The 212,918-nt window shown below is 43.8% G+C and overlaps 5 protein-coding genes across 12 annotated transcripts; 4 read left to right on the top strand and 1 right to left on the bottom strand.

Moving 5' to 3' along the window:
* Positions 1-12,337: 12,337 nt before the first annotated feature.
* Positions 12,338-106,454, bottom strand: LOC132832838 (histone-lysine N-methyltransferase EHMT2-like). Of its 3 annotated transcripts, XM_060851015.1 has the most exons (34): positions 106,429-106,454; positions 100,363-100,447; positions 97,227-97,556; positions 89,284-89,543; positions 87,429-87,581; positions 85,156-85,311; positions 84,399-84,533; positions 84,087-84,242; positions 82,811-82,934; positions 80,622-80,779; positions 78,575-78,802; positions 76,944-77,030; positions 74,910-75,027; positions 70,570-70,614; positions 65,446-65,562; positions 63,934-64,079; positions 62,271-62,414; positions 60,721-60,947; positions 59,687-59,869; positions 58,540-58,622; positions 50,263-50,369; positions 45,468-45,590; positions 44,621-44,695; positions 42,714-42,815; positions 41,000-41,104; positions 39,144-39,298; positions 33,610-33,777; positions 28,799-28,943; positions 28,118-28,195; positions 23,805-23,920; positions 22,940-23,026; positions 18,209-18,287; positions 17,497-17,672; positions 12,338-14,972 (listed from the first exon to the last, which is right to left on the bottom strand). In XM_060851015.1, the coding sequence occupies exons 1-34, from the start codon at positions 106,447-106,449 to the stop codon at positions 14,792-14,794; spliced, it is 4,653 nt and encodes a 1,550-aa protein (XP_060706998.1). In that variant the 5' UTR covers positions 106,450-106,454; the 3' UTR covers positions 12,338-14,791. The 3 variants fall into 3 exon arrangements, with proteins under 3 accessions (XP_060706998.1, XP_060707000.1, XP_060706999.1); XM_060851017.1 differs by lacking the exon at positions 44,621-44,695; XM_060851016.1 differs by lacking the exon at positions 70,570-70,614.
* LOC132832839 (zinc finger and BTB domain-containing protein 12-like) lies at positions 106,221-115,783 on the top strand. Its single transcript, XM_060851018.1, has 2 exons — positions 106,221-106,300; positions 113,601-115,783. The coding sequence occupies exons 1-2, from the start codon at positions 106,222-106,224 to the stop codon at positions 114,719-114,721; spliced, it is 1,200 nt and encodes a 399-aa protein (XP_060707001.1). The 5' UTR covers position 106,221; the 3' UTR covers positions 114,722-115,783.
* A 6,004-nt stretch (positions 115,784-121,787) lies between these two features.
* LOC132832534 (zinc finger and BTB domain-containing protein 12-like) lies at positions 121,788-123,573 on the top strand. Its single transcript, XM_060850618.1, has one exon. The coding sequence runs from the start codon at positions 122,048-122,050 to the stop codon at positions 123,518-123,520; it is 1,473 nt and encodes a 490-aa protein (XP_060706601.1). The 5' UTR covers positions 121,788-122,047; the 3' UTR covers positions 123,521-123,573.
* Positions 123,574-127,710: 4,137 nt separating this feature from the next.
* On the top strand, positions 127,711-137,838 carry LOC132832479 (zinc finger and BTB domain-containing protein 12-like). 6 transcript variants are annotated; one of them, XM_060850524.1, is made up of 2 exons: positions 127,711-127,804; positions 136,108-137,838. In XM_060850524.1, exon 2 carries the CDS (start codon positions 136,124-136,126, stop codon positions 137,471-137,473), a length of 1,350 nt encoding a protein of 449 aa, XP_060706507.1. In that variant the 5' UTR covers positions 127,711-127,804; positions 136,108-136,123; the 3' UTR covers positions 137,474-137,838. The 6 variants fall into 6 exon arrangements, 5 of the variants coding, with proteins under 5 accessions (XP_060706507.1, XP_060706506.1, XP_060706509.1 ...); XR_009646946.1 differs by lacking the exons at positions 127,711-127,804; positions 136,108-137,838 and adding exons at positions 128,001-128,181; positions 131,190-131,471; XM_060850523.1 differs by lacking the exon at positions 127,711-127,804 and adding an exon at positions 128,001-128,181.
* A 7,859-nt stretch (positions 137,839-145,697) lies between these two features.
* LOC132832720 (complement factor B-like) lies at positions 145,698-202,881 on the top strand. The gene is made up of 18 exons (XM_060850830.1): positions 145,698-145,752; positions 154,329-154,541; positions 155,033-155,215; positions 156,457-156,630; positions 159,067-159,168; positions 162,265-162,398; positions 167,257-167,404; positions 171,634-171,765; positions 172,490-172,579; positions 175,441-175,578; positions 177,649-177,746; positions 183,080-183,194; positions 185,750-185,903; positions 188,191-188,273; positions 188,946-189,052; positions 190,678-190,813; positions 191,788-191,837; positions 202,735-202,881. The coding sequence occupies exons 1-18, from the start codon at positions 145,698-145,700 to the stop codon at positions 202,879-202,881; spliced, it is 2,259 nt and encodes a 752-aa protein (XP_060706813.1).
* The last annotated feature ends 10,037 nt before the right edge of the window (positions 202,882-212,918 follow it).

Below are 212,918 nucleotides of genomic sequence, written 5' to 3'. Positions count from 1 at the left end.
TCGAGGAGAACACTGACATATAGCTACTAGATGAGACAGGATTGAGGGTCACAGGAGTAGGTGTTTAGCAATTCTGGAAATGGTGAAAATAGGTAAGTCTCCTGGGCCAGATGGGATTTATCCTAGGAATCTCTGGGAAGCCAGGGAGGAGATTACAGGGCCTTTACCTTTGATTTTTATGTCATCGACTACAGAAATAGTGCCAGAAGACAGGAGAATAGCAAATGTTGTCACCTTCTTCAAGAAGGGAAGGAGAGACAACCCTGGTAATTATAAACCACTGAGTAGTGTTGGAAAAGGTTATCAGAGATAAGATTTTAAATCATCTAGAGAGGAAGAACTTTATTAGGAATAGTCAACATGGTTTTCTGGAGTATAGGTCGTGCCTCACAAACATTGTTGAGTTCTTTGATATGGTGACCAAACAAGTGGATGAGGGTAAAGCAGTTGATGTGGTACATATGGATTTCAGCAAGACATTTGATAAGATTCCTCATGGTAGGCTATTGCAGAAAATATGGAGGCTTGGGATGAGGGTCATTTAGTGGATTGGATCAGAAATTGGCTCACTGAAAGAAGTCAGAAGGGAAATGTTCATTCTGGAGTTCAGTTACTAGTGGTGTACTACAAGGATCTATTTCAGAGCCACTGCTGTTTGTCGTTTTTATAAATGACCTGGATGAGGGCATAGAAGAATGGGTTAGCGAATTTGCAGATGACAGGAAGGTCAGTGGAGTTGTGGATAGTGGTGAAGGATGTTGCAGGTTATGGAGGACATTGATGAGTGGCAGAGCTGGCCTGAGAGGTGGCAAATGGGGTTTAATGTGGAAAGCTGTGAGGTGATTCACTTTGGAAGGAGCAACAGGAAGAGAGTACTGGGCTAATAATAAGATTCTTGGTAATGTAGATGAGCAGAGAGATCTTGGTGTCCATGTACATAGATCCCTGAAAGTTGTCACCCAGGTTCATAGGGTTGTTAAGAAGGCATATGGTCTGTTAGCTTTTATTGGTAGAGGGATTGAGTTTCAGAGCCAAAAGGTCATGCTGCAGCTGTAAAAAACTCTGGTGCGGCTGCACTTGGAATACTGTGTATAGTTCAGGTCATCGCATTATAGGAAGTATGTGGAAGCTTTGGAATGAGTTCAGAGGAGATTTACTAGGATGTTGCCTGGTATAGAGGGAAGGTCTTATGATCCAACCTACTCATCTCTCTTTCTACCCATCTAGCTGTTATGAACATTTCCTACCATTCCCACATCATAAAACCAGTTGTCCTCCTCTAATTCTTTGGAATCCAATTTCTATCTTGATTGCAATACTCCACATTAACTACTCTGCTAGACATTTCTTCAGCTTCACTTTGGAATTCTAGATGCTCAGTAAACCACTGGACATGTCTCATCAAAGACTACCTAATCTCAATGTTCAAAAGTGCTTTGAAGCCATTTATTTACTTTTTGAAATGCAGTCACTATAGGACACACAGGAGAAAGCTGTACATAGCAAAACCTCAAAACAGTAACAAAATAAATCACTGCATATTATAATAATACTGAATCAAGGATAAACCTAACAGGGACAAAGATGCTGCTCTTCATAATAGTGCCTCTGCTTTGGTTGTGCTGGCATCGCAGGCTAATACCCACATTCCACCAACATTTACTTTTATGATGCATGTGATTAGCAGTAATGACTAAATAAACTGCTCTTTTGAGAGCGTCATTATTGGCCAGGGATAAATTCTAACAAGGAATCTTATACATCCACATGAAGAGGTAGGCAGGCATCAGTTTAATAAATGCGATTATCAGCCTTTGGTTCTTAAGCAGTCAAGCCCTGCAATGGGACTTGAACTTGGCAGCTTGCAGTTCAGAGGTGAAATTAGTATCAACTGAGTCACAGCTGTCACATAAATACCCACTAACTACAATGAGCTGGAATTAAACGCAAGGCAACCTACAGACATAGACTTTGCATTCCTGTACAGTCCTCAGAGGTTTAATGTGACTGTACTGTGTCTCAGAAGGCAGTACAGACAGGATCATTGAATATGTTTAAGACAGAGGAGAATTCTTGATAAGCAGAGAGAATAAAGTGATGTTGGGGTAGTGGAGGAAATGTAGAATCCAAAACACAAACAGGTCAGCCATGATCTTATTAGATAGAGGTGGAGCAGGTTTGAGGGACCATATGGTTTACTTCTGCTCCTATTTTCTGTTTGTGTGTACTCTGTTGTACCAGCTGAGTTATCAAAGAAAAGCTTTCAATGGGATCGTCTACAATGGGCAATGGGGGTGGAGGGGGGGGGGGGGGGTTGGTGTCCTAACAAAGTTCTTCTGATAGTGCAGTACCCTTCATCCCTGCTACTGTACTGACTCATTATTGAGGGGGGTTAAATAAATTAGATTCAAGGAAAAAATGATGTAAAAGTTATACTGCTGTACAGACATAGGTACCCATGCTACTTGGAATATCTGTGAGACCATAATCAAATGGAAGACTTATCATGGCATTGTAAATTACAATTATAATTGCCATATTGCTGGAAAATGCTTACTCAAAACAATATAGCTAGCATGTTGAGATTTCAAAAGATTAATGAATCAGTTTCCTTGTGCAACAAATAGAAAATTATTTCTTGCTTTAGAGGTCATATGCAAATAGTTTACTCCCAAATTTCCAAGCAGCACGTTGCTAACCTGCTTCCTGAAGAAACGTTAATGGATTACTATTTTGGCTCTGTGTCAGAGGAGCCTGAGACACAAGGATTTCCTGTTGCTGACTTTTAGCAGCAATAGCCACTGTGGTGACAGCATAATTGTAGTGAATAAAGACTTAAAATTTCAGTGAAACAGAACACCCATGCACAAAAGTTGTACATAGACAGAAGACACTTGGTGATAAGAAGTCAATGGAGAGGGGCTCTTGTGACGTAGTAGTGGGTTCCTACATCTGAGCTAAGAGGCCCAGGTTTAAGTCTCACCTGCTCCAGAGGTATGTAATAACATCTCTGAACAGACTGATTAGAAAAAAATATTTGAAACCACAATTATGGTTCTGAGGAACAATTATAGTGAGCCTAAGCAATAGCCTCAAGGTATAACATCACATGCCCTAGTAGGCTGAATAAAATATAAAATGGTGTTTTGAGGATTTTTTTGCATGCTTAAGTTCCATATTAAATAACTTAAGAATATGAGATAAATTTGGGAGCAGGCTATTCAACCAATTGAATGAACTCCTTTATACAATAAGGTCCAGTAATGGAGAGAGATAGTAGCCAACTGGTTATGTTGCTGAACTAGTGTTCCTGATTAGATTACTTAGTGTGGAAACAGGCCCTTCAGCCTAACAAGTCCACACCGACCCACCAAAGTGCAACCCACCCATTCCCCTACATTTACCCCTTTATCTAACACTATGGGCAATTTAGCATGGCCAATTCACCTGACCTGCAACATCTTTAGGACTGTGGGAGGAAACCGGAGCACCTGGAGGAAACCCACGCAGATACGTGTGCAAACTCCACACAGTCAGTCGCCTGAGTCGGGAATTGAACCCGGGTCTCTGGTGCTGTGAGGCAGCAGTGCTAACCACTGCCACCGTGCTCAAAGCTATTTGCTAATATCTTGGGACTGGGGTTCAAATCCCACCTTGGCAGATGGTGGAATTTAAATCTAATTAGTCAATAAAATCTGGAATTTAAAACCTGTCAGTATAGTGACCATGAAATTATCAGTTTTTTAAAAAAAAATCAAGTTTACTAATATCCTGTGGAGATAAAAATCTGCCAATCTTACCTGATCTGGCTTACATGTGACTCTAGATCCACAGCATTGTGGTTCATTCTTAACTTCTCCCTGTAACCACCCAGCAAACTACACCATTTAGTAATAATTGGGAATGGACAACAAATGCTCGCAATGCCCATGTACAATCAAAGAATACAAAACAAAACTTATCTGAATTCCACTGTTCCTCTATAATCCTCAGCCCACCTATCAATCAAAAAACTAACTCAACCATGAATATATTCAATAACCCTGCCTTCATTGCTTGTTGGACAATTCCAAAGATTAGTGACCCTCAGAGAGGGAGAGGGAGAGAGAGAAAAAAACATCTCTACCTGAATGGGATACCTCTTATTTTGGAATTATGCTCCCAAGTTCTAGTCTCGCCCTTAAGGAGAAACATTTTCTCAGGTTAGATCCTGTCAACATCCTCACGATCTGATATTTCAATAAGATCACCTTTAATTCTTCTAAACTCCAATGAAACCAGATCAATATCCTTCATTTCCTTATAAGGCAACCTCTTCTTCCCCTTAAAATCAGCCGAATTAACTATCTCTGAAGTTATTTATTTCCACCTCTTTATAAATTTGCATCATTGCATTTGCTCAGTTTACTTTCTTAATTATTTTGAGCCTTTCTTTGAAACTGGTGCCATATGGAGCTACAGCATTCACACCCATTCTGCAGATTCATACCCTTTAAGGTTGAAATGGACCAATTCTGCTTTCTTCGCTGTTCTCCTTTGCAGTTTCAGCATGAATAGTCCCAGTGTCTCCTTATAACCATCCCATCATGCAGCATTCCACTGACAAGCAACCTTCTTGATCCATTGCAATCTGTGCTGTTCGGAAAAATTCCAAGAGTTTTACTTAGCGAAGGAACAGGGCTTTTTTTCAAGTCAGGGCAGTATGAAGCTTGGAGGGACACTTGCAAGTGGTGGTGTTCCCTTGTTGCTGCCTTGGCTCTTCCAGGTAATAGAGATTATGCTTGGAAAATAGTAGTGGTGTGCCAGAGGGGTTGACGCTAGGAATTCAACTGTTTACAATTATAAAAAAAACAGATAAATGTATTGAAAGTATGGCTGCCAAATTTGCTGATGAAACAAACAGATATGAAAGTACACTGTGTAGAAGACACAAGAAATCTACAAAGCAATAGGATAGATTAAGAGAGTGTGCAGGAATAAAAAAAAGCATGTTATCTAAAATACTGATAGACTGGAGAGCTCTAGTGTGACCTGGCAGATTGAGTTCATGAATCAAAAAAAAGGTAAGTATGCAGGTACAGCAAGTAAGTAGAAAAGCTAATAGAATGTCACCAGGAAAACAGAATACACTTAAGTTGTGCAGGACATTGGTGAGAATGCATCTAGAGTACAAAGAACATTACAGCATAGTACAGGTCCTTCAGCCGTCGCAGTCGCGCTGCCCTCTGAAACCAATCCGAAGCCCACCTAATCTACACTATTCCATTCTCGTCCATATGCCTATCCAATGACCATTTAAATGCCTGTAAAGTTGTCAAGTCTACAACTGTTGCAGACAGTGTGTTCCATGTCCCCACTACTCTCTGAGTAAAGAAACTACCTCTGACATCTGCCCTATATCCATCACCGCTCAATTTGAAGCTATGTCCCATTGTGCTAGCCATCACCATCCTAGGAAAAAGGCTCTCACTGTCCACCTAATCTAATCCTCTGGTTATGTTATGTCTCAATTAAGTCACCTCTCAACCTTCTTTTCTCTATCGAAATAGCCTCAAGTCCCTCAATCTTCCCTCCTAAGAATTTCCTTCCATACCAGGCAACATCCAAGTAAATCTCCTTTGAACCCTTTCCAAAGCTTCCAAATCCTTCCTATAATGCAGTGACCAGAACTGCACACAATACTCCAAGTGTGGCCACACAAGAGTTTTGTATAGCTGCAGCATGACCTCATGGTTCTGAAACTCAATCCCTCTACTAATAAAAGCTAACACACTGTATGCCTTCTGAACAGCCCTATCAACCTGGGTGGCAACTTTGAGGGGTCTATCTACACAGACACAGAGATCTCTCTGCTCAACTACACTACTAAGAATCTTACCATTCACACAGTGCTCTGCAATTCTGTTACTACTTCAGTTTTCTGCATTAAACTCCATTTGCAACCTCTCAGCCCAGCTCTGCAGCTTATCTCTGTCCCTTCGTAATCTACATCCTTCATCTGCAAGTTTACCAACCATTCCATTGTTTATAAAAATGACAAAAAGCAGTGGACCCAAAACAGATCCTTGCAGTACACCACTAGTAAATGAATTCCAGGATGAACACTTCCCATCAACCAGCACCTTCTGTCTTCTTTCAGCTAGCCAATCAAACCACTAAATCACCCTCAATCCCATGCCTCCATATTTTCTGCAATAGCCCATCATGAGGAACCTTATCACACACCTTACTGAAACCTATATGCACCACACCAACTGCTTTACCCTCATCCAACTGTTTGGTTACCATCTCAAAGAACTCAATCAGGTTTGTGAGGCACGACTTCCCTTCACAAAACCGTATTGATTATCTCTAATCAACTTATTCTTCTCCAGATGATTGTAAATCCTAGCTCTGATAACCTTTTCCAATACTTAACCCACAACTGAAGTAAGGCTCACTGGTCTATAATTAGCAGGGTTGTTTCTACTCCCCTTCTTGAAGTTGCTATTCTCTGGTCTTCTGGCACTATTCCTGTAGACAATGGCAACATAAAGGTCAAAGCCAAAGGCACTGCAAAGCCTCTTTGGCTTCCCAGAGAATCATAGGATAAATCCCATTTGTCTATTTTCACACTTTTCACAATTTCTAACTCCTCCTTGTGAACCTCAATTCCATCTAGTCTCGTAGTCCGTATATCATACTCTCCTTGACAACACTGCCTTGTTCCAGTGTGGATACTGATGAAAAATATTCATTTAGTGCTTCCCCATATTTAGACTCATAGAGATGTACAGCACGGAAAAAAGAAACTTCAGTCCAACTCATCCATGCCCACATATCCCAACCCAATCTAGTCCCACCTACCAGCACCCGGCCCCTATCCCTCCAAACCCTTCCTATTCATATACCCATCCTGATGCCTTTTAAAATGTTGCAATTGTACTAGCCTCCACTACTTCCTCTGGCAGTACATTCCATACATGCACCGTCTGCATGAAAAACTTGCCCCCTTAGAGGTTTCTTTTATATCTTTTCCCCCTCACCCTAAACCTAGCTCTCCAATTCTGGACACCCCCACCCCAGGGAAAAGACCTTGTACATTTACCCCATCCATACCCCTCATGATTTTATAAACCTCTATAAGATTACCCTTCAGCCTCTAACACTCCAGGGAAAGCAGACCTCGCCTGTCCAACCTGTCCCTTTAGCCCAAATCCTTCAACCCTGGCAACATCCTTGTAAGTCTTTTCTGAACCCTTTCATCTTCACAACATCCTTCTTCCAATGAATCCATGCACAACTTCCTGCTACTGTCCTTGATTGGCCCTAATCTTATTCTAGTCATTCTTTTATCTCTTAGATACCTATAGAAATCTTTAGGGTTTTTCCTGATCCTATCCACCAACAACTTCGCATGGCCCCATCTCACTCATCTTAGCTCTCTCTTTAGGTCTTTCCTGGCCAACTGATAATTCTCAATCACCCTTACTGAGCCTTTACATCTCATCCTAACATAGGTACTGTAATTAGTATTGGTCATCTTACTTAAGAAAGGATGTAAATACATTCAAAGCAAATCAGAAATAAGCTTTTCTCCCAGGGTGAGGGATTCAATAGTGAGAGATCACATGTTCAAGGTGAGAGAATGGAAGTTTAAGGGGATACATGCAGAAAGTACTTTACACAGAGGGTGGTAGGTGCCTGGAATACGTTGCCAGCAGAGGTAGTAGAGGCAGGCATGGTAGATTCATTTAGGGTGGACAGATGTATGAGTAGGTGGGGAGCAAAGGCATACAGATTCTTAGGAATTGGGCGATAGTTTTAGACAGTGGATTTGGATCAGCAAGGGTTTGGAGGGCCTTGTTCCTGGGTTGTAAATGTTCTTTGTTCTTACCATTTATCTAAATTACACCTCACCTGCCACTCTTCAACCCATCTGATCAAAATCCTGTTGTAATCTGAGGTAACCTTCTTCGCCGACCAATACACCTCCAATTTTGGTGTAATCTGCAAACTTACTAACTATACCTCCTATGTTCACATTCAAATCATTTATTTAAATGATGAAAAATAGTGGACCGAGCACTGATCCTTGTGGCACTCCACTGGTTAGAGGCCTCCTGTCTGAAAAACATACTTCAACCACCACCCTCTGTCTTCTACATTTGAGCCAGTTCTGTATCCAAATAGCTAGTTCTCCCTGTATTCCATGAGATCTAACCTTGCTAGCCAATCTCCCAAGCGGAACCTTGTCAAACGGTTTGCTGATGTCCATTTGGATCACATCCACCATTCTGCCCTCATTAATTCTCTTTGTTACTTCTTGAAAAAACTCAATCAAGTTTGTGAGACATGATTTTTCACGCATAAAGCCATGCTGACTATCCTTAATCAGTCCTTGCCTTTCCAAATACATGGACATTCTGCCCCTCAGGATTCCCTCCAACAACTTGCCCTCCACTGACATCAGGTTCACCGGTCTCTAGTTCCTGGCTTGTCCTTACCATCTTTCTTAAAAGTGGCACCACATTAGCCAACCTCCAGACTTCCTGCACCTCACCAGTGACTATTGATGAAACAAATATCTCAGTAAGAGGCCCAGCAATCAATTCTCTAGCTTCTCACAGAGTTCTAGGGTACACCTGATCAGGTTCTGGGAATTATCCACTTTTTTTTCGCATTTCAAGACATGCAGCACTTCCAACTGTGTAATATGGACATTTTTCAAGATACCACCATCTTTTCCCTACAATCTACATCTTTCATGTCCTTTTCCACAGTAAATAATGATGCAAAATACTCGTTTAGTATCTCCCCCATCTCCTGCAGCTCCACACAAAGGTTGCCTTGCTGATCTTTGAGGGGCTCTATTCTTTTCCTAGTTACCCTTTATCCTTAAAGTATTTGTAAGAACTCTTTGGATCTTCCTTAACTCTATTTGCCAAAGCTATCTCATGTCCACTTTTTGCCCTCCTGATTTCCCTCTTAAGTATACACCTACTGCCTCCATACTCTAAAGATTCACTTGATCTATCCTGTCTTTAACTGACATATGCTTCCTTCTTTTTCTTAACTAAACCCTCAATTTCTCTCATCATCCAGCATTCCCTACACCTACCAGCCTTTCTTTGCAACCTCACTGGATTCTCTGGGTTCGGTCTCTGGATTTTCGTTATCTCATTTCTGAAGGCTTCCCATTTTCTGGCCATCCCTTTGCCTGCAAACATCTGCCCCCATTCAGCTTTTGAGAGTTCTTGCTCAATACTGTTAAAATTAGCCTTCCTCCAATTTAGAACGTCAACTTTTAAATCTGGTCTATCCTTCTCCATCATTATTTTAAAACTAATAGAATTATGGTTGCTGGCCCCCTAGTGCTCCCCCATTGATATCTGTCAACTGCCCTGCCTTATTTCCCAAGAGTGGTTCAAGTTTTGCATCTTCTCTAGTAGGTACAGTAGATACTGACTTAAAATTTTCTTGTACACACTTAACAATATGGCAGTCCCAGTCTATGTTTGGAAAATCCCCTACCATAACCACTCTATTATTCCTACAGGTTACTGAAGTCTCCTTACAAATGTTTCTCAATTTGCTGCTGACTACTAAGAGGTCTATAATACAATCCCAATAAGGTGACCATCCCTTTCTTATTTCTCAGTTTCACCCAAATAACATCCCTGGATGTACTTCCAGGAATATCTTCCCCCAGTACAGCTGTCCCTTATCAAAACACCACTCCCCCTCCTCTCTTGCCTCCCTTTCTGTCCTTCCTTTGCATTTGTAACCTGGAACATTAAGCTGTCAGTCCTGTCGATCCCTGAGCCATGTTTCAGTAAATGCTGATATCCCAGTCCCATGTCCCTAACCATTACCTGAGTTCATCTGCTTTCCCTGTACTGCCTCTTGCATTGAAACAAATGCAGTTCAATTTATCAGTCCTACCTTGTTCTCTGCTTTGTTCCTGCCTGCTTTGTTTGACTCGCTTCTGTTCTCCACTGTACCAGTCTCAGATTGATCTCTTTCCTCACTATCTCCCTGGGTCCCACTCTACTAGTTTAAATCCTCCCAAGCAGCTCTTAACTGAGGTTCAGGAGTGACTTCCACTTCTTCATGGAGATTGGGTTTAATCTCAGTAGCGGCCATTGCTGACTTCTGGGGGTCCAAGACTAGCTGTCAGCTAATCATATCACCTGGCAGCTGTCTATGGACTAAAATCCCATATTGGATGAACACCTCCTTTGCAATATATTTGTAAGGCATCCAGGTTTCTCAGCTAAGTGAGTTTCAGATTGTAGCCATTTAGGAATCTACTTAAACTGTTAGTAGTACTGGACGATGTCCCAGAGAATGTAATTTTTTTTATTCACTTGTGGGATGTGGATGCTGCTGGTAAAACATTTACTGCCTTTTCTTAGTTGTCCTTGAGAAGATGATGTTGAGCTGCCTCCTGGAACTGCTGAAGTGTATGGACTGTCGGTAGACCCAAAATACAGTTAGGGAGGGAATTTCAGAACTTTGACCTAGCGACAGTGAAGGATCAGTGAAGGATCACCAACTCAGGATGGTGAGTGGCCTGGAAGGTAACTTGCAGGTGGTGGAGTTCCCACATATCTGCTGCCCTTGTCCTTCTAGATGGTGGACTTTGAAGGTGCTGAGGAGTTTTGGTAAAATTTCTGCTGTGCATCTTGTAAATAGTGCACAATGCTACTTCTGAACATCAGTGGTAGAAGGAGTGCATGCTTGTGGGTGTGGTGCCAATCAAGTGGGCATGGTGCCAATCAAGTGGGCTGCTTTGTGCTGGATGGTGTTAAGCTCCTTGAGTTTTGTTGAAGCTGTACTCATCTGGGAAAATGGAGAATATTCTGCTACACTCTGTACGTGTGCCTTGTAAGTGGTGGACAGGTTTTGGTGAATGAGGAGAGTTGTTCGCCCTGAACTTATGTAACAAATGCAGTTGATTTCTGGTCATCCTCCATGATGTTGACAGTGGGGTTTTATTGATAGCAAAACCATTGAATGTCAAGGACTGATGGCTGATTGCAGAAGATCATTGCACCATACAAATGCCATTCAATCATTACTTGCCACTTATCAACCCAAGTCTAAATATCCTCTAGGTCGTGTCGAATTTAGACATGGACTGCTTCAGTACCTGAGGAGATATGAATGGTGCTGATCATTCAGCAATCACTGGCATTCATTCCTATTTCTGACCTTGTGATGGAGGGAAGATCATTGAGGAGGTTGATGGTTGGGCATAGGACACTACCCCGAGGAACTCTTGCGAAGATGTCTTCGAGTTGAGTTGACTGACCTCCAACAACCACAACCATCTTCCTGCGTGCTATGTTTCCAACGTCCCCTAATTCCCACTGATTTCAGTTTTTCTAGGGCTCCTTGGTGCCATACTTAGTCATATACAGTCTTGATTTCAAGGGCTGTCACTCTCATCACACCTCAATTCAAGCCCTATTACGGAATCTGTAGAACTGAATTAAAGAAATAATCACCATTTCTGATCTTTTTCTACAAATAAGAATTGCTGCAGTTTTGTAAACTTCAGTTGGTTCATGAATACACTTCAGGGAGAGAAACTTGCCTGACCTCTCTGACCCCAGTTCCTGTGCAGTTGACTCTTGATGCTCACATACAGGGCTTTTAGCATGTTTCTGCATTAATTTACATTGAACATTGTTCTACTTCTTAATATATTTTATCTAACTTACTCTGCGATTTCTTCTTATTCTACCTCCCCTTCTAGTTTGACTCGCTTTCAGCAAATTTCTGAAGTTCAACGATGTAAACTGCAAGGAGGGGTGACCTGAGGTAACCCTCACTAACATGATCTTTTGTGTCTCTATTTTTTGGTCAGTTTCCTTCTCCAGTGCCAAAAAAGTTAGCTCGAATATCTAAGGACTTGGGTTTGTAGAGAAGCCTTTCATGTGGAACTTGTACTAAAAGCCTTCCAGAAGTTGAGTTTCCATTTGAATTTGGTTCATCATTTCCAAAATTCCATTTGAATCATTATTCCCATAATTCATTTAGGTCATTATTCCTAAGATTGGAGGGATTTCTTGCTTCTTAATCCATGTCAATCCCTGTTTAGGCAGATTATCTTTGATTTAGCCTGAGTATCCATCAGATTGTTTTACAAAGTGTAACAATGTCTGCCTTTCCATTCTGGGGCATTCCTTGATCCAAGTTACTGGTGAAATTCCATTCTATTCCTAAGCCACACACAATCTAATTGCTCATTCCAGTTGGAAATCTAATGATGGTATTCCTGAAAAGCAATGTGTAAGATTAATTCACTGAGTACTACATGTGAAGTAAAAACAAATGTCAGGGAACGATATATAAAAAAAGAGTATAATGATCTTTTAATGAACAGTATCAAATGGAAACAAAATCTGGTACTTCCTGAAAAAAAAACATTTTTTTAAAAGGATGTATGTGGGGTTTTCCAGAGCCTTAGAACATGAAGAACTGAATAGACTTGATTAAATGTTGTCAAACGTCAACTCAGTCGCCACTGAGGTATGTGCCTGCTCACATATCCGAGTGGGTGCATGAAACCAGATCTGAGCCAGGTTGACAAACTCTGGAGCGGGCAAGTATTTTTCAGTTGCTGGACACAGATGGTGAACTGGAAAAATGGCTAGTTAAGTGTCACAAAGCTTCACAGCCAGGTTCAGGATGCACTCTATCCCATTACATAATTTTTCTTTTTAAAATAACACGTTTCTTAAGGTGTACACATACAAAATCACAACAGATATTTTTCCATTGGAGTCACATTGAACCAATTTAATCCAAGCCAATTCAGACGATTTGCAGCAGTGGTAGGCTGAGGGGGACCTCCTGGGAAGAACAGAACTATTAGCATTTTATACCAATCTCCTATAGTGCTCTGTTTTGTTACAGTTATGAAGGACAGTCTTTGTGTTGCAAATGCAGGAATAGAAGCAGCATCCAATTTGCTCACAGCAAGATCTCTCAAAACAGCGCAAAAAAAGACTAAAAAGCCTATCCACATTTTTTTAGACAATGTTAGTTGTTGGATAAACACTGGCCTAGGATAGTAGGGAAATCTTCTTAGTTCTGCCTCAAAACTGTGAGTACGAGACATCTTACACAACTAACAGAAGTGGCTGGTTCTTGGCTTAACATCTCCTCTGACACTGCAGCACAACCTTGCTATTGCTCCTTTGGTAATGCAGCACTCCCTCAGTACTGACCCTCCAAATATGCAATGCCTTCTCATATTGCAGTCAGAGTGTCAGTCTGGATTATGATCTTGGGATGTTTTCTGTAAACTATTCCTCCTGAAACAGTTGCCAGTGCGTTACCCACTAAAAGCTTTAGCAAAATGCTGCTTGTCCTGACCTCCTGAATATTTTCTATCTTTGCTGTTTTAATTTTAGACTTTCAGGGCCTGCACTATCATGCTGTTAAATGAGGATTAATGCTTCCCCCGCCCCTGTCCAGTATTAACACTAACCTACTGTCTCTTTCTGGTCAGTGTTAATGCCCGCTTTATAAGCACCGTTCCGGTTCCTCTGCTTTTGCTCTCACTCAACCAATGGATCTAGGTTCGACTGACATAATGTACAGTTACATCTTTCAAAACTTATACAAGGACATGGGCAGCAGACACATGGGAGCACCTTCCCTCACAAGTTCCTACTTACACCACATGGCCTGCAGTGGTTCAAGGCGGCAGTTCACCACCACCTTTTCAAAGGCAGTTGTGGATGGACAACAAATGCTGGCCTAGCCTGAGATATCCACATTCACTTAAAGAATGCAAATAAATGGAGACAGAGAGACTTAAGCCGGCATGGGTGTGTACTTCAAGATCAGAGTCAGCAAAAACATAAATGAGATAGGACAACATAATTGCTCACAGAATCCCCTTCATAAGGTGGAAAGTGTGACCCAATATTTCTCTAAGTAGGCAAATCAGATGGTGTCAAGGTATTCACCATACTGTTGGAAGAAGACTGGCATCACACCCTAGTCCCAAGGGATCGGTGTCCTGCTGCTCACCTTACTGAGGTGGCTGTCTGGATACTTCCGCCGATCTCTTAACCAGATTAACTAGACACAGGAAGAAGCTCCACCAGGAATTCATTTGGTGACGCGCAAGGGTTGTGCCTTGCACTTGATCGAGGCAACTGCAACCCGATTCTAAACGTTCACCTGGATTAATTATGAATTAATAACAATAATACAAACAAAAAAAAAATTAAATTCACAGTTTAAGATGCAGGGCGAAAAGAACCAGGTGAAACCAGAATCCTGCGATAATGCCTGCGCTCCATACATAGGGGAGAGTGTTGAGATACACAGGCAGCTCCACTCACGCCTCTAAGTGTGGTGCTCGACCAGAACATCCTGCGGGTAGCAGCAGGACATTTCTGCATTTGGAAGAGAGGCAGACTAACACAATGACTCTCGCACAGGATGCCGGTCCCCAGGCAGACCTGTCTGCTGGCTTCAGGAGAAGCTTAAGGCCTTTGGCTGGACTTATGAGACGAAAGGAAACCATTTGAGCCATAAAGATGGGGAAAGGAAACGCCAACCCGACTTCCCCGCTAAGCTCGGCTCCTCACGCAGCTGGAATGAATGATCTTGGGGCTAGCCACTATCTTAATGCTGTAGAGTTCTGAATGAAAAGTAGTTGAAACAGAGATTTGTAGTGGTGCTGTTGTTGTTTGGGGGGTGGGGGGGATGGGGGAGGGAGGTTTCAGTGTGGTGCAGAGGTGGGGAGAAGGTACAGAGAGAAATCCATGATTGCTGGGTGGTCTCATGGTGGTCCAACTATAGTCAGGCTGCTCTCGGGAATGGCATCCTGGTACGACTCGAGCCTGGCCAAACGACTCTGCTCCAGGGCGATGGCCTCTGCGGAGTGCTTGCATTTCTCCGAGCCGCATTGGCAGGTGAAGTATTTACACTTGATGTCCCAGAACCGGTCTCCGTAATCAAAGCTGGCAAAAAGTGAAGAGAAGTGTGGAAATCAATTTAAAAAAAAAGAGTATGAGCAGTCAAAATCACGCCTGTCACAGAAGAGAATGGGAGGTGCTGGGCGGAGGAGTTTTATCTCCTTTTGAGCCTCTACCAAGTTTCCCAGTGGGGCTTCACAAGATAGATGGTGAGATGCGCCCTGGCTTGAGGGGGTCTTCAACAAGGGACCACAGTGGGACAGAATCACATGTACCCTGATCTTTGTGGGAAGATAGGGAAGTGATTGCTGGACCCCTTGATGAGAGATTTGTATCACTGATAGCCATAGGTGAGGTGCCAGAAGACTGAGGGTTGCTAACGTGGTGCCATTATTTAAAAAAGATGGTAAGGAAACGCCAGGGAACTGTAGACCAGTGAGCCTGACATCAGAGATGGGCAAATTACTGGAGGGGATTCTGAGGGATAGGATTTACATATATTTGGAAAGGCAAGGATTGATTAGGGATGGTCAACATGGCCATAGTGTCTCACTAACTTGATTGAGGTATTTGAAACAAAGTGACACACAGGATTGATGAGGGCAGAGGGTGGACACGATCTATATTGACTTCAGTTCGGAGGAACATCGATTATCTGAAAGAGATGGGGGGGGGGCATTATTTCGTTTGGATAATTGGTTTCCTCTGGGGATTGGAATTTTCTGTGAAGTTTGCTCCTGTTCAGGAGACGAGGCAGCAGTACACTGCGTGCAAGCCCCGGTGACCTGTAGTGTACCGCAAGGATCAGTGCTCTGTCAACTGTTTTTTGTCATCTGTATACACAATTTCAATGTGAATATAGGAGGTATGTCAGTAAACATGCAGATAACACCAAAATGGGCTGTATAGTGGACAGTGAAAATGGGACCTTGATCAGATGGACCGATGGGCCAGAGTAGCAGATCAAGTTTAATGTAGATAAATGTGAGGTGCTACATTTTGGAAAGGCAAATCAGGGCAGGTCTGATACAGTTAATGGTAAGTCTCGGGGAGTGTTTCTGAACAAAGAGACCTTGGAGTGCAGGTTCATTGTTCCTTGAAGGTAGAGTTGCAGGTAGGTAGGATAGTGAAGGAGGCATTTGGTATGCTTTCCTTTACTGGTCAGAGCATTGACTCAAGGAGTTGGGAGGTCATGTTGCAGCTGTACAGGACATTGGTTAGTCACTTTTGAAATACTGCCTTCAAATTAGATTAGATTACTTACAGTGTGGAAACAGGCCCTTCGGCCCAACAAGTCCACACCGACCCGCCGAAGCGCAACCCACCCATACCCCTACATATATCCCTCACCTAACACTATGGGCAATTTAGCATGGCCAATTCACCTGACCCACACATCTTTGGACTGTGGGAGGAAACCAGAGCACCCGGAGGAAACCCACGCAGACACGGGGAGAACCCTGGAGCTGTGAGGCATCTGTGCTAACCACTGTGCCATCTACTCTCATTCCTATAGGAACGTATAGGAAAGTTAAACATGTCAAGGTTCACAGAAGATTTGCAAGAGTTGGAGGGTTTCAACTAAAGGGAGAGGCCGAATAGGCTGAGGCTGTTTTCGCTGGAGTGTCAGATGCTGAGGGGTGGCTTTGTAGTGATTTATAAAATCATGGATAGGATAAATAGGCAAGGTCTTTTCCCCAAGGTAGTGGAATCCAGAACTCACTTTCTCCTCTGCTGGGCATTTCCAGCAACACATTTTTCAGCTCTATCTCCAGCATCTGCAGTCCTCACTTTCTCCTTACAGTGAGAGGGGTAAGATCTAAAAGGGACCTAAGGAACAACTTTTTCATGCAGTGAAAGGTGCGTGTATGGAATGAATTGCTAAAAGGTGGTGGAGGAGGCTGGTACAATTACAATATTCATAAGGAACATGGATTGGTATATGAATAGGAAGGATTTAGAGGGATATGAGCCAAGTGCTGGCAAAGGGGACTAGATTACTTTTGGGTATCTGGTCCTTATAGACAAGTTGGACCGAAGGGCCTGTTTCTATTCTGTGCATCTCTGTGACTCTATATCTTGAAGAATCACAGAATTACTTTGCCACAGGAGGAGGCCTTCTGGGGCTTTGTGTCTGCACTAGATCAATGAGCATATGTCAATCAGTGTCATACTCCTGCTTTCTCCTTGTAACTTCCCACATTCTTCCTCTTTAGATGACAGCTCAATTCCCTTTTGACTGTCTTGGTTGACCCTGCCACCACCACAATCTCAGGCCACATGAAGATTATTTTCTTTATGTCAATTTTGCCTCTTTTGCCAATTACTTTAAATGTATGCCCTCTTGTTTCAGATACCTTCACAGAGAGGAGGAGAAATTTCTTCTCTCACAAGATCATTAATTTCTCCTCATCTCATTCTTAAATGTTAGACTCCCCATTTTCTTTTTAAACCATGTTCCCCAGCTTTGTTCTCCTATAGATAGCAAAGGTCAAAAACGCTACACAAGGACAAGTAGTTGCAGTTGGTATGGAGGCATCCTGACACAGAGACCTCAGGAACAGCTCACCCAAGCTCCTCGCCTGTTTTGATATCCCGACTGCTGAAGAACGCGATCCGGGGGAATCGGAGGTCCTGATGAAGCATGAAGACACGTACGGGAATGATGTTGGGGTCGCACAGGTGGTTTATGAAGCGGCTCACATTGCCATAGTAACGGGCATCAATGCAGTACACTTCCCCATCCTGGAGCACAACACAGACAGACATAATCAAGTCTCACACGTTGCAGATATGATTTGATGCATGACCCTCACTGGAGTCAGGCTTCAATGAAGAATCTTCTGCATCCCACTGCACCTTTAATTATAAAACTCAGAAGGAAAGTCGTAATCTCGAATTGGTCACATTTCTGCAGATTTCATCCCATGCCCTCCAATCATTAATTGCCCCATTGACTAATCAGGCTTTATCCCCAACTCTCAAATATTTAGATATTATTAAACAAACTATTCAAAGCAAAATTGTTAAAACACAGATAACACTGCCTATGAATCCTGTCTCTCAGAATTCCCAGTGAGAGTAATCTTCAAACCTGCGGCCACTTGATCATCAAGCACCGATGGTAATATTGAGCTAATTATGAGAATATTGCATTCAGTTCTGACCCAACACTGAACCAGTACGAGGGGAAGTTATGGTATTTATGCATTGCTGACTATTTGGCATCTCAACTGAGCCTCAGTCAGCAGCCAGGTGAGCACTCAATAAAGTAGCATTACCTTATTGTCCAGGTCAAAAAGGTAGGAGTCATCTTCACGCACATCCGCTTCAGCATCTGAAATGATCTCACCAACGTACCTGAATCACAGATAAAACAATTAGAACCACTGAGGAGAGGGCAATGGGTGTCGAGGGTTGGATGGGGTAAAGAGAGACAGACGGACAGAATGCAAAAGAGACACAGCCAGGTTGAGGTAGTGTAGGATTAGGAGGGAAATGAGCATCTGCAGTGATTTAGTTGAGTTATAATCCCATAATCCAAGTATATTCATTAAGGTATTAAGGTAGTGTTCTGCTTAACAGTAGCCAATGTTGATCTTGACACTTGACATCCTGCGACTCTGCTTAGCTTCACCCGACAAATGGGATTGCGAACAGGATGGAGACAATACAATAAAGTTTAGTCTTGAAGCTGCAAAGGTGAGGGCTTTGTTTCTTTTCAGCTTCAGGCTTCTAAGGTTGAATAAGACAGACATGCCGTACTCGGAGGCTCATTAGCCAATCAAGGAATTAAAACCACGTAGCAGTATCACAATTGACTAAGTGCAATCTTTATATGAAGGGTTAGCTTTGTAACAATGTGTACAATCATTTAAAGTAATTTGTAGAGTAGAGTACTTTGTGTATAAAAGGATAATGTAAATTGTTTCAAGCATTCAAAGCCAAAAAGGCAAATTGGCAGTGCTAAGTAAGTGTCTGATTTAATGGGAACAATGCCAAATCAGACAACATTGAGAGATGAGTACAAGGATATCCATTCTGTGCTGACTGCAAATACTTTCATTTACCATTCACAAAGAGGTAAAGAGCTTTTCCAACTATTCTTCCTGAAGTGACAATAACAAAACCAAATGAAGAGGATGGGCCCATCACAAGTGAAGGAACGAGCCAGACTAATTGGGAAAGTGATACCAGTCAATTATAGAGTTTTTATGTGTCCCTCAATACAATTAGCAATAAATTTTACTTAGCTGAGGCCAACTTAAACGTCAAGTTTTAAATTAAGGGGTAGGCAATGGCCAAGACTATTAATCCAGAAATTCAGGTAATGATCTCAGTACATGGGGTGCAATCATACCATGGTAGATGGTGGATTTTGAATTCAATAATAATCTAATGACAAGAGTCTAATAATGACCATGAAACCATTGCCAATTGTCCGAAAAACACATCTGGTTGACTCATGTCCTTTAGGGAAGGAAATGTGCCACCCTCACCTGGTCTGGCCTACATGCAACTTTAGACCCAATGTAGTTGACCCTTCACTACCCTCTGAGTAATTCAGGGTGAGCAGTAAATGCTTGTCCAGCCAGTGACATTCACATTCCATGAATGATTTTTTAAGAAGTGGTTAGAGGCATGGAAAGAATTAATAAGCAGTAGCTTCAGGTTACCAGCAGGCACTGGAGAAGTTTGAAGTTACCCAGCTTCCAACTGGAAGTGAAAGGCGTTGGAGAGAGACCAAGAAACCAAGTGTCAACCTGCACCCTAAGCAGAACCGGGAAGCAAGAGCAAACATAAAGTAGCTGCCCTGTTTTAATAGGTATTATTCATAGCCTGAGTAAAGTTTCCTGAGTTACTGCACTCAGCTTGTCTCCAACTGCTTGATTAGTTAGAGTCTCAAATGAACAACTTCACATTGGAATTCGAGTTGAAACTATGCACAACCCCTACAGGTACAGGAGCAAAGGCAAGAAGAGGGGGTGAGAAGAGGAGAAAGCAAAAGGAATAGGGGAGCAAGTACAAGACAGAAAGGAAGAGAGTGCAAGTGAGAGCATGAAAGACAGAGCACAAGGGAAAGAGAAAGCCTGAGCAAGCAGAAGAAAAGAGAGGGAAACAGTGCATGTAAGAACGCGTGAGAGGGAAAAAGAGAGCATGAGGATTGGGAGAGTTAGACAATCAGCAAGTAAAATAAACTATATTTATATAATACCTTTGATGACCACATGGATGTCCCTCAGCTTTTTACAATCAATGAATTATTTCTGAAGAACTGTCACTGCTGCAGTGCAGGAAATGCAGCAGTTCGCAATATGCTAAACAAACTCCCACCACCAGGTGCATGATGACAATCAGATAATCTGTGAGTTTTTTTTTCATTCATAGAATGTGGGCACTGCTGGCTGGGCCAGCATTTATTGTCCATCTCTAATTACCCTAGGGGAGGTGGTGGTGAGCCACATTCTTGAATGGCTGCAATCCATTTGGCGGAGGTAGATCCACAATGCTATGAAGGCGTTCCTGGATTTTAACTCTGTCTTATGTTGGTGGAGGGACAAAGATTAGTCAGGCTCATCAGAGACAAATCCTCTGCACTTTTTCAGAAATAGTGTCAACTAACTTTACAGTTTGGTGAGGCCTTGTTTTAACATCTCATGCCAAACAGTACAGCATTCAGACAGCGTGAGAGACAACAATCTACCTATCTTAATTCCCAGTGCAATGAGGAACTCCATTCTCAAACCACTGATGCCAAAAACAGAAACGGCTGCAGCAGGGAATGTCTGCTTAACACAACCTCTCCACAGGTTGGCACAAGACAAAGTGTCTCTCTCCCTCCCTCCTGTCAGGGACAAGGCTAAAAAAAAACCCAACAAAGCAGAAAAAGACCATTGTGATAAAAACCATTAGGCAAAAAATCGCACCGATACTGCAGACTGAAATATACTTTTGAGATTGCTGAACATGTTTAGGAGGTCAGAGAGCCGCTGGGTGCTTTGAAAAATGAATGCGGGATGTGAGACATAGAGACAGAGAGGGGGGAGGGAGGGAGAGAGAGGGGGGGAGGGAGGGAGAGAGAGGGGGGAGGGAGGGAGAGAGGGGGAACGAGGGGGGAGAGAGAGGGGGGGAGAGAGAGGGGGGGAGAGAGAGGGGGGGAGGGAGGGAGGGAGAGAGTGGGGGAGGGAGAGAGAGGGAGAGAGAGGGGGGAGGGAGGGGGGAGGGAGAGAGTGGGGGAGGAAGAGAGAGAGAGGGAGGGGGAAGGGGAGGTGGGAGAGAGTGAGAGAGATAGATAGAAAGAAAAGTGTGAGAGAGAGAGATAGAAAGAAAAGTGAGAGGGAGAGAGAGAAAGAAAAAGTGAGAGTGAGAGAGATAGAAAGAAAAGTGAGTGAGAAATAGAAAGAAAAGTGAGAGATAGAAAGAAAAGTGAGAGAGAGATAGAAAGAAAAGTGAGAGAGATAAATAGAAGGAAAGATGAGAGAGAGAGATAGAAAGAAAAGTGAGAGAGATAGAAAGAAAAGTGAGAGAGAGAGAGAGACACGGAGGGAGGGAGAGATAGAAAGAAAAAAGTGAGAGAGAGAGATAGAAAGAAAGAGAGAGAGAGATAGATAGAAAGAAAAGTGAGAGAGAGAGAGATAGAAAGAAAAGTGAGAGAGAGAGAGAGACAGATAGACACACGAAGGAAGGGAGAGATAGAAAGAAAAAAGTGAGAGAGAGAGAGAGATAGAAAGTGAGAGAGAGAGAGAGAAAAAGAGAGAGAGAGAGAGAGAGAGAGAGACACGGAGGGAGGGAGAGATAGAAAGAAAAAAGTGGGCGGCACGGTGGCACAGTGGTTAGCACTGCTGCCTCACAGCACCTGAGACCTGGGTTCAATTCCCGACTCAGGCGACTGACTGTGTGGAGTTTGCACGTTCTCCCCGTGTCTGCGTGGGTTTCCTCCGGGTGCTCCGGTTTCCTCCCACAGTCCAAAGATGTGTGGGTCAGGTGAATTGGCCATGCTAAATTGCCTGTAGTGTTAGGTAAGGGGTAAATGTAAGGGTATGGGTGGGTTTCGCTTCGGCGGGTCGGTGTGGACTTGTTGGGCCGAAGGGCCTGTTTCCACACTGTAAGTCTAATCTAATCTAAAAGAGAGAGAGATAGAAAGAGAGAGATAGAAAGTGCGAGAGAGAGAGAGAGAGATAGAAAGTGAGTGTGAGAGAGATAGATAGATAGAAAGAAAAGTGACAGAGAGAGAGAGAGAGATAGAAAAGTGAGAGAGAGAGATAGAGAGAGAGAGAGAGAGAGAGACACGGAGGAAGGGAGAGATAGAAAGAAAAAAGTGAGAGAGAGAGATAGAAAGTGAGTGAGAGAGAGAGAGATAGATAGAAAGTGTGAAAGAGAGAGAGAGAAAGAAAAGTGAGAGAGAGAGATAGAAAAGAAAAGTGAGAGATAGAAAGAAAAGTGAGAGAGAGAGAGATAGAAAGAAAAGTGAGAGAGAGAGATAGAAAGAAAAGTGAGAGAGAGATAGATAGAAAGAAAAGTGAGAGAGAGATAGAAAGAGAGAGAGATAGCAAGTGAGAGAGAGATAGAAAGTGTGTGAGAGAGAGATAGATAGAAAGAAAAGTGAGAGAGAGAGATAGAAAGTGAGAGAGAGATAGAAAGTGAGAGAGAGAAAGTGTGTGAGAGAGAGAGAGAGAGAGAGAGAGAGAGAGAGAGAGAGAGAGAGAGAGAAAAGTGAGAGAGAGAGAGATAGATAGAAAGAAAAGTCAGAGAGGGGATAGATAGACCGAGAGACAGACAGACAAACACTGTTTATGAAACCTGGCGTGCATTGAAAACTGCATTAGGGAACCAACAGTGACAAACAGGCTTGTCTTCTGGTCAGATGTTTATTAGAAGTCCTATCCGATCTACATGTCCACTGATGCAGGTTGCTGCTGATTGGAATGAACACCCAAAAGCCAGCAGGGTTGGAAGGAGCCACACAATGGCCAGAATCACACGTTATGGAGTATTTTGTGCACTGTACTTACTCACAGATGAAGGTCCCCTGTGGAATGTCCTGCAGAGCTCGCACGCCCCAGCCCATCTTCTCTGTCCGATAGAGCTGTAAGCGAACTCTTCACGGCAAAATAAAAAAGAGAATAATCAGTGTCAGGCAATCTTTTATAATCAGTATGAAACCCATTGCCATTCCCTAATCTCATGGTAGCAGCAGTTCAGTGTTCTTCAGTCACTTCCAAGATTCGACCCAGTAATTAGGTCAATGTGTTCCCACACACCTCTCTCCCTAAATTTCCTCATTACCTTCCTGAATTCTCACTGGGATTCAGCTAATAGAGGTACAAATTGTACTTCTCATGCAGGACCTGGAACAGTGAGCTTTGAGACAGCAGCTTGTCTGCAGAGGCATCATCCACCGGTGTTGATACCCTCCTTGCCACAATCCTCCCTCAAATGCGTGATTTCACAGAAGAAGCAATGAGGATGGTTGGGAAGGGGTTAATGAGACAGTGACCAGCAAGGGATTTCCTCCACCACCCTCTTCATTCCCTCAGTCCAGGGAGGGGTATAACCAATGGGATTATTAGAAGTGGTCTATTTGGCACAGACAGACATGAACTGGGCACCTCAGTTTAACGCAAAAAGGAGGAATGGGATGGGAAGAATTCTCAAGAGATAGCTCACGAAAAATACATTTCAGGAAAATACCTGGGGAAATAAAAGGAGGTGACCGCTTCAAGTCAAGACGTCTGTTCGGAGAAACGTTGAGGGGGGGGTCTCTGCCACCAACCACTTCCTTCAACAGGACACTATCAGGGAGTGATGACTGAGTTTATAGGGGTGAGAGGAGCAGTGGGAGATGGGTTTAACCTCTATACATCAACCATCTCTTACCTGATTCCACTTTGCACCACACGGTTCTTGCATGTCCGCCAGCAGGAACACGCCTGATTGCACTCGAAGATCAGGGGCGGCTCAATCTTGTTGAATTCTTGTAAAAGACGCCCATCCTGCTCAGTTAAAAAAGGAGGGAAAGTGGTTTAACAGTGGGGATTGACCGGGTCTGACATATGCCATTATTTTGCTCTGTGTTGTGACCATAACAGAGAGAGACAGGTGTCTCAATGTTCCTCCAGAGAATCAGAGAGTGGTTGAAGCACATAAGGAAACCATTCAGCCCATCATCACCATGCTGGCTATCTGCTGCAGCTACTTAGCTCAACTCATCGCTTACCTTTTCCCTCTAGCCCTGCTTTTCATTCTCTTCAGGTGCATATCTAACTCTGTAAGGTACATTCCCACTAGTATTCACCTTTCATTCTACATGCAAACCCTTCACTGCGTTTTTCTCTGCAATGCCATTGCCTTTCGTTGCCAATAATTCTCACAGGATGCCTTCTGGTTCTCAATCTTGAATAAGAGCATCATAAACAGGAAAAGGACATTTTGACCCATTTAGCTCCAGTCCATCATTCAATACGATCATGGCTGATCAGATACTGGCCTGCACTCCACTTTCCTGTCAGTTCTTTATTGCCCCTGAGCACAAAATCTAACACAGTCTTGACCCAGCCTCCACAGCACCCTGAGGTAGAGCCCATTGACCCTCACAGAAAATACATCCTTCTCAACTTCGTCCTAAATGGGAGATCCCTTATGTTTAAGCTTCACCCCTGGTTCTTAATTTTAACGCAGAGTTGAGGTGGTTAATAACACTAGGCAAAGAAAAGTTGCTGCTGTTGTCACCAGAATGCTGTGGCATGCAGGTCCCAATCTGCTGCTGTAGACACATTAACCAGACTATACATTTCCTGCTTTCCATTCTGTTAATACACTTTCAATCTAATGGAAACTTTCCAGAACCTAGGGAATTTTGGAAAACTAAATCTATTCCATCTGCTATCTCTGTAGCTACGTCTTTTAAATGGAAAAGGACAATGAAGATATAGACTGTAGGGAAATAGATGGTGACATCTTGAAAAATGTCCATATTACAGAGGAGGAAGTGCTGGATGTCCTGAAACATACAAAGGTGGATAAATCCCCAGGACCTGATCAGGTGTACCTGACAACTCTGTGGGAAGCTAGGGAAGTGATTGCTGGGCCTCTTGCTGAGATATTTGTATCATTGATAGTCACAGGTGAGATGCCAGAAGACTGGAGGTTGGCTAACATGGTGCCACTGTTTAAGAAGGGCGATAAGGACAAGCCAGGGAACTATAGACCAGTGAGCCTGATGTTGGTGGTGGGCACTTTGCTGGAGGGAATCCTGAGGGACAGGGTGTACATGTATTTGTAAAGGCAAGGACTGATTAGGGATAGTCAACATGTCTTGTGCGTGGGAAATCACGTCTCAAACTTGATTGAGGTTTTTTGAAGAAGTAACAAAGAGGATTGATGAGGGCAGAGTGGTAGATGTGATCTATATGGACTTCAGTAAGGCGTTTGACAAGGTTCCCCATGGGAGAGTCGTTTGCAAGGTTAGATCTCATGGAATACAGGGAGTACTAGCCATTTGGATACAGAACTGGCTCGAAAGGGAGAAGACAGAGGGTGGTGGTGGAGAGTTGCTTTTCAGAATGGAGGCCTGTGACCAGTGGAGTGCCACAAGGATCAGTGCTAGGTCCTCTACTTTTCGTTATTTATATAAATGGTTTGGATGCGAGCATAAGAGATATAGTTAGTACGTTTGCAGATGACACCAAAATTGGAGGTGTAGTGGGCAGCGAAGAAAGTTACTTTGGATTACAACGGGATCTTGATCAGATTGGCCAATGGGCTGAGAAGTGGCAGATGGAGTTTAATTCAGATAAATACTGAATTAAATACTGCATTGTGGGAAAGCAAATGTTAGCAGGACCTTACCATTAAGTATAAAAGTCCTAGGGAGTGTTGCTGAACAAAGAGACCTTGGAGTGCAGGTTCATAGCTCCTTGAAAGTGGAGTCACAGGTAGATAGGATAATGAAGAAGGTGTTTGGTATGCTTTCCTTTATTGGTTAGAGTATTGAGTGCAGGAGTTGGGAGGTCATGTTGCGGCTGTACAGGACATTAGTTAGGCCACTGTTGGAATACTGTGTGCAATTCTGGTCTCCTTCCTATCAGAAAGATGTTGTGAAACTTGAAAGGTTTCAGAAAAGATTTACAAAGATGTTGCCAGGGTTGGAGGTTTTGAGCTATAGCGAGAGGCTGAACAGGCTGGGGTTGTTTTCCCTGGAGCGTCGGAGGCTGAGGGTTTACCTTCTAGAGGTTTACAAAATTATGAGGGGCATGGATAGGATAAATAGACAAAGTCTTTTCCCTGGGGTCGGGGAGTCCAAAACTAGAGGGCATAGGTTTAGTGTAAGAGGGGAAAGATATAAAAGAGACCTAAGGGGCAACTTTTTCTACGCAGAGGGTGGCAAGTGTATGGAATAAGCTGCCAGAGGAAGTGGTGAAGGCTGGTACAATTGCAACATTTAAAAGGCATTTGGATGGGTATATGAATAGGAAGGGTTTAGAGGGATAAGGGGCTGGGTGATGGTAGGTGAGATTTGATTGGGTTGTGATATCTGGTCGGCATAGACAAGTTGGACGGAAGGATCTGTACATCTCTATGACTCTAAGAGCCAAGGATGCATGTATTCATCCCATTAGTTTCCCTGATACTTTTTTCTCAAGTGATCCTGAATATTTTAAGTTACTCCCTCACTTTGTCTCAATTTTTTGCCAATTTAAATACGGCTAAAAAGAGACACTGAGTTAAAGGTTTTCATGCTGCACTCTACAGGGACACGAGAAAGCAACTTTTTCTTTCATCATTCTTTTTAAGTTTCTTACATTTTCTCAAACTTCTGGCCAACCATTAATATTTGCATGTTTGTACATGATCGCCAATTTCACGCCATCTTTGAACTCCCTGGTTACTCACGGTGGCCCTTCTCACAGACTCTCACCGGAATATATCTTTGTTAAGAGTCATGAAATATGTTTTATTTATTCTTCCATGGGTTGCGGGCATCGCTGGTTCGGCCAGCGATTATTGTCTGTTCCTGGCTGTCAGCCACATTGCTGTGGGTCTGGAATCACGCATCAGCTATACCAGGTCAGTTTCCTTCTGTAAAGGAATTATTTCCTTATTTCACTTTGGCTGAAAGTTTTTCTAATCTTGAAGGGTGTCACTGGCTAGGCCAGTATTTGTTGCCATTGTTGCATTTTGACACAACTGAGTGGCTTGCCAGACCATTTCAGAGCTACCCACATGATGTCAAATGCCTTTGATTCACAGGAATGTAGATATCACTGGCTAGGCCAATATTCATTGCACAGCCCTAGCTGTCCAAAGGGCAATTGAGAATCAACCACATTGCTGAGAGTCTGGAATCACATGGTGGCAGATTCTTTTCTTCATTTCACCGTCTTCTAATTCCAAATTTTTATTAATTTCATTCAAATTTCACCAGTTGCCATTGGTGGGATTTGAACTCTTAAAGTATTAGTCTAAGGTAGTGGATTACCAGTCCAATACCATGACTATGTCACCGCCTGCCCTCTATCATGTTATATTCACTTTAACCGACAAGATCTTTTTCTATTAAGTTGTTAATTAATTTGGTCTCGTTACACTTAACCAGGTCCAAAATAACTTGACCCTGGGTAGGTTTCGGAATGTGTTATTGTCCCCCACATTTTACACTGTATCTCCCTTTACTCCCTATTAAAATGTACCAGGCTGCATATTGGCTCAATGGTTAGCCGTGTTGCCTCACAGCGCCTGGGAATGGGTTTGATTCTAGCTTCAGGCAATTAAATGGAGTTTGCATATTCTCCCAGTGTCTGCAGCGGGTTTCCTCCAGTTACTCTGGGTTCCCCCCACAGTCCAAAGATGTGCAGGTTAGGTGGGTTGGCCATATTAAATTGCCCTGCAGTGTCCAGGAACGCACAGGCAACATGGATTAGCCATGATAAATGCAGGGTTACAGGGATAGCTTACAGGAGTGGGTCTGGGTCAGTATAGATTCAATGGGTCGAATAATCTGCATCCACACTGTACCGATTCTATGATTCTATACCATTCTCTGCATTAAATTTCATCCATCTGCCCACATATCTATGTTCTCTTGAAGTCTGCATCCTCATTTGCATAGTGCTTTGTAAAATTTGCACCAGCTTACTAAGGAGATGCATGCATTCACTTGGAGGAACACAACAAGTGGAGAGTGTGCTTACCTTGTCGTACCAACAGCGAATACTGAGCTGTCCACATAGGCAGTTACTAGAGGAGCAGTCGTCCAAGCAGGTACAGTGCTGTAGAGGAAGTCATGACACGAGTGAGAGAAACAGCAAAGGCCTGCAAGCTCTGATGTCTTACAGCGAGAAAAGCAGAGATTAAAAACGGGATAAAATATTTGATTCAAAATATGAACTCTGTTTTTCTCTCTCTGTGGATGGTGCTATTTTCTCTAGCACTTTCTGGTTTTATCTCAGATTGCCAGCAACTGCAGTGCTTTGCTTTTATTTGTGAGTGTGAGAAACAGACACCGAGAGAGAGAGAGAGAGAGAGAGAGAGAGAGAGAGAGAGAGAGAGAGCATTTACAGGAATACAGCAAATATACTGAAGGTGAGATCAGGTGGGAACTGGGATATCAGCTCGTATTTCATCAAACTGAGAAACTAGTTCTAATAAAGGGGTCACACATCTGAAACATCATTCCACATTTAACCTGGACAAAATGGAGAAACTAGAATTCTTCTCTCCTTTCAGACGAGAAGTGATTTTGACAGAACTACACAAAGCAGCTTGCCAGGCAGCTTTTGCAAGGCAAAACGACAATCTTCAAAATGTGAAAAGCAGAGATTAAAAACAGGACTAAAATTCTTGATTCGAAACATGAACTCTGGAGCAAGTACCTGGAGATGTGTGATGTTTCTGTCAATGTTCATCGTGGACGTCTCACAGTTCTCAGAGATGTATTTGTAATCCTCCGGGGAGGTTTCAGCATCCACTGCATTCACACAAGGTATTGGGACATTTTCATAACCTCTGGCAATGTCCCTGGGAAAGACAGTGATTCAGATATAGTCAGCTCTAGCTCCATTTTTGCTTGAATTGAGACTCTTGAATGGTGTGCACATATGTTGAGAGGTGTACAGCAGGAAACAGACCCTTTGGTCCAACTCGTCCACACTGACTAGATATCCTAAATTGATCTAGTCCCATTTGCCAGCATTCCGCCCATATCCCTCTAAACCCCTCCTATTCATATACTCATCCAGCTGTCTTCTAAATGTTGCAATTGTAACAACCTCTACCACTTCCTTTGGCAGTTCATTCCATACAGGCACCATACTCTGCGTGAAGAAGTTGCCTCTTCGGTCCCCTTTAAAGCTTTTCCCTCTCAGCTGAGACCTATGCCCTCTATTTTTGGACTTCCCTACCCTGGGGAAAAGACCTTGACTATTCACTCTGTCCATACCCCTCATGGTCTTATTATCCTCTATAAGATCACCCCTCAGCCTCCAATGCTACAAGAAAATAGCCCCAGTCTATTCAGCCTCTCCCTGCAGCTCAAACTCTCCAACAGATGCGACACCCTTGTAAATCTTTTCTGAACCCTTTCAAGTTTTACAGCACCTTTCCTATGGCAGGGAGACCAGAACGGAATTCAGTATTCCAAAAGTGACGTAAACAATATTCTAAATCTTCTAACAGCTTAAATTGGAGCTCCTTTATTCTGAGACTATGTCCTCTCACCCCAGACTGCCCCGAGGGATAACATCATCTCGGTATTTATTGTAGCAAACCCTTATGAATTCTATATATTTCAATAAACTCACCTCTCATTCTTCTCAACTCCATTGAGTACAGTCCCAACCTGTTTAACCTTTGACTATAAGACAATCCCTCCCTACCAGGGATCACGGTAGCGAACCTTCTCTGAACTTCCTCCAACTTTCCCTACGCAAGGGTAGGGGAGAAAGAGAAAAGGAGGGTGAGAAGGGGAAACAGCCAGGAGAGTGTGAGCGCGCGAGAGAGTGTGAGCGCGCGAGAGAGTGTGAGCGCGCGAGAGAGTGTGAGCGCGCGAGAGAGTGTGAGCGCGCGCGCGAGAGAGTGTGAGCGCGCAAGAGAGTGTGAGCGCGCAAGAGAGTGTGAGCGCGCAAGAGAGTGTGAGCGCGCAAGAGAGATCGAGAGAGAGAGCGCGCGAGAGAGTGAAAAAATATAGGTGGGGAAGAGTGGGAAGGGGGAAGCTGGGCACTTCTTAACCATTTACGATTCCAGGGTCAATTTCTGCAATCTCACCTTGTCATCTAACCCTTGGAGCTCAAGCAAATCTCTGTGCACTTGTTCCAAGGTCAGTATGTCCTTCCTGCAGGTGTGCTGCCAAGAAATGTGTACTGTACTCTGAATGTAATCCGAACAGTACTTTGTTTAACTGTTGTAACAACAATACCTTTTCACAATTTGTTTCTTTAGCTAGTAAGGCTGATGTGCAATTAGCCTAATTATTTTATACCTGATTACTACACCTTTGCCATCTCTCTACACAAACCTCAGAATCTCTTTATGTCTTTGTCTCTCTTTGATTGTGTCTCCATTTAAGTAAAAGGTTTGACCTACTGTTTTTGGTCCAAAAATGAATGAGCTCACACTGCCTGTGCTGAAATCCATCTGTCATTCACTTGTTCCATTCACATCTTGTTGTGAATTTAAGGTACTGAATGTTTTAGTGACCTTTCTTTCCAAGCGAAAGGATAATCAACCCACAGGCTGATGGTTGGGGGAGCGGGTGGTGGTGCTGCAGTTGTAAAACAGCGAAGGCAATTCCCATCCAGCTCCCACAGACACGTCACACTTGGCAGAACTACACAAAGCAGCTTACCAGGCAGCTTTTGCAGGAACAACAACAGAGTTTCGGTTGCAGCTCACCTCTAGCACTCTTCACTTGCTCAACAAAAAACTGTGGCAACAAACATTGTTTGAGATTGCAACACCAAATGTATGCTGATGCCCCTCAGTGCAGAGCTGAGGAAATGCAGCATTGACAGAGGGTGGGACATTAAAACCAGGATGCGTGTCTCCACTCAGTTTGGCAGTGATCCAAGAAGGCAGGGGAGTAAGACACCTCAGCCGGAACTCATCTGCTCCATCAGTTTTTTTCTTTTTTTCCCTCGCCTGTTTTCTTCCTGCTCTTCTTTCTTCTCGGTGATGTCCTGGACTCCCAGCGTCAGTGCAGACTCTTGGCCCCAGTGTGGACCCACTGAGGTGTCCTGTTGGCCTGGTGCGGTTATTGTTTAGCCAACATGGGCTTCAGCGTGAAATTTCAGCCTCGAGGTGAAGCCCGCGACAGTCTGGAGTCAAAGCCCAGCACAGATTGGAGGCTCGATGCTAACATAGTCTGCTTTGGAAGGACTGTTGTTCTGAACATTTTATTTCTCTATTTTCTAATTTATTCTGATGATCTGTCTTGCTGGACTTTCTATTTCTTTATTTTCTATCCCCCACCTCTCCCAATCAAGAACTTGTGCTAAAGAATCTGTACCTAGTCACCCTCTATCTTAGATGGTGCCCTAAGTGGCGACTTGCAAACTTTTAACTGTACTCATTTGTAGACGATTCAATTTAATTCAATTCAGTAGGAAAGCTCCCACATTGGCCCCATTTGGAGAAAGAACAGCTGATATTTGTCACTACAACTACACGGAACAGGGATCCTTTAGTCATTGTAATTATGTTGCTGCTTCAGGAGCGGAATATGCAAATAAGCTGAGGATGATGCCCATGACCACCAGATCGGTGGAAACCAGGCAGCTGCATTTCAGAGAAAGAGTATGTTAAATAACTTGCTCTGTAACTGCCAGTCATTAAGGAAAGCTCTTTGAGATTCTGAAGTAAACTGAACCCTCATCACTCGCCAAACTAGTAAGGATGATCTCACTGTGCATTCAGCAAAACAACACAAGAGTAGGCCCTCTTGTGGAGAAGTAGTAGTGTCCTTACCCCTGGACTGGGAGGCCTGGGTTCAAGACCCACCTGCTTACGAGAATCTGCATTCATCCCTTGTGGTTGGAGGATTCCTAGGCGGAAGATGAGGCGCTCTTCCTCCAGGCTTCTTGTTGCCATGGTCTGGCGATAGAGGAGGCCAAGGACCTGCATGTCCTTGGCGGAGTAGGAGGGGGAGTTAAAGTGTTCAGCTACGGGGCGGTTGGGTTGGTTGGTGCGGGTGTCTCAGAGAACACCTCTGAAACTTTCCGCAAGTAGGTGGCCTGTCTCCCCAATGTATAGGAGGCCACATTGGGTGCAGCGGATGTAGTATATGATGTGTGTGTGGAGGTGCAGGTGAATTTGTGAGGGATAGGGAAGGATCCCTTGGGGCCTTGGAGGGAAGTGAGGGGGGAGGTGTGGGTGCAAGTTTTGCATTTCTTGCGGTTGCAGGGGAAGGTGCCAGGAGTGGAAGTTGGGTTGGTGGGGGCTGTGGACCTGACGAGGGAGTCGCAGAGGGAGTGGTCTTTTCGGAACGCTGATAGGGGAGGGGAGGGAAATATATCCTTGGTGGTGGGATCTGTTTGGAGGTGGCGGAAATGATGAAGAATGATACGATGTATCTGGAGATTGGTGGGGTGGTAGGTGAGGACCAATGTGGTTGTCCTGGTGGCGATTGGAGGGGCAGGGCTCAAGGGCGGAGGAGATGCGGTGGATAGCATCGTCAACCACGTCTGAGGGAAAATTGCAGTCTTTGAAGAAGGAGGCCCTCTGGGTTGTTCGGTATTGGAATTGGTCCTCCTGGGAGCAGATGCTGCGGAGGCGAAGGAATTGGGAATATGGGATGGTGTTTTTACAGGGGGCAGGGTGGGAGGAGGTGTAATCTAGGTAGCTGTGGGAGTCAGTCGGTTTATAATAAACGTCCTTGTTGAGTCAGTCGTCCCAGATAGAAATGGAGAGGTCTAGGAAGGGGAGGGAGGAGTCTGAGACGGTCCAGGTAAATTTGAGGTCAGGGTGGAAGGTGTTAGTAAACCAGGAGTAGAGTTAAGGTAGTTAATCAGACTCAAAGAGCATGATGCCCTGCTCAAGTTCCTATGGCCAATGGCATACATGATTGTACCATCCATCACTTTTCTGGCAATAGGGAACAGACTGATAGGATGGCAAATGGCCAGGTTGGATTTATCCTGCCTTTTTGTTAGAGGGGGCATGACCGACAACATTTCACATTGTTAAGTAGATGCCACTGTTACAGCTGTACTGGATTAGCTTGGCTAGGGTGCAGCAATCCCAGCTCACATGCAGGAAATGCTGTCACAGAGTCTAACAGCCAGTGCCTTCGGACATTTGATAGAACATGGTATGAATTGAGCTTGCTGGAGACTGGTATCTGTGATACTGACGACCTGAGGGGGGTGAGATGGATCATCCCGCCATTGACTATTCTGGCTGAAGAAAGATGCATTCTTTCACCAAAGTCATTGATGTGAAAGATAATTAACAGAGGTCCTAGTCTTTTTACCACGGAGGATAGCCTTCTATTTCTCTTCAACCCTACTCTTCACTTGCTATATTTTCTAACCTTACTTTACTATTTGTTTCCAGAACTCCCAATTTTTCACATGAGATTATTGTGTGGCAGGTCATCAGAGAAAGGTCATTATAAATTTGCCCCACAGGAATCGGTTACGCTCCTTACCTCTATCCAAACACAAAAGGTTTAGCACAGAAACCAGCTCACCTACTGATGATCTTTTCCGTGCGAACTGCTCGATTCAAGATGCCTTGTTTCAGCCTCTTGTTGAGCTGCAGGGCGAACCAGACCTGAGAATTCATGATGCAGCAATCCAGAGGGCTATCTCCCTCACGATTCTTCACCTCGATGTCCGCTCCACGAGACAGAAACAGTCTGCAATACAAGAACTCAGTGAGGGAGCTTCTCTCATTCTTTTCTTGCTCAATATTTATCCCACGTTTCACCTGCCTAGCAAGAGTATGTCTACCTCTGCCTTAAAAGTATCCAATGACCTTCTCAGGTAGCAAGTTGCAAAGTTGCACAATCCTCAGAGGGAAAAAAATAATATTCTCCTCATCTGTGTCTTTAAAGGGTAATGCCTAACTTTTAAACAGTGCCTCCCTGTCGTGGATTCACCCAGAAGATAGATCCTTTCCACATCCAGCTTATTCACATCATTCAGGATCTTACATCATCCAATCAAGGCACCCTGAATCTTCAAAACTCCACTAGAAACAAGCCTAGCCTGTGCAACCTACTCCCACAAGACAACCTACTACACCGTCCAGTTATCAACATAGCCAACCTTTGCTGAGACACCTCGAATGCATTTACATCCGTCCTTAAATAAGGAGACTAAAGCTTTACACAGTATTCAAAAGAGACAGCATTGTTCAGACCCTCTAACTCAAGCATAACATAACTTGATGCATGATGACTCCTGTAATAAAGAATAGCGCCCTGTTAGCTTTTTTGAGTGAGACATTGCCCATTTAAGACAGATGAGGAGGTTTTTCTTTCTCTCAGTGGGTTGTGAAGCTGTGGAATTCTTTACTGTGGAGGCTGGGTCAGTTAGTGCATTTCGAGGCTAACGCATTTCTAACCAAAGGAATCAAGGGTTGGGGGAAAAGGCAGGAAAGTGGAAGCTAGGATTATTAGATCAGCCACAATCTCACTGATTGTGGAGTGGACTCATTGGGCCAAATATTTGGATCAGAGTGGTGCTGGAAAAGCACAGCAGGTCAGGCAGCATCTGAGGAGCAGGAAAATCTCATTGGGCCAAATGGCCTACTGCGGCTTCGACGTTTATGGTCTTGATTGCCCTGTAGTGTACTTGCATACTAAACTTTTGAGACACATGCACCAGAACACCTAAACACCTTTGCTCTTCAGAACCTTTAAGTAATTTAATAAAGACACAAAGACTGTCTAGCCCCTTAAGCCTGTTCTAGCATTCATGTCTTTCTCCAGGGCACTGGCATAAATGAGTTCAAATCCCACCACGGTAGGTGAAGGAGTTTAAATCAAGTTCATAAATTTACAATACAAAGCCAGTTTCAATGATGGTGACCACGAAAGTGTCAATGATTGTAGGAAATCCTTTAAGAGAAATAAATCTGTATTAGGTCTGGCCTACATGACAGTCTTACTCCAGCTCTTACTTCATAGACCCATATTGGAAAGATGTTGTGAAATTTGAAAGGGTTCAGAAAAGATTTACAAAGATGTTGCCAAGGTTGGAGGATTTGAGCTATAGGGAGAGGCTGAACAGGCTGGGGCTGTTTTCCCTGAAGTGTCAGAGGCTGAGGGGTGATCTCCTAGAGGTTTACAAAATTATGAGGGGCATGGATAGGATAAATAGGCAAAGTCTTTTCACTGGGGTCAGGGAGTCCAGAACTAGAGGGCATAGGTTTAGGGTGAGAGGGAAAAGATATAAAAGACACTGAAGGGACAACTGTTTCACACAGAGGGTCGTACGGGTATGGAATGAGCTGCCAGAGGAAGTGGTGGAGGCTGGTATAACTGCAACATTTAAGAGGCATTTGGATGGGTATATTAATAGGAAGGTTTTGGAGGCATATGGGTCGGGTGCTGGCAGGCGGGACTACATTGGGTTGGGATATCTGGTCGGCATGGACAGGTTGGACCGAAGGGTCTGTTTCCATGCTGTACATTTCTATGACTCTCAAATGCCATCTGATATGAAACAGCAAGCCAATATGTTTACGGGAAATTACGGACTGGCAACAAATCTTACTATGGATGCTTACATCTTGTGAACAAATGAAGAAACTGCTTACTAGATTTAGCTCTTAACCAGAGGAAGCATACTTGACTTCATCTACTTTATGTACCTTTGTCTAATACCATAGAAAAATCATATTTATGGTCAATGTAAATTTGAGGAGCAGCATCTCAATTTTGGATTTAACACGGAGTTCAGCAACTTCAATCATGAACTTTGTACTCCGTTTTGCTAATTTTGTTTTGATGTTTTGTTTTCAGACAGAACTGTCCATTATTCTACCATTAACACGTAATCTGGACCAATGCATTGTTCCTTTCCTACAGTCACTGCCTTTTGATCCATAAAATCTTTGGTATTTAATTAAAGCCCCACTCTCTAACCTGTGCTGGACCTTCCCTTTAGTTACGTCTGACCATCTCCCAACATCCACTTTTCAACTGAGGAGGTGGAGGGGGTGACCTTCTGGAGGTTTATAAAATAATGAGAATAGATAAGGTTAATGGTAGGTCTCTTTTCCCTTGGGTAGGGGATTTCAAGACTCGGGGCATATTTTTAAGGTGAGAGGAGAAAGATTGTAAAAAGAGACATAAGGGGCAATTTTTTTTTAAAACAACGATTGGTTCTTGTGTGGAAGAAACTTCCGGAGGAGGTGGTTGATGCGGGCACTATAACAATGTTTTACAAGATATCTGGAGAACTACATAAATAAGAAATATTTGGAGGAATATGGGCCAAGCACAGGCAGGTAGGGGTGGTTTTGTTTGGGATTAAGGTGGGCATGGATTCGTTGGACCAAAGAGTCTGTTCCCATGCTGTTTGACTCTATAACAATATAAATGTCCATGACATTACCGTCTCTATAATAAAAACTCTTTAAACTGCTGGAGAAACTGTGGAGAGATGCTGCCACAGATACTGCCAGACCTGCTGAGATTCTCCATCACTTTCTGTTTTTATTTCAGGTTTCTGATGTCCACAGTATTTTGCTTCTTAATTTGTATTAATAAGATTGTAAAATTTTTACTTGACCTCCAGCATTAAAGTTTTTTTTATGAGATCGTACAGACTCAATCTAACCTTTGTGTGAAAAATTACTTTCTGACATCACCCCTAAAGCTTCCCCGATTCAGAATGGATAATTTCTTCCCATCTATCCTGCAATCCCTTTCATCACCTTAAACATTGCAATTAGATTTTTTTATATGAGAATGTTTGTACATCTTGAAATGTACCTGGGTATCTGTGTGCTTTTATGTCTTAATTCATGGGGACTGGGTGTTTTGTTAGCAAGCTGTGGGGGTACTTAGTGTTCATCACTAATTGCCCTTGAGAATGTGCTTGTAAGCCATCTTCTTGAAGTGCTGTAATTCACCTGGTGTAGGTTCACTCACAGTGCTGTTAGGAAGGGAGTTCGAGGATCTTAACATTTCTTCCGGCTGGTAGAGGTCACAGATTGGAAAGAGCTACTGAGGAAGTCATAAATCTTCAACAACATGAAACATCAACAATCGTGTCCCCACTGATCATCAAGCATCTATCCATTCTAATCTTATTTTCCAGTACATGTTACGCCTGTAGCCTGATATGCTACGGCATTTAAAGTACTCGTCTATATACCAGTTAGATGTCATGAGGGTTCCCACCTCCATCATCCTTTTATGCAGTCAAGCCTGCCTTCAGTAAATGCTGCAGTACATCTTAATATTGAAGGGACACAGTGATGCAGCAATGGAGTGAGTGACAACCGAAGGTGGTCAGTAGGATGTTAGTTAAATGGGCTGCTTCTTCCTGAATGGTGTCAAGCTTCTTCAGTGTTGTTGGAGCAGTACCTGTCTAAGAGAAAGTGAGATGCCAGAGAGTCAGAGTTGAAAAATGTGCCGCTGGTAAAGTACAGGTCAGGCAGTATCCGAGGAGCAGGAGAGTCGATGTCTCCGGCATAAGTCCTTCATCAGGAATTCTGAAATGTCAACTCTCCTCCTCAGATGCTGCCTGATCTGCGGTGCTTTTCCACCTGCCATACCTTTTGACTCTGTACCTATCTAGCCAAATGTTGAGTAGTCCAGCCCATTGTTGACTTGTAGATGGTGATCAGGGGGTGATTTACTTGCTACAAAACGCTTAATTCTGACCTGCCCTTGCAGTCCCAAAGTATTTTTATGGCTGTTCAGTTCAGGTTCCATTAAGTGGGCGTGCGCGCACGGGTGCGTGTGCAGGTATGTGCATGAATGGCTGTGTTTGTTCATGTTCATAAATACTAGGATGAAGTCTCTAATCTGGACTGACAAACTGTCCAATTTTACTGTAGATGTGTTGTACTGATCCCTAGTGGTGCACTTCAGAATTGCAGCAGTGCAGTTCCTGACCCAAATTAACCTTATTCCACTTCTGACCTGTCTTCAAACTCTTTGGGGTGCTGAAAAAAAATCACAAAGAAAAAATCCTTCTGAGAAAACAAGTTATAAATTATGTCTTAAGCTGCATGATTCACCCCATCTGCCACCGACAATATTCACTCCTTTCACCCCAAACATACAGGCGTTGCATTATCTTCAAGATGCCCTGTCACAATCACTAAAGTTCCTTAAGACAGCACCTTCCAAACACAGGAACTCTAGCACTTAAAACGACAAGGGCAGAAAATCCCTGACTTCAACACCACCTGCAAATTGTTCTCCAGCCTACATACCATCTATGGAAATTCACCAATGTCACTGGGTCAGAATCCTGCAACTTCCCAAGTGCTATCCATCCCCAAGGCTTGCTGCAGTTCAAGAAGAAACCTTGTCCATCACCTTCCCACAGGCAAAAAGAGATGGGCATCACCTGTGCAGCGATGTCCGCATATCGTTACTGGTGAACTACTTGAAAAAGTAAACAGAGTATCCAGGGAGAGGGGTATGACCAGCTCCTAGTGCAGGTGGTGATGCTGTCGGAACAGAAAGACTGCATATGTGCAAAATAAGCACAAAATTAAAAGGACAAACAGTGCCTCGAAAGAAGCAATACTGGACAAAGGCCTCAAATGTTGGAAGGTCCTGCAGCTTTATCAAGAGGCAAAGTAGAGAGGTGGGAGATGTTTAGCAAGGAATTACAGATCTTAGGCTGACGGTTTTGTTGCCAATGGTGGCACCACTGACACTGACACTGACAATGCACAACAGCAAGAATTAGCAAAATAAGATACCTTGGAGGGTCATAGATATTGTGGAGACAGTGAAGGGCAAGGTTATGAAGAGGACTGAAAGCAATGATGATCATTTTAAAATAATGTAGTGCTGAAAAAGAAAGACAATATAAGTCAGCGAGTACAGGCAGTTACATGGAAAATGGGCTGGTTGAGAGTTAGGAGTTGGGCGACAGGCTTTTGGATCAAGGTTCGGATGAGGATGAACAGTCAAGTCTAAAATAGCTGTGCAACAGCCAGTTTATGGAACAGCAATGTATCTGATACAGCCACTAACACTTCACATCTCAAATTCAGACATGCTATTCAAAGCAGGTAGATACTTACATGACACAATCATAGAAGTTCTCCCGCGCTGCGATGTGTAGCGGGGTATCTCCATGCATGTTCACTGCGTGTAGATCACATCTGGCATTCAGAAGCACCTCGGCAATGTCAGAGGAGCCAGCAAAGGCTGCCCAGTGTAAACAGATGTTCTCCTCCTAACCATGAAGAGGGCAACACAGCAGTTATGCACGGGTCAGGTGCGAGCACAGTTCAGACATGAGGAAAAGATCAGTCCCGAAAAAGAGAGTGAAGACAGTCCTTTGTGGGGTTTAATTATAGGTTAGATAGAAACTTTAATCATATTGACACAGGCCATTCGGCCCAGCAACTTACAATACCAACTGCAAAAGTTGGCAAGCAGAGACTCAATTATATTTGAAAAATTAGAATACAGATGAACATTGTACAAAGCTATATACTTTCATTATTGCTGGAAAGAGAGATAAGTTGTCAAAGCTTTTTGTTTTTCACTCATTTGGTCAAAAGCAGGAATCCCAAATTTTAAGCAACTGCAATTTACACACTCCAGGAAAAGGCTGTGATTGTTTTGCAATTGACTCTGATTGTGAGTTATAGGTATTGTCATGGAGAAAACAATAGGGAACTACAGGTTCCCCAAACTCCTGGGTAATTCTAAAGACCCAAAGCTTAAACAAATTTCTTTTATCTTGCAGACATGGGGCTTTGAATTGATGATAGGGGACTTCCATCAAATGTAAATGCACTTGACTGATTAGCTTTGCGTAAAGTAGATTGACTGATCATCTTAAATTGGTTGTTAGGATACTAAAAGCGAGTGCTGACCAATTTCCAAGACACATCTGACAATAGATGTTCTGTTTTGGGTTTTGCAAGTGCAGGCTGCTTCAAGGCCTGCATCCTGCCAGTTATAAACAACTGAAGGGATATCCCGTTTTCACCCAAGTTCCCATTTTGAACCATATAGGCCTCACGTGCTTGCTCTCCTAACATATCTTTGGGTGGTCATGGAGTTTCATGGAGACTTGTTGAGCTGTCTATACGGCTGAGATCACACACCGGAGAGATTAAAGAGATCCAGGACAGGGTGAAAAACTGTACATTTGCTTCAAGATGGTTTCTCATTTTCTCTTCAGAAGGTGAAACGTCAGCCCAAAATAGCAATGTTGGGTTCAGAGCTTTGTGTCTGTGTATACATGCATCTTTGTGGGATTAGTGGAGTGGAGGTGGGAGGGATTCGGGGTGGGGGGAGCTGTACCTCCTCTGGTATACACCGATCAACCACAACACACCTGACAAATGGCTGATTTCACTATCCTATGTGAATATTATTCACCACGGACCTCAACATGGACTAAGATCAGAGTTGGCTTCTCAGAAAGCCAGGCTCAAACATGATTCCCTCAGTTCTCCTGAGGGGAAGATAGACTCAAGTGAAATTCAGCTCTGTGACTGCATTGACAGTCATTGTAATCTGTCTCACCTGTGATATTTGCTGGTATCGGTTTAAAAAGAAACAAAATTACTCCTCAATGGAAGGGAGTGTGAAGATTGACATGCATAATCCTTAGCTTTGCTCTTACATGGAGAGAATTTCAACCTGTTCCAACATGGCTTTTGGTACCGTTTGCTCAAAGCCAATACTATAGAAAACAGGCCTTAAGACATATCTTGTGACTTGGAATCAGATTCACTTTGTCTCGGGGTAACAGAAGGATGCCAGGGAAAGAAAGGTGTTGGCCCCGTTAATTTTTATGAGAATGAGCTGCTGAGATATATCACGTTTGATTTTTACACTGCACCCTACTATCTCTTCCCCCACCCGTCACCAACACCTCCCTCTGCTACGGCAACAAGGACTCCAGAGGTTTACTCACATTGTCCTTCAAGGCGACATTGGCCCCTCGTCCTAGGAGCAGTTTGATGATTTCAATGTGCTTGTGTTCTGCTGCCCATATAACCGGAGTCCAACCACCACTGTCCTATAGAGAGAGAGAGAGAGAGAGAGAGACAAAAGAGAAAATCACATGGACTAATAGCACTTTAAAACCCAGCTTAGGCATATTGCATGGAAAGGATCAGGTTGAATACAGAATCTGGACAGGTGTAACTTTAAACACAGGAAAAGTATCTGGCTGCACAACAAACGAAACAAATTTATCCCTTACACTTTCCTATGAGTTAAAAAGTAGGGAAAATGTTCCTCCAACTCTCTTCCATAATAAGTACTGGGCCAATCTATTTCTATTAAGCCCAAATTTCTCATAGTAATGATAAAAGGTAGTAGGTTAAACATAAATATACTTTTCAGGGCAAATCACATTGTGCATATTCTATGTCTTTCAAAGCAAGAGTATCTCATTACTTCCTGAAAGTCAGAAGGCAATTTATCTTCCTCCTTCCTGAATCCACTCTGCAGTGGTCAATATCCCCTCAACATCCAGTATCATTCCCATGTGAGTTGGGGTAAATTAAGACAGGATTAGCTGATGAACTTAGCACATTCTGGCACAATCAGTTCTGAAGGAGGGCCACTATGACCCAAAATGTTAACTCTGCTTTCTTTCTACAGACGCTGCCAGATCTGCTAAGTTTTTCCAGAAATGTCTGTTTGTGTTTCTGGCACAATCATGTTTGTATTACCGCACAGAGCTCACGGGAAACTTGATCAAATCACCCATTTAGGAAAAAACTCTTCATTATTACATTTCAACTCAAAACATGATCTGCTTTAGTACATTCAGAAGTCTTGAATCAAGAGTGTTAAATTTTCAAAATTATATCATATATTCTTCCATGGGATGAGGGTATCGCTGGCTGGGCCAATGTTTGTTGCCCATTCTTGAGAAGATGGTGGTGAGCTGTCTTCATCAACTGCTACAGTCCATGTGAGATAAACCCACAATGCCATTAAGAGAAACATAGAACAATACAGTGAAGAACAGGCCCTTCAGCCCTTGATGTAACATTGGAAACACTTCCAGAATTTTGACAGTGACAGTGAAGGGACTGTAAGATAATTCCAAGTCAGAATGATGCATAAATTGGAGGGAATCTTACAGGTGGTGTTTCCATTTATCTTCTGCTATTCCTAATATGTGCTTATTTGGAAGGCACTGTCTATGAAGACTTGGTGAGTTACAGCAGTGTACCCTGTAGATGGTACACATTGCTGCCATTATGCTTTGATGGAGGCAGTGAATGTTGAAGGGTGTTGGATGAGGTACCAATCAAGGTGATCATCCTTGAGGGTTGTTATGCTTACACCTATCCAGGCAAATGGAGACTGTTCCATCAGATGGAATTGGTGGGGGGAATCTTGTTGCTGTGCTTCATGCTCCTATTCAAAAAGGCTAGCATTCCGCATGTTTTATTCAGAACTCCCTCAATTACACCTCTCACCTTTAATGACTTAAGTACAACTATACCCAACTCACCCTACTCCCTTTATTTTACGTTGCATGTGTTCTTCCTACCCGCGCACTCTACAAATGGATTCTGCGTTTTAAAACAGTGTGCACAGGATTAAGATTGAAATGCATACACCCTCATCCATGTTCACTGTCCCTACTTACATAGGTAACAACTCACCTGTGTGTTTAAGTCCACTTGTCCAGTAGCTAGCAGGAAATGCACCATTTGGACACTCCCATTCTTAGCAGCATGGTGTAGGCAAGTGGAGGCATCTAATTCCTAAGAGGCAAATGACAGCATACCTCACCACAGGGACCTTCCAGCCTGTTTTACATCCAACAGAACATTCACAAAACATGGTTGCAGTTGCTGACGGGCAGGAGAAACACGCCAACCAGGGCAGAACAAGATTTCATGCACAACACCACGGAATAAAAAAGGAGCAGGAGCAGGTCATTCAGCCATTTCCAGCCTGCTCTGCCATTCAATATGATCATTAATCCAGAGATCCAGGCAGTTTTCTGGGAATCTGGATTCAAATCCTGCCATAGCAGATGGTGGAAGTTGAATTCAATAATAATCTGGAAATAAGAGTCTAACGATGACCATGAAACTTTGCTGATCATCAGGGGAAAATCCATCTGGTTCATTAATGTCCTTTAGAAAAGGAAACCTCCCATCCCTACTTGGTCTGACCTACATGTGACCAAACACTACCAGCAATGTGACTGATTCTTAACTGCCCTCTGGGCAATGAATGCCCAACCAGTGACACCTACATCTATGAATAAACTTTTTAAAAAATCCTGTTTCTGCTTTCACCCATACCCTTTAGCTCGAAGAACTAGATCTTCTCGAAAACAATAAATGCTTAGGTCTCAAATGCTTTCTGTGGCAGTTAATTCCACAGGCATACTACTCATTGGGTGAAGAAATTTATCCTCATCCCCTCAGCCAAAAGACAAAAGAATACGTTAATCTAGATGTTCCCCACAAGGGCAGGGAAGGGAGGCTCTCTCAGTGGCTGTTAAGTGAAAGACTTTCAGCTGTCCTTTCAAATTCTTCCTGTCACTGAGCAGAAACTCCCAAGTTGTCATGAACTCAACTTACGATTTCCAGAAATTTGTCATAGATTCAGACAGCATGAAAACGGACCCTTTGATCCAACCAGTCCATGCCATTGTTAATCTCAAACTAGACCAGTGTTGCCTGCCTGCTCTTGGTCCATGTGCCTCCAAACATTGTCTTCAGCCAACTTTTGTAAGTTGTAATTGTACCCACACCCACTACTTCCTCAAGAAGTTCATACAACACCCGAACCACCCTGTGTAAAATATTTGCCCTTCATGTCTTTTTAAAAAAATCTCTTCTCTCATCTTAAAAATATGCCCCGTAGACTTGAAATCCCCCATCCTAGGGAAAATACACCTATCATTAACTCTATTTGTACCCATGATTTTATAAACCTTTATATGCTCCAGTAAAAGAAGTCCCAGCCTATCCAGCCTCTCCTTATTACTCAAACCTTCCATACCTGGTAAATCTCTTCTGAACCCTCTCTAGCTTAATAATATCCTTCCTATAACTGGGTGACCAGAACTAGACACAGTACTCCAGAAAAGGCCTCACCAACATCCATACGACTTCCCAACTCCTCTCCTCAAAAGGACTGAGCAACAGTGCTTTGAGAACTAACTGTGGTATGATACCTAGGTCTGGTTCACTGCATCTCAGCCAGGAAATGGCAGCTCTAGCAAGAGTGAACAAAGATTTATGATATCATGACCAAGGGCTTCAGAGGTGTGAATAGACCAGAGAGGCTGTGGTCTTCAGGTTGGGAGGAGGTTCGATAGGTGCATTCAAAATCAAAAAGGATCTGGACAAAATAGACTGGAAGAATCCATTGCCAATTGCGTAAATATTGAGAACCAGAGATCACTGACGTAGGGTAATTGGTAAAACAAATGAAGTTGCAGGAGGAAAAAATTTCATGCAGTGAGCGATTAGGATCTGGAACGCACTAACCCGAGAGCACAATGAAGGTAAGTTCAATTGAGACATTTGTAAGTGAATTGTATAATCACCTGAGGAAAAGCATTTACCGGGCTACAACGAAAGGGAAAAATGGCGGCACTTGGTGAAACTGTTCTTGCAGAGACCTATCACAAACAAGACAGGCTGAATGACCTCCTCCTGAATCATCACAATTCTATGATTTTGCTTGATTCCCCAACAGTAGGGTGTTATAATCTCTGATGCACAGGACCCCTTGTGCACACCCCCACCCCAAAATACTAATGACAATAATTACCAGGGCAACTCCAGTCAGTAATAACACTTGTTCATCCAACAAAACGTGGTTAAACTTTTGAGGCTTAAACTACTGAGATGGGATATTATAGAACTTGAAATTTTCTTGAAACTTGCAGCACAGTTTTGATGGGCTGAATGGATAAATTCTGAACTGTGCCATTCTGTACCCTTTCAATCCATTTCGGCAGGATACAGTCATCTCAATTAGGTCATGGAATGAGAGTGCGCAACCCCAATTGCCTTTCAGCGTTCTTGAATTGCTGCAATCCATGTGGTGCAGGTTAACAAAACGTGTGTTTTACGGAAAGGTATGTGTGTGTATGATCAGAATAATACAATGGAATTTGCACTAAAACAAATTAGTCCAGAAACTTTAAAAAGAAACAAAAAAACAAACAAAGAACCACTGATGTTGAAAATCAGAAATGAAAATCAGAAATTGCTGGAAAACCTCAGCAGGTCTGGCAGTATCTATGAAGAGAAAGCAGCGTTAGCGTTTTCTGGTCCAGTGCTCTGAAGGGAGGGCCAGAGCTGCTGAGTTTTCCCAGCAATTTCTGTTTTTGAGTCCTGAAACTATTTGGGAACATTCTTCTCACCACATCTTTGGCAAATAGTTACCTTGTGGAAGACGCATGCCCCATGCTTGGCCAGTAATTTGACAACGTCATAATGGTTGTTCATGATGGCTTCCATTAATGGAGTCCTCTGGAGCTTGTCACATACGTCAACAGTTGCACCAGCCTAACAGGAAGGACAGAAAGAAGCCAATCTTACATACCCCTGTCTTAAACAGATTTATTAGACAGGAAATACCAATTTAGGAAGTTTGGGGTCACGATGTTCTGGAATGGTCACCTCTCCAGTTGCAATCAGCCACTTCCACAAGTAGAGCTGAGAGAGCACTTCTCCAATTTCAATTGCACCATCACTGGCAGCAGTGCTTTTAGCCAAAGCTTTGAAATTCCCTGTCCAACCCTCTCTATCGACTTCCTCAGCCTGCTCCTTTAGGAGGCTCCTCAAGTCCTCTCAATGATCACCTGTCTTCATATATTTGCTGACAGTTTTGCTTTTAAAGGATAATACATTAAGGTAGGCATTTGATCCTTCAGGAACTTTCCACACAGACCAGCCCTGCCTCCCTCACCATACATACGAACATAATCCCCACCACTGCCAAATCACAATGCTCAACTCTCTTTGAAATGGCTAAGTACTCACTAATCTGCATGGAAAACAAACTGTTGATAAACCAAATGCATACCAGATTGTGGACATATATGAAGTTGCCTTGCATGTCCTACAGTCAGGAAAACTGATGAGGAAATGTTAGGAAATGGCTTGCAAAAAGAAAAACTAGAGCAGAGATATTCTTGTCACGCCATTAGAGATGGGGTTAGATAAAGACAACTGTTGGATGGAATATCGATGAAATATTAAAAAAAAAGGAAGCAATGGGAAATGAATGTTGGATACAGTGGATTGTTGTTGAATGTGCGAGGAAAAAGTGAGGTCTGCAGATGCTGGAGATCAGAGCTGAGAATGTGTTGCTGGAAAAGCGCAGCGGGTCAGGCAGCATCCAAGGAACAGGAACTTCGACGTTTCACGCATAAGCCCTTCATCAGGATTCCTGATGAAGGGCTTATGGCCGAAACGTCGAATTTCCTGTTCCTTGGATGCTGCCTGACCTGCTGTGCTTTTCCAGCAACACATTCTCAGCATTGTTGTTGAATGTGTAAAGGCAGCACAGAACAGATAAGGATGGAGATCCACAGCAGTCAGACTTCTGGCAACAGATGACATTTGCGATTAAACAAATTGTTAAGATGTCTATTTGAAGTGAGGCTTTTGTGATCATCAGAGGAACCGGGCATGTAGGAGAGACAGAAACCTCATCCACTCCTGGGGTTGCCTAGGACAAGGCAACATTATATTCTGCATTCTGATTTATTACACTGATGTCCTTAAGTAAGGTATGATTTGCCTAGATAGCATGTAAAACAATATTTTTCACTGTATATCATGACATGGGACAATAATAAAATCAAATTGAATCAAAAAGGTGACACAACCTGAAAAATCAGAGCAACACTTCTTCACACATAGGGCAGTAGAAATATGGAACACTCTTCTACAAAACTCAGTCAGGTTAGGTTATCTTAGCTAAATCGTTTTAAATCTGAGATTGTTAAATATTTTTGCTAAGCAAGGATATTCGGGAATATAGACCCAAGAGATGGATTAGAGTTAGGACGTGGGTCAGACATAAACTCACGAGAGAAGAAATGATTGGCCTCCTCCTGTTTCTAAGAAGATTACGTTGCAGTAAGAAAATTGTCCATACACCGATCAAAAGTCTCCTTTGGGCAGTCTAAACCCAGTCTAGACCAAGGCCTGAACCTCGCCCATTCTACTCAATTTTCTGTCTATACAGTCAATTCTATAGAAACATTGTCCTCAATTCATCAATCGCATTATAGCGAACTTGCATGAACAAAACACGCATTATAGCGGAACGACCTATACTAACAGACGGTGACACTGGGGGTAGCTCTAAAACAGAACTCTTAGAGACAGGGTGAACAATTTCACTCTTTGCAGCACGTGAGAGGATACTTCCACAAACAGCTGAGAGTTTTTTCCTCCTCACCCCCATTCCATATCCAATCATCGACAACAGCCTCGACTGCAGGCTATGGCATCATAGCCAAGAGGGTGCCTGTGGAAGTGGAAATTGCAGTGAACAAGTCCCCTAGCTGCAAATAAATGCAGGGAAAATAGAGCCGGGAACTCAGCAATGGGAATACACCCAACAGTTCCTCCTTGTTCTCAATGATTTTGCTTAGATTTGATTTGTTATTGTCTAATGTACTGAGATACAGTGAAAAGTATTCTTTTGTGTGCTAACCAGACAAATCATACTTTACATAAGTATATCAGGATAATAAAACAGAATGCAGAATATAGTGTTACAGCTACAGAGAAGGTGCAGAGAAAGATCAGCACTAAGAGTTGAGGTGTCCATTCATAAGTCTGATAACATCAAGAAGCTGTTCTTAAATCTATTGGTACATGTGTTTTCAAACTTTTGTATCTTCTGTCCGATAGAAGAGGGTGGGAGAGAGTATAACCAGGATGGGAAGGGTCTTTGATAGCTTTCTTGAGGCAATGGGAAGTGTAGATAGAGTCAAAGGAAGGAAGGTGGTTTTCATGATGCACTGGGCTGGGTTGACAACCCTTAATTTCTTGCAGTCTTGTGCAGATCAGTTGCTGTACCAAGCTGTGATCTGAATAAGCTGTGATCTGAATAAGCTGTCATGGTGAATCTATAAAAATTGGAAAGATCCTTCGTGGACATGCCAAATTTCCTTAGCTTTATGAGGATGTAGAGGAATTGGTGTGTTTTCTTGATGGGAGCAGCGATATGAATGCATCTGGACAGACTGATGGTGGTATTTACTCCTAGAAGCTTGAAGCACTCGATCACCTCTAGCTCAGCACCACTGATACAGAGAGGGGTGTGTCCTCCACTCCTGCTTCCTGAAGTCAATGACCAGTTTTCCTGACATTGAAGCAGAGATTATCGTCTTTATACCATGCCACTAAGCTCTCTCTTTCCTATACGTTGTCTCATTGTTGTTTGAGATCAGACCCACTACAGTGGTGGCATCAGCAAATTTGTAAATGGAGTTAGAGTTGAATTTGGCCACACAGTCACGAATGTGTTATGAGTATAGTATCAGCCTGGCAGGGCACCAGTGCTGAGGACTATTGTGAAGGAGTTGTTGTTGCCTATCCTTATGATTGTGATCTGCAAGTCAGGAAGTCAAGTTGCAGAGGGGTGATCAGAGTCCGAGGTCTTAAGAGTTTGGAGATGAGTTTGGTTGTAATTATGGTGTTGAAGGTGGAGCTGAAGTCAATAAATAGGAAACCAATATAGGTGCCCTTGTTATCCAGACGTTCCAGGGATGAACGAAGGGCCAGGGAGATGGCATCTGGCGAGGACTTATCGCGACGGTAGGCTAGTTGTACTGGATTAAGGCAATCTGGGATGCTGAAGTTGATGTCTGGCATTACTAACGTCTGAAGCTCTATAATGATAGATGTCAGAGCCACCGGGTGGTAATCATTAAGGCATGTTGCCTGTTTTTTCTTTGGCACCAGGGCGATAGTGGTCTTCTTGAAGCAGGTAGTAAGAAGGGGTTAAAGATGTATGCAAACACTCCCGCGAGCTGGTTCACACAGGATCTGAGCAGACAACTAGGGACCCCAATCCCGGCCAGTCGCTTTCTGTGGGTTCACTCTCAAGAAGGCCAATCTGTGGCAGTGACTGTGAGTACAGGTGCACCTGAGGCTGTCAGGGCAGATGACACCATTTCATTGACCTTCTGTTCAAAATGAGCATAGAGTGCATTGAGCTTGTTGGGGGTGGATGCCTTTCTGTCAGTGATTCTACTCAACTTCACTTTGTAGCCTGTCGTATTGTGTAAGCTTTGCTACAGTTGACATGTGTTCGTGTGGTTAGTACGAGATTCTAATTTAGTCTGGTATTGATGATAGTGCGGCCTTGATGGCTTTGTAAAGATCATACCTAGATTTCTTGCCTGGACTTCAGTAGGGAGTGGATCTTCCAGATTATCCAAGGCTTCCGGTGGGGGAACACTTGGATTAGCGTCTTAAGCATGCAGTCCTGTGCATACTTACTGAAATAGTGACAGCAGTGGCATACTCATTTAGATTGGCCACTGAATTCTTGATTATGGTCCAGTCCACTGACCCCAAGCAGTCATACCAGAGCTCGTCCATTGCCTCAGACCAGCAGTGTAGACCTTTCTGTACTGGATTCTTGCACTTCCCAATAGTTCACCGATGGTTCTGCACTAGATCCTTATTGGTTCAACGAAACACCCATTCACGGTTGGCCAGTCGTCTAAGACTGCAATAAGGAGAATTCACTTAAAGAGTTGTGAATTCTCAAACTCAATAGTTGCAGATGCATTTTCATGAAGTATGTTTACAGTTAGGATAGATGTATTTTTGGTCTCACTGGGAATCAACAGATATAGAGTGCGAAAGCAGGCAGGTGAGTAGGGCTGAAACCAGAGATCAGTCATGTTCAACTGCACGGCGTGAATGGAGTAAGCCTCTGGAGGTAAATGGTATATTGCTGCTCGTCAGAGCCACCTGAACACAGTTGCACACTTTTATTCATTTGTTTCAAAATACATTAAATAAAACTTCCTAAATCACGTTCTCTGTGAGCAGTAGCAGTCCACATATCAACAGACAAGACAGACCAGTATCTGACATAACCAGCACACCCTCAACACACTCCAAAGCACAACTACAACCCTGTCAGAACTCCTGTCTTTGTGCGCGCTCACATTTGACATGCAAACCGTTAGTGTTCTCTCACCTGCAGCAGGATGTGGCAGATCTCCAGGTAACCCTTCTGGGCGGCTGCATGGAGTGGCATGCGTCTGCTCTGCTGGTCTGTCTGGAAGTTTGGATCATGGTCGTCCACTGGGAAGAGGCATTAAAAAAACAAAGATTAAAAATTAATAGTGAGACAACAAGATGTAACAACATCATCTGCACCCCCAACTGCAATGACATTTTATCTTCCCAACATTCGCCTACCACCTCAGCCCTTTTCCAGTTGCCACACTGCTACACCAAAATACCCAAGGCATTTTAAAAAAAATGAGCACCAGTGGGAATCTTTCGATGGGACCTTTAGCAGCCAGTATTTCCTCCACCCTACCTTGTGGATCTGAGCCTTTACTGGGGAAATGTCTCTCACCACAGGCCTCAGTTACGCAACTAAGCCCCCACTTGCCACGTGAATTCAAAACCGATGACCATGACAGTCGGACATTTCACCTGTTCAGCCCAGGTTAGAGCTTTTATGTGTCTAGCTGTGAGTATGTCTGTCTGCGTGCTTGTGCACTTCTGTGTACATGTGCGTCTTTCTGCCCGTTGCGTTTTGGAGATGTCTTCTTCTTTAGCCAGAGCAGGTTCTAGGCTAATTTAATCGGGGTTTTCAAAACTACAAACTGTTTTGGGAAGAGAAATAGTTTCTGGAGCAGCAGGAGGTAACCAAAGGACACAGGTTTAAGACCATCAACAACTGAACTGGAGACAAGATGAGGAAACGTGATAAGTTGTGGCAATCTGGTATGTTCTTCCTAAAAGGGCAGTGGAAGAGATTCAAAGATTCTACCAGAGTCTGCGCCAATATAACTACTACTAAAAGTGTGTTAATCCCAATTTCCTGCACTTGCTCCATAGCTCTGAACGCTATGATATTTGAAGTGCTCATCCAAACATTTTTAAAAGCTTACAAGGTTTCTGGCCTCCATTACGTTCCCAGGCAGTGCATTCCAGATTCCCATCACCCGGAGTCTAGGTTTTTCCTGAATCCCCTCTGAACTTCCTGCCCCTTACCCTAAAGCCATGCCCTATCCTGACTGACCCTCAACCAAGGGGAACAGCTGCTCTCTATTTCCCCTGTCCATGCCCCTCAATCTTACACATCTCAATCATGCCCCAGCTTAGTCTTCTCTGTTCTCTAGAAAACAATCCAAGCTGATCTAGTCTCTCCTTATGACTTAATTTCTGATTCCCAGGCAACATCCTGCTGAACATTCTCTATATTCCTCCAGTGCTACCCCATTCTTACTGCAGTGAGATGACCAGATCCACATACAGAACTCCAGTAGTGGCCTGACCAACGCTCTGTACAACTCCAACTCCTTGCTCTTAAACTCTATGTCAAGACTGATGGAAGCAAGTGTCCCATATGCTTCCTATTCACATATTCTGCCGACTTCAGGGATTTGTGAATAATTACCCCAAGATCTCGGTTCCTCTAAGCTACGCAGGGTCCTGCGATTCATTAAATGCATCCTTCTCTTGTTTCTTCTCCCAAAGTACATTACCTCACACTTACCAGGGCTAAATACCATCTGCCACTGGTCTGTCCATCTGACAATCCACCTGTATCTTCTTATTAGCTACAATCATGTTATTTGTTATTGATCAGTCTTCTAATCATGGTGTCATCTGCCAATCTGCTGAACATCCCCTACATTTTCACTGCTATCATTTACACGTATAACTGTAAGAGTCCCAGTACTGATCCTTGTGGTACACAGCTTGACACCGGCCTCCAGTCACTCAAATAGCCTTCTACCACTACCCTTTGTGTCCCATTACTAAGCCAGTTTCTGATCCATCTTGCCAAATTTCCCTCAATTCCGTGTGCTTTAACCTTCTCAGTGCCCCATGTGGGACCTTGACAAAAGCTTTGCTAAAATCCATATAACCTGCATCAACCGAACTTCCCTCATCCACATGATCACATTTTCAAAAACATTCTAACAGATTTGTTAGGTGTGACATCCTCTGACAAAGCCATGTTAACCATCCCTAATCAACCCATGCTTTTCCAAGTAGGTGTTAAATTGTTCCTTCAGAATTTTCTCTAATAGTTTCCTTACTGCTGACGCGAGTCTCACTGGTCTGAAATTTCCTGGTTCATTGTTACCATCCCTCTTAAAAGTTGAACCATATTGGCAATCCTCCAGTGCTCTGGTACTACCTCATGGCCAGAAACGAATTAAAATTGAGCAATTTCCTGCCTCGCCTCCTGCAATAACCTGGGCCATGGGATTTGTCTGTTTGTAAGCCCAACAGAGAGTGTCCAATACCGCCCCGTTTTCTATGTCAAACAGTACAAATTCTTCACAGTCCCTTTTCCTGAATTCTGTACCTAAGTTGTCCTTTTCCAGAGTGAAAACTGAAGAGCAGTATTCTTTCAACACCCTTCCAATATCCTGCGGCTTCACATATAGGTTGCTCCCTTGGTCCCTAATGGGCCCTACTCATTTCCTGGTTAACCTCTTATGTTTAACGTATTTATAAAATATCTTAGAATTCTCCCTAATCCTGTTCGGAAGTCCTTTCTAATGCCCCTGTTTGGCCTTCTAAATGCTTTCTTAAGTTTCCTCGTGAACTTCCTTCATTCCTCTATCATAATTCAGAAAAGGAAACTGGATAAATGTTTGAGACAAGAAATTTATGGGTTGCATGAAAAATTCAGAGCAGCTAAATGCATTTGTGATGTAGCAGTGGACTGGTAATCCAGTGGCCCAGGTTTCAAATTCCACCATGGCAACTGGTGGAATCTAAATTAGATTGACCTTTCTCCAAATAAAAAACATATCTTGTTAACTGTTTTCATCTTCCACTCGCCATGGCCTTCAGAGTGCCAACGATAGGAAAGCAATGCTTTACAGTTTATGAGAAGAGAGTTAACTGGTTGGCAAGTGGTCTCTATTTGCTACAAACTTTGCAATGGAGATTGTGAAATGATGGTTGATAGCACTCCTTTTACGGGGAGAAAGTGAGGTCTGCAGATGCTGGAGATCAGAGCTGAAAATGTGTTGCTGGAAAAGCGCAGCAGGTCAGGCAGCATCCAAAGAACAGGAAATTCGACGTTTCAGGCATAAGCCCTTCATCAGGAATGAGAAAAGTCAACCAACCCAACCACCCCGTGGCTCAACACTTTAACTCCCCCTCCCACTCCACCAAGGACATGCAGGTCCTTGGATTCCTCCATCGCCAGAACATAACAACACGACAGTTGGAGGAAGAGTGCCTCATCTTTCGCCTGGGAACCCTCCAACCACAAGGGATGAACTCAGATTTCTCCAGTTTCCTCATTTCCCCTCCCCCGACCTTGTCTCAGTCGATTCCCTTGAACTCAGCACCGCCCTCCTAACCTGCAATCTTCTTCCTGACCTCTCCGCCCCCACCCCACTCCGGCCTATCACCCTCACATAGAACATAGAACATAGAACATAGAAGGATACAGCGCAGTACAGGCCCTTCGGCCCTCGATGTTGCGCCGACCGAATCCTACCTAACCTATACTAGCCCAATAACTTCCAAATGCCTATCCAATGCCCGCTTAAATGACCATAAAGAAGGAGAGTTCACCACTGATACGGGCAGGGCATTCCATGAACTCACAACCCGCTGTGTGAAGAATCTACCCCTAACATCTGTCCTATACCTACCACCCCTTAATTTAAAGCTATGTCCCCTAGTAACACCTGACTCCATTAGCGGTAAAAGGTTCTTAGTATCTACCCTATCTAAACCCCTAATCATCTTATACACTTCTATCAGATCTCCCCTAAACCTTCTCTTCTCCAATGAGAACAGCCCCAAGTGCCTCAGCCTTTCCTCATAAGATTTTCCTACCATTCCAGGCAACATCCTGGTAAACCTCCTCTGCACTCGTTCTAAAGCTTCCACATCCTTCCTATAGTATGGCGACCAAAACTGCACACAATACTCCAGATGAGGCCGCACCAGAGTCTTATACAACTGCAACATGACCTCAGGACTCCGGAACTCAATTCCTCTGCCAATAAAGCCCAGTACACCATATGCCTTCCTCACAGCACTATTTACCTGGGTGGCAACTTTCAGAGATCTGTGTACATGGACACCAAGATCCCTCTGCTCATCCACACTACCAAGTAGCCTACCATTAGCCCAGTAATCCATCATCTTGTTATTCCTACCAAAGTGAACGACTTCGCACTTAGCTACATTGAATTCCATTTGCCACATTTCCGCCCAGCTCTGCAACTTATCTATATCCCGCTGTAACCTACCACTTCCTTCCTCACTATCCACAACTCCACCGACTTTTGTGTCATCCGCAAACTTGCTTACCCAGCTTTCAAGTCCTTCCTCTAGATCATTTATAAAGATAACAAAAAGCAATGGTCCCAAAACAGATCCTTGTGGTACACCGCTAGTAACTGCGCTCCAAGATGAACATAATCCATCAACTACTACCCTCTGTCTCCTTCCAGCCAGCCAATTCCTAATCCAAACCTCTAATGTATCCTCAATGCCATACCTCCGAAGTTTTAGCATTAGCCTACCATGGGGAACCTTATCGAACGCCTTACTAAAATCCATATACACAACATCTACTGCTTTACCCTCATCCACTTCCTTGGTCACCTACTCAAAGAACTCAATAAGGTTTGTGAGGCACGACCTGCCCTTCACAAAACCATGCTGGCTATCCCTGATCACGTTATTCCTACCCAGATGTTCATAAATCTTATCCCTTACCATTCTCTCTAAGACTTTGCCCACCACTGAAGTCAGACTCACTGGCCTATAGTTGCTAGGGCTATCCCTACTCCCTTTCTTGAACAATGGGACCACATTCGCTATCCTCCAGTCCTCTGGTACTATTCCTGTTGACAACGACGACATAAAAATCCAGGCCAATGGCTCTGCTATCTCCTCCCTAGCTTCCCATAGGATCCTGGGGTAAATGCCATCAGGCCCAGGAGACTTATCTATATTCATCCTTTCCAATATTCCCAAAACCTCTTCCCTGCATATTTCCAGGGCATCCATTCTAATTATTTGTGATTCCATATTCACATCAGCAACAGTGTCCTGTTCCTGAGTGAATACTGATGAAAAGTACTGATTTAATGTCTCTCCAATCTCCTCCGCCTCCACACACAACTTCCCACTACTATCCTTGACTGGACCGATACCTACCCTAGTCATCCTTTTATTCTTGACATACCTATAGAAAGCCTTTGGGTTTTCCCTAATCCTACCAGCTAAAGACTTTTCATGTCCCCTTCTCGCTTCTCTTAGCTCCCTCTTTAGCTCCTTCCTGGCTACCTTATAACTCTCAATCGCCCCTACTGAACCTTCACGCCTCATCTTTACATATGCCGCCTTCTTCCCTTTCACAAGGGACTCCAATTCCTTACTAAACCACGGCTGCCTCACAAGGCCCTTTACACCATGCCTGACTGGTACATACCTATCGAGGACACGCAGTAGCTGCTCCTTGAACACTCCCCACATCTCATTAGTGTTCTTCTCTTGAAGCCTGTTTTTCCAATCCACACATCCTAAGTCATGCCTCACTGCATCATAATTTCCCTGCCCCCAGCTATAGCTCTTGCCCTGCGGCACACGATTATCCCTCTCCATCACTAAAGTAAAAGTCACCGAGTTGTGGTCACTGTCCCCGAAGTGCTCACCTACCTCCAAGTCTAACACCTGGCCTGGTTCATTACCTAGAACCAAATCCAATATAGCCTCCCCTCTTGTTGGCCTGTCGACATATTGTGTCAGGAAACCCTCCTGCACACATTGTACAAACACCGACCCATCTAATGAACTCGAGCTATAGCTCTCCCAGTCAATATCTGGGAAGTTAAAGTCCCCCATAACAACCACCCTGCTACCTTCACTCTTTTCCTGAATCATCCTCGCAATATTATCCTCTACTTCTCTAGGACTATTAGGAGGCCTGTAGAAAACACCTAACAGGGTGACCTCACCTTTCCTATTTCTAACCTCAGCCCAAACTACCTCAGATGGCAAGTCCTCTTCCATCGTCCATTCCACTGCTGTGATACTGTCTTTGACAAGTAATGCCACGCCTCCCCCTTTTTTACCCCCATGTCTGATCCTACTAAAACATTTGAACCCTGGAACGTGCAACAGCCATTCTTGTCCCTGTTCTACCCACGTCTCTGTAATGGCCACAACATCGAAGTCCCAGGTACCAACCCACGCTGCAAGTTCACCTACCTTATTCCTTATACTTCTGGCATTGAAGTATACACACTTCAATCCACCTTTCTGGTTACAGGCACCCTCCTTAGAGATCGCTGCATTATTCCTAACCTCCCTACACTCAAGGTCCTGTACCCTAAAGCTACAGTCCTGGTTCCCATGCCCCCGCGGAGTTAGTTTAAACCCTCCCAAAGAGCACTAGCAAACCTCCCCCCAAGGATACTGGTGCCCCTCAGGTTCAAGTGTAGACCATCCTTTTTATAGAGGTCCCACCTTCCCCAGAAAGGACCCCAGTTGTCCAGAAACCGGAATCCCTCCCTCCTGCACCATCCCTGTAGCCACGCATTTAACTGCTCTCTCTCCCTGTTCCTCGACTCTCTATCACGTGGCACGGGTAACAAACCAGAGACTACAACTCTGTTTGTTCTAACTCTGAGCTTCCAACCTAGCTCCCTGAAAGCCTGCCTTACATCCTCACCCTTCTTCCTACCTATATCGTTGGTGCCAACGTGGACCACGATCTGGGGCTGCTCCTCCTCCCCCTTAAGGACCCGGAAAACACGATCAGCGACATCACGTACCCTTGCACCTGGGAGGCAACATACCAAACGTGAGTCCCTGTCGCCCCCACAAAACCGTCTGTCTGTACCCCTCACTATCGAGTCCCCAAGAACAATTGCTCTACCTTTCTCCACCCTACCCTTCTGAGCAACGGGGCCAGGCTCCGTGCCAGAGGCCTGAACCTCGTTGCTTGCCCCTGGTAAGTCATCCCCCCCACAAGTATCCAAAACGGTATACTTGTTCTTGAGGGGAATGACCGCAGGGGGTCCCTGCACTGGCTTCCTCCTCCCACTCCCCCTCACTGTCACCCATCTATCTTGAACTTTCGGAGTAACTACTTGCCTATAGCTCCGATCTATGACCTCCTCTGCCTCCCGAATGATCCGCAGTTCATCCAACTCCAGCTCCAGTTCCCTAACACGGGTTTGGAGGAGCTGGAGATGGGTGCACTTCTTGCAAGTGTACTCAGCAGGGACGCTGATGGCTTCCCTCAGCTCATACATGTTGCAAGAGGAACATTGCCCTCTCTGCACTGCCATCCCTCTAAAAGTAAGCTTTCCTTAAAAAAAAACAAAAACCAACTAAATCTAAAGAAACAAACAAGGAAAATGCAGCACTTACCCGCTAGTCACAATTGGTCTTATTATTAGGTTAGAGGAGGTGGAAGGGTGGGAGGCACTACTCGTGTACACCTTGACCTCCTTCCACCTATCACATCTCCATCGCCCCTCCCCCAAGTCCCTCCTCCCTACCTTTTATCTTAGCCTGCTGGACACACTTTCCTCATTCCTGATGAAGGGCTTTGTCCGAAATGTCGAATTTCCTGTTCCTTGGATGCTGCCTGACCCGCTGCACTTTTCCAGCAACACATTTTCAGCACTCCTTTTACACACAGTATACAAAGTTGTTCTTCTTGCATTGTCATTCTTGCAAATATCCTTTTGGTCAAAACTGTGCCTTTTAGCAATATTCAAGTTCTGTACCACCAAATGACTACTTAAAATAAATTAATAAATTCAATTGTTTATCAAATAAAATGGAAAGTTAAAGATGAGTCTCAGTAATGGCGACTGTGAAATACCATGTATTATTATCAGGTTAATGCATACCCTTCTGTGAAAGGAGTCTGCCATCTTTCACTGATCTGATCTGCGTGTGACTCCACACCCACAGCAACTTGGTCAACTCTAAATTGCTTCCATGGATGATTAAACACAGTCAACGAATGCCTTGCCAGCAACACCAACGGAAAAAGGAAAGAACACTTTCCCCAAGAAGACAGCAGCCAGCAAGATGGGCCAGCTGGTCTCCTGTGCATTACATATTCTGCGACTCTATCAAGAGTGCATATGCTCCTGCTATACTTAACTGCAAGCCCTCACCCACTCCTACAAGAGAATTTCAATCTTTCAAAATTCTGTCACAACAGACACTGCTTACCTACAAGGAAAACAAGACAAAAGGGATGAAAAATGCCAAATGCACTTACGCAGCATGAGCAGCACTTTCTGCAGTTCACCCTGCTTGGCCCAAAGGTATAGCTGTCGTGGGTGAAATCGCAGTTTCTTCCGCCTGTGAGGGAAGACAGTCAGATTGGTCGCTCCACATAAAATCCAGTCACACAAACATCGATATTTCACAACAGAGAATGATGACACCATCCCCCCAAAGAATTGTGGTGAGATCTTCAACCTGCATTAGACTCCATTTGCCCCGTCAATGTGGATTGACCAATGATGAGCAAGTGAAGGCAATGTCAGGTTGGAGACGGAGATGGAGCTGCAGGAAAATCTGGGCTGTGACAGTCCGCCTCAGTCAAGGCTGGATTGGGATATTGTTTCACAGTTATAGGGGAGAAACCAAATGGTGACCCATTCAAGCTCTTTAATGTGATAAAAAGATTCCTAAGGACAGATGAAGGTGCTTCCACTTGAAGCAAAAACTAGAGTCAGAAATCTCAATGAAGTTCAATAGAGAATTCAGAAGAAACTTCTTTATCCAGTGGTTGGGATGCGGAAATCACTATCACATGGAGTCGTTCATATGAGTAGCACAGATGTAACTGAGGGAAAGATAGATAAGACCACATGAATGAAAGGAAAAGAAGGGTTTGCCGAAGGTTGGGTTGCCATGTAGAATGCAAACACTAGCTACACAGTGCATTGGTAACACATAATATTGCACCAGGTAGTTATGGCATCAGTAGCTCAGATGCAATTTAAGCATAGCACCAGCAAGTGTGACACCACCAGCTTAGGTACAGTACCAACAGCTCAGAAACACCTCAGTTCAGCACTGGCAAATGTGGCACCTTCAGCCCACGTGCAGCACTAAAGGCCATAAAGCATTGGCACTGGAGCACTAGCAGCTCAGGTATGGCACTGGCAGTTGTGATACAGCAGCTTCAGTTGTGGTATAGCACCAGCAAGTGAAGCACTAGCAGGTGTTACACAGTCACTACAACAGTCCACACATACTCATGGTCAGAAATAGGAGCTTCTTAAGAGAAATACAAAAGCTTCTTTCTTTTTTTAAACTTTGTTACCTTTGGATCAGAAAAATATATCAGCGTGCGCATAGTCAGACACCTCAGCTTTCGAAGAGTACAAGTACTCTGCTGAAGAGTTCCCACTCACCTCTCAGCTTGTTGGAGAACCAACCCTTTCTCCAGAGCCTCTCTGCCAGGTCCAGGTGGAAGTCCAACAGCTGACAGCGTTTTTCCGGACGACAGGACAATTGATGGGCCCGAGCTGTCAATACTGTCTGCTGGGGGCTCCAGACTCGATTTCTTTGCTTCTCCGTTCCCACTCATTCGAGCACTTCAGAGGAAAAATAGGGCATTACAGAGGCTTTCAACAGGGAAGTTGTAACTTCAGCCACTCCCAGTCCAGAGCAAGGGCTCAGCAGAGTCTGACTACAACATTACACAGTGTTTCAGTCCAGCTACAGAAACAGCTCACTGAAAGACCTAAAGCAATTCCAATCATACCTCATCTTAATATATATCAACAGCAATCTTCATTTAACTGAGTAAAGTGCCCTGACGTGATTTGGAGAGCCACACAAGGAGACGATTAACAAGAAACCAAAAATGTGATTAAAGTAATAAGGAGCAGGCTTGAGAGAAAACAGATGGGATGGGGAAGTGAGAGAGAGAGAAAGTGACAGAGGGGGAGAGAAAAAAAGAGAGAATAGACGGGTTAAAGGGAAGAGAGACAGAGACAGAGAGATAGAGAGAGAGAGAGACAGACAGACAGAGAGAGAGAGAGACAGACAGAGAGAGAGAGAGAGAGAGAGAGAGACAGACAGACAGAGAGAGAGAGACAGAGAGAAAGAGAGAGAGACTGAACACTGGGATTGATGGAGCACAGATGTTTCGGACGGTTGTTGAGCTTAAGGATGTTACAGAGACAGGAACGAGGGAAGTCAAAGAGGGGCTTGGAAACAAACCTGAAAGAAAATTGAAACAAATACATTGCTGAACTAGGGAGCCATTGTAGAATGGGACTTGCTGCACCTCTGGAGTTTTGGCTGACCTCAGGGTTATGAGATGGTAAAATGTCAGGGGATCTGGAGGTGATTGACGAACAGCATTTGGTGTGCGTTAGTGTGATTGTGACTTCCCCCTATACATTCAGAGCTCGGCAGCCAATAATCTGCTCCTGCTCACCTAGCGTGTGTGGTGTCGGCTCTGCCGTTCATCAGGTGCTCCTGGCTGGGAGGTGCTGGCACCGGTACCATGCTGGATGTATCTGCTTTAGCCACTGTGATCTCCTGTGCTTCAGAGGCATCCTCCCCACAATGTGGGCAGAAGATCATCCCATTCAGTTGGGAAACGCAGCTCTTGTGAAAACGGTGAGTGATCCTGAAGTCCGGGTGACACTCCAGAAACGATCCCTGTAAATGGCCCAAAATAAGCCTCACATACACGCGCCACGCAAATAGCACTGGCAACCGTTCACAGAGAGTATAACGGGAGGTCGTAGATAAATTGAGATGCAGGAAAAATAAATCTTAATGGCACATCTCAAAAAAAAACACTCCTCACCATAGTCGAACAAAACAATCAGTGTATAGTAACTGGATTTCAGACATGCAAAGATGTTGCAAGTTTGAGGTTCATAAGGATGTTATGTTTGGGACTGTCTCTTCAATTTAAGGTAAAAGGGAAGAATGAAGTATCACATTGCACCAATTCTGAATTCTACCCGGTCTATCTGTGATGCAACTTTCAAAGAACTATGTACCAGAACCCCCAGGTCTCTCTGTTTGACAACACTATCTGCGGCCCTACTATTAACTGTACTAGTCCTGCCCTTGTTTGCTTTACCAAAATGCGATGCCTTACATTTATCCAAATTAAACTGCATTTGCCACTTCTCAGCCCATTGGCCTAACTGATCAAGATGCCTCTGTAATCAGGTTGTAAATTTGCTCACTGAACTGGTGTTTGGAGCTCGGGTTGTAGAGCAAACTTTACAACTTGATCCACAACCTGTGTTACAAATCTTCTCCAAAATCTCAAATTGCTGTGTAATCTTAGATAACCTTCTTCACTGTCGACTGTACCGCCAGACTTACGAACAATGCCTCTTGAATTCCCAAACAAATTGTTCATCAAAATTACAAAAGTGGACCCAGCACTGATCCCTGCGGAACACTGCTGGTGACAGGCATCCAGTCCAAAAAACCCTCGACCACCACCCTCAAGCTAATTTTGTATGCTGAAATGCATGAGACCTAATGTTACTAATTGGTGCAAGTCGACAAAGTCTACCACTCTGCCCTCAATCTTCCTGGTTACGTCCTCAAAAACTCGATCAAGTTTGAGAGACTTGGTTTCTCACTCAAGGCCAGGTTGACTATCCTTAATGCATCTCCAAATGCATGTAAATCCTGTCCCTCAGAATACCCTTCAACAACTTAGCCGTAACTGATGTCAAACTCACAGGATTATAGTTCCCAGACAGATTTTCTTAAATAAAAGCACAAAATATATAAAGGTCATCCTGCACCTCATCTGTGGCTATCAATGAGAAATGATCCCTGCTGAGGGGCCCCCGCAATTTCTTTCCTGACTTCCCACAATATTCTGGGATACACTTGATCAGGTCTTGGAGATTTATCCACCTTTAATGTTTTTTTACTAATTCTTCAGTGATGTGGACCGTTTTCGAGACATCAATGTTTATTTCCCCTAGCTCACTTTTCTGGACTTACCGCTGTACAGAAGTAGCCACAGCCTGGACAGCAATGGTGTTTCACCATTCGAGCCCTGTGCACTTCACACAGGACCATCAGCGGCACTCGACTGGACGGTCTCATTGTCTCACATTTGGTGATGCTGTTACTGCAGCCACTCAGCTGGGAAGACAGAAAAGAAACAGTAAACTGTAAACCTTGCCATTCCCTATTATAGGTAATCGATCATCAAATACAGCCATATTAAGAGGCATTTGATAAAATCCCTCCCAAGATTGCGTCAACTAAAGTCGAAGCTCGTGGAATCGAAGACCGGTTTGGAAACTGGTTGAGTAGAAGGCCACAAAGTAGGAATGACAAATAGATACTTGCAAAGGCAGGATGTGACTAATGGTGCCCTTAAGGATCTTTTTGGACCTTTACCATGTTCATTAACAATGGAATTTTTCTATTGCCAGACTGACAAGCTGGGTACCATTCACAAATTTTGAAATTTTACTCTGCATTTCGGAATCCAAGACCATTATACAGCACAGTGTTAGGAAATAGCAGTGATCCTAGCACCGACCCTCAGGGAACATGTTGACCATCTCCAGTCTGTTCAAATAACTATTTCTCACGACTCACTGTTTTCCGTAATTTTTTTTTAAGAACACTCAATCCACCAATCCCATGAGCCTTAATTTGTTTAACCTTAATTCGATTACAGAAGAACACACAAAAGGAGGAGAAGGCAGCCGCTGGGCCCCTTCAACCTGTTCTGCCTTTCACCAATATTATGTCTGACCTGACTGTGGCCTTAATTCCACATGGCCTCTGCCGATAATCCTTACCTCTCTTGCACATCATACATCTCTGTCAACAGTGTAAAAATGCTCAATGTCCCTGCCTGCACTGTACGCTCAGGAAGACAGTTCGAAAGACACTCAAACTTCTGAGTAAAACATTCCCTTTGTAGAAAGTGATAACATTGCATTTGCTGATGTGGTACTTTGCTGTATGGTTTCTTATAGCCCATAGAGACAACATCCATTGCTTTCCCATCATCAATCTTCTTGTGACTTCATCCAAAGATTCAATTATATTAAATCATACCTTTAACAAAACCCTCCTTCACTAACTCAAATCTTTTCAAATGCCTGTTGATTTGTTTGTTTCCTGATCATGGTGTTTACAATCCAAATCAATTGCTAAGGAAGTTCTCACACCCTTTCGTGAATAATGGTATCATATTTGGCAATTTCCAATCCTCTTGCCTCTCTCTTAGAATCGAGGGAAGATTTGAAGATTACGGTCAGCCCTTCAGGCATAACCAGCCCCTCCAGTTCGACGCAAATAACCAAACCAGAATTTATCCATTCGAAACACATTGTGGTACATTCTTTTCAATCTTCATTCCACCCATCATCCCACACTTGTATTTCATCAGCATCCTACAAACATGATACAAAGAACTGTTTAGCTTTCTAGCCCTGCCCTGTGCTTTTAAAAGTACATCTCCCTTTTTTCCCCTAATATGACCCACTCTACCTTTTCACAACTGCTTGCTAATTGAATGCCGGTGGGAAACCTGTTGGGGAGGAGTTTAATTTGGTTATAAAGGATGGTTGATAACGTTAGGTTTTCCTGTCACCAGTGTGCAGAGTGGTCAGCCTGTGGCAGGCACACCCATCTCTCTCACCTGTCCATCGGTGCTCTCAGTCGCCATGCACTTGTTGTTGGAGAGCTCAGTGATGCGGTCAATCTTTGGGGCCTCCATTCGGCAGCTGCACAGCGGCAGCTCCTCAAACCGATCCGTTTCCATGGAGCTGGCATCATTGGACACCCCTGGAGAAATGATTTGGAGAGTTTAACCAGGCCCCATTGAAAAGGGGTTTAATTATAACAGACAAAGGAAAAGCACCTGGAGAGACAGAGGATGCGGAGATGGGTGGAGGTTGTGCCTGAGGAGATGGGGCTGGTGGCATTGGTGGTTGTGATAATGAGACAGAGGGCGGAGCTGAGGGTTTGGGGAGGAACAGACTGTCTGACTTCTAATAGGGCAGGGAAATTGGGAGCATATGGTATAGGAAGAAGAGAAAAGAAAGGAAATGATTCTCCTTTATGACAGTCAGTCATTCTTCACTTTATCTTCTGATTCAGCTATATTTGTCCTGAGAATAAAGCTCATTTACGGAATGTAACAACAGCAAAACAACAGAAACAGGGCAAGGGAACAGGTTAACTAAGCAGCTGTGTGGAGACTTGGATTCCGGAATCCTCAATTTATGAACAAATTCATTTATGGGATGTGTATCGCTGTCTGGGCCAGTGTTTATGGCGCAACACTAGATGCTCTCGAGAAGGTGGTGGTGAGCTGCCTTCTTGAAATGCTGCAGTCCATGTGCTTAGCTAGATCTTAGGGGGAAGAGGTCAAAGTTTGACCCATTGATGCTGAAGCAACAGTGCGATATTTTCAAGTCAGTTAGCTGCTTGGTGGTGAACTTCCACGTGGTGGTGTTCTCCTGTATCTGCTGCCCTTATTCTTCTAGACGGTAGTGGCGATGAAATAGCGCACTGCTGCTGCAGAGGCCTAGTAGGGAAGGGATTGAACTGATGTGGATGAGGTGCCAATCAAGCAGGCTGCTTTTCCTAAATGGTGTCAAACGTCATGAGTGTCACTGGAGCTGGACCTATCCAGGCAAATGGGAAGTATTTTTTCACGTTCCTCCTGAGTTGTGCCTTGTTACAGGTGGTAGACAGGCTCTGGGGATTTTGAAGATGACTTATTTACAACAGGATTCCTAACCTCTCATTTGCTCATGTGGTTAAAGCACTTATACAGTTAGTTCAGTTTAGTTCCTAGTCAATGGTAAGTGTTGGGATGCTGATAGTGGGAGAATCAGTGATGACAACGTCACTGAATGTCAAGGGACATTCACTAAATTCTCTCTTGTTGAAGGTGACGAGCACCAGACACTTGTGTGATGTTAATGTCACTGTTACGGAGTATTCTGCTTTAGCCTGTAAACATAATTTTCACCCATATTCCAAGGCCAATTCCCAATTGCCAGATGGGGGTTTTGGCCATGAAGGTCAAAGGTCAATGCAAATCAGCTCTTCTCTTCACCCCCCCCCCCCCAACTTATAAACACATTCTCAAGCGGACCAAGCTGCCCATTGAAGCAAAGCAGAGCATGAACTGGACACCTACCTGTTGGCTGTGGGGAAAGACTGCCCTCATTGGGAAGCTCCAGAGACCCCAGTGGGACTTCTGTGTACTCGCTCTGTGCCTGGTTCCCCACTCCACCTCCTCCTGAAGAATTCATCACTGCGCCAAATACAAAAGAAATAGAGCAGACTGTCTTCAAACCAAGATAAATATGGTGTACCTTAGCCTCCTCCAAGGCCTACAGCTTCGTGGACACAGCTACTGTTTAGGGCATGAACCAGATTCGATGGAGTTCAGCAGCCTTGGAGGCTGGTTTGCCACATGGGCTTCAGGCATGAAGGAAAATATCAATGGTAACATTGAAGATCTGGTTGTATACATAAAAATGGTTATGTCATGAGGCATTGTAGAAAAGGTTGTCAAGATCCAACAATGCCAACAGGCCCTGACATTTACCACTGCACTATGGGTTCTGAAGTCACCACTGTAGTTTTTCATGTTTTGTCCAGGTTTTCTGTTGTAATCCAGTCACGAAAACCTAAATACAGGACGTTGGTCAGGCCACCTTTGGAGTACTGTGTACAGTTTTGGTTACTCTGCTATAGAAAGGATGCTACTAAATTGGAAAGGGTGCAGGAAAGACTGACAAGGATGTTACCCGGACTGAAGGGTTTGAGTTTTAAGAGATGGCTGGATAGGCTGGGGAGTTTTTCCCTGGAGGGTAGGAGGTTGATGGATGATCTCATACAGGCTTATAACATCGTGAGGGGCACAGATAAGATGAGTAGCAAAGTCTCCTCTAGGAGAGTGGAGTTCAAAAGTACAGGGCAAAAGTTTAATGTGAGAGGGGAAAGATTTAAAATGGACCCGAGGGGCACTTTTTTTTCAAAAGAGGGCGCTGTGTTTATGGAATGAACTGCCAAAGGAAGTGGTAGACGCAGATAAAAGTTATAACATTTAGAAGAGAATTGGACAGGTACATGAATAGGCAAGGTTTAGATGGATATGGGATTAGTTTAGTTGGGAAACCTGGTCAGAATGAATGAGTTGGGCTGAAGGGCCTGTTTCTGTGTTGCATGACTCTACGACTGCCTCACTCACTCTGTCTCAAACTACTGTCCTGATCAATCTAGAAATTAAATTGCAATTTAAAAAAAAAAGTCATTCACAGGGTATGGGCATGACATGCAAGACCAGAATTCACTGCCTATCCCTCATGGCCCTCAAGATGATGACGGTGAGATGTCTCTTTGAACATAATGGAATAACTTTCTTCAGAGGGTAGTGTCACAAAAGGTGTACCAAGGAAGGATGACAGATTTCCCTCCCATCCCCGAAGCTGAATGTGATCCAGTAGGGTTTGTAGACTTATTAATTAGCATTCATCCATCACCATTTTCATTCCAAATTTGATTAATAAGCTGAATTTCAAACTCATGATCCTAGATCAGTAAACCAGTGTCCTTGGATTATTAGAAGAGTAATGTAATCACTATGGCACCATACTGTATCAATCATAACTGTACTCCACAATACTGCCCAAGGCTCCAAGGTTTACAAAGACAGATCAGACAAAATAAGAGCTTATATTCCCCAGAAATACAGATTGTTAAATGGGTAATGTGATTGAGGCTTTTAGGGTATTGATTAGGCAGACGGAAAGAAATTATAACTATGGTTGAGGGAGTGTAAAGAGCAAAGGAAAATAACATTAAATCAGAGTCAGGTCATTCAGCAGCGAAGTTAGGAAACACTTTTTCATTTAAAAGCAAATAAGAGTCTCTCTTTCTTTCAGAATTGGCAGTAGAACTGAAATAATCATTTTAAATTTACAAGTGTGATATCTTTAAACAACTAGGACATGAAGGGATATGGAGCTGATGCGATCAAAGTGAGAGAGAGGCGCCTGACTTCACTGAGTGGCAGAACTGGTTCAAAGGGCTGAATGGCCACATCCACCCCCAAAGCCAGCATCAATTTGGTCAAAACTTTCCAACCAAACACTTTCCAAACTAGCCAGATTCAAAACCCTTCTGTGACACTCACAGCTGCGTTACGACACCTTGGTCTGGCTTCCCTCACTCTCGTCTTGATCCCACAATCTGGAAACCCCTCAGTCATGTTTCCTGAGTTCTTTGCCACTCGTTGAATCCTTCGCCCACTCAGTTTGCTCTTCCTTCTTTAACCAGCAACCCATAACAGTTAATCCAACTTTTACTAACTCCAGATTTTTATTTTCAGAGATTCAAAATCTCCAAATTGCACTCTGTGGATTATCAGCACAGGCAACAAAACTACTGCAGCCAATGTATTGATTCTTTTGTAACAAACTTCTAAGTCTGTCAATTACAAGCTTGTGCAGGAACCAAAGGTAGATGGTTACTCCCATCCTAATATTGTAAGTAGAGATTCTTGAATGGGTAGTAATGAAAACATTTTCATGTTAACAGATCATGAGACTGAGGTAACTGCTGCAATGCTTTCATTTTTTTTCATGATCAGTGATCGATTCTTGTGAGAGCATTGACTCCTGGACTCCAGCGATTCAAGAAGACAGACCACCTTCAGGGTAGATGGTTATGAACAGCCTAGGGTCTGGAGACAAGGCTTCAAAACTCAGTACAGCACCGGGCAGTATTAGAACTAAATGAACAAAAAAAAACAAATGGCATTGAAACCTGTGAAGAGCCATGTTGGACTCAGAATGTTACCTCTTGATTCCCTCTGCTGATCGTAGTTCCTCAAACACCTTCGCTTTTTATGCCCGATCTCTCAGTATTTTACTTTTATTTGAGTGCTCTACGCTCAGAGGTTAGGTGTGGACAAAACTGGGCTATCAGATGGCTGGGCAGGAAAGGACACTGTTATTCTCACCAGATGTCCACGTCCATCCATCCATACATACATACATACATCCATCCATACACACACACACACACACAAATAGAAGTTCATTTCGAAAACAATATTTCAGTCTTCCTTATGGAAAATTGCTTTACGGGAAACAATACCAGATTGGCCAATACAAATGATAAAAGAAACACCTGGTTTGAATTAAATTCAAATTCAATTGATAGATCTGGAACATAAAATATAGTCCCAGAAACAGAAAGTATGACAAATATCATACATTTACCACCCGGTTCACTAATGTACGTCAAAAGGAGGAAGTCTTCTGTCCTTACTGGGTCTGGCCTGGCATGCGATCCCTAAACCACAGCAATGCGCTCCCCTCTTCACTGTCCTCCATTGTGGCCCAACAAGCCACTCAGTTCAAGGGCATTTATAGATGGACATCAAATAATGGTTTTGTCCACAACGTCCACATTCCATTGAAGCATAAACATACAGCCTTACAACCTTCAGCATTACAGACCACCTCTCTTGGGAAAGTGCGGCAGTGTTTTTGATGACCATCTGTTCTAGTTGTACATCGGAGGGGGCTAAGAGGAGGCGCAAATGGAGATTCTCTAAATATCAACATTAATGACAACTTGCCAGTCCTGGGGACATCCTCATCGAACCCAGATCGGACTCTTCGGTCCCAAGAGGACCCACATAAAACAGTTTGGACATATGCCAACAACGTTTACCATAGTGCAGGGCTGATTAGAAGAGTGACATTATGCCAAGCATGAATAGTTTGGTAGGAACAGATGACTTAGCAACTACATTTCCCAAAGCACTCCATCACGGAGGCTTTCCTCATTTCTCGCCTTGGCCAGTTGGAGACTCGTTGATGAAGAGACTGATTACTACAATTAATCAGCAATTCTATTATTCCATCTCTACCAGGATAAGACCATAAACCCATAAGATGTGGGAGCAGAAGTAAGCCATCTAGCCTAAAAAAAAGTCCATCTCAGTCTTGAAAACACTTAACGACCCAGTCTCCACAGCTGTCTCCGGTAAAGAATTGCAGAAATTCACAACCCTCAGGAGAAATTCCTTCTCACGTCTGTCTGAAATGTACCACCCTTTATTCTGAGATTATGCCCTCTGGTCTACACTCTTCTATCGCCTCCACCCCATCAAGAATCTTGTATGAGTCACTTTCTTTGGAGCACCCTCTCCTCATAAGAAGAACTCTCCAAACTCAATATCAGCCTAGTGTGAATCTTCTCCAGTCTGCTCCAATGTGAGTACATCTTTCCTTAGATAAGAAGTCCAAAACTGATCACAGTATTCCAAAAGCGGCCTAATAATTACCATCGTTTCAGCAAGAACTCCCGACTGTAGAAGGTGAACCAGATAAACCCAACTCTTTATCTGCGTATATTCCGATATTGTTGTTGACCAGAGGCAGCATTGACTAGGTATACAAGTATTTTCAGTGATACAAGGAGACTCCACTTTTTGATAAATCTAAGTCCCTACTCCAGTGTCACAAGAATAATGAAAAGTAGATTTAAAAACTGCCATTCAGGTTAAGTACAGAGTTGGATTCTCTCTCTGAGGAGTGACATTAAAACTTAGGTGAGGCATGCGCAGAATGTCATAACTTCCGATGACTGTGTGTGTCTGGGCAAGGGTGGAAGGAGTTTCATTCCCTATCAGGCAGCAATCCATCATTCTTTCAATTATGTGGTTGTGGGTGACGATGTTGTTCATTTCTAGTTGTACCTTGAGATGGTGATGGTCCCACATGGCTAAAGTGCACCCATGGTGGCATCAGACAGAAAATGCCAAGACACCAACAAGATCGATGGGATTATAACCTTTCCAAATCATCTACTCTTCCCTTCTAGAGGGTAGGTCAACCGGTAAGTTTCAGATTGATCTAATCACAGCCGTGTTTGGCAAGTGGTTGCCCACATGGAATAGAAGGCTTCTCCAGCCTGACTGGACATCTGCTTTCGATGCAGCATCGGGACCATAGGAGAACCTCCCTGTCTTTATTGTTCTTCCCACAGCCTCAGTTTTGAGACTCATCACCTCCCAACAAATTACAGACAACTCCCTTAAACAGATTTGTTCCTGGTTTTAAAAGAAAGTTGGCAACACCCTCATTCTTCACAGTCATAATCTTTTTGATCACATCACCCCCTTCATGATTAAACTGTTTACTCTCTTCCTCCCTGGGATACCTGGATTGCAAAACAACCACAACTATCTGACAAAAAAGTGGAGGTCAAACAAATAGCACAAAACAACAGTCTTCCATACCTTCTTTCAGTTTTGTGAAATCAGCTGTTGTCTGCCTCACTGGAACTAACAGAGAGAGGAAATCAATGAATGAAATGAGCAGAGAGATGATGAACTGATAGCTGCACAATGGTATGTATGACACAGGTAGTGTGCAATAATGATAAAATTTGCATTATTAGGACTGGGTGGAACTCCACTGAATGGCAACCAGCCAAGCAAAGAAGGTTTAAACTGCTGCCCTCTGCTGATATTCACGTGTCATTGGCAGGTGAGATTCTCATGTTGCTCACTGGATACCTTCCTCTAAACCAGAAACTCCACAGTCCTGAGCCTTTGGCTAAGGAAGGTGCAGCCAAAAAAAGGGTCAAGTATCAACCTGCAAATCCTTCCAGCACACGACAATAACAGGTAGTGACAGCAGGAGAGACTCCTGGTCAGCCATGTGATTTAAAGATTGTCAGAGCTACAGTCACCACTCCATGTAGAGGTGTAAAAGTGCACACTCCCCATCAGTTTTCAAAGTTCTCAGGTGTAACAATGAGTTCACCATCAATAACCAGGCGTGGAAAAGTGCACGCTGCCACACAGCAATTCTGACTTGCTGAGTGAACATTGACAGCATCCCAGGAGCAAGATGCCTTGGCAAAACCCCCACCCAAGAGGAAAGAAAGAAAGAAAGAGAGAGAGAGAGAGAGAGAGAGAGAGAGAGAGAGAGAGAGAGAGACGGGAGAAGACTAAAAAAAGAGTGAGAAAGAATGATAGAGAGAGTGAGACAAAGAGATAGATATCGAAAGTGGGTAACCCAGCATTCAAAGGGGGCCGGTTCTGGAATGGTACTCGTACAAAGATGTGCCAAGTCAGCTCATCCTGTACATTCTCTCATGACACAGAGAGATTCACAAAACCTGGAAAGGCGAATGGTGAGTGGCCACAGTAATTATGAAACAGCCGTGCAAAAAGAACATAATATTATCAAGTATGCACTACAAATCTTAAGCATGCAACTCTTATTATTTGGCATACATTGTTCAGGAGACTTTGCTTCACACCAATAGTAACTCTAATGCAATGAAATGTATAACAAGGCATGGAAGCACTGTTCACCATTGTTCCTTGCTTCAACTACATAACAGTTTGCCCAGAACAGTGAACTAATTTGAACAGACAATGAAGAGCCAAACTGTTCACCGTGCATTGAAAAATAGAAATGTGTGGTACAGAAGGAAGGCTATTCAGCCAATTGCGTTAATGCTGGTTCTTCAATTTCCTAGGGCCCTTGTAATTCTTCCTTTCCAGTTGTTAACCTATTTTTGGAAGTTGCTATTACAGCCACTTCCACCAGCCTTTCAAAGCAGTGCATTCAATATCACAGCAAACTTGCTGTGTAAGACAAAACCTCACTTCTGGCTTATCTTCCAATTAGACTAACCAGGAGCCTCTGTGCTGCATATTCTATGCAATACTGTGCAACGAGCTTGAGGCTGAATATTCTGCCCCTTTTAAGATTATGAAGGATTATTGTTTAATCTCAAACATGCCTGCAAGCAGTTTGAGGTGGGAAATACAAAAGCCTTTGTCAAACAATGTTTCTCCTAAATTATTTTCTTATACCTTTTACTCACAGGCTTTTTCTGCAAGACTAGCACTTATTGCTCATCCCCAATTGCACTGAACTGAGTGGATTGCTGAGGTAAAAACAATGACTGCAGGTGCTGGAAACCAGATTCTGGATCAGTGGTGCTGGAAGAGCACAGCAATTCAGGCAGCATCGAATGAGCAGCGAAATCGATGTTTCAGGCAAAAGCCCTTCATCGATTGCTGGGCAATTTCAGAGGGCAGTTATGACTCAATGACACTAGTGAGGGCTTGGAGTCACATGGATGACACTTCAGGTAAGGTTGCCAGAGTATCTGCCCTAAAAGACCAGATGAGTTTTACGGCAATTGATGATAGATTTATGATCAATGTCACGGAGATTTGCTACCAATTCCAGAATTCAGCTGAATTTAAATCCCACCAGCTGCCTAGATGGGGATTTGAATCAGTGCTCCTGGAACATTAGGTTTGATTGCTGGATTACTAGTCCAGTCTCATTACCCCTATGCCATCCACCTCCCCCAAGATATGAAGAATATTTAAGATGGCGAGTTGAGGAGATTAAAGTCTTCCACTGAAGTGGCGAAGAACATGATCATTTTATTATTGGCTGGGAAGGGTTAGGTGACCAATGGTGTGTGTGGAGGTCATATGATGAAACCTCCAGGGACACAACCAACCAGAACTGATTTGGAGATGCCGGTGTTGGACTGCGGTGTACAAAGTTAAAAATTACACAACACAAGGTTATAGTCCAACAGGTTTAATTGGAAGCACAAGCTTTCGGAGCGCCGCTCCTTCATCAGGTGGTTGTGGAGTACACAATTGTAAGACACAGAATTTATAGCAAAAGTTTGCAGTGTGATGTAACTGAAATTATACATTGAAAAATACCTTGATTGTTTGTTGAGTCTTTCATCTGTTCGAACGCCATGATAGTTTCACTTCTTTCATATGTAAATCACAAAACTTTTTTTAAGAAGTTATATTCTCAGGTTAACTGTAACAATTGGTGCTAGCCAGATAACATGTTGAAGGTGTTAGCCTCCTGTGTTCTCTGTCTGTGCCATAAGGTTTACTGATTCTAATCTAAAAAGTGAGTTAACAGAGTTTTACATTAATTCATGCAGTTTTTAAGCAAAGTACAATGCAACTCTGCAAGTACAAATTCACCCCATAGATATGTATGTATATGTGTGCATGTGGGTTTGTGTCTGTCTGGAGTAGGGGATTGTGAGTGCGCGGGAGTGTTTAAGTCTGTGAGGGGGTGCATGTGTGAATGGGTGTGTATACCTGTGTCCGAGTGTCCCTGTGTCAGAGTATCCCTGTGTGTGTGTGTATAGTGCAATGGTGGTCACCTGATGTGTGACATGATCCCGGTTGAGGCCTTCCCTCTGGGTATGGAACTTAGCTATCAGCCTCTGCTCGGCTACTTTTCATGTACACCTCCCACCATGTGCATGGCAGCTACTCATGTGACTCAGCCAACATTGTCTATCTTACACGTGGTAGGCAAGGATGCCCTGAGGCGTGGTACATTGGGGAAACCGAACAAAGGCTACGACAACGGATGAATGGGCATCGCACAACAATCAACAGACAGGAGGGTTCCCTCCCAGTTGGGGAACACTTCAGAGGTCCAGGGCATTCAACCGTGGACCTTCAGGTGACCATCCTCCAAGCGGACTTTGGGACAGGCAGCAGCGAAAGGTAGCCAAGCAGAGGCTGATAGCTAAGTTCTGTACCCAGAGAGAGGACCTCAACCGGGACCTTGGGTTCATATCACACTACAGGTGACCATAATTGCACTACACACACACACATACACAGACTTTGACCACTCTACACTCACATACACAACCTTCCACTCCAGACAGACAGACACACACATACGTTTGTAGGGTGAATTTGTACTTGCAGAGTTAGATTAGATTAGATTCCCTACCGTGTGGAAACAGGCCCTTTGGCCCAACAAGTCCACACCAACCCGCCAAAGAGTAACTCATCCAGACCCAATTCTCTCTGACTAATGCACCTAACACTATGGGCAATTTAACATGGCCAATTCACCTAATGTCTTTGGACTGTGGGAGGAAACCGGAGCACCCAGAGGAAACCTACGCAGTCACAGGGAGAATGTGCAAACTCCACACAGAAGTCGCCACAGACCAGAAATGAACCTGGGAGCCTGGTGCTGTGAGGCAGCAGTGCTAACCATTGAGCCAACGTGCCACCCTACATTGTTAACTCACTTTTTACATTAGAATCAGTCTAAACATTATGGCACAGAGAGAGAACACGGGGGACTAACATCTTCAACATATTACCTGGCTAACACCAATTATTACAGTTAACCTGAGAATGTAACTTTTTAAAAAAATAGTTTAGTGATTTACAGATGAAAGAAGTGAAACCATCATGGCATTTGATCAGATGAAAGACTCAACAAACAATCAAGGTATTTTTCAATGTATAATTTCAGTTACATCACACTGTAAATTTTTGAGATAAATTCTGTGTCTTACAATTGTGTACTCCACAACCACCTGAAGAAGGAGCGGCACTTCGAAAGCTAGTGTGCTTCCAATTAAACCTGTTGGATTATAACCTGGTATTGTGGGATTTTTGAGCAGAATTGACCACTGCTAAAGGAGACAGGCAGGATAACACATGGATTGGGGAGAAAAAAGGGTGTGGAAGGCAAGGCTGGGATCTCGCCAAAGCCGATCGTCTCCCTTCCCAGCAGCCTAACAACCGCCTACCTGCCCCTTTACCCTGCTTCATGCGCTCTTTCCTCCTGCGTTTTCGGGTAGGTTTCACCCACGGGCTCTCGCTCTTCCACTTCTTCTTTCCTTTCCTTTTCAAACTCGAATTGGAGCTCTGTAGAAATTAGAAAGCGGGATCAGAAGCTACACACACATAGGGATGTCTGTTGGAGGGGATGGGTGGAGGGAGAACGGAGAATGAGTAGAGAACGGATTTGGCGTGTGAAGAGTAGTTAAGTGCCAGCGAGATACAAAGACTTTCTGCTCACTGGGTGGTGGGGAGGGAGGGCAAAGTTTGAGTTACTCACAGTGATAGGAGTTTTGGATGAGCTGAAGAGGGTGGAAGGTGAATGAGTATTGGAATAGGCAACAGTGTCCTATAGGCTCATCCAAAACACCTACTTTAACACACACCGAGTTCCCCTATTACTGTCCACATTGGCACCCAGTTGCACCATTTCTCAATTTTAAAAAACTTTCATCCTTATTAAACAATTATAAAACACAATTCAATACAGCATAGGAACAGGCCCTTTAGCCCACCAAGTCTGTGCTGATTCTGATCCTTGTTTAGACTCACTACTTATTGCCCATGTGCAGTTTTGATCCCTGTTTGCCTCCCATTCATGTGCAGGTGAAATCCTCTTCCTGACCTCTCCGCCCCCACCCCACTCCGGCCTATCACCCTCACCTTGACCTCCTTCCACCTATCCCACCTCTATCGCCCCTCCCCCTAGTCCCTCCTCCCTACCTTTTATCTTAGCCTGCTTGGCTCTCTCTCTTATTCCTGATGAAGGGCTTATGCTCGAAACGTCGAATTCTCTATTCCTGAGATGCTGCCTGGCCTGCTGTGCTTTGACCAGCAACACATTTGCAGCTGCGATCTCCAGCATCTGCAGACCTCATTTTTTACTCCCAGGAGGGAGATAAATATAGAGAAGGCAGAGGGACATCAATGCAACTGTCCTGTATCTCCCATCAGGGAGACAGAGAGCAGAGCACTGGAACAGATTCTCTTTCAAACCAAGAAAAAGCCAGATGCATTTTGCACAACACTTTCACCACCTCAGGATTTCACAACCCACTTCACAGCGTTTTGGAGACGTGTGCTGCAACACTGTTTGGAATTGCGGCAGCAAGTCTGCTGCAGGATCCCACAGGCAGCAAAGGGTAAATGACTGGAAACACTGCCGAGTGCAGTAGGATGTCAAAAATGGAACAGGAGAAAGGAAACATATTCTCCTCTTCATGCAAGAGAACCAGGTGGTGAGTGACTCTCTGGAATTCTCTGTGGTCTGCTTCACTACCTCATCAAACCAGGATGATGAACCAAAAACTTTAAAACAAAATAGCTCTTTTCTCGTTTACACCCAGCACAACACTCACCGATACTTGGAACTGATATACTCACCTGCATACCACTGGAGCTGCAGTACGGGGTGAGTTGAATGGGTCAGTGGCAAGTTCAAATCCTGAAAATCAGGGCAAGTGTTTTACAAGAAACAAGAGGCTGTGAAATCCAAAGGTTTAAATCTGCTGAGAGCTTCATGGCTTGCTGCCCACCATTGTCCACTTTGTCACTGTGACCTGGGAACTGCCAAATGTTTCATCGCGGACGGGGGTTGCGATTAAAACTCGGAAAACGCAAAAGCTGCACAGGAGTTCACGTTGTTACCCCCAAACTACCTCAAGTTTATGATTTACTTATTTAAAAGCAATCTGAAACGAGTTTAATGCAGAGAAGTCACCTGATTAGTAAGAAGTACACAACGGGTGCTCGTTCCCGAAAAGCTAGCAGAAGTATTTAGTGACTTTGTGGAGTCATTCTGGAAACACATCCTCACTCCACCCCATTGATATGGGTTATCAAAGCCAGCCCAGACGAGCATGTGGTCAAGACGTCTTGATAAAACCACCCTCTTTTTTAAAATACAAAATGATGCTGTCACTGTGCCAAGAAGAGAACACAGTGCCAGAGTCCCAATGAAGAAGAAAAGGAATTGGATAGGCAGGAATGCAAAAGCAACGTACCCTGTCAGAGATGTTTCCAGACCCTTCTAGCTCCTCCTCGTCATCCTCCACATCACTCAATCGATCCTCAGCTGCATCACCCTCAGTCTGGAAGAGGAAATATTACTGGGTCTTTTCATTCACTTGTATTGTCTATAATAGAAAGCTGAAACAGTGATCACAAAGCTCCAAGCCAGGGCAGTGATCTCGGAAGGTACAATAGCACTGATGCACACAATGGGCTCTGTTTGTACGGAGACCCTCAGTCCTCATAAGACCATAAGACATAGGATTGGAAGTAAGGCCATTCAGCCCATCAGGTCCACTCCGCCATTCAATCATGGCTGATGGGCATTTCAATTCCACTTATCAGCGTTCTCCCCGTAGCCCTTAATTCCTCGAGACAAGAATCTATCAATCTCTGCCTTGAAGACATTTAGCGTCCCGGCCTCCACTGCACCCTGTGGCAATGAATTCCACAGGCCCACCACTCTCTGGCTGAAGAAATGTCTCCGCATTTCTGTTCTGAATTTATCCCCTCTAATTCTAAGGCTGTGTCCACGGGTCCTAGTCTCCTCGCCTAATGGAAACAATTTCCTAGCGTCCACCCTTTCCAAGCCATGTATTATCTTGTACGTCTCTATTAAGTCTCCCCTTAATCTTCTAAACTCCAATGAATACAATCCCAGGATCCTCAGCCGTTCCTCATATGTTAGACCTACCATTCCAGGGATCATCTGTGTGAATCTCCACTGGACACGTTCCAGTGCCAGTATGTCCTTCCCAAGGTGTGGGGACCAAAACTGGACACAGTACTCCAAATGGGGCCTAACCAGAGCTTTATAAAGTCTCAGTAGCACATCGCTGCTTTTATATTCCAACCCTCTTGAGATAAATGACAACACTGCATTCGTTTCTTAATCACGGACTCAACCTGCATGTTTACCTTTAGAGAATCCTCGACTAGCACTCCCGGATCCCTTTGTACTTTGACTTTATGAATTTTCTCACCATTTAGAAAGTAGTCTATGCTTTTATTCTTTTTGCCAAAGTGCAAGACCTCACATTTGCTCACGTTGAATTCCATCAGCCATTTCCTGGACCACTCTCCCAAACTGTCTAGATCCTTCTGTAGCCTCCCCACTTCCTCAGTACAACTGCCTGTCCACCTAACTTTGCATCATGCATTGACAGTGCAATGTTCTGCTTGTACAGAGCTTCCAACATCACACCGCTCTTTCACACTGAGCCTCCAGCAGCCCTCCCTTTGCACCTAACATCCCACAGTGCAGAGCTTCCTCATTACTGTCCCTCTAGCTGTGGTGCTGTCTGTGCAAATTACCCTATCAGCACTTAGCACCTCTGTGCTAACTCTTCAGCAGTGCAGCACTCCTTTCACACTGACCCTCCAACAATCGTCCCTCAGACAGTGCAGAGCTCCCTTATTATTGCACCTCAAACAGTGCAGTGCTCCTGTACGGACGATCCTCCGATACTGCAGCGCTCCCTCAGTTCTGACCCACAACAGTGCTGCACTCCCTTGATAATGCCGCTCTAACATGGCAGTGAACCCTCAGTACTGACACTCTGACTGTGGAGTCCACCTAGAGAGAAATATGCAGACTGTGGGAGACAGATATTCCTGGACTCACCTTGCTGGACTTATCAGAATCTGCTCTCCCATCCACCGAGTAACTATCATAGAAGAGGTTGAAGTCATCGCCCACCTCGGTATCCCATTCATCTAACACTTCCATTGGCTCCACCACCTTCTCAGATTCTGCCTCCTTGGAGAGATCCAGAACTGGAACCGAACCAGCTACCCTGGTGACCTCTTTCACCTCTTGCGGATGGACCCTGTTCATAGCACCACTCAAATTCTGAAAAGAGGCAGAAGCAATTTGATTTTTTCCGTTTGGTACCCACATTACTATCTCTGCTGCAAAGGCAATATCGTAAAAAGTCAGTGCATATTTCAGAGAAACATCGCTTACAGCCCATTTTAATTTGGGTGTCATGTTTTCTTTTGCATTTCCGAGCAAGTCAATCTTGGAAATCCAAACTTCCTTATTTATTGACAACAGGTGTTGGCGACAAGAAGCCTTACACATGATTCTGCATGAGGTACATAAGTTTGCTTGCTAATTTAGAGTTAAATTGGAGGTTGGGGGAGAAATGGGGGATTTTTTTGAATTTGTGCAATACTTTCAGTTTCAGGACACTCAAGTACTTCACAGCTGATAAAGAGTTTTGAACATTTATGTTAGGAACAATATACAACTTAAAAATTTAATTTACACTTTGCATTTATTGTATTATGAAGGGTGAGACATGATTCCATTCCATTTTTAACAGTTTTTAAAAAGATTTTACAAACCTCATTCAGGGAGATGGGGCTGGCAGTATAGGACATTGGGGGAAAGAAAAGTAGGAAAAAAGATTGCACTAATGCCCAGTGGTAATGGTCCACAAAAATCCAAAATGAAGCAGTGGGGGTAGGCGTGGATGTGTCCATGTGCATATCAAAGAGTGGGTACAGGCACTTTAAACTCTCTACTAAGTACTTGAACAATGCTACTTGAAACAGAGTTTTGGGAATTCATATACAGCAAGCTTTGTTTTAGTTGGCACCTAATGAACCAGCACTCTTCACTAAACAAGTAAAGGTTATACGCCTCAAATACCCAAAGTTTACTGTACTATCGCGATTTTCAAGTTGTCAGTTGAGTGAGAGTAACAAGGCTCTCTGCTGGTAAGTTTTATTTCAGGCAAAGTTGCATTATTGTTTAAGTGATTTATGCTGTAAATTAAGTATATTAGTGAGGTGAATACCCTCTGCATTATGTATCTATTACTTAGTTTGTGTTGTTACATTGATTACATGGACCTCTTGATCAACCAGCATACTTGATCAAGTGACACAGTCCTGGTTCCTTTGGTGCTGGTTAATAACATGTTTGCTGCGTCTGTTCTGAAGTTAAGGTAATAGAGAATTTAGTTCGCAGTTTATTTTCAGTGTCTGCAGAAAGATCATCCAGTGAAAACAGAGATTTGCCAGATTTGCATCTGTGACAGCCTGAGTGAGAAGCCATAGCATGAAAATAGTGTTGGATGTTTGCTGGGGGTTTGATCTTTTTGAGAACATTTCTGAGATAAAAGGAATAGTGTGAGCTTGAATTCCTCGGTTGGTGGCTATACTGAAAAGGTTCGACATTTTGTCCAGTTCAATATACAGTACTTCACATTTTTTTTTGCATAACAAACCTTTTGTTCTGCAAATGTGATCAGTGACTGACCGTCACAGTTTAAAAATAAACAACATGAGGCCAGTCAAGCCAGGTATGATGCATGAATCGGACATGTTCAATCTTAACAATCAGCTGGGATCAAAACAGTGGCCATTGTGTAGAGCAATCTTTCAGAAATAGCAACATGAAAGCAACCAGAAAGTTAATTTTTCAGATGCTGATTGAGGAATTAGCACTGACCAGGACACCAGGGGTATCTCTGTAAGCTCATCTTCAAAAATGGTGGCACAGAACCTTTGCATTCCGGACCATAAAGGAGATCAACTTCTCTCTGTCTCTCTCTCTCTCTCCTGTACCACAATAGTGATCGTATTCTCATATTGTTAAAAATCTGCACAAGGATACTCTGGTAGGGATTGGCATCAGAACAGTGTATAGTTGGTGTACTCACCAAAGCCCCACTGCTGGTTACTGCATCAGCCCCTCCCCTGGACCGCACTCGCATAGATCCCAGTGGTGTCGGCTCCTTGGCCATTTCTTCTTTCAGAAGACTGATTTTCTTGGGGGACTCCATACCTAAGTTTTCTGGTTTTCTCTTCTTGATGAGTGCTGTGAATCAAATCAGAGAAAAATCTAACTTAACAAAGTTAGTATCATTCATCTCACCAGGAAAAGGGCACTACTTCTAGGTTAACAATATCCTTCCTATAGCAGAGTCAACAGAAATGTACACAGGATTCTAAAAGTGGCCTCACCAATGTCTACTACAGCTGCAACATGATGTCCCAACACCTGTAATCAATGCTCCGATCAATGACGGTAAGCGTGCCAAATACTTTCTTCACCACCCGGTCTAACAATGATGCCACTTTAAGGGGCTATGAACCTGCACCCGTAGGTCCCTCTGGTCAACAACACGCAAGCTCAACTCCACTCTGACACCATGTTAAGAGCAGCAAGGCTTGTTTAAGCAGTGATTGTTTAAACTGGCTGCAAGATGAAGAATGTTGCTGGGACTAGAGTGTTTGAGTTGCAGGGAGAGGCGGGATAGGCCAGGACATTTTTCTCTGGAGCGTCAGAAGCTGACGGGTGACCTCCTGGTTTATAAAATAATGAGGGGCATCGTTAAGATGGATAGCAAAGGTCTTTTCCCAGGGTAGGGGGAGTCCAAAACTAAAGAGCATTGGTTTAAGAGGGGTAAGGATTTAAAAGGGACCTGACGTGCAACTTTTTCACATAGAGGTTGGTGCGTGTATGGAATGAGATGCCAGAGGAAGTGGTAGCGGCAACATTTAAGAGATTTAGAGGGATATGGGTCAACTGGGACTAGTTCAGTTTAGGATATCTGGTTAATGCGTCTGTTTTCTCTGCTGTATGTCTCTTTGACTTCGGCATTAAGTGAGAAAAGAAGTCCTTACTCTAACATAGGACTTCAGTGAGTCTATGTAATTCTTTACAATCGGTCAATGAATAAACAGCAAGCTCCTGCAAATTGAAACCTGATCATGACCAGATTGACCATTTTGGTTCTGATGCAGTAGCATATTGAACTCAAAATGTTAACTGCTCCTCGGTGCTGCCAGACTCCCTGAGCTTCTCCAAACACATTCACAGAATCTTAGAATCCCTACAGTGTGGAAGGCCATTCGACCTATTGAGTCCACACTGACCTTCCGAAGGGGATTCTACCCAGACCCACTCCTCTACCTTATCCCTCTAACCCTGCATTTTCCATGGTTAGTCCACCTGGTCTGCACATTAGATAAGACTAGATTAGATTACTTACAGTGTGGAAACAGGTCCTTTGGCCCAACAAGTCTACACCGACCCGCCAAAGCGCAACCCACCCAGACCCCCTCCCCCACATATACTCCTTCACCTAAAACTACAGGCAATTTAGGATGGCCAATTCACCTAACCTACATATTTTTGGGCTGTGGGAGGAAACAGGAGCACATGGAGGAAACCCACGTAGACATGGGGAGAATGTGCAAACACCACATAGTCTGTCGCCTGAGGCGGGAATCGAACTGGGGTGTCTGACACTGTGAGGCAGCCGTGCTAACCACTGTGCCACCGCGCTGCCCAAATCTTTGGACTGTGGGAGAAACTCACACAGACATGGGGATAATGTTCAAATGACGCACAGACAGTCACCCAAAGCTGGAACTGAAGCTAACCACTGAGCCATTGGGTTAAATTATCTATTTTCATGACATTAGTGGAGGGATAAATATGGACAGCACTTCTTTTGGTAAGAATCCGTTTGAGTGTGGAGGGAATTTGGGACTGAATTTAACATCTCACCTGGGAGGTGGCAACTTTGATAGTTCGATAATGCGGCACTCCCTCAGTACTGACACCCTGTGCACCAGCAATGGGGTCCTCCTTTCGTAATGTACCAGGATGAATGTCTGGATTTATGGATCAATCTTCCAGAGATCGACGCAAACCCATGACCTTCTGATCTGGAGGACTAGATACTACTCACTCAACAGCCACCAGCTTCACGTGAGAGTACAGCAGTGAGGTCTTTCTCTCTCTCTCTCTCTCTCTCTATCTCTCTCTGTCTTTCTGTCTCACACACACACACACACACACACACACACACACAAATTTTTAAAGCGTCTCATCCTTTACCTGCTGGCACCCCTGCTTCCGCCTCAGCTGTACCTCTGCCCGGCAGCAATTCAAACTGCTGCTGCATAGTTGGGGTCACAGGATCCGGGTGGCAAGAATCACCTTTCATCTCCACCAGCTTCATCTGTGAGGCAAAATAAAACAGTCATGTTTACACACAGTGTAAATCTAGCAAAGTAGCGCAGGAAAGGGGAACATATTGATAAACATTAAGCATATACGTAAAAAAAGACAGCACTGTAAGTTAGGTTGGGGCGATGGAAACCTAGATCTCAGAATTGTCAATGGGAGAATCGAGTCACCCAGTTGGACTCGCCGGCAACCAACGTCTGGAAAAGGCCAACATATTCAGACTTCATCCAGCACAGTTTGGGGCTAAGTGAGGCAGGAAAAAGAATGCAATGCTTCTCAGATAAACTCAGGCCCCTTTTAGCATTTCCGATACACCCAACCCCCTCCATCGACTTTGTTGTCTGCAATTCGCAACTGATTCTAATGCCGGTCCAGATTTTGAGCCCATATCCCTGGAATGGGATCCAATCCCATGACCTTTGGAGTCAAAGGTCAAAGGTCAGAGTGCCACTGGCTGAGCTATGGATGGATACAAGAGGACATCTGCCTCTATAAGAGAAAGTAACCTACTCGACAAACCGAGATGATGGTCGGCTTTTGAAAAGTGGGAGTTCTGTCTTCTCTGGTCTTCTTGTTGGGGGAATGAATTTCAGAACCAATAGCCAAAAGCGGTTCACAGACAGGATGTCCATGTGTCAATCCCGAATCCACACAGACCAGTGGATTAAAATTCACCCCTCAGGAAGTCCATGCCCTTCAATTCTCAGCCAACCATCGGAAGGGAAGGCGTCGGTTGGAGAAGGAAGGATTGGAGATTCACTCGATAATGGTGTCCGAAAATTTCTAAACCCTGATAATTTGCCTAAGTGATGCATGGAGATAAAAGAAACTGCCTAAATGTTGCCCTGATTCCAGGTTCAATGTGTGCATTTTCAAGTCCCATTGCACGGGGAGGCCGATACCATTCGTGTCACATACCAATCCCAAAAGCGTGCAAGACTGGAATTTTACAAGCCTATGGAATTTTGTCCCATCCATTCTCACCCCCAGTACAATTACACATGCTTTCTCATGATCAGCACCAACTTAGCACCACGTGCCAGTGTGCTTTAATGATTCCGCAGCGTTTAACCTGTCAATTCTGGTGTTCCCACAATGCTCCTATCATGAGTTGAGTTATGCCAATGCCCAAAGTAAGACTTACCTGAGCAGGGCTGGGTTTAAACATCGACTTCCTGGCCCTGTGAACCTTTGCTTTCTCCACCTGGCCTTGGTGAGTATCCGGTCTCTCTGCTGTTGCTGTTGACACTTCATTCCTGCCTTGGCCTATAGATTCACTTGCAAGACTCCTGGCCAAATTCTGAATTCATTACAAGTCATGGAGCATAAAAAGGTAGATGGACAAGACAAATAAATTAATACTCGCCAATTGATGTCACATCAGCTTTAGACACGTGTTTAACAGGTATCAAAGGCATATTCAAAGGATCTGTACTTCCACCATGACACATTGTACCTGACCGGTGTTTGTTGAGAGAAAGGATTTTCTCGCTCTGTGGATCTCTGGATATTCCTCCGGATCTGGGACTGTGACCTCTGTTTCTGCGCCAACTTCATTGATTGTTCGGCCAGTCGGCAGACCCGCCATCCGCTGTGTATGCCAATCAGAAACAGAAGTCAAGAGAGAAATGGTTGTGAGGATGGTGAAGACAGCAGGGGATGCATGGAAAAAGCAGAAAACAATGAAGAGAGATGGGCAAGATGATACGGAGGTCAGGGTGGCCACATTACATAGGCTGCGAGTGGGATTGAGCAGCAGGTATTAATTCAGTCTGAGGGGTGACCTTAGAGAGGTTTATAAAATCATAAAGGTGCATACATAGGGTGAATAGCCAAGTTCTTTTCACCAGATTAGAGGAATCCAAAACTAGAGTGCACAGATTTAAGGGGCAACCTCTTCATACAGAGGGAGGTGCATGTATGGAACAAGCTGGCAGTGCAAGCAGTGGAGGCTGGATTAATTACAACATTTAAAAGGCATCTGGATGAGTATATGAATAGAAAGGTGCCGAGGGATATGGGCCAAATATTGGAAAATGGGACTAGATTAATTTAGGATATCTGGTCGGCATGCTCGGGTTGGACCAAAGGGCCTGTTTCCGTGCTGGACAACTCTCTGACTTTAATTACAACAGCAGAAAAACACCTCCCTACCTTTTAACATTTCTACATCTCGTTTGCCATTCCTCAGAAGTGAAGTGAGCTCTCTTTACCTGACTGAAGTTGCCTTTGAGAATCGACTTTCGGGCTCGGTGGACGTCCTGGTTCTCGTCCGGAGAATGCACTGCATGTTCCGACTCTGCTATTCCTCCAGGACCTTCACCAACTGGCCGGCCGACAGGCAAGCTCGCCAACTTCTCCACCAAGCTCTGTGTGCAGTCAGGCATGATTAGTCACAAGGTGAGGATAAAGAAATCAGGGAAATCAAAGGCAGGAAGATGGGATATCTAGTTATGTACAAAGGCAGCCTCAACATTGTGGCATTGTTTATGCACTTCCAGCCCTCCCCAGCAAACAACGCAAATGTACAACTTTAAAAAGCACGGAAAGAAGATTGGCAAGCTAACAGAGAGCAGAAAGTAGGTGTAAATGCTCAAGGTGTAAACTGTGGTGTGCCACAGGGATCAGACAACACAAAAAAGTCAAGTGACTTGACACAAGCAAGTTATAAAAAGATAATTGCTAGATTAAGTAATTGGGTAAAGTTGTGAAAAATGGAGTATAATCAACAAAATGTGAAGTTGTCCACTTTGGCAGGCAGAATATCAAAGAAGCATCTTATCTAAATGGCAAGAAATTGCAGAGCTCTGAATTATACAAGCATCTGGGAAAAGATTAGTACGCAGGTACAGCAGGTAATTTGGAAAGCTAATGGAACATTAACATTATTGCATGGGGAGTTCAATACAAAAGTAAGGACGTTCCATCATACAAAGAACTACTGAGACCAAATCTGGAGTACCGTATTATTTAGTTGTACAGTACAGCCTTATTTAATGAAGGTTGTAAATGCATTTGGGGCAGTTTAGAGAAGGTTTACTAGACCAATAACTGGAACGAGCATGCTGCTTTAGGAAGAAAGGTTGGAAAACGTAGGCTTATGTTTACTGGAGGTTAAAAGAGTAAGTGGCAACTTGTTTGAAACACACAGAATCCTGAAAGATCTTGACAGGGCAGAGAGGATACTTCTGGGTCTAGGACTAATTGATTAAAAGTCAGAGTTTGCTTATTTGAAATAGACATTTGGCAAATGGATTTTTTTCTCTCAGAACGTTGAGTGTCTTTGGATCTCTCTTCCTGAAAAGCAGGGGAAGCCGAGACCTTGAACATTGTAAGGCAGAGATAAATAAGAGTCTTGTGAAGCAAGGGTTGGAGGTTAACCAGGCTAGGTAGGAATATGGATTCGAGATTACAATCAGATCAGCTATGACCTTACTGAATGGTGGAGCAGACATGATGAACTGAATGGCCTGGATCATATGTCAGTAAAGAGGAAATAAACTGATGCCTCAGGAAAGCAGTCAACATAATCAAAAATCCCTCCCACTCCCACTATACTCTCTTCCATCGGACAGAAAATACAAAAGTTTGAAAACGTACCAACACACTTAAGAACAGATTCTTGCTGTTATCAGACTTATGGACGGACTTCTCATATATTAGAGTTGATCTTTCTCTGCGCCTTCTTTGCAGCTGTACCACTATATTCTGCAAGTACCCCGATGTACTTGCGTAAGGTATGATTTGAGTGGATAGCACAGAAAACAACAGTTTTCACTGTATCTCAGTGCATGACAATAATAAATCAAATCAAAACAATTGCATGCTGTTTACTGGTTACAGTATATCCACAGCACAAGTTACCACCACAAAGAATGATGATAAATTGATTGAACTTGGTTTAACAAAATCATATTGACTTTGCCTGATCACCTTGAATTTATTGAAGTGTCCCATTCTAAGTTCCTTAATAATACTGTCTAAAGGGCAGCACTATGCACAGTGATTAGCACTGCTGCTTCACAGTGCCAGGGATCCAGGTTCAATTCCAGCTTTGGGTCTGTAGAGAGACTGTCTATTTGTGTGGAATTTGCATGTTGTCTCCATGTCTGCGTGGGTTTCCAAAGATGTGCTTGTTGGGGGGATTGAACATGCTTAATTGTCTGTAATGTCCAGGAATGCAGGCTAGGTGGACTAGCCATGGTAAATGTGGGGTTACAGAGCGAGGCAAGGGGACTGGGTTTGGGTAGGACACTGGTAGGAGGATCAGTGCAGAATTGAGGGGCCAAATGGCCTCTAGCTGCACTGTAGGGATTTTATTACTGCAGTCCTTATTACTCCTCTATATTGAGTGGTTTTCTGTACCATGATGCCATGGTCACTTAGCTCATCCAGTCTGCAGCCTTCATTCACACCTAGGTAAACTGAAAGAACCTTGATTACCATAGCTCTCCAGCTCAGTCTGAGGGAGTTCTGTGCCCCGTACCTGACTAAAGCCACCTTTCAGTATTGATTTCCTCGCTCTGTGCACCTCCTGATTCTCATCTTGACCCAGGACTGCAAGGTCTGGCTCTGTCGTCACACCAGGGATCTGGCCTGATTGTTCCATGTGCAAGGTCCCCAGCTCCATAGACAACCTCTGTGTAAAAACAGCAGAATTATTTTAGTTTTGAAGTGATTGAGTGTGTGCGAATCACAATACTGTGACAGTGAAGATATTTCAACCAAACGTCTGCAAAGTTTGAAACTCAAATCTTTTTACAGTCATGGAGTCAGACAGCACGGGAACTGACTTTTCGGTCCAACCACTCCATGCCACCCATAATCCCAAACTAAACTAGCCCCACTTACCCGCACTTAGTCTACATTCCTCCAAACATTTCTTATTCATGTACTTATCCAAATGCCTTTTAAATGTTGTAGCTATACCCACATCCACCACTTCCTCTGGAAGTTCATTCCACACATGACCCACCCTCTCTTCTAAAAAGAAGTGCCGCTCATGTCTTTTTTAAATCTTTCTCCTCTCACCTTAAACATACACTCCATATTCTTGAAATCACCCTCCCCCCCCCAACCACAAAGTGTCAGTCTACATTTTCCTGAACTGATCCCTCCCCTCGTCATGTAACTCAAGTGTTTTTGCTGAAGTCTTCACCTTGTGGAGGACCCTTTACCACCTCTTTAAGCTAATGAAGCATTTTCCAAAGTACTGTCAACACTCTATTGTTGGAAGCACAGCGGCCAAAATGCCCACAGCCAGCCTCCACAAAAAACAATGCAGTAATGACCATCTAATCGGTTTCTGAGATGTCGACTAAGGAGTAAATTGTGGCTTTGATAACTCTCTCGGCTTTTCTATCAAACTAGTTCTGCCGGATTTTTCGTATATAACATCCACTGGCACAGCAAGATAGAACCTCGATAGAATGGCTCGTCTGACAGAAACCACCTCCTTCAGTACTGTACCAGGAGTGTCACACAAGATCCTGTGCTCCAAAAATAGCACTTTTGCCTCCGAGTCACAAGGCCCCAGGTTTAACTTCCCATTCCTGGAGGTGGCCTACACTGAAGCGGTTTGTGGAGGGACCAGTGACCTCCCAGCTCCCAATTCTTCCCTTGTTGTAGCCCAGCCAAGATAGAGTCGCAGAGGTCAACAGCACAGAAAGAGGCCATCTGGCCCACTGAGTTTGCACTCAACAAGCTAAGTATTCTAATCCCATCTGTCAGCATTCAGTCTGCCGCATTGAGATGTGCACTTGCCATTGCAAGTGCACATCTCAATAATTCTTAAATGTTAAGAGGATTTCTGCCTCTACTATCCTTACAGGCAGCGATTTCCAAATTTCCACCACCCTCCGGGTGAAAAAGGTTTTCTCAAATCCTCTCTAAACCTCATGCTACTCACCTTACCTTAAATCAGCCTCTCACCATCTTTCCTGGTTCCCCACCCCTCCCACTGTCACTTTAATTCTGACCCCCTGCACACTTCACACCAGCTTTGATGAAGAGTCATCTAGACTCAAACATTAGTTTGTTCTCTCTCCATGGATGCTGTCTGCAACACTGACTTCCAGCATTCTTTTGTTTTCAGTTCAGATTCCAACATCTGCAGTAAATTGCTCTTATATCTATGTCCTCCCAGCAAGGGGAAAAAAGTTCCTTCCTGTCTACCCTATCTACCTCCATCATTTTACACATCTCCATCATGTCCCCTGCTCAGTCTCCTCCAGACACAGCATTCAAAGCCATTATGTTTGCATACTCTCAGCCACTACGTGGCAACGGACTGAGCTCCGTGACATTGCATAGGGAGTCAAGCCTCCCTGATCAGTACCTACCTGACTGGCACTGGATCTGGATATCGACTTTCTTGCTTTGTGGACCTTGGGTTTCTCATCCGGAGTGGAGGTTGGTCTCTGCACCTCGACAGGAACTGGTGCCACCTCGTTGCCCGCCCGCCCCGTCGGCACGCTGAGCAGCTTCATGGCAAGGCTCTGAATGGAGTTCGGCGACTTGTTGATCCCGGTTAGTGTCATCTTCGCTCTGTTTGCACCCAAAGCCTTGGTGGGGGAGGTGGGGAATGTCTTAGCAGCGTGGCCTGAGGAAGGAAATAAATCATCACAATATTGGAACAGCATGGGTGCAGGTCACTCAGCCAATTGTTTTTGTGCTGGCTCGTCGGAAGAGCTGTCCTGTTTGTCCCTATCCCCTGCTCTTTCCCTTATCCAAACAATTTCATTTGTCACACATCAAAGCATTATCCCAAATCTCTTTCGAAAGGTACTAGTCAATTTACCTCCACCATCCTTACAACCACAACATCTTGCATTTGCCCAGAGCCATCAATGCAGTGAAACATCCCAAGGTTCTTTACTAAGTAAAATTTTACGCTGAAGATGTAATGTAGCAGCTTGGTCAGAGAATGGTTTTAAGAGGTATCTTGAAAAAGGAGAGATTTAGAGGCCAGGGAGCAAATGCCATGGTCATCGATGGTAAAGTGGCTAAAGACTGTACAACTGAAGGGCAGCATTGAAGATCACAAGTTCTTCTAAACCATGACAACCTGCTCCATAAAAGAAACATGGTTTCCCTCCATCTGTCTTGTCCCTTTGCCAATAATCTTAAATCAGTTGCCTTTAGGTGTTCAGGTACACAGCTTGTTGAAAGTTGCAGCACAGGCAGACAGAGCAATTAAGAAGACATTTAGCGCGCTAGCTCACTGGTCTTCATTACTCAGAAAACATTTACCAGGATGTTTCTGGGTCTGAAGGGTTTATGTTTTGAGGATAGGATGGAACCTTTTTTCACTGGAGCAGAAGAGGAATCGGCGGGGGGGGTCCTGAAATAAAATCATTAGAAGCATGGATAAGATGAATAGCCAAGGTCTTTTCCCCAAGAGTGGGTGACTTCAAAACTAGGGTGCATATTTTAAAAAGGTGAGAGGAGAAAGACTTAAAAGGCACCCGAGGAGCAAGTTTTTCAAAGAGGGTGGCTCATGTGTGGAATGAACTGCCAGAGGAAGTAAAAGGTGCCTGTACAGTCACAACATTTAAAAGATATTCAAATAGGTACATGATTGTAAAGGTTTAGAAGGACATGGGCCAAATGCAGGCAAGTGGGATGACTTTAGTTTAGGAAACTGGTTAGCATGGCCTAAAATCATAGAACTGTACATCATGGAAACCAACCCTTCAGTCTAACGCATCCATGCTGACCAAATATCCTAAATTAATCGTCCCCTTTGACCACATTTAATTCATATCCCTCGAAACCTTCCTTTTCATACACCCATGCAGATGCCTCTCTTGCCCCCCTTTCTATCCTTCCTATACAATCCATACCCTCGAACATTAAGCTGCCAGTCTTGTCCATCCCTGAGCCACGTCTCTGTAACTACGATGATATCCCAGTGCTATCCGAGTTCATCTGACTTCCCTGTTAGGCCTCTTGCACTGAAATAAATGCAGTTTAAATTTATTAATCCCACCTTGTTCTCGGTTTTGTTCCTGCATGCCCATCAGTCTCAGGCTGATCTTTTTTTCTCACTAGATCCCATTGATTCCCCTCTTAGTCATTTAAATCCTCCAGAGAATCTCTAGCAAACCTCCTCATTAATATATTCGCCCCCTTCCAATTCAGGTACAATCTGTCATTTTTACCATAAAAAGGATTCCAATTATCCAAAAACGCAAATCCTTCTCCCCTGCACCAGCTTCTCAGCCACACATTCGTCTGTTCCTTCTTCCTATTCCTACTCTCACTAGCTTGTGGCATTGGGAGTAACCCAGATATTACTATTCTCGAGGACCTGCCTTATTCTTATGTTCTTGTCACAGAAACTTTTCTCTTCCTACGTTGTTAGTTTTAGTGTGTACAATGAGATCCTGCTTGTCCGTCTCCCCTTTAAGATTATTTTGTACCCTCTCTGAGACATCCTTGATCCTGGAATTAGGAAACCAACACGCCATTCTGATGTCTTGTTGTCAGCTGTGTTCTCATCTGTCTGTGCCTCTGACGAGAGAGTCGCCTATCGTCGCTTAGAACCTGACATACCCCTTGTTACATTACAGCTAGTCTTGGTACCAGAAAACTGGCTGTTAGTGCTACATTCCCCTGAGAGTCTATCAGACCCCACATTTTCCAAAACAGCGTACTTGCTTGAAATGGGAATAGCCACAGGAGACTACTGCACCACCTGCCCATCGCTCCTGCAACTGCCACCTATCACACTCCCAGCTCCTCTACATTCCTCACTGCCTCTAGCTGTCACTTCAATCTATCCATGCAATCCAACAGGACTTACAACCAAACACACTTATTGCAGACATAATCATCAGTAACATGGAAACTCTCCCTAATCTCCTACATCTGACAGGAAGAGCATATAATCCTACTAAAGGCCATCTTTGCACCTTAACAATCTACAGAGTCAGAAAATAGCAGAGTCTTACTGCTACAGGATAACCTAGTGGTTATACTCTTAATGTTTAATCGAGACATTTCTCAATAATACACATAATTTAAAAAAAATTCTCCTCACTATTGTAGATTTACAAACAAAAGTTAAGGTTACATTTTTGAAAAAGTGGCCACTTACCTGTTCCACTCCTGAGCTCCATACACTGGTTTGTCCAAGGTTAATTGTGAATTGCACTGTCTGTTATATTTCTTAAGGTGAACTCAGGGACACTTGAAACTAAACAGCAGAGGCAGTCAGCTGTGCAGGTTCACTGCCTGATCAGACAGCTGTCTAGGTTTACTGCTCCATTTCTTTTACCTCCCATATGGTCCCTGCACACTCACTCTTCCTCCTTTTTAAAGTACTGTTATTTTGGTCTTCACCATTCTCCCCACCCCACCTCAAAAAAAAAGTTCCAAAACAATGTAACAGCTTATAAAACAGAAATTACTGCTCCAAGAATTAGAGGAAATCAGCTCAGACATCGAAAATTAATCCAAAAAGGAGCAGCTTTTACAGCCACATTTTATTTCTTGTCCTCCATTTTGGATTACCCAGTATCCTTAGGTGGGACCGAAGGGTCTATTTCCATGTCGTATGACTCACCATCAACCATTCTGCTAGTAGAAAGTTTCTTACCATTTACTGCAACACTGCAACTCCGACACGTTCCATCCCTACCAAAGATATGCTGTCCAACATGTAACTCAGCTAAAAAGTGATTGTGCTAGCGCTGAAGTGTAGTGCTAGCTGGCCAGAGACAGGTGCTAACAAGGGAGTAAGAGTGGAAGAGGTGAGAGGCTGTTAGCGTTTAGAGTCATGGAGATGTATAGCATGGAAACAGACCCTTCGGTCCAACTTGTCCATGCCAACCAGATATCCTAACCTAATCTAGTCTCATTTGCCAGCACCTGGTCCATATCCCTCTAAACCCTTCCTATTCATATACCCATCCAGATGCCTTTTAAATGCTATCATTGTATCAATCTCCACCACTGCCTCTGGTAGCTTATTCCATACACGCACCATCCTCTGTGAGAAAAAGTTGCGACTTAGGTCCCTTTTAAATTTTTCTGCGCTCACCCTAAACCTATGTCCTCTGGTTCTGGACTCCTCTCCCCCACAGAAAAGACCTTGTCTACTTATCTTATTCGTGCCCCTCATGATTTTATAAACTTCTACAAGGTCAACCCTCAGCCTCTGACTCTCCAGGGAAAACAGCCCCAGCCTATTCAGCCTCTCCCTATAGCTCAAATCCTCCAAACCTGGCAACATCCTTGTAAATCTTTACTGAACATCTTTCCGATAGGAAGGAGACCAGAATTGCACACAATATTCCAAAAGTGGCCTAACCAATGTCCTGTATCGCTGCAACATGACCTCCCAACTCCAATAAAGGAAAACATACTAAATACCTTCTTCACTATACCATCTACCTGCGATTATGAACCTGCACTCCAAGGTCTCTGTTCAGCAACACTCCATAGGACCTGCTAAGATTTGATTTTCCAATATGCACCACCTCACATGTATCTAAATTAAATTCCATCTGCCACTCCTCAGCCCATTGGCCCATCTGATCAAGATCCCATTGTACTCGGAGGTAACGTTCTTCGCTGTTGGCTACACCTCCAATTTTGGCGTCATCTGGAAACTTATTAACAATACCTCCTATGTTCACAACTAAACCATTTATATAAATGACGAAAAGCAGAGGACTCAGCACCAATCCTTGTGGCGCATCACCGGAGACAGAGCTCCCGTCGGAAAAAACAACCCTCCACCACCATCCTCTGTCTTCTACCTTCAAGACAGTTCTGTACCCAAATGGCTAGTTCTCCCTATATTCCATGTTATCTAATCTTGCTAATCAGTCTCCTATGAGGAAACTTGTCAAACACCTTATTGAAGTCCATACAGATCACGTCTACCGCTCTGCCTTCATCAACCCTCTTTGTTACTTCTTCTAAAAACTCAATCAAGGTTGTGAGACATAATTTCCCATGCACAAAGCCATGCTGACTATCCCTGATCAACCCTTATCTTTCCAAATACATAAAAATCCTGTCCCTCAGGATTCCCTCCAACAACTTGCCCATCACCGATGTCGGGCTCACCAGTCTATAGTTCCTTGGCTTGTTCTTACCACCTGTCTTAAATAGTGCCACCATGCTCGCCAACCTCCAGTCTTCCAGCACCTCATCTGTGATTATCGATTATACCAGTATCCAAGCAAGGGGCCCAGTAATTACTTCTCTAGCTTCCCACAGAGTTCTAGGGTATACCTGATCACGACTTTAATGCATTTCAAGCACCTCCTCCTCTGTAATACAGACATTTTTCAAGATGTCACCATTTACCTCCCACATTCTATAATCTCCCGTGTTCTTCTCCACAGTAAACATGGATGCAAAATACTTGCTTAGTATCTCCCCCATCTCCTGCAGCTCTACACATAGGCTACCTTGCTGATCTTTGAGGGGCCCTATTCTATCCCTACTTACCCTCTTGTCCTTAGTGTATTTATGAAATCCGTTTGGATTCTCCTTAATCCCATTTGCCAAAGCTATCTCATGCTCCCTTTTTGCCCTCCCGATTTCCTTCTTCAGTATATTCCTACTGTCTTTATACTCTAAGGATTCACTTGATCTCTGCTGTCTATACCTGACATATGCTTCCTCCTTTTTTCTTAACCAACCCCCAATTTCTCTCATCATCCAGCATTCCCTATATCTACCAGCCTTTCCTTTCACCCTCACTGGAATATACTGTCTCTGTATTCTCGTTATCTCAGTTCTGAAGGCTTCCCATTTTCCAGCCATCCCTTTACCTGCAAACATCTGCCCCCAATCAGCTTTCGAAAGTTCTTGCCGAATACCATCAAAATTGGCCTTTCTCCAGTTTAGAACTTCACCTTTTAGATCTGGTCTATCCTTTTCCATCATTATTTTAAATATAAAAGAATTATGGTCGCTGGCCCCAAAGTGCTCCCCCAATGACACCTCAGTCACCTGCACTGCCTTATTTCCCAAGAGTAGGTCAAGTTTTGCACCTTTTCTCGTAGGTACATCCACATACCAAATCAGAAAATTTTCTGATACACATTTAACAAATTCCTCCCCATCTTAACCCTTAACATTACGGCAGTCCCAGTCTATGTTTGAAAAGTTAAGATCCCCTACCATAACCACCCTGTTATTCTTACAGATAATTGAAATCTCCTTACAAATTGGTTTCTCAATTTCCAGCCGTCTATTAGTGGTCTATAAAACAATCCCAATTAGGTGATCATCCCTTTCTTATTTCTCAGTTCCAACCAAATAACTTCCCTGGATGCATTCCCAGGAATATCCTCCTTAAGAACAATAAAAATCCCTTATCAGAAACACCATTCGCCCTCCTTTCTTGCCCCACATTCTATCATTCCTGTAGCATTTGTATCCTGGAACATTAAGCTACCAGTCCTGTCATTCCTTGAACCACATCTCTGTAATTGCTATGATATCCCAGTTGCATGTTCATAACTGTGTCCTGGGTTCATTTGCCTTCTCTGTTAGGCATCTTGCACTGAAATAAATGCAGATTAATTTATCAGTCCTATCTTGTTCTCTGCTTTGTTGCTGTCTGCCCTGACTGTTCCTTTTCCCAACTGTACCAGTCTCAGATTGATCTCTTTCCTCACCATCTCCCTGGGTCCCAACCCCTCCACCTTACTAATTTAAATCCTCCTGAGCAGCTCGAGCAAATCTCCAATGCCAGTATATTAGTCCCCTTCTAAATTCAGGTGCAATCTGTCCTTCTTGTATAGGTCACTTCTCCCCCAGAAGAAATACCAATGATCCACAAATTTGAACCTTTCTTCCCTGCACCAGCTCCTAAGCCATGCATTCAACTGCTCTATCCTTTTATTTCTACCTTCACTTGCTCGTAACACCACGAGTAATCCAGATAGTACTACCCTCGAGGACCTCCTTTTTAAATTCCTGCCTAACTTTCTATATTCTCCCTTCAGAATGTCATCCTTGTCCTTCCTAAGTTCCAATGTGTACAATGACCTCGTGCTGGTCCCTCTCTCCTTCAAGAACATAGTGCACCGTCTCCTAGGTATCCTTGATCCTGGCACCAGGGAGGCAACACATATTTCTGATTTTTTTGTTGCTGGCCGCAGAAACATCTGTCTGTGCCTCTGACTACAGAGCCCTCTATCACAATTGATCGCTTGGAATGCAATGTACTCTCAATACGTTAGAGCCAGTCTTGATAAGAGAAACTTCACTGTTCATGCTACTTGCCCCCGAGAGCCCTACATTTTCCAAAAATAGCATACTTGTTTGAATGGGGATAGTCACAGAAGATTCCTGCACTACCTGCCTACCCCTCCCACCTTTCCTAGAGTTCAGCTGTATCTGCAGCTTTTCCCCCCTTTCTATAACTGCCATGCATCACACCTCTTGGCTCTTGTAAATTCCTCATTGCCTGTAACTGCTGTTCCAAACGATTGGTGCGACCTGCTAGGATTTGCAACCAAAGACACTTCCTGCTGACATAATCATCAGTAACATGGAAACTCTACCTAAACTCCCATATCCGACACATCACTCTACTAAAGGCCATCTTTGCTACTTCACAATCTACACACCCAGAAAATAGAGTGGTCTTCCTACTCCAAAAAAACAGAGCTCCAGGCTACCTTAGTACTTAGGGTATATATTTTTAAAATTTAACCAAGGCACAGATCTCAGTAAAACATATAATAAGAAAGAACCCATTCTACTCACTACTGTGGACTTGCAGCAAAGTTTACATGTTTAAAAAAATGCACTTTTCTGTTCCTGTGCTGTCAGCTCTCCTACACAGGTTCCTGCAAGGTCAGCTATGAATTTTGTTGTTTGTTATTTTTTCTGGATGCACTCCAATGTCCACAGATACATGAACTCAAACAGCAAAAGCAGTAACTGTGCAGATTCTCTGCTGTGTCAGTCAGCAGTGTCGGTTTCTTTCTCTCTCTCCCTCACTGACCATGTGGTCGCTGCCTTTTGTCTGTCTTCGTCCTTTCAAAAGCGTCATTGTTTTAATCTATTTTCTCCCAAAGTTCCAAAACAATGCAACAGCACATAAAACAGTAATTGCTGCTCCTGGAATTCGAGGAAATCCCTCCAATACCTAAAATACTTCAAAAATGGATCAGCTCTGACAGCTACAGTTTCTTTTTCCCATCCGCCATCTTGGATTACCCAGAATTCTCAGGTAGGACCAAAGGGTCTGTTTTCGTGCTCTATGACTCACCATCAGGGAGGGAGGGCGAACTTGTACGGGGTTTACCTGCAAGACTTTTGGCAGAAGGAGCTCCAGTTTGAGAAACTGGGCGACTAGCAGCCACAGCATCAGGCGAAGGGCACTCTGAGGCCAGGAAGGGCTCGCTCGATTTGCACTGCTGCTCAATGCTTCCCGTCCCTTCCCCTAACAGGCCCGGCACCACCACAGTCTCAGGATCGGGGGTCTTCACCACAATCTCTTGGCTGGTCCCAGGGCACGGCAGCTCCCTGCTATTGTTCTGTAAAGTGATGTTACCCATTGTGTTTCCGCTGCCTGCCACAGGATTTGGCACCTGCCCCGTTTTCTCGGTGGCCAACCCTGGCTCGTCGTCGATCCCTGCAAAATAAAAACCACATGATGTCTATTTCCCAGGGTACATTCCTCTCATCGCATGCTCAACTGTGTCACAGAGCTTGAGAACATCAAGGTGGACATCCTGGTTCTACAGACAATCCCCAAGTCATGAATGACTTCCGTTCTGGAGTATGCTCATAAGTCGATTTGTACGCAAGTCTGAACACAATACAAGATAAAATAACCTTCATAAGTATGAGAAAATCGTTGTGCATTGGCTTTTTAAAATTAATATTAATATCGGATCTCGCTCGCGAGTATGAGCATTTATAAATTGGGGAATGTCTGAATAAGAACACACTGTTGACCAGCTAAATGCACATCAACAAGTTTCATGCTCTTCTTTCAATTTCAGATTATTAATTGTTGGTATTTGAACTACTGTTCCCAGGGTACCTACCTGGGCAGTTGGATTACCAGCCTGCACTGACACTGCACCATTACTGAATTGTTCAAACGTGCAAAAGGTTTCAAAGGGTATGGGGTGAAAGCAGAAACAGGGCACTGATTTGGACAATTAGGCATGAGTATTATCAATTTTTTAGATTAGATTAGATTACTTACAGTGTGGAAACAGGCCCTTCGGCCCAACAAGTCCACACCGACCCGCCGAAGCGCAACCCACCCATACCCCTACATATTACCCCTTACCTAACGCTACGGGCAATTTAGCATGGCCAATTCACCTGACCCGCACATCTTTGTGACTGTGGGAGGAAACCAGAGCACCCGGAGGAAACCCACGCAGACACGGGGAGAACGTGCAAACTCCACACAGTCAGTCGCCTGAGTCGGGAATTGAACCCGGGTCTCAGGCACTGTGAGGCAGCAGTGCTAACCACTGTGCCACCGTGCCGCCCACAATGGTACAGCAGACTCAAAGGGCCAAATGGCCTACTCCTATTCCTATTTTCCTCTAATTATAAAACATTAGAAAGCATTTACAAGTCAAAGAGGCTGGTCGGCCTAACTGGTTTGTGCAGTTGTTCATGTTCCACACAAGATTCCTTCCACACTAATTCATCTCATTCCATCAAGGAATCTCTCAATTCCTTTCTCTCTCAAAGTGTTTATCCCACTTCTCTTTAAATGCATACTATCCCTGCAGTTGTGCTTTCCACATTCGACCCACACCGTAGGTTCTCCTGAATTGACTCCTAGATTTATTAGTGACTCGCTTACACTCATGGCCCCTAGTTTTCGTCTTCTCCGTACGTGGAAACTATCTTCCCAAATCTACCCAGGTGAACATTTCCATAGTTTTAAAGCCCTCCATCAGGTCATTCTTCCCTTTCTGTCCTGGACAATAGGCCTGTTGTCCTTCCCAACCTTTCCATAGTATAACATCTCAGTTTATGTGTATGCTGTCTATTCATGAGTGACAGAAAGACGGTTCTACAGTTTTCCAACGACAATATATAGAATAAAGATGACAAAACTGATCACAAAATACAAGGCCAGATGACAAAAAGCTTGGTAAATGATGCAGGCTTAAAGAATAAAAGACAAGGAGAAAGGAAATTTGAGTGGGTTAGGAGGGCAGTTCCAGAGCTCAGGCATGGGCAGGTAAAGGCATGACCACTAATAATGCAGCAATTATAATTAGATGAGGCAGAGATGGAGCGGCCAGTTTGAACTTTTGGCTGAAGATGAGTGCAAATACTTCAGTTTTATCTTTTGCACTGATGCACTTTCCCAACACTGAACACATTGGCAGCACAGCGGTTCAGCAATTCACACCAATGCTGCACAGTGCCAGGGATCCGGGTTCGATTCCAACTTCGGGCAACTGCCTGCGTGGAGTTTGCACATTCTCCCGGTGTCTGTGTGGGTTTCCTCCGGGTGTTCTGGTTTCCTGCCATAGTCCGGAGATGTGTAGGTTAGGTGGACTGGCCATGCAAATTGCTCAGTGTCCAAGAATGTGCAGGCTAGGAATCAGCCATGGGAATTGTGGGGTTACAGGGATAGAGTAGGGTCTGGGTGGGATACTCTTTGGGTGGGTTGGGACTCGGTGGGCTGAATGGCATGCTTCCACACTATCAGGATCCTATGATTCTAAGATGGGGATATTTGTGGAGCTTCCTCATCCTGAAAGTCATTTAGTTGTCTGCTATAATTCTTAACGAGATATGGCAGGACTGGAGATTTCAGATCTGATTCCATTTGTTGTAGGTTCACTTAGCTGCCTTTCACATGTTGCTTCTGCTGTTTAGCAGTCCCTTGCTCCTGCCTTAGAATCTCTCCACTTCCTTTCTCACTAGACCTCATCCCTTCCACAGACCTTCCATGTTCATTCTCTCCTCAGACTGACCAGAGCACCACTCACTACTCTCCCCACGTTCCTTAGACGTCACTCCTACCTCAGATCACTGCCCCCAAAGCCTGTCATTCCAACCTTATCTGCAAAGGCACAGCTACTGACTGAAGAAACCACATCAACAGCATGACCCAAACCTAGGTCTCTCTCCTGCTACTTTACATTAGATAGGTTCCTGCCGCATGCAGACTCACCCGGCTTCCATCCAATCTCACTGACTTTTCATTTCCCTATATTAAATTACATCCGCTATCTATCTCTCAGCCCTTTGACTTGACTAGGAAGAGAACAAAAGATCCCAAGACACCACTCAGGAAGTTCTCTCCTTACCACTGTACTGGCCAGCGACCCTACCCAGCATGAGGACCCCCAGAAGCAAATTATTGTGTCCTCCCTCTCTCTGCACTCTATGCCGTATTGCTGTGTCCTTTGCTGACAGAACAACAGTTCGTTTTGAATCTGTAATCTTACCTTGGACGAGTTCACAGCTGGGGCTTGTGTCCAACACCAGGAGCGTTGGTTCTGCTGCAACTTCAACCGGGCTGTTAGCCACCACCTGTGAAAAGGAAAGCAAAACAACTCAGGACGTTCCAAGAGAAATATATTGATTCGATGGCCCTACCTCAACATGTCCGACAGATCCCTACCACCAAGCCTCACAGCAAAACAGGAAGCGTCCTATAGGGTTGAGGAGTTGGCAATTTCTCCGAGGCTTTTTTATTTTCGCCCCAAAAAGAAATCTCCATCTTTCTGCATTCCACACGTCCCTGCTTTCCATCAGAAGAGTGTCACAGAGCGCTGAGGTTGAGGCACAAGGCGAGGAACAGTATGGAGAGGGAAGCGATGAAAGCTGTTGATTGGACTCACCATACCATCAAGGAGAAACAGCGCCTTCTGTTTTGAGCTAAGGCCTGTCCTAGACCATCAGACATGGTGAAAAGTTTACAACACAAGCTGAGGAGCAGCAGGTGCTCGACCATTAGCTTCACTGACAATAAAAAAGCATTGCTTTCAATTGATTTCTCAATTGTGGGATTGTAACAAAAGGGGTACTTACAGTACAGGAACAGATGGATCAGTCCATCTAGTTGAGGCTCCACATGACCCTCTTCAACCCACCCTATCACTGCATCTGTTACAAAGTCGAAAGCACGTACGTTCGTTTTAAAATACAAAGTATTTTCTGAATTTTGAACTAAACTTAAAAGTGCAGGCTCAAGGAAAGGCTGGGAGACAAGCTGTTCCAAAATAAATACACACAAATGGCTGTTAAATGGATACTTGAGTTTTGGTTGCTGTTTTGACAACAATTTGAATTTAACTACTCAGTTTAAGTTATGTCCAGGATACTAAACCCAATCGAGTTTGAATTTATTATCTTGACACCTGGAAATCAATCAAATTATAGGAATTTAATGTGTCATGGGGGGCATTAAACATGCGGGTATTTAGAAAATTGGTCAGACAGCAGCTGCCATTGGAGAGAGAACTGTCATTGGTAAAAACAATGACTGCAAATGCTGGAAACCAGATTCTGGATTAGTGGTGCTGGAAAAGCACAGCAGTTTTGGCAGCATCCGAGGAGCAGTAAAATCGACGTTTCGGGCAATATTCCTGATGAAGAGCTTTTGCCCGAAAAGTCGATTTTACTGCTCCTCGGATGCTGCCTGAACTGCTGTGCTTTTCTAGCACCAGTAATCCAACAACTGCCATTGACCAAAGCAGGAGAGCTAACAGCCCATCTAACATCCTGCTTTCAAAGGAATTAGAAAACACTCTCTCACAAAGGTGCCTTTGCATGTCAAACCTATTCACAGTAAAAAAAAATTAGACCCAGGGAGATCAGCAGCCAGAAGACTAAAGACAGCAGAAAATCAGAGATTGTATGGTCTTGAGATTAAGTTACTGTAATGTTTAATAAGTATGTAATTGGAACAGCATACTTTGTTTTACAAAGTGGGGTCAAATAGTAAGCAATTAAGAAAAGTGGGGGGCTTGGATTTGAGAATAGTTGTTGTTTAGTGTTCACTAAAAGCGTTAAGAAAATAAATTGCTATTTTTATTTAAATAGCGGAATTTAGGAGTTTTCTGTCACTCATATTTTAGCAGATTACAAGCCAAGGCCAGCTTTTTTGGGTGTTTGGTTTAATTAATAGAGGGATTCGACTTCCGTATAGTAACACGTCCTTCTTTTCCTTCTTCATGCGGTCATCCAGTTTTCCCTTAAAAGGCAGCTACGATAGTTCTCAATTGCTCTCCAGGGTAGTGAGTCCCACATTCTACCATACACTGCTCAAAAAACCTGCTTCCCGAATTCACAATTGGAATTTTTAAATGTGTAGGTGCTGGTGTTGGACTGGGGTAGACAAAGTCAGAAGTCATACAACACCAGGTTATCAACAACAGGTTGATTTAAAATCACAAGCTTGCGAAGCGCTGCTCTTTCATCAGTTTCCTGACGAAGGAGAAATGCTCCAAAAGCTTGTGGTTTTGAATAAACCTGGTTGAATTCTGGATGTATTAGTAACTGTCTTATATGTATGGCCCCTAGTTCTGAACTGAAAAGATAAGTTATGCTGAACAAGTATCGAACCCTGATTACACCACACTTAAGAGTACTATATGCAGTTCTGGTACTTTATTATAAAAAGAGTGTAGTAAGTACTGGAGAAAAGGGAGAGATTATTAAAGATGGAAACTGAATTGTGTGGGTACACGTCAGGAAAGGATATGCTAGAGGGTGACCCAACAGAAGCCTTTGAAAGGATGATTAGTTTTGATTGAGTCAACAAGGATACTGGCAGATTTGGTTTCACTGAACCAACACCACCTGGCTGGATATAGAGTTAAAGTTTTGGAGCATGGAAAGAAGGCCCTTTGGCTCACGATGTCAGTGCTAGTAACCAAACATCCATCTTCTCTAATCTCACTTTTGAACGTATTGCCTGCGGACTTGTGTGTTATGGCATTTCTAGTATTCATATAAGTACTTCTAAAATGTCTTAACGCGCCTTGCCTCTACCATACTTTTGAGCAGCAAGTTCCAGATACCCACAATCCTGTGAGTAAAGAAGGATTTCCTCAAATCCCCTTTAAATGTCCTGCTTTTATTGCCCCTTGGTTTTTAGCCCCTCAAAGGGGCAACATTTCTCCCTATCTGCTGCATGTCTCTCATAACTTTGTTTACCTCAATCAAATTTCTTCTCAGCCTTAGGAGAATTTGAGGACTGCATAGGCTGGAGAGTCAGAGTCGAAAACCGTGGCACTGAAAAAAAAAGCACAGCAGGTCAGGCACCATCTGAACAGCAGGAGAGTCGACATTTTGGGTATTAGCCCTTCATCAGGAATTAGCCTTCATCATTCCTGATGAAGGGCTAATGCCCAAAACGTTGACTCTCCTGCTCCTTGGATGATGTCTGACCTGCTGTGCTTTTCCAGCCCTATACGTTTTAACTATTTTGCTGCTTTAAGGAAAACAAGCCCAGTTTATCTCTTCATAGCTGAATCACACAACCCAAGCAACTTCCTGCACCCTCTCGAGTGCAGTAACATCCTTCCCTTGGTGCAACAACAGAACTAAAAACTGAAAAAAAAGCTGTGGCCGAACAAACATTACAAACAGTTCCATCATAACCTCCTTGCTCTTGTATTCAATACCTTAACTAATAAAGGCAAGTATCCCATTTGCAGTATTAACCACTTTATCACCCTACACTGCTATCTTTATGGATTATGGACATGCACACCAAGGTCCTTCTGATCTTCTGTACTTCCCATGTTCCTGCCATCCAATGTGAACGCCCTTATTTGTTAGTACTCTCAAAATGCTTTACCTCATGCCTTTCAGGATTAAATTTAGCCCACCTGTAATCATGTAATCCATGGATTTCCTCCTGGCTATTTCCCAAACCCAATTTTTTGTGTAATATGCGGACTTACTGTTCATATGTCCTCCATTCACGTCTAGATCATTAGATCATCAAAACAAACAGCAAAGGAGTGAGCACCGAACCCTATGGTAAGTTTCCAGACACAGGCTTTCAGTCACAAAACAGCCTTCAATCACCACCCTCTTCTTCCTGCCAAAAAGCCAATTTTGGAAATAATTTGTCAAATTGCCCATCAATATAAGCTGCACCAATTTGTCACCTAGTAACCATGTAACCTAGTAATCAACACAAGTCCTTCATCCCACTGCTTAACAATATTGGCAAAAGCCTTGGGAGCTGATTTGGTCTTTGCAACACTTTACACTTCCAACATCAGCACCAGGACTTGGCATGCAGAATACAATCTACAGCTAAGCAACACATTTGGGAAGTAAAAGATGAAGGAATATACAATAGATGTCAGGATACTGAGAAGTGTAGAGGAACAGAAAGAACAGATCCCTGACAGTGGTAGGACAGGTCCCTCAGATGGAATAACACTTATTTTAAAATCAGTTCCTCGCTTGGTCAAGGATTAAGCTGGGGAAGAAGGAACTTTACACTTTTTTAAAAAATGTAATTAGGAAAAAAGGTGCACCAGAGGACTAATAAATAGCTAATGTACTGTGACAATGAATTGGAAAGTAATGATATGTCAGCATTGATTTCAAAAGTAAAGATCTTGCTTGACCAACATTATTGTGCTTTTTGAGGAGGTAGCAAAGTAGGTGGTGGTGTTGTAGCAATGTAAATTATCTGTATTTCCAAAAAGCCTTTAAGAGCACTAAAGATGGCATAGAGGAAGTTCACAGAAGTTGCTGGGAGTGGCAAAGTTTAGCAATGAGGAAAGGTCAGACAGTCTGGCGGCTACATTCTTTCTAATTCTGTTTATTTTTGTGCAAGCCTTTGAAACCGAAAGTTAACATTGGAAATGGCATTAGCATACAATCAATGTGTTTACACATCAGAGCAGTTGTACAGTTTAGTGGGAATGTTGGCAGAGAGTGTTTTCTCTGGGACAAAGGAGGTTGAGTGGAAATTTGATTGAAGTGTAAACAATGATGAGGACCATAGATCGTATGGATAGGAAGGATCCACTTTCTTCAGAGAAATCAACAACCAAACACTATGCTTCTAAACGAATAAGTAGAAAGGTAAAAGGGGATTTGAAGTGTACTTTTTCACCAAGGGGGCATCAGGTGGGAAAGGGTCCTGCAACTTATTGTCTGAAAAGAATGATTGGCAGAAACATATCTCCATATAGAACCATCTTCTGTGCTGCAAATTAGTTGAGTGCCCTGATAACACAACACATATCACCTATTGAAAATGTTCATTCCTCACTGGGCTTAAATCTCCAACTTGACACATGTAGGAAGCAGTCTATTTAGCATGAGAATGCATTACAGCTGGGATGGCCTTCTGTCAGTTCTCCTCTGACACCAAATCTTGCTACCTTTGCCAATCAACAGTGCTAAGTCTGACCTACTCCCCTCCCTCCTTCCTTCAGCCGCTCAGAAAAAGGCTATCTGCCCACATAAAACTTTGTATGCAACTTAACCATTTGACCCAATACATAATTGAAAAGGTAGATTAAAATGCAGCATTTCCTCTGAACGATCTTCAAGGTTGATAAAGAGAACTGAAAAGAGGTATGCATTATCCGGACAAGTAAATTTTCAAGCATTTTAACATGGCTACAAAAATGATAATACACCACCTACAACATAAAAATTGCACTTTTATTGAGCTAAAGAGAAAGCAACTGGACAGAATCCCAGGTTTGCAAATTAATCAAATAAACCCTGCCGAGAAAAAAAAATTGCACAGCAACAAGGCAGCATGTCTACCCATAGAGTCAGCCAGATTCGCACCCCAGACCTTGGATAACGGACATCCTGCAACGTTATCAAGTAGCAGTTTATTTACTCTGCAGGCTATGGGGATCGGAAACCAATCATACAGACCATCAAGGCCCAGCCCGAAGCCTGTATAATGCATACCTCCCAGCCGCCAACAACGGGAGGTCACTGCATTACACAGATTGCAGGGTTCGCACCTTTCTCTCCGCCCCAACCTCTGTGCAGCGCATGTCCAAACACTCCAAGGGGCGGGGATACATATATTACACAGGACGCAGGGTTCTACAATCAATCATCGCAGGCCAACCCTAACCCTGTGTAATGCATTCCGTAGCGAGCCCACAACAGACAGCCAATACGCAACACAGGGTACGGGGTGACGCGATCCATCGCCCGCAAACCTCAGCCCTGGATCGCGCATAACGCACTCCACTCAACCCAACGCAAGGGGGAGCAGATGCGTTGCCCAGGTTCCCTGGTCCCAGCTGTCAATCAGCCGTCTCCTTCCCCCTCTCCGCCTCACAAAGCGCCTCAGACCCATGGCCGCCGTGGACTCGGAGCCGACGGAGCAGCAAAGAGCGGGGGAGGGGGAAAAAGGAAAAAGCCTCGGTTTTAGATGTAAGCCGGGATGGGATTTGAGCGGGGTTGGGCGAAGAGCAGCCTAAGCGTCCCCGGCGTTAAGTGGGGGGTCGCGGCGATTTTTTAAATCGGAAAGAGGAATTCCCTTCCCTCAGCGGCTGTCTCACCTCAGCATCCAGGGAAGCCATGGCTCCCGGCCCGTGACGTCATTGCGCAGCGGAGGGGGCGGGACCTAACCTGGACGGGGGGCGGGGCCTGACCAGATGAAGGGGCAGGACCAGCCTTTAAAGGGCCAGTGCTTCTTAAAAGAGGGAGTGCTCAAAGCAAATTACTGCAGATGCTGGTTACCATTCTGAGAACAACAAAAGCTGGAGATCACAGATCTGTGGAGGGAGAGGAATAGCGCAAGCTAACTTTTCGAGTCCAAATGATTTTTTGCCATGTAGAGGTTTATAAAATCATGAGGGGCAGGGATAGGATAAAGAGACGAGGACTTTTCCTGGGGTTGGGGAGACTAGAATTAGAATTAGAAAGATTTAAAAGGGACCTAAGGGGCAACGTTTTCCACACAGAGGGTGGTGTGTGTATGAAGTGAGCTGCCAGAGAAAGTGGTGGAGGCTGGTACAATTACAGCATTTAAAATTAGGATATAATTAGGAAGGGTTTAGAGGGATATGGGCCAAGTGCTGGCAAATGCTCGCAAGACAAAGCTCTTCATTGTGCCTCTGTACATACGACAATAAATTCAATTCAATTCAAATGGGACGAGATTAATTTAGGATATCTGGACAGCATGGATGAGTTGGACAGAAGGGTCTGTTTCCATGACTCTTCATCAGAAATGAAATGAAATGGGGAGGGGATAGTATTTATGTTATAGTTGGAGAGGGATGGGTGGATAGTGTAGAACGCTGAGGGAGAAAGGATGTTGATAGTTCAGATTAAGTACAGGGAATGTGAGAATGCAGAACAATGGTATCTCTAACTGCCAGACTTGAAAGAACAAACAGTCCCACTGGTGTTGGGCAAGGGGAAAGAAGACATTGTGACGGAGAGTGTAACAAGTGAAACTAATAAAAAGGCAAGGAATGGGGGATTGGTTCACAATTTGAAGGTGTTGAACTCCGTACAGTATTAAATCCAGAAGGCTGTAAAATGCCTAGTCTGAAGATGAGGCTGGAGATATTCTGCAAAGGGGGGTCACTCAGTCTGTGTTTGGTTTCTGCAGTATGAACAGTCTGGCTGACAGCTTTGCAGAACGCCTTCAGTATGTGTGCAAGCCTGCAGCCAGTCATTTTAACAAAGTGGCCTGCTTGCATGCTCACTTGTCTGTCCTTGGCATGCTGGAGTCAATCATAGTGCAAACCAAAGGAATAACATCTGATCTTCAGACTAGGCACTTCACAGATCTCCAGCATTTGTTATGCTCAGCCCATGGTTGGTTATATCAGAGAATGGTTACTAGAAGTTACTAGCCTATAGAAGGAACTCTTTTGACCTGTTGTCTTCGTACACAGAACAGGTGTCTAAATGAAAACAGAAAGGTGGCATACAGGTAATTGGGAATGCTCATGAAATCTTGGAAAACCCAAGAACTACAAATGCTGAGTATCAGAAACGAAAACAGAAATATAGGAAAACCTCAAGTTTTGCAGCATCTGTGAAGAGAAAGCAGTGTTAACATTTCAGGTTCAATAACCCTTCAGAATTGTCCAGAACAAGCTGCTACACCTGCTGACTTTTTGTAACTATTTCAGTTTTTTTGTGTGTTATGGAAGTCAGGATGTGATTTATTTCAAGGGGGTTGCAGTATAAGAGTGGGGACATCTTACTGTAACTGTACAAGATATTGGTGAGACCATATCTAGTTTACTGTGAGCATTTTTGTCCCTTTATTTAAGCAAAGGTATCAAGCAGAGGCAGAGAAGATTCGGGAGGATTACCTCTGGTATAGAGACATTGTCCTCTCTGCAAGGGCTTAAGAGGCTGGGACTCTACTCAAAGGAGTTTAGAAGAATGAGAGGTGATAGCATTGAAATGTATAGGATGCTGAAGGAACTTGACAGGATAAATGCTGAGGGGATATTTCCTATCATGGGAGAGTCCAGGATAGAAGGCAAAGTCTCAGAATAAAACAGCACCAATTTTAAGACAATGAAGAAGTGTCTTTGTAATTCCTTGCCACAGATAGCTATGAGAGTAGAGCCCTTGTTTATATTTAAGGTTTAGGTAAATACATTCTTGATCATTAGAGTAATCAATGATTATAGGGAAAATACAGCAAAGTAGACATTAGGAATGTCAGAATATTGGAGCAGGCTTGAGGAACCTACCCTTGTTCCTATATCAATGGTCTTAATACACACATCCAGAGCCACTTCTAGTATCTTTGCACTCAATTCCTTTATCAACCTAACTCCCTCTTGAATGCCTTGATTGAAACTGCCTCCATGCATTCTCAGGCAGCACATGCATGCGATATTTACTGCTTGCTACATGAAGATGTATCTCTGTTGTTTCTTTTTTCAATTTCCTTAACTCTGGACCTTCTCAATCAGCAATGGGAACAATCTTTTATCTATGTTGTCCAAATTCCTCATAATTTGAATACTGCTGTCAAATCTCCTCTCTTCTGCAAGAAAAACAGTCTCAACTTCTCCAATCAATCCAAATAACTGAGGTTCCTCATACTTGGACCAATTCTTGCTAATCTTTTCAGTACTTCAATGCTTTCTTGTATTTCCAAGAACTGGATTCAATACTCTAGTAGCAGCTGAAGCACTGTCTTTTACAAATTTAGCACAACCCACTCTTGTAGTCCATGCTCCAATTAATAATGCCTAGGATATAGTGTGTTTTATCAACAATACTGTTCCCCTCTCCAATATCTTATTCACATGTACATCAAATTCCCTCTGCTCCTGTACACTCTTTATTTTATATTGCCTGTCTGTATGCTTTCTACCAAACTCAATTACCTCAGCATATCTACACTGAAATTAATCTGCCACATGTCTGTCCATACCACCAACTTGTTTACATTCAAAACGCTCCAAGTTTTGTGTGATCTGCAAATTTTGTAATTGTGCCCTGTGCATCAAGGTCTAGATCATTAAAATATGTCTTAAAGAGCAAGGCTACCAGCACTGATCTCTGGGGAGCTACACTCCTTCCAACCCAAAAATACCCATTCACAAGTATTTTTTGCATCCTGTCACTCAGATAATTTGAAATCCATGATAACATTGTCTTTTTATTCTATCAACCATAACTTTGCTCACAAGTATGTAGTGTGCACTGTGTCAAACTACTGTATGTCCATGCACATCATATTTATAGCATTACTTCCATCAATCCTTTCTGCTACCTCATTAAAAATCTCCAGCAAGTTAGTAAAACAGCATATTCCCTTAACAAATCTGTGTTGGCATTCCTTAATTAAATCTGCATTTGCCCAAGTGGCTATTAATTTTGTCCTGAGTTCTTTGTTTCCCCAGATGCTTCCTCACCAAAGTTAAACTGACTGGCCTAAACTTCACATCTTTGTTTTGAACAAGAATCTGACATTTGCAGTTCTGCAGTCCTCTGGCACCACCTTGAGGAGAAGTTCTTTATATTTTCTCAACACACTTTCCCTGTTGTGCCCTTTACGTTCTACAGGTCTACAGCCCCACATTGTGACAACTCCATGATTCTTGTATGGCTTTGTAAATTCCTTGCAAATTTCCTTTCCTCTGCAGCCTTCCCACTGGGTGGGCCTATGCTAATAACCTATGGGCTACACAAAGCAACTAAATTGCTCCTTTTCTATTCTCTTGGCTCGAGCCAAATCGGTTGTCTTTGATCTCTCTGGGATACCCTTTTTTCTCCTGCATTTTTTAACTTGTATCACCACTTCTTGCCTTTTTATTCTTCCCTTTCCTGAGCACCTTGTATGTTGGAATATTTAACATCTCATCGTGCCCTTCTTTGAGCCACAACATTACGTTTCCACATGACAATACCAAATTGTGAGGAGGGACAGTTTGGCCTTTATTGCAAGGGAGTTGGGAAGACAAGAATAAAACAGAGCTTTCAACAGACCACATCTTGTGTGCAATTTTGGTCGCCATATTTAAGAGAGGACATACTTGGATTTGGTACAGAAAAGATTCATGATATTGTTCCCTGGGATGTGCAGGTTGACCTATATCTCAAGGCTGAATAAACTAGACCTATATTCTCTGGTGTTTAGAAGACTCAGAGATGATCTCAATCAAACATACAGCATTTTAAAGTGGCCTTTACAAGATTGATACTGAATGGTTGTTTGCCCCTGGATGGGGAATCTAGAACAAAGGGCAGTGTTTCAAATAAGAAGTCATTCATCTAGAATCAAGATTAGGAGAATTGCTTCACTAGAGGTTGTGAGTCATGAATTACTTGACCCGAGACGAATATGGATGCTCCATCATTGAGTATTTTTAAGGCTGAAATGGACAGCTGGTTTGATCACACAGGAATCAAAGGGTTGTGAGGAATTGTGAAGAAGGGGATTTGAAGCCCAAGGTCATCCATGCTTGTACTAAGTGGTGGAGCAGGTGCTGGGAACTATGTAGATTCCTGCTGTTGGGTTTGTTGTTTCACTGCAAAGGAAAGCTATCAATTTGAACAAGATGTTAGTAAATTTCAAGAAGGGTCAAATATTTGACAAATGATGCTTAATATGTAAATATGAAATAATGCATTTTGTAGAAGATAGGAAGGGCACTTACTGTGTGCAAATCCAGGTAGGTTAGAGGGACAAATAAATCATGGAATACAAATACATCAGTCATTACAGGTTGAACCACTTTTTAGCAAAACTGTCTTTTAAAAAAAGCAAAATAAACACTAGAATTTGTATCTGTTTGAACAGGATTGCAAAGTAGAAAAGCTACACAAAACCCACTTCAGATGTTGGCTAGACCACATTTAGAGGTCGACATATTACAAATAGGATTTACAGACAGTGAAAAGTATGCAGAGTAGATTCATAAGGATAATCAGAAATGTACAGGAAAGAATTGACAGGCTGGCACTGCCCTCTTTATTTTTCATGAAAAATGTGGCAGAGAGGTGGCCTAATATGTTTACAAGTAGGAAAATTTTGACAGTGTCGATTTTGAGAGCATGTTTAATCTTTTGGCAAAGACCACAAACCTTAAAAAAAAGGTCCGGCATGGGAAACTGAAAATGTTAAAGATCCTGGGTAACTTGGCAAGCTGGATCCAAAGTTCGCTTGGTGGTAGGAGACACAGGGTGGTGTATGACTCGAAGTTGTTTTGCAGTAGTGTACCACAGGAATGTTGCTGGGTCCATTATTGTTTGTGACATATATAAATTGTATAGATGAGAATGTGGGTGTATGATAAATCAGTTTACAGATGATACAAAGATTGGCCAGGTGATTGCCAGTGAGGAGGGAAGTCTTAGGTTACAGGAGGCAATAGATGAGTTGGGCAGATGGATTTTAACTCTTAAAAATGTGAGGTGATGCAATTTTGAAGAAGTAACAAGGGAGTACTCAATGAATGGAAGGAACAGAGAAATCTCGAGGTGTTTGTCCATAGATCTCTGTAGGTTGTAGGGCAGGTTATTTGGGTAGTTTTGAAGACACACAGGGCACTTGCCCTTATGAGTTGTAGCAGACATTACAAGAACAGGGAGGTTATGTTGGAGATGTACAGGACTTTGGTTAGGATACACCTAGACTTTTGCGTGCACTTCTGGTCACCACACTTTAGGGGGTGCAGAGGAAATTCATCAGGATGTTACTTGGGATGGGGCATATTTAGTATGAAGAGAAGCTGGAGTAAGTGAAGTTGCTTACTTTAGAACAAAAAAGACTGAGAGGCAACCTGATTGAGGTATATCAGATTGTGAGGGCATGGACAGGTTGGATAGAAAACCCTTGTTTGAATAAGGGGGCACCATTCTAAGATGGGAAGCAAGAGGATTAGAAGGGATTTGAGGAAAATGGTTTTCACCCAGGTGTGGTGGGAATCTAGAGTGCACTGCCTGGGAGGTAGTGGAAGTGGGAAATCTCACAACCTTCAAAAAAAAACTTGGATGAGCACATAAAATGCTATAACATTCAAGGATGTGGACCAAGTGCTGGAAAGTGGAACTAGTATAGATTTACAGACATTTTGACATAGAATCCCTACAGTGTGGAAACAGGCCATTTGGCCCAACATGTCTATACCGAACTTCTGTAATGTATCCCACTCAGACCAATTCCCCTACCACTCTACATTTCCCATGACTAATGCACCTAACCAATACATTCTCAAACACTATGGGCAATTTAGCATGGTCAATTCACCTAACCTGCACATCTTTGGACTGTGAAATGAAACTAGAGCACCCAGAGGAAACCCATGCAGACACAGGGAAAATATGCAAACTCCACACAGACAGTCACTTGAGGCTAGAATTTAACCCAGGTCCCTAGTACTGTGGGGCAGCAGTGCTAGCCACTGTGCTACCCAACTTGATGGGCAGATTGGACTCTTCTGTCCTGTATTCCTGGTTATATAACTAAAGATCCAATAAGAAATTCAGGAGAAACGTCTTTTTCCTGAAGGATGTGAAACTCACTCCCACAGACGCAGATTGAAACTAATGCTGCACATTGCACAGAAGAGGAAGTTAGTGAGCGCAAGCGGAAGAAGGGATTGAAGGGTAACAATGATAGGTTTGTCATAGAATCACGAAAGTGTGGAAGCAGGCCATTCAATCCATTGAGTCCTCACCAACCCTCTGAAGCCTACAATCCTGCATTTCTCATGGCTATTCCATTTAGCCTGCACATCCCTGGACACAGCACAGCTAATTCACTTAACCGGAACATCTTTGGACTGTGGGAGGAAACCAACAGACAGGCAGAGAATGTGCAAACTCCATACTGACAGTTGTCCAAGTGTGGAGGTTGGGATGATTTGATTTTTTTAATTGTCACATGTATCCAAGTACAGTGAAAAGTTTTGTTTCAGGTGCAGTACAGCAGATCATAACAGTACAAAGACACAAAGATCCCAGAGTGATCGAACAAAATGAGGAATACAAAGTTACGGCTGCAAAGAAGGTGCATAAAAAGCAAAATCAACATTAGATTTGAAATTTGAGAGGTCCTCTCAGAAGTCTAAAAACAGCTGGAAAGATGTGGGTAGACTCCATTACAGGTGACACCGACCGGTTGGGCGGAATTGTTTTTGTTTCCGTGTCCCCCTTGGTGGTTATTTCTCAGGCGCAGTTTCACAAGGGGCTTTGACATTTTTTTTGTGTGTCTGTCTCTCTCTCTCTTCATTTCGAACAGTTCGAGAGGCCATGGCGCCGAGAGAGGTCCTTCAGTTCCAGTTCCACCACCACGAGTCGACGACCCTGAGCAGGATGAACCAACTCCGCGCGGAGGAACGTTTCTGCGACGTGACCGTGGTGACGGGCCAGCTGCGGTTCGCGGGCCACCGCGTGGTGCTGGCCGCGTGCTCGCCGTTCCTGCGCGACCAGTTCCTGCTGCAGCCGTCGCCCGAGGTGCGCGTGCCGCTGAGCGAGGGCGCCGAGATGCTCTCCCGCCTGCTGCTCTCGTGCTACACGGGCTCGCTCGACGTGCCCTGCGGCGAGGTGCTGAGCTACCTGACGGTGGCCAGCTACCTGCAGATGGACCACGTGGTGGAGGAGTGCAGGCGCGCGCTCTCCACGTGCATCGACCCCCGCATCAAGCTCGAGGACGACAGGGTGACCGTTGGGCCTCGCGCTCGGGCCCAGGAGGCGCCCGAGACAACCGACGACGACGACGACGTTTACCTGGTCATCGAGGTGGACGGCCCGGCGGCGGAACCTTCTCGAAGCCAACCCAGCGACCCCCGGCAGGAGGCCCGCCCCGAGCTCTCCGAGGCTGTCGAGGAGGAGGAGGACGGCTCTGTGCTGATCGGTGGCAGGGGCTCCTCCTCCTCCTCCGAGGACAGCTCGGCGGCCGAGGAGAGCGGGGCCCCCCGTCCCGCCGGGCCGTGGGCAGCCCCCCTGGGCCGCCCCGCCTGCCCTCGGCCCATTCACTGCAGCGTGTGCGCGCAGGCCTTCCAGCACCCGGAGCACCTGGTGGCCCACATGAAGGCCCACAAGCTCTTCATGTGCCCCAGATGCGGCAAGGTGTTCCACCAGCGGGTCAACCTGGCCCGCCACGTCCATGTGCACACCGGCATCAAGCCCTACCTCTGCACCGTCTGCGGCCGCGCCTTCACCCAGAACCGATCGCTCAAGGACCACATGAACCTGCACAGCGGTGCCAGGCCTCACTGTTGCCACTACTGCCACATGAGCTTCGCCCACAAGCCCGCCCTCCGCCGGCATCTCAAAGAGCAGCACAGCAAAACCACGGCTGACAACTGTAGGTTGGCCCTGCTGCTTGGCAGGGCCAGCACCTGCGCAGAGCCAGTGTAGAGGGACCCTTAACTCTGTACAGACCTGTCAGGTCTCCCTCACTCTGAACCACCCTTGCTGTGCACAGACCCATAAGGGTCTCCCTTGCTCTGCGCAGTCCCATCAGAATCTGCTTCACTCTGCACAGTCTCATCAGGGTCTCCCTCGCTCTGCACAGTCTCATCTGGGTCTCCCTCGCTCTGCACAGTCTCATCAGGGTCTCCCTCGCTCTGCACAATCCCATCAGGGTCTCCTTCACTCTGCACAATCCCATCAGGGTCTCCTTCACTCTGCACAGTCCCATCAGAGTCTCCCTCACTCTACACAGTCTCATCAGGGTCACCTTCGGTCTGCATAGTCCCATTGGGACCTCCCTTGCTCTGTGCAGTCCCATCGATATCTCCCTCACTATTTACTGCTGTTGGGATCTCCCTTGCTCATGCTGTCAGGTTCTCCCTCACTGGGTCTGGTGTCTAGGGCTCTCTCTGCAGATTCCCATTGGTTTCGCACTTGCTCTGTGGTTTCCATTGGTTTCTCCCTCACTGTGTGGTTCCCCATTGGACTGTCCCTCACTTTGTGTCAGGGTCTTCATCATTGTGCAGGCTCCCTTAATCTGTGGTCACCCACTGGGGCCTCCCATCGGGGCTTCTGTCACTCTGAGTCTGGTGTTGGGCTTTCCCTCACTGTAGGGGCTACTCTCAAGTTCTCATGCGTAGAAAGCAGAAGATCAGAGAAAAACTCTCCTTTCTACCTCCTTCCACAATCTTAGAATATGCCAAAGAGCTTTACAGCCAATGTTGAAATGTGGAAAAGCAGCAGACAATTCTGTGCATCACGTGAGAATGAATGGACCATCTGTGTCTCATAATGGGATATTTTTGCCCAGGACACTGAGGATAGGTCCCCTGCTCTTTATTCTAATCGTCGAACATAGTGGAATGATGTGGTTTTGGCTTAACACCTCACGCAAAAGATGGCATGAGCTCCTACAATGATTGTCCTTAAATGTAGAATAGTGTTTCAAAGTTTAGAAGTTCTTCTGAAGATACCTGTTACAGTGGGAGCTACTTATGGATGTGAATTTAATCCGTATATCTGTATATTAATTAACAATTGATTGTTGAATTGGTACTTTGTAAATTACATTTTTTTAATTGTTGTAATCCTGGAGTATTTATGTCTTCCAAATTTGGGCTGTTTCTTTTTAGCACAGTTCAATACTTTTAATACAGATTCCCTCCATGTTGTTTTTCCCAATGTCCACAGGTTTTTTTCTTGGCTACTAATCTAAAGAGCTTGCATTCCAATTCAAGTGTGATATTTTCAGAATTTAACCTCCTGGTGTTTTAATTGTTTTATCATTAAAATTGAATGGGAATCTGCTGTCTGAAACCCTCCCAGTTCGTTTATGTCTCCTCAGGGAAGAATTATAGAATTATGGAATGTTTACAATGCAGGAGCTCATTCAACCTATCATGTATGTAACAGCTTAAGGGATTCACCCTCTGCAACTCTCCCTACAACCCTGTATATTTTATTTCCTTTTTCAGATTATAATCCAATTGCTCTTTGAAAGCTACAACTCACCCTCTGTCTTACACAGTCTTGGTCATTCCTAATCCAAAACACTCACTTTAAGTCTTTTTCCCCTCCTGTCTCTGTTGTTCCTTTTACCAATTTCCTTAAACCAGTGCACTCTTTTGTGATTATTTCAAAAGTGGGAACAGTTTCTTCCCCATCTGCTCTGTCCAGACATCTCACAATTTTAAATTGCTCAATCAAATCTCCTCTCAACTTTGTCTTCATTGTAGAAACCTGTCTCAATTTACTAATCTACCTAGCTGAAATTGCCTATCCCAGGAACCATTCAGCAAATTTTACCTGCATCTTCTTTAATGCCTTCATATCTTTTTAAAAGTGTGGTCCTCAGAATTGGATGCAGTACACAGTTGAGGCCAAATAAGAGCTTTGTAAAGATTTATCAATGCCCCTAATATGACACCCATGACTTTGATTTCTTAACCACCTATGTCCAACTTTTCTGCTATGTGAAATTACATATGCACAAATATATCTAGGTCCCTATACTACAGCAGCCACTTTAGTATTGTACCATTTTCTTCAATATAGTATCGCTATTTACCAAAATGGATCACTTCACAATTCTCTACATAAAATTGCAAATGCCCCCATCTGCCTATTCTACCAAGTTGTCTCTGGATTGTCACTTGACTCACAATCCAAAGGCCAAGACTCTAGTGTCAGTTCAAACCGACGCACACACCTGGCAGCACCTGGTAGAATGTTAATTTGGTCAATAATTCTTAAAAGTAAAACTAATCTCAGTAACAGTGTCTTGAAACTACCATCAATTGTTGTAAAAACCCATCTGGTTCACTCATGCCATATACAGAAGGAAATGTAACACCCTGACCTTGACTGGCCCACATGTGACTCCAGATACATAATGTGACTGAAGCTTAATTGCCCTCTAAAATGGCCCATCACGCTAATCAATTTCAGGTTAGGGTAGAGTGGGGAACAAATGATAATCATTAAAAGAATAAAGTATGTAACTGTCTTATGAGGGTTTTGTGGCACTGGAAGTATCCCTATGTCTGAGAAAGAAGGCGTTGGTTCAAGTCCCGCCTGTTCTAGAGGTGAATAATAACATCTCTGAACAAGTTAATTAGAAGATATCTATGATCATCCATGTTCTTTTGAAATTCTACTCCGTCTTCAGCATGTGCTATATTTCCAAGTTTCTCACAATCCAGAAATTTTGGAAGCATGCTTTCCTTGCCCAACGTGCACCTATATTTGACTTCAGGCTTATAAAAAGGTGACCCCTTTCACTGCCCTATTAATTCACTTGTCAAAAAGGCAGACGACCAGCAATTTTCTCCAGGCTGGTAAATGGGAAAAAGGCTCTAAACACTGCCCTTGCAAGTCACACTTAAACTCAAGATGATATTTTTCTTTTATATGTACAGAATGTAGGCCCAGGTTACTCAGCATGTCATCGTAGGACAATCCTCTCAACCCAAAGGATCAATTTAGTGAATCGTCACTGTACTGTACCAATGCAAATATATCCCTCTTTAAATAGAGAGACCAAAACATAGAAAGTAGAAGCAGAAGTAGACCATTTCGCTCTTCAAGCCTGTTCAATACAATCAAGATTTGAAAGTGCCGGTGTTACACTGGAGTGAACAAAGTTAAAAATAACATGACACCAGGTTATAGTGCAACAGGTTTATTTGAAAGTATTTGAGACACCATCTCAAAGCCATATTCCCAATTTCTCAAATACCCCCGATGCCTTTAAAATCAAGAAATGTATCTCTTTCTTGAATTTATTTAGTAACTTGGCCTCCACAGCCTTTTGTGGTAAATCATTCCACAGGTTCACTACCATTGCAGTGAAGAAATCTTTCCTCCACTCAGTGCTAAATGATATACCCTGTATCTTGAGGCTGTGTTCCCTGGTTCTAAACTCCACAACTGGGGGGAACATCCTCCTGCATCTAGTTTCTCCAGCCCTGTTAGAATTGCAGACATTTCAATCAGATCCTTTTTCTTATCCTTCTAAGGGTGTAGATTTGCTCGCTGAGCTGTAGGTTTGATATCCAGACGTTTCATTACCTGGCTAGGTAACATCATCAGTGGCGACCTTCAAGTGCAGGAAGCTGTTGTCTCCTGCTTTCTATTTATATCTTTCTCCTGGATGGGGTTCCTGGGGTTTGTGGTGATGTCATTTCCTGTTTGTTTTCTGAGGGGTTGATAGATGGCATCCAGATTGATGTGCTTGTTTATGGCGTTGTGGTTGGAGTGCCAGGCTCTAGGAATTCTCTGGCACGTCTTTGCTTAGCCTGAACCAGGATAGATGTGTTGTCCCAGTCGAAATGATGGGTTTTTTTCATCCATGTGCAGGGCTATGAGGGAGAGGGGGTCGTGTCTTTTTGTGGCTAGCTGGTGTTCATCAAACCAAAAATCTGGCTTCGCTACGTAGATGACACCTTTGTCATCACAAAACGAAACAAGATAGAAGAGACATTTAACATCATCAACAATACCCTCACAGGCATAAAGTTCACCAAGTTGGATGAAACTGACAACAAACTCGCATTTCTGGATGTCACAGTAGAAAGAAATGACAAGGGAGAATTACAAACCTGTGTATACAGAAAACCAACAAACACTGACCAAATACTCAACTACACCAGCAACTATCCCAACACACACAAACAAAGCTGAATCCTATTCCAACGAGCCACCACACACTGCAGCACAGACGAACTTTGAAAAACAGAGGAGAACCACCTATACGACGTATTCAAGAAGAACAGATATTGAAAAAACAGTGCGCAGATTCCTCAAGAACAAACCACGACAAGCAGACAAAACACAGCCAGAAACCCTAACCACCTTACCATATATCAAAGTAGTTTCAGAAATGACAGCCAGACTACTGAGACCCCTCGTAATCCTAGTAGCACACAAACCCACCAACACTCTCAAACAAAACCTAACAAACTTAAAAGACCCAGTACAACCCATGGAAAAACCAACGTCATCTATAAGATTCCATGCAAGGTCTGCCACAAACACTACGTAGGACAAACAGGAAGAAAGTTAGCCACCAGGATACATGAACACCAGCTAGCCACAAAAAGACACGACCCCCTCTCCCTCATAGCCCTGCACATGGATGAAAAAAACCCATCATTTTGACTGGGACAACACATCTATCCTGGTTCAGGCTAAGCAAAGACATGCCAGAGAATTCCTAGAGGCCTGGCACTCCAACCACATCAATCTAGATGCCACCTATCAACTCCTCAGAAAACGAACAGGAAATGACATCACCACAAACCCCAGGAACCCCATCCAGGAGAAAGATATAAATAGAAAGTAGGAGACAACAGCTTCGCTTCACTTGGAGGTCGCCACTGATGATTTTACCTAGCCAGGTAATGAAACGTCTGGATATCAAACCTACAGCTCAGTGAGCAAACCTACACCCTAAACCTCAACCTGAGCTAAAACCTTCACAAACCTTGCGTTATCCTTCTAAACTTCAGTGAATAAAGGTCCCATCAAAGCAATCTCTCCTCAAAGAAGAATCTTACCATCTCCAGTATAAGTCAAGTGAACTTACCCTGCACGCTCTATGGCTAGTATATCCACTCTTTAGCAAGGAGACCAATATTCCAGATGTGTTCCTGCATAGCCTTACAAATTAGCAGTAAGACATTCTTACTTTAATAGTACACAGTTGTGAAAGATTGTACTCTAACTCATTGTTAGGTGCTTGCACCAACAAATCTGTTTGTTCATAAATTAATTATTAACTTCATAACCTCATAAAAGTCTTATGGTGTTATTCCTGCCTCTTAGTTAAAATATTAACATTCTGAGTTTTAAATCCCTCCCTAGATCTTGATTAGAGACAAAAACAACTGCAGATACTGGAATCCAAGGTGGACAAGCAGGAGGCTGAAAGAACACAGCAAGCCAGTCAGAATCAGGAGGTGGAAAAGTCGATGTTTTAGGTGTAACTCGTCTTCAGTCCTGAAAAAGGGTTATACCCGAAATGTCGACTTCTCCATCTCCTGATGCTGCCTGGCTTGCTGTGTCCTTCCACTCTACTGCTTGATTACCCTAGAACTTGATACCTGATGGCCAAGGAGGGTGTGTTGATAGAATAGTTTGACTACCAGTCTGCAAATCTTGCCAGCTTTTACAATCTGGTGGTCAGAGTTGGAGAGTCTTCTGGTCAGCTTATTGCATTTACTTGTGCTTGAGGCTTCCGGCAAATTATAGTCTCCTATACCAGGTCATGGAAATAAACATAATGACAAGGAGTAATAGTTTTTAACAATGGGGAAAGAGGATCTTCAACAAATTGTATCCATGCCAGTCATCAAACTCCATGTATTCTAAACCCATTATCCAATCGGTGGCCTGTAGCCTTTTATCATAGGATATATCAAGTGCTCATTTAATAGTTCTTAAATGCCTCAAGGGTTCTTGCTTCCACCATCCAAACAGGCAAAATATTTGGATAACCACAACCCTTGAAGTGAAAGAATTTCCTTCAAATCTCTTCTCAGCCTCCTACTTTTTACCATAAAACTGTGCCCTCTGGTTTATGACCCCTCTATTCACAGAATGGAACCCCTGCAGTGTGCAATCAAGCATTCAACCCATTAGGTCTACACCAACTCTCCAAAGAGCATCCCAGTCAGACCCATCTCTCTACCCTATCCCTGTAACCCTGCATTTTCAATGGCTAATCCACCTAGCCTGCACAACTCTAGACAATGGGTAATTTAGCAAGGACAATCCAACTGCATATTTTTTAGATGGTGATGGTGAGAGGAAACATGCAAACGTGGAGAAAATGTGCAAACTCCATACAGCCCAAAGCTGGAATTGAACCCTGGTCCCTGGTGCTATAAGGCAGCAGTGCTAACCACTGAGCCACCATACTGCCCTGGGCAAGGTTTGTCCCTTTCTACACCCCTCAGATCTTTGTCCACCTCAATTGGTGCTCAGTCAGACTTCTTTCCCCTCAGGAAAAACAAGCCTACCCAATCTCTCACAGCCTGGAAGATCACAGAAGGTTGAAAGAGCATGGAGGCAGTGGACAGAATTAGTGTGCAGGGGATTCAAGAGTGGGAGGAGAGGAGATGGGTGGGAATACAGTGGAGGCAGATGGGTGAGTGTAGGGAAGTGTGGGAAGGAGGAATGGAGATGGTGGGGTGAGAAGAAGGAATTGGGGGGGGTAGGAGGGCAGATGGAATGAGCAGAGAGGTGGAAAGAAGGAATGGATGCAGAGGAGAGGGAAGAAGGAAAGTGGATGGAAACGAGGAATGGGGCTGAGAAGGAGAAATGAGAACAAGAAATAGGGTCAGAGGCGTGGGAACAGGTGCAGAAAAAGGAATCGGGGTGGGAACAAGAAATGGGGTCAGAGGGGCGGGAATAAAAAAATAGGGTCGGGGTGGGAACAAGGAATGGGCAGAGGGGTAGGAAAAAGATGAATCGGGGTGGGAACATAGAATGGGGTCAGAAGGGTGGGAACAAGGAATGGGTCGGTGGGGTGGCGACGCAGGAGTGAACAGAGTAGGGAGGATTCCCTTTGAAAGACGCAGCGGTTGTTCGCCAGGGAGAAGAGGCAAGTTCCTTGATCCCTGGGCAACACAGAGCCCTCCCTCTCCGCGTGTGGGGAGAACACGCTGAGGCTCCTCGGCCAACACTAGCCCCCACACCCCCGAAAGGCCATCACCAAAGCGGACTTCTCTTGTCGAGTTGTCGCTGCTGCAGGCGGTGAAGCTGGAGGCGATGGCCGACGGCGGGGGGAAGCTGCTGCGCTTCAGGTTCCCGGAGCACGACTCGACGGCGCTGCGGAACATGGACGAGCTGCGGCGGGGCGAGTGGTTCTGCGACGTGACGGTGCTGGCGGGCGGCCTGCGGTTCCCGGGCCACCGGGTGGTGCTGGCCGCCTGCTCGCCGTTCCTGCGCGACCGCTTCCGCATGGAGCCGGCCCGCGAGGTCACCGTGCTGCCCGCCACCGCCGCCCCGCAGGCCGTGCTCCGCCTGCTGCTCGCCTGCTACACCGGCCGCCTCGAGTTCCCCTTCGCCGACATCCTCGACTACCTGACCGCCGCCAGCTGCCTGCAGATGGAGGACGTGGTCGAGCAGTGCCGCCGCTCGCTCTCGCCCTGCGTGGTGGCCGCCTCGCTGCTGCGGCTCGCCCAGGACGGGGGCGGCGGCGTCGGCGAGGCCGAGGAGGGAGCGGGGCCTGCGGCCGCTGGAGCCGCAGGAGGAGGCCTGCGCCCGGGCCGCTCCTCCGGAAACCCGCGCGTCGGAGCGGCTGCGAACCGGGCGGCGGAGAGACTCGAGGCCGAGGCCTCCCCCCTTCCTCGTCCCACCCAGCCCCCCGGGACGACGGGGGCGGTGCGAGGCGTCGAACCGGTCAAACTCGAGGCCCAGGCTTCTCCTCCTCCTCCTCTCCTAGGCCCCGGTGACAGGGAGGCCCTCGCCGCCCCTCACCCGCCTCCTCCGCCCGCCGCCGATTACCTGGAGACGGAAGGCCGCGTCCACCGGAGGCCGGGGCTGGAGGTGGGCCAGGGGGAGGAAGGGGGCGATGGCGGAGATGGGGAGGAGGACCGGGCCAAGGCCGAAGGGATGGTGGCCGAGGCCTACCCGCCGGGCACCGGGGCGGAGGAAGGAGGGGAGGAAGAGCCCGAGGACGACTACGAGAGCTCGGCCAGCGAGGAGTGCCGGGCCTCGGGGGGTTTCTACGGCGGGGGGGCGGCGGCGGCAGGGGGTTTCTACCAGCGGCCGGGGCTGGGAGAGGAGCCGCAGGCCTCGGGCCTGGAGGAGGGCCCCGGGCCCGCTCCCGGAGCCGGGGGCTTGGCCGAGCCGCCCCTCCTGTGCTCGGAGTGCGGGGCCCCGTTCGAGCAGCGCAGCGGCCTGGCGGCCCACCTGCTGCTCCACAAGCTCTACATGTGCCCGCTCTGCGGCAAGCTCTTCAAGAAGAACGCGCGGCTGGCCCAGCACCTCAACGTGCACACCGGCTTCAAGCCGTACGGCTGCGCCGTCTGCGGCCGGGCCTTCACCCAGAACCGCTCGCTCAAGGACCACATGAACGTCCACAGCGGAGACTCGCCGCACAGCTGCGGCTACTGCGACATGCGCTTCACCCACTACAACACCCTGCGGGTCCACCTCCGGGACCAGCACGGCAAGACCACCAGCGGCAAGAACTCCGGGGAGCCCAGGCTAGCCGAGATCAACGTGGTCGTGCCCTAGCTGGACGGGGGGGGGTTCAGGGTAGGCCCTGGGGTGATGGAGCCAGGGAGGTGTGGTGCATGGGGGGGGCCCTCCCACGTAAGGAAAGTGGGTTGGCGAGGAGGCGTGGAGCTCTCGGTGGTGGAGGGTGGGTCCCAAAGCTGGGGGTGAGGTATGAGAGAGGGAATCCCTTTGGATAGGGTGGAGGGTGGGGTGTATCCCTAGGGGTTGGGTTGGCATTAAGCGGAATAGGAGAAATGTGGAGGGGGTGGTGGCACTTCTGGTGGGCTTGATCCCTTGGAATGGGGAGGGTGTGTGTCGTGTGTATGTAAGCGGATCCCCAGAGGTGAATGAGGTACTGGGGATGGATCGGGAGTGAAAGGATCCTTCCAGAAGAGTTGAGAGTGTTTGAAGAGTTCCCTATTATGTTGTTGGGGGAGTGGCAGGGTAATAAGTAGAACAATTTGTGGGATGGCTTGGGGGGGCAAGGTGACACATACTGATGATGGGTACTCCATACCAACCTGAAAACCGCAACCCTGCACACACGTGCAAATTCCACTCTAGATAACACTCAGTTCCTCCTCCTTTTTGTAGTGCCCCTCGCGCCTGCCTCCTCCTCTCTCCATCTCAGCAGAGTTGCTGCTCTTTTGCCTCCCCCCACATTATATGCAACCTCACACACAGTCTCTATCATGTTCTCTGACCCCTATCCAATAAGATTTGGGAGCAAAATAGGTCAATACTCCCGTTACATCCACTCCACCATTCAACAAGATCATGGCCGATCTGATCATTTTTTCTGCATCTAGGTCAAGTTCTCAATTTTGTCAAAATCAGAGGAGCTACATCACCAGCAAACATGCCCTTGCAACTGGTTCCCTGGGGCTCAGAGGATAGAACCTCCACTTTACTGACTGTCCTTGAGGTCTTTGCCCTGGTCACTGAGGCTTTGCGACGAGTTGATCAGCCGAATTCCAAGTTGTACTCCAGTCTGAGACATCAGACTGCAGAGCAGGAAGCCATTCACCTTTCATGGCTCTGCAGGTTCCTTGGTAATATGATTCAATTAATCAAACACCCATCACTTTGTAAATATCATTTTCCCCTTCTATTTGTTGAATTTACAAAGATCATAGAACTCACATCATGGATGATGGTTCTTCAGCCGATTGTGTCAGCTGCTGTCCATCTAACATAATTCTACTCTCCAGCCTGGGGGCTATAGCCCTGTAAGTTACAGCATGTTAAATGCAGATTGAAGTGCTTGTTAAATTTCAAAGTCAAAATCTGTTATTGAATCTCTTTCCACTGGGTAGTGTCTTGCAGATCGCTACCTGTAGTAATATTTCTCCTTGTCACCTCTGGGTTCTTCTGCTGATTAACTTGCTCCTATGCCCTCTAGTTTTCAACTCATGTAACCAACGGAAACAGTTTCTCTGTGTTTACTTTGATGAAACTATTTATGATTTTGAGCATCTTGCAATTTTGCACCTAACCTCCTTCCCCTACACCAAACCACCACCACAAAGAACAGTCCCAAGCACTCCATATCCTTTAGCCCAGAACAATTTTTGGAGACCTCTTCTGCACCTACCCCAACCCTAATGTCCTTTCTAAAGTGCTCCAATGGTCCTGAACAGGATAAAGTATCCCAGCTGAGGCCTTGCCTATGTTTTGTCCAGGTTTAGTTTAATCTCCGCTTTGTATTCTGACAGTATTTACGAAACTACGATTACTAAGTATTATAACATCAGGCATGGCTAGTTTTATCTGCTGCTAAATCAATTCCCAATGGGAGTAGTGTGATTAAGGGACCAGTGTAGCTTTCAAACCTTCCTGACTGTTCCCATCCCTGCTGAGAATGAGCTGTGACCTACCAAGCCACCCTTTAAGTCCATTAGAGAGCTTGTCTTTTCCATCTCAGTAGAGTTTTATTACATGTAAAAAATAGAATGTATAATTTTTAGATTGTGTTGTGGTTCATTTCAACTCTAAGGATAATATTGGTGTCAATCTTCAGCTGCTTGACAAATAAATATAAATTTCATAAATTCTCTCGTCTGATAAATTTGACATTAAGCATGTTTGCTAAACTCCTACATGGTGTTGGGGATGGTGTAGAAAATTAAGGGAATAAAATTATTAATCCCATAGACAGTGGTAACACAATTGTTACTGATCTCAAATATAAGCGCATAAATATTACTAATCTCAGGCATGGTGGAAACAGGATTGTTACTAATCTTTGACACTGATAACAATCCTGCACAATCTGAAACAGCGGGGAAGAACAGGATTATTACCAATCTTAGATTTAGTAGAGCAGAATTGTTACAAATCCCCAAAAATAGAGAAGATAGCAATGTTGGTTAACTTCATTCATGGTGGGAACAGGATTGTAACTAATCTCAAATGGGGAGAGGGGCAGAATTACTATTCTCATAAATATTCATTCTGCAAAGACATGAACTGAATTGTTGTATGAGTCCATGAATGGCAATTTTAACTTAACACTGACAAATGAGACAGCTATTATGACAGCTAAGATTTGCCATTTTACCAATGAAAGGAAGTTTATCATTTAATAAGTACTAAAACACTGATTCGTGTGGGGATGTATAAAACATAGCTGGTAGGTTTGTTAGCTAAGAGTTTGTGAATCTGTGTGACTGTGGTGTTTGTCAGTAGAAAACGGATGAGATTCAGAGAAAGATCCAGTTTCAAATGTGCCAATCTTTGGAGTGATCCTATAGCAATTGCTGGAACCATGCAATATAAAAACATTAGGAAGTGCTGAATCTGATGCCAACTGACTGTCAGAATGATTCACAACCAGACGGATTCTGTGTCAGAACTACAGATTATAGAGCCAAAAGCATCCTGTGATTAATGCACTCAGTCCCAGTTTGACAGAGGATTATGTCAAATCGATCCTGTTCGAGATCCATCCAGTGCTAGAGTACTGAGTACAAAGTCTGACATCTAATAGCAAACAAATCTGGTGTCATAGAATTTCAATACCAGAGCTCAAATGACAGAAACAGTGGTCGATCCATTGCTAGGGAAATCGAGTGACAGTATTAGAGATATTGCTGAAGGATTCATTGGCAGATGTCAAATGACAGATCCAGTGATTAAATGAAAGAGTGCTGAAGCAGGTGTATCTGGTGAACAGTAGATTTGAGTGTTGGGAGATCCAGTTACAGAAATTGAATGAAGAGTTCTACAGAGATTGATCAATAGAGATAAATAGTGATAATTAGACTGAGTGACAGTGATCTAGCAATAAGGGTTCTACTACGCTATTTGAGAAACAGTGACAGATCTGTGGCTAAAAGATCAAGTATTGGGAAGATCCAGTGATGAATCATATGAATGGGCGTGGGCAGAGATTCTAATGGAACAGAAATAAAGTGATGGTGAAGGTTCTATTTATGGACTGACTGACAGGTAGGAGAGATACAGTTACAGATGAAGTCATGATAAGAGCCTATTCACAGATCGTGCAGCAAGGAGATCCTACGCCAGTGAGATCAGGTCCGAGAGGGTTCTAATGACTGATAAATTGAGCTGAAGTAAGATGGGAGTGCCTAGGTGATCAAGTCAGAGATCTTATGAGACAGTGTTCCAGTGATCGATCGAGTAAATAAACAAGAGTGTGATTGGGGAGATTAGTGGAAGAGAGTAAGCAATAGAGATGCAAAGACATTGATTAGTGATCCAGTACTAGGATGTTTGAAATCTGGGGATTAGTGAGAGTTTTCTATTCCAGTTAGTGAGCTATAAAGTGTCAGTATGATCAATCGATTGATTGGCCGATCCAGTGTTAGGGAGATTGAGCGATATCAGTGGCTAAGAGGTCGAGTGCTAGGGATTCAGTGGCATGCACCAACAGTGCCAATATTATTGAGTGCTACAGAGATTCAGTTGCGGATTCAACATCGGGGAAATCTATTTACCGAGAGATCGAATGACCCAGTGGAAGGTCCCGGTGTCTGAGACATCAAATGAGGATCGCCCCCACCTGCAGAAAGGCTGGAGTGCAACAGAGATCCATTGACGGGGGAGAAGAATAACAGAAAGAACGAGTTATGGTGAGATCCAATGAGAGTGGGATCGAGTGATGGAGAGACCATGTGCCGAGTAGGTTTGCAGTGGCAGACATCGAGCGATATCAGGGGCCGGGGGGGGATCCAGTGCAGCTCGGAGATTGCGCAACGGGAGATCTGGTGAGAGGGAGATCGAGTGACGCTGGAATCGGCGGCGGGGACGTCCAGCCGCGGGGAGACCCAGAGAGAGAGAGTAAGATCCAGACGCTGGGGAGATCATGGGGAGGGAGATCCAGTGACACAGATCTCCGGGGGTGGGGGGGGGAGAGAGATCCAGTGACACAGATCTCCGGGGGTGGGGGGGGGAGAGAGATCCAGTGGCCAAGAGATCGAGCGACATCCGGGGGACGGGGAGACCGAGCGGCGGGGCGATCCAGTGAGGAGGGATCCAGTGACCGGGAGATCCTGGGAAGGGAAGGGAAGGAAGGAGGGAAGGGAGGCTGGTGGAAACTCCGCGGCTGCGGCTGGTCGGCCCAGCTCCGCTCCGCTGCCGGCGCACGGCAGTTTTGGCGGATCCGGGCCCGGGAATCGGTCGGCCACCCGCCGGGGACTGCGGCAACTCGGAGCCTGGTGAGTCCGAGCGGGGCCTACGGGGAGACAGGACGGGAGAAAAGAGAGAGAGAGAGAGGGGGGGGAGTGGGGGGAGCTCGGGTCTTCACCTCGCACTGTACCCCGCCCTCATCCTCTTCTCTCTTCCCCCCCCCGGCCCCGCTCCCGCTCGCGTTAGGCCCCATGCCTGGGGCTGGAGTTATCCCATGTTCGCCTGGGCCGGAGAGGCCGGAGCCGCGGCCGCTGACCCCGGCCGGGGGAGAGGGTGAGGAGGGGAACCTACGTGGAAGCTCCTGGATTTAAAAAAACTCATCCGAGTGTTACCCCGCCCCCGACCGTCTGTAACGTCCTCTCCCCCCCCCCCCACCTCCCTCTAAACCCATAACATCATAATTTTATCTCCCCAACCCCCCCGCCTCCGATTCCCCCTCCAACCCCCCCGCCTCCGATTCCCCCTCCAACCCCCTGCCTCCGATTCCTCCCCCCTCCCCCGATTCCTCCCCCCACCCCCTGCCTCCGATCTCCCCCCTGCCTCCGAACCCCCATATTTAACTCCTGCATCCCCAATTCCTTTGATTTTAGTTCCCCCCCCCCCCGGGTTAAGCCACCCTTAATTTCACCATCCTATCCCCATCTCCAAACCCCCATCTTTTACTCAAACGCACCCCAATCTTCAACCAAACAAACTTAAATCCCGCTGCCACACCATCTTCACAATCTTTCTTCCACCATCTTTAACTGCTCATCCCCACCTCCAAATGCCTCAAATCGCCATCTTCAACCCCCCCGCCCCCAATCGTTCTGTAAGGTATGGGGTTAATGTTTCCCACAGTTTCCTCCCACCACCTTCAACTCCCCCATCTCAGCCCATACCCCCACCTTCAAACCACTTCCAGCCCCTTCCAAGCCCCACCTCCAATCCTCTGGAAGCCTCATATCCAATCTGTCTTCAAAGCCCCAACTCCACACCTTATCCCCAAGACTGCAACCCCAGCCCTCTCTAATCTTGCAACCAAAAGCCCTCTTCAAAACCTGGACCAAAAGACCCCCATCTCCAAAATAGTGTTTCTAACAATCACAACATCATTTCCAAATATTATCCTCTTCCTTCCAAACAATGTGAAAGCAAAAGTAAGCCTTCGGATTTGCTCAGACATTCAGTGAGATCATGAATAATCTGATAATCCTCAACTTTCCCTTATGACTGTTAATTCCCATAATTAGAAATCTGTCTGTATCAACACTCCATACTTGGCAGCAAATTCTAAACCCTCCATCCAAATGTCATTTTAATCCCACACCTCCAAACATGATACTGAATACTGTCTCCAGCCATTCTCTAAACCTGACATCTAAGCCCCTTCCTCATCTCCAACCGCCCTTACAAACCTTTCATCCAAAACCTCGCCACCAACACTCTTTAAATTCAACATCTAAATTTCATCTCAAACCCTATCCAAATCCCCATTTTCAACCCTCCTCAAATTCAAAACTCAATTTCCAAACCATGTATAGAAAACCATAACCTGAATAGCCTAAAACCCTTAAAACACCCTCAAAACCATAACCTCCAGTACCTTAACTACCAAACCCCAAAGTAACCTAACTATCTGAAAGTTTCAGCCCCAAAAATCATAACTCCTTTTCACCAAAAAACTTCATACTTACCAAACCATTCAGAACATTACCAAAGGCATAGCCAAAACCCACAACACATTCCACCTCCCCCCAGAACTTTAACCGCTCATGAAAATCCTAACCAGACCAGTCTTAAATCTGGAACGAAAACAAACCAAAGAAATAAAAATGGAAGATGGTGAAAAAAACTCAGCAAGTCTGGCAGCATGCAGGGAGAGAAAATAGAGGTAACACTTCTATTCCAGTAACCTGTCTTCAGAACTGATTATAGCGGGGAAAAGGTTTGTATATATGATGTTGGTATTTTCCAGCTCCCACCCCACCTTCAGTGTATGTACCAATCTTAAATAGCTACAATCAGTTCTGGATTGTACCAAAATGTTAACTCTCCTTTCTCTCTGCAGATACTGCCAGACCTGCTGCCTTTATCCAGCAATTTGTTTCAGCCTAAAACATAAACCTCTCGAAAACCTCAATGCTAACACAACCACAGAAAATCCTTAACCATCCAAATATTAACTTCTCAAAACCTTAACCATATCCCAAAATGCGTTGCACCAAAACCCTAAACTAACCATCACAAAGTAATTTTCTCTCTACATCACTCCACCTCCCTGCTGTGCGCTTCTCCATGACGGTACTTAGAATACCTCCCTCATTGAGAAGGCTTTCTATAAATTGATTGAAGGCTATGAAATTACTTTTAGCCAATAGCATACGGGAAGATCATGGAGTTGAGCGGAGTTGAGGAATCTCTTGTCTTGGGACTGTATCACTATCATTGGGTCAAATTGCTGGTATTGCCTCACTGCAGACACTGTTAGACATAGAGCTAATGTGTTAGGAAACTGCACAGAAGGAATAGGCTTAGTTTTGAAGAAACATCGTACTGTATTCAAAACATTGACCCTATTGCTGCCAGGTCTGAGGTTCTCCACCATTTAGTTTTTATTTCAGATGGGATGAATCAGACTTAGATTGGACCTATGACAGTACAAGAGAGGGGGGGGGGTGGATGAGGGCTAATGGTGATGTGGAAGTGGGACAGGGTTTGGAATGGGAATGTTGCGGAGTGGTAGAAAGGAAAATGGCAAATCTTGTTGGGAGATGCAGGTAGGAGGTAGACAGAAATTGGCTTGTTCAAGCTTGGGTCGAAAGTGATTTTCAAGTTGTGTGCGCTGATGGGGAGAGTGACTCATTATTTGTGTTGCTTAATTAGAATGACTGGATTAGAGTCTTACAGCACGGTAACAGACCCTTCGGTTCAACCAGTCCATGCCAACCACCATCCCAAACTAAACTAGTCCCACCTACCTATCCAGCCTCTCCTTATAACTTAAACCCTCCAATCCCAGCAATATCCTGGTAAATCTCTTCTGAAACCTCTCTAGGCTTCTTCCTATAACAGGGCGACCAGAACCGAACACATTACTCCCTAAGAGGCCTCACCAATGTCATATACAGGCTGAACATGATGTCCCAACTCCTATACTTTGAAGGTCTGAGCAATGAAGGCAAGCGTGCTAAACATCGTCTTTATCACCATGTTTACATATGATGTAAACTTGAATTATGAAGCTGAACACCTAGGTCTCTCTGTTCTACAACATTACCCAAGGCTCTGCTTTTAATTGTGGAAGTCAAACCCTTGTTTGTTTTATCAAAATGCAATACCTAACATGTATCCAAATTAAACTCCATCTGCCACCCTTTGGCCCATTGACTCAATTGATTAAGATCTCTTCGTAATCTGAGATAACCTTCTTCTCTGTCTACTATACCACCAATATCGATGTCATCTGCAACTTTACTAAGCATACTTTTTATATTCTCATGATTGAATTAAATACCTCAATGCAACTTAATTGCGTCATGCTTGGAATTCAACAGTAAGGGAGGAGGCTATACAACCAATCGTTTTGGCATGTGACAGTTCACTTGGATAGTCACTTCTGTATGCAGAGGTTTAGAGCTATGGAACGTGATGGTAGAGACTCCATTTTTCTTTCCACCGCATCGTTGCACTCGCACTTACTGTCTGACATTGAAACTTGAAGGGATTTACTGTGTTAGGACTGTTCCTTCCATGCCATTGGACCATTATATGGGATTAAAAACTGGAGTTCAGAGGGGGGCAGGGAGGCTGTTCATGTGCCACAAGACCTGGGGTCCGTTGTTAGAGGTATTCAATCAGCTGCAATTTTCCTTTTTGAATTTTTTAATTGCTCCTCATCCCTCCTTCTGATGATAAATGGTAAATAATAAATCCATATTCTTTGGTTACTGACCCACTGCCACTGGAAGCAGTTTCTTTGTGTCTACTCTGTCAAAGCCTTTCGTAATTTTGAAAATCTTTGCTAAATCATTCCCTGCTAAATTCCTTAACTTTCTTTGCCATGCTGAGAGCTGTCCCAGTTTCTCTGGTCTCAGAAATCCCTCATCCCTGGTGAGACAGAGAATATAGGAGCAGGAGTAGGCCATCCGGCCCTTCAAGCCTACTACATCATTCGAGATCATGGCTGATCATCTAGCTGTATATTATTGACCAGATTAGACCCACACCTCGCTCCCCCCTCAAAGTGTACTATGGAAATAGCCTAGACCCTAACTTTTATACTTTTTAAAAGGCAAATATAAAGTGCTGTGGTTCACACATGATTAGATTGATCCATCATTAAGTTTAAACCAAAACTTACTTTATTCTTACAACATAGTTAAAATACAACAAAGAAGAATTAGCATAACTTTATTGAAATACATAACAAGATAATATATTATTTAACAACTAATCATGAAATGTTCCAACATAGGCAGCATCTCAAAAACACATGCTTGGTAAACACAATTCAGTAACACAATTATCATTCTCACGCACTGTCTCTGTTCAGTCCAGAAGAAAGAAACACTGAAAAAATTTGCCCCTTTTGATTTTTTTTTAAAAAGAGAAAGCCTTCAGAACTAGGGGGAGGAAAAGCAAAGTCACATGGATGTTGGGAGATGTCAAATAAAAACAGAAAATATGAGAGAAAATCAGGTCTGGCAGCATTTGTGGAGAAATATAGTGTTAACACTTTGCCTCCTATATGATTCTTCCTCAGAACTCGGGGGCCCTATTTTAAAATTCAGTATTGTCATTTTAGGGAAGTTTTTCTCTCAGAATGTGTGCGACTTTGCTTCCGAAGGTTATGTGAAGGATACTTTACCACTGGTTAACACACTATAAACAGATTGAGATTGCACCAGAGAGGAGGCAGATGTTGCCTGGTTGCAGTGATTCAGCTGTGAAGAGAGACCAGATAGGCTGGGGATGTTTGCCTTTGAGCAGAGAAGGCAGAGGAGGGATCTGACTAGAACATAGAATGGTACAGCAGAGGAACAGGCTCTTGGGCCAACCATGTTTGTGCTGACCATGATGCCATTCTAAATGAACCTACCTGCTTGCACATGATCCATTTTTCCTCAATTCACTGCCTGTTTATTTGTCTGTCTAAAAGCCCGTTAAACATTACGATTTTATTTGCTTCTACCACCTCCCCTGGCAGCATGTTAAGGGCACCCACCATCCTCTGCATCAAAAAAAAACTTGCTTCGGACATCTCCTTTAAACTTTCCCCCTCTCACCTTAAATCTATGCCCATAAAATCTAAATCTTGGCAAAAAGACTCTGACTATCTGCGATTCCCAATTTAATGTATTTCTGTGGTCACACCTTAGCTTCTGACTCGTCAGCAAAAACAATCCTCTCCTTATAGCTAATACACTTCAGTTCAGAAGGAGAAAGTGAGGACTGCAGATGCTGGAGACCAGAGTTGAAAAGTGTGGTGCTAGAAAACCACAGCAGGCCAGGGAGCATCCGAGGAGCAGGAGAATCGATGTTTCGGGCATCAGGGCTTATGCTGCCTGGCCTGCTGTGGTTTTCTAGCACCACACTTTTCAACACTACACTCCAATTCAGACAACAGCCTGGCAAACTTCTTTTGCACCCTCTCTAATACCTCTATATCCTCCTATGGTGTAGTGACCAGAACTACACACAATATTCCAAATGTGGCCTAACTAAAGTTATATACCGCTGCAACATGACTCATCAATTTTATACTCAGTGATCTGACTGATGAATGCAAGCATGCCTAACACCTTTTCCTGCCTTATCCACCTGTATTGCCATTTTCAAGGAGCTATGGACATGCACCTCAAGGTCCCTCTGTTATTTAGTGCTCCTCATGGTGTTATCATTTACTGTATAGTCTCCTCTTGCATTTGATCTCTCAAACTGCATCGCTTCACACTTAAGGGGAGGTGATGGCTTAATGCTATTAATTGCTGGACTGCTAATCCAGACACTCAGGTTGCAACCCAGGAAAACAGGTTTGAATCCTGCCATGGTAGATGGTGGAATTTGAATTCATTTTTTTCAAAATCTGGAATTAATAGTCTAAAGATACCCATGAATCCAGTGTTGGAAAAACCCATCTGGTTCATTAATGTCCTTTAAGGCAGGAAACTGCTATCCCTACCCGGTCTGGTCAACATGGGACTCCAGAACCATAGCAATGTGGCTGACTGAGCATTAATTGCCCAGCCCTCAATGCACAACTAGGTGACAACGCCTACCTCCTATGAATGAATTAAAAAATGCACTTGTCTGGATTAAAATTTCCACATGCCATTTCTCCACTCACGCTCCCACTTGAGGTGTACAACATTCTGAGATAAGGAAAACATTTTCCCCTTAGTTGAGGGGTTAGTAACCAGGGGCACAATTTTAAGATTAAAAAGCAGAAGGTTTAAAGGGAATTTGAGGAAATTATTTCTCATCCAGAGGACTGTGCTTATCTGGAACTCATTGTTTAAAAGGGTGGTAGAGGCAGGAACCCTCAGGGCATTTTGGAACTATTTAAATGAACAGATGAAATGCATACAAAGGTACAAGATCAAGTGCTTGAAAATAGGATTAGATTAGATTAGATGGACATGGATGAGTAGCATGGACACTGTGGGATGAAGGGCCTCTTTCCGTGCTGTAAATATGCTCTGATTCTAAGATGGTGGAGGTCATTTAATATTTTTAAGATCCTTGATAGGCAAGGGAATCAAAAAGCTTTTGGATAATTGGGAATGTGGAATTTAAAACACTTACAAATTGGCCAAGATCTTATTGAGTGGCAGAGACTGGACGGTTTGAAGGGCTGACCAGCCTTCTGCTGCCCATGATTTGTGCATCTGCAGGTTAGGCCTATACTCATTGGAATTAGGAAAAATGAGAGGTAATCTTATTGAAACATATAATATTCTGAGTGACCTTGAAATGCAAGATGCTGAGATACTTCTCTTTTGGGCGAAATATAAGTGAGGAGCCACAGTTTAATAATAAAGAGTTTCTAATTTAAGGTGGGGAGAAGGAGGGAGGCGATGGTGTCGTGGTATTATCACTGAACTGTTAATCCAGAATGTTCAGGGACCTAAGTTTGATCCCCGCTATGGTGGAATTTGAATTCAATAAAAATCTGGAATTAAGATCTTAAGGATGACCATGAATCCATTGTCAGGAAAAACCCATCTGGTTCACTGATGCCCTTTAGGGAAGGAAACTGCTATCCTTACTTGGTCTGGTTTTCATGTGACTCTAGAACCACAGGAATATGGTTGACTCTCAACTGGCCTCTGAAACTAGGGATGCGCAATAAATGATGGCTTAGAATTCACTTCTCCAGCAAGTCTGGGAGATTGGTTCAGGGTATATACTCAAGGCCGAGTTGAATAGGATTTTAAAAAATTTACTGGTGGGATATAGGCGTTGCTGGCTGGCCAGGATTTTATTACCCGTCCTTACTGCCCTTGAGAAGTGAGCAGCAACCTTGATCCATTGCAGTCCACATGCTGTAGGTTGACCCCCAATCACCTAAGGGAAGGAATTCCAGGATTTTGACCCAGTGAAGGAACGGCAATATATTTCCAAGTCAGGATGGTGAGTGGCTTGGAGGGGACCTTGCAGCTGGCAGCTTAATCCGTATGAGGGAGTTGAGGATTATTGTTGACAGACAGGAAAGAGCAAAAGCTACAATCATAATCTGGCAGAGGAGAGGAGCCAAATGGGCTCATCTTCCTCCTATTTCCAGGGGGAAAGGAATGATTCGCCCTGCGTCTTGCTTGTATGTTAGCAACACTGGGTATATTGTGGTTCATCTGAAGATGTCTGATGCATCTTTCCCTGTTATTTTTCCTTCTTGTCCCCCTCCTCAGATAAGCAATTGGAGAATGTCATCCTAAGGACCTCTCCCTGTTATTCTTCTCTTTATCCCTCCCCAGATTCCTCTGCCCAGCCATGGCGTCTGATGACGTAGTGAGGTTTCAGTTCCCGAGCCACGAGGTGACCATCCTGAAGAAGATGAACCAACTGCGGCTGGAGGAGCGTTTCTGTGACGTGACCATCGTGGCAGACCAGCTGCGTTTCCCTGGACACAGGGTGGTATTGGCCGCATGCTCGCCGTTCCTGCGTGATCAGTTCCACATGAACCCATCACAGGAGGTGCAGGTCTTCCCCATGACCGGCGCCCAGATTGTGCTGCGCCTGTTGCTCTCATGCTATACCGGCTGCCTTGAGTTCCCCTTCAATGACATCCTCGACTACCTGACAGCCGCGAGCTGCCTGCAGATGGAGCATGTGGTGGAGAAGTGCCGCCAATCGCTGTCACCACGCATCGGGCCCCGCGTGCCCCCATCCGAGGGAGTCGATGAGGGGCCTGGCACGCCGCAGATCGCCAGCTCGTCAGAGCGAGTGCCGGACACAGAGAGGCCAGCTCCCTGGGAAGCTGGGGCAGCGGCACCAGCATCAGAGGAGAAAATACCGAAGCGGACGCCAGCTGACGATGTGGTGAAGCTGGAGTCAGAACAACACTCAGATTTCAGTGGGACCGAGGACATCTGCATCCACAAGGTGGAGTCGCTAGCCGACTGCATGGAGGGTTGCCCGGAGCCGGTGGGCAAAGTGCGCGGTCCTGAGGCCGCTAACGGCCTGGAGCCCGATCCAGGCATTCACTCAACAGCGGGTGGCTACCCAGATGCCAGTGGCCCTCCCTATGACATGTCAGAGGTGATGATCTCGGACGAGTTCCAGGAGGAGGACTATGAGAGCTCAGCCAGTGAGGAGTGCCGCAGCAGCGGCTTCACTGGTAGTTACTACCGGCCTGGAGAGGAGCACCCGCCGCTGGCACCTCAACAGCAACAGCCGCCGCCCCCTTCTGCCACCGCCCTGGCGGGACTGGGCGGTAAGGAAGGGGAGTCAGCGCGCAGCCCTGGCCTGTGCTCGGAATGCGGCGCACCGTTCGAGCACCGCGAGCACCTGGCTGCCCACATGGTAGTCCACAAGCTCTACATGTGCCTGCTGTGCGGCAAAGTGTTCAAGAAAAATGCACGGCTGGCGCAGCACATCAATGTGCACACCGGCTTCAAGCCGTACTGCTGCGCTATCTGCGGTCGCACCTTCACGCAGAAGCGCTCGCTCAAGGACCACATGAACGTGCACAACGGCGACTCGCCGCATTGCTGCAGTTACTGCGACATGCGCTTCACCCACTACAGCACCCTGCGGGTCCACCTCCGGGACCAGCACGGCAAGACCACTACACGCAACATGGAGAACAAGCCCGCTGAAATCAGCCTGGTGGTGCCTTAGCAGTTGGTTTTACCCACCAACCCAATCTACCCCTTCCATCCTATCCTTCCCCTCTCTCCACTTTATCATCTCAGAATCTTCATCCTTCCTCACCCCAGATCCATTCCAACCTGACCCCTCCCATATTTCACACAGAATCGCCTCCTGTCAAAGAAGCACCCCATTTTTTAGACAACCTCACAGTGCAGCCACCCCAATTAACGGCACACAGTTTTAATCTGGTCAAACAATGGACTCTTCCAAATTCTCGGTCCACCTTCTGCTCTTGTCTGTTTGAGTTTTTTTAACCAAGGGCCTATCCTCACCATCGCCTGGTTTATTTTATTTTGTATGTCTCCACAACAGGAAACGTCTCTTTTGTGTAATCTATATTTTTATTGCAAAAAATAATAATTTGTGATTTAAAAAAATATACAAGCGAAAATCATTTCTTTTTATAACCTCCTGTTACGTGAATTGTTAATTTGTCAAGTGCCGGGAAGGTAGAGCATTGTCCCTCAAACTGTTTTTTCTTTCACGGAGTGCTTTTATGGTGGTTGTTTCAGTTGTAAGGCAGGTAGTTGCCATGCAGTCTAACACTCAAACACAGCCTGCTCATGAAGCTTTAGGGTCATCCCTCTCACAGCTTTTACAATCAGATTTTATTCTCAACATTGAAGAGCCACTGATTGCCCTTTGAGTTTTTAAAGGGGAAAAGGACTACAGCAGATATAAGGTCACCACTCCCCTGGCCTTCATGGAATGGATGGAGACCATTCAGCCCTAGAACCTGTCCTGTCATTTCATAGAATCTTACAGTCCAGATAGGGCCATTCAGCCCATGGTGTCTGCTCTGCCCCTCTGAAGGAGATCCCATCCAGAACCACCCCTACCCCATCTTTGTAACCATGCATGGGGTTTTTAAACCTCATGGCTAAACCACATAACCTGCACATCCTTGGACAATTACAGGGCAATTTTACTAAGTCCAAGCCATTTAGTCGGACTGTGGGAGGAAACTGGAGACTCCAAAGAAACCCACACAGAGACTGGGGAGAACGTACTAATTCCACATAGTCTCCCCAATGCTGGGATTGTACCCATGTCCCTGGCACTCAGGGAGCATTGCTAACCATTGTGCCACCATGTTGATCTTATTTGATAAGATTGTGACTGATCTTACATCTAACTCCAATGCCCTTTGTTCCTTGATATCTACTGAAACATCATTCTCAGATTTAAAATGAGCAATTGATCGAGCATCAATTGCCATTTATGGTCACGATTACAAACTGTCTCCCACTGCAACCTATTAGATAGAAGTGTTTCTAAATTTCACTCCTAAAATGAGTACCTCTAATTTTTAAATGGTGGTCTTAGTTTTTGATTTCCCACCCAGCAGAAATAGCTTTTCTTTATCTACCTGACCTGTTCCCCTTAACATCGAGAGAACTTCAATCAACTCAGCTGAATCCCTCTGAATTCCAGGGAATGCATCCCTAGTTGTTTTAAAATCTACTGATAATTCAACTTTCAGAAACCGGCTATCATTCTTGTGAATCTACCTGCACTTCCTTTGAGGTTAGTGTAAACATCCAAAAGTATGATGTCCAAAACTCATCACTGTTACTCTGAGTATGCTGTAACCTGGGTGTTATATACCTGAAGTTTGACTTCGACTTTTTTGTATTCTTGTCCCTCATACGTAAAAGGCCTGCCTTCTGTTAGCTTTTGGTTTGATTTTTTTCTCTACCTGTTCATGACATAGTAATGAGTCATAGTCATACAGCCATAAAGCACAGAAACATCCTCGGTTCACCTCATCCATGTCGGCCAGATAACCTCCTAGGCTTTCAAGTCTCATTAGACCCACACTGTTTCCAGCTTTTCATTGTCATAGACAGGGAAATAAACCAGTGGTGTCCACATTAAATAATGAATTAACCAAAGACAAATTCAGGTACTGTAGGTGGGTATCTGACCAAGGCTGAAATAGCATTTCTTTCCATTTAGTGCCATCAGCTTTTGATTTGTTCTGATCATTTATTGTCCTTTCTTAGTCTCTAACTGGTGAGAATGGAGCATGTACAATCTCTCAGAACCTGTTGTCTTTAAACCAGAGTTTTCCAAATATTGGACTTCTTCAAATGTGGCATTTTAAAAAAAAGTTCGCCTAATTAAAGTTAATTAATGCAACAATTTGGCTAGAAACTGCAGCAGGATATGCAGAGAAGGTTAATGGATTGGTACCTTGAATGAGCGGCTTATCTCATGAGGAACCGTTGAGCAGGGTGGGCTTGTTTTCATCTGAGTTTAGAAGAGTGAGGGGTCACTTGATTGAAATGTGTAAGATTCTGAACTGTTTTAGAACATAGAACATTACAGCACACTACAGGCCCTTTGGCCCTCGATGGTTTCACAGGTTGGTGGGACAATCTGAAGCCCATCTAACCGATACTATTCCATTTTCGTGCATATGTTTATCCAATGACTACTTAAATGCCCTTAAAGTTGGCAAGTGTACTACTGTTGCAGGCAATGCGTTCCACGCCCCTACTACTGTGAGTAAAGAAACTAGCTCTGACATCTGTCCGATATCGATCTCCCCTCAATTTAAAGCTATGCCCCCTCATGCTAGCCATCACCATCTGAGGAAAAAGGCTCTCACTTCTACCCTATCTACCCACTGATTATATTAAATGTCTCAATTAAGTCACCTCTCAACCTTCTCTCCAACAAAAACAGCCTCAAGTCCCTCAAGCCTTTCTTCCATTTCAGGCAACATCCTAATAAATCTCCTCTGAACCCTTTCTAAAAGCTTCCACATCCTTCTTATAATGCGGTGACCAGAACTGTACATAATACTTTCAAGTTGGGCCACACCAGAGTTTTGTACAGTTGCAGCATGACCTCATGGTTTTGAAACTCAATTCCTGTACTAATAAAAGCTAACACGCAGTATGCCTTCTTAACAACCCTATCAACCTGGATGGCAATTTCAGGGATCTACGTACATGGACACAAATCCCTCTGCTCATCTGCACTACCAAGAATTTTACCATTAGCCCAGTACTCTGCATTGCTGTTGCTCCTTCCAAAGTGAATCACCCCTCACTTTTCCGCATTAAACTCCATTCGCCACCTCTCAGCCCAGCTGTGCAGTTTATCTATGTCCCTCTGTGACCTACAACATCCTTCTGCAATGTTCACAACACTACTGATCTTAGTGTCACCCGCAAAGTTACTAACCTATCCTTCTACGGTCTCATCCAGGTTATTTATAAAAACGACAAACAGCGGTGGACTTTAACAAGGTGGACATAATAGAAGATGTTTCCTTTTGTGGGTGAGTTCAGAATCAGCAGGCACCATTTTAACTTTAGGTTTGCCCATCAAGGCAGAGATGAGAAGAAATCCCTTCTTTGAGAGGGCTTTGTAACTTCAAAATTCTCTGCCTCATGAGTTTTAAAAATATTTGGAGGTGGATAGATTATTTTACAGCAAGGCAAGAGTTGCCAGGTAGATGGGAATGTTGGAGTAGAAACACAAACACCAGCCAAAATCTTGTCAAATTATGGGAAAGACTGAATGGACTACTGCTACTACTTTGTATAATCATTCCTGTGCAGCAAGTGACCCTTGACCCCACTGGATACAGGTTGACCACTGCTCAAAGTAACTGACCTGAAATACAGCCAATCCAACCCTGAAGCTGACCGGTTTTGAGTGTTAACAGTACACTGATATAGCGTCCTTTGGTCTGAAGTAGGTGACCGCCCACTGTGCCATCTTGAGTTCCACATATGTCCTTGCTCTCTTGGTCTTCTTGTGTCCCTTTGGGGATTTCTCACCCCACATGCACTGCTGACTGTGGTTTCAAAATTACTGTCATCCGCTAACAAGGATGTGCAGAAAAAGAAGCATTGTCTCAAGCTCTGGGCCACTGCCCTTTTTTCAAGTTGTTGAGGTATCAGAGAGGATGGGCAAGACATTCGTAATAGTTTCAGGGATGAGAGACTTCAATTATGTCGGAAGGTTGGGATTATTTTTCTTAGGGGAGAGAGGGTTGAGGGGAGATTTGACAGAGGTGTTCAAAGTCATAAAGAATCTGGACAAAGTATTTGGAGAAAGTATTACTGAACAGATATAGAACCAGAGGGCACAGATTTAAGGTAATAAGCAAAAGAACTACAGTGACACGAAGAACAATTTTTTATGCACAGCAAATTATTAGGATCCGGAATGCAAGAGAAGTGTGATGAAGGCAGATTCAATGATAAGCTTTTAAAATAATTATATATGTAAATAGGAAAGCAAAATGCAAGTTCGGTGGAAAAAGATGGAGGAGAGGGGCTAAGTGGTTTTCTTTTGCAGAGAGCCAGCACATGCATAATGGGATGAATATGCTGTAACCCTTCCATGATACAACCCTCTACTCCTTTTCCCATCTATTATTAAGTATGGCGGTATGGTTTGGGTCCCAATACAAAACGCTAAGCACACCCAACTACCACATTCTGTCGATTGTTCTCATGTATCCTGTAATTTTCCCAAATGATCCCAGAGTGATATGTTGGTAAATACACTCTAGAAGTCAACCATAACATCCATGGGCACTCCCTTACCTACCCTATTTCTGACCTGATTAGGGAACCTGAGCTTATAGTCAGAAGAATGAGAGATGATCACATTAACACATGTACAAGTTTTATTGTGTGGATCCAGCAAAGATGTCTCTCTTGGCTGGGAGGTCAGGAACCAATGGAGGACAGTCTCATTAGAATTTAGAAGAATGAGAGATGACCTCTTTGAAACATGTAGGAATCTTAAGGCTTGAAAGGGTTAATGCTGAGGGGATGTTTCCTCTCAAGGGAGAGTGGATCAAGAAAGTACAGTCTTCGAGTAAAGGGGTGAAAATTTAAGACTGAGAAGAAATTTTTTGTCAGCAAGTTGAGCGTCTTTGGAACGTCTTGCCGCATTCAAGTATGGATATCCTTATCGATATGTAAGGCTGAGATATATAGATTCCCTTTACTTCAGGACATGGGGAAGCAAGGGTTTTGGGGAAAAGCCAGAAAAGTGGACATGAGGAATACTGGATCAGCCATTATCCTATTGAATAGAGGAGCAGACTCAAACGGGCAAAAAAGCGTACTCCTGTTCTTGTTTTATAGTCTAATAGGACTGAGTTAAGGAATTCCTTCACTCAGGGTGGTGAATTTCAGAGGACCATGAATGCTTAATCATTGAATATTTTAAAGATGGCAATGGACAGATTGCAAAAGATATAGACGATGGAGAGGCTGAAGATCAGCCCTGATCTGTTTGAACCACTCCTTATCCTATGTTTCTATTTTCCTATCAACTCTTAAATTCAACTTGATTAGAATGACATGACCACTGTTAAAAATGCTGACTGTCAATCCACCCCTTATCAACCAAATATTTAAGCACTTTATATTTGTAATGAGTGGGAGCAGACAATGTAATTTTCAGATTGCAACAAAAGGAGAAGTGGTAATAATTTGAGAGATTGTAGGAAAAAGTGTAATCAAATGAGAGGTTGTAATGATGAAATTGTAATAGAAGGTGTTGTTACAAGAAGGTTGTATTGCAAGCCTGACGTCATCTATGATGGTTATGATACTGGTTTAGTAATCAAGTTTGAGTCATGAGTTGAGGTTTCAAGTACATCTCATCAGGACAGTTGGAAAGGTTAATTAAATAAATATCAAATGAAAAACTGGCCTCAGCAGAGATGATCGCTGCAAATGTGTTGCTGGTCAAAGCACAGCAGGCCAGGCAGCATCTCAGGAATAGAGAATTCGACGTTTCGAGCATAAGCCCTTCATCAGGAATAAGAGAGAGAGAGCCAAGCAGGCTAAGATAAAAGGTAGGGAGGAGGGACTAGGGGGAGGGGCGATGGAGGTGGGATAGGTGGAAGGAGGTCAAGGTGAGGGTGATAGGCCAGAGTGGGGTGGGGGCGGAGAGGTCAGGAAGGCGGTGCTGAGTTGAGGGAACCGACTGAGACAAGGTGGGGGGAGGGGAAAATGAGGAAACTGGAGAAATCTGAATTCATACCTTGTGGTTGGAGGGTTCCCAGGCGGAAGATGAGGCGCTCCTCCTCCAGCCGTCGTGTAGTTGTGTTCTGCCGGTGGAGGAGTCCAAGGACCTGCATGTCCTCGGTGGAGTGGGAGGGAGAGTTAAAGTGTTGAGCCACGGGGTGATTGGGTTGGTTGGTTCGGGCGGCCCGGAGGTGTTCTCTGAAGCGTTCCGCAAGTAAGCGGCCTGTCTCACCAATATAGAGGAGGCCACATCGGGTGCAGCGGATGCAATAGATGATGTGTGTGGAGGTACAGGTGAACTTGTGGCGGATATGGAAGGATCCCTTGGGGCCTTGGAGGGAAGTGAGTGTGGAGGTGTGGGCGCAAGTTTTACATTTCCTGCGGTTGCAGGGGAAGGTGCCGGGGGTGGAGGTTGGGTTGGTGGGGGGTGTGGATCTGACGAGGGAGTCACGAAGGGAGTGGTCCTTGCGGAACGCTGATAGGGGAGGGGAGGGAAATATATCCTTGGTGGTGGGGTCCGTTTGGAGGTGGCGGAAATGGCGGCGGATGATACGTTGTATGCGGAGGTTGGTGGGGTGGTAGGTGAGAACCAGTGGGGTTCTGTCTTGGTGGCGGTTGGAGGAGCGGGGCTCAAGGGCGGAGGAGCGGGAAGTGGAGGAGATGCGGTGGAGGGCATCGTCGATCACGTCTGGGGGGAATCTGCGGTCCTTGAAGAAGGAGGCCATCTGGGCTGTGCCCCCACCAACCCAACCTCCACCCCCGGCACCTTCCCCTGCAACCGCAGGAAATGTAAAACTTGCGCCCACACCTCCACACTCACTTCCCTCCAAGGCCCCAAGGGATCCTTCCATATCCGCCACAAGTTCACCTGTACCTCCACACACATCATCTATTGCATCCGCTGCACCCGATGTGGCCTCCTCTATATTGGTGAGACAGGCCGCTTACTTGCGGAACGCTTCAGAGAACACCTCCGGGCCGCCCGAACCAACCAACCCAATCACCCCGTGGCTCAACACTTTAACTCTCCCTCCCACTCCACCGAGGACATGCAGGTCCTTGGACTCCTCCACCGGCAGAACACAACTACACGACGGCTGGAGGAGGAGCGCCTCATCTTCCGCCTGGGAACCCTCCAACCACAAGGTATGAATTCAGATTTCTCCAGTTTCCTCATTTCCCCTCCCCCCACCTTGTCTCAGTCGGTTCCCTCAACTCAGCACCACCCTCCTAACCTGCAATCCTCTTCCTGACCTCTCCGCCCCCACCCCACTCCGGCCTATCACCCTCACCTTGACCTCCTTCCACCTATCCCACCTCCATCACCCCTCCCCCTAGTCCCTCCTCCCTACCTTTTATCTTAGCCTGCTTGGCTCTCTCTCTCTTATTCCTGATGAAGGGCTTATGCTCGAAACGTCGAATTCTCTATTCCTGAGATGCTGCCTGGCCTGCTGTGCTTTGACCAGCAACACATTTGCAGCTGTGATCTCCAGCATCTGCAGACCTCATTTTTTACTCAGCAGAGATGATCACCAAGCTACCTTTAAAAAAAACTTTCCATTTGCCAATGTCCTGAAGGAAAGGGAATCTCATCTTGTTCTAGGCTGGCCAACAACTCCAGACAGACATGGGCTCTCACTTTAATGTTGCAAAAAGCAACTCAGTTTACTACTTTATCAGAATGCCCACAAATGCCAGCATTGTCAGCAATTCCCAAATCCTGAAAGCAAACATCAAGAAAGAGAATTGGCATCCATTGCCTGCTTTGTGCAATCAATGGTTGGGCAATGCACACTTTCCTGTAACTCCAATTATTTTTGCTTTGTGTACACTGGGTAAATCAGGACAAAACAATGATCCTTACACCAGGGGACATTTACCTCATGGATCAATTACTGTCAAACAGTGAATGTTCACTAACACTGATGATTTGATGGGAAATCAGCAGGGTAGATATTACGAAGGAAGATAAAGAATGAACTTTAGCTCAGAAACTCATCCTCAAAAAAATAAGGGCAAGGCGTCTCCAGTTTTGTTTTGATTCCCTGTTTACCCTGCAGTTAATGAACAGCCTAGAATTTCAATAGTTGATCATCAGTACCTATGCGTGGAATCAGGATTCAGTGTCATATAGATCCACGGAAGCTTGAGAGCATTTTCAAATTCCTCAGGATTCGGGAATGAAGCTGTATCGATTCCTCATCTTTTGCCTTCCTTTTCTGGCAGGTGCAAAAGGTAAGTGATGGACTAACAGAGTCAGGCTGCGATTAGCAACTTGGGGGTTCCATCTTTCCTGATTTCAGAATGCATTGAGACTGTAGAGGGGTGACCATTTATCTTTGGAAGCAACTTGCCAGGGCATATTCCAGTCCTAAGCCATCACTGAATCATTCTATGATTCACTTTTTCATCAGAAAGAGGGGCTTGCATTTATCAACTCCTTCAGTGACCTCAAGCGACCTTCACAGTTACTTCAAATGTCAACTGGTTAATAGTGTGCACAGCAAGCTCCCATAAACAGAAATTAGGTGAATGACTACATCACCTATCTTAATGATTGAAGAGAACAAATAAAACAAAAGTGCTGGAGAAATTCAGCAGGTCTAGCATGTCTTTGAACAGAGAAACGGAGTTAACTTCTTGAGTCTAATATGGCAGAAAAAGACATACTGGCCTCCAAATGTTAACTCTTTTTCCTCTCACCACATATACTGCCACACCTGTTGAATTTCTCAAGCACTTTCTGATCTTATTTCAGACTTCCAGCATACACAGTAGTTTGCAGTTATTTGGTTAAGGGGAAGTATGACGACTGGGAGAACTCCCCTGCTCCCATTTGAAACAGAGTCATGGCATCTTTCAGGCCCATTTGAGGAGGTAGCTGGTGCATTGGTTTAACTTGGAATAACTTATTTGACAGTGTAGCACTCTTAGCATTGCTTTGGAGTGTCAGCCTTGATTATGCACTCATATTTTCAAAGGTGGACTGGCACTCCCAGCCTTTTGACCTCTACAAAGCCAAGATGTAGGAATAGGAGCAGGCCATTCAGCCCATTAAGCCTGCTCCACCATTTAATAATATCATGGCTGATCTGATAATCTTCAACTCCACTTTCTTACCTTTTTCTTATAATTCTTGATTCCCTTACTGATTAAAAATGCCTATCTCAGCTTGAATGTATTTATCAAGTCAACCTCAACAACCCTCCGGTAAATAATTCCACAGATTCACTACACTCAGAAGAAATTCTGGAAGTGACAGTGCTACCCAATGAATTACACAGGATTAAGGAGGGATCTCCTTAGAGTCTGATCCTATTAAAAGAAAGTAGTTCGGACCTACACTGAATTCACAGAATGAGAGAGAGAGGTCTTCTCTTCCAGCAATTTGGAGATATTAAGGATAGCAGTAGCTAAACTCAGAATCAGTAAGAAGTGGAGCTGGAAAGGCACTGCAGCTCGGGCAGGATTAGCGGAGCAGGAAAGTCGGCATTTTGGGTCAGGACCCTTCATCAGGACTCTTCTACATCTCTTTAACATAGTCTCCTCCTCCCCTGTCCTTTATATTTCACCCATTCTCCTTCACCCTGTCGTCTTCTCTCTCTTCTCACTCATTCTTCCACATTCAGTCGCCCTGGTCCTCATTCCCCTTCCTCTATCCTTGTTCCCTTTTCCCTCCTTCTCTCCCCCTCTATTTTTGTCCCTTCCCTTGTTCCCCACTTACCTTCTACTTCTCCCTATTCGTCTCCTCTCCCTTCAGCTCCTCCCCTCTTTTACTCTCTGCGCTTCACTTTTCTTTCTTCCCCCTTATACTGTCACACTTGGGCCAGGTAATCTGCTGGAAAGGAAATACAGAAATTCCACTCCAGTGACTGCCAACAGTCAGCAGATCATGTGCTTTCACTGAAAAGCCAGTTGATCTTGAAGACTTTCTTGAAGAAAGTCAGAATTCATCACATCAGTGGGCAAGGCCCTCCAGAGGCTAATAAGATGAATATGAGGAGTAGCCCTTGAATCTGTTTCACCATTTAAGATCCTAGCTGATCTGATTTATTCCTTACCTCCATTTTCCTACCGTTCCGACGTAAGCCATGACATTAGATTACTTAGATTAGATTACTTACAGTGTGGAAACAGGCCCTTCGGCCCAACAAGTCCACACCGACCCGCCGAAGCGCAACCCACTCATACCCCTTCATTTACCCCTTACCTAACACTACGGGCAATTTAGCATGGCCAATTCACCTGACCCGCACATCTTTGGATTGTGGGAGGAAACCGGAGCACCCAGAGGAAACCCACGCAGACACGGGGAGAATGTGCAAACTCCACACAGTCAGTCGCCCGAGTCGGAAATTGAACCCGGGTCTCAGGTGCTGTGAGGCAGCAGTGCTAACCACTGTGCCACCGTGCCGTCCACAAATGACATCTCACTCATCAAAAAACCTGTCCAACTCGGAATGGAATTCAATGACCCAGCATCCATTGCTCATTGCAGGAAAAGAATTCCAAAGCTGACATCACTCTGAGAGAATCTCTTCATCTCTTGATCTCAGTCTTATTTTGAAAGGGCACCTCCTGAATTCTACATTTCCTCATGACAGAAAATGCCTCCTCAAAATCCACTCTGTCATAGATGTCATACAGACATAGAGATGTACAGCACGGAAACATACCCTTTGACCCAACACATCCATGTCGAACAGTTATCCTAACCCAATCCAACTTGGCCCATATTCCTCTAAACATTTCCTATTCATATACCCGTCCAGATGCCTTTTAAATGCTGTAATTGTACCCTCCTCCACCACTTCCTCTGGCAGCTTATTCCATACACATAACACCCTCTGCGTGAAAAAGTTGCCCTTTAGGTCCATTTTATATCTTTTCCCTCTCACCCTAAAACTATGCCCTTGAATTCTGAAAGCTTCCCCCAACTTCAGGGAAAACACTTTGTCTATTTATCTTATCCATGTTTTTATAAACCTCTATAAGGCCACCCCTCAGCCTCTGATGCTCCAGGGATAACAGCCCCAGCCTCGACAGCCTTTACCTCCAATCCTCAAACCCTGGCAACATCCCAGAAATCTGCTAAATGACCCTTCTCTGAATTCTGGCGAACATTTTATCCACAGCATTAAAAGCTGATTTTTTTCCCCTAATTAACCTGTTCAGGGATGTTAATACATATAGTTATGGAGAAGGTGGGACTTGAACCCAGAACTTCCTAGTTCAGAGCAGGGACACTTACTGTGCCGCAAGAGCCCTAGTCTAATGTGTGATGTTATCATCATTGAGCCAGAACAACTGGGTACATACACCTAATCTAAGCCTAAATCAAGGCCCCATTGGCCTCTCAGGTGGACATAAGAAATGCAATGATTCTATTTGAAGAAGAACAGGGTATAGTTGACTTGTTGAGTGTTTTTTTCATTTTTAACTTTCTCCTTTTCACAAGATGAGAATTGCTTGTGAGGCCTGCATTTATGGCCAATCTGCAATGCCCTTGAACTAACTGCACTGTTGGGCCTAAACAGAGGCACTGAAGAGTTAACCACATTAGTGTGGTTATGGAGTCACATGTCAGCCAGCCCAGTAAAGATGGCAGATTATCCTCCCTAAAGGACACCAGAAAAAAATAGGCTTTTACAACATTTGATAATTTTTTTGTTGTTCTTGATTTCTGTGTAGACTTGATAGGTTGAAAAATCTCTTGTGTACCATATGACTCAGTTCCATAGTCACTATTACTGCACTGAGGAGCTGCAGTTTTCTTCCCATTGAATTATCTTGTTGAAAAAGAGATCGTAACAACACACCAACTTGCAAAAACAATTCATAATTTGGCAATGTACTTCAAAGCATCTCCCACTATAGTCACAAGCTTTGACACTGACACAGTACATGCAGGAATGATGTTATACAGCACACACATGGCCTTGAAAAACAAAGCACTGGAGAAACTCAGGAGAACTGACACCTTCTGGCTCCCAAAACAGTTACCAAGCTGGTCCCATTCTCCATCCCTACATCCACAGCTCTCTAAATTTATCATTTCTAAATATCTATCCAGCCTTTCTTATGAACCCTCCTATGGAATCTGTCTCCACCACTCTCCCAGGCAGTGCATTTCAACTCCCAACGACTGAGTAAACAAGTTCCTCATCTCACTCTTAGCTCTCTTGCTGACAATCTTGAAAGTATGACTGTCTAGTTATAAATTCAAGGATCCTACATGTCACCTTAACAACTGTTTCAACTTGCCTGGCCACCTTCAGAGATTCATGCTCATGAACCCCAAGGTCCCTGTGCCCCTGTCCTACCCTCAAAATTGTACCTTTGAGCCTAGATTGTCTCTCCAAATTGCTTCTACCAAATGCATTACTTCACATTTCCCTACATCAAAATTCACCTGCCAGATGTCTGCCCATTTGGTCAACTTGTCAATTTCCCCCTGACGTCACTCAGCACCATCCCCACAACTCACTATTTTCCCTCGCTTCATCTGCAACTTCAGAGATTTTGCCTTCAACACCCATTTCCAAATCAGTTACATAAATCAGAAAGGGACAAGGGTCACAACACTGATCCTTGGCAAGCACCATTTTAAAGTTAACTTCAATCTGAGAAATGCCCATCTGTACCTACTCTCTGTTTCCTATGTTTTAACGAACTTCTAGAATCCTTACAACATGGAACCAGGCCATATACTACCCAGACCCATCCCTGCATATCCCATGGCTAATTCAGCTAACATATACATCTCTGGACAATATGGGCAATTTAACATGGCTAATCCACCTAACCTGCATGTCTTTGTAGGAAACCAGAGCACCTGGACTAAGCCCGCTAGAAACAGGGAAAATGTGTAAACTCCACACAGTTTCCCAAGAGTGAAATTGAACCCGAATCCCTGGTGCTGTGAGGCAGCAATGCTAACCACTGAGCCACCATGCTGCAAAATCTACCAGTCCCAAACCTTTCTAATTTGCTAACCAACTGTATCAAATATTTTTTTGAAATTCCACATGTACAACATCCATTGTACCACCCTCATCACTGCCTGTGTCATCTGGTCAGACAGCTCAATTAAATTTGTCAGATATCACCTGCCTTGACAAAGCCATGTTGACTGTCAAGTATTAACTTGTTTTCTCTCTAAGTGTGTCTTTACCTTATCCCGTATTATGCACTCCATCAGCTTTCCCACTATTGATGTCAAGCTGACAGGTCTGTCGTTTCTTGGATTATATTTCAAACAGCATTGTCACAGCAGGAATGGCTGTTGCAGGTTCCAGGGTTTTAAATGTTTTAGTAGGGTCAGACATGGGGGTAAAAGAGGGGGAGGTGTGGCATTACTTGTCAAGGATAGCATTACAGCGGTGGAAAGGACGATGGAGGAAGATTTGCCGTATGAGGTAGTTTGGGCTGAGGTTAGAAATAGGAAAGGTGAGGTCACCCTGTTAGGTGTTTTCTACAGGCCTCCCAATAGTCCGAGAGAAGTAGAGGATAGTATTGTGAGGATGATTCAGGAGAAGAGTGAAAGTAGCAGGGTGGTTGTTATGGGGGACTTTAACTTCCCAGATATTGACTGGGAAAGCTATAGCTCGAGTTCGTTAGATGGGCCGGTGTTTGTCCAATGTGTGCAGGAGGGTTTCCTGACACAATATGTAGACAGGCCAACAAGAGGTGAGGCTATACTGGATTTGGTTCTAGGTAATGAACCAGGCCAGGTGTTAGACTTGGAGGTAGGTGAGCACTTCGGGGACAGTGACCATAACTCGGTGACTTTTACTTTAGTGATGGAGAGGGATAAGTGTGCACTGCAGGGCAAGAGCTATAGCTGGGGGCAGGGAAATTATGATGCGGTGAGGCATGACTTAGCATGCGTGGATTGGAAAAACAGGCTTCAGGAGAAGAACACTAATGATATGTGGAGATTGTTCAAGGAACACCTATCGAGTGTCCTTGATAAGTATGTACCAGTCAGGCAGGGAGTAAAGGGTCTTGTGAGGGAGCCGTGGTTTAATAGGGAATTGGAATCCCTTGTGAAAGGGAAGAGGGCGGCCTATGTAAGGATGAGGCGTGAAGGTTCAGTTGGGGCGATTGAGAGTTATAAGGTTGCCAGGAAGGATCTGAAGAGAGAGCTAAGAGCAGCGAGAAGGGGACATGAAAAGTCCTTAGTTGGTAGGATTAGGGAAAACCTAAAGGCTTTCTATAGGTATGTCAGGAATAAAAGGATGACTAGGGTAGGTATCGGTCCAGTCAAGGATAATAGTGGGAAGTTGTGCGTGGAGGCGGAGGAGATTGGTGAGACACTAAATCAATACTTTTCGTCAGTATTCACTCAGGAACGGGACTCTGTTGCTGGTGAGAATATTGAGTCACAAGTGATTAGAATGGATGGCCTTGAAGTATGTAGGGAGGAGGTTTTGGGAATACTGGAAAGGATGAAAATAGATAAGTCTCCTGGGCCTGATGGCATTTACCCTAGGATCCTCTGGGAAGCTAGGGAGGAGATAGCAGAGCCATTGGCCTGGATTTTTATGTCGTCATTGTCAACGGGAATAGTACCAGAAGACTGGAGGATAGCGAATGTGGTCCCCTTGTTCAAGAAGGGGAGTAGGGACAGCCCGAGTAACTATAGGCCAACTTCTGTCTCACTTCTGTTGTGGGCAAAGTCTTAGAGAGAATTGTAAGGGATAAGATTTATGAACATCTGGATAGGAATAATGTGATCAAGGACAGTCAGCATGGTTTTGTGAAGGGCAGGTCGTGCCTCACAAACCTTATTGAGTTCTTTGAGAAGGTGACTAAGGAGGTGGATGAGGGTAAAGCAGTAGATGTGGTGTATATGGATTTTAGCAAGGCGTTCGATAAGGTACCCCATGGTAGGCTAATGCAAAAACTACGGAGGTATGGCATTGAGGGTGCATTAGAGGTTTGGATTAGGAATTGGCTGGCTGGAAGGAGACAGAGGGTAGGAGTTGATGGACTAGGTTCATCTTGGAGTGCAGTTACTAGCGGTGTACCACAGGGATCTGTTTTGGGACCGTTGCTGTTTGTCATCTTTATAAATGATCTAGAGGAGGGGCTTGAAAGCTGGGTGAGCAAGTTTGCGGATGACACAAAGGTCGGTGGAGTTGTGGACAGTGAAGAAGGATGTGGCAGGTTACAGCGGGATATAGATAGGTTGCAGAGCTGGGCAGAAAGGTGGCAGATGGAATTCAATGTAGCTAAGTGTGAAGTCATTCACTTTGGTAGGAGTAACAAGAAGATGGATTACTGGGCTAATGGTAGGCTACTTGGTAGTGTGGATGAGCAGAGGGATCTTGGTGTCCATGTACACAGATCTCTGAAAGTTGCCACCCAGGTAAATAGTGCTGTGAGGAAGGCATATGGTGTACTGGGCTTTATTGGTAGAGGAATTGAGTTCCGGAGTCCTGAGGTCATGTTGCAGTTGTATAAGACTCTGGTGCGGCCTCATCTGGAGTATTGTGTGCAGTTTTGGTCGCCATACTATAGGAAGGATGTGGAGGCATTGGAACGAGTGCAGAGGAGGTTTACCAGGATGTTGCCTGGCATGGTAGGAAGATTGTATGAGGAAAGGCTGAGGCACTTGGGCCTGTTCTCATTGGAGAAAAGAAGGTTTAGGGGAGATTTGATAGAGGTGTATAAGATGATTAGGGGTTTAGATAGGGTAGACACTGAGAACCTTTTACCGCTAATGGAGTCAGCTGTTACTAGGGGACACAGCTTTAAATTAAGGGGTGCTAGGTATAGGACAGATGTTAGGGGTAGATTCTTTACGCAGCGGGTTGTGAGTTCATGGAATGCCCTGCCAGTAGCAGTGGTGAACTCTCCCTCTTTATGGTCATTTAAGCAGGCATTGGATAGGCATATGGAAGTTATTGGGCTAGTGTAGGTTAGGTAGGATTTGGTCGGCGCAACATCGAGGGCCGAAGGGCCTGTACTGCGCTGTATTTTTCTATGTTCTATGTTCTATATTTGCAATCCTCCAGCCACCTGGGACTAATCCTATGCTCAGAAAGGCCTGAAACATTTCTGCCAATGGCTCTACAATTTGCTCTCTTATCATTTTCCGATTGTTAGCCCAAACATGGATGTTGTCCAGGTCTTGTTGCATTTCAACACAGATAGATTCAGTGTCTTGAGAATCATGAAAGGTGTTGAACATTGTATAGACATCAGGTTTGGAGAGTGAAGGAGGACAGAAAATACACACCAGTTTAGTTCCAGGGATGAAAAGCTTCAATTACACAGAGAAATTGCAAACTTTGGACCTGATCTCCTCAGGAGCTGTTAAGTAAAGACTTGATCAAGGTATTTCAAATCCTGAAGAGTCTGGGCAGCATTAGTTATAATACACCTTTAGCAGGATAGACAACTAGAGTGCACAAATTTAAGGTGATTATCAAAAGAAACAAATGTGTCACAAGGAGAAACCTCTTGTAGAGAATGTACTGCTTGAGAATGTGTTGACATCAAGATAATCAAAATAGAGTTGATTAAGTGCCAGAATGGAAAGATTGACAGAGCTATGGGTAAAAGCAAGGAATGGAACTAGTTAAGTTGCCATGACAGAGAGCCAACATGCCCACAACAAGGCTGAATAGCCTGTATCATGATCAGAATCTTTTATTCAGCCCATTGGGATGGCTTTTCGGACCAATTCTGAGGTCAACGTGCAGTAGTACAGTAAGATGGAACCTCCTTCATCCTAACTTTCACCTCCCTATCCCATTCTCCCTCACCCATTCATGAAGTTACATTCACAAATCTCATTGCAGAAGATGACAATCAAGAAAAGAATGTAACTTGTGATCCCAATGTCCACATTATTGGGGGCACACTGACGAAATCGAATGGTAATGCAGTGGACAGCATCCTGAGGTTCCAGTGTCCAGAACACACCTACCCATACCCAGTGTCAGAGACAAAGTGTACGAGGAGCGGGCACTGGTTCAGGCTCACTTACAGACGCACCAAACCTATATGCAAAGGTGAGGCAGCTTCCTTTTCTATTCCTCTCCTCTCTCCTTCCTCTTTCTGTTTCACTCTTTCACGACCTGTGATCATTTATTACTGCCCATCCAGACAATAATTGGCCTTGAGAAGATTGTAACTGAGCACTATTTTAAGACTAACTCTGCCATTCTCAGTTTACCTGTCAACAGAATTGAAATTGTGTTGGAATCTGAAGTTGTGTGTCACTATCCCATGTCCTGCGATCAATAAACTCAAAGATTGCACCTCCCTGGAAATCTCCCAGGAGAGGGAATAGGTTGGCCAAGTTGCTCTTGCCTCCGCAAGAGAATCAGAATAACAGGCCAAATGGCCTCCTTCTGTCCTGTATCTGTTCTGTGACTCACTGATCTCCTTAGCTCACTCGCTCCTCACAGGAGTCTTTTGAAATCCCTTGTCTCTGTTCTCCTCAAGCCCTGAAGTCAATGCCAAACCATTCAACCTTTCTAACCTGTTCTCGTCTCTCTAGAGTTTCAATGTCCAATGCCTGTACTCGAAGATGGAATGATCAGACCACAGAACCTTTCCTATGCTATCGGGGAAACTGTTTATTTCGAGTGCTATGATGGATATAAGCTTCAAGGATCAGTTAGCAGGACCTGTATGAAGAATGGGCGATGGAATGGGACAATAACTAGCTGTAACTCTGGATGTGAGTTCCCCCTTAGGCTATCACTGGATGTGTTTGCTTTGCTGTTTTCAAAATAGAATTCCACTTAGCCTTCCCTTCTTGTGACACGTTTCCTACTTTCACCACTGGAAGGTCAGGTTCTCATTTTTAGATCCTATCCTCCAATCCTGGACACTTCAACCAGCAGAAATAATTTATTTCAATCTTCAGGATTTCCAGCCCACATCTCATCCTTCCCCCAACTCCATACCCCCCACTCTATCGTCTTCACATCAACCCCTCCCACACTCATCCTTTTCTACCCCGCTCATTTCTACCACCATCAGTCTTACCATATTGCCACCTCCCAACCTCACTCTTCCCATTTTTCCTCTCACCAACCCTCAATTCCCACAACCACATTCTCCCCACACTTCAGTTCCCCAAATTTCTCCCCCTAGTCCTTTCAACCTCATTCTCCCTGCTCTCAACCTCCCACCTTCAATCCTCCAAGCCTCACTTTCTATGCTCTCAACCCTCAAATTATTCTCTATACCCCCAATCTTCCCAGACTTACTCTCGTCACTCTCAATCATCCCAACCTCTTTCCCACCCTCACATTTCCCCATTCTCACTCACCCCAACACTCTCTCGTTTCCCCTGTCATACCTCTTGGTGTGATTCCATCATTCCCTCTCCCTAAGTTCTCTATCTTCCCCGTTGCATCTCCCTTAGTATCTGGAAATCTTTGACCAACTCACCCCTTAACATTGTAAATTCTAGGAAACACAACCCTGGTTTGCATTATCTCTCCTTGAAAAGTAACCCTCAGGCTCCAGGTATTATCCTTGTGAGATCTGATCCATTCCCTCCAAGGCCAACATATCCTGCCTAGGATTGGATGCCCAAAACTGATTGCAGTGTTCTAGGAACAAGCTGAAGGGACTCTTGGTACTCCTAAATGAATATTGCTTTCAACAGTACCCTCCAATTCTTCAAACAATTATCGGCTTAGATTGAAAGAGCTTTAACTGAAGTACTTCAGTAAACTAGGAATTCCTGGTGCCATTTCCTTCATGGTGAGCTGGGAGTGATTGCACCATGAAATTTCACTGTTTTGGAAATTGATGAATGGGAGGTGTGTAGGAGGAAGGGGTGACAGCGTGGGAGGGTGAAGCTTTTCCCTTGTGTGTTTGCTGCCATGGTTTTGAAAATAACTGAAAGCTAGCTAGCTAGCTACTGAGTTGTTTCTCGTCTTTAATCATGTTTCCAAACTCTCAAAGCACAATACTGCCCTCATCCTGGGATCCCGGCTGGAGGCAGGAAATCTGGAGAGAATTACATGATCGGCAGCAAGGTGGAGTATGTCTGCAACAACCACCTGGTGCTGGTAGGGTCGAACGTGAGGCAATGCCTGGAGTCGAGGGAGTGGAGTGGGAGAGAACCCAGCTGCCAACGTAAGTCTTTCTCTTCATCAGTTCTTTAGGTTCATTCAATGAACTATCAGACAGGAGCATCAGCTCACTGCCTCTTTCTATTACCTGTTGTGCAGGTAATGATTGTTGAAATGACAGTTTGTATGGGATCGCATAGTGTTTACAGCACAGGAATTGGCCGCTTGACCCATCCCCTCTGTGCCAGGTTTTATGAGTCATGAAGGCAAGGAGAGGACTTTGATTTATTTGTTATTGTCACATGTACCGAAGGACAGCGCAAGGTTTTGTTTTGCGAGCAGTATAGTCAGATCATATCTTACAGGACATAGAGATCATAGAGTGTTTAGACAAAACAAAGCATACAAGGTTATATCTGCACAGGAGATGCACAAAAGCAACATTAGACTGGAAATTAGAGAATCCATTCAGCAGTCTAATAATAGCAGGGAAGAAGCTGAACTTGAACCTGTTGGTATATATTTAAGCTTCTATATTTTCTAGTGGAAGAGAGTGTTACCAGGTGGGAGGGGTCTTTGATAATTTGGAAGCCTTTTCATGGCAATGAGAATTGTAGATGGAGTCCAAGAATGGCAGGATTGGCTTTTGTGATGGTCTGGGCTGTGTACACAACTTTCTGTAGTTTCTAACAGTCCTGGACAGAGCAGTTGACATACAAAGCCATTATGTACTCAGGTTCTATGGTGCATCTGTAAAAATTGGTGAGGACATGCTAAATTCCCTAAGCTGCCTGAGAAAGAAGAGGCATTGTTGTGACCATTGCATCTAAATGGGAGGTCCAGGACAGATTGTTAGTCATCATAACTCCGAAGAACTTGACATTCTACCCTCTCCACCTCAGCTTCATTGATGCAGATTTCATAGAAACTTATATAATTCTAACAAACTTGACAGAGTAAATGCAAGGAAGATGTTCCCGGTGACTTGGGAGTCCAGAACCAAGGATCTCAGTCTAAGAATACTAAGGGTCGGTTGTTTAGGACTGAAGAGGAGAAAAGCCTTCACCCAAATAGTGGTGAACATGTGCAATTCTCTGCCACAGAAAATGGTTAAGGCCAAAACATTGAATATTTGCAAGAAGGTTTTAAATATAGTTCTTAGCGCTAAAGGGATCAAAGGGTATGGGAATAAAGCAGGTTCAGGGTATTACTTTGGATGATCAGCCACTATCGTATTGAATGACAGAAGAGGCTCAAAGGGCAAAATGGCCTAACCCTGTGTTTATTTACTATGTTTTTATCACGTTTCACGTAAAATCTGTTCCACATAAAATCTATTTGACACTGTATTTGTGTGTGGCAAATCTTAAGGCAAATTTTGTTTTTAAAAATTACAAATGAACTAAAAGGGATACTGTAGATGAAATGGATAAAGTCATTGCCTTTAAGCCAGGAGCTCCCACCCAGTTTGAATCCTAAGCCAAGTCTTGATGGCCAAGGAAAGTGCATTCATGGTATTGTGAAACATGCCAAGCCCCTATCGTGCAAATATATTCAAATATCCTCAGGGAGGGAATTTCAGAATTTTGATCCGGCGACACTGAAGGAATAAGCGACAAGTTTTCAAGTAAGGATGGTGAGTGGCTTAGAGGAGAACACGCAGGTTGTGGTATTCTCATGTATCTGCTGCCTTTGTCCTTTCAGATGGCTGTGGTCATAGGTCTGAAAGATGCTGAGCAGCACTGGTGGAGAGTGGATGCTTGTGGATGTGGTGCCAACCAAGCGAACTGCTATGCCCTGAATGGTGTCAAGCTTTAGTGTTGTAGGAGCTGCACTCAGCCAGGCAAATGGGGAGCAATCTATCACACTCCTGACTCCTAATCCAATCTGGCTTTTATGTGACTCTGGAACCTCAGCTCACTACTTAACTGCCCACTGGAATGGCCTAATAAGTCACTCTATTATACTTGAGCAGGCATCTCAGTACCACCTTCTCATGGGCAATAAGGCTTGGGCACTAAATGAAGATGTTGCTAGGATCCCCACATACTGTGAATGAAAAATAATCATCCATCTGTTTTGAGGGATTAAAATCAACACAGGACTGAGAGGAGAACGCCCTTCCTTTTTTTTTCAGAATGGAGTAATGGCAATACTATTTTATTGAGGTTAAATATTACGGAGAGTCTCAACAAGCTCAAATGATGAGGAAAATGCAATGTGAGGAGTGGATGATGACATTGCCCTTGCTTCCCTCCACCACCCAGCTTCCCACCATCCGTCATTGAAACCGAAATTGAAAGAATCCATTCAGCTTCAAACATTATGCAGGAAGTTGGCAGGTGTGGTTAGTTGATGGGGAAGTTGTCAGGGGTAGCATGGAAGAACAACATTCCATTTGGGAAGATTGTGGGACAAAAACGGTACAGTCTCAGTTTTGACACACGTGAATCAAATTGAGAAAGTGGATCTTGCTAAATCAATACTTTTCTTTCTGCAGACAAAAACTCCTTTGACACTCCAGAAGATGTAGCATCAGCTTTCACAGCCTCATTTACCAGTATGCTGGGTATGACTCAAACTGGAGAAGCAAAGCAGCCAGGTACGTCATATGTTGCCTTTCCACATGACATTAACCAGTCCCCCTGTCTAACTCTTCCCTTTGTCTCAGCTAGAACCTTTTTTAAAAAAGGGATAGGATAAGTCCTTAATAACCAAAAGTTGCATTTTCACTTTTTTATTGGTGCGAGAAACATAAGAAACCACAATAGGCCATTCTACTCCTAGCAACTTGCTGCACATGGAACAAAATTATTGATACAATTCTGGTATTAATTCTACTTTTCTGTCTTCACTCCTCCATAACACTTTTAATCTATTATAACACCGATGGGAGGAGTGCTCTGGTAATCAATCTCCAAAATGGAAATGTTTCTTTTAATCACCAAGATAGTTAATTTGTCTCTTTATTGTCATTATGTAGAATAAGAGATACTTTGACCAGGTTGCTTCATTAGACTCAAAACACACTTAATGCAAACAAACACTTCCTTTAGAAGTGGGGGAAACAGGTTACCAACGAAGCTACTATAATTATTCCTTAATTCCAAATACACACAGGTCAGATAAAACAACACAGGTCTGCAAATACGAGTTTGGGGGAAAAAAGTTGAAGAATAGCACCCTTGTAAGTCAAGGGTATGAACATGTTGATTTCTCACAGTTCTTTAGATTTTCTGTTGACGAGATCTAATTACTGAAAGTTGCAGAATGGTCAGGGATCTTCAGACCCAATTTCAGATTCTGATCCTGATACTGAAAACTTCATAAGATTTTCAAACTACTTCACTGACAGAGAGTGAGTGTTTTTTGCTGTTTCTTTTCTTTAAGGTTTGTCCCTTTCTGACTAAGGCAGAGAAAGCTGCTTTCTCCTGCAAGGTCCCTCAACAACTCACATCTCAGGTCTGTGAAAACATATAGCAACGTGACACCAGAGGCTGCTTCTAGGCCACAAACGACATAGATCTTAGTTTTTTTTTGAAGTCTGCCTGTTGAGCAGTTATGGACCACAAACTTTATGTCTTATATCTCTCTTAAAAGATTTTATTGGGCTCTTTCTCCCAAAATGACTTGCTTTTCCAGTAAATAAAAGATTATCCATAGTTCACTTTGACCTTTTCCAAGAAATCACAATAAAGCCTCTTCAACCAAGAAATGTCCAAATTGTTCCTTATTCCATTTTCTTATAATTCATTGATGTATATGGATTCTCAACAAATCAGCAATCTGTCTAAAACCAACCTTGAACATATTCAGTAGCCCAGACTGTCCATTCTGAGGAAAAGAATTTCAAAGACTGATGATCCCCAGATGATTCTCCTCATTTCCATCTTAAATAGGAGACCCACAAACAAACAACGAAAATAAAATTGTTTAAGGAGCTAAAGCAAAATAAATTTTAGAATATTTTCCATAATATAACATACATACTTTTAGAAGTGAAATGTTTCAATGAGATTGGGGAGTGGATGGCCGTCTGATGTTAAGATATTGGATCAGTCATGATCATATTGAATGTGGAGCAGGCTCGATGGGTTAAATGGTCCACTCCTGCCTTGGGTTTTTAATGTTTTCTATGATTGTTTTTTTCTCCTGGGTTGTTCGATCCCCTTCTGTCTGATCCAATGACCAAAATCCTCCTTTCGAATATTTTATTTGTTCCCATTTGAACCACAATCTATCATAGGAACAGTGAACATTGAGCTCACTGGGAGCTGAAGAGTAGTAAGAGGCTGTTCTACCAATCAATTGGACCATGGCTGCAGTGTAACCAAACTCCATCCAATCACCTAGGCCCATTAAACCCATACACTCTTACCCAATAAAACATCTATTCCTACCAGAAAACAAGTTGTGGACGCTGAAGATCTGAAACAAATTTCTGAAGAAGGTTCATTGGACTCGAAATGTTAACTCTCTTTTGTCCATAGATGCTGCCAGACCTGCTGAGTTTCTATAGCAATTACCATTTTTGCTGGAAAACAACTGTCCCACTCAATTTTGAGTTCTTCCTGCCACCCCTCAGCCCACAGAAACAACTCTTTGATGGAGAGAATACCATCTTCTTCCTCTTCTTTTTGTGCGATCGTTCACCGCATTAGTGGGCATCAAAGTTAATGTTCCATTAGGTTCAAGGGTCCTTGGTCTTTTCTTATTCGAAGTGGAATGAGTCTTGTCAACATAACCCTGACTTCTATATGGGCCTGGGGCTGACGGTAGCCAACTTCAACTGGATTTCTCCCTGATGATTGCATCACATGATATTCGAGGTCCATCCACCTCAGCTGGTTTAACAGTTTTTACTATCCCCCAACTCCCTCATTCTCCAAGAGATAGTAACATAGTGGTAATATCACTGGACTAGTAATCCAAATGCCGAGTCTATTACTCAGGGGAGTCGAAAAGTGTGGTGCTGGAAGGGCAGCATCTGAGGAGCAGGAGAGTTGACGTTTTGAGTGTACTCAGGGGACTCAAGTTCAAATGAATAAGTCTGAACTTTAAAGCTAGTCTGAGGAATAATAATAATGATGTACAGCCGATAATGGTTCACTAATATCCTTTAAAAAGGGACATTTACCATCCTTACCTAATATGGATTACATGTGACTCCGGACGTATGCAATGTCACTGACTCTGAACTGCCCTCCAAATGGCCAAGTAAACCTCTCAGTTCAAGGAAAAGGTTGGACTTGTCAGCGACGCTCATATCTCATGAATGAATAACTAAGCAATAAAAGTATTTAAAGAAAATTGATTTAAAAGTCAAGTCTGTTTTCGGGCCTCTGCCACCTTTATCCTGCACTTCATTCGCAGTCATGTCCAGTGAGGTTAACTTTTCAATGGTCAAAGACTCCATGGCGACAGAGGGTCAGGAACTCTATTGGGGTCCTAGGGCTTGCCTTCATCCAAAGGCAGATGATAATGGTGGGAAGATGATGAACTTTGCCACTGACAGATTTGCCTTAGTGATCTACATGGTGTGGTGGGATATGCAAAGGGCACTAGATAGACACAGGCCTTGGAGAGCTCAATGTCCATTGGATTTGGGAAGGTATCTTCTGATCCATGGAACACCACCTTCCAATGAACGCCAATGTAACCCATATTACCCTAACTGTAACTGTCTCTTACTTCACAGCATCCACTGCCCGCAAAATTACTCTCACCAAGGATGCTCCACTTCATATATACATCCTTCTAGATGCTTCCGAAAGTGTTGGTGAGGCCAACTTCAATGAAGCCAAGAATATCATAAAGAACCTCACTGACAAGGTAATGAAACAAATCATTGCCATGAAGTTTGAAAGTGGCCTTTAGCGTAGTTTTAAACAGAAGAATTTCATGGGGGTTATTCCTTGTTCTGCAATTGTTTTGGACATCACTCAGGATAATGCAGCCCCGCTTGATTGGAACCCTACTATCTTAAACCTTTCCATGGCATCCCAACAATACTCAGTAACAGAAGTGTGCACCGTCTACAAGATTCTCTGCAGAAATTCACCAAAGCTTGCTGAACACCACCTTCTAAATCCCAGACTTCTGCCATCCAGAGGGACAAAAGCAGCAGGTTCATGGGCCACCACCATCAACAAATTCCCATCCAGGCCACACTCAGTACTGATTTGGAAATATATATTACTGTTTGTTCACTGTCACTGGGTTAAAATCCTCGAACTGTCATCTAGATTGACTGGGGGTGTACATACACCATGTGAACTGCAGCTCACCACCACCTTCTTGGAGGCAATTATGGTTAGGTGACAAACCTTGTCAACGAAGCTCACATGAACAAAGAAGTGATTTTTATTATTGTTTGTTATACCCTTACATTGTAATTTATACAGTCATAGAGATGTACAGCATGGAAACAGACCCTTCGGTCCAACCCATCCATGCCGACCTGATATACCAACCCAATCTAGTCCCACCTGCCAGCACCCGGCCCATATCCCTCCAAACCTTTCCCATTCATATACCCATCCAAATGCCTCTTAAATGTTGCAATTGCACTAGCCTCCATCACATCCTCTGGCAGCTCATTCCATACACGTACCACCGTCTGTGTGAAAAAGTTGCCCCTTCGGTCTCTTTTATATCTTTCCCCTCTCACCCTACGCCCTCTAGTTCTGGACTCCCTGACCCCAGGGAAAAGACTTTGCCTATTTACCCTATCTATGCCCCTCATAATTTTGTAAACCTCTATAAGGTCACCCCTCAACCTCCGAAGCTCCAGGGAAAACAGCCCCAGCCTGTTCAGCCTCTCCGTGTAGCTCACGTCCTCCAATCCTGGCAACATCCTTGTAAATCTTTTCTGAACCCTTTCAAGTTTCACAACATCTTTCCAATATGAAGGAGACCAGAATTGCACACAGTATTCCAACAGTGGCCTTACCAATGTCCGGTACCGCCGCAACATGACTTCCCAACTCCTGTACTCAATACTCCGACCAATAAAGGAAAGCATACCAAACGTCTTCTTCACTATCCTATCTACCTGCGACTCCACTTTCAAGGAGCTATGAACCTGCACTCCAAGGTCTCTTTGTTCAGCAACACTCCCTAGGACCTTACCATTAAGTATATAAGTCCTGCTAAAGTTTGCTTTCCCAAAATGCAGCACCCCACATTTATCTGAATTAAACTCCATCTGCCACTTCTCAGCCCATTGGCCCATCTGGTCCAGATCCTGTTGTAATCTGAGGTAACCCTCTTCACTGTCCACTACACCTCCAATTTTGGTATCATCTGCAAACTTACTAACTATACCTCTTATGCTCGCATCCAAATCATTTATGTAAATGACAAAAAGTAGAGGGCCCAGCACCGATCCTTGTGGCACTTCACTGATCACAGGCCTCCAGTCTGAAAAACAACCCTCCACCACCACCCTCTGTCTTCTACCTTTGAGCCAGTTCTGTATCCAAATGGCTAGTTCTCCCTGTGTTCCATGTAACCTTGCTAATCAGTCTCCCGTGGGGAACCTTGTCGAATGCCTTACTGAAGTCCATATAGATCACATCTACTGCTCTGCCTTCGTCAATCTTCTTTGTTACTTCTATCAAAAACTCAATCAAGTTTGTGAGACATGATTTCCCATGCACAAAGCCATGTTGACTATCCCGAATCAGTCCTTGTCTTGTACATGTACACTCTGTCCCTCAGGATTCCCTCCAACAGCTTGCCCACCACCAAGGTCAGGCTCACCGGTCTATAGTTCCCTGGCTTGTCTTTACCGCCCTTCTTAAACACTGGCACCACATTTGCCAACCTCCAGTCTTCCGGCACCTCACCTGTGACTATCAATGATACAAGTATCTCAGCAAGAGGCCCAGCAATCACTTCGCTAGCTTCCCATAGAACTCTCGGTTACACCTGATCAGGGATTTATCCACCTTTAACCGTTTCAAGGCATCCAGCACTTCCTTCTCTGTAATCTGGACATTTTGCAAGATGTCACCATCTATTTCCCTAGATCTAGACCTTCCATATTCGTTTCCACACTAAATACTGATGCAAAATATTCATTTAGTATCTCCCCCATTTTCTGTGGCTCCACACAAAGGCCACCTTGCTGATCTTTGAGGGGCCCTATTTTCTCCCTAGTTACCCTTTTGTCCTTCATATATTTGTAAAAACCCTTTGGATTCTCCTTAATTGTATTTGCCAACGCTATCTCATGTCCCGGTTTTGCCCTCCTCATTTTCCTCTTAAGTATACTCCTACTTTCTTTATACTCTTCTAAGGATTCACTTGATCTATTCTGTCTATACCTGACATATGCTTCCTTCTTTTTCTTAACCAAACCCTCAATTTCTTCAGTCATCCAGCATTCCCTATACCTATCAGCCCTCCCTTTCACCCTGACAGGAATATACTTTCTCTGGATCCTTGTTACCTCATTTCTGAAGGCTTCCCATTTTCCAGCCGTCCCTTTACCTGCGAACATCTGCCTCCAATCAGCTTTCGAAAGTTCTTGCCTAATACCGTCAAAATTGGCCTTTCTCCAGTTTAGAACTTCAACATTTAGATCTGGTCTATCCTTTTCTATCACGATTTTAAAACAAATAGAATTATAGTCGCTGGCCCCAAAGTGTTCCCCCACTGACACCTCAGTCACCTGTCCTGCCTTATTTCCCAAGAGTAGGTCAAGTTTTGCACCTTGTCTAGTAGGTACATCCACATACGGAATCAGAAAATTGTCTTGTAGGCACTTAAGAAATTCCTCTCCATCTGAACCTTTAACACTATGGCAGTCCCAGTCAATGTTTAGAAAGTTAAAATCCCCTACCATAACTACCGTATTATTCTTACAGATAGCTGAGATCTCCTTACAAGTTTGTTTCTCAATTTCCCTCTGACTATTGGGGGGTCTATAATACAATCCCAATAAGGTGACGATCCCTTTCTTACTTCTCAGTTCCATCCAAATAACTTCCCTGAATGTATTTCTGGCAATATCCTCCGTTAGCACATTGTAATGTTATCCCTTATCAAAAAGCCACTCCCCTCCTCTCTTGCCTCCCTTTCTATCCTTCCTGTAGCATTTGTATCCTGGAACATTAAGCTGCCAGTCCTGCCCATCCCTGAGCCACGTTTCTGTAATTGCTATGATATCCCAGTCCCCTGTTCCTAACCATGCCCTGAGTTCATCTGCCTTCCCTGTTAGACCCCTTGCATTGAAATAAATGCAGTTCAATTTATTAGTCCTACCTTGTCCCTGCCTGCCCTGACTGTTTGACTCACTTCTTTCTCAGCTGTACCCGTCTCAGATCGATTTCTTTCCTCACTATCTCCCTGCGTCCCACCCCCACCCCCACCTTACTAGTTTAAATCTTCCCAAGCAGTTGTAGCAAATTTTCCTGCCAGTATATTAGTCCCCTTCCAATTTAGATGCAATCCGTCCTTCTTGTACAGGTCACTTCTACTCCAGAAGAGATTCCAATGATCCAAAAATGTGAATCCTTCTCCCATACACCAGCTCCTCAGCCATGCATTCATCTGCTCTGTCCTCCTATTCCTGCCCTCACTAGCTCATAGCACTGGCAGTAATCCAGATATTACTACCCTTGGCGACCTCCTTTTTAAATTTCTGCCTCTCTGTAATCTCCCTTCAGAGTCTCAACCTTTTCCCTTCCAGTGTCGTTGGTTCCAATATGGACAATGACCTCCTGCTGGCCCCTCTCCCCCATCAGAACATTCTGCACCCTCTCTGAGACATTCTTGTTCCTGGCACCAGGGAAACAACACACCATTCTGCTTTTTCTCTGCTGGCCACAGAAACATCTGTCTGTACCTCTGACTACAGAATCCCCTAATACAATTGATCTCTTGGAAGCCGATATAACACTCGTTGCATTAGAGCCTATCTCAATACCAGAAACTTGGCTGTTCGTGCTATATGCCCCTGAGAATCCATCACCCCCTACATTTTCCAAAACAACATACCTGTTTGAAATGGGTATATCCACAAAAGACTCCTGCACTAGCTGCCTACCTCTACTACCCTTCCTGGAGTTAACCCATCTATGTGACTGTATCTGAGACTTTCCCCCCTTCCAATGTCTGCCATCCATCACATACTGTTGCTGTTGCAAATTCCTCATCGCTTCTATCTGTCTCTCCAACCGATCCGCTCGATCTGATAAGATTCGCATCCAACAGCATTTATGGCAGATACAATCCGCAGTAACCCTTAAACTCTCTTTGAACTCGCACATCTGACAAGAAGTACATGTTACTGCAAAGGCCATTTTTGCTCCTTCACAATCTACAGACCCAGAAAATAACACCACCTTATTCCTCTGCATACATTGCCCCGGGTTAAATTAATAGCTATGGCTTATATTTTAAGTTTAATCAAGAGACTTATCTCCAAAAACATATAATCAAGAAAGAATCCACTATACTCACTACTGCAGCCTTTCTCTTGGACAGACGTAAAACTACAATTAACTTACCTGATTCTGTGCTGTGAACTTCACCCAACAGTTCCTCCAAGATTAGTTGTGAATTTCACTGTTTGTTAATTTTCCCAGATGCACTCCGATGTCCAGCGATAGACGAATTCAAACAGCAAAGGCGGTAATTGTGCAGGTTCTCTCTCTCAATTTATTTCTATTTTATCTCATAGATTGCAAGTTTTGACATTCAGCCCAAATTTGGAATTATATCGTATGCATCAGAACCAAAAGTAATATCTGACATCAATATTAAGGAGACAGCCACAGCCGATGAGGTCATTTATCAGTTAGATAATGAGGAATCGGCACAGTATGAAGGTGAGCTAAGGGTTGGAATGCAATTGCCCATTCATTAATGGTCTAATAATGTAAGAAATAGGAACTGGAGTAAACCATTCAGCCCCTCAAACCTACTCCACTTCCTGCACAATGCCCATGGCTTTGCAGTTTCTTGGTATTCAAAAAGAAGTCTTGCATGTCATTTGCCTCAGTGAATTTGCGCTTGAGGGAAACGAGCAAGATCAGATATCTCCTCACAGAATAATCGGACAGCCAATTCCCATTCTAATTTTGCTCATTCAACATAAAATGGGATAAAACCCATTCTCTGTCTCCCCTGCCCCACTCCCTTGTGATGCTTCTCAACATTGTCCTGAAGCCCGGGTCCCCTAGTTACTCTTCTCTCTGTCTCATTCACTCCTGACAGCTGTCTGTCACTGGCTCCTCACTCCTACACATTCGTCAACCTACAGAGAAACTATACATCGCTGCTGCTCTGCACCAACCGATATTGCCACCCTCCACCCCTGCAAGGCATGTTTTACCACAAACATATGAATCCCTGTTTTAGCCTCATCTAGAGTAAGGTGTTCAGTTCTGCTCATCACACCTATGTTGAAAGGATTTTCTGATTGTAGGTCATCCTGAGCTGAAACATGAATTGTTTCTCTCTCCACACATGCTGAGTATTTCCTGCAGTTTTTTTTTCTCTCTGTTCTTATTGAAACATAAAGGGATGCAAAGCGGTAAAAGTCACTGGACTAGTAATCCAGACCACCAGGCTAACATTCTGGGAACATGGGTTCAAATCCCACAATGGCAGATGGTGAAATTTGAATTTAACAATAGTCTGGGAAAAAAAATTGTAGTCTAATAGCAGCCATGTAATTTCTGTTGATTGTTGTAAATAAAAAGTCATGTTCATTCATGTCCTTTAGTGCAGGAAATCTGCCATCCGTATCCGATCTGGGCTAGATTAAACTTCAGACCCACTGTAACTACTTTCTGGACAATAAATATTGGCGTGGCCAGTGACACATCCCCTGAATAGATGAAAAAAAAATTGGAGGGTGCAGAACACAGATTCACCAGAACAATACGGCACAGTGGCTCAGTGGTTAGCACTGCTGCCTCACAGTGCCAGGAACCCGGGTTCAATTCCCACCTTAGGCATCTGTCTGTGTGGAGTTTCCCTTTCTTCCCTTTGGTTTCCTCTGGGTGCTCCGGTTTCCTCCCACAGTCCAAAAAATGTGCAGGTTAGGTGAATTGGCCATGGTAAATTGCCTGTAGTGTTAGATGCATTAGTCAGGGGTGAATGTAGGGGAATGGGTCTGGGTGGGTTGCTATGAACGTTTGGGCCGAAGAGCCTATTTCCACACTGTAGGGAATCTAATCTAATCTAATACTGGACCTGAAGGGCATTGTGAGGAAAAAGTAACTGTAACCAGCTTGTATTTGCTGAAAATCTTGTCATTTCTGAGGTGATTCAAGAGTCTGTTTGTCCCATTGTGTCTATGTGAGACAACTGCAAAACTTTCAACAACTTCTTTGCTTTCTACCCCCACTCACTTGCAATGTTTTCCTCATCAGATAATGATCCAATTCTCCTCTAAAAGCTGTGATTGGATCTCTCCCCATGGCACTCTCAGGCAATATTTATACATCATCATACATCATACATAAGTCCGGACCAAATGAAAACAGAAAGTGCTGAAGAAACACAGCAAGTCTGGCAGCATCTGTGGAGAGAAAGAAAAATATTTCGAGTCTAATCTGAAGAGTCAGACTGACACAAAACATTAACTGTTTCTCTCTTCACAAATGCTGCCAGTCCCGCTCAGTTTCCCTACCAGTTTCTGTTTCATTTCCGATCTCCAACATCTGCAGTATTTTGCTTTTATTAATAGTCCTAACCACTCTTTGCCTCATAAAGGCATCGCCCCTCCATTTCACTCAAAGTCATAAGCATAGAAACTTTGGTCCAACTCATCTGGACAAACTAGACATTCCAATCTGACCCAGTCACATTTGCCAACATTTGGCCCTCTCAACTCTTCCTATTCATGTCCCCATCCAGATACCGGTATTTTAAATCTTTCCCCCTCACCTTAAACCTATGTCCTTTAGTTTTGGACTTGCCCACCTGAAGGGAAAGACCTTGGCTATTCATCCTATCCATGCCCCTCAGGATTTAAGAAATCTCTTATGAGGTCACCCTACACCCTGCGACACTCCCAGGGGAAAAAAAACCCAGTCAATTCAGGTTCTCCCTGTAACTCAAACTCTCCAGTCCTAGCAATATCCTTGTAAATCTCTTCTGTACTCTCAAGTTTAACAACATCCTTGACCAGAATTGCACACAGTATTCCAAAACTGGCCTCACCAATGTCCAGTCTTGTTTCTTTTGCCACTCACCTTAGACATGTAGCCTCTGGTTCATAATCCTTCCAGCGGAGAATAAACCAACAGAAACAATTCCTATCTGTTCACGCTCAACATGACTTTGATTCGTGTTATTAAATCTCTACTTGACCTTCCCTTTGAAGAGAACAGGGTCTGGATGCCCCAGTGTTTCCTTTTTAATGTTAGTGCCTTATTCCCAAAAGGGTACTGCAGGCCCAAGGAGCCAAATGGCCGAGTCTTTAACTTAAAAGTTGGGTGCACAAAGGGCCCTGATTTTTAACTTGAACCATCTTTGGTGAAATGGTGACATGTAAACATACAACTTATCCTCTGTTAAGTTCTGTTGTCCACTGAGGAGTGTTATGGACCAAACCAGACCTCCTCTATATTTTAAGAAGGTAGCCTAGACACTAACGTTTTCTTATTTTAAAAGGCAGATGTGAAGCGCCATGTTCCAGATGCAATGCAACTGGTCAAACTACGAGTTAAAATACAGGAGGAAAACACAGTGAGAGAATAGATGATAGAAGATATTCACTGAAGCGCCAATCTTTGAGACCCCAAAGGCTTCTGCTCAAAACTAAACCAAAAATCTAAAAACAACCTAGAAAGCCTGATCTGTGAAAGCTGGCCACACCCAGGCTGTTTCCATTGTTTCAACTTTAAAACAAAAACTCAAGGACTCAAACTGTTTACTTTCTTAGAGACAGCTTAGCGCCTCTGCCTTACAAAATCTGTTCAAGAAAAGGACAAAATAACCTTTTAAAGTGACAGCATCATCACAAAAGGGATCTCTCCTCTGAACAGTGACAACACAACCTTGACGTCACGGAGGAGGTTAGAAGGGGGACAACTATAGGGTTAACATTGGGGTTACCGTTAGTGTGCAAATTACCTCCTGTCGACCTATGGACCTCATGGTCTTCTTTATTCCGATTGTAAAATGTAGAGACTTCCCCCATTTATGTTTCGCTATGGGCATCACAACAAAGTATAGATGCTGGGAGTTCTTCTCCCATCCTGGCTGGGGAACCCAGAACATAGTATTAGGGTAAAAGATGATCACTTGGGATTGAAATAAGGGGAAAGTTCTTCACTCAAAAAGTTGTGAATCTATGGAATCCTCATTTTGAGCAGCTTATGGATGCTCCATCATTTGATACTTCTAAGGCTGTAACGTACAGGTTTTTTGGGTCTTTCAGGGAATTGAGTTTTACGAGGAATAGGCTGGTGAAAGCAGCTCAGATCTACAGTCAGCCAAGATTGTACTCAATAGCAGAACCAGGCTTCACAGGTGACAGGATCTACTCCTGCTCCTACTTATATCATCAGCAGAGGATAAATCAACACTGATTCATCAAAACAGGGCTTGACAGGGTAACCATAGGAAGGATGTTCCCGATGACCAGTCAATCCTGAACTAGGGATCACAATCTAAGGATATGGGGGTATGTCATTTAGGACAGAGATGAAAAGTAACGTCTTCACACAGAAAATGGTGAGCCTGTAAAGTTCTCTGCCCTAGAATGTTTTCCAGAAGACGTTAGATGTAATTCTTATCACTAAATGGATCCAAGGGTATGAGGAGAAAGTAAGAACAAGATACTGAATTGGATGATCAGCCAGGATCACATTGAATGGACAGCTATGAAAGTTGTAAATTGTGTAAACCAAGAACAATAGATTTTTGTCTGATAACTGGTGTGGAACCAAGTTAGCAGATAGAGTTAAGAATTGGATCTCCCAATGTCTAATTGAAAAGCAGACCATGTTCAATTGCCTGCTGTTTCTCTCTCTTTCCAAATTGCCGCTGAAGTCACTTTTTAAAAAAAAAAATTCCCTTAATTTACATCTTATGTTTGTAGTTCATGCTGACAAGAGAGGCACCAACATTCATGCAGCGTTCAAGAAGGTGTTGGAAATGATGGTCCTCTCAAAGATCATTTATAAGGATTCCTGGAGCAAGACAAGATTTGTCACCATATTATTTACTGATGGTGAGTACACTCAGATATTAGGGTGAAATATCTAAAAAGTGGATAGAAGGTAAGGTTTGGGGCAGATTAAGCTGACTGTAGCAAAACAGACCCACACCACACTGACCCTGAACGTTTGCAGTCATAACTGCCTATGACCTCCTAGAAATAGCAGTCGGCTGGCTTAGATATTCCCCTCGTTTGTTTTCTCTCTTCTCTCCCTACCACCCTCAAACATTACTTACAGTATGCACTGTGGCTGCAATATTATGCAGGCCATCTTAAATGTTACCTCCTGTCACCAAAAAGCACAGTGGCAATACGTGTGCGCACCAGCTACAAGATACATCACAGCAACTCACCAAGGTTCCTGTCAGAACACCTTCAAACCTGCACTCTCTAGTATCTAGAAAGGCAAGAGAAACAGATGAATGAGAACACCATCACCTCCCTTACAAGCTGCACACTACCCAAACTTGGAAACATTGTGGCCATTCCTGAATTGTTGCTGCAGCACCCTCTCTGTGAGTATAACTGCTATAGATGGACTGCAACGCTTCAAAAACATGGCTTGTCACCATCTGCTTCAGGGCAATGACGTCAGGCAAAAAATGCTGGCCTTGGAGGCATTCATAAATGGATAAAATAACTTGGTTGAGGGAGCTGTGATGTGTTTTGGGATATCTCAATCAGGTGGTTCTCAATGGTGAGTTGTACATTTCTGAGACCTTCTTTGGTGTTGCAGGGAAATCGAACATGGGAGGGGACCCTAAGACAGCAGTCAGAGAAATAAAGGACTTTATTTTTGCACAAAATAAATCGGAAGATTATCTTGGTGAGTATCCATGTGCCAGCGCGAGTTTTCATTTGATCCCAAGCCAGACCGTGAGGTGTGAAACTAGATGCCAAACATTTTCTTATATATTTATTGTGCAGCATTTCACCTGTCTGTCTCCTACCTACTGCTTCCAGTATCTCAACAGTCTCTACTTATAAGTGCTCTAGGCACGTAATTAAGCAATGCCTTTCACTGGTGTATCTTGGCAATATAATTAACATAGCTGAAAATGTGTTGCTGGTTAAAGCACAGCAGGTTAGGCAGCATCCAAGGAATAGGAAATTCGACGTTTCGGGCATAAGTCCTTCATCAGGAATGACATTAATTAACATCATCAGGAATGAATATAATTAACATACCATTAACAAATTATTCAGGAGATCATTACTCACATAGATACTTCCATTCATTGCACTCAAAGCAGCTTCTTCTCTGCTGTCCATCCTTCAACAATCTATAATAGATAGGAGAGGAGAGGAAGATTTCATTGCAATGAAGTTGCTTTTCATCTCTTGGAAACTGGCAGTAATTTTTCAGCCTTTCTTCGATTAATAGGTGGCACCAGAGGACTTGTTCAATTTTTAAAACTGGTGTAAAGTTAAGTCTAGCAACTACAGACCAGTCAGTTGAACTATGGTGGGCATGAAACTTCTAGAAATAATAGTTATGGGCAAAATTAATAGTCAAATGAACACCTACAGGTTAATTAAAAGCCAGCATAGATTTCTTTTGGGAAAATTATGTTCAACCAACTTGCTGGAGTCTTTTGAAGTAAGAGAGTGTGTTAATGGAAGTAAGGCTATTCAAGTATTCATGGACTTTCAAAAGTGGTTTGATAGAATGCCACTCACATCTATGAGTAAAATTATAGCTCATGAAATGAAAGGGATAGTAGCAACATGAATACTGATTGGACAAATGACAGGAAACAGATACTACTGGTGATTGGATGATTTTCCAATTGAAGAAAGATTGTTCATGACATTCTTCAAGAACCCTGATTTATATTAATATCCTGAAGGTTGAGGTAGAAACTGCACTTTTTATACTGTTGCATAGTATAAAATTTGGAAGCATTCTAAACAGAGAGAACAGTGTTGAACATCAAAAGGGCAAGTAGGCAGATGCAGATCAAGAGAGTAACATGATGTTATTCATTTTGTTAGGAAATACATGGAGAAACAATCTCAGAAGCATCCAAGGGTATTGAATTGCATGAGCTTACAACTCTAAAGCATATGAAGGAACATATTGCCCTTGATGTATGTGTATTAGTCATTGGAGCTGGCAAGCTGGACACTTGCCAGTTAAGAGAATGGTTAACAAAGCATATAGTATCCTGGGCTTTATTTGCAGGGTCATGAAGTACAGTTAAGAGCAGGTGGTTACACTGAATTTGTATAACAGACTAGATTGACCTCGGCTGGAGTACTGTATCCAGTCCTGAGCGCTGTATTCTAGGGAAGGTATGAAGACATTAAAGAAAATGCAGAAAACATTCACTAGAATCACTCTAGGAATGAAGGACTTCCCTTGTGACAACTTGGGGTGGGATGGTCTTCCTTGGAGCAAAGAGACTTGACAGTAGTATTTGAAATCATGGGCGTTTGAGATAGATAGACAGGGAGAAACTGTTCTCACTTAAGAAAGGAGAGAGAATGATTGGACATAGATTTAGAACAATTCACAAAAGAAGTCGAAACAATACAAGAGCAAACCTTTTCACACAGCAAAAGTAGTTGGGAGCCTGGGAATGCACTGCCTGAGATGGTGCTGGAGGCAGCCATTCAAACAGCTAGGCGCAATCGCGACGGGCTGAACGGCCTCGTTCCGCCCACGAATGGTCTTAGGGCATTGAGGGCCGCGTACAGCTCGCAGGCAGTAACCGTCGGAGGGGCGGGTACTTGAAATTGACGGAGGGGAGTGCGGCAGGGAGACACAGAGAGAGAGAGGAAACCTCGCAGCTCCCAGCAGAGACCCAACACCCGGTAGAGCCCGACTCCCACTGACGCTCAACGTCAGAACAATACCGCACGCGCTTCCCTAACATGCGCAGTAATGCGTGATGTCACGTGCAAAGCCGCGTGACAGTGTTCGAACTCCGGGTTACTCCCCAACGGACGTGCGCGTGGGGTTTCGCTCGCTGTCGTCTGCAGTGCCACGAGGCGAGGAAACGGTCGGCGGTTGGACACGCGCTGTTACCATTGTCCGCGTGTGTCGGTGCGTTTACGCCCCAAGCGTCGACTCTCCTGGTCCTTGGGTGCTGCCCGACCTGCTGTGCATTTCCAGCGCCGCCCTGTTCGACTCTCCGGCATCTGCAGACCTCACTTTCTCTGAATGCCTGGGATGGAGTACCAGGAGAGACTGGCTGAGGAGAGATTGGATTGTTTTCGCTGGAGTTCAGGGCGAATCCGAGGGTTTGGGTGGGGATCTTGGGTGGAGACTTAAAATCTTCACAGGACTGGTCAAGAGTAGGTGTGGGGGGAAGGAGGGTGGGTCTGTTCCAGGTGAAGGGCGCATCCAGAAGAAGAGGTCGCACTCTGAGGACTTGGGGTGGACCAGGCAAGATGGGAATGAAGACATTTCTTCACCCAAAAAGTGGAATTCATTACCACAGGAAATAGACGATGCCAAAACATTGAATGTATTCCAGAGGTGGAATATAGACATAGCACTTGGGTGAGCTGGATCATGACGGTTGGCGCAGCAGGCTTGAAGGGCTCCTCCTGCTCCTATCTCCCATGTCTCTATGAGAAATTGTTTAGACTCGTGACAAAGTTTGTTCAAGCTGAATTGCAAGCATATTGTCCATCCTTTGCTCAAGTGGCAGTGCTCACAATCTACTACTTGTCTTACAGATATGTACTCCTTTGGAGTGACGGATGGTGCCAATATGCTAGAACTGAACGCGCTATCATCTAAAAAACACGATGAGAAACATTGCTTTATTCTTAAAAGCACGACAGATCTGATAAAAGCTTTTGATGACATATTAGGTATGGATTTCAGTTCCTTTTGACAGTGTTCCTTTAAAGCTCATTAAACAATTTAATTCTGAGTGGAGATACTCTTATCCTGGTTTAAATTTAGCAAGGAGCAAGATCCAGGTCGCTACATTTGAAATTCTTAATTTCCCACAATTCAGCCAACACTAGTCACACTACTGAAAAATCAGTGGTGTTAGAAGGGCTGGCTTTCCTAAAAGAAGATAAGTCCCCAGGACCAGAAGAGACTTTTTCTAAGGATAATGAAATAAGATTGGAAACTGCAAAGGTACGAGCCAGAATTTTCCAATCCTCTTTTGATCGTCATGGTAAGTAAATGTTCACATGGAAAGCATTTAGAGTCATAAGGATGTACAGCAATGAAACAGGCACTTCAGTCTAACTCGTTCATGCTGACTAGATATCCTAAATAAATCCAGTTCCATTTGCCAGGATTTGGCCCATATCCCTGTTAAACCCTTAGTATTCACATACCCATCCAAATGCTTTGTAAATGTTGTAATGTACCAGCTTCCACGACTTCCTCTGCAGCTCATTCTATACGTGCACCATCCTCTGTGTGGGAAGATTGCTCATTAGATCTGTTTTAAATCTTTCCTTTCTCACCCTAAATGTAATCCCTCCAGTTTTGAAAACCCCACTACCAATCCTGGTAAAATAATCATGTCCTGGGTACTGTTAGGTTCAGGGATGATTCAGTACTAGTTATTTTAAGTACTAGTTGCTATTAAGTACATGAATGATTCAGTATTAGTTACTATTGTATCAAGGATGTTCGAGTGCTAGTTGGGTGCATCAAGATTTGATTACTAATTTCCTTGGAAATGGGAATGGTTGAATGCTGATTAATGTTTGGTACAGGAATAGTGAAGTATTAATTGTTATTGAATGGGAATGGCAATGTAAATTATTACTGTTTGATGCATGAATTCTCATTATTGTGTATGGGATTTCTTTTTATTCATACATGAGATGTGGGCATCACTGGTAAAGCAGGCGTTTATTGCTCTCCTCTAATCCTGCTGGAGGAGATGGTTGTAAGCTGCATCCTTGAATTGTTGCATCCTTGAGGTGAAAGGGCACCCTAATATTGCTGTTAGGATAGGAGTTCCAGGATTTTGACCCAGCAATAGTGAAGATGTTGAGATGTAGTTCCAAGTCAGAATCATGTGTGACTTGAGGGTGGGTTTACACATAGTTGTCCCCGTGCATTGGCTGTCCTTGTCTGTCTAGGTCTGTCTTGGAAGGTTCTGTTGAAGGGGTAAGTGGTGAGATCCTGCATTAATCTTATATTTATTCACTTTACCCTCCATGTATGTATACCACCTATCAGTCATAATGCAGGCGGTGATTAGAGTGCCAGTAAAGCAGGCTGCTTTGTTCTTATTGTGTCCAGCTTCTCGAGTATTTTGAAACCACACCATCCAGGCACGTTGGGACTATGCCTTCACACTCCTGACTCTTGCTTTGCAGGTAGTGGACAGGCATTGCAGAATAGGAGGTGAGCTATTTGATACAGAATTCCTCGCCTCTGAACTATGCCTGAAACCAACATTTATCTGTCAGTTCCAGTTCAGTTTCTGGTTCATTTTATTCCCCAGAATGTTGATAGTAAGGGATTCAATGATAGTGACACCACAAATGTCAATGAGTAATGGTTAGGTTCTGTATTGGAGATAATGATTGCCTGGCAATTGGGTAGCACAAATATTTCTTGCCACTTAGCCCAAGCCTGGATGTTATTACGTCAGTTACTGAATAATAATTACTGTTGAGAACAGGAATGGTTGAAAACATTTTACTGTGGGGTGTGGGAATGGCTGAGTACAAGTTATTATTGGGCATGGTGATAGTTGAACATTGGGTGCATGAATGGTTGAATACTGATTGCTGTTGAGTATACGAGTGATTAATAACTATCGTGTCTGGTGATAGTTGAGTTTTATTACTGTTGGCATTTACTGACTTATGACAGTTTGGTTTGTGACACCTCTTGAGCATCTTTGCTAATCTTGCTTTGGTGATTATTGTAACATGTACTGTATCTTTGCACTTTTGCAGACTTTAAGCAAATTGGTGATTTGTGTGGAGTTGCTGATGAAAATGAAGAGAAATCCTTTAGATTGAGACACCCCTGGCACATTATCATGGAAATTCCGGTAGGTTTTACACACAACCACGGAAGTAGCAAGATATTATTAGGGTCTCAATTTATTTGCCCTTGAAAAGGTGATGGTGAGTTGCCTTTTTGAACTGATGCAGTCCATTTGGTGCAGGTACACTCAAAGAGAAAGTTTTGGAATTTTTGACCCAGTAACATTAAAGAAAAAAGCAATATATTTCTAAGTCAATACATTATGCGTCTTAAAGGGGAACATGGTAGAAGCAGGTGGTAGTGTTCCTAAGTATCTGTGCCCCTTATCCTTCTAGATTATAATGTCTGTGTTTGGAAATTGTTGGCTGAGGAACATTGGGCGAATTTCTGGAGTGCAGCTAGGTCCATTGCTGCTATTGAACATTGGTGGTGGTGAGAGTAAATGTTTGTGGATGTGATGCTTGTCCAGACAGTTGGAGAGTGTTCCATCGATTGACAATGGTCTTCATTAGACTCTTGATTCCACATTTTTGTTGAATTCCAATTCTACCCAGAACATTACCTGGACCTCTAAAGTATAGTCTAGTAATAATACCACTCGATTGTCACAGTGGTGATGCTGTTGAGCCCTTAAAATCCATTTATGCCATGAAATCACCTGGAAATGTTTTCTGAGGATTTTTAAAATACATTTTCCTTCCTCTGTTCAAAAAACATGATTGTTTCTGAAAATCTAACTTCTTTTAATATTAGAAATATATCCATATTTGACAACTTAGGACCATCTAGCAATGCAGAGGCAAAAATAGAATTACTAATGCACACAGAAAATGCTGGAGAAACTCAGCAGCATCCTGGACCTGTATATGATTCCAGATCCACATTAATGTGATTGACTGTCAACTACTCTCTGAAATGGTAAAGCAAGTCATTCAGTTGCATAAAACACCTCAAAAATCTCTCAGAAATGAAATTGGACTGACCACCCAGCATTGACCTATGCACCAAAAACAACAACAACAACAAACACAGCCCTGCAGCATCATCCTTATCAACATCTGGAGGCTATTGTTAAAATTGGGAGAGCTGTCCCACAGACTAGTCCAGCAACAGTCTAACATAATCATACTCTTAGAATCACACCTTACAGGTAACATCCCAGACAGCACCAGCACCGTCACCATCCCTGGGTATGTCCTGTACCACCAGCAGGACAGACCCAGCAATGGTAGTGGCAAAGTGATATACTGTTGGGAAAGGGTTGCACTTGGAATCCTCCACACTGGCTCCTGACCTATGAGGGCTCACAGCATCAGGCCAAACATGGACAAGGAAACCTCCTGTTGATTACACGCACTATTTTCCCTTGGCTCCTCCATATTGAACAATACTTGGATGAAACACTGAAGGTAGCAAGGGCGCAAAATGTACTCTGTTTGGAGTCTTCGTGTCCATTTTTAAGAGTGACTTGCAGAGCCACGACTGTCAGAGGTGATTGGAGCCCCAAGGGCATAGGTGCTAGACTGGGTCTGCAGCAGGTGGTGAGGGAACCAACAAGACGGATGAATACAGTTTGACCTCATCCTCGCCAGTCTGCCTGCTGTACATCCATCTGTCTACGACAGTATTGGTAAGAGGGACCATACACAGTCCTTGTGGAGACAAAATCCTGTCTTCGCAAAATCCTATCCTCCTCCATGTTGTGTGGCCTTGTAACTGTGCTAATTAGCACAGATTTTGAAAAGAGTTGAAAAGTGTGGTGCTAGCTAGGCAGCAACTGAGCAGCAGGCGATTTATGCCCAAAACGTGACCCTCCTGCTCCTCAGATGCTGCCTGAGTTGCTCTGCTTTTCCAGCACCACCCTCTTCCACTCTGATACTCCAGCATCTGCAGTCCTCACTTTCCCTCAGATTTGGAACAGATTTAGCAACTTGAAATTGGGCATTTACAAGGCACTATGGGCCATCAGCAGCAGCAAAATCATATTTTAACACAATGTCCAACCTCATGCCCTGGCATATCCCCCATTCTATCATACCATCAAGCCAATGGATCAACCCTGGTTCAATGAAGCAAGAGCAGGAGGGCTTTCTAGGATCATTACCAGGAATACTGAAAACTGAGCTATCAACATGGTAAAGCTACAACATCGGACAATTTGTGCGTCAAACCTCATTAGCAACAAGTGGTAGATGGGTTAGCCCCATCCAGTCATGACTGTCAGTTATATATTAAACAACTTAGTGGAAGAGGAGCCCAACAGATTTCTCCATTCTCAATGATGGGGCTGTACAACACAAAACGTAAGGCTGAAACATTTGTACCAATCAGGCAACATCCTCCAGAAATCCTCAATCATAGATATCAGCCTTCAGCCAATTCAATTCACTCCGTGTCACATCGAGAAACTGGATACTACAAAGTCTGTGGGCCCTGATAAGACTACTGAAGACATGTGCTCCTAGACAGCCTGTTCCAGTGCAGTTGGATCACTGACATCTACTTGGCAAAGTATGAGATTGCTCACGTATACCCGTTGCACAATAAGCAAGACAATTTCAACTTGCCAATAAATGCCCCACCCCACCCCACCCCACCCCACCCCACCCCACCCCATTAGTTCACTGTTGATCATCCACTCTCTTCAACACTGACCTTCAGTAGCAGCAGTGTGTATCCCATACAATCAGAAATGCAGCAAGGCTGTTTACACAACATCTTCCAAACCCATGACTGCTATAATTCAGGAGAACAAGTGTAGCAGGTGCACTACTACAAGTTCTCCAAGTCATCATCATTCTGACTTGGCATTAAATCACTGTTCCTTTACACTTGGTAGGCCAAACTCCTCTAACTCCCTGGCTCACAGCAAGGTGGGTGTTCATACACCCAAATGATTGCAGCCGTTCAGGAAGGCAGCTCACCATCACACAAGGAAAATGAGAATGCTAATTGAGCCAATGAAATCCTTAACCTCTGAATGAATTAGAAAAAAATTTTGGACTTCACCTGATGCCGGAGCAGCACTGTGAAAGTTTGTGCTTTCAAGTAAACCTGTTGAATTATAACTTGGTGTCATGTGACTTCTGACTTCATCAAAGTAACACCAATTTCACTCTTGCGTGTGAAACTTAATAATCGTTTTTCAGCCTCCACCCTTTAGGAAGCCATCCCCTGCTTTGGTGTTAATAGATTCCAAGGCATTTAGAGTAATCGAAATTAAAGCATGTAATTCTCTCATTTTGCAGAGAGAGTTTATCACCTTCCTCAGTTACTCACTGATGCTCAATTTACATTCCGCCAGGGTCACCAGGTGAGAATGATAGCCCCTGATATCCGGATCCTGTTTGACTGAATGTGGGATCAAGGAGCTAAAACAAAACTGGAATCAGTGGGTAACAGGGGCAAACTCTCCACTGGTGGAAGTCCTATCCAGCATATAGGAAGTTGGTTGTGGTTGTTGAAAGTCTGACATTTCAGTTCGAAGGATCTCTCTGCAGGAGTTCCTCAGAGTCGTGGCCTCTGCCCAAATGGCTTCAGTTGCTTTGTCAATGATCTTTCCTCCATTGTAAGATCAGACTGTGGACATTTGCTGGTGATTACACAATGTTTAGCACCATATATGACACTCCAATATTGAAGCAGTCTTTTCTCAAATGCAACATGGTCTGGACAGTATCCAGGCTTGGATTGACAAGTAGCATTTTCACTACACAAATGGCAGACAATGGCTGTCTCCAATAAGAGACAATCTAACCACCATGACATTCAAGACATTACCATCACTGAATCCCCCATTATTACCATTGACAAGAAACTCAACTGAACCTCCATATGAACACAGTGACTACAAGAGCAGGTCAGAAGCTAACAATATTTCGCAAGTAATTCAGCTCCTAACTCCTCAAAGCCTGTCCACCAGCCACCACACGCAAGTCAGTAGTGTTGTGTGATATTTTCCATTTGCCTGGATGGGTTTACATTCAACAGCACTCAAGCTTGACACAATCCAGGACAAAGCAAGCCCACGTCATTGGCATCGCATCCCCAACCTTCCACCATTGACACTTAGTAGCAGTAGAGTATACTGCCTACGGAATGGACTGCTGAAATTCACCAAATATCCGTAGGCAGCATCTTTCAAAACTATGACCACTTTCGTCTAGAAGAACAAGTGTAGCACCTCCATCTGCAAGTTCCCCTTCCAAGCCACTCATCATGTTGATTTTGAAATATGTAGCCATCCCTTCATTGCTGCTGGGTCAATATCCTGAAATTCCCTGCCTAAGTGAATTGTGGGTTTACCTTGTAGCACTTGTACTGCAGCAGTTCAAGAAGGCAGCTCACCACCACCTTCTCAAGAGCAACTAGAGATAGGCAATAAATGCAGGCTCAACCAACAACCCACAAGTCCCTCAAGTGAATAAAAAAGGTCTTCTGTCCCTCATTCCATACCCAGTATTACAGGTCAATATATGTTTGTGGTCAGAGATTCCTAAAAGACACCAAATGTTTATCCTTAACTGTAAATAAACATTGATAAACATACCAATGTGATTAACCAGATATGAATACATTGTGGAGGGATGTTCAATTATGGTTTCCAGTGGGAACTGGATGACAGTCTGAAGGGAAAAAAGTGTTGCAGCATACAGGGTGTAGGCACTGGAGTGGAAATTGGTTAATTGTCCCTGCAGAAGGTACCACTAACACTGTAGGCCGAACGGTTTATCTGCTATTATACACGTTACACTATGTTATTCTTAATTTTTCATCAAAGAAGTTTTAGGACACAGTCTCATTGAAATGTATCAAATTATTGGAGGAGTTGACAGGGTAGATAGAAAAAGAATGATTTCGCTGCTCGTTGGATGCTGCCTGAACTGCTGTGCTCTTCCAACACCTCTGATCCAGATAAAGAATGATGGAGAGACTGGAATGAGGGGCCATAGACATTTTAAGACTGAGGTGAAGAGAAATTTCCTCAGGTGAAAGGTATGAATCTTTCACACTCTCTGCTCTGGCCTGCAATAATTTGACTAGTAAGGACCTTCTGAAATGCGCTGGACACCTATTCCGTTCGAAGGCAAACAACGTCCCATGGAAGAGTAAACGAAATAATGGAGGTTTTGAAATTTAGAGTTAAGGTGAAAGATCAGCCATGACTGTTTTAAATGATGGAGTAGGTTCAGGCCAGTGTATGGCCTTGATTCTTTGTCATCTTGCCCCACATCTCAAAGGTGCATATGCTCCTCACCCCTCTCTCATCCTTTCATGAAATCCACTCCTCCAGTGTCTGTGCCTTTTTGCTCATTTGTAGCCTAACAATCTTAAGGGTTCATTCCTTCACTTTGGCAATGAGGTCCAGTAATGAGTGGTGCTCTCTTCCCCATACAGGGTATCGGTAGTTGCAGTGGATCCATTGTGTCCCCTGAATGGGTCTTGACGGCCGCTCATTGCTTGAAAGAAGTGCAGACTAAGTTGGATATTGATAAGATTACAGTGCAAATTGGTAAGGGCTTCCTTTCCACTTTTCTTACCCTACCACAGGAAGAGCTGATTGTCCTCCCTCCAGTGTTTAAAGGTGAAATTATTCATAGGCTAGGGAGCACTTCGGTTAGGTCGCAACTAGAGTGCCAAGAGCCTGATCAGCACACTATAACAAGGATGTGGTTGCGCTGGAGGTGGTGCAGACAAGATTCCTCAGATGGAGCATTTTTGCTATGAAGAGATTGAATAGACTCTTTTTTTAGAGCAAAGAAGGCTGAGGGAAGATCTGATTAAGATGCTGAGGGGCTGGATAGGAAATAACTGTTCCCCTTAGTCAAAAGTCACTGAAAAAAGGGCATAATTTTAAGGTGAACAGAAGGACATTGAGAGGGCATTTGAGGAAAATATTTTTCACCCAGAGGCAAGTGTGAATCTGGAATGCACTGCCCAGGAGAACAATAGAGATGGAAAATCTCGCCACTTTAAGAAAAAAGTGCATGGATGAACTCTTGAAATGTCATAACTTTTAAGGCTGTTGACTAAGTGCTGGGAAGTGGGATTAGTGTAGATAGGTCAGTACAGACTTGATAGGTTAAAGAGCCTCTTAGGTGCTGTATGACCTTAGGACTATGACTTTAAAACTACCTGTTTTACACTCCATCTGCCCCAGAGGCAAGTACTGGCTGGGTGTGAAACAGGTCAATGTTCTACCACCCTTTCTCAAGTCTTCAAAGACTAACTGTAATCCTCTTTGTTTCATGGTTAACTATGATAGCTCTTGGTTCCCAGATTCTTAGATGGACAAAAGTAAGTATTACACAAGGAAATTTGCCCAATGTAAAGGGTTGAACACAACAATCTAGTTCTGTTTTGTCCAGGGCGTGGGGCTATAATTCCAAGGATATGCACCCATAGGGCATCCTAACGGCCACCACATTACCTCACTGCTGTTGTGAACAAGACTGTTGAAGGAAGGTACAAGTCAGAATAGATGAAAAGGTCTTTCCAAAGACAGAAATCAGGGAGCTTATAGAATCCCTACAGTGTAGAAACAGGCCCTTCAGCCCAACAAGTCCACACCGACTCTCCAGAAAGTAACCCAAGCAGACCCATTCCCCTACCCTATTACCCTATATTTACCCCTGACTAATGCACCTAACCTAGATCGTAGGAGGAAGTCAGAGCACCCGGAGGAAACCATACAGACATTGGGAGAATGTGTAAACTGCACACATGCAGTCACCCAAGGTTGGAATCGAACCTGGGTCCCTGGCACTGTGAGACGACAGTGCTAACAACTGAGCCAACATGCCATGGATAGTTTTTCAGAATCACAGAAAATTGGGTAACTATGTTCTGCAAGGTTCAAATGCCAGAATACCGCTTCACAATGATTCTGATTTTGGAATCAAAAGCACTACTTCTAATTTGAAGGGATAATTATCACAGAGGAGAACTCCAATGTATTGCAGGAAAATATTAATAATGGTCGAGAATAGTTAAATAATTAGTAGATGTAGGTTAACACTGTTTAATGTCAGGACATTTTGATAGGAAGAGTAGAGAGGTCACTTATTACATGGAAGGTGCAAATCTAGGTTGGGTCGAGGAACTAAGGGATAACTGGATCGCCGAGTATACAAAAACTAATCACTAAGAATGTACCACGTATTAGCAAAATTATTAAAAAGCAAACCACACACTAGGCTTTATTTCTAGAGTGATAGAATTGAAATAGCAAAGTATTAAACCTTGTTTTGTATTAAACCTTGTTTCGATTCTTGAGTGCTGTGTGCTATTCTGCTTGCTATATGATGAGTTTTGTTTTCCAACATTCAAAGACTGACTGACTTCCTTGTATTACTAACCCTGAGGGTGGCTGATCTTTGATGAGGTGAATAGCTATTATTAGTTCGATTGTAAATAACAGCCCAATGTCTTAATGACTTTGGGCCAGAGTTGAAAAGGTTCTGTTTCAGCATTCCCACTCAAGATAGTTGCAACCACATCATCAGTTGCACATTCCTTGAACTGCATTTACAGAGTGCTTGGAGACAAAGACGGGGTTAGAGATGCTCCTCATGAGCCTACAACTCTCTTGTCCTAGAAGCAAGTGATAGAGGGACACAATCAAATCTATAGGGGGAAAGAAGACATGCAGAAGAGTGGGCATACCAATGCATTAACAAACACTTCGGTTCTGAGGGGAGTTTTGTAATGAGGTTGTCAGAGGAAGGAGTTTCTCGTTAGAGTTATCTTATTTTTTACAACTGTAGCAACAACATGTTGGCACTTCACAGAAGCAATGGTTTTGACACCGAGCCATGTATAGCAATATTAGGACAGAAGACCAAAAGCTAAAGCAAGGAGATAGGTTTACTGGAGCATCTTAAAGGAGGAGAAATTTTGGAGGAGAGGGATTTCCTCTCTAACTAAAGGCATCAAAAGCAGAAGGTACCAATAGTGAAGCTTTGGAAAGTGGGAAATGGTCTAGAGGGCTAAGAGAGTGAATGGGGAAAGGCTTAAATTCTTCACTTTTCAAGAATTAATTCTCTTTATTCTGATCCAAATCTGCAGGTGATAAGTTTAGTTTTAGCTATGTGAAAGACGTGTATATACATCCACAGTACAACCTATCAGGGCTGCTTGATGAGAAAATCTCCCAGTTTTACGACTATGATGTGGCATTGCTTAAGTTGAAGAAGAGAATAGACTTTGCCGACACAAAAAGGTAACTTCTGTCTTTACTTTGTGGATATTTGCCTTTGGCAGAGGCCATTCAGTCAATCTTAATTTTCCTGTCCAGAGAAGAACCCATGACTCTTCTCTGTTCACAGAGCCTGATTGATTGCTGCATTAACATATGCAGGAAAATGTTTCATGCTTTGATTTCCACTATTCTGTCTGGAGGCACATTCCAAGCAGAGATCACATTTTGTGTGAAAGATTTGACTTGATGTGGGTCCAAGTTTGATTCTTTTGCCAGTATGACCATTCTTGTAGGCCAGAAAAGTATTTGAAATATATCTTCTCCATTTACCTTTGTCAAACTTTTAACTATGTTGTATCATTTTAGAATATCACCCCTTGTATATCTCTGATCTGAATTGAACACCCAAAGTTTTCCTGATTTCATTCCCCCAATTCCATCAAGTGAATTTTTGACACTAAGAGACTTAAAAAGAAATGGGGATGGTGCAGGAAAGCAGTGTTTAGTAGATTAAATGGAGATGCATGCATGAAGGGCCAAGTGGCCTATAGCTGCTCCTGATTCACAAAAATACACGTATGAATGAAAATATTTTCTTTAGTCCAGAAATTTATTTTGCTTCCCAGTGCTAGGGTTTGGGACATCTGCTCAGGGCTGAACAGGAAGTAGAAGCAGGAGAGATCTTGGTCCTTGTAAATATCAAAGACATAGAACAGGGAGACATATTCAGCTTTGACAATGTGAAGAGCAGAACCTTAAAGGTAACGACTTCTGGATTATTACCCAAGTCCATGCCAATTTGCAGAGGGACTCTTAAGATTAGTGAAATGAATACATATCTCAGTGACTTAATGTGGGAGAACTGGATATCAGTTCCTAACACTAATGGGAATATCAGAGTGTGTATTTTTGGGATTTAATACACCTCTACCATGCTAGGACCAGTCTTCTAGCAAATCATAAAACTAGTGATACAGAGAGGGTTATAAACTAAACAGTGGGGTGGGAGGTCAAGAGATAGATGCAACAAAAAGGGGGAACAGTAGTAATGAGAAATAAAGGTCAGGAGTGGACCTAATAAACCTAAGAACATGCCAACAGTCAAGACGAATTGTTATAAGGATAACAAAAATGCAAAATTAAAGATGCTTAATATGATTGCATATTGCATCCATAATAAAGTAAATACATTGATAGTACACATTTAAAAATAAATAATGTGGTATATTAATTTTGGACACACGGCTGCATGATGAGTAGTATTGGGTCCTGAATATTGATAGATACTTGACATTCAAGGAGAATGGGAAACTCGATAAAAGTGGAGAGACATGGAACTTTAGCTCAAAGGCAAATAGGTAGGTAGATTGATTCTTTTTAGGCAAGAGACTCAAAGGTTGATGGGTGGATGGGAATGTGGCATTTGAAACACAAATGGATAAGCCATGATCTCATTGAATGATGGAGCAGACTCAAGGCCAAATGGCCTACTTAAAATTGTATGCCAATATGAATTTAGAACAGAAGTAAGTTTTTCATTGTTTGACAGTAATTCAAAAAATGATATGTGACCGCTGCAATAAAAGTCCAGATTTCCTGGTGTACATTCAAGTGTATCAATATACTTATAGATTTTTATGTGTTTACTTTGCTCAGACTTTCATGTCATGTTCTTTATTCTGTTTATGCAAAAGTTTTAGCTATTTGGATATCTCCATTACTATTCTGAAACCACAAGCCACTAAATATTATCAAGGAACATAATTTATTCCTGCTCAGTGCTGTTGTGATGATTATTGATTGTGTAAATCACATCTAGTAACAGTTACTAAACAGTTGCAGGAATGTATAGTATTTTATCAGGTGAACCAATAACAACATACACCTATTCAGTGAAAAGTATGGAATATACAATGTGTACCAGAACATTCTTCTTGGTCACAAAAAATAAATCTATATTAAACATGGAAACAGCATTCACACTAATGTATAATATTCCTTTTGAAAGTTTATTGTGGTGTCTCATACTGTTGGACCTTGTGGTTGTAGAGATGAAAGGATGAGAGGCATTTCAATATGAAGATTTGGTTTACAGAATTTGAGAAAATTTTCCAATTTGATTTGCATTGTTTATAGCAGGAGAGTATGAGAGATATTTCACCCAGCCCAACATACCAAATGAGCAAGAACAAGCGTGGAATTCTCCAACAAAAACAATGGATATTCCACATATGCGCCTATTCATTCATGTCATCAGTGATAATCTCTCCTTCAACAATCCTTTTAAGTGATAATCTATTTCTTTTAGTCGATCCATCTGTTTACCATGTACAAGCGAAACAACAAGAGCCATCCGAAAACCATTCCCAGGAACAAACTGTCGTGACCACGGTATGTGTGAACAATGCAACTTACGGTGAAACTTGATATAACGGAGTGTCAGAGTGATTATTGAAGGATTCCTGCACAATTTAAGCAGTGTACTCAAGATTGTTCAGGCAAGCGTGCATAAAACTGTACAAGCAAAATTAGGTGCAAGGTGGTGAACCATTTAAACACCATAACTGGTTAGCTCCAATGACTGGTTTGTGATGCAGTGACACCAACAGAGTGAGTTCAGTTCCAGCACCAGCTGAGGTTATCATGAAAGTCCCACCTTCCCAACTCTCCCATTAATGGAGGGATAGTGACCTTGAGGTTAAATCACCACAGTCATCTCTCCCTCTGATGAGAGACCATCCCTATGGTTCTCTGGGATTATGGTGACTTTACTTATTCCTCATGCAGTGTAACAGACTTAAACTGGAACTGAATTGCATTGGTACTTGATTGCTTTTGAAGTGACTATCCCACGAACTAGTTTGTTCTGTGTATCATTTACTGACTCACTCATGCTGTAACTGACCAGCTCCTGGAGTGACAAAAACATCCTCTTTGCTGAACCTTCCAACTGACCCCTGCTGTGACCTGGCTGGGCAGTGAGGAGCAGGACTTTGCAAATTTATTAGGTTTGAGAAGCCTGTAAACTGGGTTGTATTTAATTAATCAGCTTATTCTGTGCAGAAAGCGAACTGTTACCGACGACCAGATCAGTCCCAGCAAGCTTCGTGAAGCGCGACAGGGGGAGATCAGAGACTGAGGCATATGTCACGATAAAGACGACTGAGGCTGTAAGTGATATTTCCACTGACCCTATGATGTGAAACCTTGCTAGTCCTTAGGATCCCCTCTTAAAGAAGTGTCTTTCCATTCAGCCTAGTGAACCATGAAGTTCATTGAACCCTGTGCATGCAGCCCATGTACTCTTCTGCAAAGAGTCAATGCTAAACATGAAAATAGTGAATCTGAATTGTCAATTATGTAAGGCACCACGTGGCAATAGACTAGACAGAGGCAAACTGTTCTAATGAAGTCCGAGGTAACGGGAAAGATAAATAAACTGGTTAAGAAGGCTAATGATGTACTTACCTTTAATAGGTGAGGAATAGAGTTCAAGAACATGGAGGTGATGCTGGAAATGTATAGCATGTTGTTGTGCCACAAGTACAGTATGTGCAGTTCTGGAAGTCACACTGTAGGTGAGATGTGATTGCACTGGAGAGGATGCACGGGAGATTTACGAGGATGATGTCTGGGTTAGAGAGTTTCAGTTATGACCAGATTTTGAACAGACAGAGGTTGTTTTCCTTGCAGCAGATTGAGATGTATAAAGTTATGAAGGGCATGGGGATGGAAGAAAGATTGGTGATTTGAAGGAGGGATCAATGAGGCATAGGTTTATGGTAAAGAGAATGTGAGGAAAACTTCTGTCACTCAGAGGGTGGTGGGAATCTGGAACTCAGATAAAGGCAAAATTCTCAACATTTAAGATGTATTTAGATGTGAATATGACGAATAGTCAAGGGATTTTAGGGAGTCCAAAACTAGAGGGCATAGATTTAAGGTGAGAGGAGAAAGATTTAAATGGGGCCTGAAAAGCAACGTTTTCCATGCAGAGAGTAGTGCATGTATGGAACAACCTGCCAGACAAAGTGGTGGAGAGGATTACAATTACTTCATTTAAAAGGCTTCTGGATGGGTACATGAATAAGAAGAGTTTAGAGGAATGCAAGCCAAATACTGGCAAATGAGACTAGATCAGTTTGGGATATCTGGTTGGCATGCACGGGTTAGACTGAAGGGTCTGTTTCATGCTGTAGAACTATGTGCTTTTACAAAGCCAAGGCACAAAATGGGCTGAAAGGTCTTTTTCTGTGCTGTAGAACTTTGAGTCCATGATTCATGTGCAGCCTTATTCTGTAAATAGTTGCCACAATGTTTCATACAAGGTAAAATTGCTAAGTCTAGATTCTATCAGTCTCTTGATCCTGACCAAGGACACAGCCTCTTCTAAAGTCCAATATGTGGAGATGAGGCTACTGGGTGAGGGAAGTCACTAAATTGTGATCACAGGGTAGCTTTCCCCAGCCAATGTCCACTGCCCTTTGTTGAGACCCTTCTCCATATATGGGGATCCAAGGTACTTAAATAAAAGCAAATTACTTTTAAGTCCTGAAGTTGAGTGATGCTGGACTCAAAACTTTACCTCTTTCAGTCAGCACAGATGCTGTCAGACCTACTATGTGTCTCAAACCTTTTCTTTGTTTTTGCATCCAAAATGCTTAAAACTGGCAATTATCATCTCACTAAAGACAGCTTTTATTCAGTCTAAAAGTTGGGAATGTCAGGCAAGGTATTCTGCTGATGTGTCATTGTCTGTGGTTTCACTTGTCACTATTTCTGCCTCACCATTTAGCTGAGAGATGCCTGTGAGGCGAACGCACTCCATGCTGAAGAGTACAAACATGTTACTGATGTGCAGACGGTGGTCACAGACAGATTCCTCTGCACTGGAGGACAAGACCCTGTCGCTGAGGAGGTATCTTGTAAAGGTATATGGCTCAATAATTTAATCTCATCGCTCTTACAGTTTTACTGTGTGTGTCTGTTGTGTATCTGTCTATTTCTGTGCATGTACTTTTGTGCACTTGACTTTTATCTGACATTTTGGATATGCATGTTTGTGATGCTGTGCATTTGTCTGTTTTGTGTGTACCTGCATGCTTGTCTATGCTTACGTCTCTCCGGATGTGACCACTTGGATATCTACAGTTATATATAGGTGCTTACGTGTCTGGCAGGCCACCTTTGTGTCTCTGACATGTAACTTTTTGTAGTTCTGTGAGTGTGCTTATATCTGTGCCTCTGTGTTGGTGCTTGTGCATTTGTCTGTAATGTGTGCACATATAGCTCTGTGCTTGTGTGATTCTCTTTGTGAAGGATCAACCATCAGGAAGAAATTGTTTCCACTGGCAACCGGAGAATATAGGTTTAAAATAGTTAGCAAGAACTTAGAAGTCGAGGAGAATGTTTTTCGATCTGTGAGTTGTGATTTGGAATGTGCCGCTTGAAAGGGCAGTGCAAACAGATTGAATTGTAACTTGTAGATGGGGGAATTGGATAAACACTTGATTGGGAGAAAGTGAGGGCTGGAGATCAGAGTCGCAAAGTGTAGTCTGGAAAAGCGAAGCCAGTCGGGCAGCATCCGAAGAGCATGAGAGTCGACTTGTCGAGCATGAGCTCTTTATTAGGAAAATTCCTGATGAAGAGCTCCTGCTCGAAATGTTGACTGTCCTGCACCTTGGATGCTGCCGGACCAGCTGTGCTTTTCCAGCATCACACTTTTCGACACAACGCTTGAATGGGCAATTTATAGGAAGATAGGGAAAACCGATAAAGTGACAACAAAGTTTGATGACTCCTTCACAGAAACAGCATAGGTACAAAAGTGTTGGAAGGCTCTTCAGTGATTTAGTTTCTTAAAAGAAAATTCTGTTTAGTCACATCTTGCAATATTGATTTGCAGGTGACTCGGGAGGTGCCTTATATATGGAGAAAAAACGACGATTAATTCAGGTATGTTTTACAGTTCCTGCAGATGCTTTGTTCCTCTTCAGAACATAGAACGTTACAGTTCGGCCCCCAGAAATCTATCTGAAGCCCATCTAACCTACACTACTCTATTATCACCTATTTGTTTATCCAATGACCACTTAAATGCCCTTAAAGTTGGCAAGTCTATTACTGTTGTAGGCAGGGCATTCCACACCCTTCCTACCTTTTGAGTAAAGAAACTAGCTCTGACATCTATCCTTTATCTATCACCCCTCAATTTAAAGCTTTGTCCCCTCATGCTGGCCATCACCATCCGAGGAATACGGCTCTCACTGTTCACCCTATCTATACCTCTGATCATCTGTATGTCATTATTAAATCACCTCTCAACTACTTCTCGAACGAACACAGCCACAAGTCCCTCAGCCTTTCTTCATAAGACCTTCCCTCTATACCAGGCAAAATCCTAGTAAGTCTCCTTTACACCCTTTCCTTTGCTTCCATATCTTTCCTGTAATGCAAAGACCAGAATTATACACAATGCTCCAAGTGTGGCCGCACCAGTTTTGTACAGCTGCAACATAACCTTGTGGCTCCAAAACACAGTCCCTCTTCCAGTAAAAGCTAACTCACCGTACGCTGCCTTAACAACCCCCTCAACCTGGGTGGCAACTTTCAGGGAACTATATAAATCGACACAAGATCTGTCTGCTCATTCACACCACCAAGAATCTTGCCACTGGCCCAGTATTCTGTATTCCTATTACTACTTCCAAAGTGAATCATCTCACACGTTTCCACATTAAACTCCATTTGCCACCTCTCAGCTCAGCCCTGCAGCTTATCTTATATCCCTCTGTAACCTACAACGTCCTTCCGCACCATCCACAACTCCACTGACCATAGTGTCATCTGCAAATTTACTAACCCATCTTCTATGCCCTCATCCAGGCTACTTATAAAAATGACAAATGGCAGTGACTCCAAAACAGATCATTGCGGTACACCACTAGTAACCGAACACCAGGATGAACATTTCCCACCCTCTGTCTTCTTTCAGCTAGCCAATTATTGATCCATCCTACTAAATCACCCTCAAACCCATGCCTCTGTATTTTCTGCAATAGCCTACTGTTGGGAACTTATCAAATGCTTTCCTAAAATTCATATACACCACATCAACCGCTTTACCCTCTTCCACCTATTTGGTCACTTTCTTAAAGGTTTGCGAGGCACGACCTACCCTTCACAACACATATTGACTATCCCTAATCAAATTATTCCTTTCTAATTGCTCATAAATCCTATCTTTTTTATATTCATTTCCAAAACTTTATCCACAAAGTAAAGCTTACTAGTCTATAATTACCAATGTTGTCTCTACTCCTCTTCTTGGACAAGGGGACAACATTTGCTATCCTCCAGTCTTCTGGCACTATTCCTGTAGAGAATGATGACATAAAAATTAATGACAAATGTTCTGCAATCTCCTCCCTGGCTTCCCAGAGAATCCTTGGATAAAGAAGAAAATCAGGAAGGTAAAACGGGGACATGAGATAGCTTTGGCAAATAGAATTAAGGAGAATCCAAAGGGTTTTTACAAATACATTCAGGACAAAAGGGTAACTAGAGAGAGAATAGGGCCCCTCCAAGATCAGCAAGGCGGCCTTTATGTGGAGCTATAGAAAATGGGGGAGATACTAAACGAGTATTTTGCATCAGTATTTGTTGTGGAAAAGGATATGGAAATTATACACTGTAGGGAAATAGATGGTGACACCTAGCAAAACGTCCATATTACAGAGCAGGAAGTGCTGGATACACTTGAAACACATAAAGGTGGATAAATGCCCAGGACCTGATCAGATGTACCCTATAGCTCTGTGGAAAGCTAGAGTAGTGATTGCTGGGTCTCTTGCTGAGATATTTGTATCATTGATAGTCACAAGTGAGGTGCCAGAAGACTGGAGTTTGGCTAAGGTGGTGCCACTGTTTAAGAAGGCTGGTAAGGACAAGCCAGGGGACTATAGACCAGTGAGCCTGACATTGGTGGTGGGCAAGTTGTTGGAGGGCATCCTGAGGGACAGGATGTACATGTATTTGGAAAGGCAAGGACTGATTAGGGATAGTCAACATGGCTTTGTGCATGGCAAATCATGTCTCGCAAACTTGATTGAGTTTGTTGAAGAAGTAACAAAGAGGATTGATGAGGGCAAAGTAGTAGATGTGATCGACAAGGTTCCCCATGGGAGACTGGTTAGCAAGGTTAGATCTCACAGAATACAGGGAGAACTAGCCATTTGGATACAGAACTGGCTCAAAGGTAGAAGACAGAGGGTGGTGTTGAGGGTTGTTTTTCAGACTGGAGGCCTGTGACCAGTGGAGTGCCACAGGATCGATGCTGGGTCCTCTACTTTTTGTCATTTACATAAATGGTTTGGATGCGAGCATAAGAGGAACAGTTAGTAAGTTTGCGGATGACACCAAAAGTGGAAGTGTAGTGGACAATGAAGATTGCAACAGGATCTTGACCAGAAGGGCCAGTGGGCTGAGAAGTGACACATGGAGTTTAATTCAGATAAGTGCAAGGTGCTGCATTTTGGGAAAGCGAAAGGTCCTAGGGAGTGTTGCTGAACAAAGAGACCTTGGAGTGCAAGTTCATAGCTCTTTGAAAGTGGAGTCGCAGGTAGATAGGATAGTGAAGAAGGCATTTGGTATGCTTTCTTTTATTGGTCAGAGTATTGAGTGCAGGAGTTGGGAGATCTTGTTGCGGTTGTACAGAACATTGGTTAGACCACTGTTGGAATATTGCGTGCAATTCTGGCCTCCTTCCTATCGGAAAGATGTTAATAGAACATAGAACATAGAAGGATACAGCGCAGTACAGGCCCTTCGGCCCTCGATGTTGCGCCGACCGAATCCTACCTAACCTATACTAGCCCAATAACTTCCAAATGCCTATCCAATGCCCGCTTAAATGACCATAAAGAAGGAGAGTTCACCACTGATACGGGCAGGGCATTCCATGAACTCTCAACCCGCTGTGTGAAGAATCTACCCCTAACATCTGTCCTATACCTACCACCCCTTAATTTAAAGCTATGTCCCCTAGTAACACCTGACTCCATTAGCGGTAAAAGGTTCTTAGTATCTACCCTATCTAAACCCCTAATCATCTTATACACTTCTATCAGATCTCCCCTAAACCTTCTCTTCTCCAATGAGAACAGCCCCAAGTGCCTCAGCCTTTCCTCATAAGATTTTCCTACCATTCCAGGCAACATCCTGGTAAACCTCCTCTGCACTCGTTCTAAAGCTTCCACATCCTTCCTATAGTATGGCGACCAAAACTGCACACAATACTCCAGATGAGGCCTCACCAGAGTCTTATACAACTGCAACATGACCTCAGGACTCCGGAACTCAATTCCTCTGCCAATAAAGCCCAGTACACCATATGCCTTCCTCACAGCACTATTTACCTGGGTGGCAACTTTCAGAGATCTGTGTACATGGACACCAAGATCCCTCTGCTCATCCACACTACCAAGTAGCCTACCATTAGCCCAGTAATCCATCATCTTGTTATTCCTACCAAAGTGAACGACTTCGCACTTAGCTACATTGAATTCCATTTGCCACATTTCCGCCCAGCTCTGCAACTTATCTATATCCCGCTGTAACCTACCACTTCCTTCCTCACTATCCACAACTCCACCGACTTTTGTGTCATCCGCAAACTTGCTTACCCAGCTTTCAAGTCCTTCCTCTAGATCATTTACCATTCTCTCTAAGACTTTGCCCACCACTGAAGTCAGACTCACTGGCCTATAGTTACTAGGGCTATCCCTACTCCCTTTCTTGAACAATGGGACCACATTCGCTATTCTCCAGTCCTCTGGTACTATTCCCATTGACAATGACGACATAAAAATCCAGGCCAATGGCTCTGCTATCTCCTCCCTAGCTTCCCATAGGATCCTGGGGTAAATGCCATCAGGCCCAGGAGACTTATCTATATTCATCCTTTCCAATATTTTAATGTCTCTCCAATCTCCTCCGCCTCCACACACAACTTCCCACTACTATCCTTGACTGGACCGATACCTACCCTAGTCATCCTTTTATTCTTGACATACCTATAGAAAGCCTTTGGGTTTTCCCTAATCCTACCAGCTAAAGACTTTTCATGTCCCCTTCTCGCTTCTCTTAGCTCCCTCTTTAGCTCCTTCCTGGCTACCTTATAACTCTCAATCGCCCCTACTGAACCTTCACGCCTCATCTTTACATATGCCGCCTTCTTCCCTTTCACAAGGGACTCCAATTCCTTACTAAACCACGGCTGCCTCACAAGGCCCTTTACACCATGCCTGACTGGTACATACCTATCGAGGACACGCAGTAGCTGCTCCTTGAACAATCCCCACATCTCATTAGTGTTCTTCTCTTGAAGCCTGTTTTTCCAATCCACACATCCTGAAACTTGAAAGGGTTCAGAAAAGATTTACAAGGATGTTGCCAGTGTTGAAGGATCTGAGCTACAGGGAGAGGCTGAACAGGCTGGGGCTGTTTTCCCTGGAGCGTCGGAGGCTGAGGGGTGACCTTATTGAGGTTTACAAAATTCTGAGGGACATGGATAGCATAAATAGGCAAAGTCTTTTCCCTAGGGTCACGGAGTCCAGAACCAGAGGACATGGGTTTAGGGTGAGAGGGGAAAGATATAAAAGAGACCTACGTGGCAACTTTTTCACTTTTTCATGTGTATGGAATGAGCTGCCAGAGGAAGTGATGGAGGCTGGTACAATTGCAACATAAAGGCATTTGTATGGGTATATGAATAGGAAGGGTTTGGAGGGATATGGTCTGGGTGCTGGCAGGTGGAACTAGATTGGGTTGGGATATGTGGTCAGCATTGACGGGTAGGACCGAAAGGTCTGTTTCCATGCTGTACATCTCTATGACTCTAAATCCTATCCAGCTCTGGGGACTTATCTATTTTCACCACTCCAGAATTGCTTACACCTCCGCCTTATGAACCTCAAGCCCACCTAGTCTAATAGCCAGTATCTTGGTATTCTCCTTGACAATGTTGTCTTTTTCCAGTGTGAATACTGACAAAAAACATTCATTTAGCACCTCTCCTACCTCCTCGGACTTCATGCACAACTTCATACTATTGTCCTTGACTGGCCGTAATCTTACTGTGGTTATTCTTTAATTCCTGACATACCTGTGGGAAAGCTTTAGGGTTTTCCTTGATCCTACCTACTAAAGACTTTTCATGTCACCTCCTGGCTCCTCTTAGTTCTCTCTTTAGGTCCTTCTTGGCTAACTTCAACTCATAAGTGCCCTAACTGTGCCTTCATGTCTCATCTTTACATAAGCCTCCTTCTTCCACTTGACAAGAGATTCAATTTTTTTAGTAAACCACGGTTTCCTCGCTCGACGAACTCCTCCTTGCCTAACGGGTACATATGTATCGAGGACACACAGTAGCTGTTCCTTAGACAAGCTTCTCCTTAAAATTGTGCCCATTCCCTGAAGTTTCCTTCTCCATCTTTTGCCTCACAAATCTTGCCTAATCACATCATCATTCCCTTTCCCCCAGCTATAACTCCTGCCCTGCGGTATATTCGTATCCCTTCCATTGTGAAAGTAAACCAAATTGTGGATACTGTCACCAAAGTGCTCACCTACCTCCAACCCTAATACCTGGCCCAATTCATTACCCAGTACCAAATCCAATGTGGCCTCGCCTCTTGTTGGCTTATCTAAATAGTGTGTCAGGAAACCCTCCTGCACACATTGGACAAAAACTGACCTATCTAAAATACTGGAACTACAGCGTTTCCAGTCAAGACTTGGAAAGTCAAAGTTGCCCATAACAACTACCTTATTTTAGCTACTGTCCATAATCATCATTGCAATCCTTTCCTCTCCATCTCTGGACCTTTTCTGAGGCCTATAGAAAACTCCCAACAGGGTGAACTCTTCTTTCCTGTTTCTAACCTCAGCCCATACTACCTCAGTAGATGAGTCCTCATCAGACATCCTTTCTGCCACCATAATATTGTCTTTGACTAACAACTCTTCATCTCCCCCCTCTTTTTACCACATTCCTTATTCTTCAAGGGTATGTTTATGCATGTTGTGGTTCTGTGCGCCGAGCTGGGGATTTGTATCTAGGTGACATCCTCAGTGCTTGGGAGCCTCCTGTGAAGCGCTTCTGTGATGTTTCCTCCAGCATTTACAGTGGTTTTCCTCTGCCGCTTCTGGTTGTCAGTTCCAGCTGTCCGCTGCAGTGGCCGGTATATTGGGTCCAGGTCGATGTGTTTGTTGATAGAATCTGTGGATGGGTGCCATGCCTCTAGGAATTTCCTGGCTGTTCTCTGTTTGGCCTGTCCTATAATTGTAGTGTTGTCCCAGTCAAACTCTTGTTGCTTGTCATCAGCGTGTGTGGCTACTAAGGATAGCTGGTCGTGTCGTTTCATGACTAGTTGGCGTTCATGGATATGAATCGTTAGCTGTCTTCCTGTTTGTCCTATGTAGTGTTTTGTGCAGTCCTTGCATGGGATTTTGTACACTACGTTGGTTTTGCTCGTGCTGGGTCCTTTGTCCTGGCGAGTTGTTGTCTGAGAGTGGCTGTTGGTTTGCATGTTGTTGTGAGTCCTAGTGGTCGTAGTAGTCTGGCTGTCAGTTCAGAAATGTTCTTGATGTATGGTAACATGGCTAGTCCTTGGGTTATGACATGTCCTTATTCCGTTGTCTTCCCCTTAGGCATCTGTTGATGAAATTGCAGGGGTGTCTGTTTTTGGCGAATACATTGTAGAGGTGGTGTTCATCCTCTTTTTGCAGTTCTGGTGTGCTGCATGTGTTGTGGCCCTTTTGAACAGTGTCTTGATGCAACTTCTTTTGTGTGTGTTGGGGTGGTTGCTTTCGTGGTTCAGGACTTGGTCTTTGTGTGTGGCTTTCCTGTATACCTTTGTGGTGAATTCTCCGTTCGGTGTTCTCTGTACCATCACGTCTAGGAATGGGATTTGGTTGTCCTTTTCTTCCTCTCTCTAGTGAATCTGATTCCTGTGCGTGTGGCGTTGATGATCCGGTGTGTGTTTTCTATTTCTGTGTTTTTAATGATTACAAAGGTGTCATCTACATATCTGACCCAGAGTTTAGGTTGAATTTGCGGTAAGACTGTTTTGTTCTTATCTTTGCATTACAGCTTCTGCTATGAGTCCAGAGATGGATGAGCCCATGGGTGTGCCATTGATTTGTTCATATATTTGGTTATTAAATGTGAAGGTGTTGTGAGGCACAGGTCCAGTAGTTTGGGTATGCAGTCTTTGTTGATCGGTTCCCCATCTTGTTGTCTGTTCTGTATGTCCAGCAGGTTGGCTATTGTTTCTGTGGCTAGGTTTTGTCGATAAGGTGAACAGTGCCGTTACATCTAATGAGACCATAGAATTCTTGGACATCATCAGAAATATACATATAGACAAGGAAGAAACTATGGTCTCATTAGATGTAACGGCACTGTTCACCTTATCGACAAAACCCTAGCCAGAGAAACCATAGCCAACCTGGACATACAGAACACACAAGAAGACGAGGAACCTATCAACAAAGACTGCATACCCAAACTACTGGACCTGTGCCTCACAACACACTTCACATTCAACAACCAAATATATGAACAAATCAACGGCACACCCATGGGCTCATCCATCTCTGGACTCATAGCAGAAGCTGTAATGCAAAGCTTAGAACAAATAGTCTTACCGCAAATTCAACCCAAATTCTGGATCAGATATGTAGATGACACCTTTTGTAATCATTAAAAACACAGAAATAAAAAACACACACCGGATCATCAACGCCACACTCACAGGAATCAGATTCACTCGAGAGGAAGAAAAGGACAACCAAATCCCATTCCTAGACATGATGGTACAGAGAACACCGAACGGAGAATTCACCACAAAGATATACAGGAAAGCCACACACACAGACCAAGTCCTGAACTATGAAAGCAACCACCCCAACACACACAAAAGAAGTTGCATCAAGACACTGTTCAAAAGGGCCACAGCACACCAGAACTGCAAAAAGAGGAAGAACACCTCTACAATGTATTCGCCAAAAATGGTTGCCCCCGCAATTTCATCAACAGATGCCTAAGGGAAAGACAACGGAATGAGGACATGCCACAACCCAAAGGACTAGCCACGTTACCATACATCAAGAACATTTCTGAACTGACAGCCAGACTACTACGGCCACTAGGACTCATAACAGCACACAAACCACTCTCAGACAACAACTCGCCAGGACAAAGGACCCAGCACCCAGCATGAGCAAAACCAACGTAGTGTACAAAACCCCACGCAAGGACTGCACAAAACACTACATAGGACAAACAGGAAGACGGCTAACGATCCGTATCCATGATCGCCAACTAGCCACGAAACGACACGACCAGCTATCCTTAGTAGCCACACACGCAGATGACAAGCAACATGAGTTCGACTGGGATAACATTACTATTATAGGACAAGCCAAACAGAGAACAGCCAGGGAATTCCTAGAGGCATGGCATTCATCCACAGATTCAATCAACAAACACATCGACCTGGACCCAATATACCAACTACTGCAGCGGACACCTGGAATTGACAACCAGAAGCGGCAGAGGCAAACCACTATAAATGCCGGAGGAAACATCACAGAAGCGCTTCATAGGAGGCTCCCAAGCACTGAGGTTGTCACCTAGACTGGGGACGAAAGGTCTGCGACACAAATTCCCAGCTCGGCAAACAGAACCACAACAACGAGCACCCGAGCTACAAATCTTCTCTCAAACTTTGAATATTTATGTATCGTAATAGTGAGGGCAAGGGATCAAATTTCAGAAGATTTTAACATCAAAGAGTAAAGTTAAGGCAAAAGAGAAAGATACTTTATATGAGAAATGATGAACCGACCGTAACAGTGAGGGACAGAGAGGACAAATCCAAGATCAAATCGAAAGATAAGACTGAAGGTTACATGGAAAACAAAATGACTATCCTAGAGCTCTATATCTGAATCAACTTAGTATTCAAAACAAAACAAAACTGAGAGCTTAAAAAGAAATACACATGATCTTGTAACTGATATAACTCAACAGAGGCCAATATCCCGTCACCAGTTGACCCTCTATTTACAAATGTGCACTCCTTACCCATAATGCTCCCTCATACAGAGTAAGGCACCAGAGTATCCCTGACACTCAACCGTTTTATGTCAGCAAGGGCTTCTTGTTTGAGGCTGTTAATTGGGTCCAGTCAGGGAACTCCCATTCAATGAGTTTCAGCTGCTGACCTTGTTACAATCACTGTAGTAACAATTACAAAGAATAAATGCAGGATGACAGAGACTGAGATCTGAATATTAAAGGAGATATAGGGATGCCCAATTAAGATAGAGATGAGAGTTCCTTTTCTCACAGATGGTCATTCGGGACACTCTTCATCAGAAGACCACAGAAGTAGAGACTTTGAATATTTTTAGAATAGTGGCAGATGATTCTTGATAAGCAAAGGAGTGGAGAGATTATCAGAAGTAGGCAGGATTGTGGGTAATCAGTTCTATAATTTGTTGACCACTCTGTATTATGTTAGCAAGCCACTCTTGGTCTCTTCAATTCTACATACAGGGGACTTAACCTGTTCTTGAGTGTTGCCAAAATCAAACCAGATCTGGCGACTCAAATATTTCCATTTCCTGTATATGCTACAGCAGTGAGTGTTTGACTTCAGAGACCTCAGTAAGCCAGCAAAAATTCTCGTGTACAGAGCAGTTGTCATCACCATGTTCCTGTATTACATTGAGACCTAGATTGTGTATCAGTGACACTTAAGACAAATTCTACCAATAATTCCTTCTCCACCTTCATTAGATTGAGTGGGAGGGCTGTCAAGCAAACCTGAGAGACCTTTCCAAATGCAGCTGTCTTTTAGGTAAAACTCATGCAAAATCAAGACTGTCTTATCAACTCTCAAGTGGCCAGCCCTTGCTGGGGTGGACAGAGAAAATGCTACAAAAGACACTCTGAAGTTCTCCCTGAAACACAGCACCCCGACATTAATGAAGGGGAGGAGCTTTCTACCAGTTATTCAGAATGCCAACAACTTGTCCGCCAAACTCCATCACACCCCATTGTGCCCAAAATGTCTGTGGGTCACCAATCCATCTGTTCGGTCACGTGAAGATAGCAGAAACCCATAGCCACGGTTGAGGTCAACCTGGAGTTGAGGGCAGCCGAAGGCGACAAATGTTTGTGTCATTGTGTTAGATATTAGGTTGAGGTAGTGTTTATGGATTCAAGTCCCATTGCACAGACCAGAACAAAAATGAAGGATACTGTTACCAAGGGAGTGCTGCGCAGTGAAGGGTGAGGAACTTCATTCACACATATAGATTAGAGAATGTTGTCCTTGGAGAAGAGATAATGGAGAGGAGATTGAATGGAGATGTTCAAATTCATGTGATGTCAAGAGAGTATTGATAGAGAGTGGTCCCACGTAGGGAAGATTTGAGGAGAGAGCCCAGATTTAAGATAATTGGCAAATAAATGAAGCAAGATACGAGGAGGAAACTTATGATGTAGTGAATGGTTAGCAGTATCTGGAGTGCACTGAAATTGTGGTGGAGGTAGATCCATTCAAGGCTCTCAAAGGGAATTAATTTTTTTTAGAAGGAAGCAAGTGCAGGGTTAATGGGAAAAGTGGAATTAATGACATTAAGGAAACTCCTCATTTGGAGAGCTCGTACAGATACGATAGGCCAAATGACCACGTTCTATTTTGTAACAATGCTGTGATTTTGAATAATATGCAGTTTCGGTATGTAATTCTAACATGTGTTTTTCTACATTCTACAGGTGGGCGTTATAAGTTGGGGAGTTATTAATGTCTGTGATACTGTGAACGCAGACAAGAATCACGCTCGGGACTTTCACATCAACTTATTCAAGGTGTTGCCATGGTTGAAAGAGAGACTTGGGAAAATTATGACATTCATAGATTAGGGTTAGGAGGAGGCCATTCTGCCTTTCAAGCCTGTACCGCTATTGAATTGGATGATGGTTGCTCTCTTTCTTAATGCTATCCCACCCTTGGTTCCATAAACTTCAGTAACCTTACTGAGTGAAAATTCTTTCAGTTTCAGTTATTTTAATTTTGATGTGGGGAATGTTCCAATTTATCGCTACCCTTTGTGTGATCTAGCATCTCCCCTGAGGACGTAGCTCTAGTTTTAAGCCCATTGCCTTCATGTTCTGGACTCGTCCTTTAGAGGATCTGGGTTCTCTGTTTACCCTGCTGAATACTTTAATCAGTTCAAATACTTTAACACTATTAACTCAAGGGAATAAAAAAACCTAGTTTCTGCAATATCTCCTCGTGTTTGGACCTTTTCAGACTTGGTATAATATCATAAGGAATAGGTCATTCGAACCATCTTCACCATTAAATAAGACCATGGTCTCAACATTCCTTTCCTTACTGTTTCCCCCATGATCCTTAACTCCCTTGTCAATCAAAAACCTGACTAATTGAACCTCCAACAGATTCAATTTATCCACTCTCCACTGCCCTGTGGGTAGAGAATTCAAAATTCCACAGACCACTGAGAGGGGAGATTCCTTTATACCTCCAACTTAAATAGTCTCCTCTTTCTTATTTTGGAACTCTTCCTAGATTCCCCAGTTGAAACACCCTCTCAGCATCTTGACTGTCAAGTCCCCTTCAGAATCATTATATTTTAATTTGATCACTTATTTTTCTAAATGCTAATAAGTTCGACCTGCACAATTTTTTTATGATCTATCCCCTTTATCCCAGGGATCAAGCCAAGTGAACTGTGCTGAACTGCTTCCAACGCAGTAAGGAGTTAAAAATTGTAAAGTGTTCTAGATGAATTATCACCATCACCCTGTACAGTTGTAGCAATATTTTCCAACATTTACATTTTATATCTTGCAATAAAAGCCAAAATTCCTTTTGCCTTTCTAGTTTCTTACTATACCTGTGTGCTGACTTTTTACAAATCATTTAGTAAAACACTTAGAGATCTCTCAACAAAAGCCAAAAGAACTGTGGATGCTGGAAATCAAATAATAACAAAAATCACTGAAAATTCTGAGCAGTTCTGGCAGTATTTAACAGAAAAGTCAGAGTTAACGGTTTGGTCCAGTAACCCCCCCCCCCCCCCCCCCCCCCCCCCCCTCCCGGGCCTTTAAACGGAGATCTCTCTGTGCCTCAGCATTCTGCAGGCTCTTCTATTCAAATAATATTCCGGTTTATGAAATAATTGTTGTGAATCTCCTCCAAGACTACTATTTCCTCCCTGAGATGCAGTGAGCAACTGAATATAGTTACCCCAGATGGGGTCCATCCTAAGTTTTAATACATCTACAATACTTGTTACTCCCATTCATAATCAAACTGACTATCAGATAAAGGTGAACATTGCATTTCCTTGTTTAGTTATTTTTTTGTATGTGTTTACGAGTATTTTAAAATATTTTCTATAGTTGGGCCCTCTAAATCCCTATTCATCCACAGTTTCCGTTTAGAAAATATTCTGATCTTTTCCACATCTCCGACTGCCAGTTTTGACCACACTTTCAATCGGTCACTGCCTCTGCAACTTTCCCCTTCCATCTGTGTCATTTACAGTGCTACTGAAAATGGTGCCACTTGCACATGTGGTTCTTTATTCTTTCATTGGTACTATTTATGTACATATTGAAAAACAGTTATCCCTGAGAATATACCAGGAAACACCCTGCAATTAGAGTATTTAGCATTATTACCAGTCTTTGCAACCTACCTCATGCAATTTCCCTACATATGTCAATAGATTGTCTCCAATTCCATGTGTTTTAATTTCATTAACAGTCTCATGTGGAACCTTACTGAATTTCTTCTGAAACTCCACTTCAATGATATCCATTATGTGCCCCAATGCATCACAAAAGCTACATTCTTGGAATATAGAAATGTGATTGAGGAGCAGGATTAGATTGTTCAACCCTTTCATTTTGCTCTATTATTTGACAAGACTATGGCTGATCTGGTTATGGATATTTTCTGTCTGCCCTTGTAGCCACTGGACTGCCTAGTCTATGAAAAATCTATCCAAAATAAATTCAATGATGCCTCAATACTTTCTGGAGGAGTGAATGTCACCAATTCTAGAGAGGGAAGAAAAATTCTCCTCATCACCATTTTCAAAGGGAGATCTCTTATTAAACTGTCCCCTAGTTCTAGAGTCCTGCAGAAAGCGATAATTTTACTTGAATTCAACTGGGTCTGTGGTTGTGACCTTGTATTTTGCAATCCAAGCTGGCTCTCTCTCATAGTCCATATTGAACTCACTGCTCATTCTCCTAACAGATTTGAAGATTAGTTTTATCATGTCTAAATTTATCAGACCATGTCCATCAGTGCGGTTATCGCTGGAGCAAACACAAAGCAAAGACATACTTTGTCAACAGTGCCAAGTGCAAGATTTTACCTCGACTTCACTGATCGATCTTGACAGTCTTCCCAAATGTGCTTCTGGAGTTTAGGACACAAGGAGTAGGTTACTTGGCCCTTCAAGCCTGGCCCACCATTCAATAAGCCCATGGTTGATCTGCCCCAGGCCTCATCTTTGGTGTCAGTTCATCATTGCCCTCAACTCCCTGATATTTCAGAAGCCTCTTTAAATAATTTCAGTGACCTAGCTTTCACAGCTCTGAAAAGGAATTTCAAGCATTCTTCTGAGCAAAGAAATTCCTTTGCATCTCAGGTTCAAATGGGTGTCTCCTTATTCTAAAATATGTCCCCTAGTTTGAGATTTCCCAAATCTACTCAACATTCCACTTTGTCAAGCTTCCTCAGAATCTTGTCTTTTAATAGGATCACACCTCATTATTTTAAACTTTAGTGAACAGCAACTAATCTGTTCATCCCAGGTATCAGCCTCGTAAATCTCTTCTAAACTGCCTCGAATGTCAGCGCATCCATCCTGTTCTCAGTGCTGCCATTGCAGACTCACCCACACCCTGTACAGTTGCAACAAGACTTTTTTATTTTCAAACTCCAACCAACTACAAATAAAAAATTCATTTGCCTTCTTAATTGCTTGCTGTACCTGCATGCTAACTCTTTCACAATTTTAAGAAGATCTGTTCTGCTGCAGTTTTTTGATAAGCAGCAAAGGGGAATGGGAGGGATCATTGAATTATCTACCTAATTATACACCCTCCCCAAAATTCAATTACATTGACAGTGGAAAAATAGAGAGAGATCGATAGAAACAAGGACTGGCGTGCGCAGGAAAAATGAGAGACCAAACGAGAGAAGGAATGAGAAAAGGAGACAAAAAAGACACTGAGTGGAGAGGGACAAAAGAAAATGAGGAACTGTGAAAAGGATAGAGAGGAAAGTGGAGTGGGAGAGAGAGTGATAGAGACCAAAATAGTGTATAGGGGGAGAATGTAAGGGACTGTGAAACAGAAGACGGAGCCAGTGAAAGAAGAGAGAAGTGGGTGAGTGGGACATACAATAAGTAGAAGATAGGGTAAAAGAGATGAAAATGAAAAAAATGAGAAAGACAAGCTCAAGGGGAAGAGATGGACTGATGTAGAAAGAGGGAGGAGGATAAAGAAGTGATAGAAAGAGATGAGAGGAGTTGGAAAGCCCATGTTATTGTGAGCTCCTGACTTACCTATACATACGGATTATTAATGGTTTGGTGCAAGTTCAAAAATACCTGAATGTGTCATAGATTAAAAGCCTTTCTGAGGAAACATTACATTTATGAGCAAGAGGAATAGGTGATTGTTGGTGTTTACTGATTTATTTCCTTTCCTTCACTAGCTTGATATAGAATATATATTTCTTTTGACTGTTTCTTGTAATATTTTGTTGAAATAAACTTGTAAGTACATGCAATCCTTATTTGCAAATGCTTCACAGAAAACAATGATCCATGATCACATTTGGGAGCCTGAAGCCTGGTTGCAAAAAACATCATTATGAAAGAAAGTATTGTGTAATGTACACAGGCCACTTACACTAAGAGATAGCTGTCTGCTTGAATCCTACCTCCCAGAATTTTCCCAATATCTCTCAAGTTTATTTCGAAATATCAAGACAAATTTTTTTTGAAGGATGTTAGATGCCCCAGAACTTGGCATGTGTGTTACATGCGACATAAGTACAGGTGTATTTGTACACTTTGGAAATACTGTCTGAAATTACATGTTTGTGCTCAGGAGATGTGTATGTGAAGACACATCAGTAGTGATAACAATAGAATTCTAATTGCAGTGCAGGTTGCTTTTAAGTAGTTCCCTGGGATTGAGAAAGACTTGTTTCCACTATGGTTCTGTAGGTTATGAGATGGTTGATAAACTCAGTTGAGACTGCCATGTGGAACGGTGACACTGAAGTGTTGGGTCAGTGGGTTGTTTTAACGTTAGTATGCTTCCTCCAACTCCTTGACTTTGCCTCAGCCTGTCACCGATAGTGTTCCCCACTGTGTTTTGTGCACTGGTGGGTGAACCTTCTCCATTTCAGTTTGTTAAATGTCAGGGATTCTCTGAGTCATATCTCCTTGGGGTTGCAATGAGGACATCCCTAAACTGTACCCAGGATGCCTTCAGGGAATCTCCAGATACAAATAATTCTGAGCAAGCTGTTGCTTTGGGAATCTAGTGCCAGGCATACAAGTCAACACATCCAGCCCTGTGGACTGGTTTTCAGTGACTTGAACCTTGAGGCTGTGTGTATGGTTTTGTTGTACTCTGTTTGATTATGAAGAACTGGGAACATAAAATGCTCACCTGATTTGGTTGGTTACACATGCATGTTGACTCCGAGATAAGAGACATTGTGGAAGCTGAGCAGGCAATGAGAAGATCAGGTTTTATAGTCCTCTGTCAGTGGGTTCGTGAGGGAAGGCATTCTATAATTTCTGTGATGACCTTCACAATGGTACTCCCACATTGTGGGATGGCGTGAGGCCTGGGTCAGCCTGCCTGGCCTTACCTTACATGAGGCCTTTGAAGTTGCCAAGTAAAGACCACTTTAAGAGCTATTTACTGCCTGGCATCAATTTTCAGATGACATTTGGGGCTGTCACATGGGGAATGCTGAGTATTGGTGGGTCTGTTGGGTGGAGGGTTTTCACCCCATTACTATTCTACTGCTGAAACTCTCATTCATTTGTTATCTCTAGCTTCAACTATTTGAATGTACTCCTGACTGGCCTCCTACTTTCCACCCTCAGTGAACGAGAGGTCATCCAAGGATCTGCCACCATATCTTAGTTCACAGCATGTCCCATTTCCCTATCACTCTTCTGTTCTCTGATGAACATTGGCTCCTGCTTAAGTTCCCCTCCTTGACTTTAAATCGCTTTGTGACCTCACCTTTCCTTATCTGTACAAAGCCTTGCAGCCTCACAATCTGCTGTGATGCAAGCACTCTTCTCATTCTGACTCCTTGAATATGCCCCAAATGTCGTTGCCTCACATTTCTGCCCATCCCCTTGCAATCTTTGATTCCCTTGTCAATTGGAAATCTGCCTCAGCCTTGAATGCATTCAATCACCACCTTTGGTATCAGTGGAAAAGAACTCCAAATATTAATGACCCTCAGAAGGAAAAGAAATCCTCTTTGCCTCCATCTTTAATGGGAGACCAATTACTTTGCAACTTCACACACTCTTCTAAATATCTACATGATTTGCAAGATCACTCCTCATTCCTATGGGAAGGCAGTGGTGTAGTGGTAATGTTGCTGGAATTGTAATCCAGGGTCCCAGGCCAATATTCTGGAAGTGTGGGTTTGAATCCCATCATGGCAGCTGGTGAAATTTGAATTCCATACAAATTGGAATTATTGAAACAAGATGACTAATATTGACCACTTTAAGGAAAGGAACTCTGTCATCTTCACAGGTCTGGCTCACATGTGACTCCAGACCTACAGCAACACAGCTGACTTTTAGCTGCCCTTCCAAAGTATTAGGGATGGGTATTAAATGCTTGCACAGCCAGTCCCACCCACATATCATGAATGAGTTAAAGTTGTTCTATTGGTATCAGTCCAATCTGTTTGACCTTTCCTTGCAAAATAATCTCTTCATTTACGTAATCAGTACAACTAATCTTCTTTGAACTTTTGGTGTGTGTATCCCATCTTAAGTAAGGAGACCAAAACTGTATCCACTGTCTTTAGTTTTCTAAACAGAGTAATAACAACCCCTCTCACTTTCTCTGATCTAACAGGGCCTCATCTCATCAGACAAGAATCTAGTTTCAGCTGATAACATTTCACAGATATGTGGGGTCAGTTACGGTAATTTCCAGTTGATATGGACTTTACTCGATCAGTCAATGACCTGACCACGTGGACCATCTCAGCCTTGTGTTTGCACTGATGGTCAACATTGCCAAATTGATATTATTGTGATCACTTGACAGTACAGAACATGAATGTTGTTAAAATGAGAGACATATTTTTGTCTAGCACTCACAAGAATGCATATAAGAATGACAAAATTCAAGCAATCATAACCATTTACACTGCAGTGGAAGAGGATGCTGCTTGGTTGGCAAGCAGTCTATGCACACTTGCAATACCCAAAACAAAACAACTACAAATCTCTATAATTCTTGAGAGTAGGTAATACTTGCCCTCAATCCAAAGTTACAAAACAATTTAAAATAATGAGTTGACCTCCAAATTTGGCTTTTTGTCTTTTTCCAAAAGTGACAATCATACACAGACATCTACTCTCTTGAAAACAAAACAATATGTTCAAATTTTAAACCTTCTCTGCGATACACTGGAGATTGTGCTTTGTTTTCTCCATGGCAACAACTCAACCAATCAAGTCAGCTTGAACTGAAAATGTGTTGCTGGAAAAGCGCAGCAGGTCAGGCAGCATCCAAGGAACAGGAGAATCGACGTTTCGGGCATAAGCCCTTCTTCCGGAATGTCAGCTTGTCAACCAATCAGCACTCTTATCTCCCATAGATATATATAAACATGCATTAAGGAATTGTAGTGATTTTTTAAAAATTTAGCATTATTCCATTTGTCCTGATGAATGCAAGGGGAAAACCTTCAGCAAGTTGTACAGGACATTGGTGAGGCCTCTTCTGGAGTACTGTGTCGAGCTTTGGTCACCCTGTTGTAGGAAGGATATTACTGAGCTTGAGATGCTTCAGAAGAGATTTACCAGGATATTGCCAGGAATGAAGAGTTTGAGTTATGGGGAGAGGTTGAATAGGGATATTTTCATTGGAGATAAGAGGTTGAGAGGTAACCTTAAAGAGCCTTATAAAATCATGAAGAGTATGGATAAGGCAGGTGTCTTTTCCCTGGGGTGGACACCTAGGGAAAAGGGGCATATCTTTAAGGTGTGAGAGGAGAAAGATTTAAAAAAGGCATGAGTGGCAATTTTTTAGCAGATTGGTTCTTTTGTGGAATAAAGTTTCAGAGGAAGTGCTGGATTCGGGTAGTTACAATGTTTAAAAGACATTTAGGTAAGTATATGAATAAGAAATTGTTGGAGGGATATGTGCCAAGTGTGAGCACATACTACTAGTTTAGGTTGGGATTATGGTAGCATGGTCTGGTTGGACCTATGGGTCTTTTTCCATGCTGTACAACTTATGAACCATACAAGACCGCCCCTCCAAAAAAAAATTGATTAAGCTATTCTAGAGCCTAACTTTTTCTTATCTTAAATGAAATGTGGAGTGCTGTGTTCCAGATGCAATATGACTGGTTAAACTACTTGAAGTTAAGAAAAACGCAACATTATAGTTAAAATAAAAACAAAAGAAAGAGGAATTTAGAATACCTGAACTCTGTTGAATAGCTTAACACAATAATAGATACAGTAACTATTAACTGTTCTGATATAGTAACATCCCATTAAATACTGCTTGGCAATAAGGAAAATTCAGACAAAGATTTTCACATGCAGTTCTCTCATCAAGGATGGAAAAACATCAAGAGAAAATTCAGAGCAAATAGCAGCGAGGGGACATTCAATGAAGCTTCATCTGTTGAGGCCCCAATAGCTCCTGATGCTGCTGAAAAACAAAACAAAACTCAGGAATCTGGGATCTTTGAGAGATGGGCACACTCATTCCGGCTGTTAAACAAAACCCAAGGCCTCCAAAGCTGATCTTATCCCAGATTGCTCAGCACCTCTGCCTTACAACTTGGCCTAAAAAAAAGACAAAATAAACTCCAAAAGCCACAGCATCATCGCAGACTCTATGACTATGAGTCTAAGTGACTCTCTTTCCAGCTATGTTCTAGCTGATATTCCTCAGTCTAACCGGTGTGCATTCCACTGAACCTGTCAGGGAATCTCACTCACATTGATATAATTTTGCAACAATGGTCTTTCATTCCAGACCTTACTTAATATTTTCCTAATGTCATGATTAGATACTTATTGTCAATAGTCTCAAGCAGACTGACTCTACTAACTATCAATTAGATATTGAATATCATGTCCCAAACATTTATGGTCCCAATCTTGTCATAATGACACTTAACAGGAAGGTTAACTTTACTAATTCTATTATCTCATCTCACCATAGTGACCTTTCAGCCTCAACCTTCCTCTGCTAATTGGTGTGAGAGCATTTCACTATTCTTATGCTATCCTGCATTCCACAGACCCCTTGAAACAGATCACCAGTGATCTTCATGCTTTAACCCCTCCCATGCTTTCATGCTCTTTATTTTCCATATCACATGAGGAGAATTTAACTCAGTTGAAAAGTAAGTTCCGTCAAAGATGTGGATTTTAACGATGTAATTGAGGTGAGATAGTGAGTTGGAGGGAATTCCAACACTTGGAACCAGGCAACTGAAGGTATAGACACTAATAACAAAGTGATGAAAATGGGGAATGCTCATGAAGCTGAAGAGCAGAGTGTTCTAAGAGGGTTTTGGAGTTGGAGGAGATTTACAGAGATAAAGAGGTACTAAGATGAGGATTTCTAAATCAAAGCTTTGCTGAATGAAAAATCTGTGGAGGCCAGTGGTACAGTAGACAATAAAGGCATGGGACTTGCTACATGTTTGAATTTTGCTGAGTTAAGAGTTAGGGAGAAGCTAAGTTGGATGACCAGTGAGGTGAACATTGAAATAGCCCAGAAGTAATACATATAAGGATTGAGATTTCCAACCACTAGTGAGGTGAGGCAGGAGCAGAAACAAAAATGGTGCAGATTTGGAAATAAGTAGGTTTGGTGATTGAGGGAACATTAGGTCAGAATTTAATCGTGGACTCAGATACAGTGCCAAGGTTACAAATAATTTGGCACAGCCTTAGACTGATGTCCAGAATTTCGTGACTGGTGCCATGTTGGAACATATGTTTATTGCAAGGTCAGTGGAATATTTAAGGAGAAATATTTCGCTCCAGTTTTACAGGACATTCCTGAGACTGCATCTGTAGTTCTGAGTGCAATTTAGATCTCCTTATGTTAAGAAAGGGTACAGTTGCTTCAGAAGTACTTAAGGGAACATTCACTTGGCTGATGCTTGGGATGGAGGGGTTTCCTTAACAGGAAAGCTTGGACAAATTGGACCTGTATCCAGTGAAGTTTAGAAGAATGTGAGGTGATCTTATTGAGATAAAACATTCTGAGGTTACTTGGCAAGGAACATGCTGAAAAGATGTTTTCTCTTATGGGAGAAATTAGAATTGGGGATGTGTTTAAAAATAAGGGATTTCCTATTGAATTCTGAGAAGAGGAGAGCTCTTGCTTATTCTTCAAAGGGTAATTAGTCTATAGATGTCTCTCCTCCAGAGAGCTAACGCTAGATTATTGAATATTTGTAATACAGAGACAGATAAACTCTTGCCTGATTAAGGGGGTCAAAGTTCATTTGGGCAGAGGCAGGAAAGTGCAGTTGAGGCCACAAAAAAATCAGCCTGACTTCATTCAATAGTGGAACATGTTTGATGGGCTCTGCATGTTTGTGTGCAAAGGAAAATACAAAGTAGAAAATCCACATCAGGCGTTGCTCA

Source organism: Hemiscyllium ocellatum, chromosome 35, assembly GCF_020745735.1.
Source record: "Hemiscyllium ocellatum isolate sHemOce1 chromosome 35, sHemOce1.pat.X.cur, whole genome shotgun sequence".
NCBI lineage: Eukaryota > Metazoa > Chordata > Chondrichthyes > Orectolobiformes > Hemiscylliidae > Hemiscyllium > Hemiscyllium ocellatum.
Note: the sequence above shows the minus strand (reverse complement) of the source record. Positions and strands in the feature narration are given on the sequence as shown.

Bases quoted from the DNA above. Each gene is read 5' to 3' on its own strand.
- LOC132832839 (XM_060851018.1), top strand. From the start codon at position 106,222: ATGGCCGCCGTGGACTCGGAGCCGACGGAGCAGCAAAGAGCGGGGGAG. The intron at 106,301-113,600 runs GTAAGCCGGGAT...CATTTCGAACAG, and splicing joins AAAAAGCCTCGGTTTTAGAT to TTCGAGAGGCCATGGCGCCG.
- LOC132832838 (XM_060851015.1), bottom strand. From the start codon at position 106,449: ATGGCTTCCCTGGATGCTGAG. The intron at 89,544-97,226 runs GTAAACCCCGTA...TTCCTTCCTCAG, and splicing joins TTCTGCCAAAAGTCTTGCAG to GCCACGCTGCTAAGACATTC. The intron at 64,080-65,445 runs GTAGGTGTCCAG...TCATTTCTCCAG, and splicing joins TCTTTCCCCACAGCCAACAG to GGGTGTCCAATGATGCCAGC.
- LOC132832534 (XM_060850618.1), top strand. From the start codon at position 122,048: ATGGCCGACGGCGGGGGGAAGCTGCTGCGCTTCAGGTTCCCGGAGCAC.
- LOC132832479 (XM_060850524.1), top strand. From the start codon at position 136,124: ATGGCGTCTGATGACGTAGTGAGGTTTCAGTTCCCGAGCCACGAGGTG.
- LOC132832720 (XM_060850830.1), top strand. From the start codon at position 145,698: ATGAAGCTGTATCGATTCCTCATCTTTTGCCTTCCTTTTCTGGCAGGT. The intron at 156,631-159,066 runs GTAAGTCTTTCT...TTCTTTCTGCAG, and splicing joins GAGAGAACCCAGCTGCCAAC to ACAAAAACTCCTTTGACACT. The intron at 183,195-185,749 runs GTAAGGGCTTCC...CCAAATCTGCAG, and splicing joins TAAGATTACAGTGCAAATTG to GTGATAAGTTTAGTTTTAGC.